Source organism: Anolis carolinensis, chromosome 5 (assembly GCF_035594765.1).
Source record: "Anolis carolinensis isolate JA03-04 chromosome 5, rAnoCar3.1.pri, whole genome shotgun sequence".
Lineage (NCBI taxonomy): Eukaryota > Metazoa > Chordata > Lepidosauria > Squamata > Dactyloidae > Anolis > Anolis carolinensis.
In genome coordinates, this window is record NC_085845.1 from 101,575,389 (window position 1) to 101,863,746 (window position 288,358).

Sequence of the window (288,358 nt, forward strand, 5' to 3'; positions counted from 1 at the left end):
GAAAGGTTGAGGGCCGTTGGGTGAGTGAATTGCAGGCGGTGTGTCAGGGAGGGTGGGTGGAATGGCGGCAAGTGTAGGAAATGGCGGGAAGTGTAGAGGGGAGGGGTGGAGGTTGTTCTGTCGGCACGAGGAGTCCGTTTTTGAGCAGGCGCACGTGGTGCGTTTTGGTTTTTGGGGTTTTTTAGGGTCCGTGGAGGTTCGTGACGTGATTTTTTGTTGTATTATCCTTGAGGCGTGGATGATGGGTTGTGTGGTCAAATTTCAGGGTTGGGGGGCCTTTAGTTTTGTTGTTTTGTCCGTCGCCGTGATTCCATCACTCTTTTATATATATAGATAATAGTTATCTCAGCAAACAAAAAGAGAAGTCTACCTCTCCTCTAGAGTAGAAAGTAGAAACAACTTTAAGGAAACAAAATCTAAGCAGAAAGGAGATTGCAGGCAAGAGGGTGGTCCAGGGAAGATAGCTCTACTGAGCTCCAGGTTATCACTCTTCCTTCCCTGGTCCTCCTTAAAATGCCTTGGAAAGATGCAGTGCTGCCAGAGAAGAAAACATGTGCCTGTCTCTCCTCTAGACGTATAGATCCACATAATTACAACTTATCCCCCCTATGTAATTCATTAAGAATATATGGGGGACCTTGCCAAAAACCTTACTGATACTAAGATACATCAATCACCCCTAAACCCTTCCAGTATGCAAATTTGGCCATGCAGGGTCTGTGTGCCAAGTTAGTTCCATGTCCATCATTGGTGGGGTTCAGAGTTCTCTTATACTGCATATGAACTATACATCCCAGTCCCTATAACTAGTAGAAATCATGGTGAATTCTCCCCAAAAGTCTCTCTCTAGTATGTTCAATTGCTGATCAATTCCTCTGTTTGTTGTATGCCATAGAAAAGAATACAAAAGGGTTAAGGGAGAGGCAGTGGGTGGGGTCATGCAAATGGATAAATAAAAGAACCCTGGGATGTGCTTACTGTAACCTACAATGTCCTGCATGGGAGTGACTTGGTGGCTCCACAGCACTGGGAACTATAGCCTATTTGTGGAGGCTGGAGGTTGCCTGTATGAGCGGACACCCGTGCCACATACACACATACAGATTTTCACTTATTATGTGTATAGATAATTGCTTTCAGGAAGGCTTTATCCATGTCTAGAGTAGATACTGTCTTTCTAACACACAATGAGGCCATTATTGTTTCTCTTCTTTTTAATTTGTACCCAAATGCTCTGATTTCTTAAATGCTCCACATAATGCATCTTCTCCCAAGTGTATACATCCTTGACATATAACACTCCTCCTTCTCTCCTGCGTGTTCTAATTCTGTGGAATAGGTTATAGCCTTCTGTTACTGTATTTTAATCATGAGATGCATCCCACAAGGTTAGCATTTTGTCTATTAAATCAATTTGTCTTCCTGGTTTATATTGGAAGGGAAGAAACACCAGCACTTGTATGTATTGAGCAGTTATACCAAAGATCTATTACCTGCAACAATAAATCTAAGTTTTTTAACCGAACCAGAGGGTCATGTGTATTTTCTATTCTGTTTTCTACCATAAGCTCATATATAATATTGGCTATGCTGCACTCTAAAAAGTTCTGCTATAAATACCAAATGTTCCTACAGGTTCTGCACCCAGAGGCTTTCCTAGTCCATTTTTGGACCTTTAAAATAAAAGAAGTAAGCAAGCAGAGATGACTCAAACCAGCATACATGGACATGCTTTTGTTCCCAAATTGCAAGAAGACAATTTTCATTTCTGTAAATTCAGAATTGAAACTCAAATGGCAGAATAAGGACTTATGAATGCTTTGGAAACTGAAAGGATTACACAGAATGAAGCAGCCATTGTATGGGATGACAAAACTACCATGATGAGCAGCCAGTCCAAGGTCTCTCCTTCCAGCATATCAGCAATGTGTTGTACCTTGTCCCTTTCATCCATGCAAAATGCCTCCCACTTTTCCATGAAGACTGTATTGGGGTTCAGCAGCAAGACACTAGGGATTTTTCAAAGGATGAGGCGGATGATGGGTTCCCTACTGAGGAGTCTGTGTATGATCAGAGTGAGTTGCAGGCCTTCGATCAGAGAGAAGAGCCAGGAATTGCAGTTGACACAGGATGTTTGGGATTCCAGTGTTCGTTCCTTGGCAACCAGGGAAAAGTCAGTTTCTCTTGGGAATCAACTTTCAGCAGAAGATGGGGAGGTTTCCCGTGATATCAGATTAGGTCTCCACATGGAGGGAGTGAAGGATAAATTAATTAGGCATTCAGAAAGACTCTGTGAGAAATACTTGAGATCCAGGTGTCAAAGGCATGGCCTCATGTCTTCTTGGTTGGGCCTGAGCTTAAATTAAGTGATGTTTACTTGGTCTCTCCAGAGCAGACAACATTGCCATAGATTCAAGTTCCTGTTTCAGCTCTCAAGCTCATGATTCAAGTCTCCTGTGTTTGCCTATGTTCCTGGAAGAGTTGTGCCTTGGAAAAGTTCACATTTTCATGCCTATGGATTTATACTTATGATCTTGACTTCTTGGATTCAATGGACCTTGCTCTTTTGGACTATTGAACCTTGTATATATTGACTACCACTATATTTTCTACTGCTTTTGGAGAAATGCCCCCTTTCCCCTTTTGTACTTGCTTTGTAAATAAACTGCTGTAGTTTGAAACTAATGGACTCTGGTGTGGTGCTGGGTGAAAAGGTGTTCCCAAGGCAATAGTGCAAAACAGTGGGAAAATAGTGCAATAGTGAAAAAGGGTAACTTCTCTGGAGCCGGGTATCATGAAAATTATGCACTGACTTTTTTTTTGCTCATCAGTTAATGTTAATGTATTTTATATGTGACCCAAGACAATTCTTCCAGTGTGGCCAGTCAAAATATTGAACACTCCTACTGTACCACTTTCTTTTACCAAAGCAGAATACAGTAGAGTTTCGCTTATCCAACATAAATGGGCCGGCAGAACGTTGGATAAGCGAATATGTTGGATAATGAGGGATTAAGGAAAAGCCTATTAACATCAAATTACGTTATGATTTTACAAATTAAGCACCGAAACATCATGTTATACAACAAATTAGACAGAAAAAGTAGTTCAATACACAGTAATGCTATGTAGTAATTACTGTATTTACGAATTTAGCACCAAAATATCATGATATATTGAAAACATTGACTATAAAATGCGTTGGATAATCCAGAACATTGGATAAGTGAGACTCTACTGTATGTATCAGTTGCTCAAGGATGCAAGGAACTAATAAGGCTATGTCAGTTACTAGGAGAACTTGGAATAGCTGAACCAAAGCCTGTAGAGTAGTGGTTCTCAACCTGGGGTCCCCAGATGTTTTTGGCCTTCAACTCCCAGAAATCCTAACAGCTGGTAAACTGGCTGGGATTTCTGGGAGTTGTAGGCCAAAAACATCTGGGGACCCCAGGTTGAGAACCTCTACTCTACAGGCTTTGGTTTAGCTATTTGAAGTTCTCCTAGTAACTAACATATCCCCATTAGTTCCTTGCTAGAGCTTCTAGAAGTCAAGCAAAATTGCATCAAACTCTCACTGACTGTGAGGGTCAATTCACCCACCAAGTACATTGATGTGAAATATCACATTTTAAGAGATCTGCAAGAAAAAGAGTGTATTGATACAAAATATTGTCCATTGAAAGATTATTCCAGTCATTTTAACCAAGTCACCTACTAGAGACCACCTCCAGTTCCTGAGAGAGAAGATGAATCTTGTGCACTTATTGAAGTGTCACCAAGAAGGGATGTTGGAAGTGAAGACACATTGACATTTGTATGTACAGAGAAATTAAGGACAGAGGGAAGGTGTGGTGCATCCCTATCAGTAAGTCTCTTGTCCCCAGTGCTTGGCACCTTCCTGCCCTCTGGAAAACTGACTCCCTTTCCTATGTACCGTATATACTCGAGTATAAGTTGACTCGAATATAAGCCGAGGCACCTAATTTTACCACAAAAAACTGGGAAAACTTATTGACTCGAGTATAAGCCGAGGGTGGGAAATGCAGCGGCTACTGGTAAATTTCAAAATAAAAATAGATACCAATAAAATTACATTAACTGAGGCATAAGTGGGGTAAATGTTTTTTGAGTATTTACTGTATTTCAAAGAAAAACAGTAAGCTAACTCTGTAAGTGCATAAGTAGGGTCAACAAAAACAATATGGTATCAACAATAACTTTATAATCATCATCATCATCATCAACAATAACAACAACAACTTTCTTTGTATCCTGCTCTATCTATCTCCCCTTGGGGACTCAGGCCGGCTTCCAACATAGTAACAGGCAAACATTCAATGCCTATATAATCAATGCAGAGCTAGATATAGCTCTATAATTATATATACTAATTTCACATTTGCATTTCCCCCCTGAAAAGTTTGCAAATCCTCTGTGCATTTCCCTCCTCCAATATTTGCAAGTCTCATTTATCTATGTTTACATCTATGTAGACATCTGTGTGTGTGCATATTTAAAAGGCCTATATCTATATTAATATCTATCTATCTAGACATTGCTCTATATATAGAGAATTATATCTTTATAGGACTTGCAGAGACTTCCAAACACATGAGGGGAAAATTCATATATTAAATTAATGTATTTGTACGGGAAAATCTATATATTATTTACAAGCTTTGGGGAAGAAATGCAAGCAAAGCCCTCCTAAAAACAACTTTGGCCTCTTTTCTCCTCTCCTTTCCCACCTCTTTTATTTATCAACTCTTTTCAAACTCTAAAAGTAGCCAGAAAAGGCTTTTTAAAACTTCCCTTCCTCTCCCAAAAAGTCACCCCATTTTTGTTTCCTTAGGAATAAAAAGAAACACACACCTTCTGTTGCTCTTCTTTCCCTCCTTCTCTCCCTTTGGACTCAAATGTTCTTGCAATAGTAGTAGTAGTAGTAGTAGTAGTAGTAGTAGCAGTAATAGTAATAGCAATGAATTGTGCAAATTTGCAAGAATATCTTTTTTTTTCTTCTCCTTCTGCCCATGCAATCTGGCTTGCAAGGGTTTCTCTCACACTCTCCTTTCGCTTTTGAAAACATTCGCTTCTTCTCTGTCTCTCTCTCAAAAAATATATAAGATAACCAGCCTGGGAGGAGAAGCAGATGAGGGAGGTTTTGGAAAAGAAAACATACTGTGGCCTCCAGGCTCCACTGCTGGCTTGACCTTGACCCGAATATAAGCCGGGGGAGGCTTTTTCAGCTCATAAATAAGGGATGAAAAACTCGGCTTATCTTCGAGTGTATATGGTAACCTATGAAGATCCTCTACCTTTCTCCAGGAGCTTTGTAGTCCCTTACAATATGCTAAAGGCTATATCTTGCATATAGATCGGAAACAAGTAATGGTAGATGGCCTTGATGAGTCTTATCAGTCTCTGTTACAAGATGGATCTTTCCCCCAGGAAACAGCATACCTCTTGAGAGAACGTGTCAGGTCCACATATCATTTCAAACTTCTGTTTACCCCTTTCTGTTTGCCGAGCTCAAAAAACAGAGGCAGCTATATAGATGTAGTGAGTCAACAGAAGCCTTTAGATCCTTTAGACCAGTGGTTCTCAAACTTCCTAATGCCACAACCCCTAATACAGTTCCTTGTGTTGTGACCCCCCAACCAGAAAATTATTTTCGTTGCTACTTCATAACTGTTATGAATCGTAATGTAAATATCTGATATGTAGGATGTATTTTCATTCACTGGACCAAATTTGGCACAAATACCCAATACGCCCAAATTTGAATACTGATGGGGTTGGGGGGGGATTGATTTTATCATTTGGAAGTTGTAGTTGCTGGGATTTATAGCTAACCTACAATCAAAGAGCACTCCGAACTCCACCAATGATGGAATTGAACCAAACTTGGCACACAGAACTCCCATGACCAATATAAAATACTAGAAGAGTTTGGTGAGCTTCAACCTTGAGTTCTGGAGTTGTAGTTCACCTACATCCAGAGAGCACTATGGATTTCAGACAATGAATGGACCTGGACCAAACTCGGCACAAATACTCAATATGCCCAAATTTGAACACTAGTGGAGTTTAGGGAAAACAGACCTTGACATTTGGGAGTTGTAGTTGTAGATTTATAGTTCACCTATGATCAAAGAGCCCCTTGAACCCCACCAACAATAGAATTGGGCCAAACTTCCCACACAGAACCCCCATGACGAACAGAAAATACTGGAGGAATTTGGGTTCCTAGGACCATCAGAAATATGTGTTCTCTGATGGCCTTTGGCAACCCCTCTGAAACTCCCTTTGCGACCTTCCCAGGGGTCCCGACTTCTAGGTCAAGAAACGCTGCTTTAGACCAATTTCTAGCAATTTAATGGAGGAACGTACCCCTTTAAATTTTCCATTTTATATTCTATGTCTTAGTTGATTTATAGAATAAATCCTATAATACACCTTTTCCCATGCTTTAAAAATGAAGAGGATGTCCATAAATTCTCTTTACCATTTACTATTTTTTAAATGGTAAAGAGACTTTATGGACAACTTGTAATTCCAGTCTCTCTGATTCAGCAGTTTATGATATACCTATTATGTTGTTTATCAGCAGTCCCAAGCATTTGAGCTCTTTTTTGGATCGAAGGTGTCCATAATGGGTTTATACATTTCTATTGTCATTTGCATGCTTTCTGAATTGTTAAGATTTTATTTATGCTTTAATAATAATAATACTGTAATAATAATAATAATAATAATAATAATAATAATAATAATAATAATGACAATAAAATCAGAAACTCCTCAAAGCACAGCAGACAAAAAACCAGTACAAGAAAACCGCACTACAAACTAGAGCTGACAGCTGGCACAACAAAAAACTGCATGGAAAGTTCCTTGACAAAATTGAAGAAAAAGCTGATAAGGAGAAGACCTGGCTCTGGCTCACGAATGGGACCCTGAAGAAGGAGACAGAAGGCCTGATCCTTGCAGCCCAGGAGCAAGCCATCAGAACAAATGCAATTAAGGCCAAGATCGAAAAATCAGCTGATGACCCAAAATGCAGACTGTGCAAGGAAACCGATGAAACCATTGATCATATCCTCAGCTGCTGTAAGAAAATTGTACAGACAGACTACAAACAGAGGCACAACTATGTGGCCCAAATGATTCATTGGAACTTATGCCTCAAGTACCACCTGCCAGCAGCAAAGAACTGGTGGGATCACAAGCCTGCAAAAGTATTGGAGAATGAGCACGCAAAGATACTGTGGGACTTCCGAATCCAGACTGACAAAGTTCTGGAACACAACACACCAGACATCACAGTTGTGGAAAAGAAAAAGGTTTGGATCATTGATGTCGCCATCCCAGGTGACAGTCGCATTGACGAAAAACAACAGGAAAAACTCAGCCGCTATCAGGACCTCAAGATTGAACTTCAAAGACTCTGGCAGAAACCAGTGCAGGTGGTCCCGGTGGTGATGGGCACATTGGGTGCCGTGCCAAAAGATCTCAGCCGGCATTTGGAAACAATAGACATTGACAAAATCACGATCTGCCAACTGCAAAAGGCCACCCTACTGGGATCTGCACGCATCATCCGAAAATACATCACACAGTCCTAGACACTTGGGAAGTGTTCGACTTGTGATTTTGTGATACGAAATCCATCATATCTATCTTGTTTGCTGTGTCATAATAAAATAATAATAATAACAACTTTATTTTTATACCCCGCCTCCATCTCCCCGGAGGGACTCGGGGCGGCTTACATGGGGTGAAGCCCAGATTATTACAAACAGTGTAATCGACACGACAATGTAAAAACAAATCTATAAAACATATTAAAATCACATTTACAATAAAACCTAGTTAGATAAAACCCCGAGAAAGCTCATAAAAATGAACTAGGCCAGAAGAAATTGCATATAGTGAGGAATGTAAATTGGAGGAGAGGTAAATGCTTTTTGGGGGGAAGGCAAATCCTACCCCAACACTATTTTGACAACCTTATTTATGAAATTATGCCAAAGAGAAAAGTTATCTAAAGTACATTAAAGCTGTTCAATGACAATTTTGTCACCCGACATCTGATCCCTGTTGCAGAACAGCCTTTCTTTTGTTTAGTGTCAGCTTATCCTGAATGTTCCTTTGTGTTTAATACTGAAATTGTTTTTTCTGGCACTCTATGGTTATTCCCCTTTTATCTCTAAATTGAATTGTCTGTTGCCCCAATATCTTCACAATCCAGATCTTGCTTCTATTTCCCATGCCAACAAGTCAATGAGAAAGATGATGCTGACACAGAGCTTAGGCTGTGTTTGCACTCACCAGAAAACATCCGTTTGAAGGGCACTGGAGTTGCTCCAATGCAATCTTAGGAATCCTTTGGCCATTCATGTGGCCAGTTAATATGGACACATATTGAGGCTGTTGCTGCCACCTCCACATCACTGCCAGCAAATAGCTCTCTCCCAAGGATTAATGGTGAGTGCAGACACAGCCTAAGCCTCATGTCAGCATCATCTTTCTCATTGGCTCACATGACTTCTGGAAGAGTATTGCTTATTGGTAAAACAAGGAATCTCCACAGGCTTTTGGAAGCATGACCCTTTTGGGCATTCACGCTTCCAGTAGCGTTCACACTATTTGGAATAATCATAACCTTTGGACCTTGTTATAGATCAGAAAGATTTTGTAAAGTATGGTCTTCCTGAGAAGAGTTAAAAACTCACTTGAGTCAATCTTCTTCTTAGTGGTAAATATCCACTAGTATTCATGCAAGGCAATTTAGGTTTCTCAGTTGTTAGACTGATATCCCTGGTTATTTCCTTGAACGGTTAGGAAATAATAACAACAACAACAACAACAACAACAATAACAATAATAATTCGGCACACTGGGTGCAGTGCCTAAAGGCCCTGGCCTGCACTTAAACACAATCGGTGCTGACAAAATTAACATCTGCCAGCTGCAGAAGGCCACCTTACTGGGATCTGCTCGCATTATTCGCTGATATATCACACAGTCCTAGACACTTGGGAAATGTCCAACGTGTGATCCAATTCAACAGTGAGCAGAGTGTCTGCTGTGGACTCATCTTGTTGTGTTTCAAATAATAATAATAATAATAATAATAATCCCCCTGCAGGTGCCACCTTGACGTGGTGGGGGAGCTTAACCATTCCGAGAATGCTGAGGGCTGTGCTGGCGGTAGTGTAACTACCGGCAGGTCCAACCAAGCCAGAGAGGCCTCAGCAGAGGAATGGAACCAAGTGCACCTAACCCATTAACATTATGGAAAATCAAACCAAAACAAAGTCTATACTGGCTCGGTCGTTGCCCAGGATAAAAAAGACCGCGGTGGATGCTGCTGATTCTGGACATCCATCGACAAGTTGGCTACGGAATCATCAAAACCCAAACGAACAGTCACAGAAGCGGCAGAAATATACAACGCCAGAAAACCGCATAGTCATGAAATGCTATTACAACTCTGATATGCTGGATTTCGTTTCACAAAATCACAAGTCGAACACTTCCCAAGTGTCTAGGACTGTGTTATGTATTTTCGGATGATGCGTGCAGATCCCAGTAGGGTGGCCTTTTGCAGTTGGCAGATCATGATTTTGTCAATGTCTATTGTTTCCAATAGACATTATTATTATTATTATTATTATTATTATTATTATTATTATTATTATTATTATTATTATTATTTTATTATGACACAGCAAACAAGATAGAAATTCAGCATATCCAGGAAGGAAGAAAAGCACACTAACGATAGTCCAGTCCAAATCCAAGAATCACAGGAACCAGGAACGCCAAGCTGTAGAGCCAGGACCCAAAGCCCAACAGGAGAAACAGGCAGGGACAAACATACGCCCAAAATGACACTTTGCCTTCTGCAAAGGATCCCCCATTTCAGACCCCACCCTTATCTTACACATCATTATCCGAAGATGAGCTGGCCTCCACCCCATCATCATCCCCCACAGCTGTTCCCGTCGTCACACGTGAACCCCACCCATCATCCCTCCAGTTCCTCCATCTCCCATCTCCCATCAAGACCCAGGTCTCCCCATGCTCAGGTGTATCAGCTGTTTGCCAATCCTCCTGCCCTGAAAACCACACAAACGTATCACCAGAAGTTGGCTCTGCAAACACATCCCTCATTTCTTGTACCTAGTCCAGTCTGATGTGCCCTCTACATTTTCATCACTCCCAGACCCATCATCCCCAGAGAAACTCAAAAACGACTCCTCCTCTGTGGGAGCAGTAAGTATATCCCGGAGCTTCTTCCTCTCCCCTTCCTCATCTGATTCCTGCTCCCGAGTAACCCTTTTACTTCCTCCATTCACATCCATCCCGTCTCCTTCTTCAATCATTGACTCCTCATCACTTGAAAACTCTTCAAACGTGTCTTCCTCAGAAGGTGCCATAAGTATCTCCCGGATCCGTTCCCTTTGTCGTTCCTCATCTGGCACCTGCTCAAGATTACCCCTTTTCCTCCTACTAGCACTTCTACTACCGTTTGTAATATTGCCAGGAGACTCAACTACAACAGTTATGGCACGGTCCAGTGTAACTCCCAAGTATTTTGGTGTGCTGCAATGCTCTAGTGGGATACCTTCCCAGGTAATACACAGAGCTCGAGATGCTTGTCTGTTCTTAAGGTGAAAAGCACACAATTGCATTTTAAATGGATTAGGGATCAGCTGGTTTTCCCTGTAATAGGCAGTAAGAGCATCTAAAGCTTCAGAAAGCTTCTGTTCAACCATTTCAAAGCTCCCTTCTTGGGTGGTGATGGCACGATCGTCAGCATAGATGAAACACTCTGTGCCTTCTGGCAATGACTGGTCATTTGTGTAGATGTTGAACATTGATAGAGCCAGCACGCTCCCCTGAGACAAGCCATTCTTCAGTTTTCGCCATCTGTTTCTCTCTTTCTGTCCAGGGGAGGGGGGAGGGGTGGGCATTTCCACTTGGGCGCCTTTCAAGAATGTCTCTCCCCTCTCGCTCTCCGGACTCCAGACTGTCTCCCATGCGGGGTATTTGGGGGGGGGGACTCTGAGGGGGCAGCACATCCCTGCCGAGGCCGGGGCCAGGATGTGGGCTAGAACTCGGCTTTTTTTTTCGTGTCAGGAACAACCTGAGTTGCTTCTGGAGTGAGAGAATTGGCTGTCTGTGAGGATGTTGCCCAGCTGGGGAGAGAGAAGCAGTCTTCCAGTCTGAAGGCTTATAATTAAAATACATTGTGAAGTGATTGGATTTTTTCCTCCATGGACCATAATGGGAAGACTGTAAATTAAAGATCTAGACTTCTGAAAATCCAGCAAATGTCTATGAATGAGGCATTACAGTTGCACAGTAAAAGCCCTTGAAACTGTCCTAAATCATATAAGTCATCCAGCCTACACAACTGCTCGCTATAGGAAACAGCTCCCACACAGTGCTGACAATGTATGAATCAGCTCACATAATTACATAAAGGTGCTGGGTGACTGTGTAGGCTTAAAGGATCATTGTCAATTTATCTCAAGTTATATCATAAGAATAGCAAAGGCAGCATCTCTAAGATAATTTAAATGAGACTCGAATGTCTTCTCATAATGGTTAAACCCTTGTTTCAGGGAAGAGGAACCTGGAGATTGGATTGAGGCTGAATGTTTATTTCCGAATTGATACGCTGATCAAGGATTTTCATATTTTAAAAATGAGGAAACTGACTTTAAAATGTCTCTGACGTATTCGTTTTTGGCCTCATTAATTCATTTTCATTGTTGAAAAAAATGGTAATTCAAGTGAATGGCCTCTGAATGAATTTTCCTTTCCTAACTTATTCATTTGAATTGGAGCTTTAGAGCAGCCTATATGTGGGTCACAATTCTATACAGAGGCAGCAGAAGGGAGAGAGCAGAGAAATGGAAATCTGTGCAATCTTTATAGCAAAACTAGCTGTGCCCGGCCACGCGTTGCTGTGGCTAGGACTTAATTTTTTTTTTCTTTTTGTTGTATGAACATAGAGGCGTGGATGAGAGGTTGTGCTGTCAATTTTCAAGGTTGTGGGGCATTTAGTTTAGTTGTTTTTTCCGGTGCCGTGATTCCATTACCCTTTTATATAGATAGATGAAGGCATCCAACAAAGTCATTACAGCAGTTACCTGGCCATATTCTGTCAACATTATCATCACCAGAAAGTTTCCAGTCACAGTAAAAGCAAAGGGTGGGGTGGGTAAACATGCTTCGTTTTTCCTGTGCTAGCCTCTTCAATATTATTATTTTATTTATTACAATATTTATATCCCGCCCTTCTCACCCAACAGGGGACTCAGGGCGGCTTACAATAAAACAGACATATAAAAACAGTACAATACACTATAAATTAGTTAAAAAATTAACTTACATATAACATTCATAAAATGCATTTATAAAATATAGATAGGCGTGTACAAGTTTAAAAGACTGGGTCTGTCAATTGAGTTCCAGTATACATAATAGTAATTAATGCTGCTGATTCTTATTCGAAAGCCTGGCCCCACAACCAAGTTTTTACCTTCCTACGGAAGGATAGGAGGGAGGGAGCCTGCCTGACTTCAATGGGGAGGGCGTTCCATAGGCGGGGAGCCACTACTGAAAAGGCCCTGTCTCTCGTCCCCGCCAGCCGCACCTGTGAGGCTGACGGGACCGCGAGCAGGGCCTCATCCGACGATCTTAAGCTTCGAGGTGGGTCATAGCGGGAGACACGTTTGGATAGATAAGCTGGCCTTTATTAAGAAGACCTTTATTGTTCCGCTGCTGTTGCTTAAGCAATTGGCATTCGTGCTCAATTCCTGTGTTCTGTCGCATATTGCTAATTGCTTAAGACTGGATACAAATCTGTCCAACCCTCACTATGTGATTTTCTTTAGTTTAGACAGCAGGAAACAGTGATCTGGGCCCTATCCACCCTTCATGGGTTGGTTAGCATGAGGACAGGTTTTTTTGTGTGTCAGGAGCAACCAGGGTGCTTCTGGAGTGAGAGAATTGGCCGTCTGCAAGGACGTTGCCCAGGGGATGGCCGGATGTTTTGATGTTTTACCATCCTTGTGGGAGGCTTCTCTCATGTCCCCGCATGGAGTTGCAGCTGATAGAGGGAGCTCATCCGCACTCTCCCCGGGTGGGATTCGAACCTGGCAACCTTCAGGTCAGCAACCCAACTTTCAAGTCACAAGGCTTTTATCCCCAAGGCCACCAGAGGCTCCACATGAGGACAGTGAAATTAGGATGGTGTTTATGGACTTTTTCAATATACCGTATATAGTCGACTTGAATATAAGTTGAGACACCTAATTTTACCATAAAAAAACTGAGAAAACTTATTGACTCAAGTACAAGCCGAGCGTGGAAAATGCAGCAGCTCCTGGCAAATTTCAAAATAAAAATAGATACCAATAAAATTACATTAATTGAGGCATCAGTGGGTTAAATGTTTTCGAAGATTTACCATATTTCAAAGAAAAACAGTAAACTAGCTCTGTAAGTGGAAAAAGAGGTATGGTATTTTCAGTCCTTGTGTGTGTCTTGGTGTATTCTTCCGGAAAAGACTAACCCACAGCAACACAGCTGGAGCTGAGGAGCCTTACAATTTGTTTGGAATACCAGAGTCTACCCTACTGCCCATCTATATAGGCCCTCAAGAGCTTATCTCCCCCTCCTTTCCCTTTTCAAAACATTCCCTTGGTTAAGAGCGAGGGAAGCTTTTAAGGGAGGGGAAGAGGAGAGAGAAATATATCCTATATTGCAAGCAATGGCTCTGAAGGTCCACTGTCCAGCCTTGACCCTATTATAAGCCAAGGGAGGCTTTTTCAGCTCATAAAAGGCTGAAAAACAACTTATCTTTGAGTATATATAGTAGTACTTAGAATGAAACCAGGCAAGGAGAACAAAGCAGGACCTGCAGATTATTGCCAAATGTGACAGGTTCTTAGGGTGCTTTTCTACTTTTGGAAGGAAAAACACCCCACAAGGAAAATCCCCATAAGGATCTTCAAAGACCAATGGGGATTGGAGTGGAGTGTCCTCCACAGGATGGATGCTGGCCCACCGGGGAGCTGATGAAGCTTGGGATGAAGAGCATTGCAATCTACAACATGTCTTCCCATCTGCAGAATGTTGATTTCTAGTTTTTCTGCTTGCCCACATACTCAGTTTATGCATGTAAGGGGGTGAAAAAAAAATGTGCCCGTGCATGCAGAGTGTTGTGTATAAGCTTGCTTGTTCAACTGCAAAGAAAAAGTAAAGACGTGATGATGTAAGCCCACTTGCCCTTTCCCGATGGAGTGGTGAATAAGACGGCATACTGATGGTGGAGGCATATTGAACCAGAAGCAGGAAACTGCAGGGTTTTTAAAAAATTCTAGATCACATAAGAACTGCTATTCCGAGTATCAGTAACATCATCATAAAACTGGATCTGTATGAACATTATTTGCTGGTAAAAGAGCTCTTTTTGATAAAAGGGTTTTAAAAAAAAGTTTCTGTGAAAGAGTTCAGAACAGCTTTTCCTTCCATGTTGAGAGGGTGTTGATGAGTTATAAAACTGTGAAATGCCTTGAAGCTTATTTTTATCATTATTATGAGCCAATATAATGGTGATTATACTGTAATAATATTTCTAATTGATTTAATATATATTAACTTATATTAATATCTTCTGTCACTATACTAGTTACTTCGACCTTTGTAAGCCGCCCCGAGTCCCTTCAGGGAGATGGAGGCGGGGTGTAAATAAACTATTACAGTAGAGTCTCACTAATCCAAGCCTCGCTTATCCAAGCCTCTGGATAATCCAAGCCATTTTTGTAGTCAATGTTTTCAATATATCGTGATTTTTTGGTGCTAGATTCGTAAATACAGTAATTACAACATAACATTACTGCGTATTGAACTACTTTTTCTGTCAAATTTGTTGTATAACATGATGTTTTGGTGCTTAATTTGTAAAATCATAACCTAATTTGAAGTTTAATAGGCTTTTCCATAATCCCTCCTTATTATCCAAGATATTCGCTTATCCAAGCTTCTGCTGGCCCGTTTAGCTTGGATTAGTGAGACTCTACTGTATTATTATTATTATTATTATTATTATTATTACAGTAGAGTCTCACTTATCCAACACTCGCTTATCCAACGTTCTGGATTATCCAACACATTTTTGTAGTCAATGTTTTCAATACATCGTGATATTTTCGTACTAAATTAATAAATACAGTAATTACTACATAGCATTACTGCATATTGAACTACTTTTTCTGTCAAATTTGTTGTACAACATGATGTTTTGGTGCTTAATTTATAAAATCATAACCTAATTTGATGTTGAATAGGCTTTTCCTTAATCCCTCCTTATTATCCAACATATTCGCTTATCCAACATTCTGCCGGCCCGTTTATGTTGGATAAGTGAGACTCTACTGTATTCTATAGTCCTCTAATCCTTGGTTCCTACCCCAGTATTGCACAATTTCCCCCTCTCCACCTACAGCTAGAAGTTTGCTCACCCTTTGCAAACTCTTTGGAAGTTGTGTTGTCGAAGGCTTTCTTGGCTGGAATCACTGGGCTGCTACGAGTTTTCCAGTCTGTATGGCCATGTTCCAGAAGCATTCTCTTCTGACGTTTCACCCACATCTATGCCAGGCATCCTCAGAGGTTGTGAGGTCTGTTGGAAACTAGTCAAGTAGGATTTATATATCTGTGGAATATCCAGGGTGGGAGATAGAACTCTTGTCTGCCTGAGGCAAGTGTGAATGTTACAATTGGCCACCTAGGTTAGCATTGAATGGCCTTGCAGCTTCAAAGCCTGGGGGAATCCTTTGTTGGGAAGTGTTAGTCTTTGGAAGTTGCATGATTGGTGAAGACATGTGGCACTGGGCAGAAAATGGGTTAAATTATTAATTTCCAACTATAAAAGTAAAGAACATAGCACATTCCTGATTCTCACTTTTGAGGAAGATTAATTCCTGTAGGGTTTTTTTCCCTACTGGAGAAAAAAAATGAATATTTCTGTGCTATTTTCATCAATATTTGCACACCCATATTGTTCAACCCGGACATTTACATAAATAAAGCAAACATTGTTTTTCACAAGGGGCCCCTGGTGGCACAGTGCATTAAAGCTCTGAGCTGCTGAACTTGCGGACCAAAAGGTCCCAGGTTCAAATCCTGGGAGCGGAATGAGCGCCCGCTGTTAGCCCCAGCTCCTACCAACCTAGCAGTTCGAAAACATGCAAATGTGAGTAGATTAATAGGTATCGCTCCGGCGGGAAGGTATCAGCGCTCCATGCAGTCATGCCGGCCACATGACCTTGGAGATGTCTATGGACAATGCCGGCTCTTCAGCTTAGAAATGGAGATGAACACCAACCCCCAGAGTTGGACACGACTGGACTTAACATCAGGGGAAACATTTACCTTTACCTACTGTTTTTCACAAAAACTTGTATTTTTTCAAGAAGATAAGATGATATCCTGTTAGTGAATTACAATGGTGTAGGTCTGCCTGCAAATCACTTCCTGGGTTGTTGCACAGTTCAGAATTCTGTTCCAGTTGAACAATAAACAGAATGCCCACAAACCCTACCTTGGAAGCATCCCAACCATCCATAAACATAGCCATTCCCATATTGTTGGAGAGCAGAATGATGGGTGGACCTATGTCTAGCAACTTGGAATGTCCAGAGTAGTAGAAAGATCTCCTGTCTGTTTGAAGCCCATGTGAATGTTGTAATTGGCCACCTTGATTAACATTGAAGAACCTTGCAGTTTCAAGCTGAATATTCCACAGATATATAAATTCCACTTGCCTAGTTTCCAACAGGCCTCACAACCTCTGAGGATACCTGCCATAGATGTGGGAGAAAAGTCAGGAGAGAATGCTTCTCAAACATGGCCATACAGTCAGGAAAACTCTCAGCAACCCAATACAAATATGGCCATGTTGATGGGCTGTGCTTCCTATGAGATGAATATTGGGAGTTGGATAGCAATGGGAGACATAGCTATGTGATACACATATATCTCAGTCAATATTTTTTTTTACAAACTTCACCTCCCTATCCCATCAAAAAGAAACTAAATCCACATCAAACAGGCAGAGCTACCCAAACCGTTTCATGCTCATCCATCCCATATATGTCTTTTTCCAAAATAGGGCACAAGGGGCTCTCCTCTAGTTCTTTGGATTCTATCTGAAACCTCCCCTCCTCACAGTTGTCCAGCCTTTGTTATTGTTGTTGCCAAAGTGGTTAACACTAAAAACAGTAGAATTTAAAAAATTAGGTGTACCGTCGCGCCTGGGGCTATAACTCTTACCAAAAGAGGCAAAATCTTACCAAAATCTTTCCCCAGGGGATTGCTTCTTGCCCTCCTTTAGGGAAACTGGAACTCCCAAGGACCAAACACTGTAGATAACTCAAAACTGGTTTTATTGTTCACAAAAGGTTATCCCAATAAGCTGGAAGTTTCAAAGGGGTAAAGGAAAATATACATTACAGTCTTTGGTTGTCTTAGGTCCAAGGAGCTCTGCAGCTGAGAAGCTTTTCCAGGTCCCTCTTTCTCAATGGCTGTGAATGCCAGAGCAATCCTCAGCCTCAGTCCAAATCGCCTATGTTTGAAGACACAGTCTTCCTCTGATGCCAAAGAACTGATTTGAAGGCGCTTGAGACTCCTCAACGTCGTCCAGGTTGGCCCTGAACATGAAGCATAAGTCTCAAGGGTAAGAACCTCAGAATTGGTGCTGAGAGGTAACTTAATCAAGGGCTTTTAGAGCCAAGTCTCTCTCTCACATCCATCTGGTAGAAAGCTTGATGGTGGAATGAAAAAGGAAACACTGTCTTACTCCAGGAAGAAGTGGAGCCAAACAATTGAGCTGAGGGAGCAATATAACTGGTGCAAACAACATTGATTGACAGCTATAAATAACCAATCAGTCCAACTACATTTACAGGGTAAAAAGGCAAAATCAGGCATGATACAATTCAAATCTTGCAACTTACAGTTCTACATATAGATGGCGCCACTCACGCCATCACATTAGGCCACATTTACTGGCTGGAAGGGAGCAAAGAAGTGTGTTAGAAATCAAAGTGACAGATCATCAGACAGAAAACAGGGAAGGGACGAGTTTGGGCTGAACTGTTGTGGATTTCTGGCAGTTTGGGACATTATGCAAAGTATAACATATTAGCATCTTGCACTTCATCCAAAAAAGAGATATAAATGTATGTAGATCACTCATGCACATGCCATGAACAAGGTTGTAGTCACTGTTGTATACATATTATGGACTCTTATTCGCTTTAAAACAGTGTATAACTGGGCAGAATGATTTGTTGCAATACTTTGGGGTGTTTGAATGCTAGATGAAAACTATACAAAATTTTCACCTGTGTTATTCCTCCTGACTGGGTATGTGAGTGTTAAGAAATTTATTTTTCAGCTAGGAAAATAATAACGAGTAAAAAGCCAATGGGATTTTGGCCTGCATCAATAAGAATATAATGTCTAGATCCAGGGAGGTCATGCTATCCCTTTATTCTGACTTGGTCAGATCACACCTGGAATCACACTGTGTCTAATTCTGGAGAGGTTGGCAAGCTGGAATGTGTCCAGAGGAGGATGACTAAAATGATCAAGGGTCTGGATAACAAGCCCTATGAGGAGCGGCTTAAAGAGCTGGGCATGTTTAGCCTGCAGAAGAGAAAGCTGAGAAGAGACATGATGGCCATGTATAAATATGTGAGGGGAAGTCATAGGGAGGAGGCAGCAAGCTTGTTTTCTGCTGCCCTGGAGACTAGGACACGGAATGGCTTTAAACTACAGGGAAGGAGATTCCACCTGAATATCAGGAAGAACTTCCTCACTGTGAGAGCTGTTCAGCACTGGATCTCTATGTGTGGTAGAGTCTCCTTCTTTGGAGGCTTTTAAGCAGAGGCTGGATGGCCATCTGTCGGGGGTGCTTTGAATGCAATTGTCCTGTTTCTTGACAGGGGGTTGGACTGGATGGCCCATGAGGTCTCTTTCAAATCTATGATTCTATGATTGTTTATCCTATTCTTATTCTGATCATCAACCTACCAAGTATGCTTGATCTGGGGACAAACTGGAGTAAAGCTGCAGTCTCATGATCATTGGGCCTTAGTATACCAAAAATATACTTGAATACAATAAAACTTTTCTCGCTTTTCCACCATTTTTAAAACCCTTTCTCCATCAATCCACTCTTTCACCTCTTCTGCAGATTTTAAACCGCTTTTTCTCAGCAAAGAGCTTTAAAATCAGAAAGCATAAGGAGAGAGCCGAGGAAATGGCTCATTGGTAAAGATCTTTAACATCAGACTGAATCTTTGGGGAGAGAAAGTAATAAATGGCACAAGAAGTTTGGAAGAACAAGAGGAGAGATAGCTTAAGGAGAGGCGCCAAGAGGTTACAATCTCACAAATCTGTGAAAGAAATAACTGCAGATGTGAGGACCTTCCTATAATAGGCTAGCTTCTATGTATTTTAATATGAACTACTTGGAGATTTTTAAAAAAATAACAAGCGTTATACAAATAGAAATGCAAATACCCTAAAAACAATTTGTAGTGGACAAAGTATCAATCTCATATTGTTCAAAGGCTGAGAAGCTACAATATTAAATTCCTTTAAAATGTGGGAACAAGAATCTTGCTTTGATAAATGTGTATAAATAAGAAGAGACCTATAAATATTTATTCAGCAAGAGTTCTTGAGTGCATTGGTGCTCCCCACTTACAGCCAGGTAAGTGAGGAGATCAATGATATCATATGGATCAAAATAAGCATCCTAGGATGCTTAAAGCCAGCTTTAGGGACAGAGCCCATGGCAGCTATTAGACTATGTTGCCTGTGTCTCTACCCCCAATGAAATGCTTTTCTTGGGCAACATGGGAGGTTTCCAGTGTTGTGCTGACTTCAATGGAGCCAATACGGGGTAACCCAGAGAGGGAGACACTTTCCCTATGTGATGGAGATAGTGTTGCAAGAGGGAGCCGCTCGTGGGGTGACTAATTTGCCCTGCTGCTCCTTGTTTAGTCACTGGAAGCCAGGTGAAGTGGGTCACTTTACCTGGCCTTTATGATAAGGTGGCAAGTTGCAGTGAATTTACTGACTATACTTCTGACTATACCAGTATAAGACCTATCTCTTTTGGCAGGCCTACTCAGACAGTTTGAATGACAACTTTTAAACTTCCACTCTGAGTCTAACTTTTGATGATTTTGATGATGCTGCTGCTACTGATGATGATTGTTATTATTATTATTAGACTGTGGTACTAAAAGTACCACAAAAATACACACAAAAGCCCAATGAATTACTGATTTTTAGTATCTTAGCATATTTTTCACTGATTTTTAGTATCTTAGCATATGTCTACACTGGGCAATTTAGTCTAGTGTAAATGTGCCCCAGAATAGTCTCGGATCAGGGACCATTACTGACATAGCTAGTTCTCCCAAGGACAAGTGCTAAGCATGGGATGGGACCAAGCCAAGGATCTCATTAAACAACGGATCCTGGACATAAAGCCAGGCCCGGCCCAACACAGGAAGCCAACCATGCCCCCGCATTGGGCGCCATGTTCCCAGGGGCGTTATTAAGCCCCCGGGAAGCGGGGTCAGACCTGGCCCCGCCTCCTGCACAGTGCGAGAGGTGGGGCCAGGACGCGGAGCGCGGGAGGTGGGACCAGGGCGCGGAGCACGAGAGGCGGTGCCAGGTTTGGCCCTGCCTCCCACACCGCGTGCCCTGGCCTGGCCAGCCTGGCCCAGCCAGCCTGGCCCAGCCGGCTGTGGCGGGAGTCTTTCCAGGCCACGGCGAAGGCCCAGCCAGCCTGGCTGGGCCTTCGCCGTGGCCTGGAAGGACTTTTCTGCCACTCCCTGGCCCCGCCTCCCACGCAGCATGAGAGGCGGGGCCAGGGTGCACAGCGGGGGAGGTGGGGCCAGGGCGCGCAGAGTGGGAGGCGGGGCCAGGTCTGGTCCCACCTCCCACGCCACGCACCCTGGCCCAGCCAGCCTGGCCCAGCCAGGCTGCGGCAGGAGTCCTTCCAGGCCAGCTGGGTCTTCGCCGCAGTTTGGAAGGGCTCCCACCGCAGCCTGGCTGGGCCAGGCGAGCTGGGCCAGGGTGTGCGGCGCGGGAGGCGGGGCCACACCTGGCCCGCCTCCCGCACACGCACCCTGGCCCCGTCTCCCACGCCGCCCGCACCGCGAGAGGCATAGCCATGCAACGCGGGAGGTGGGGTAGGGTGCGGCCACACCTCCCACGGAGCGGGGGGGGGGGAACAACAATTTTTTTGTGTACCCTTTACAATTACCTGGGGGTTGGTTCTGCATAGAGCACCAATCGGACTTAGCCTGCATCCTAGCCTTTAGTGTTAGTGAAGCTAACAGATACTTCACTGCCCCCATGGCATACCTAACAAACCTGGAGGTGCCCAAACACCAAAGGGCTTTCACCTTGGCAAGATCCCACGTCCTCCCATTGGCTATATTGGAGGGGAGATATTGAAAGACTCCCTTCAAGGAGAGATTATGCCCATGTGAGTCTGGACACAGAGAAACAACCAAACATGTGCTCCTTCAATGCATGTTCTACAGAGACATTAGAACTAATCTCATCACTCCATGGCTTCTTAAATACCCAGGGCACACCAGAAAATTTTATACCACTCTGCTGCTCTTGGACTGTAGCACTACAATTACTTAAATTCTGCGCTGCAGCACTTAAAATTCCACGATTTATGATTGATCCAGCAGGGCAGCACCCTGACAGGAGAATGGCTGGAGCAACCTGTTGCAGCTGAGGTGCTGCTGGACTTGCAATGTGCCTCTCCCTCTCCCTCTAGTGCTCCCCTAGTGTTTTGACTCCCCTTGGTCCCATAACTGCTTTGTTAAACATGTCTTTAAACAGTACTGGGTTTTTAAAAAACAACAACAAAAAACACCTGTTTTCTAATCTGTTTTATGGTTACTCCATTGAGAACTGTGTTTCCCCATTCCAGAATGTTTTTGCCCCGCTCTGTGCTGGTCATGGACCGTAATAAAGTCTTGATTGATTGACATAACTAGGACACACACTCTGCTGGGCAGGGCATACCTTGCCTCTTTTGTGTCACCATCACTGTTGTCATTCCTAGCTGGCTGCAGAACAGAACACCCTTGTGACCAACATGAGGAAGGAAGGCAATCCCACTTGTGCACCCACTTGTGACATTGGCAGAAGTACTTGCATGACCAGGAAGGAGGAGAGATCAGCTTTTGCCAAGAGAAGAGTTTGGGATTTTTCTTTTGCAAGAGAAAGAAATGCCGGGCTTCACAAACATTTGTTAGTGAGATAACACAGGCATCATTTATTTCTTTAGATTGTTTCTAGCTGTCCCTTCTTCAAAAACCTATTAACGTTTGTCTTTTATATCTTCAAAAATCCCTGCTACCCAGTATATATGAAAGAACGGGGCCAAGGGCAAAGCATGAAAAAGTGAGGAATGCCTGAAAATAGATTTTCATTACCAAGTGTCATGGTAGAGCTAAAAATAGAGCTGCAGTGTTGACTCTTCAGAGCCTGGGAAAATGAGCTGCCAGAAATTAACCTCCTGTCTCAAACAAGGAAGGATGAGGAAGGCAATCTTCTTGCTTCGATGTAATTGTCTGTAGTGTCACATATAGTCGACTGAGATGACTTTGTTTAATAAAAGAGCAATATATATAAGCTCTGTAATATAAAGACAATGATGTTTGTAACCTGTTTAAAGCATCACAGCAGGCCCTCTATGCCTTTGGGGGGAGAGTCTTTTCCCACTGGGGCTCTGGGGTGAAGTCCAGCTCAACAGGCAAAGGCATGCTGCCAGGAGTTGAATTAATCACACCATAACATCGCCTTTTCGTTCTTCTGTCCTGCCCCTAAAGTAAGTGGCTAATCTTTGAGGCAGTAAAGTGGGAAGGGGAAGATGCCAGCAGTGGCAGGTCTTGATCTCCCACCCTCCACCAAATACAAATTGCATGCGTGAATTTCTTCCCTTCCTTTCCCCTTTTGTTTGGAATGAATTATTATATATTTAATAAACTATGACCTTTCGTTGTGGCAAGCCAACAGTTTTCTGAAGGCCATTATTTCTGGAATTGATCGGTATTTATTACAAACAGAAGACTTTCAATAGAGCTGAGATTTTATAAAGTGATACATAAGCAAAATAAATGGACCCCTACCTAGTGATGTTTTATTTCCAAACTGTGTGCACACCCAGTGTTGTAGTTGGGCCAGGAGGCAATAATACTATTTATTTATTTATTTATTTATTTACAGTATTTATATTCCGCCCTTCTCACCCCGAAGGGGACTCAGGGCGGATCACATTATAACACACATAGGGCAAACATTCAATGCCCATAAACACATCAAACAGAGACTGAGAGACACACGCAGAGGCAAGTTAATGTTCTTCTGAGGGGATGTTCGATTCTGGCCACAGGGGGGAGCAGCTGCTTCATCATCCACACTGACGGCACTTCCTCATTCCAGGTCGTAAATTAGTTAATACTACTAGTAGTAGAACTGCTAGCAGGAGGAAAAGAGCTAATGGTGAGCAGGTGTTTGATGAGGAACAGCAAATGAAGCGGGTCCGGGAAATACTTATGGCTCCTTCTGAGGAAGAAACGTTTGAAGGGTTCTCTAGCGATGAGGAGTCAATGCTGGAAGAAGATGGGTTAACAGAGAGTAGAGGGACTAAAAGGACAACTCAGGAGCAAGAGTCAGATGAGGAAAGGGAAAGGAAGAAGATCCGGGATTTACTCACTGCTTCCACGGAAGATGAAACATTTGAAGGTTTTTCTGGGAATGATGGGTCTGGGAGTGAGATGGAAAGTGCTGCAGATTGGACTCAAGTAAATGTGAATGCAGAGCCAGTTGCTGGGGGTGCATCAAGGGAGTGGCAAACTACTGATACACCAGGGACATGGGGAGATCTTGAACAGAGATGGAGGGACTAGAGAGATGATGGGCAAGGTTCACGTGTGAAATTAAGATCAGCTGTGGATAATGATGACAGGGTGGAGGCCTCATCATCGTCGGATAACGAGGCGTGTTAAAAGTGGATTTGGAAGTAAAGACTCTTTGCAGAAGACAAAGTGTCGTTTTGGACATTGGGTTGTCGCTGCCTGTTCTTCTGTTGGGCTTGGGTCCTGGCTGTACAGCTTCGTGTTCCTGAATTCGGCTTGGCTCCTGACGACGGAATCACTCATTCCTGGTTTGGTGTTGTTTGGCTTCCTCTTGGTTCCTGAATTCGGCTTGGCTCCTGACGACGGCATCGCTTCTCTTGGTTGGCTTTCCTGTGGCTCCTGGATTCGGCTTGGCTTTTTGGACAACGGCGTTGCCTACTCTCTTTACGGGGGTGCATTTGGTCCTCTCCGGCTTTCCGTACCGTAGTTGGGCGTGACCATAGCTTCAGCAAACTCTTGGCTAGAGTTAAACCGGATTATCAAGCAGGATAATCCGGATTATTTTCTGTTTTTGCATTTTTGCCTTTCTGGAAGCTAAAGACATTTACTTTTACCAGCAACACTGAAGTTAAGTGTTCCTAGGTTCAGAATATCATTTAATAAACGTTTGTAGTCCTTATTCCTTGTGTGTGGCCTTTTCTAAGGGGTCTGTGTCCTGACACCCAGGCCCTGTCTACAATGGGCAGTTCACTCTGGTGTATGTATGCTGAATCTGGGACAGGTTTCTAGATTTTATTTATTTATTTATTTACAGTATTTATATTCCGCCCTTCTCACCCCGAAGGGGACTCAGGGCGGATCATATTATATACATATAGGGCAAACATTCAATGCCCATATACACATAGAACAGAGACAGACGCAGAGGCAATTTAACCTTCTCCTGAGGGGATGTTCGATTCTGGCCACAGGGGGGAGCAGCTGCTTCATCATCCACTGTGACGGCACTTCCTCATTGCCTCCCCACTTTATAAGTGGCACCTTATTTCCTACTTGATAGATGCAGGGGCCCCTGGTGGCACAGTGTGTTAAAGCGCAGTGTGTTAAAGTGCTGAGCTGCTGAACTTGTGGACCAAAAGGGGCCAGGTTCAAATCCTGGGAGCGGAATGAGCGCCCGCTGTCAGCCCCAGCTCCTGTCAACCTAGCAGTTCGAAAACATGCAAATTTGAGTAGATCAATAGGTACCGCTCCGGAGGGAAGGTAACAGTGCTCCATGCAGTCATGCTGGCCACATGACCTTGGAGGCGTCTACAGACAACGCCGGCTCTTCGGCTTAGAAATGAAGATGAGCATCAACCCCCAGAGTCGGTCATGACTGGACTTATCGTCAGGGGGAAACCTTTACCTTTACCTAGATGCAACTATCTTTCGGGTTGCTAGGTCAGCAACGAGCAGGGGCTATTTTTTATTTTTATTTTTTTAATTGACGGGTGCTTACCCCGCCATGGGCTGGCCTCGCACTCATGACCTCATGGTCAGAGTGATTTATTGCAGCAGGCTGCTCACTAGCCTGCGCCACAGCCCGGCCTGGAGTGCATTGGCCCTTGCTGGAACATCACCTTGTCTTCTGTCATTTGCCTTCACCTGGTGGGTGCTGATCTATTTTCCAAAATACTGGCCGTTCGTGGAACCTGCCAGGTGACCCTAGTTATCTGCAGCCTTTAGAAAACTAAATTTTCGATTTCACCAGGTGCCTGCAATGAGATCTATGGCTGGCAGGGACCTGCAATAAGGATGAGCTATTCCCTTCATTTGCGCTGATCTATGCAGGAAAAGTGACAGTATCTATCTAGGCCAGTGGTTCCCAAACTTTGATCCTCCAGTTGCTTTGGAATTCAACTCCCAGAAATCCCAGCCAGCTTTCCAGCTGTTAGGAATTGTGGAAGCTGAAGTCCAAAATACCTGGAGGACCAAAGGTTGGGAACAACTGATCTAGACAGTGGATCAGTCCAGAAGAAATATGATCCAGCTGTCCAGACTTCTGTGAAGCTTCAGAATATTTAGGAGTTTCCTGCAACCTCTGTAGTAGTTTTAAGCTTTGCCCAAAGTGGGGCAAAGTCAGATGAAGAACAGAAAACCCAGGATATTAATTTTAAGCCCCGTACATCGTGGAGACAGACCTATTGGTGGATTCAAGGTGAGTTTTCTTGCTAGTGTAGACAAACCCACCAATGTAGAGGCCATGGTATTGCAACAGGTTAAACCGCGAGCTGCAGGAAATCTGCTGACCGGAGGGTTGGCAGTTTGAAGCCGTGAATTGGATTGAGCTTCTGCTGTCAGCCCTAGCTTCTGCCAGCCTAGCAGTTCAAAAGCGTGCAATGCTTCCTTGCTGGAAAGGTAAAAGGGTGCCCTATGCAGGTATGCCGGCAACCAATCTGAGATGTCTATGAATTAGTCTCCAGTGTTAATATTGTATGTTTTATGTTGATTTTAACGATTGTTTTTACTGTAATTGATGTTTTTATTGGATAACTGTTTTATTGCTGTGTTTTGATATTTGATTGTTTTATCGGGCAAGGCCCCATGTAAGCCGCCCCGAGTCCCTTCGGGGGGATGGGGCGGGGTATAAAAATAAAGTTGTTGTTGTTATTATTATTATTATTATTATTATTATTATTATTATTATTATTATTATTGTTATGTCTACAGACAACAAGCTCCTGGGCATGGAAAAATGGAACAAGAGCACCACCCCATGGCTGGAGTTGAGTATTGCTTCCAGGTGCCAGAGAGGAAAAAGGGGAGGCCTTTACCTTTGTTCTGTGTATTGTATGTTGTTGTGTTCACTGTGTAAAATGTTTGCCTTATATGTGTACTGTAATCTGCTCCGAGTCCCTCCGGGGAGATAAAGCAGAATATAAATAAAGTGTATTATTATTATTATTATTATTATTGTATGACACAGCAAACAAGATAGATATGCTGGATTTCGTATCACAAAATCACAAGTCAAACACTTCCCAAGTGTCTAGGACTGTGTGATGTATTTTCGGATGATGCGTGCAGATCCCAGCAGGGTGGCCTTTTGCAGTTGGCAGATCGTAATTTTGTCAATGTCTATTGTTTCCAAATGCCGGCTGAGATCTTTTGGCATGGCACCCAATGTGCCGATCACCACCGGGACCACCTGCACTGGTTTCTGCCAGAGTCTTTGAAGGTTAATCTTGAGGTCCTGATAGCGACTGAGTTTTTCCTGTTGTTTTTCGTCAATGTGACTGTCACCTGGGAAGGCAACATCAATTATCCCAACCTTTTTCTTTTCCGCAACTGTGATGTCTGGTGTGTTGTGTTCCAGAACTTTTTCAGTCTGGATTCAGAAGTCCCACAGTATCTTTGCGTGATCATTTTCCAATACCTTTGCAGGTTTGTGATCCCACCAGTTCTTTACTGCTGGGAGGTGGTACTTGAGGCATAAGTTCCAATGAATCATTTGGGCCAATTAGTTGTGCCTCTGTTTGTAGTTTGTCTGTGCGATTTTCTTACAGCAGCTGAGGATATGATCAATGGTTTCATCAGTTTCCTTGCACAGTCTGCATTTTGGGTCATCAGCTGATTTTTCGATCTTGGCCTTAATTGCATTTGTTCTGATGGCTTGCTCCTGGGCTGCAAGGATCAGGCCTTCTGTCTCCTTCTTCAGTGTCCCATTCGTGAGCCAGAGCCAGGTCTTCTCCTTATCAGCTTTTCCTTCAATGTTGTCAAGGAACTTTCCATGCAATGTTTTGTTGTGCCAGCTGTCAGCTCTAGTTTGTAGTGTGGTTTTCTTGTACTGGTTTTTTTGTCTGCTGTGCTTTGAGGAGTTTCTGATTTTTGACTTCAATCAAAGCAGGTTCTTCACTTTGCTTTCCATATTCTGCCAGGGCATGTTCTTCTTCTTTGACTGCTTGTTTTACTTGTAAGAGTCCTCTGCCACCTGATCTTCTAGGCAGATATAGCCGGTCAACATCATCATCATCATCATTATCATCATCATCATCATCATCATTATTATTATTATTATTATTATTATTATATGTTTCAAGAGAACTGATGAGATATTAGCTAAATAACTGCAGGTTTCCATGAACCAAATGTAGACATGTATGAAGAGGATGTCCCAGTATTTCCTGTTCAATTCATGCTTGCTTCTCATCAGTCTCTCCTTGGAGATGATGTTTCTTCTGCTCTCAGTTTTATTAGGTTTTTAGTCACTTTGTTATGTTTCTGTGAGTAATCAGGAGACACAGGAGCTGGGATTTTCTGAAGGCTAAGTCATTGTCCCTTCTTTCCAGAACTGGAGTCACTATTAAAAAAATCCTCACTGAACAGGAGAAGGGCAAATTCATGCTTTAAAAGAGGGTGATGTCCTGCATTTGTACATTTATTTGACATTACACATATTACAGCCAAGTATTGTTGGTGTTGATGAATCTGTTGGAAGTGGGCGAGAATGCAGAATGCTGGAAGCAAAGAAGAATGACTGGGAATTCAAAATGCATTTGAAAAATGGGTGTGTGATTGTTGGATGCTTCTGGGAAGTAGTTTGTGTGAGGAGTGAGTGTTGGAACATTATGAGATTTGAGAGTGGTTCTGAAAGATTAAATAGAGTAGGACTATGTGAGTAGTTGCCAAATAATAAAGTGCACATTTTGAAAGGGTGGAGGCCATTAGGCCCAACCTTTTGATCAATGTAAGATCTCTATCTGTTGTTCTTTATTTGTTCAGTGGCTTCCAACTCTTTGTGACCTCATGCATGAGCCCACACCAGAGCTACCTATCGGCTGTCATCAACCCCAGCACCTTCAAGGTCAAGCTAGTCACTTCAAGGATACCATCCATCCACCTTGCCCTTGGTCGGCCCCTCTTCCTTTTTCCTTCCATTTTCCTCAGTATCATTCTCCTCTCTAAGCTTTCCTGTCTTCTCATTATGCTGCCAAAGTACTTCATCTTTGCCTCTAATATCCTTCCCTCCAGTGAGCAGTTGGGCATTATTTCCTGGAGTATGGACTGGTTGGATCTTCTTTCGGTCCAGGGCACTCTCAGAATTTTCCTTCAACACCACAGTTCTCTATCTCTATTTAGCCATGGGCAAACTACAAGCCTCCAGGTATTGTGGACTTCAACTCCCAGAAATCTCAGCCAACTTACTGGCTGTTAGGAATTGTGGGAGTTGAAGTCCAAAACACCTGGATGGCTGAAGTTCACCCATGCCTGAGCTAGAGCATCCCCAGCTGGTAGGTGTCCAGACACTTTTGAGGACATCTAGAATATGACTTCTTAAATGTTTGTCGAAGGCTTTTATGGTCGGGATCACAGGGCTGTTGCATGTCTTTCGGGCTGTGTGGCCATGCTCCAGAAGTATTCTCTCCTGACGTTTCACCCACATCTATGGCAGGCATCCTCAGAGGTTGTGAGGCATGGATAAACTAGGCAAGGAAGGAAAAAAATATCTATCTGTGGAGAGTCCAGGGTGTGACAAGAGTCCTTTGTCAAAACTTGTTAAACGTTTTTCACTTGCAACCCCTTTCCACCCAAGAAAACTTTACATGATCCTGTATCTATCTATATATATAAAAGAGTGATGGCATCACGGCAGCGGACAAAACAACAAAAGTAAACACCCCACAACCTCGAAAATTGACATCACAACCCCTCATCCATGCCTCTAGGTTGATACAACAAAAAGAAAAGAAAAATAAAGTCCTAATTACAGGGAGAGGAATAATAGTTTTTATCCAATTGCTGCCAGTTTGAAGGCTAAGCTCCGCCCACTTAGTCTCCTAGCAACCCACACAGCCCAGGGCACAGGCAGAGTTAGGCCTCACTTAGGCCTCTTCCACAGATTATCTAATTTGCACTGGATTATATGGCTGTGTAGACTCAAGACCCTTCCACATCTATATAACCCATTTAGAATCTTATATTATCTGCTTTGAACTGGATTATCTTGACTCCACACTGCCATATAATCCACTTCAGTGTGCATACTAAACATAAAGACAACCATACAACAGACATTCAATACCACCAGTACCTCAACAATTTCTCACCAACACCACCAGACAACGCCACAGCAACGCGTGGCCGGGCACAGCTAGTAGGTATATAAAAAGGGTATAAAATCAAACATTCAATAAATCCAAATTTGCAAGGCTTGCCCAAAAAGTACAGATGAAGCATTTTCTGCAGAGTCCTCTGTAAACACTTCATGTTATTGCTAGCAGATTTGTGAAAATGTTTAAAATAGTTGTTAAGTGGTGTTCAGAAACCTTTTAGGTAAAAAGGTAAAGGTTTCCCCTGACGTTAAGTCCAGTCGTGTCCGACTCTGGGGGTTGGTGCTCATCTCCATTTCTAAGCCGAAGAGCCGGCGTTGTCCGTAGACACCTCCAAGGTCATGTGGCCAGCATGACTGCATGGAGCGCCGTTACCTTCCCACCGGAGCGGTACCTATTGATCTACTCACATTGGCATGTTTTCGAACTGCTAGGTTGGCAGAAGCTGGAGCTAACAGCGGGCGCTCGCTCTGCTCCTGGGATTTGAACCTGGGACCTTTTGGTCCGCAAGTTCAGCAGCTCAGCACTTTAACACACTGCGCCACCTGGGGCTCCCTCAGAAACCTTTTACTATTGCCAAATTTTACCTCATTTTCTCTTATGGGACCCCATTTGGGGTTGAGACTCATAGTTTAAGCAACAGCGATATAGAGCAAAAGATCTCACCACCTCTCTATGTATTTGGCTCCATTGTCAAATGACTGTTTGCATTAAAAACTTCCTTCTATACCCTTATGTAGCTTAAAAACATTAGAACCAGTTCTACATTCTAGCAAACCCACACTCTCCTTTCGTTGACACTTCTTTAGATATTTGAAAAGTGCAATCATGTCACAGCCATATTCTCTTCCCCAGGCTGAACACATCCAATTCCCTTAACCTTTCCTCATATATTTTGTTCTCATTACCTGTTATCATTCTTGTAGCCTTTGACTGAACCCACTTCAATTTGTCTATATCCTTCTTTAAATGCAGCACTACAGGTGAAGTCTGACTTGTGCAGAATATATAATAGAGGGATTATTATTTCCTTTACTTGGAACTATGTTGCTATTATGCAGGTTAAAATGTTATTTATCTCATTTGCTGCATTATCACACTGCTGAGCCATGTTCAATTTATGGGCAACAATTACCGCAAGGTCCTATTCACACATAGTACCACTAAGGCAAGTATCCCCATCCTATACTTGTGCGTTTGGTTTTTGTGGTCTAAATGTACAATTTTGCAGTTATACCTGTTCAATTTCACTCTGTTGGTTTCAGCCCAATGTGTCAAGGTCCTTTTGAATTCTGTTCCTGCTTTCCCATGTGTTGGCTACCCCTACCAGCTTTGTATCATCTGTAAAGTTGATAAAGATTCTGTCAGCTTCTGCTGGTAGTTTCTAGCAATTAAGCAGTACTCACACTCCAAGGTGGACGTAGCCAGCTTTATTGCTCCTACACACACAAGAAAGAAAATAACACTACTAATTTCCTTATTACCTTCAGACCCTTTTAAAGTACTCTTCCCTCCTCCCCTTCCAAACCCCTCCCCAGCCTTCTCCAACTCCTGTGAACGATTTCTCCTGATTATCACTTCCTCACAGGACTGCTCTCCTCCTCCAGGTTCGTTTGTTAACGCTGACCTTGCTTCGGGTATGTTGGCAGGGGCAGGAGTCAAATGCTTGTTCTTCCAAGCTTTGAATCATGTCCTGACATGATGCCCCCCTAAAAAAAAGGGAAAAAACCCACAAAACCACAAGAAAGAAAAACAGTATCAACGTTGCATGGTAACTAGGTATACAATATTATCGTGGCTTATCAGGGTACTTCAGATGGAATTTCTTGACCACCCGTGACGCCCTTACATCAGAATGATTCACCCATTCAGGGTCAGGAAAGCCTTTCCACAAAATTAAATATTGGAGTTTCCCATAATGTTTTCTGGAGTCCAGAATGTCCTTGACCTCAAAATGTTCTTGTCCCTCTACCATGATTGGTTCTGGCACCCGAGAGAGGGGGTGCCATTTGTGTTGACCCAGCACTGGTTTGATTAGGCTAAATGGAAGACAGGATGTATCCTTTTAAAGTTATGTGGAAGGTCCAGTTTCACAGTCACCGGGTTTATCTTTTGCATGATAGGGTAAGGCCCCACAAACTTGGGGCCCAGCTTTTTAGAAGGCTGAGAAGATTTAAGGAATTTCGTTGACAGATACACTAGATCCCCAATGTTAAACTTCACTTGAGGTGCCCTTTTTTATTTGCATACTTTTTATATGATTCTTGTGCTTCATGTAGAGTTTGTTGTATTACTGGCCAATTCTCTGAAATTTTAAAACTCCAGTCCATTGGTGTAGTAGATTCTAGCTCCCCTTGCCCCAGTTCTGGAACTGGCATGGCGTCTTGTCCTGATACTGCCTTGAAAGGAGAGACTCCCGTAGATGAATGTACTGAATTATTGTAAGCAAATTCACAAAAAGGCAGCAATGACACCCAGTCATCTTGCTGATAATTGGTATAACACCTTAGAAACTGTTGCAAAGTCTTTTGAACTCTCTCTGTGGCTCCATCCGTCATGGGATGATAGGCTGAGCTGAGAGCTTGTTTGGTACCTAATAGGCGTAAAAAGGCCTTCCAATAGTTAGCGGTGAATTGTGGCCCTCTATCTGAAATTATCCGTTCTGGGGCCCCATGTAATCTATAAACGTGCAATAGCAGCAGGTTAGCTAACTGCTGTGCAGTTGGGAGTTGCTTTAATGGTACGAAGTGAGCTTGCTTAGAGAATAAATCTATCACAGTCCATATCACAGTATATCCTTTGCTGGGGGGTAGAACTTGCCCCCTCAATTTTTCCGGGACATATAACTTCTCCTTGTAAACCCCCTTTCTCTGTGATTTCAGTTGGATGATCCTGCAACCAGGGGTCAGAACCATACTGAGCTTGGAAAGCCTCCTTCCACTCTGAGGGAACCCTGGCTGGATTTTCTAGAGTGGCTGCCTGGGACCGCGTTTCAACTACTAGCCCTAATTGCTTTTCTGTGAAAATTGTCCCAATGTCCTCTTGTGGTTGACTGTTATGCTGAGGCATATGTGAGAGAGCATCTGCCATACAATTACTTTTCCCTGGGAAAAAGTTTAGTGTAAAGTTAAACCTGCTAAAAAATTGGGCCCATCGCAGCTGCTTTGCATTCATTTTCTGGGGGGTCTGTAATGATTTCAAGTTCTTATGGTCTGTCCACACCTGGAAGGGGTGTTTTGCCCCCTCTAAAAAATGCCTCCATGTTGTCAGTGCCCCCTTTACCGCAAATGCCTCTCTTTCATACACTGGCCACCTCCTTTCAGTATCCGAAAACTTCTTGGATAAATAAGCACATGGTTTTAAAACTCCTTCTGATGTTTTTTGAAACAATATAGCTCCATATGCAACATCCGAAGCATCGCACTGGACCACAAAAGACTGTTCCGGGTCTGGGTGTGCTAACACTGGTTGCTGAGTAAACATGTTTCAACTTTACAAAAGCATCTTGGCATTGAGGAGTCCAATTTAATCGAGCCCCTGGAGTTCTCACCTTGGCAGACTCTCCTCTTCCTTTAGTTTTTAATAAGTCTGTCAAGGGCACGGAAATTTGTGCAAAATCCTTTATGAACTGCCTGTAAAAGTTGGCAAATCCTAGAAAACTCTGGAGCTGTTTTCTTGTTCGAGGTGCCTCCCAATCTAGCACATCTTGTACTTTGCTTGGGTCCATCCTTACTCCTTCTTGCGAGATATGGAACCCTAGATAAAACAGCTCGGACTTATGGAATTCACATTTGGATAATTTGGCATAAAGCTGTGCCTCCCTCAACTTTTGCAACACTTGTCGGACCAATCTAATGTGATCTCCCATATTTTCAGACATTATTAGGATGCCATCCAAATAAACGAGAACCCCCTTGTACAGAAAGGGATGTAACGTTTCATTAATTAATTGCATGAATACTCCAGGAGCGCCTGACAACCCAAATGGTAAAACTTTATACTGGAATTGACCCAAGGGACAGTTAAAAGCCGTTTTCCATTCATCCCCTTCTTTTATTCGAACCCGAAAATATGCTTCACGCAAGTCCAATTTAGTAAATATCTTTCCCTTGGACAAGTGAGCTAGCATGTCCTTAATTAATGGCAAGGGGTACTTGTTTGTGGTGCAAATAGCATTCAATCCACGAAAATCTGTGCACAGCCTCAGTCCCCCATCTTTCTTCTGCCTAAATAGCACAGGTGCAGCAAGTGGAGAGTTTGCGGGCTCAATAAAACCCCGAGCAAGATTAGTGTCCACAAATTCCCTCAAAGCTTCCTTTTCTCTTTCCAACATGGCATATAGCTTGGGCTTAGGTAACTTGGCTTGTGGGTCTATTTTTATGGCACAATCTGTCTTCCTGTGCGGGGGTAATGTCCCTGCTGCTTTATCACTGAACACATCAAGGAAGTCATGATATGCCTCTGGGATAGTTTTCTTTAGCAAGTCCATCTCCTGTTCTGCTGGTTGTATGAGTACCCCAGCTACATCCCTCTTCCCTGGTCTGGGTTCTTTATAGGATGGAGAATACATCCCATCTGAAAACATCAAAGTCCCTCTCTCCCAGTCTACTTGGGGATTTCTACTTCTGAGCCAGGCCATTCCCAGTATCACTGGATATTGTGTTTTTGGGGTCACCACAAATTGTAAGGTTTCTTGATGAGTTCCGACCCTCATGGCCACAAAATCAGTTTTGTACTCCACTGGGGCACCTCCTGCTTTGGTCCCATCTAATTGTGTAAACACAATGGGGGGATCCAACTTTTCTAACTTTAACTCCAGTTTCTCTGCCACTACTGGGGAGATCAGACATCTGGTACACCCACAGTCCACCAGGGCCTTCAGAGACACAGCTTTCTCCTTCTCTATATTGGCTAGAACAATCTGTAATAACATCATTTCGCAGTCATTACTCACTAGCGGCTCTGCGCCCTGAGAGTTCCGGATCTGCAGCTGGGGCACCCTCACTGCAGATCTTGGGAGTTTTCCGCCAGGTGTCCCAGTTCTCCCTCGTCCGCACCTGACTCCACTCCAGGATTGGGATCTGCCATCCAGTCGTCCTCCTCTCTGCCCACATTCACCCTCTCTCTTCCAGCCCATCGGGATGATGCCTGCCGGGGCTTCTCCTTCCCTTTGTCAGGGCGCTCTGATCTACTTCCCCTCACTGGATTCGTCAGGCAATTTCTTGCTAGGTGTCCTTCCTTTCCACACACGAAACATCCATAATTTCTTCCTCTCCATTCCTGGCTGCTCATGTGCTGCCTGGGAGGATACCGGAGCCCTCCCGCACTTGCCACAGGTGCAGCCGTGTTTCTACCAACTGTAAAATCCTTGGCCCGCTTTTTCACTTGCTGTTTTATTTCTTCCACTTTTCCAGCTAACAAAATCCAGGACTCTAAGTCCTCTGGATCATCACGGTATAATGCCCATTCTAAAAGATCTGGCCTCAATCCTCCTTTAAATAGCTCCACTTTAGTGGCAGCTGACCATTCCGGGATTTTACCTGCCAATGACTTGAACTTCAATGCATACTCTACAACCGAGTTATTCTCTTGGCTCAATTGCCTAAGCTGAGTCTTTGCCCTTATCTTCACCAGAGGGTCCTGGAACCTCAGTTTTATAGCTCCCAAGAAATCTTCCAACCGGTTAAGCTCTGGGGCTTGAGTCTCATAAAGTTGCACCATCCAATCTGCTGCTTCTCCCCTCAGCTTTGCTCCCACTGCATGCACTCGGGCTGCTTCTGAGGGAAAAGTATGTCCCCAGTCCACCATATAATTCCTCACACTGGTCAGGAAATAAGATAGCTCCTGCGGGTCCCCTTTAAACTTTACCTGCAGCTCTCCTCTGGCAAATCCTTGTCCATGAGGGATGATGGGAACTCCTCGCCCTGGTGGCAGCACCGGTGGAGGCCAATTTATTCCCTTCTGTTTGTCTTCTCTTGGTTCACCAGTAGGCCCCATGCTTTTAGGAGCCCCTCCTTCAGCTCCTGCTGGGATTTCAAAACTGGCACTTGCAGCTGACTTCTCTATACTGCCCACAGGTTGCACTCCTTTCCAATAAAAGGAAAGCTCTTGTAGCATGGTTTCCATTGAATCAACTTTGGATTCCAAAACTCGAAGGCGCTGTGGGATCTCATCTCCATGCCACTGAGGTGGTGCTCCACCCTTCCTTCTCACAGTCACCCCTTTGGCACCAGTAGCAGGGAACTGAGTAGATGTCCATTGCGTGCCAGCAATTGCTCTGCCAACCACCGTCTCACCATATGGGGATAACAGCGTTCCTGCCCCAGCTGGAGAGTTCTCTGTTTCATCCTCCTCACTCTCCCTGAGAGCCTGTTCCAAGGACATGGTTTGCTGGTTCTCTCACTGCTATTCAGGATGAGTAGTAAAGTGTGAGTAGTGTTATTATGTCAGCTTCTGCTGGTAGTTTCTAGCAATTAAGCAGTACTCACACTCCAAGGTGGACGTAGCCAGCTTTATTGCTCCTACACACACAAGAAAGAAAATAACACTACTAATTTCCTTATTACCTTCAGACCCTTTTAAAGTACTCTTCCCTCCTCCCCTTCCAAACCCCTCCCCAGCCTTCTCCAACTCCTGTGAACGATTTCTCCTGATTATCACTTCCTCACAGGACTGCTCTCCTCCTCCAGGTTCGTTTGTTAACGCTGACCTTGCTTCGGGTATGTTGGCAGGGGCAGGAGTCAAATGCTTGTTCTTCCAAGCTTTGAATCATGTCCTGACAGATTCTCAGTCAATCCCATCATCTACAGACATTACTACGGGAGGCTCCTAAAGCATGTTCTGGCATTGCAAGCCAATCTTGTCTGGCTACTAGTCCCTGTTCTTATCGGACTTCTTCCTGATGTTCTGGTGGAATCTCCTTTCCTGTAGTTTGAAGCCATTGTTCCGCGTCCTAGTCTCCAGGGCAGCAGAAAACAAGCTTGCTGCCTCCTCCCTATGATTTCCCCTCACTTATTTATACATGGCTATCATGTCTCCTCTCAGCCTTCTCTTCGGCAGGCTAAACATGCCCAGCTATTTAAGCCACTCCTCATAGGGCTTGTTTTCCAGGCCCTTGATCATTTTAGTTGCCCTCCTCTGGACACATTCCAGCTTGTCAACATCTCCCTTCAGCTGTGGTGCCCAGAACTGGACACAGTATTCCAGTATGACCAAGGCAGAATAGAGGGGTAGTATGACTGGATCTAGACATTATACTCCTATTGATGCAGGCCAAAATCCCATTAGTTGACGCATCACATTGTTGGCTCATGTTTAACTTGTTGTCCACGAGGACAACAAGTTAATGTCCCTGGCAAGCTTGAACTTGTTTTGCCCTTTAGCCTTGCGAACCTCTTCCATATTGGCTATTCGTTTGAATTCTTCTTTGGTGATTTCTCTCCTTTTCCACTTCTTGTGCATGTCTCTTTGAGTCCTAGCCTGGCTAGAAGTTCTTTGGACATCCATTCTGGCTTCTTCGCACTTGTCTTATTTTTTTTCTTTGTTGGCACTGATGGCATTTGTGCCTTGAGTGGAAAACTCCCATCCATCCTTAACTCCCTTGTCCTTTAATATTTTCATCTCTCCCAAGCTCAAAGTAGGAACAAGGGTGGCAGGGTGTGCAAAGGGTCGTAGGGTGTGGATATGATTTCAAAGGTAAAGATAAAGGTTTCCCCTGACGTTAAGTCTAGTCGTGAACGACTCTGAGGGTTGGGGCTCATCTCCATTTCTTAGCCGAAGAGCCAGCGTTGTCCGTAGACACCTCCAAGGTCATGTGGCCGGCATGACTGCATGGAACGCCGTTACTTTCCCGCCAGAGAACCTATTGACCTGCTCACATTTGCATGTTTTCGAACTGCTAGGTTGGCAGAAGCTGGAGCTAACAGCGGCCGCTCACTCCGCTCCCCGGATTTGAACCTGGGACCTTTCGGTCTGCAAGTTCAGCAGCTCAGTGCTGTAACACACTGCGCCACTGGAGGCTCCGTGGATATGATTACTGTGCAATAAAGTAACATGAATATAAAAGATCAATTCTGGAGTAATGGAAATTGAATGAAAATCGCTATTGGTGTGTAACATACACTCTAAAACATGCTTGTGTAAACATAATACAGGGGTTTTTTCATTAACTTTATCTTTGTATAGATATGCATAGTTAGCTATAGTTAACTAAGCTCTGTATAGATAAGATGATGTGATGAAAATACGATGCTTTTGATATACAGTACTGCGGCAATAACAGGTCTTGGTTAATAATAGTAAACATAATAAAGTTTATAACATGAAAAGATAAGAACCAAAAGGCGGTACTTTCCAAAAGGGGTAAACCTTTAACAGTTTTTAATTGATTGGTTTTAAAGGATTTCTCATGTTTTAATAATTTTGTATTTTATCATTACCATTAATTATCTTCAATATTATTACAGTGGAATTGTGTGATATTATTTTTACAAGCAAATTAATATGCACTCATCAGGATCAAAAACCTGGAGAAACACAGTTATAAGAAAGGGGTAATATTGCTTTTGGCTGGACAGTTTTCTTTATTTCGTTGGGCTTTGTTCCTTGGAGCATTGTTCATTTCTAGTTGCATAAGTTGGAGAGCATCCAAACAGCCCTCAAAGCCTCTAGTTGTTTTGTTAATGCAAGGTGTATACTTTGTACTACTCAATGCAGTAATTAAATGGCATAGTAGTCTTGGAACACCTCACTGGTGTCATTTGGAGAAGACAGCATCCCAGAGCTATGTATCTCTGTTTTGCCCTTTCTTCAGTACTCTGGTTGACAGGCAGAAATCTTTATTCTAAAATCCACAGAATGTGTAAATTAAGGAAGTGTGAAAACCTACAGTTTCTAAACCTGGAATCTTGCTCGCAAACCAGACCCATATAGGCAGACTTGGATTCTGTGCTTTTGTAGTATGCTGAGAGCTCAGCAACCACTCATAAAAGAAACATTTCAAACTGTGCTCATCCTTTCTAGCCAAGTATACAAACACATTGAATACCATAAATTCATCTTCACTAAGCCATCATTTAGGACTTCATCACACGCAATAAAATCACCATTTCTACACATTTAAGAATCAGCAAGCATCACATGATGCAAGCTTGAACTGTGGGTTCCAGGTATTTCGCCGTTTCTAAAATGTGGATTTTTCCCATGGTTCCTAAGTCAAGTGGGAATCAACTTTGTTTTCAATTCCCCGCACAGACATGTGTAAAATCATCCGATTTAACATGTGATGGGAATCCTCTCTTGCCAGTTTGTAAATAAAAAGAGGATGTTTTCATGAAGGGATGAGTCGAAATAGGCAGTACTAGCTGTGCCCTGCCACGCGTTGCTGTGGCCAATTGGAATTGCAGTGAATAGCCTCACTACTTGAAAGCCTGGCTGTTTTCTACATAGGGTATCCTTGCTAGGCCAGGTTAAATGAGATGGGAGTAGCCTCGTGGTTTCCAAAGTCTGGCTTTGAAGCTGCAAGGCTGTTCAGTGTTAATGAAGGTTAACAAAGGGGTTGATATATGTGTGGAATAACGTGCAGTGTGGTAGAAAGAACTGTTGTCTGGTTGAGGCAGGTGTTGCCATGGATCTCCTTTATTAGCATTGAATAGGCCTGCAGCTTCAAGGTCTGCCTGGTTAGTAGTTGGAAGAATCCTTTACTGGGACGTGTTAGCTGGGTGTGATTATTTAAGTTGTTTAGCATTGAATGGTCTTGTAGCTTCCAAGCCTGGTTGCTTCCTGCGTGAGGGAATCCTTTGTTGGGAGGTGTTAGCTGGGCCTGGTTGTTTCCTGTGTGGAATTCCCCTGTGTTCTGAGTGTTGTTGTTTATTTAATGTCCTGATTTTAGAGATTATATTGTTGTGTATTGTTATTAGAGCACAGTAATTATTATACAATATATTGATAATGTTATATGATTTGCCTGGAACAGGATTATATGAGGCCCCTTCTACACAATGGTTTAAAATTCACACTGAAGTGGGTTTTTTTTTTTTTTTGCTGTGGCCTAGGAGGCAGCCTGGCTTTGAAGCTGCAAGGCTGTTGAGTGTCAATCAAGGTGGGTCACAAAGGGGTGCATTCCGGTTTTTTGGCCCCATGGAGGTTAGGGATGTGTAATTTGTTTGTAAGAACGTAGAGACATGGATGAGGGGTTGTGTTGTCAATTTTCTAGGTTGGGGGGCCTTTAGTTTTGTTGTTTTGCCTGGTGGAGCGATGCCATTCTCCTTTTATATATATAGAAGATTGTTTCCTTTCTTCCGCCATAACAGTTTTGGAATCAAGGAGGAAGGAACTGTAATCGATCTCTTTTCAAACATAAAATAGATTTCGCTTTTTAATTGAGAGATATCTGTGCTTATATAGTAAATGAAATGTGCCTTATACTTCCAAGTGATGGCAAATCAAACCGATAAATCTTAAAGAAAGCGGAGAAAAGGATTAGGTGTGATGGAGATAGGAAAATCTTCCATTTAATTTCAGAATGGGGTGTGGCGAAGCTTAAGGACAAACCAACGTTTTCAAATGTTTCAGTTATTCTGTGGGATGAGGTCCTTAGTCTTAACAACTGTTTTAAAAGAAACAAATGGAAAACCTTGATATGTTAACTAAAGCTAGATTGTATATATGTGTGGGAATGCATAATGCCACATGAATCAACATTTGTATACGCTCAACATATTTTACTTAATATCTGATTTTATTTAAAAACATGCTAAAAATTGTGTAATTTAATAATCAAAACAATATTGGGTGTTTTTTTAATGGGGGAATGCACAGCCACTCAGCCAAACACCACCCGTCAAATGCAAAACAGAAATGTACAATCTGAAAATAAACTGAGTCCATATACCTTTTACCAAACAGCTATAGAATAATTAGTATGATATGTTATATACCAGAGAGTATAATTATTTCCCCACCTTAACATAGCTGGCTTTGTTCAGCTTAAGAACAGTATTGCTTCTTGTTTTATGTACCAATTTGTTAGTATAGGAGTGCAGTCCAATACCTTCTTATATAAGGTAGAGCTGTGTTGTCGAAGGCTTTCATGGCCGGGATCACAGGGTTGTTGTATGTCTTTCGGGCTGTGTGGCCTTGTTCCAGAAGTATTCTCTCCTGACGTTTCGCCCACATCTATGGCAGGTATCTATACCTCACAACCTCTGAGGATGCCTGCCATAGATGTGGGCGAAACGTCAGGAAAGAATACTTCTGGAACATGGCCACACAGCCCGAAAGACATACAACAACCCTAAGGTACAGCTATTTCCCTTCCGTTCTTTGCTCTCCATATTGGTGAGGAAGACAACAATGCAAGAAGGACATTACTGTCAATGGGATATACATAGACAACTTCCATACGTGAACCTTCCCCACCTTGTTCCTCCCCTATGAAGTAAATTACACATATGGACAAATGTAACTAATTTTTCTTTTGTGTCAGGAACGACCTGAGAAACTGCAAGTCTCTTTTGGTGTAAGAGAATTAGCCATCTGTGTAACTAATTATCACATCTAAGGTAACAATGGCCATTTCCTATTTTCCATCTTGGATTTGATGATAACCATTCAATAATGTGCTCAAAATGCAGAAATGTTAAAGAAATATCTATGTGCTCTAGATTCTTAAAATGTAGTTTGTGCTTTGTCTACAAAAATAAGGATTTGAGGCAGTCTGCTATATACGATTCAAAGACCAACTCTTAGTGAGATGATAAAGTATTTTTCTGGGCTGAATCATTTGAAATGCATAGCCAAACCACCTTCCATAAAGAATTTCTTCTATACAGCAATAACCACATCAGGGAAAATAGCTCTGATATACCTGTAATACCTCTTACACTTATTTTTTTTAGAATAGATGTATTCTGAGATTTTCTCATATGGAAAAATATATTCTTGCCACATAGGCCCTTGTTGGAAGGCTGACATGGCACACCCTAGAACTAGAGCTTGGATTCATTACATTAACCAAGTGAGATGTGCCACTTGACATACCAGTGCAATGTAAAAACCATGGCATTGTTAGTTAAAGGATACCATAAGGACCAAAGTACAGAGCAGCACTACACTTTACTGGACAATTCTGCTTATACTGGATAAAGGGACTAGGATTCCCTGACTCACATTGCCAGTCTATTCACAGAAAACAGAAGTCTACTGAAGTTTGCCATACAAAGGGTGGAGCTGCTGTTGGTTATCGGCATATCAGACTTTTTCTATCTTCACATTAACATGTGGAAATACATTTCTTTCTCTTAAAAAACAGAACAAAATGGCAAACACCAATAATCACAAAAAAAGTTATGATCCAACCTATCAAAACTTATCACTTATGCATGGCGTATCATCCATATACACCATGCATAAGTGATATATGTGAGAGACTGTTGACATATATTACTTCTTGTTTTCCTCTGATGAAAAGCTGGCTCACAGAAAACATTTATGTGAATGACCCCTTTGACAGGTGATTTGGAGTACATGATCCACAAATTGGCACTACTGGGAATAAAGCTGGGAGATAAATAACACGGACTTCAACCATATAAAGTTGAAATTGGATATGAATGACAAAGAATATCGGATTTCTGCACAGCAGCAACCTCATTATAAGTTCCTCCTCTCCTTGAAAATAAATATACCCAAAAGGTTCACTGATCTTTTGATGTTCTGAAGAGTTCTGAAAAGAAACAATAATGAAATGTGTGTCACTAAGATCATATTGTGCTTCTTCACGGATGCCTTGGTTGGCTCTGAAGGAGGAGGGGGATAGAGGAGTCCAATGTGTTCACAATACAGTAGAGTCTCACTTATCCAAAGTTCTGGATCATCCAACGCCTTTTTGTAGTCAATGTTTTCAATAAATCATGATATTTTGGTGCTAAATTCATAAATACAGTAATTACTACATAGCATTACTTCGTATTGAACTACTTTTTCTGTCAAATTTGTTGCATAACATGATGTTTTGGTGCTTAATTTGTAAAATCATAACCTAATTTGATGTTTAATAGGCTTTTCCTTAGTCTCTCCTTATTATCCAACATATTCGCTTATCCAACGTTCTGCCAGCCCGTTTACGTTGGATAAGTGAGACTCTACTGTATCTGTATCAGCAAACTATTCTGTTAGTGGTTATCGCAGCCCATAAGCATACCATCCCCAGCTCTGGCTCTGTTCACATTCTATTGGATAAACACAGATGTCTATTCTAAACAATGTAATGAGCTATATAAAACACAATAATGGTTCAAAACATAAATAGTACACAATATGTATATTAGAGCATCATATACATATTACATTCACAGAATCAATGCTCAGTCCTATGGTATATAACCCAAAAGTATCTAACTCAGTATTATAAATCAAACAAAATGATATAAGTCTCTGCAGTCCTAAAAGGATTAGATTGGCTTAAAGGCAAACCGGTTCAGAGTCTCTGCAGTTCTGGAAGGATTCTTCAGGACTCCACAGGTTTTGGAACAATAGTAAAGCCAAGGAGACAGAGTCAATGCTGATGTAGATCCCGAGTAGCTGGTTATTGATTGGAGTAGGTGGTAATATATCTGTTCACGCCGTTTACAACTGGTTCCCGGGTTTTATCCCAGTTTCTGGTAAGTGGCAAATGTTTTATTATTTCTTTATTGATGGCTCTGCATCAGGTATTCTTAATGTAAATAAAAATAAAAGAAAATTTGTCTAATGTTGTGCTCTTTATCTATATATATAAAGGGGTAATGAAATTTCGGCCCAGGACAAAACAACAAAACTACACATCCCAGAAACACTAAACTTGGCAGCACAACCCCGCATCCATGCCTCTACGTTCATACAACAAAAAGCTCCAGCTACTCCAGAAAACAGCCAGGCTTTGAGACTGCAAGGCTATTCACTGCTATTCCACCTGGCCAACAAAGGATTCCCATAAGCCACAGCAACGCGTAGCCGGGCAAAGCTAGTAAGATATAATTCATAAATAATATAGACCTTGTGAAAATAAACATGTCAAAGCACCCCAAGGTATGCAGTATTCTAAGTTACAATCTCACCCATATAACAGTTTTAAATTTCTTGCTCTAGAGAAGGTTTATACTACTAGCTACACAGACATCAAAACTAGTCTCCTCAGAAGGGAAGCCTTCTGGATTCACAAACTGAGGACCATTACCCCTCATAGTCTAAATGACAAATTGGACCTTACCTGCTTCCTGTAATCAGGTATTTAAATCACATGGGGACCACAAAATCCACAGCAGCATATTGATACTGCAAACATGTGAGTAGATGTGTTTACTACTATATTTGAAAAAAAGTAATTCCTTGTTTGTGACTTAGAATATTGCATACCTTGGGGTATAATAAAACATTTGCCGCTTACCAGAAGAAGGGTTACCGAAACTGGGATAATTGATGATGCTCTAATATACCTATTGTGTACTACTTATGTTTTGACCCATTATTGTGTTTTATATAGCTCATTACTCTGTTCACATTCTGTCTGCAACCACATGACTGTTAAAGCAAAAAATATTGAAGCATGCTATAGACAAGTGCTACTTTCAAGTCTCTTGTAGGCCATCACTGAAAACATGCCACCTAGCCCTGTTTTAGCTTGTAATAACAAATATATAGAAATAAAGCTGAATCAAGTAACATGGGAACATATTGTGAGCTACTTTACTACCTCATCAGACGGGGCTTTTTTCAGAAGCATATACCAGTTGAGCCCTAGTTTTTGCACGGAGCCTGCCGGCTCCCATCTCATGACACAGAGGAACCATTGGTCCTCCATGGGTGAACTAGTGCGGAGCCGGCATATGCCGTTACAATGGCAACACGGGAAGCTTACTATGTTGTGTAGGAAGCAATGGGAGGAAGCCACATGTTTGACACTTCCGCCCATGGGTTCAGCTTCCTGCCAAGCCGGGCAATGCAAGCTGTAGGGTGATGGATACCCCAGGCCCTCCGACAATTGTTGTCGGATTCACCATGACACATAGTAATTCCAGCGGCCAGTGTGACGAGGTTAATAAGAGACCAACTTTTAGATACACATGATGACCGTTCCCAACTTTAATTTTCTCTTTCTTTCTAAATTATTTTTAAAAGGTGTCTTCGGTGCTTTTGCAAGGAATGGGATTCTCTGATTTAATTTTACCAAATGAAAATTAAATCTGTCAAAAATGAGAGGAGGTAGCAATGTGACGTAAGATTTAAGAAGGAAAAAACAAATAAATGGAAAGCATTCGTTGCCTCTTTTCCCCTGTCTTCCAGAATGAAAAACAAAACTCAACTAGCAACCTCCTACACATAGCAGCAAATGTTGCTTCTTGACAGAAACCCTGTCTATTCATGCACTGTAATCCAGAGCATATCACAGAGAGCTTCTCTCATGTATGGTCCCTTATTGTATTGTTGAAAGAATTCAAAAGTAAATGAGGAGAAAATTTTATCCAACCCTTGTGTGAAAACTCAAGGAGCTCAACTGAGGGGGCACACACATCATTACAGCTATACGTAAGAACAGTGGTTCTCAACCTATGGGTCCCCAGATGTTTTGCCTTACAACTCCCCAAAATCCCAGCCAGTTTACCAGCTATCAGGATTTCTGGGAGTTGAAGGCCAAAACATCTGGGGACCCACAAGTTGAGAACCACTGCTGTAAAGAAAGATTAGCTCTTATGTGTAGGTTAAGGTAAATATCTGCAATTCTTAGGTTATTCTATTTTACTAAATAATATTTTATGAAGACATGAATACAGCTACAGATATACACAGTCCATCTATACATGCTGAGAACCCAGACAAGGGAAGACAGACGGGGAAACACAAAAGACAGGGGAGCTGCAAGCCTGGACAGTTGAGAAACCAAAGGCTCTTGCTGCAAGAAGTCACTCCATTGCTTCTTTCTTACTCGATTGAACCATTATGATGAGGTAGTCTGTCTCTGAACTAGGACATTTGCAAAGAGCTTAAGTTTAGGTCTGTGCTGAAGTTTTAGAAAGTGGACTAAAATGAGTCAAGAATAGCTCAAGAAATTAGGAGAAAAGTGCCTGCTGTTATAGCAAGCATCCTTGGGGAATTATATAGGAGCAGAGCAATTGAATGATGCTCAAGGGATGGTCCAATATTACTTCTCGGCTATGTAAATACTTCACGAGGGATTTACAATATTCCCTTGAAACCATTTACAGTTCTAGAATTTTGGCCATTCCCTGTAAGGTGTGCAGTAAATGAGAAGCGTACAAGTAGAGCAATGTCGGAGTTGCGACCTTTTGTAAAAGCGCTCAAGACTTGGCTGTTTGGTTGTGCATTTAAGTAAATCAGATCTAATTTGCCAAATAGTCACTGTTGAATGTTTTTTAGGTTGAATGTTTTTATATTGTGGAATGATATTTTAAATTGTAAGTCGCTCGGAGCACTCTGGTGGAGAGCAACTAATTAAGAAATAAAGTGAAGTGAAGAAGTGAAGTGAAGTGGGTCTAGGTTCTTTTCAGTACTGCACTGATTCAGGCCATAGGTTTAAGTGTCATATATGGGCCCATGTAAACATTTGGGCTGATTCTGAGACAGAACCAGGTGCAACTGTTTACACAGCCATATCGTATTTCCCAGACTTGGATGGCAATAACAATCCCCCTCCTGTTTTTGTCGTAGCGGCAACAAGTGGGTGCAACATGATTTCTAGACGTCACTCATTGCCTGGAGTGACCTTGTCCAGGGGACAAAAGTAATTGGAGAAAACACTGGGGTCCTCCCCCTCCCCCTCTTCTCTCTTCCTTCTTTGGAGGCTTTTAAGCAGAGGCTGGATGGCCATCTGTCGGGGGTGCTTTGAATGCGATTTCCTGCTTCTTAGTGGTGGGTTGGACTGGATGGCCCATGAGGTCTCTTCCAACTCTACTATTCTATGATTCTATGATTCTTGCATTGCTAAGGCATCCTGGTCAACGTTCGGGCAACATGAGATGGCCAGCCATGTTGCACCTAGGGGTTGCTGCTATGACGGGAACAAAAGGAGGACTACGAGAGTGGCTATTTGGTGGCACTGAATTGGATTTGACACCACCAAACAGGACTCCATCCTCCCTTCACAGTGGCCCACGGGCTGGTGGTAAGGACTCCTATCCCCTATGCAGTGGCTGGGGAGCTGCTGGTAGAAATCATCCCAGGATCAATCCATTCAGAATTCAACACTCTGACTTGGCCCTGGAATAAAGTGTCCATTAGGACTGCCCCATGAAACATTGAGTGGAGACAGCTTCCATCTTCTATGATAAGGCAGCTAACAAAGCCAATGCAATTCTAGGCTGCATCAATAAGAGTATAGTGTCTAGACTGAGGTAAGAGTACCACTCTTATCCTGCTTTGGTCAGACCTCATCTGGAATACTGTGCCCATTTCTGGGCACCAAAATTCAAGAAGGATGTTGACAAGCTGGAATGTGTCCAGAGAAGGACAACCAAAATGATCAAAGGTTTGGAACCCCTATGAGAAGTAGCTTAGGGAGCTGGTTATGTTTAGCTTGGAGGAAAGAAGTTTGAGAGAGGACATGATAGCCATGTTTAAATACTTGCAAGGATGTCGTGTAGAGGAGGAGGCAAGCTTGTTTTATGTTGTTCTAGAGCAGTGCTTCTCAACCTGTGGGTCCCCAGGTGTTTTGGCCAACAACTCCCAGAAATCCCAGCCAGTTTTACCAGCTGTTAGGATTTCTGGGAGTTGAAGGCCAAAACATCTGGGGACCCACAGGTTGAGAACCATTGTTTTAGAGACTAGGACATGGAGCATAGAATCATAGAATAGTAGAGTTGGAAGAGACCTCATGTGCCATCCAGTCCAACCCCCTACCAAGAAGCAGGAAATCGCAATGGAAGAAAGGAAGAGATTCCACCTAAACATTAGGAAGGCATTCCTGATTATGAGCGCTGTTCAGTAGTGGATTATACTATCTCAGAGTGTGGTGGTGTCTGTTGGGAGTGCTTTGTGTGTTCCTGCATGACAGAGGTTGGACTGGATGGCCCCTGCAGCTTTGTCTAACTCTATGCTTCTATGATCTTGGTGCCACGCGGCTCTCTTGCTCATTCTCGTCTTCAGCAGGTGAAGCATGGGATGTACTGAACTTATGTTTGGTCACAACAATCAATGTCCAAAACTTGAGGCTCCTCCTGATGGGATAAGTGGTGTTCAAGCAGTTCTAAATAGGGTTACATTCTCCCTGAATGAGTGGTACATAGCTTAGGGCCAATACTGGATCCATTACTGCCAGTTTACGCAGAGGTGCATTCCAACCTGAGGAGTGTCATACCAGCATTGTCTGTTGGTCCTGAAACATTAATTTTGAACAGAGATAGGCTAGTTGCCTACATTGGCAACCCCTAGCATAAATAACTGCCATGTACTATATGTGGATCTGGCTCAGCAATGTAGCTAGCACTGAATGCAATGGCCAGATTGATTACCAGTCTGATCATATGACCTCTCGCCTTACTTGGCTGGTAGCATTATCTGATGTCAGCTTCTAGGCCCATGTCCATGGTGTGAGTTTAAAGCTTTACATGGCTCATGACCTCAATATTTGCTGAGATGTTTCTCCCATCATGAGCTGACTCACAGCTTGGGATCATCATAAGAGGCCTTCCCCTGAGGACTTTCTCTGCCAGAGGCTACAAAAGTGTCAATGATGGGCTGGGATGCTTCAGCTATGGCATTTTCTAACCAAGATTGCTTTTAAGTACTCACTTTTGCATCATGTAGATGCTACATTTCTGCATTCCAAGGGATGTGACTGAATATGACTAACCAATTTTTAAAAATAGGCATTAGCGAGCACAGATTCTTAATATGAAATGTTTGCTTTAAAAAAAAAAGTTATATACTGATTTTACAATAATCATTTTTTTCTAAACAAAAAGACATGCAAGCAATTGAACAGATAATATTGAGAATCATCTCAAGAATGGAATCCACCAAGGAACAGTGGCTTATATAATATGAATAATGGATTCCCTACTTAAATAAAGAATCTCTGCTGACAGAGATTTTTTTCTTTGCATTTGAAGTGTGTGAGTTTGTCTAGGGTGTAAACTTAGGCTTGCTCAAGTGGATTTTACTAAGCCTTTTTGAAGATGTACAAAGCTGCCAATATTGGATTCTATGGCTTACCTGTCAGCACACCTATAGTTTGGTAGGTAAGGAGAAGAGCCTGCAGGCAGTGCAAGCTCCACAATTTACCTGCACAAACAGAAAGGTAAATTCACATTACAAAATTATAGTGTTGTTGTTTCACTTTAATTGCCAAGGTTACATCCTAAGGAATACTGGATTTGGCAATTTAGGGAGGTGCATTTAGATTCCTAGTGCACTATGAGACGCAGAGCCAACCCTAAGAAATGGGGTCACAAAGTGGAGTCCACAACATGTGAGTGTGGAGAAGAGCAAACCACAGGCCACCTATTACAATGCAGCTGTCACATACACAATGGAGGACCTTCTTATAGCAACACCAGAGGCACTCCAAGTGGTCAGATACTGGTCAAAGGACATTTAGTATAATGCCAAGTTTTAAAACTTTGTTTGTGTTTTTAAATACATTAAAACTGTACCCTCGGTTCGCTTCTGACACAATAAATAAATAACCCAGACTCAAAAACCAAGGTTTTGGATGGAAATAAGGCAGTTAATAGCACTATAGTTCTTCAATGTGAGTGCTCCTATGCCCTTTGGCTCTTGTCTACTAGCCTGGACTCCAAGTTTTGGAAGACTCAAGGACACACATAGGACATAAAATACTGATTCAGGGATGATCTCACAGTATTTTCCTGGGAGGCTAAGAGACCCTCTGCTACTTACTGGCCGCAAAGTTACTTCTCAGTGCTCCAAAAAGGCATTGAACTAGAGATGGAAATGTACCAGTGGAGCTTTACACTCAACCAGCAGTGAATAGGATCTTGGCAAAAGCTATAATCACCCACTTTTAGATGAAACTATTTTCGGCATGAAGCTCTGGGAAAATCTACTGGTTGGAGGGATAAATCTTCAAAGCAATGACTGTAGCAAAAGTGCAACAGCGAATTTCTGCTGAGAGCAAAACATTCTGTTATAACACTGCAATTTGCGGAAACTGGACAATGAAAATATATTAAATGGAGCTTAAGCTATCCTCACTGACAGCAGTGGATGAATAGGAGACACAGTGGGCAAACTGTGAGGGAATGGGTGGGTAAATTGAGCTCACAGGAATTATTCATGTATTATTTATGTGACAAGTATCTCAGAAGAACAAAGCTTGGTCACTATTTTAAGCATCATAGACGTGCTTGTTATTATATGGACTGATAAGATACCTTTCACTCAGTCCCAGATTTTGGAAGGAACAGAGGGATAATCCCTGTTACTAATGCACACTGCATCAAATGTATGCAGTTCTAATAGTGTTGTAAAACACCAAGAATTAAGAAGTAGCACATACGTCTGAAGGCTTTCAGGATCTTTCAAGAGACTCAGGACCTTCCTACATAATGTTGGTCACAAACTACTCCCCGGCAGGCGGTGGCCAATTCTGGCATAGGTATGTTTGCTTCATTTATATATATTGCATTTTCAAGGTGTACACTTACAGTCGTAATTGTATATCTAAAAAGTTCCAGGTGCCCCTCCCAGCGTCTATTTTTATTACATCAGGGCTGAGCTGGTAATAGAAACTGCTACATCTTTCTTTCTAGTTCTAAATAACAAACTCTAAAAATGGCATTCTTTAAAAACTGCAGAGTAGAACTGGGAGAAAAGCATGAGGAAAAGGAGGGAAGAACACAGTAAAAAGTTATAAATCAGGCTACTAAATACACATTAAGATAGAAAAAGTTAACCTCTCTCCACCCCCAAAACACAATCCAAGCAGTTCCATCTGAGTAGCGTTTTCAAGTCTCCATGCATCGTGTTGAGCAAAAGCAATTTGTAGATCTGTGAGAGAAACGTCAAAGAGCTCTTTCTAGAAGTTAACATATCTGAGTCGGGTTACCCTCGTAAGTCTAACACTGATTAATATAGTATCAATGCAATCCTATGCACATCAACTTGAAAAATAAGTCTCACTTAGTTGAATGGGGCTTACTCCCAGATAAGTCTGTATAGAATCACAGGCTACTTAAAACCATTCCTTAAATAATACTAGGATTTGTTTAAACGGTAGATCTCTGGATCGGTGTGATTTCTTTTCAGTAGCTTTCTTCTCCTCTTTGGCAAAATGGTGAATGAGAAGAAACAAAAAATAAGTCCAGTGATTGATGGATGGAGGCCCAAGTAGGACAATGCTTGATCCTCTTTTTTTCAGGGTGGTTTTCCGCCAATGGCAAGACAGAAGTGCTGATGTGTTTAAAATGCATTGGTTTAGGCATCATATTTTTTACCAGTCCTGTGAATTTGTTGGAAGAGAGTCATGGAAAAAGCCATGCCCAGTATCTGAAAGAGAGAAGAAAAACCATTAACACTTGGCTCCACACACAATGTTTGTTGCCTATCTCTCCCCAGGTTTCTCTCCCTAGCTCCTTCTTTCTGCTGCACCTGGAACCTCAGCATTTGTCCTGATCACAGAAGGGAGAGGCGGAAGAACGAGCAAAAGTTAGGTAAAGGAAAAGGTAATGATGGTGGTGATGATGGTGAGGGCTCCTGGGACCACAGCGAACAGTCATGATGAAAATAATGGTAGCCAGATTGAGAGTATCTGTAAAAATTAAGAAGGTGGGTAACAGCAAACTTAGGGTGCTTCCAGACGGCACGAAAACACAAGTTTAAGAGGTAGGACAAAGAAACTCAGGACCTGAGAATATGTCCCCACACAGGGATTTCTTCCCCCGCCATCCTCGGAACAAGATGGAGGGCAGACGGGGGACATCCAACAGAAGTTTTTTAAAAAATCACTCTATTATGCGCTGAACTGTATATATGCGCACATGTGAATATCTTAATATAAGCAGATTTGCATGTGCACATCTGAGGTTTAGCACATAATAGAGTGATGATAAAAAAAATCAATCAGATCTCTCCCTTTTCCTAACTGTTTATTCAAGCTCTGTTTAATATTATACAGTTTAAAAGAGGGTTTCAGAGAATTCTAATTGCTTTCTGTTGGTGCTTTCTTTAAATAGCTGTTTCAGGCTTTCTAAAAGGAAGGAAATTGCATGTTTTTGGTGAATGTAGGGATATACAATTATGTGAATATGCACACTTTCCAGCCAGAACTGGGATAAAAGGGGAACTTTTAAACTCACGTTTTTTCCTATCTTTCAATTCCTTGCAATTATAAGTCTTGCCACTGTGAGTAAAATAATCACCAGTTCTTTTTTCCCCATTTCTAAGTTCAACTTTGTGACATCCATTAGAAATACTAACCTAGCAACCAATCTCACTCTGGAAACATGGTACGGGGAGATATGGAACATATTTATTTAATTAATTTATAAATTTGTTTATTTATTTACAGTATTTATATTCTGCCCTTCTCACCTCGAAGGGGACTCAGGGCGGATCACATTGCACACATATAAGGCAAACATTCAATGCCATAACATAGAACAGAGACAGAGACAAACGCAGGCATGGGCTGGCCTCGAACTCATGACCTCTGGTCAGAGTGATTTGTTGCAGCTGGCTGCTAACCAGCCTGCACCACAGCCCAGCCCAAATGACAAACTATCAGGGGAAAATAGGGTGTTCAGGGGGAGATCAGAATTTGATTCATATTGGTTGGTTTTCATTAAATATGTTTTAGAGAGTGATAAGGGAAAACAATATAACCTTATTGGTCAGGAATTTTGGATATGACATTGTGTAATGGTTGACTCATACATTTATGGCAAAGGAAATGATATTTGTTCAGGCCTTGGTGGTGGGGTTATGTGTTTGTAAAATGTTCATTGTTTTGTGTTTTGTGTTCTGTTTATACTGTAAGCTGTTAATGTATGTAAAAATTATATTAAAAATAAAACAAACTCGTGGTTTTTGTTCTTTATAGCGAATCAGCATACATTTAGCACTAACATCATGTAGCCACCCCCTTTTTAACATGGAAAATTCCATGTTTAGGTACTGTCTGGATGGGGTCTTAGAATCAAGGAATGAAGCAGGAGAGTAACTAATTGAATTTTGGGAGTTAACAGTTTGTTCCAAATACATTCTTCAACCAGCCACTGTATACATAGACATCACTAAACCAACCATCATGGCTAAAACAACCTAAAGAATTTAATTTTAAATTTCTTCAGTTGTTATCTCTTTGTTCAAATATAGCCTTTGCTCTTCAGAGATCTTCTGGAGATTTAACTTACTTAAATATTGTTCAATTTTCCCCTTATTTTTAATATCTTTCATATACAATTGTGTATAAAATTTCTGAAATTCACCAGTTATTTCCTTTTTAGAAGTAAATATTTTAGCTCCCTGTTTAATCTTTACAATCTGCTGGGTTTGTTTCTTTTTTTTCTAATCCTCCTTGCCAACCACTTTCCTGTTTTATTTGCATTTTCAAAGAAATTTTGTTTTATATATTTTAATGGTTTTGCCATTTGATCAATTTCTAAGTTTCGCTTTTGATGTTTAAGAAGTTCTAGATTCCTCCTAATCCCAGTGTTATCTGGATTCTCCTTTAGTTCCTTTTCTTTTCTTTCTTTTTTTTTGGCAATTTCAGCGTTACGGCCTTATACGCATCTCAAATCATTTGTATTCTCATCTCCGATAAATCATTCAGTTCAAAATATTCTTTTGTTATGTCCTTATTCTTGTTTATATCTCCTTCAGATTTTAATTAGAAAATATTCTGTGAAGCTTCTAAAAAGCAAATCAATATAAAACATGCAATATTTTGCACATACAAAATAGTTGTGTAAACAAACAATAAATAGGAATATTTCAGTATGCTGCTTTTATAGTGGCTTATCCATGCTTCTTTCCAATATTTGAAGCTACAGTAGAGTCTCACTTATCCAACATAAATGGGCTGGCAAAATGTTGGATAAGCGAAAATGTTGGATAATAAGGAGGGATTAAGGAAAAGCCTATTAAACGTCAAATTATGTTATGATTCTATAAATTAAGCACCAAAATATCATGTTTTACAACAAATCAACAGAAAAAGCAGTTCAATACATAGCAACGTTATGCAGTAATTATTGTATATACCAATTTAGCACCAAAACACTGCATTGTATTGAAAAACTACAAAAACATTGACTACTAAAAGGCAGACTGCGTTGGATAATACAGAATGTTGGATAAGCAAAGCTTGGATAAGCGAGACTCTACTGCACATAATTTCTGAATGGGAGTTAATCTTAGCTGCTACCCAAAAACAATGTCCAGCCTTGAATCTCTGACTAATTTCAAAAGCTTGCAGTTGGGTGTCATCCCTTAAAACAGCTTTAAAAAATGAGAAGTATCCATGACAACAGGACCTAGTTCTGTCTTTTCTTAGCAGCATCCATCTCTATATTTGTCACAAATATGGCATTTACTTTGAAGTGGATGCAAACTACTTTATTTACAACATATAATTCACACTGGTCACAGCAAGTTCAGTCTGGTAGTCTGCTAGACTTGTATTAAGCAAGGCCCCAATCATCATTAGTCCTCTGGGCTGACACTTAGCAGTGGTGGTGGCAGAGAAATAAACTTTTATTTGTTGCCATCACAACTGCAAAGAACATACTCAGGACCTCATCACATTGATGAGGTTCAGTGTTGTGATTCACCAGCAAATTTGGGTGTCATTGAGGTAGCAGAGGGGCAATCCTGGTGCCCGGTCACTAGCTGACACTTTCCCATCCCATGTGGGAAAGCACTGGCACTCTGCTGAAACCCCGTTGTTCCTGAAAACGGAGCAGTTACATGTTTGCAGTGACAGCATCCCACCATGCTTCTGCCCCAGTTCACCCATTAAGCTCCACCAGAAGTCACCCTATGTTGTATGATGGGCAGCATGGGGCTCCATGGGTGAAATGTAGCAGAAGCGTCCTAGCCCTGTGTGATAAGGCTGTAAGAGAGCCTCAAGCCCGTGTTCCAGTCTTGTCCATTCATCCTCAGTTTTTGCCATGTGTCTTTTAAACATTAAACTTTCTATTTCGTTGTCCTTCATTCCAAAAAAATATCATTTTGAACAAGAAAAGTAGTCAGTCCACCACCACTGCAGAAGTTTAAGATATCAAACAATCCAACTTGAACAAATATTAATCTATGCATGACTTAGCTTCTTCAATCACATGCCATTTTATCTAAGGGGGTAAGGTAAAGGTAAAGGTTTTCCCCTGACGTTAAGTCCAGTTGTGACCGACTCTGGGGGTTGGTGCTCATCTCCATTTCTAAGCCGAAGAGCCGGCGTTGTCCGTAGATACCTCCAAGGTCATGTGGCCGGCATGACTGCATGGAGCGCTGTTACCTTCCCACTGGAGTGGTACCTATTTATCTACTCACATTTGCATGTTTTCAAACTGCTAGGTTGGCAGGAGCTGGGGCTAACAGCGGGCGCTCATTCCGCTCCAGGGATTTGAACCTGGAACCTTTCGGTCTGAAAGTTCAGCAGCTCAGTGCTTTAACACACTGCGCCACCACCAGGGGGTAGAAATTAATAATCATTTATTTTTGGCATATTTATCAACCTTCATACTAATTCATCAGAATTTAGAAAATTATAACCTGGTTTTGAAGTGATATCATTCTCTTGATGGCAAACAAAACTTTATCCCTTTCCAGTATGGCATCTGATCTCAGTTTGAAACAAATAACAGTTTGGGTGAGTGACTTATGACCAAGAATGGAATGGGGAAGTATAATCCTGTTGGCAATTCTGGACCTCTCAGATCTCTGGGGGAGGGGGGGGGGAGATATTTATAATTCTTTGGGAGATCCAGTTCAGGTCACAGAACTGATTAATCTTTTGATAACAAAGGGGTCCACAAAGGGAGCAATTTTTCATAGTTGTTGATTCTTTAAAAACATACAAGTATTAGATAAATACACAGACTGTCCCAGTTTAGATTTCTGCTTTTTATCTGCATAAAATGTGTACATTGTTTCCTCACTACTTTGCAGTTCACTTTTCGCGGATCTGCTGTTTCGCGGTTTTTTAATAAACTCTGAAAGATTATTATAAATCATAAAAAATTACAATTTACAGCCTAAGAAAGGGAGGAAGGAGAAGCTGAAGGGAGAGAAAAGGAGCCCAAGCAGCAACAGGAGGAGAAGGAGGCGATTTATCAGCATACAAATGGTTGATAAAGACTTAAAATAGTGTATAACTACTAAAATAATGTATAAATATTAAAATAAATAAATGTATAAATATATATAAATAAATCCTACTTCGCGGATTTTCACTTATTGCGGGTGGTCCTGGAACCTAACCCCAGCAATAAGTGAGGGAACACTGTATCTCTCTTTGGCATGTCTAAATGCCACCATTACACGAGGCCAGGCTGTTCTGCTCTTATATATTCAGTGTCACAGGGTCAGAATGGATGATCTCAAGGCTCTGCAATGCTTAAAGGATCTGGCCATATACAATTTCAAAGGGGGAGTGGAATGCACAGAATTGTTGTAAGCCATTTCAGCAAAATGAATAATCTTAACAATGCAAATAATGTCCAAGAGCCTGGTTTATTCTTTCAGTTTGGCCATCAGCTTGTGGATGGTGGTGCGTATAGCTTTCTCTATCTCTGATAGTCTTAGGAATGTGTTGTCAAAGGCTTTCATGGCCAGAATAACTGGATTGCTGTGACTTTTCCAGGCTGTATGGCCATGTTCCAGAAGCATTCTTTCCTGATGTTTGGCCCACATTGATGACAAGCATTCTCAGAGGTTGAGAGGTCTGTTGGAAACTAGGGAAGTTAAGTTTATATATCTGGGGAATGTCCAGGCTTGCCTAGTTTCCAGCAGAACTCACAACCTCTGAAGTTGCCTGTCACAGAAGTGGGCAAAACGTCAGGAGAGAATACTTCTGGAACATGGCCATAAAGCCCAGAAACTCACAGCAACCCAGTCTTAGGAAAGTTTTCAGAAACTGGGAGGTAAACTGGGTGCTGTAATCAGAAAGGACCTTGGGGGGTATGCCGTGTAATTTGTACACATGGACAACAAACCATCATACTGTTGGTATGATGTTGCTATAAAATGGGCTTGCTTAGAAATCAAATCTTTCACCACTCAGATTATGGTTTTTCCATGGCTCACAAATCTACATTAAAGTTCATATTGATATGCCCCAGGGCTAGGATGGGGTCAGTATATTTGAAGCAGCTCTCATTACTTTCTCTTTTCCCTTTTAGCCACAGCACAAAGCATATATTCTGAAATGTATGACCGGAGAGGTCATCTCAAATCTGACCACCAGTACTTTTTCTTGAATAAGTGCAAAAGTCTTAACGAAGTCAGAATGTTTTTACATCATGGCAGTGGTGCAACATCTCTTTTAGACGTCTTTCTGGTATGTAGATCCAATTTCCTTTACACCACAGATCATTTGCAATGTTAGCTCCCCCTTGTGGTTCTGTATCCATTCACCTTGATCTATACAGCCTGCTTCAGGCTTTGATTAATGGAACCGGGCACCTTTACTACCCATATCTTGTTTTACTTGCCCCCTAAACAGCACACCAGGTTTCAGCTGCTTAGAAGTGAAAAGGGTGTCCAATATCTCTTCCCCTTGACTCTCATGCTGAGACAGCCTTGATGAAGAGTCCACCAAAATATTTCTTGACTGGAAAATATTTCAGTTCAAAATTGAGCTTATAAAATAATTTGTCTTGGACTTCAGCACCTCTAAATTGTAGTGATCAGTATAAATGTTACATTTCAAAGTTCACACTGCAAGGAAATGTCTCAACACTTTCAAAGCGACTTTTATGACTATAGCCTCTTTTTCCCAGAAATTTCATTGGCAGATAAGTTCATGAACACATTCTCCCTTTTCATTTCTTTGAAAATCACAACATCACTGGTATCTACTAGCACCAGAAATGGCTGATCCAGGTGTTTTAGAATAGATTTTGAGCCAAATAAGCATTTTAAATGGCTTTTGGACACTCCACAATCCACTCTATACAGATTAGTATAGGTTTGGTTTTATTTTCCTGTTTCGTTTCCCAGTCTTGTTTTGTCTTAAGTAAAGTGGCAGCAAAATTAAGACTGTATCAAGGACATGTCCTAGGAAGGGAGAGAAGGAGAATAGAAGTGAATGTCTGGCTTTGCAGATGGTGATGGGAAGAACTATTTGGCTTCCTGGATCATGCTCTGAGGTTTAATGAAATTGAGCTTCTGGCAAGGGATGATCTGCACCTCAAAGAGATTGGCAGGAATGCTTTTTGCTAAGAGTCTCACAGACCTGATCAGGAGGACTTTATCTAGGGAATGAAGACAGTATTAGTTGAAGGCAGGAGTTTAACAGGAGAAAGACCCCAACTGTTATAGAGAGACATGGGCATTTTGTTTTGGTGATATAGCAGGAAATATTTAATTTGATGATCAGTTACTTTAAGGATTTAGACCAAATTTTAGATTGAAGGAGGAGATCGAGAATGAAGAAATTGAATTTTCAGAGTGATGAATAGAGAAAGTTAATGAGCCTGGGAATGAAAAGTAACAAAGAGCTTGGAATGAGAGAGATTTGTGATCTGATCAAGAGGTTTCCGATGATCTGGAGGAGAATATTGGAGGACTAGCAAGTATGGAGAAGATGGGCAAATATGGTGGACTCCAAGAGGGATTAAGAAAGGCTTTTAAAAAAGAAAAATGCTTTCCCCGAAGAACCATGCAAATGAGTTTCAGTATATGATGATGACACAAGAGTTTAATAAAGCTTTTGCAATTTGTAGTGGATTCAATGTAAAGGAAAGGGCTATATAAAACAATGTTGATTTCAGAAAATATTTATTAAGGTTACCACGATGGTTTTTTAAAGAGTTTTTGAAGGTTTAGATGCCTGGAAGGAATATGAACTAGGCTTAGAAATGGAGATGAGCACCAATCCCCAGAGTCAGACATGACTAGACTTAATGTCAGAGGAAAACCTTTACCTTAGACAGATAATCCAGTTCAAATAAAACAATGTGGATTGTCTGTTTTGATAAGAATAGGTTGCTTAACTGTAACCATGTTTCTTCAAGGGGTCACCTGTGAAATCTACACATATGGGTTTTCTGCAGCTGCGCAGACCGTTCCGGAATTCTCTAGAAGCTCTCATGAATACATTTTGGCGAAGGCCCCGCCCACTCTCCCCTTGTGGTATATATAGGCAGTGGGAGGGGCCAATGCCCCAGTTCTGCATCTCTGAAATTGAGGCATAACATGCTGAAGGGAGGATGGGTGGGGATGTGTGGATTTCACAGGTGACCACTCAAAGAAACATGGTTACAGGTAAGCAACCCATTCTTCTTCTTTCATGGTCCCTGTGAAATGCACACATATGGGTGACTATCAAGCTACTGACTTGGAAAGGTGGGCGTCATGCCACACACAAAGATAGCACAGCCCTGCCGAAAGCAGCATCCTTTCTTGACAGTGCGTCAAGCTTGTAGAGCGAGATGAATGTCAGTGGTGTTGCCCACGTTGCTGCACAGCAGATGTCATCCAGCAGCACACCCTTTAGAAAGGCATGCGAGGCAGCCATAGCCCTCATGGAGTGTGCTTTCAACATAAATGGCGGGTCGCGACCCGCCCGCTGGTAAGCCAGACGTATAGTGGCGACAATCCTGGATGAGAGTCATTGGGGCGTTACTGGGAGGCCCAAGGAGTCTCGTCGCTATTTTGAAAAGAGACGAGGCGACCTTCTATGAGGGCACGTTCTGTCAACATAGAAGGCCAGAGCCCTCCTAGCGTCTAGAGTATGGAGTGACTGTTCGAAGGGGGACGACGGACTCTGAAAGAAAGCCGGGAGGATAATGTCCTGTGATAAGTGAAATTGCGACACACTTTAGGCAAAAAAGCAATATCAGTTCTGAGAACAGCTTTGTCTTTATGAAAACGGAGGTAAGATTTGTCCGCCCTTAGTGCACAAAGTTCACCTGCGTGACGTGCTGTAGTAATTGAGACCAAGAATGCAGTCTTCCAAGATAAGTATTGTAAGTCAATTGTCACCATGGGTTCGAAAGGTGGCTTAGTGAGTTGAGAAAGGACTAGCTCTAAACTCCAAGCTGGGGCTGGCGGGCAAACCGGAGGATACAGATTTTTATGGTCTTTAAGGAATAATCAAATCAAGGGGTCTACGAAACAAGAGGGGTGTCCAGCCTTCCGACTGTACGATATTGCGGCCAGATGGCATGTAATAGAAGAAATAGGGAGGCCTTTCCTGGAAAGGGATAAAAGAAAGTTTAGAATTATCATGGTAGAGGCCAAAGGAGGGTCGGCACCAGAATGTCTCGCAAAGGTAGAGAAGCATCGCCACTTGTATGCATAAGATTTCTTCGTTGAGATCTTATGTGCTGCATTAATTATAGCTTTTACAGGATCGGAAAGACCTGCTAGGGTCTTATCCTCCACGCCGTGAGACGAAGGGATTTCGCATCCGGGTGATGAACTTTTCCCTTCTGCAATGTGAGGATGTCTGGTCTGAAGCGTAAGTGTAGAAATTCCCCTTGCGATGCCTGGAGGAGGGGCCTGAACCATGGTTGTCAAGGCCACCAGAGGGTCAGCAGTACGCAATCTGCGTTGTCCTCTAACAGTTTCGAGAGAGTCCGTGTTATCATCGGGATGGCGGGAAACACATACATCAGTCCGGGTGTCCAAGAGTAGAGAAATGCATTCCCCAGGCATCCCGATGGTGGATCCAGGGGGAGACGTGTGTGGTATAGCCCACACTGGGCGTTTTCCGGAAAGACAAAGAGATCCACTGCTGGTTGGCCCCATAGATTGAAGATGTTTCGTAACTCTTGTGGTTGGACCTGCCACTTGTGGCAGGACACGGGGGGTTCTGCTCAGTGCATCCACTAACTCGTTTTACTTTCCCGGTAAATAGATGGCTGTCAGGTGGATTCCCCGGGGAATGCACTAATCCCAAATCTGAAGTGTCAGATTTATCAACTTGTGAGAGCGAGTTCTGGCCTGTTTGTTAATATAGAATTTTTTCATCATATTGTCTGTGAGGAAGCGGACCATGTGGCCGGAGACCGGGAGTTTGAAAGCCCTGAGCGCCTTCTGAACTGCCAACATCTCTAGGTAGTTGATGTGATGACATTGTTCTGTTGCGGACCACGTACCCTGAACCATAACATTGTCCAGGTGTGCTCCCCACCCCAGGAGCAACGAGTCAATACTGTATATAATTGAAGAATCACTTACCTGCATTATGAGGATACACATCCCAGCTGTCCCAAGAATATGCTTATTATCATCAAACCACATCTTCACTTTTTCATAGCAACCCTGGGATAAAAAAAGGATATTTTAAATAATTTGATAAGAAAATTATTATAAGCATGGTTAAAAAAAAACCTCCCTCACATAAAAATACCTAAATCTAAGAGAGTAGCATGCATAACATGATATAGATCTTTTCTTCTACTTAATTATGATGATAGAATATCCACCTATTTTGGCTTCGCATATCAAAAAATATTATCTGTGTTGAATACATCACAAATAGAAGTGATAATGTCCAGAAATAAATGAAAAATATATTGCCAGTTCTTATTTTATGTTTTATGTGTTAATATATTTTATTTGATAATATCTGAATACCTTCAAACTTTTAATTTTGAATATAATATGCTAGTGTTTTTTAAACCTGAAGTCAAGATGGATTAAATGGATTACTTCGGGTAAAATGCATTACCCTGTATTTGGACACAACAGACTAATTTGAGTACTGCATTGGACTTTATGGCAGTATAGATGGGGCCTGAGCCGTTCAGACTCCACTGAATCACTAGGAAATGAAAACACCTATCACCCACCAAGCCCCCACTCTGGATCAGCACGGATATATGTATCCCTTGTAAATGGGCCGTTGGAAAGATCCCTCCTAGGGTGTATCTTCTATACTATAGAATTAATGCAGTTTGACACAGCTTACTCTGCCATGGCTCAGTCCAATGGAATCATAGGAGTTGTAGTTTGGTGAGGCACCAGCACTAAATAGTTCTGGCGCTTCATCAAATTATCATAGGATTCAGCTAAAATCCTTGTAAAGCTACAACTCTCTGGATTCCATGACACTGAGCCATGGCAGTTAAGTGGTGTCAACTGCATAAATTCTATAGTATGACGTATGCCTTGATGGCTTTCTGTTAGCAGCCTAAGACTTTTTCAAGTGAACATTTTGCAATTAACCTTTTGTGATGTGTAAGGGTTGTTTTTTAGTTTCTAATCTTATTGTAATCCTTTGATTTCTAAGGAAGTTTAGGAAGCTTAGGGTTTGCGTTTCAAACTTTGAAATTGATTTGTTGATAAGACTCTGAGTCTTTATAAATTATTTTAGTCGTTTGGTCTTAATCAACTGAATGCATAACTTAAATGACTTTACACAATCACCATAGAGTTAGCAACCTTTACACACCTATACCCACACAAACATGTTAGTTTACATTATGCTGCCTTCCTGTCTTCTAGCTGTACCACATCCACTTTTTTGGCAACACTATACATCTGCAGTTATTTTTCTTCACTCTGTCCATATTTATTTATTTATTTGTTTGTTTTATTACAACATTTATATCCCGCCCTACTCACCCGAGAGGGGACTCAGGGCAGCTTACAATAAACACACATATGAAAATTATACAATACGCTATAAATCAGATTAAAAATTATTAATTTACATCAAATAAATAAACATATATTTATTTATGAACCAGTTTTCTTAAATAAGGATGTGTTGATGGGTTTTCCGGAGAGGAGTAAGTATCTTTCTTTTTTTGTTAAACCCTGCATGGATGGCTGACCATGGGATGGCTGACCTTCTGCCTTGCCAATCTGATTACTCTACTTGATCGATCTAGTACTATCCCCACATATACCCAGGAGTATTTCCCATGACACTGGAAATTGCTGGAGAGATTCTGGCTACAGACAGGAGACTTGGGCACTGTATTAGCAAAGATGATATCCCCTTGAGTCACACTTGTTCTAATTCTTCTAATTTGCTCTCACTCCATGGGAAGGGAAAATAAGGTTCTATCTACAGCTGATTCTAGTAAAGGTTTTCCCCTGACATTAAGTCTAGGCGTGTCTGACTCTGTGGGTTGGTGCTTATCTCAATTTCTAAGCCAAAGAGCCAGTATTGTCCATAATACCTCCAAGGTCATGTGGCTGGCATGATTGCATGGAGTGCTGTTACTTTCCCGCTGGAGTGGTACCAATTGATCTACTCACATTTGCTTGTTTTTAACTGCTAGGCTGGCAGTACTAGATTACCATGCTTGCATCCCCACCCTGCTCACCCTGCTCCCTGGATTCAAACCGCCGATCTTTCAGTCAACAAGTTGAGCAATTCAGCAGTTTAACCCACCAGGGGCTCGCACAGTTGATTCTACATAGCCACTAATCCAAAAAAGACTGTGGATTGAAGAAATCTATTTCCACTCTGGAGAGTTTTCACACACACCGTGGGAACTGCGAAAAAGCTCCCGCAGTGTGTCGACAAAGTTCCCTCATGCTGAATCGATCCAACAAAATGACATTCTTTCATCAGGATGGCAGATGTTTGTGCAGCAATGTGGACAGCACACCATCAGAATCCCTAGTCTATCTACTACAGTTACCCACCTTTTATTATTATTATTATTACAGAGTAAGATGGCGGTGGCATGATAGGATGTGATTTAATGGGCTCTGGTATTTTTGTTTTTCCTACTCCCTCACCTGGAAATGGGAAACAGAAAACGTGTGATGACTCATGGGCCATGTAGTCCCGTTCCTGGTACTATTGTGGCAGATGAAGAGGAAAACTTGGGTTTCCCACCGTTTCACCCAGAATTGGAGCCCTTGCACCTGCAAGATGTTTGCCCACAAGAAGTCAGCCAAACAAGCCTTGAGCAGAAATCTCCCCCATTTTCTTGCCGGGATAATTATAATCGAGATAGAGGCGCTAGGGAGGCGAATCGCAGAAGCGCCAGGATTGCTGCCAGACAATTAGCTGATTAAGCCTGTTTCCCTTGGGAAATATTAAGGAGTCATGCATCTGGACACAGTATGGGTTTCGTTTCTTGTTCTCCAGGGAAAGTGTTCCTTGGTGGGAAAACAAGATCCTATATAGGTGTTTACCCGCAAAGAAATCCTTGCGGAGTCAATTCGTCAGCTTCGGGAGTGAGATCGTGTGTGGACTACGCTACTCCAGTTCCCTGTTCCACGGACCTTGTTCTAGTTCCAAGCCCGCCTTGTCCCCGGATCTTGCCACGGACCTCGTTCTTGCTTCTTGCCTCTTGTTGCCACGTATCAAGCCTTGTTTGCCAAGAATCTAGTTTGCTTCCAGCCTTGTTGTCAAGCTCCATTGGACTAAAGGACCCTGTCATTTCCCCACACTTTGCTTGGCAAAGTGTGTGTTTCGGTTATTGGATTATAACTTTGGACTCTAATATCACATATTGGACATTGTTTTCCTGGACTATATTTGACCTTTCCTGAAAGGTCTACTTCTGAACTATATTCTTCACTTGTTTTTATTGACTTTATATATTCCTTTAATAAAGATATTAGATAGATTCTGGCCTCTGCGCATGGTTATTGGTGCTCTGCAGCCTGGGTCTTGACAAAACGCAATAGGACTAGCTCTGAGTCAACAACTCGCCACAAGGCTTCTAAACAACTGAAAATTGATGAACTCTTCGGGGAAGGAACTGTGAGTATATCTGACTTAAACACCCTGTTTGAAACTACAACTGACAACAACGCTACTCCCTTAATTCTTCATGATAAAGCTAACGAGCCTCTATCAGTAGCCTCGGACAACAACTTGGCTGCATATCATGAAGGAGTATCCTTGGAGTCAATTGAAACAGATGAAGTGGAAGAGAACCCCCTCTTTACCGAGATAAAACAACATACAGGGCAAACAATCACCACAGACTTTGTGATGAACCAGTGTCTTCTTACAGCCCACACTGTTGTTTCTATCTTCGAAAGGATAGAAAAAATAGGACAGTTGGAGCTTCTCAAAATTGCTGTTGACCACTTCACTCAGAAAAGTATACCTTTAAAAGAATGTCCAGCTAAGGATAACAGCACATGGGCCAGAGAGGAGGATAATAATGTGCACCAAAACACCTCTGAATTACCTACTAAGGAGCTACAAATTATTATTATTATTATTATTATTATTATTATTATTATTATTATTATTATTATTATTATTATTTGCATTTCTATACTGCTTTTCTCACCCCTGGGGGGTCTCAAAGCTGTTTACAACATAATAAATGGCAAAATTCAATGCCTCACATATATATAAAAATATATCGCATATCTAAATCAAAAACATACAATAGATTAAAACCATTAAAACTATAAAAACATAAAACATAGACTAATGCATAAAGCATGTCATTACAGCAATTAACATAGTTCTTTTCTCTTCCCCCACCACTATTGCCCATCTCCCTCTCCATAGAGTTTCAACCCCTCTTTAGAGATACACGCTCAAACCCAACAGGTTATCAGACAGATGGAGATTCAAGCATGGTAATCTAGTATAATTTTGCTTCCTCGCCTCCATATTTTGCCTTCTTCTGCACAGACCTCTGCTGGATAAAGGTAGAAGAGATTTTGTCTCTTCACTAAACTTCATCCAGACAGATCTCTGTAACACAGTCCGGGTCAGCAACCTAATACAGGATTATATATCTTAAATGGCTGTTATCCAAAGCACAAACATGGCATTCAAGAGCAAGATTTTCAATTCAGATAGCCTGTTGCCAAGGCTTTTCCAACATTAGTTTGTTTCCCTACTCCATATCTCTATGTATCCTCCTCCACCCCTCAGTGATTCCAACAGCAGCTTCATGTTTTTGCTCCAATCTCATTTTTTAAAAACACAACTTGCCACCAGTAGGTATACATTTTAGTGACACCAATTTTGAAAATGAGTAAAATCAAGCTGGTTGGTCTGTGCCTCCTCCCTTCCTTCCAACAGAGGCAAGCCCTTGAACTGTTTTGGTGTGGATCCATTTGGCAATTCCAAAAGGCTGGGCTTTCTTAGAATCAGAAAATGACTGAGAAAGTGACTGGGATGTACTGTTTCTTTACCTGTGTAATTAATAGTCATGTCAGTTGGCAACTTCTAAATAAACAGATACATTTAAACATTAGCTTTACTCCCCGGGTTAGATTAAAAAACAAACTCCAAGTTACATATAAACTAAAATTACCGTTTTCCACACTAAACTTGTGTTGGTGGAATTCCGACCACAGTCTTGTGAATTTTCCATGCAGCATCTGTCAGGAACAATGTTTTCACCCAACACTGGGTACCAATCTCTGTAATCCGTAACCCCACAGCAGTGCATCTATAAAACAAAGAGGGAGATAGGGATGACAATGTCCTTTTAAAAAAAAACCCTGTATTCGAAAGCATACTTCAGAGTTTCCCTAATAACGGCTAAAATCTATCAAGATCACAACTATATTATAGACTTTTATATCAAATTTTTTTTAAAAGAAGTTCTTTTAAAGAACTTGTTTTAAAGAAACAAGCATCCCCACACAAGCATCAAACTCAAAACTGCATATGCCACCACAATCAAATAAGTTCTTTTCACATATATAACATTGTCAAAAGTGTCTTTGTTTTAATTAATACAATGAAATTTGCATATTAACACGACCAAAAGAAAATAGGCAGATTCTCCATTCATGTAAAAATTATATCCTCGGTGACAAATGTGTTAGGTAGATAACATACTGTTAAATAGAAATGCATTGTCTGTAACTCCATTGTGCATTACTGGTTGGAAAATACAGTTCTAATGGACATGTGGTCACACACATCCACTGAAGGGTTAAGTAGGTGATGATGTGGAACTTGAGGGACAGGCTAAAGAGGCTGAGTCACAACCATGTGACAGGCATGATGAGAACTGTATCATTTCCTATTGTCCTTGTTTGATGACAAGAAGCAATGGGTATAAAAGTGTGCAGCATATGGAGGGCATCATAGAGGAAGGAGAAAACTATATATCAAAAGGCCAAGCATTCAAGAAACCACTCTTCAAAACATTGGATAGTCAGGCTGTTGAGGCCCCATTTGAGCATGAAAACCTTAAATGTAGTGGAAGGATGGGAAATTCAGAATCAGTCTCATGTGGGCTGTTTATATATTGGGTTCTAGCTTCCTCTATTCCTAGTTTCCCAGTGTGCTCAAAACCACATCTTCTGATGACCTCAGACCTCTTTTAGGCCCCTTCTACACTGTCATATAATCCAGATTATCAAAACTGATAACCTACATTATCTTCTTTGAACTGGATTATCAGAGTCTACACTGCAATATAATCCAGTTTAAAGCAGATAATCTGGATTTTATATGGCAATGTAGAAAGGACTCTACACTGCCATATAAAATTCAGATTATCTGCTTTGAACTGGATTATATATGGCATTGTAGAATCATATATTCCAGTTCAAAGCAGAAAATGTGGATTACCTGCTTTGATGATCTGGATTGTATGACAGTGTAGATGGGGCCCTAGTAACCAGATAGGTTCATAATGAGACTAATGCTCTCATAATTCATCAGGCCTAAGGCTGTTCAGTACTTTAAATATTAAAACCAAAAACCTGAATTGGGCCTGAGAAACAACTGACAATTAATGTGTATAACGACATCCCATTGGCAGGTAACCATGGCTAGTACATAAGTGGTGAGGGTGCTATTTTACAAAGAAATATTATACTGTATTTACCTCTGCTTGAATGATATTCCAAGCATTCTTCAGCCCGACATTATTCTCTGTGTTGTAAAGCTTGAGACCTTCCTTTAAATCTTGCTTTGCATTTTCATTAACCTATGTTTGATAAAACAAGCATTAGCAACATCAGAATGATTTTAGTCACCAATATTTGTAAGTGTAGCTCTTTTATATGATCTCATTAGACATTGTGGAGCCTCCAATGGCCTAGGGCAGGGATCCTCAAACTTTTAAAGCAAAGGGCCGGTCCACAATCCTTCAGACTGTTGAGGGGCCGAATTATCATTTGGGAAAAAAAAACCGAACAAATTCCTATGCACACTGCACATACCTTATTTGTAGTGCAAAACAACAACAATAACAATGAAAGACCAATACAATATTTAAAAATGAAAATAATTTTAACCAACATAAACCTATCAGGATTTCAATAGGAAGTGTGGACCTGCTTCTGGCCAATGAGATAGGTTAATTAGGATTGTTGTTGTTGTGTGTCTTCAAGTCATTTCAGACTTTGGGCGAGCCTAAGTCCAAAATTATTTATTTATTCATTTACTACATTTATTTACTACATTTATATCCCACTCTTCTCACCCCGAAGGGAACTCAGAGCAGCTGTATGTACATACAATATATTATATTATTAGCATAGCACAATATTAGTATTATACATTACTATATTGAACTATACCACTGTACTGTAATATTATATGTAATATATAACATATAATTAATATTATTATATGGTATTATTATTAATATTATATTGTATAAAATGATAATATTATTATTAATATCATATGTATATACAATATATTATGTTATTAAAACTGATATAAAAATATTATATTATAAATGATGGCAGGGGCCAGGTAAATGACCTTGGAGGGCCGCATCCGGCCCCCGGGCCTTAGTTTGGGGACCCCTGGCCTAGGGGATAAAAGCCTTGTGACTTGAAGGTTGGGTTGCTGACCTGAAGGCTGCCAGGTTCGAATCCCACCTGGGGAGAGTGCGGATAAGCTCCCTCTATCAGCTCCAGCTCCATGAGGGGGCATGAGAGAAGCCTCCCACAAGGATGGTAAAACATCAAAACATCCGGGCGTCCCCTGGGCAACATCCTTGCAGACGGCCAATTCTCTCACTCCAGAAGTAACTCTGGTTGCTCCTGACACACACATAATACCTTCTCCTACAGAATGTTTTTCAAAAGCCATAGAACTGGGACCCCATCTACACAGCCATATTCATAATGCAGTTAAATTGTGTTATGTGAGTCTATAATGCCATATAATGTAACTCAATTGCATTATGAAACTGCATTATATGACCATGTAGATGGGGCCTGGGGCTCTGATATTCCAAATTTACTCTAAAAGAGAAAGGAGTTATTGCTGTCAATACTTAAAAAACAACAGCCTAGAGGCACCAAAGATCAATGTAATGTTTGAAATGTTTCCATTCTGAAACATTGTTGCTAAGATTTTGGCATCAATCTCTCTTAACATTGTCCATCCTGGCACATTCAATTCATGTTTTTATCCTCAGGCATTAGGGGAAACTTAAGTGACCCTCATAAAATGGAACTTGATTTTTTGGTTTTGACATCTAATAAAAATTATTACATGATTACATAAAAAATACTGAAGAATGACAGATTGTATGGAGTCCTATATACTGATCGTTATATTCACTTTGCTTTATTATACACTTTGATTTATTATACCTTTTCTGTCCACTTTTTTGCAAGATTTTCTGCTCAATAGACTTCAAATGGATCTGAAACACTGAATTTCTTGCAGATTTCTAACATACCTGCATTGAAATGCAATGGGTCTTGCCAAATAGTAACTCTGAAACTTCACTTTTTAGTTTAAACATACTTAAAAGTAGAGTGGCTTGCTTTTCCAAAAGTATTACACAGGGATCTGGCTGTATATTTTGAACTAGGGCTGAATGTATAGAAAAACTATAGAGAGTTTTTTTTAGATGAATGTTTGGAATCTGGGCCTGATAATGGCTCAAGCTGGCACCAGCTGGCATCCTAGGCTTGTGCATTTCGGTTGAATTGCTATCAGTTTCTGCTTGCTGGATACTGGAAGCTCCCTATATCCAAATGCGCATGAGTGCACCCCATCCACAGTCCCTCATGTCCCCAACTACCAGTCAGTCCCACTAAATAAAAAGAATCAGGAAAATAAAGGAAAATCAAAAGAATTCAACTGTGATGCCGAATAAGGGAGGAGGAGCCGAGATAGGCTCCCACTTGCTTTTATTGCGGGCAGGTTTTTGTACCGGGAAGGCCCTTACCGTTACAGGCTCTCAAAGGTACTGGGAGAACACAGATCCATGCACAAGTTTATAATATACTGGGTGAAACCCAGAAAAATGGGGATTTGGCAACCCTAATACTGCATAACATCACACAAGGCCAATGATTTAGTTCCCCATTTCATTGTGGTTCTTAACTCTGTTGAATGCAATATTTCTAAGGAATTTTCTTCCATATAATTTATATCCTATGTGTGGTGGAGATGCTTAATCGTTGTTTATTCTAGGGAATCAAAAAAAGGAAAGCAGCTTTGCTTCTGTAAAAGACTAAATAATTGAATGGAGCTATATAAACACTTACCTTGTCCATATAAACAAAGAACAAAATTAGTAATATCAGCTCAGCCAGGAGAATGATCAGCAAAACAATGAAAAACTGAAAGAAAGCATAAATGGAACAAAGAGGAACATTACAATCAGAGAAGGTGGAGGTTATTCAGCAATACTGACGAAGAAACCATGAGTTACCATATATACTCAAGTATAAACCGATCCGAATATAAGCCGAGGCACCTAATTTTACCACAAAAAGCTGGGAAAACCTATTGACTAAAGTATAAGACGAGGGTGGGAAATGCAGCAGGTGTGTTGTCGAAGGCTTTCATGGCCGGACTCACAGGGTTGTTGTATGTTTTCTGGGCTGTATGGCCATGTTCCTCACAACCTCTGAGGATGCCTGCCATAGATGTAGGCGAAACTTCAAGAGATAATACTTCTGGAACATGGCCATACAGCCTGGAAAACACACAACAACCTAATGCAGCTGCTGCTGGTAAATTTCAAAAATAAAAATATAAATAGATACCAATAAAATTACATTGAGGCATCAGTAGGTTAAATGTTTTTGAATATTTACATAAAACTGTAATTTAAGATAATAAGACTTATCTTATTAAAGACTGTCCAACTCTGATTACCTATATACTCAAGTATAAGCCAACCCTAATTTAAGCCAGCCAGGTCCCTCACTCAAGTATAAACCGAGGGGGGCTTTTTCAGCTCTAAAAAAGGGCTGAAAGGCTCAGCTTATATTCTACTATACACGGTAATTTGTATGACAATTTAACATACTTAAACATAATTAGAGCAATATACATGCACATGCATTATAAGTTTATGTCTATCAGTAAACTCTGTATCCCCATTTGCTTTTCTCCTCCAACATTTGTTGTATGTAGCTCCATTTTTTATTCTGCTACCATGTGAAGCTCTGTTTGTTTTTAATCTTATTTTGAAAATGTGAAATATTTATAAATATGTTTAAAAAGAACCTGGGGCATGGAGAATGTAGAATGTAGTTCATACTCATATGAGAAGTGTTTGTTCAGTATCAATCTCAGTTATTGAGTGGCTACATGAATGCAATAACGTCTATTAAAAGTATTAATGCAAAAGGTGGAAATAAAATTTAAAAGTTTACATACCTCTAAAGTTTAAAAGTTTACATACCTCTGCACAAAAGTACAAAAGTATGTTCTCCTCCATGTGTTTTGTTGCAGAAAGTACTAGTTTTAATAGCATTTCCAGCCAGAACCATAAAATCATTGAGTCTTAGAGTTGGAAGACACCACAAGACCATCCAGTCCAACCCCCTGCCATGCAGGAAAATACATTCAAAGTACTATTGACAAATGAATGAAATGAAACAGAACTCTGAGCCTCCCCTCAAAATCCCCCTCAAAAGCCCCTCCTGTCCTTAAGAGGACAGAAAACAGGCATATTGGTAAATATTCCAATATGCTTTTCAGATCATTCCTCAAAGTAAGAACAATACAGGGTCCTTTACATTGCTATTAAGCTGCTATCTGTTGTAGTAATGGTTCTCAACTTGTGGGTTCCCAGATGTTTTGGCCTACAACTCCTAGAAATCCCAGCCAGTTAGGATTTCTGGGAGTTGAAGGCCAAAACATCTGCGGACCCATAGGTTGAGAACCACAGTGTTACAGTAATAGTAATTCTGCTTTTGTCCTCACCCCTGCAACGATGATTTCAGTCAGCAGATGAGATATCAAAAGGAAAGAGAAGTCTGGATCATGGTGAACTCTTGAGTATACAGTTTAAGTCAGAGCTTAACTTCCGATTAACAAGATAAGGGGATGTGGGAAAGATCAAGTTCCTAATTGGAAAAACAAGAATAATAAATGTGCTTTCAACTTACACTAAGGAGAAGGCACTTATTTTCCTTGATAGCACCCAAGCACCCCAGGAAGCCGGTCACCATGATGACGGTCCCAATGGCAATGACTAGGTTGGCAGCGGACAGAGATGGGAAGCTGGGGGAAAATGTGGCAAAGTTTCCTTGTGACACTGACAACCATATTCCAACGCCCAGGAGCCCACAGCCACATAACTGGAAAAAAACAGAAGAAAGAGAGATGGTTTAAAATTTTAAAACACAGCAAAAGTTTTGAAAGTTGAAATTTGGGGGGCTGCTGGATATGCATGCATGTTTGATAAGTGTTGGTATATATTTCAAGTTATCGCCACCACATTTTTGTGGTATATACATAATACTTAGTTTGGGTAACAACAGCTAAGGTCAATAACAAAATATTGTTTTAAAAATATTTCAGATCAACAAATAATGCAAGTGGAAAAACAGACAGCCGCATCTAATAAAACTAGGACATTAAACATACTGGCCTGAAAATAAATTAGTAACTAGCACAGACCTTTCAGGTCTGATGTCTCGTGAATAAGTGCCCACTAGCATTTTCACTTCTGCAATCCAAAACAGTGGCAGTTTCCAAGGATTTCTTTGAAGGACAGAGTACACTGCAGTAATCCAAACATGATGTTGTGAATGCATATGCTGCTATTTGTCAAGCAAACATTCTTTGGATTCTTGCTGTAAACAGAAGCTCATGTCTTTATGTACAGGTGATGGACAAGGGATGCAGTCTCCAAAAGCACCAATCAAATAAAATGTGCTTGTCTTTACAGTGCTAAAAGGCTCTCTCCTTTCCTTTGTTAGTTTTTGTTTCTTCAGAAACCAGCTTTTGCCAGCTTAGATAACTGCTGACATGCTGTTTTGCTTGGCTACCGGTAATTACGCTCAATGTCAATTGTTGTGGAGTAAACAATACGTTTATTAATTCCCTTTTCTGCATGTTGTATTGTGGCAGTCTCAATAAGCGAGGAATTGTTTTTCTGTTTGAGAAGTATTTTAATTCAGAAGGAGATAATGCTGCTGGAACATGGCCATACAGCCCAAAAAAAACTCACAGCAACTCAGTGATTCCGGCCATGAAAGCCTTCGACAATATATTTTAATTCAATATTGAACTTAGATAAAAACTTAAGGCGCCTTGGATGGTTAGGGCTAATTCTGCACAGCATTTGTAGAACTTCCAGATTTCAATAGATAATGTATACTTTGAATTTGTATGGTACAGCTTCTAAGAAATGCTGCCAGGCTTCTAAAGCAAACTTTACAATGGTTGCTTCCTTCCCCCCATCGGCTGTTTTGAACAGGTAAAAACATGAATGCAAGTTTCCTTTTTCATGTTTTTGGAGTAAAATACCTCCAGTGACTAGCTGCCCTTGTATCACAGAAGGCTGGGGGGGGGGGGGGGGGGGGAGGTCTGAATGTTTCAAAGCTGGCATTTAAGGGTTTCAAAAGCTTCCTGGTATTCTTTCGTTGGCTATAACTGGGTTTATATGTTTTGGGGTAAATCTTCCTTTTCCGTTGGTTTTAAGCAAATCAGTGAGCGGCAGGTCTACTTGGGCAAAATTTGTAATAAACTGTCTACAGAAATTTGCAACCCTCCAACAACCTTGAAGCTACTTCCTGGTGGTTGATGCCTTCCATTCAATAATTCCCAGATTTTTGTTGGGAACCATTTCAATGCCTTGGGTAGATAATATCCAATAACTCAGATCAGGGATGTCAATCTCATTTTCACCAGGGGCTACATCAACCCTCTGGTTCCCTTCAAAGAGCTGTTTGCAATTTGTAAGACTATATAAATGTAACTATGTTGGCCTGGCATGCAAAGCCTTGTAGGCCACAAAAAATGTGGTGGACCAGATTTGGCAAGCAGAACTTGCGTTTAGCACGTGTACTGTAGATAGTCCTGTTTTCCTGCTAGAACGCACACTTGGATAGCTTAACAAATATCTTATTTGCCAAGAGTTTTTCCAACACCCATTTCACATGGGATGCATAATTCTGTGAAAAAATGACAATATCATTCAAGTAAACAAGCACCTCTTTATACAGGTACCCCTTTTGGAAAATTTTTCCAGTGCTCTTTGTCACAGAAAAGACATGCAGCTATTACACAGAAAATAGTATGTGCAGATTTGATAAATGTGGATTTAATATGTGTGGGTATGAATGAACTGAATGGAAGGAATGAATGAGAGCTAAATTTTGAAGACAACATTCTAAAATATTAAGGCTTGCAATGACTAACTGCCTGCTTGCTGAATTGTAATTAAAAGTTGCTACTTAGAACTGAAATAGTTGACCTGCCTGCTAACTGTGATAAGAACTGTGAAAGTGATAAGAGAAATGTTTACATCAAGTTAAGGAAATGTTTACAACTGTTAAGAAGGAAGTCAACACACAGCTAGCACCAATCAAGAAGAATCAACATCTGGTCTAGGAATCTGAGATGGAGCCAGGATAGAAGACTTCTATCATTCATTGACAACTTTGCAGACAACGTCAGGAAAATATTGCTATATAAGTGACCTTATGACAATTCAGAAATTGTGACAGAGATGCTGTTCACCCGCTATACTGCACGAATATAACTTATTTCCCTGCCTCCAATATTGAACACACCATTGTGCCAGCCATTAGCTACTGGTTAGACTGTTGTCGAGTTATGTTACAACTTTGTATATTTTTATGCATCAATTTTATTGTAATTGAAATGTATTTTATATTGTTGTTATTTTATTGTATATTACTTGGCTTGGTCTCCATGTAAACTGCCCCAAGTCCCTTGGGGAGATGGGGCATGATATAGAATAAAGTAGTAGTAGTAGTTGTTGTTGTTGTCATTATTATTATTATTATTATTATTATTATTATTATTATTATTATTATTATTATTATGCTCTGCTCCATTGGGAAGAAGAGAGATGGTGTATGAGAATGTCAGATCTGCTATGGTAAAGCAGGATTCTGTACACTTGCTCCTTTTCTCAAGGGTAGAGGAAGGAGTGCATTTTGGAGTCATGCAGGGAGGCAGGTTTCTGCTGTAGAGAAAACACAGATCTGATCCTTGGCATTGTTCTTAGGGAAAGAGAAGTTTTGGTGTTTTGAAGTTCTGGAAATATTGGTGTGTTGGATGAATGAGGATGAATATATGTACATGTGTGTGAATGCTGAGTGAAAATGTACACTCCCCTTTGTGTTGTTAGCCAATGTAACTGTAGGTTTGTGAATCCAATGTAGTTGCATAGAATCTACTCCCAGCTCAAGAATGGAAAATGGACTGTTGATGGACAGGAAAAGAGATTTAAAGACGGGCTTCAAGGCAACCTTAAAAACAGTGACATAGACACCGAGAACTGGGAAGCCCTGGCCCTTGAGTGCTCTAGCTGGAGGTCAGCTATGACCAGCAGTGCTGCAGAATTAGAAGAGGCATGAATGGAGGGCAAAAGGGAGAAACGTGCCAAGAGGTAGGTGCGTCAAGCCAACCCTGACCAAGACCGCCTTCCATCTGGAAACCGATGTCTTCACTGTGGAAGAACGTGTGGGTCAAGAATAGGGCTCCACAGTCACCTATGTAGCCAGGGGCGGCTCAAGCGCTACACAAACTACACAAATGCAGAAGGCACAATCCTCTAAGGGGCACCTCCGGCAAAGGCCCGGCCTAGGGAACCCCGAGGCATGTTGAGGGGGCATTCTCCCACGCTGGCAGCCCTGGGCCGAGGCCCTCCTCAACGGTGCACTAGAAGTGATCTGCCAGAGCTGGCTATTCGACCTGCAGCTACAGTGTGCCACCCTGCTGCCCCTCCGTGCCCGCCTGGGCTGCCTCCACTACGAGGACCTGGTGCGCGACCCCTGCGGGCAGCTGCATCGCTTCCTCCACTTCGCCGGCCTGCCCTCGTGCCCGCCCTCGCCACCCTCGCCACCCTCACCCTTGAGGCCTGGCCTTCGTCCTCGAGGCCAGGCCCCTGGGCCCGACACCCCACCTGTGCCCTTCATGGTCTCCACCCAGCATGCCCTCCGCACCTGGAAGGAGCGCCTCAGGCGCGACCAGGTCCAGCAGGTTGAGCGTGCCTGCGCCCCCACCATGCGCCTCCTCGGGTACCCGCTCAGCCGCAAAGACAAGGCAGGTAGGAGCCTGTCCCCGCCCCCAGCATCTTGCCAGGTGTGTCTCCAGGGCAGGCCTGGGCCAACTTGGTGGCTGAGGGGGGAAAGGAAAGGGCCTGAGGCTGGGTTGCTGTGAGTTTTCTGGGCTGCCTGGCCATGTTCCAGAAGCTTTCTTCTCACCCACACCCTTCTTCTCTCCCCACCCCAACCCAGACTGTGTGTCACCAGGCTTCCTTCCTTCCGAGAACACCCTTTCCCTTCCCCCTCCTTCCTCCTCGCCCACCCTCTTCTTCTCTTCCCATCCCAGACCAAGAAGGGCCCACGTTTGCTGGGGACCCCCTCTCTCTGGCTGCATCAGAGGCCTTGGGAGGGGAGGGGAGGAGTTGGGCATTGGGTTCCCTTCCCAAGGTCCCCAATTCCCTTCTTCATTCCTCCTCCGCTCACTCACTTCCAGGCAGCCACGCCCTATCTCAGGCCTGGGCCAACTTGGGCCCTCCCTCCAGGGGTTTTGGACTTCAACTCCCACCATTCCTCACAGCCTCAGGCTCTTTCCTATCCCACTTAAGCACCTGAGGGGGGAAAGGAAAGGGCCTGAGGCTGGGTTGCTGCGAGTTTTCTGGGCTGCCTGGCCATGTTCCAGAAGCTTTCTCTTCTGATGGTTAACCCACACCTATGGCAGGCATCTTCAGAGGTTGTGAGATCGGTTAGAATCGAGGCAAGTGAGGTTTACATATCTGTGGAATGATGTCCAGGGTGGGAGAAAGAAAGAACTCTTGTCTGCTGGAGACAGGTGTGGATTTTGCCATTGGCCACCTTGATTAGCATGTAATGGTCTTGCAGCTTCAAAGCCTGGTTGCTTCCACCCTGGGGACATCCTTGGTTGGGAGGTATTAGTGGGCCCTGATTGTTTCCTGTCTGGATTTCCCCTGTTTTCGGAGTGTTGTTCTTTATTTACTGTCCTGATTTTAGCGTTTTTTAAATCTTGGGAGCAAGATTGTGTTTATTTTCATGTTTTCCTTCTTTCTGTTGCAATTGTCCACGTGCTTTCTGTAGGTTTCAGTGGCTTCTCTGTGTAACCTGACATGATGATGGTCAAAGTAGTCCTGCATTTCTATGATCTCCAATAATATTCTGTGCCCAGGTTGTTTCATCAGGTGCTCTGCTATGGCTGACTTCTCTGCCTGAATCAGTGCTTTCGTGTGCTATAGCAGGAAAGGGAAGGTGGTATTTCTGGCCCTCCAGCTGGTAGGCTGGTAGGAATTGTGGGAGTTAAAGTCCAAAACACCTGGAAAGCCAGAGTTTGCCCAAGCCTCTACACTGTATATATAATGCAGCCCAACACAGCGTTAACTGCCATGGCTCAATGCTTTGTGTTTCTGGGAGTTGTAGTTTTACAAGGTCTTTTAGCCTTCTCTAGACTGGTGCCTCACCAAACTATGAATCTCATGATTCCATAGCCTAGAACCATGGCAGTTGAAATGTCAGACTGCATTTCATGGTTTCAATCCACAGGGAAAGACATTACGATTAAACCTAAGAGCGGCAATTCAAGTGGTGTCAAGCTGCATTAATCCCAGCATTATGTAAAGAGAAAGTTATAACAAGACCAAAGAACATGAATAATAGTAGTAGTAATAAATACTAATAATAATAATAATAATAATAATAATAATCTTTATTTATAGACTGCCCTATCTCCCCAAATGGACTCTGGGCAGTTTCCAACTATATGGCAACCATTCTATGCTAAAAGAAACCCATACAAACAGTTTACATCAAGAAAAGGCACATTAGACAATATAAACAAGGTAACTGTAACTTAATAAACAAAATTAAATAAAATAAAGACTAAAAAATAAAAAGAAATAAAATAAATTAAAAAACATAATAAAAGACAACAACTCTGATAAAACACTCAAAATAATGTGTGTGTGTGTGTGTGTGTGTGTGTGTGTGTGTGTGTATATATATATATATATATATATATATATATATATATATATACACACACACACACGAGTATATCAAAAACTTCATCAGGCGATGTTCAGGAAGCTCCTGTCCCTTAAATAGGTACATAATAGAATTCAAGAGATGTAGCTTGTCTATATGAGTTTCCCTCTTCATTTATTATCAAAGGTGTAGAATTCCTATTCTTTTTTGCATTTGGGTTCTTGTTGCTACTTGCCTTAAAATAGTTTCCAACTTATGGTGATCCTATTATGTGTTTTTCCTAATGCTGAGAGTATGTGGCTGAACAGGATTTGAACTCTGTTCTCCAGAATCGTAGTCAAGGGCCCTACGTGACACTGGTTCCTATCACACCTTCACTTTATTACAGAGTCAAGTGGGGTTTATAGATCTGCGGAAGGTCCAGGGTGGGAGAAAGAAAGAACTCTTGTCTGTTGGAGGCAGGTGTGAATGTTTCAAATGCTTGATTAGCATTTCAGCTTCAAAGCTTGGCTACTTTCTGCCTGGGGGAATCCTTTGTTGGGATGATTTATTATTATTATTATTATTATTATTATTATTATTATTATTATTAGGCCTTGCTCCCGGGAAGGTTCTTCTGCCATGGCTCCCTACCTATCTATCTACCTTGCCACATATTCTCCACATTGTGTGTATATGTGTGTATATATAAGATATATACACACACACACACACACACACACATATGCAGGGACCATATGTGCAATACACACACACACATATTCTATTCACTTCTACCTTTTATTTTTCAGTAATTGGTTTGGAGGGGCGCCAAAAATACGGCTTGCTTACACTTGAAAATTACCTAGGGTCGGTCCTGTATATACCCACCGCCAGAACACGACATCTGGAAGACAATCATCCTCGGACAATGAGGGATCACCTGAGTAAGTAAGCATAGAATCTGTATGTCTGTATGTCTAATATTTCTGCTATACCTCTCACACTGAAATTGCAATAAAAAGAATCTATGCCTTAAAGTTATTGAAGTTCTTCATAACAGCTTAGGTCAGCCCTCTTAGCTGCTCAGCAATATTCGCCCCAGCTTTTAATCTGAATAAGCTCTAAGAAATCACCCTTCCATTTACTGGCTTAATAAATCAACACAAAAGAGAGAAAAGATTGGAAACCTCCTCAATTTAAGGCAAGCTTTTTTTACTTCTGAATATAAATCTGTCTGAATTTGATTTATATAATTTGCTTTTCAGCTAATCAACAAGCTTCTCCATGTTGTCAAAAAGGAGATCACCACTTATTACTTGTCTGTGGAAGATAATATCATTCCACCAGCGGAAAAACACTTTTATTAAGAAATGTATGAAACTTCAAAGATAAAGATGAAATATTCAGGACCATGAATACTTCAATGTGAATACTATTAAACTGAAAAGAGTGTGACAAACAGTCCACATTCCAATACTTAAGTAAGAACTAAGCCATTTTAATAAGCAACTAATATACGTTCCACAGGGGTGGATAATAAGACAGTAATTAATTCCCCTGTAGTTGCAGAAAACAGAAAGATGGCACAAAAGCAGATTTTGCAAATATAATTGGAATTTAAGAAAAAGCTTTCTCAAAATGAAATCAGAATTAAACAGGACCTTAAAGAGATAATACAGTAGAGTCTCACTTATCCAACATAAATGGGCCGGCAGAACGTTGGATAAGCAAATATGTTGGATAATAAGGAGAGATAAAGGAGAAACCTATTAAACATCAAATTAGGTTATGATTTTACAAATTAAGCACAAAACATCATGTTATACAACAAATGTGACAGAAAAAGTAGTTCAGTACGCAGTAATGTTATGTTGTAATTACTGTATTTACGAATTTAGCACCAAAATATCACGATGTATTGAAAACATTGGCTACAAAAATGCGTTGGATAATCCAGAACGTTGGATAAGCGAGTGTTGGATAAGTGAGACTCTACTGTAATAGAATCCAGGCAAATCTTAAATATAGTAGAGTCTCGCTTATCCAACTTTCACTTATCCAACATTCTGTATTATCCAACACAGTCGGCCTTTTCGTGGTCAATGCTTTTGTAGTCAATGTTTTCAATACATTGAGGTGTTTTGGTGCTAAATTTGTAAATACAGTAATTACTGCATTACATTACCGTGTATTGAACTGCTGTTTCTGTTGATTTGTTGTAAAACATGATGTTTTGGTGCTTAATTTATAAAATCAATCCATGTATGGATTGAAACTTTTATTAGTTCCAATACTTGATACTAGAGATGTGAGCACTCATAATGCTGCTTCTTATATGCAAATCAGTCAGGATATTTTATACTTTTTATATACAGTGACATCTTGACTTAAGAGTTTAATTTGTTCAGTGACTGAGTTAACTCAAAATACTCTTTTCTCAAAGCAAATTTTCCCATTGAAATTCTATTAATTCTTACTGTCCTCCCCCAAACTCTCACAAATATTTTTGTTATGTGTTTTTAAATTTTATAAATAAGTAATATATAAATGCACATTCACATGGAACAATCAAAAAATAAAGATCAACTTTAAAATGGTAGAAGCACAAAGTTGTGGCAAGGAAACACAAAGCGAAGAGGCAGAAGCATCATTTTCTTCATACTGTACTCATTCCAACATGTGCTCCCTCTCTCTCTCTTCATGAAGCCAAATATACCAGGAATAAAAACCACATAAAATCAACTAACGCAAAATTCCTCAAAATGGAGAAGAGCAAAGCAGTCAGCAATCTTCCAGAGTGGACAAGCACAAGGCATGGAGGCACAAGGCATGGAGGTTGCTCCCTTAAAACTCTAAAGCCCTGTACTCTTGTGCTAGCGCTCCCTCCTACAATAGTTCTTAGCTAAAAGTGCTGCTCTTAAGTCAAAGTCAACACTAGCACATTTTACCATTTTAAAGTTGATCTTTATTTTTTTATTGTTCCATGTGAATGTGCATTTATATATTATTTCTTATTTATAAACTTTAAGAACTAGGCCAAGTGATGGTTCTTAACTCAAAACACTCTTAAGTTGGGATGTTCTTAAGGAGAGGCTCTTCTTTATATTACACTGAGTTTTTTCCCGATTTCTAAGACCTCCTGCATAAATACTACATGTTTCAAAAATTGTGCAACTATGTAGTTAAACTTGGACTTTCAAAGTGGAGGAGCAGTAAATGGTTTGTCTGCATTAATTTGATCAAACAGTTCTGTCTCTGTTATGACTCCAGCATGTGTGATGACTAACCTCACCCTTTTCAGCTGTATAATCTGGAGTAAGATAGGTATGCAAAATGGAGTGTGGTGACAGATTCCCCCTCCTGAAATGATTTGTGGGCTGGATGATGTTGGGAGCATGACAAAGCTATCATTGTGCCATTTCCAAATGGCACTCCCCAAGTTTCCACCTGCTAAGAGGTTGCCGACGCTTGCCCTCTTCCCTTCTTCTGAAGAGATGCAGAAGAAGAAAGGAGACTAGTCACAAAGATTAAGTAATTATTTGCTTAGCTATTAAGATTTCTAGGAGTTTGGGACAAAAAGTAGCTGAATCACTACCATTTTGCATCCCTCTTCATGGAGGGAGAGAAGGAATTGAATTTATTTTCAGCTACTGCTCCTAGGAGTTCTTGGAGACTCTGATGAGAGACAGGAAGATTACTCCAACCCTCCTGCAGGGAAAGCGGAGAAGAAGAGATTGTCTCTCATCTGGTGTTTCTGAATCCTAGATTAGAACATAGCTGGCTTCTTGAAACACCAGCTGAAAGCAGACATGGAGCCGTGCTGTCTCTGGTCAGATCAAGGACAACACTGAGGATTCCTCTGCATGCACAGGGGAATCCCTGCCATTATCTCTGATCCAAGACAGCAGAGATGCCTCTCACAGGAGGGCTGAGGCTTTGCATTAAAAGAGAAGATTGGATTGAGAGTTCATAGGGTGCCTCCAGGGACTGGAGGGGTGGGGGTAGTTTTCCATGTCAATCTATTTAATATAATTCAGAGATATCTCTGAAGAACTGGGTCGACACACAGGGCATCTGTTAAAATAAATGTGCCCTTTAGCTGAGTTCACAGAAGCAAACTAGTACTGTAGTTTAAAACGATCCCATTAGAAAATGCATAAGGATGTGGGTGAACTACAATTCCCAAAAATCTTGAGGCAACACTCCAAAAACTCCTCCAGTATTCACATTTGGTCATGTTGCATCTGTGTGAAAAATTTGGTCCAGATCTGTCAGCTGGTGGGTTCAGTGTTCAATGAATAAGGGTGAACTACAATTCCCAGATTCCCAGGGCAATCACCCAGAAACCATGCCAGCAATCACAGCTGGCCATTTTGGGTCTGTGTGCCAAGTATGGTCCAGATCTGTCATTTGCTGGGTTCAGTGTTCTCTAAATATGGGTGAACTATAACTCTCTGATGCTAAGATCAATCACCGCATATCCCGCCAGTATTTACAGTTGGCCATGTTGGGTCTGTGTGCCAAGTTAGTTGCAGGTCCATCATTGGTAGGGTTCAGAGTGCTCTTCGACTGCAGATGAACTATACATCCCAGTCCCTACAACTCCTATAAATCATAGTGAATTTTCCACAAATCTCTCTAGTATGTTCAGTTGCTGATCGATTCCTCTGTTTGCCGTGTGCCATAGAAAAGGCTAGGAAAGGGTTAAGGGAGAGGATTTGGTGGGGGTCATGCAAATGGAGAAATAAAGGAACATTGGGAAGTGCTTGCTGTAACCTGCAATGTCCTGGGAGGGAGTGACTTGGTGGCTCCACAGCACTGGGAACTATAGCCTATTTGTGGAGGCTGAAGGCTGTCTGTGTGAGCAAACACCCATATCACATACACACATACAGATTGTCACTTTTATTATGTGTATAGATTAAACATGGCACTTTAAGACTGCAACCCACCTATCTGTGAAGAAGCTCCACTGAACTCAATGGGACTTTTTTCTGAGAAGACATGAATAGGATTGTATCATTCAAGATCCTGCATTATGGCCACAAGGTGTTTTTTGTTTGTTTGTTTATTTTAGGTCAAAATCCTCAAAATGGGCTGTTTTAGTGGCTGCTGAAGTTATCAAGCTTGGAGCAAAATACTGAAAAATATAAGCCTAGGGTTATTGTAAATAATAAGTGCCTTCCATCCAGATCACTGGATTATGGTATTTAATAGAAAAGGCATTTTTAGTGCTTTCCTGTGAGCATGAATCCTACTGTAAAAAAGAGTGAGAGTGGTTTCTCTTCACAGAGTTTAAAATTAGAAACTTGTGTGACTGATTTAAATTTCTTGGCAGATGGATGAAATATTTCTGGACCAGTGTCTGTAATGCTTGGCATTGCAGAGAGGGAACAGCTGACTTTTTCTGCAATGACATGATTAATTCTGGTGCTTGTGCCAAATAGCTGCTGCAGCGGCACCTCTGCAATATCTTTTTTTCATTCAGCAATTTGTGCAGGGGTCTTCAAACTGATCATGCTGTAAAGTTCTGTGTTTTGTTTTGGTCCACCAAGCAAAAGGTCACCTTAAGTCCAGCCAAGTTCCTATCTCATTGTGACGAACTACTACAGAAAGCGTAGCAAATTAGAAGGCACCAAGTTCATCAGATGCCAGGTTGGCACCATCATTCACATTCTTCCCATACTTTAGAAATTCAGCAATGCAAAACAGCTTATATTCCTTTGCAATGATTTGGCAAAATCTCATCCACGAGGACAATAGCTTCTGAGTTTTTTAAAAACTCAATTTCTAAATAAATTATTCAGGAGAAACACAAAATAGGCACAGAAATTTTCATCACATATTAACAAGTAATTTCACATTGAATTTGTTCATATGTAGGGAATGCCTGACACATTATGGTTGGATAAGGCTGATATAGCATTGACGATTAAGCCCTTCTTTACTTGCAGAAGAAATCACAGGGTAATTCAGAAAATTCATTGCCACCACATAAAATACGCAGATCACTGTGGGATGGCTTTTCATTTAAACAACTTTAATTTATCTAAGAAGTAAAACATGACCTACATATTAAATGCAGAGGACAGGATTCTCTTAGTGACATACAAAGGCAAAATAGCAAGGAGGAAGGGAGAGGGAGAAAAAAACCAAAGTGGTTTTCCTTTAGCATGAGCTTTGTGGATGGGAATCTACTTTTTCTGATGAAGTACAAACAAATCCATGTGTGGCTTATATGGAGATGGCGCAAGAAGTTATTCTTTATCCCTTTACACTACATATGAAATCTCATCCCTAGCATCTGTCAAATCTTGGGATGTTCTTCTTCTGGTTGTGGTTTACTAGAGGAGAAAGGAAAAAGCAAGAAGCCAATTTAGAGGACAAAAATGAACTGGTATGGTCTCCGGGGGGGGGGGGGGGGGAGCCAAAGAGGACTCATGCTATTGATGAAGGTGTATTGGGAAAATATAATACTTGTATTGGAAACTATATATTGAATGTAATCATATTAAAAATAGGAATAGGAAAAATGTAATCACAAGCAGATTGTGTGCTTATAGCCCCAAAATACACTCTGCTCAGCAAATAACTGTCTCCCCATAAACAGAAGACCAAAGTTCACCCTAAGTGCCAGAGACATATGTTAAGTGTCAACAAGAATAGATAAGCTAATGGACAAGAGACAAATTAAGGCTTTTTGGGATGTCAAGATAAGACCTGGTGCCATGTAGGAGTACTAATGACTCTCTCTGACAAGCTAAGGTAGGGAGGAATTCCTTAATTAATGGATCCCTGAGAGCCTAGATGCGAATTCCAGAGATAAGGCCTAATGGAGGGTCAGAGATCTTGAAAGTAGTCTATATTTTAGAGAAATGCAAAAGTAGCTTTTAGTAAAGTGCAAAGTAAGACTTTTTTGACACTAATTGGTGATGGATAATACCTATGTGACGTAGATAGAGGAAGGCAAAAATAGTATATAAGCATATGTGTTTCTTTGTTCTCAACCTTCGCTTTCCTGATTACAGGAGAAGGTCCTTTTCTTATTGCTTATTCTCTCTGGCTACTGAGAATAAACATCTTTTTACTACAGCCACCGGAACTCTCTTTATCTCATTACCTCAAACCTTTGTCTGCCATTTCACTATCTCTGAGTGCACCCTTATTTCTTTCCCTCTCTGAACTGAGACATGCTGCTTCTTCATTGTCTGAACAGCCTTCTCCAATAAGTAGTGCTAGTAACAGTCCTTCCAGTATTTGGCATCTGTTTGAAAAGTTTGACACAGGAAAGGCTGGACCCCACCCACCTGTTTTTATCAAAATGAAACCTAACAAATGCCTGTGTGTGTGTGTGTGTGTGTGTGTGTTCTGCACCAGACTTTCCAAAAATGAAGCTCCAGTGTGACTTTTTATGGCCTGGGATTAATTTCTGTTGGCTTCACGCAGAGGCCCGCTTCTCCATAGAAAGCAGTCATACAGGGTCAAAGTGCCCTTCTACTTGGACAATGGCCATTTTCACTACCTTGGCAGTCATCTCTCCACAATAGTCAACATTGACACTGAAATACAACACTGTCTGAGCTCTGCAAGTATAGCATTTTCCCAAATGAAGCAGAGAGTGTTTGAGGATCAGGACATCGGTAGGGATACCAAGGTGCTCGTTTATAAAACTATTTAAACCCTGTTATTTAAACCCTGGGTCCTCCCAACCCTGTTATACGCCTGCGAAATGTGGACTGTCTACAGATGTCACACTCAACTGTGTTGCCTCTGAAAAATCCTGCAAATCTCTTGGGAAGACAGGCGGACAAATGTCAGTGTGCTGGAAGAAGCAAAGACCACCAGCATTGAAGCAATGCTCCTACGCCATCAACTCCGCTGGACTGGCTATGTTGTCTGAATGCCCTATCACCGTCTCCCAAAGGCTAACCTTAAAAACAGTGGCATAGACACTGAGAACTGGAAAGCTCTGGCCCTTGAGCACTCTCACTGGAGGTCGGCTGTGACCACTAGTGCTGTGGAATTTGAAGAGGCATGAATGGAAGGCAAAAGGGAGAAACGTGCCAAGAGGAAGGCTCGTCAAGCAAACCCTGACTGGGGCCGCTTTCCATCTGAAAACTGATGTCCTCACTGTGGAAGAACATGCAGGTCAAAAACAGGGCTCCACAGTCACCTATGCATTCACTTGGAAGGCTATCATACTCAGACAACAATGGGTCACCTAAGTAAGCAAGAAGTAAGTACTTCTTCCTCCAATACACGGTTTTGATACACCTAATACACCTAAGTAAGCAAGAAGTAAGTACTTCTTCCTCCAATACACGGTTTTGATTTTCAATTTTAATTATTCGAAAAGAATCAGAATATTAATGTTGTCCTAAATAAAAAAAGTTCCTTAGAGATATAGTTCAAAAATACTGATTCATATTGCCTTATTATCTCGAATCATCCTATCAGTGTAAATGAAAAACAGCATTTTAGGATTATGGATCTTAAAAATCAATGCCTTCAGCACAGCCTGCTGGATTTTTGCTGATATTGCAAACATTTCTATTAAACTTTTCACTGAATTTTTTTTCTATAGCCTTACACTCTGAAAATAATTATTTTCATTTACAATGACTTTTTTTATAATCAACAAGGTATCAATGAATAATTATAACATAAAAATGTAAGACCAAAGGCCCATCTAATTTATTATTCTGCTTCTAATAGTCATTACCCAAATGTTTCTAGAGTCTAGACACTTAAAAAGCAGGACAGGAAGGCACCAGCCCTCTCTGCTGCTTGTCCTCAGAATCTGAAATAATACTGCCTGTGAATATGGAGACCCACTTAGCTATTAAACCTCGAGGTGCTAACAGAACTTTTCTTCATGAGTTTTTAACATCCTTTAAAAATCCCTCTTAAGCTAGCTAGTGATCATCAGCATGTCTTTAAGTAATGACTTCCACAACCTAATTATGAAATGCTTGAAGTAATGCTTAATGAGAACATTATGCAACTTTTTGAAGCTGCCTTACATGAGGCATATTTTTGATGTGAGCTATGGCCCTACTTTTTGCTTGGTGACTCTACTGTATTTCTTCAATTGGAAAATGTCTTTAGTTGTACGACACATCCTAATTTCAAGGTCACCACCAAGAACAACAAAAATACATAAGACGGGCCTGAAACACAGTCTTCTCTGCATCTTCTCTCAATTTTCAGGCAAAACGGAGTCCCACAAAGGCCATACCATGACACAAGGCTACTTCCAGTGGTTGCTCATGGGAATCTTGTTGCCAGTGCCTGAAAATAGAGAGAAGACTATCCAACTCCTAACTGCAGAAAACAGGGAGGAAGTGGGGAAAGCACTACAAATGACAAGAACAATGTGAGATGGCCAGTCATCCCAGAAGATGGGGAAAGACGGTAGGGAACAAAGCAGGGAGGGTTCCCTTTGCTTTCCCCTTGATGAGGTCGAATTTTTAGAAATGTCTATAATTAGAATTGTAGAATTACAGTACTATAATATAGGGAGATAGATGCCCGAATTCAGCTTTTATTTAGAAAGATTACAGATGGAATAGGGTAATTTGAAATATTCAGGAATTTTCTCAATTACAGATAGTTGAACATGATTTCTTATGCAACAAATGACAGAAGGAACTCACCTTCAACAATATCAGAGTTGTAGGTCCAAGCTTCACTACTCTCTGCTATGGGAGACTTACTACCTCATCAGATGGGAAAACTGCCTGTCGTACAATGTTCCCTCTTCACTTGGGGCACTGAGTCCACCGGCTCCTATCCCAAGACAGATTTATTTCTGGCAGGGCTCCATGGCGCAAGAGGGAGTATCATAGGCCAACACATAGGTAACAACAGGGGGAAGCCGGGCAACGGATGCTTTCCCCCATGGGATAGGGTGAGGGAAAAGACAAGCGATGTGGGATACGGGGCAACAGGTTCCCGCCACCCTTCCAGGGCCCGTGGATTCGCCACGATGGGTGGCGAGTCCTGGTGTGATGAATTCCTGTATGACATATTCAGTAGCCATACATCAACTTTCCAGGTGGACATAGCACTGAACGACACATGTAGAATAATCACAGGATGCCTTAAACCTACACCTGTTGATAAAATCTATAAGCTAGTTGGCATTGCCCCCCCCCCCGATGTGCGATGGGAAATTGCTGCTAATGGTGAGAGAAATAAGGTCGAACTATGTGAAAGCCACCCACCTCATGACTATCAGCTTCCTCCCAGTAGACTCAGGTCAAGGAGGAGCTTCATGAGAACCACCACTCCTCTTGATGTTCCCCCAGCAACAGCAAGGGTGTCCCTTTGGGCAGCTAAACCAGGCAATCCTAACTGGATGCCCCCCCCCCATGAGGGTCTGCCTCCAGGGACAAACCAAGAATGGGCAACTTGGAAGCCCCTAAATAGACTGAGAAGCGGAGTGGGCAGATCAAAAGACAACCTGGCAAGATGGCACTACCTGGAGGAATCCTCCACCTTGTGTGACTGTGGAGCAGAACAAACAATTCCTCATATGTATGCTTGCCCACAATGCCCTGCCTCATGCACAGAGGAGGAGTTGTTTAAAGCTACGGACAATGCGGTTGCTGTTGCCCACTTTTGGTCTAAAACCATTTAGCTATTTGTGATTCCTTTATTTTATCGCTTGTAAACTTATTTATTATACAATGCTTTTGACACGAAACAAGTAAATAAATAACTTTCCAATTTGTCTAGAAAACACTGCTTTTTAGTGTATGTGTCAAGTTGAAAAATATCCTGTACTGGAAAACAAAAAGTGATACTATCAACTAAAACTGTTTTGGTGGGTAGAAGGGAGTTTATCTCTGACCCATTTTCCACTTGTATAATAAATAAACCACACAAATGTATATGGGTAGCAATTTTCATGTGTCTACATTAAGAACAGATGTTCAATCCAACTGATAGTTGGAGCAGAGTAGATTCATTGAATGAACTGGATTTACTTAAAATGCTAACTTACCATTTGGCACCCAACTCAATAGTTTAATGTACTGGCGAATAATAATTGGATTTTGGGCAGAGGTCTACCATAAAATGGAGGACAGCTTTTCAGTCCAGTCTCTGAAGGCAAGCTGCTGAATGCTGTTTTTGAGAGGGGGCAAAATAGAGGCACACACATTACAGTGCTTATTTGTTTTCTGGCAGCATTTTCTCCTTGAGATATTAATTTGGTAGGGATGCACAGTTGGCCCATCACCACAAAGCTCCAGCCAGATGGTCTTCTTCAGGAGAAGGCTCTGGAGACTACCATCTGGTTCCAATGTGCATTGATAAATGTTCAGTAATGTCTGCAGAATGAGATCAGCTTGAACAGAAGTCTACACACAAGAGTAAGTGGATACTTTAAGACATTAAGCATTAGTTGAAGGAAAGAATGAAGCTGCTACATCTGTTAATTATTTTCAGAGGAGGAAGAGGAGGAAGCAGCAGCAGCAGCTAGTTTTATGTGTCCTCGAGCTCTTAAGACTGCAAATGTTTATAGCCCAACCTCTCCAGACAGAAAGGAACACCTGCCCGAGTTGAATCCACTGGTGCAGATATTAGATACTGGGCATAAGGTCATTCATCTTCTTTTCCTGCTGTTGGACAGTCAGTTTATTACTTAATTTGCGAAACATACAATTAATATTTTCCTCCTCCCCACCACTATTCCAAACTTTGTAACTTCTACATCTCGGATAAGTCAGATTAAAAAGCCCAGAATTTTGTTTTTGTTCTTTCCAATTTTATTTTGGAAATTCACAGATTTGTTGTTAACCCCAGAATATTTTCTGTCAGATCCTGGTATGATTGCAAACTTCTTTTGCTAACCCCAGGTTAGTTTATTTTAACCTAGTTTATAACCTGAAAGAACGGGAACAGAATCTGAGACTTTTCAATCAGTCTAAGGGCATATCTACATGGACTAAAAATTGTACTTACTTCATAGAAATCTGGACACACAATGTTTTGACAATTCACTTGGAATGTAGTTCCTTGGGTTTTAATCTGGTTTTTAAAAACTTGCAATCTACTCCCAGTTTTCTAGAAAATCTAATTTTTATTATTTTTTAGCCATGTGCCCAACCCTGCAAGGCAACATCACATTGCTGTGGAGCTGAGGGGAGGAGTGGGGCAATGGGAAAGGTGTTTAAAATCTGACAACAGAATGAGAGTAGAGAGGATGTTGACTGCATATCAGTATTAGGGCATCCCCGCTTAAATACATATAAGTGAATTTATGGTAGCAGGAAAATTAGCAGAATGGCTAGCTACATGCCAAAAATAACATAGAGTTGGAGATTGTTGAACTCCCCTTTACACCAAGGTGAATCTTTTAATTGACTTCCTCTGGGAGCCACCTTAGGTGTTGTATAATTATTAGTGAAAGTGTTTTTAAATGTGTGGATTAATCTTCTCCCCCAAAGATAGACAAGAAAAAAGGCCAGTCTCTTTTTTAGCAAAATGGAGGTTATTTTTAGCTTAAAGGCTTATTCATAAATTGTTGCACTCTAGCCTTGAGGCACCTTTTCACCCAGCACCACACCAGAGTCCAGTAGTACTAACTACAACAGTTTATTAAGAAAAGCAGGTATAAAGGAGAAAAGGGGCATTTTCCAAAAAAGCAGTAGGAAAGAAGCTATAAAATAGCAGTAGTCCATATACAAAAGAACAGTAGTCCAAAAATGGCAATATATATGAAATCCAAGAAGTCAAGATCACAGGCATAAATCCATAAGCATGAAAGCAGAAACCTTTCCCAAGGCAAAACTCTTTCAGGTACATAGGCAAACACAAGAAACTTGACTCGTGAACTTGAACGCTGAAACAGGGACCTGAATCTTTTGACAACGTTGTCTGCTCTGAGACACACCAAGAAACATCACTGAATTTAAGCGCAAGTCCAACCAAGAAGCCACGAGATCATGCTTCACACACCTGGTTTTCAAGGACATCCCATCAAATTAATCTATCCTTCACTCCCTCCATGAGGACACCTAATCTGACATCGCAGGAAAACTCCCCATCAGCTAAAGGCTGATTCCCAAAAGAAATTGACTTTTCCCCTGTTGCTAAAGAACGAACATTGGAATCCAAAACAACATCTGTTTCGTCATCAACTGCCTGCGCTCATCTCGGATCTAAGGCCTGCAATTCACCCTGATCACATATAGACTCCTCAATAAGAAACCCATCATCCCCCCCCCCCGCCTCATCCTCTGAGAAATCCCCAGCATCTTGCTGAACCCCAACACTAACCTTCTAGACAAATTTAGATACATTTGTTTTGAGAAGAAAAGGCTTGCCAAAAATTGAGACGATTCCTAATATTTTATTTTATATTGATTTATTATGCCAATAGAAGGGTGGTTTTCTTGGAAGCTTATCTAGTTTGAAAGCTGGGGAAAATTTCAAATATGCTAAAATTGTGACCCTTTCTGTGACTGTTACTCCCTTTCTGGATTTATGAACCACTGAGACAAATAATGGCTTTTATGGACTCACTTCCTTCTATGTCTTGGAGGAATTTTCTTTTGGTTCTGAAGCTCCCAAACTGGCATTTCTCAGAGAACTGTTTCTCTCCCTGACTGACCCAAAGTGAGAGGGAACTTTCAATCCTTAGCTCTGCCCTCTGAGGTACATAAATTGCCCTCTTTCAGTTTAAGATAATCTCTTTTTGATGCCAGTTTTTGAGAAAAGACTACACATACCCAATCTGCTTCGTTCAGAAGGGGCTGATCTATCTGAGAGAAATATAGGGAACTTGCTCTCATTCAGCTCTTCCTGCTAAATTATGTGGTAAAAACAACATAGGGCCTAGAGTGGGGAAGAGAAGAAGCTGTAATTTCTCCAAATTATGTTTTATAGGGACCACAAGTTACATCCAGCAATCTACCAATACTGAAAGCATACTGCAGCTACCTTCCTCAAATTGCTGGGGTGATCTCTGGTCTGGCCTTTGATAATCCTAGGCTTTTTACTGTGGGAAACTTTAATGTGTATATTGGAATCAGTCATTCAAATGTAAGCCTCATCCTATGCAAATCTTACAATTGACAGGAGCCTCATTGGCCCTGAAGTCCAGCCCCTTGCTCAGTGCAGAAGTTCCAGTTTCCACATCTTTAGTAGATAGCTAACCAGCTTCTTTAAGTAAATATCCAGAGAAAGCGATCCACTTCCTTTTAAGAGTATTGGCTCCATTGCTGAATGGTTCTTATAGTCAAGAAATTATTTTCAATGTTCATTCAAAATCTACCATCCTATAACTCAAAACCATTCCACTGGATCCTATCTTTAGGGTCAGCAGAGACCAAATCTACACCTTCTTCTCTTTGACAGCCCTTTAGATAGTTAAACAAGGCAATAATGTCACTCCTAAATCTTCTCTTCATTTAGGCTGAACATTTCCAGATCCATCAACCTTTCCTATGTTTTATTTTTAATAGATCTTATCATTTTGGCCCTTTACTGAACCTACTCCAACTTGTCCATATTCTTCTTAAAATGAGGCATCACGAACTCAATACAGTACTCCAGATATAATGGAACTATCGCCTCCCTTGATGTGAAAATTGTGGTGCTGTTAATAAAGGTTAAAAAACTGTTTACATTATGCTGAAAGGACAGGGGAGGAAGCATGGAGGGGCTGGGAGCCATCCAGAGTGCTCTCAGCTGCAGCGGGTCTTCTTCAGACCCTCTTCCTGGCATAAGGTCAGACCCTGTCTTTATGCTGAGGAAATAGCCCAAGGAAGGAAGCCAGGTGGCAACTGAGAAGGCTCCGGAGACTCAGCTGCCACCTCTCTTGCCCTCCTCTCGGCATAAGGACAGGGCAATCAGACCCATCCTTATGCCAGGAGGGCAGCTTGAGAAAGGCATGCGGTGGCAGAGAGCTCTCTGGAGAGCTCTCAAATGTCGTGTGTCACCCCCTCCTGGCATAAGGATGGGGCGAGCAGCCTGATGGAAGGACAGCCTGAGGATGACCCATCCATGGGCCCGCTTACACACCTGTACTCTTCCTTTGTGATTTATCCTTATTTCCAGTCCTTTTACATCCCCACTCTTTTATTTCCTTCTTTGGCTTACTGTGCAGCCACATTGATTTTTTCTGATGTTTCTCATTTTTCTTATTCCCCAAAATTGTTTATAACAACTCATATAGTGTTATGGGTCCCAAAGTTATGTTGCGAGGGTTTCTCCATAGTGCTTTCATGCATAACAAATACTATGAATATGTGTCCCAAAAGAGAAAAACATGCTGAATAAAATAATAATAATAATAATAATAATAATAATAATAATAATAATAATAATAAACTTTATTTATACCCCGCCACCATCTCCCCAATGGGGACTCAGGGCGGCTTACATGGGGCCATGCCCAGAACAATACAATATAACAAAATATAATAGAACAACAAATCATAGCACATTAAACAACACAATAAAAGAAAATATACACTACATTAAACAAGGTCAAAGAACAATAAAACCAAGGGCGGGCCACATGAACACTAGATTAAAACTCGAGGTGAGAAAGGAAGTAGGAGTAAAAACCACAGAGGACAGGATCATAAAGTGGCGGTGCTATCTAGAGGACAAATATTGAAGGAGAGCAGCAAAAGGGATGTATGAAGTGATTACTCTCCAAAGGCACAACGGAAGAGCCATGTTTTCAGGTCTTTCCTAAAGGCTGCTAGTGTGGGGGCTTGCCTAATCTCACCGGGCAGTGAGTTCCACAATCGGGGGGCCACAGCAGAGAAGGCCCTCTCCCTTGTTCCCACAAAGCGGGCCTGAGATATTGGCAGTGGTGACAGGAGAGCCTCCCCTGACGATCGAAGGGATCGGGCAGGTTTATGATAGGAGATACGGTCACGAAGGTAGGTGGGTCCCAAACCGTTTAGGGCTTTATAAATGATGGTCTGCACTTTGAATTGGGACCGGAAAATAAACGGCAGCCAGTGGAGCTCCTTGAACAAGGGAGTGGATCTCTCCCTGTAACTTGCCCCAGTTATTAGTCTGGCCGCCGACCGCTGGACCAGTTGTAATTTCCGGGCCGTCTTCAAGGGAAGCCCCACGTAGAGTGCATTACAGTAGTCCAGTCTAGAGGTAACTAAGGCATGCACCACCGTGGTCAAGTCAGACTTCACGAGGTATGGTCGCAGTTGGCGCACACGTTTGAGTTGTGCAAAGGCCCTCCCGGCCACCGCCGACACCTGCGCCTCAAGCGTCAGCGCTGAGTCCAGGAGGACCCCCAAACTGCGGACCTGTGATTTCAGGGGGAGTGCAACCCCGTCCAGCACAGGCTGCCACCCAATACCCCGATCAGACGAGCGACTGACCAGGAGGGCCTCTGTCTTGTCGGGATTGATCCTCAGCTTGTTCTTCCTCATCCAGTCCGCCACAGCAGCCAGGCACTGGTTCAGCATCCGAGGGGCTTCCTTGGAGTTAGATGGAAACGAGCAGTGGATTTGCGTGTCATCTGCGTAGAGATGGCAACGCCCTCCAAAACTCCGGATGACCTCTACCAGCGGTTTCATGTAGATGTTGAATAGCATGGGGGATAGGATAGACCCTTGCGGGACCCCACAGGTCAATGGCCAGGGGTCCGAGCAAGTATCCCCCAGCTTCACCATCTGGGAACGACCCTCCAGGAAGGACTGGAGCCACAGCAGAACCGTGCCACCCAGCCCCATCCCGGAGAGCCTCCCCAGAAGGATACCATGGTCGATGGTATCGAAAGCCGCTGAGATGTCCAAGAGAACCAGCAGGGTCACACTCCCCCTGTCCAGCTCCCTGCGGAGGTCATCCACCAAGGCGACCAAAGCCGTCTCAGTACTGTGCCCAGGCCTGAAGCCAGACTGCGAGCAGTCCAGAAAATCAGTGTCATCGAGGAATTCCTGGAGCTGCGTGGCAACCACCCGCTCCAGAACCTTGCCCAGAAACGGGAGGTTGGAGATTGGAAATAGGAAAGATACTCGCTTTTGGTCTTGAAAAAATTGACTCAATTTCATCAATAGTCTCAAGCATTGCAATTTTTCATGAGCTGTTTTATATTACTTGTGACTGTTTTAAAATATAACCCAGTTTAAAAATCATAATAAAATATGGTTGGTCTGTACTTATAACTGCTTAATACTGAATCATGGCCATTTGTCAAACACAAAAGAGAGAGAGAGAAAGAGAGAGAGAGAGAGAGAGGGAGGGAGGGAGGGAGGGAGGGAGGGAGGGAGGAAGGGAGGGAGGAAGGAAGGAAGGAAGGAAAGAAAGAGAAGGAAGGAAGGAAGGAAGGAAGGAAGGAAGGAAGGAAGGAAGGAAAGGAAGGAAGGAAAGGAAGGAAAGGAAGAAAGAAAGAAAGAAAGAAAGAAAGAAAGAAAGAAAGAAAGAAAGAAAGACAGACAGACAGAAAGAAGCAATTAGTCTCCCCAAGTTAAATGACACAGTATCATGTATAGTATTTATTACTGGGAACTTTCTGCAGTATTAACAGAATAGCAGATTACTGTAAACAATAGAATCTAGGATGGGTGTGTAAATTGTTGTATTACATCTCCCATCACTTTTTGTTCTAGGACAGACTAGCTGGGCCAACGTGAATTGCAATACATTAACACTGGGAGGGAATTTACTGAGAAACATTTGATGACATTACTGCCATTCAGTTTTATTTACAGTTTTAGAATTTCAGCCTGCAATGAAATGTTAATAGTTTGTAAACATGATTAAAAGAAATTACAATAGGGTGTCACTTATCCAACATTTGCTTATCCATCATTCTGGATTATCCAACGCAGTCTGCCTTTTAGTAGTCAATGTTTTTGTAGTCAATGTTTTCAATACATTGTGATGTTTTGGTGCTGAATTCGTAAATATAGTAATTACTACATAGCATTACTGTGTATTGAACTACTTTTTCTGTCAAATTTGTTGTAAAACATGATGTTTTGGTGCTTAATTTGTAAAATCATAATCTAATTATTATTAGATCATAATCTAATTTGATGCTTTTCCTTAATTCCTCCTCATTATCCAACATATTCGCTTATGCAAAGTTCTTCCGGCTTGTTTAGGTTGGATAAGTGAAACTCTACGGTATTTGTAAAATTAGTAATAGTGAAATGTGCTACAGATGGAAACTGTTATACCCTTCAGCACTACCAGAACAGGTGGCTTTTTGAACTAACAGAAGCTGGAAGGAATCTACTTTCATGACTAGAAAAGATCGTGAAGCAATACCCCCCCCTAATATTTTCTATACTTTTATCTGAAAGGACGATAAATTCAAATTCAAAAATAAAACATGACATTTAGTATTGCAAGACTAGACCATAATGATAGGCAGCTGTTGGCCTTGCCAGACTCCTATTGGTGGACACTACACATGTTATGACTTGAGCTGCAGGTCCTTAGTACTTGTGGAAGGCACCAGCAGTGGTAGGAAAGGACTGCTGACTTCATGCTGCATATTTGCCAAATATCTGGCATGGAAATTATATGAACATCGACTCTTGATTTAGCCTTTTGATTCCACTCTGTTCAAAATGTTGGTTCCAAACACAATAGCATGTGTATGCCTTTTCTCTTCCCCTAATACATTACTACTCCATGGTCTTCTATAAATTGATGCAGAGTGGATGACTACTTTGGTATCAGAAAAGGAATACTTTTGTGATGATGAAGAAGAAGAAGTACTCTGTTGCCATCCTGTCCTCTTCCGAGTATTGCCTTTATATTTACATATAAGTCTAGAAATTATAGTAAAAAATCAACTCCAAAAAGCTAGGTTGACATATCCATGGGTCAATGTGAGTACCATATCTTACTTCGTATTGAAAAAGGAACCACTGCTTTCTATGATTAGAGTAGCGAAAGGCAAGGGCCTAATCTATCCCTGGAGAAATATCAAACCCATCTTCTCTTTTCACTGTGGCGCTGCCTCTGGGTTTTATGAATATCTGAGTGGGGAAATGGTGGTAGCAGACAGGGGCAGCATTAGTGTTTTTCTCTCTCCACAGAATGGCCTTATTCAAGGGTCATTTTCAAATCCATAATTTGGGTCTGAAAACCTCAACGTATACACGAGGTTGACTTATACATGAGTATATATGATTCACAGGCCTTTTATGAAAAGCCATGCAACTATTGACTCCCTGATCCTGACGTAGAACACATGGCCGATTTTTTTTTTTCGTGTCAGGAGCAAGTCACTTCTGGTGTGAGAGAATTGGCCGTCTGCAAGGACATTGCCCAGGGGACGCCCAGATGTTTTGATGTTTTTACCATCCTTGTGGGAGGCTTCTCTCATGTCCCCACATGGAGCTGGAGCTGATAGAGGGAGCTCATCCGCACTCTCCCCGGGTGGGATTCGAACCTGGCAGCTTTCAGATCAGCAACCCAACCTTCAAGTCACTTAGTCCACTACGCCATCTGACCGATGGCTGAAAGGGAAGACTGGATGCTGCAAGGACACATAAACAGGCCATAAAAAGCAATTACCCTGAGGTGTCAGAAGGTGGACTCTGGTATGTGGGAAAAGGCAGGCACCAGATAACAGGGGTTTTGTGTGATTGATGACATAGTTGCTAAGGCCCTATATAGATGGGCAGTAGTGCTAGACTTTTGTTTTCCAAACAATAAAGATGTATGGTATCTTCAACCCCCATGTGACTTGATTTGTTCTTTCAAGAGAAGACTAAACCCATAGCAAAACAGTTGGAGCAAAGAATGCTTACACTCAGAATACAAACTATCCTGCTATGACATTTAAATCTGTTTTTACCAGTTCATTTTCTCATGATTTCTAACCTTGACTCCATTGTTACATCATCTGCATAAGGGAGAGTAGTTCAGGTTCTCTGACTGTCAAGCAGTGTTAGCTGAATTTCAGCTATTGACACCTCAGCATATCAATGAAGTAGAGTCAGCCCTTCACATTTATTGGGGTAAAGGGCACAGGGCCTTTGCAAAAATGAAAAACTACAAATTAAAAGAACCTATTTTTTAACCTAAGAGAAGAACATTTCAGGAATCCCTAGGCCCTCTAGCATAACTCTAATAACACTATGTAACACGATTTTCGTTCCTAGGTTATAAATGCCATTTCCTAACTGTTTCTATCATAAAAACATGATAACTTTGTTTTTGCAGGAGGGATATCCTGAAGCACATTTTGCTATAGTTTTTCAATGAATATCTAGTCTAAACAAATGCAAGAAAGTTTGTGGCAGTCACAAAAACGAAGTTTCTGGAGGATAACAACTACTTTCAAAGTAAGTACTGCACAATTAAACAGGCAATAACACTTTCGAACCAGGAACAGATTCCCCCCCCCCCCCCCATTTTTGTTACATAGTGTAATGAAACCAGCAAAAGTCAAACCTGTGAGTGTGGAGAAAAAACTGTCCTTTGATATGTTTGTCCCACAATGTGGTTGTACTAGCATTTAGCTGTTAACTGGCTGCTGAAGAAGGATCTCTTAATCAAGTGCAATATATTTTTATATTCACTATGTTTTAAATGTTTTTAAAACTGTTTTAAAACAGTGTTTTAAACGTGAATTTACTTACTTTAAAAAAAAACCCTTGTATCCATTGAAATAGCTGCATTTTGTTTCAACCTGTACTCTATGCTGCCTTTAGCATCATGGTGGGAGAAAGGCATGATGCTAAAGCAACAGCTCATCGGCCAGTGATGAAATAATTTGAACATGTTAACTGCATGTAAATGTAAATGACAACCAGCTAATGCTGTGAATCAGTATTTGGGCAGGTAAACAGATTGACTAACGATGAATAATCTGAGAGTCATTCCAGAAAAGATGAGCATACTGTTTTGTCGATGTCTCTTCTGTTCACTTAGCATTTTAGTGGTGAAATCAGTATCATTTCAAGATATGTTAAAATGAGTTAAATAGTGGAATTGCATTTAGTTTGTATTATACTTCCACCATTTAACTCATTTTAACATATCTTGAAATGATACTGATTTCACCACTTAGAGGCTAACGCACATGTCTTTAAACCTCAGGCAGTTGAACAATTTACACTGTATCTGATTTTGTAGGAATCCAAATTTCTTCTTTTCATTTTTAGCTTAATTAGACATGACAGACCTTGATTTCCTGCCTAATTTTCCTGTTGCCACAGAAGAATCAAACCACAGCATGTTCATACATAAGCACATCAAAGTTTGAAAAATATTGTTTTAAAATTAATCAATGAAGATATAGCATACAGAATATGTAGTTGTAATTGTCACTCTTTGTAACTGCTTTTCTATAATGCTGATCATTATTATGATTTTGCAAAGTACTAAAAATCCATATCCATAACTCATACAATTTCAACAAACTGAAAATATATTTGATGCAGAACTGCAGTGAATGGGAGTAGTAAAACAGCTGAATGACCTTTGTAATAAGCAGAAAATCAAGTCATAAGAGGGACATGCAAGCTTACAGCTGCAATAAGTTGTATCCACCAGTAATGAACCTTTGCTAAGATATGGTCCCAAACATTTGTAAGAAACATCATACACACACACACATACACATACATCATTGTGATTCCTGTAAGTAATTATGGTGATTTTTGTTTTATGGAAAGAAACCATAAGAAACTATTTGAATGAAATCTTGGAGGCCTGTCAGCTCTGAAACAAAAGGAACAGGTTGATGCCAATAAGCAACTGGATATGGTGCCCCATTTTAATCATGACGAAGTGAAAGTAACACTCTCAAGATGTCTTAAAGGGGGCAGGCATTAATACCCTTGTAAATTCCATGCAACTTAAATCAAGATCTCTCCTTACCAATACTTCTTCTAAGGGGAAAAAATCAAATTTACTTTCACTTTACATCCATATATTCTAGAAGAAATAGCTGTAGCAAAACAATTTTGCAATGGTATTACCATTGGGAATGGAAAGTAGTAATGTTATCTTATGCTACTACTTATTTGTATGTTGATCTACAAACAAAGGCACTAAAATGGCAACCAAAAATATTTAAAATTCAATTTAAAAAACCTCTCACTGTTCTTTTTAGTCTAGTGATTTTGGGTATTTTAATTAGCAATTGCAAATATGTGTTTTATTAGCAATCCTGAGCCACCAGAATAAATAAATAATACAATTATAAAACAAGCCTAAAATAATTGGGGTTTTGTTCTTACCTTTCAGAATATTTGATAAAACTATTTATAACAGAATGGCCTGCACAATATGTGGCCCAGGAGCCTTACAAGGCTTTGGTGTGGCTCGCAGAGGCTCTGAATCTAAGCCTTAGAGAGGAGGTCACAAGCAGCACTAAAGCAGAGTAGCCATTTGAACCTGCCATCCCCCCTCCAAGTGTTTCACCTCTGTGTTTCCTTTGTGTATGCACCAAAGTTATCAAATAACCTGTGACAAAGGGGGCACCATTGATAGATCTAGTTAGGATGCTAGAAGTGCTCGTCTCGGTTCAAAACTCAGCCTTGGAGAGGTTTTTGGATTCAGGTTGCAGTAGTGGGGAGCAGGGATGAAATTTTATGGGATATTGGACCTTTATTCAGGGAGAAGGAGTCAGCAAAAAAGAAGGGCCTCAGTTCTTGCCTCTACCGCTCTTCCTTTCTCTTTGCCTGTCTCATCTTTTGGCAAAACCTCCAACTGCACTATTTGCTTGTTAGAGCGAAGCTTGGCTAACCCTAACCCTTTTTCTTTGCCTCCTGGTTGCCTCTGTCATCTCCTCCTCTTCGGGTGGGAAAAATACCAACTCCCTGTGTTGTGAATGCGCCTTCGGAGACTGTGAATGATAGTGGTGGGATCAGGAGAGGAAGGAAAAACCCTCGCGAGGAGGGCTCATTGGAGGATTTGTTTAGGAAAAGGATCAGGGAGACTGATGGGGAGTCTTCTGAGGAGGATTCATGTGGGGATCCTGAGGTGGAAATGGATGCTGGGGAACAGGTGTTAATGGAGGAATTGGGCATGGACTGGGCACGGGCACCGAAGATGCTTGGGGACGAATTGGGGCCCATGGATACTGCTGATGCTGGGGAAGCTCGGGTGTCTTCAGAAGCAGATCCCACTTGGTCTGCTTGGAGGAGTGAGAGGGGGTCCACAGGTGTGGATAGAGTTGGGCATGGGCAGGATGATTGGGACTCTGATGAGGAATTCGGAACACCTGACCCAAGGGCATTGGCTGTGTGGAGTTCTGATTCAGATTAAGAAGTTGAGATACCTGCTCTTTGGGCGTGAATAGTTTGGACGCCCAGGGAGACCTGGATATATTGGGGTTGTTTGGCCATTATACCTTGCGTGTGGCAAGGTGTTGCTGGGCGCCATTGGGTTTCCTGTGTGTGTTACTGAAGACTGGACTGGGACTTTGCAACGGATGTAAATTTAATCTGTCTTATTCTGCAACAGAGGGCTGGAATTGTGTGAGTTTTCCTGGACTGCACTGTTATTACTATTTTATATTAGCTGCTGTTCACCCTCGTTGCTTTGGCTCTCTGTGCCATTTCGTGTTGCGACCTTCTTGGATGACTTCAACCTCTCTGACCTTGGACTGGAACTTGACCTGGCTTTGCTCTTTGCTCTCAATCCATGGCTTGGCGTCATTCACTATTCCGTGGCTGTCTGCTGTTGCTGACTACTACCTTCACTCCTGATACCAACGCTGTCTGCTTATCGTGACTTTGGACCGGCTTGACGACGTTCTCCCGCTCTGCTCCTTTAACTCCTGGCCTGGCATTTGCTTCTGCAGCAGCTTGGCACCGCTGGTTTATCCCGACTTCGGACCGCCTTGACGACGCTTTCCCGCTCTGCTCTTTTAACTCTTGGTTTGGTGTATGTTCCAGCAGCGGTTGCTGCGAGCTCGCCAGCGTCTCGCTGTTTCGCTGGCTTTGCTGCTCTCAACTGGGAGTTCCCTAGCTCACTTTGGGCGTTTATTGTTTTGAACTCCTTTTGTACTTTTGAGTTTTGGGAAAGGTTTGTGGGCTTCAATACTGCTTGCTTTAGTTCATGCCTCTGTTTTTCAGCCCATTGTGAACTTTTGGGTCAAGTTCTAGAACTTTAAATTTAACCCGGATTATATCTCTGGCTAATCCGGATTATTTGCCAGTTCTTATTTTTTGGGGTTTTACCCGCTTGTTCTACTTAATAACACTGAAAGTTAAGTGTTTTAAGTCTTTTTAGTTTGTTGAGCTATTTTTTGGACTGTTGCTTTAATAAACTCTATTTTGCTCTCTAATTGGCGTCTGATTTTTGACACCCTGCCATTCATTTTCCTCCCTTGTGGAGGAGAAATGTATCTTCACCAAGAAGTTATTGTGGGGTCGTCATAGCGAAGATAAGCTTCTCCCTCACAAATTAGGGAAATGAACAGTGTAGAGTTGGTGGTTTTTGTCTCCTGAGGTTATGATAACCAGTATAAGAAGAGAAATCCAAGAGGATGACTTCTTAAGAATTATTGTCATTAAAAACTAAATCTTTCTATTAGGGCAGTCTGAATGATACACATGGAGATGAACTAGGGAATGCTCAGGACAAATGTCATTCTATGACATCTAGGTGTGAAAGTTTGAACCGCTTGAGTGTAGACATGCTACCGAACACCCATTTGGAGGCCTAACCTATGGCAGTCATGTAAGCAAAGAGTTATTATTTACTCTTCCTACTGATCACAATGTTTCTCAAGGTTGGCTGTGAGAAACACTGTGCTTTGGTAAAACTGCACTTACTTGAAAGATGTGATTGCAGTATTTTTGCTTAGAACCATGATAAGTATGGTACCCAGACATATTTAATGTCTAAGAATTCGTTAGGTAATGTGGAAGGGCGTTTAATCGTGACAGGAATAACAATAAACAATTACTACTTCTCATTCTCCTCTGGTCTCGATAAAGCTATGGATAGACTGATTTACAGAAGACTGAATATGGTGGATATGGGCTCAAATATCAACCTTATTGGTGGTCCAGGTAATAGACAAACATTATGTTTCCGTTCTGGTTTGGAATATAGACTTTGACTCCTCCAACACTGAAATGACCTAACTATTATCACTCATGCTTTGTTTGCTTGTTTGTTTATGGCATTTCTTTGAAGGTTTACAGGGTTTCACAAATAAAACTCCAACAAGCAAATACACGTACAATTGAATTAGAAAAACCAAATAAGTTGCAGTGGTTCTCAACCTGTGGTCCCCAGGTGTTTTGGACTAGAACTCCCAGAAATACCAGCCAGTTTACCAGCTGATAGGATTTCTGGGAGCTGAAGGCCAAAACACCTGGGAACCCACAGGTTGAGAACCACTGCTCTAAAGCAACCCTGCAGTTTGGGCACCTGTCCACTGTCCACTCCTGCCACTATCCGTTTTTTCTTGAGCTTATGAGTGCAGAAAAACATATTGAAGAAAAGGGGATGGATCAAGTCCATGTTGTCACTGTGGCTGTTGTCAGATGCTTCAATAGCTGGTCAGTGTAGACAAACCCTGTATCTTCTAATGAGGGTGGATCTGGTTGTCTATGAACCATTTGGCTTGATGAGAATATCAGGGAAATTTCTAAAAGAGGTCATTATGTAGTGAGTCTGTGAGGACTCAGAAAATAATACTGCAATTAATAAGGGCCATCACTGCTTTCTCAAATAAAGTTGTGACAAACCAATCTTCTTTTCTTTTCTTTTCTGATAGAGTTACAGGTTTTGCAGATGAGGGGAATGTTGTGGATCTAGTGAACTGTGATTTTAGCAAGGTTTCTGTGACAAAGATTCTCTACAGCCTGATAAGCACTGACTGTTCTCAACAATGTGCCTGCAATCTTGGCCTCCTCTTCTTAATGGAGCCATCCTAGAAAAAAGAAAAACTTCGGGTTCCATAGATTTGTCAGCTTGACATCATATGGCCTTACTTTTGGAGGACAATACTACTCTCAGCTTCCGAGGATCCTGGGCATACTGCAATTTCACAATATTTATTTATTTCTATTTATTTCTCCCATTCCAATGGACACCACCAAGGCATGTGGTGGCCATAATATTTGATTATTTTACAAAAAAAACTTAATAATTGTATTTAATCAACTTCAATAGAATAGAAAACTTTATTGTCATTGTACATCGTACAATGAAATTAAATGCCACCCCCAATACACATCACATATGTAGACTTACAAAAACAAAACATCCATCCCTCCACATTCTAATCACTATTATACAACCCCTAATGCCACATCAGCGTGATCAGTAGAGTGTCAATATCATCACAGCTCTGGGATAAAAACTATCTCTCAGCCTTTTTGTCCTCAAATTTTGGGGTCCATGTTTTATCTGAAAATAGTGCTGCTAGGTTGTTATTCACCTACTGCACGCATGCACATGCACACATTTGGATATCTGTTCTCCCTTGTGTAAAATAAAGTACATAGCTGCCAGACATTCCTTTGTATTACATAGGTGGGGGATGGAAGTTAGCAATTCTATTCCCTGCATTTCCTCGGGCTGTCACTGACATGCAATTTCTATTTCTGCTGTCAGTGTCAATTCTCACTGGCTATAGATGGCTATAGACACCCAGTGACCTTGGGCAAATCATTTTTCCACCTGATACCTCTGCTTGCTCAAGCACAAGGCAACCAAAATTACAAACAAAACAGTCATAGTGAAATAATTTTCTGCTTCCTCTGTCCACATATGTGGACACAAAGTTCTCATAAGGAGCCTAGATGAGATCTTGTTATAAATTTGACAGTTTCTATTTGGAAATGCATCTGTGGCTGGCATCTTCTGATGTTATAAATTTGATGTTGTGCCATCTTCAGAAGTTATTAATTTGATTTTGAATTCTTCACTTTAACAAAACAAAACAATCTCTCGAGGGAATCACATTGTAGCAACATAAGAATGTGCCTTACACTGAAGTCCTGATCAGACACACAGATAGCAGTGATTTGGTTATGCTTCTTTTTCAGTCTTATCACATGATGCCATGGTTCTTTCAGTATTCTTCTACTATATAGTAACTGAGAACGTGATTTTTTCATGCTAAAAAAAATCTGCTAATCGCAAATCAAGATATATCTTAAATTAAAGACTTAGAGGAATTACAAAGGGTTAAGAAAAATGTATCTCGGTACCAATATATACAAATTAAAGAATCTTATAAAAAAGATAAAATAATGGGTTTTAATATTGAGAAGGATTTTGGGACATTCTACTCCAAAGAGAAAAAAAAGTTATATCAATTTTATATAAGAAGTTATTAGAGTGGGCAACGGAGAAAGAGGAGATCACAAATTCAATGATAACTGGAAAGCTTTTGAAGAATATTTGAAAGAAAATTACAGAGAAAGAAGAGGAAAACATGGAAGTCATTCCCCGTCCCCTTTCCCATTTTAGTCACTTTCCCCGGTTTGTAGTCAGACCCCCTTTCGTTCCCTTCCCTTCCCTGAAACCACCTTAATTTACTCCTAAAATTCCCCAATCCCACTATCCAAACCCCCCTTTCCCTCCCAACCAAAAACCCCTTCCTACGTACCCCTCAGGCTACCTTCCCCCCTCTTTCCGTTAGAACATTTTACTGTAGTATACTAGAAAAGTACTAATAAAAACGATTTAAAAAATCTGCTAATGACCTTTCTGCTATGATTCAGTAGCCACTTTGAATGTGGTAATCTCACCCCTCATCATTGTCACAACAATCCATATCTAGTGAAGTGTAGGTGTTGTCAGATTGTCCTTCCCAAGGAAATCTTCAGCAGAAAAACATCAGACTAGTTCTGGTGTTGGTGTGAGGACAAATGTTCCAAAGAGAATTGATGTATTTTCTGTGGCCAATGCTCTTGGAACGTTTTTCAGATTTTTTTCCCATTTTTTATGTAAGTTATTTGAAGCTATAGTGAAATAGCACTGCCATCCTGATTTGTTAACTATTTCAAATAACTGTCCAGGTGCATTTACTGAATAGGAGCATTTCTTAAAATATTCTCCATTGCTTTCTTTCACATACTACAGAATTAGTTTTAAATATTATTTTTATATTTAAGGTAATAGTGTAATAACATTATAAAATCATGTCGTAATTTAATGAGTACAAATGAAAAAAATTCTGGCATGATAATAATAATACTTTATTTGTATTCCACCCTATCTCCCAGAGGGGACTCAGGGCGGATTCCAGCATAGTAAAAAGGTAAAGGCTTTCCCCTGACATTAAGTCTAGTTGTGTCCAACTCTGGGTGTTGGTGCTCATCTCCATTTCTAAGCCGGATTCCAGCATACACAAACACAAAGGCAAACATCCAATGCCTAGAAACAACAAAACACAGCTAAAGGCAAAGGTTTCCTCTTCTGGCTCTGAGGGATGGTGCTCATCTCCAGCTCTTGGGGAGGGGTTGGGGTCATCTCCATTTCTAAGCCGAAGGGCCTGTGTTGTCCATAGACACCTCCTAGGTTCATGTAACCGGCATAACTGCATGGAGCGCCGTTTACCTTCATGCTGAGGCGGTACCTATTGATCTACTCACGATCACGTGTTTTCGAATTGCTAGGTCTTGTGGAGTCCTGCAGGGGTCAATACTGTCCCCTATGTTGTTTAACATCTACATGAAGCCTTTGGGAGAGATCATCCAGAGTTTCGGAGTACGGTGTCATCTATATACAGATGATGTCCAACTCTGTCACTCCTTTCCACCTATTACTAAGGGGGCTGTTCAGATTCTGAACCGGTGCTTGGCAGCTGTGTCGGACTGGATGAGGGCGAACAAATTGAAATTGAATCCAGACAAGACAAAGGTCCTCCTGGTCAGTTGCAAAGCTGAACAGGGTATAGGGTTACAGCCTGTGTTGGATGGGGTCACACTCCCCCTGAAGACACATTCGCAGCTTGGGGGTTCTCCTGGATTCATCGCTGAGCCTGGAACCCCAGGTTTCGGCAGTGGTCAGGGGAGTTGTCACACAATTAAAACTTGTGCACAAGTTGCGCCTGTACCTTAGGAAGTCTGCCTTGGCCACGGTAGTCCATGCTCTTATTACATTCCGTATAGATTACTGCAACTCGCTCTACGTGTGATTGCCTTTAAAGAATGTTTGGAAGCTTCAATTGGTCCAATGGGTGGCTGCCAGATTGATCAGGGAGCACATAACTCCCCTGTTGCACCAGCTCCACTGGCTGCCAGTCTGCGACTGAGCATAATTCAAAGTGCTGGCTTTAGCCTTTAAAGCCTTAAACGGTTCTGGCCCAGCTTACCTGTCCAAACATATCTTCCTTTATGAACCACCTCGAAGATTAAGATCATCTGGGAAGGCCCTAATCTCTGTCCCACCTGCTTCGCAAGCGCAACTGGCAGGGGACGAGAGACAGGGCCTTCTCAGTGGTGACCTCTCGGCTGTGGAACTCCCTCCCTAGCGATATAAGATCAGCCCCCTCCCTCCTAGCCTTCAGAAGGAAAATAAAAACCTGGCTCTGGATAACAGCATAGTGCAATAATAGATGTGTCATATTGCAATGACCATGGAACGGCTTTAGACGACAATTTTTGGATGGTGTGATTTTAACTGAATGTAATGTTTTAAATGTCAATATATATTCATTTTTAATTTTCAAATATTTTAAGTTTATGTTTTAAATGTTTATAACACATTGAATAATTGCCATATGAAAGCCGCCTTGAATCCCCTTCGGGATAGAGAAAGGCAGGGTATAAATGGGGTAAATAAATAAATAGGTTGGCAGAAGCTGGGGTAAACAACGTGAGCTCACCCTGTCCCACGGATTCGAACTGCCAACCTTCCGGTCAGCAAATTCAGCAGCTCAGCACTTTAACCCGTTGTGCCACTACAATGGATGTTTTAATGAACTCCAATATTTGTTGTTATTTTGCTCATCTGACTGCTTGTGCATGTGTGTTTGAAAAAAGCTATTGCACTTTGTGATACATAGTATTGAGTTTTCTCTCTCTCTCCTTACCACTATGTTGGAAACTCTGCATTGCTGTTTACACAATCTCCTGCATTTATTATTGGCCATCTTGCAAGCCATTCTCCTAGATTAAAAACTAAGAAGCATACATCCCAAAGCTTTTGGGAACATAATACCTCACCGCTGTGAATTTGTTTTTTCTCCCTTATGGCAATGGGTAATAATCTTTAAACAGGGATTAAAAATGCTATAGAACAGTCCCAGGAAAGCTAGACAAAACAAGCCTCTAAAAAACTCAAGATTAAAAAATCACTGTTAGTGCAGAAACTGCATTACTATCAAATTTTTACTGCTAACATTCTCAGGTTTAGATATTTAAAATATAGTCTCTATTCAACACTTTGGAAATATCTAGCAATGGTTTAAATGTCTATCAGGAAAGAATGTCATTGGATTTTAATGGGCCAGATAAACCCGAAAATCCTTGGGTATAGATTGAACAACACATTGAACAACAAGCCTCCAGACTATGTGACAATACAGTGCCTTTTAACAGCTGCCACTGCTATTTCAATCTTTGGATGCTTCGGAAAACTCTGAAGAATCATAGAACCATAGAATTATAGAGTTGGAAGAGACCACAAGGATCATCCAGCCCAATCTTCTACCATTCAGGAACATAAAATCAAAGCACACCTGACTGATGGCCATCTAACTGCTATTTAAAAATCTCTAGAGAAGGAGACTCCACCACATACTGAGGCAGCATGTTCCATTATCAAAGGATTCTCACCATACAGAAGTTCTTCCTAATACTTAGGTGGTATCTCTCTTTTCTGCAACTTGAACCCATTGCTCTGTGTCCTAGTCTCTAGAGCAGCAGAAAAACAGCTTGCCTCTCCTCAATGTGACATCCTTGCAAATACTTAAACACGGCTATCATGTTCCCTCTCAACCTTCTCTTCTCCAAGCTAAACATACCCAACACCCTAAGTGCTTGAAAACCTGGCTTCAAAGCAGTCCATGTGAAAGGGATTTAGCAGTCTTAGTAGACCACAAGCTAAACATGAGTCAACACTGTGATGGAGCAGCTAAAACAAAATCAATGCAATTCTAGGCTGCATCACTAGTATAGTGTCCAGATCGAGGGAAGTAATAGTCCCACTTTATTCCACTTTGATCAGACCTCACCTGGAATAGTGTCCAGTTCTGGACACCACAATTCTAGTAGGATATTGGCAAACTGGAATGTGTCCAGAGAAGGGTGACCAAAATGATCAAATATTTGGAAGCCAGTGGTTTAGGGAGCTGGGTATGTTCAGACTGGAGAAGCCCTCCTGTTGCACAAGTCTTGAATAGCACTTTATAGTTGGCCATTCCAACGATGAAATCTGGGTCATCATAACTGGCCCATAAAGGGAGTTTTGTTACTAGTTTTATTTTTCATTTCTTGGATGGTATGTTATGTTTACCATTTGTATTATTTTAAATTGTTGCATGGTTCTGTTTATTATGAGTATTGTACTGTATTGTATTGTATTTATCATATTAGAAATAGCCCTGAGTCCTCTGAGAAGATAGGGCAATATATAAATAAAATTTTATTATTATTATAAGAAGGCTGAGAGGGAAAATGACAGCCATGTTTAAATATTGGAAAAGATGCCTTATTGAGGAGGAGGCAAGATTGTTTTCTGCTACAATAATAATAATAATAATAATAATAATAATAATAATAATAATAATAATAGTTATTATTATTATTATTATTATTATTATTATTATTATTATTATTATTATAGACAATTTGGATAGAAAAACAAGAAAACACATGACCATTCATCATTCAATGCACCCTCACAGTTATGTTGACCGGCTACATCTGCCTAGAAGATCTGGTGGCAGAGGACTCTTACAAGTAAAACAAGCAGGCAAAGAAGAAGAATATGCCCTGGCAGAATATGTAAAGGAAAGTGAAGAACCTGCTTTGATTGAAGTCAAAAAACAGAAATTCCTCAAAGCACAGCAGACAAAGAATCAGTACAAGAAAACCGCACTACAAACTAGAGCTGACAACCGGCACAACAAAACATTGCATGGAAAGTTCCTTGACAAAATAGAAGGAAAAGCTGATAAGGAGAAGACCTGGCGATGGCTCACGAATGGGACAATGAAGAAGGAGACAGAAGGCCTGATCCTTGCAGCCCAGGAGCAAGCCATCAGAACAAATGCAATTAAGGCCAAGATCCAAAAATCAGCTGATGATCCAAAATGCAGACTGTGCAAGGAAGCTGACAAAACGATTGATCATATCCTCAGCTGCTGTAAAAATTGCACAGACGGACTACAAACAGAGGCACAACTATGTGGCCCAAATGATTCATTGGAACTTATGCCTCAAGTACCACCTCCCAGCAGTAAAGAACTGGTGGGATCACAAACCTGCAAAGGTAATGGAAAATGAACACGCAAAGATACTATGGGACTTTTGAATCCAGACTGACAAAGTTCTGGAACACAACACACCAGACATCACAGTTGTGGAAAAGAAAAAGGTTTGGATTATTGATGTTGCCATACCAGGTGACAGTCAGATTGATGAAAAACAACAGGAAAAACTCAGCCACTAGCAGGACCTCAAGATTGAACTTCAAAGACTCTGGCAGAAACCAGTACAGGTGGCCCCGGTGGTGATCGGCACATTGGGTGCCATGCCAAAAGATCTCAGCCGGCATTTGGAAAAAATAGACATTGACAAAATTATGATCTGTCGACTGCAAAAGGCCACCTTACTGGGATCTGCGCACATCATCCGAAAATACATCATACAGTCCTAAACACTTGGGAAGTGTTCGACTTGTGATTTTGTGATACGAAATCCAGCATATCTATCTTGTTGCTGTGTCATACAATAAAATAATAATAATAATAATAATAATAATAATAATAATAATAATAATAAAACCTTATTTATATTCCACTCCATCTCCCCGAGGGGACTCAGTGCGGATTACAGAATACATACATGGCAAACATCCAATGCTGCAGTACAATTAACAACAAAGACAGAAAATACATAGACAGAGGCAAGGCATTCCCTCTAGAGATGGGACATAGAGCAATGAATTAACATTGCAGAAAAAAGATTCCACCTAAGCATCAAGGAGAAGTTCTGGATAGTGAGAACTCTTTGACAGTGGAATATGCTGCCTCAGAGTGTGGAGTCTCCTTCACAGGAGATTTTTAAACAGAGAGTGGTTGGCCGGAGTGCTTTGGCTGTATGTTCTTGCATGACAGGGGGTTGAACTGGATGGCCCTTGTGATGGGGGTGGGTTGGAAACATCAGCAAGTCTAAAAAGTTTCATCCAAATTGTTAATTAGGGCTCACTACATACAGGGGAAAAATCCCTCCCTTTCTGCAATAACCTCCCTTGCTGCTGGTCCATTTTGAGGCGCAATTCAAAGTGTTATTAATGTAGCATGAGTCCAGATATGTATCTGAAACAACACATTTCTCTCTACAAATCTGTCTGAAATGTAAGAACTTTGGAGGAGGAATTTCTTTTCCACCACCCTTAAAACTCTGGTGTTTGAAAAATTGAGCAATGTTTGAAAAATTCCTTGGTGCAAACTGCTACATCCAGATTGCTAAAAGGGGGCAAGTTACAGGGGACACACAATTTCTTTGTTGCAGCAGCTCCACTGGCTGCCAGTCTGTTTGTGTGCATAATTCAAAGTGCTGTTTATCACCAAAAGAGCCAGGTCCAAATTGAAAGAAATTAAGTAGGACAACTCTGAGGGGCATCTAATTTGCAGAAATCTATGTTGCGCATTTAATTGCGAGCTGAGGCAACTATTTAATCCACACACACACACACACCCTCCATCACCACATCTTCAACACATACACACACACATACATAAATATATACCCTGAGGTATAGAAGGGCTAGGAGGGTGGTTTTAATGTTGAATCTCCCTCTTTTATGAATGTCATAAGTGATCTTTACATGAGACTTCTGATTCATGGTATGACCTCTTTTGAGTTTTAATAGGATAGTAAGCTTCCAAATTCAGTATGAAGGGGGTAGATTGGTCATATATACTACAATATCATAGAAAACCAATGAGAATTGAGATACTCTTGCTGAACCTAAAGCATACAAGTATCCATGGATTTACTAAGCATGACTAAAGATGCATCTACAATGTAGAATTAATGCAGTTTTACTTCCATAGCTCAATGCTATGGAATCCTAGGATTTGGTGGCATTGTGCTATGGCAGTCAAACTGTATTAATTGTATAGTGTGGAGGCACCCTCAATATGGATACAACCATGTGTTTTTTTACCAAAACTGAAAGCGTCTTTACATTTTCTTCTGTCCCACCACTGCCTGACCAAACAGCTAAGGAAGAAAAAAAAAGAAATATATGTGGGGAAAGTGTCTACAGAATCCTTTTCCAAATCTCATCCATGGGAGAGGGGCAATTTTCCATCTCCAGTCAAGCAAATTTGAAGCAATGGTTTATTGTGCTCTTCAAGCTTCAGTCAGCTTTATCAGTTAACAAAATATTTCTCATCCATCTTTAATTTCTAGTGGGATGAAAAGAAGAGATAATTCCAACTCTTTAAATACATTAATAAAGCAAAACGCTGACATCTGGATTCAGTTCTATGTTAATCTGTTTAGGGATTAAAGCAATAAAGGGGGGGGTTATTGCTTCCTAATTTCCATCTGTCTATCAGATAAATAGGTCAGAATTTATTTTCCTTTATCTGTAATATGAAAAATAAGGAACTATGATTTTCAGAAGAGCTTTACATCAAGAATCACAGAATCAGATGCATACTTATCATGCTAACTTGGCTAGTTAAATGATAACTTTTTGAATCAAATATAATTTTAGAAAGTCTTAAAAACAAAAAATCCTATTGTTGGAACAGATTGTTTATGTGTGCACCAAGGATGTAGATGGCCAGTATGGGACTGGAGTACATCCAATCCTAAAATTAAATTGTCTCCGACAGCTGTCATTCCTTGTATGTCATGCATCTTGGATTTCCCATAACATTATCAGCTAAAAAACAAAACAAAAGTGAGAAACCACAAAAAAGGAATTCAAAGGAATAGCCAGCATGTGCAGGGATAAAGTTAGAAACACCAACAAGCAGAGCAAGCTCAGGTTTGCTAGAAAGGCTTTAAAAAAATTAAGTCCATAGCAAAAGAAAGAACAAAGAAATGGTAAGACCACTGTGTACAGGTGACAGCAAAATGCAGAACTACTCAGCACCTTATTTGGCTCAGGCTTCTTCCAGAAATGTTAACAGTGCTCAACTAGGGTGATGGAGCAGGTGCTGCAGTAGGGGAAATGGAGCACAGAATAGGTAAAGGGGTAGTAAGGGAGTATCTGGCTAATTTAAATGAATTCAGGTCTCCAGAGCCAGATGAATTACATTCAAGAGTATTAAAAGAATTGGCAGAAGTAATTTCAAAACCATTGGCAATCATCTTTGAAAACTACTGGAGAAGAAGAGAAGTTCCAAAAGCCTGGAGGAAGGCAAATGTTGTCCCTATCTTCAAAAAAAAAAAAAAAAAAAAAAAGGGGGGGGGAAGGACCCAAAACAATTGCCACTCAGTCAGCCTTACATCAATTTCTTAGGTCAAAAGGGGTTGCAAGTGGAAAAGTTTAAGAAGTCCTGGGCTAGACAATACTACTGTTAGGGGGATTGGGAAGTGGTTAACTGGCTGAACACAGAGGGTACTTACCAATGGTTTCTCTCCATCCTGGAGAGAAGTGACCAGTGAAGTGCCACAGGATGGTACTTGTGGCCTCTTCCAACCCTAAGATTCTATCCATAATCTCAAATCCTAAACACTTTCCCCCTGGTGTCTTTGGGTATGCTTTGTATACCATTCATTACAGAATAATTTTCATGCAGTATTAAATATCTGTAAAGCTTAAGAGAATAATGGATTCAAGGGCAGTTCTACTTGGATCTTTATCTCAGAGCCAATCTGAAGTGTTAAATTCCAGATTGGCTCAAGGATGGTTTTTACCACCAGCTCCCAGGGTCACTGTGGAGGCAGGGAGGACTCCTGACCATCCAGTGGCACTGCACCCCATTTGGTAACATCATCCTCCCAATCTCATAGTAGCCACTGTCTGTTGATTGTCATCTGAAGTGTCTGCCGTTTGTCACCTGAAGTGATACTAGGGCAAAACTGGAGAGGGGGAGGGAGAGGAGGAATCACGCCCCGCCCCCCCCCCCCCCCGCCCGATCACCCTTGTATCCAGGCCGACATCACTCCAGGCAATGAGCAATGGATACTAGTCATATTGTGCCGAGTAGCTACTGTTATGACAAAATTAGGAAGGGGATGGTGAATGCCATCTTGGTCTCCAGGCCACCTGAGCCTGGGAAATATGGGATGGATGTGTAAACAGTTGTGGCCAGGTACGTCTCAGAACTGGCCCAACTGCTTACATGAGCCCAAAGTTAGTTTGCTCCAAATTCTTGGGGGAAAATCAGAACAACCACAACTTTTAAAAAAATTCAGTTCAAGGCCATGTTACATGGACTTGGTCTGTATTAACCCATGTGTCATGAGGCATGCAAACAGCTGATTCACCCCTACACTGGGATAAAGAGTCAGTGTATGTGCCCAAAGTCAAGGGACTGGTGAAAAATGGTTGTATACATGATGGCGTAGAATGTTTTCTCTGCCTTTCACTTAAAAGCTGGTCAAACACTGTTGCATGATGTAGTGCCCACTTGCATTGACCACATACTCTGAAGTGGGAGAGATGTCGCTTTGTACATATACATGATGCATGAGGCCATTTTGCCCCCAACATGGGGCAATTCTGCTTAATGTGGTTTTACCCCGTGTCAGATATAGTCAGGGAATGTTTCAGAGCTTCCCTGATGCTCCAGAGCAGCTCCACTCTGTGTGTATGTGTGTGTGTGTGTGTGTAAACAGCTCTGCACTTCGGGTGGGGTGTGTGTGAACAACTGGGATTGCCTCCCTCCTTTCCCCTCGCCCCTCTCCACCTCATTGCAAACATCAGCAAAGGCACTGAGCAATGGCCAGGAGCTCTCTGGACCTCGGTAACCTCCAGTACAGTAACAAAAACAACAAAGGTAAGGGTGACTGTAGCAGGAGGCCAAACCAGGACAGTTAGGTGTAAACCACCATGGCAGAATTCTTCAGACCAGCTGTAGATTTTGTGGCCCATGCAGAAGGGGCCTCAGTTACTGAAAAAGGAGATAGAGACAAGAAACAAATTGGACCACACCTATTTTCCTTGTCTTGAAAGCTAATGGCAATGTTTTCATGTGAGAGGCTTATAAAGTTATTCATAGGGGGAGACCGCATCTCCCCCTATGAACCTGCACGCTCTCTTCGTTCTTCGGGGGAGGCCCTCCTCTTGCTTCCACCACCTTTGCAATCGCGGTTGGTGGGGACGAGAGAGAGGGCCTTCTCCGTCGTAGCCCCCCGGCTTTGGAACTCGCTCCCTAGGGAGATCAGGCAGGCCCCTACCCTACTCTCCTTCCGGAAGAGGCTAAAAACCTGGCTCTTCCAAAAGGCCTTCGAGGATTAATCTTTGTAGGTTGATTCATCTGCCCACTCAACAATAGGATGCCTGGCCATAATTACTTGCACTTTATTATTTTAGCCATGAAACTACCTCTCCCATGTGATGTCTTTCTGCACTTTGGCCCAGATCTGTTTTAGCCTCCCGTTTTTAATATTTATGCAGTATATTGATTTTTATGACTGTTTTACTGATGTTGATGTCTTATCGATGTGAAAAATTGTTTTTATTGTTTTATCGCTGTTATTATATTTTTATGTCGGGCATGGCCCCATGTAAGCCGCTCCGAGTCCCTCCGGGGAGATGGGGCGGGGTATAAAAATAAAGTTATTATTATTATTATTATTATGTGGCACTAAAGCTAGATAACATATTATTAAAGTTCCCCGTACAAAGCTCAATTTGGCAGTACCAGACAAAATGAAAAGGAGCAACAGCTCTAACACAAAAGTTATCCAAGTCTGATATTGGTTCCAATGTATATAGGCTTCAGGGATACATAGTCAATGAAAATATCTTCCAAACAAATTAAACAGATGGTTGGTCATGTTACTGGAATGAATAAAATAATGATGGAGCACCGCTCTTAAAAAAGTCTTCGAAATTAAAGTCCAAATAAAGTCCCAAGTCTACAGGGGTCCCGGGTATTTTTGTATTTTCTTCAGGAGTTGGTATACTCAGCAACAATGAACTTATATCTAAAACAAAACATAGAGTAACAAGTATTTTACCAGCCAGTATACAGCAACATGACCAACCAAAATCAGACTTGGATAACTTTTGTGTTAGAGCTGTTGCTCCTTTTCATTTTGTCTGGTACTGCCAAATTGAGCTTTGTACGGGGAACTTTAATAATATTATATGTTATTTGGACATATTTTCTTTGTACATAGACTATCTTGTGTTTGTGTAGATACTTTACAAGTATTCTGGGATTTTGTATAGCACTAAAGCTAGACACATTTTCAGTACCTGTTATTAACTAGTTAATGGGTGTTCTATCTGTAAGAAAGAGATGCACAAGATTCAACTTTGCAAAGTCTCTCTGCAGCCAACAGTGGATGACTAGGCAATACATCAATACATGATCGATTGTTCCATTTGAAATACGTCTAGTCTGGAATTTTAGCAGCTCCGAGGATTTTTTAAACATTTCATGGAAATGGTAAATAGGGATGCACTTTTTCAATTTTGATCATGTCTTACAACCTCATCAGGTGGGCGGCCAGAGTCAGCGGTGCACTGCTTTGCCATGAGGCATGGGAAATCCGCCGCGCCACACCTCGCATTGCTGAGAGTGCGATCACATGGGTGAAATCATGAGCAGGCATGGGCAAACATTTTTGCTTTGAGGCCGCACTGTGGGCTGGGAGGGACAGTGGCCGGGCACGGATGGGGCAGGACCTGGGTCATCCTCAGATTGTCCTCCTGGCACAAGGATGGAGCTGCTAACCCATCCTTATGCCGGGAAGAAAATGAGATATGCGGCAACTGCCCCGAACCTCCTCCCAAATACTCCTCCCTTAGGCTGTCCCTTCAGCATTATGCCAGGAGGAGGGCGAGTCAGGCGATGTCCGAGAGCGCTCCGGAGGACTTTTAACTGCTTTGTGCCTTCCTCAAGCCATCCTCCCAGCATAAGGACAGGGCTGTTTGCACCATCCTTATGCTGGTAGGAGGGCGAGACACACGGTGGCCTTTCTGCATGAGGATTTGGCGAGCCACTGCATCCTTATGCCAAGAGGACAGGAAAAATACAAACATAATCTCCAAGCAATATAAAGATGCTTGCCAGTCATTTTGTTATTGGGTTGGGGATTTAAAATTAATGTTTGTTTAAAATTATATTTTTAGCACAGATAGTACCTGTTTTGACTACTGATATACCATGTAAGCAATAGCAAAAAGATGTATCTAAGTGTATAGCAAAGCAAAAAAAAAAAAAAACCAACAGCAACACAAGTCCAAGATAGGATAAGATGCAAAAGAAAGAGGATGATTGGACTTACTTGCAGCCTAAAGAAAGATGATTAAAGTATCAGGACAGCTGGGAGATTTGTTAAGGGGAATATAAAATCAAATGAAGAGAGGAGTTAATGATAGAGGTATATAGTTTTTAATGGTTTTTGTTACATATAATTATTGGAAAGATTTTAAATGACTAGAAAGATATATGGTTTGAACAGACAAGTCTAATCTGGAGATGACATTGTGTAGAAGATTAATTCCTGAAATGTACAATGTATTTGTTGAAATTTGAAATGAAAGAATGAGTTAAGTAGTGTATGATAAAATGGGTTAATAACTTTGGTTATAATAAAGAGATGGCTTTTTGGGAAAACATATGTCTAAATGAAAGATAGAAATTTATATTTTGCTGTGATCCTAAGGAAGATGGAAAAAAAACTAAAAGCTACCTACCAGGAAGCATTTATACAGAGGCTGGATGGCCACCTGTCGAGGGTGCTTTGAATGCAATTTTCCTGCTTCTTGGCAGGGCTTGGACTGAATGGACCACGAGGTCTCTTCCAGCTCGATGATTCTATGATTCTTTGAAATAATGATTGATGGAAGTGGTAAATTTAGCAGAAATTGACATGTTATCTGGTTTAATACAAAAGGTCAGTAGAAACTTTTCTCAAAGTCCGGGAAACCCTTATATACATTTTGTGAAAAAAGAAAATGACTTAACAACTGTTGGTTTTGATGATTAGAAAGAATAGGTTATTGAAAGAGGATTATGTAGAAATTTTTGAGGCATGTGAATATCTATATCAGGGGTCCCCAAACTTTTTAAACAGGGGGCCAGTTCACGGTCCCTCAAATTGTTGGAGGGCCGGACTATAATTTAAAAAAAAACAACTGTGAACAAATTCCTATGCATACTTCACATATCTTATTTTGAAGTAAAAAAACAAACAAAATGGGAACAAATACAGCCTCAAATAATCATCATCATCATAATAATAATCATCAAAAGCCACTTTTGCTTCTCTTTCTCTCTCTTTCCTTTCACTGTTTTCCTAAACATTGATTTTATTGTATTTGTTTTTGAAACCTTTCTTGTTTTTAATTTTTGTAATTTTAATGCAGTTTAACACTTCCAAAAAGTATTATTGAATTGTTTTTAATAATATGGGGGGGGGGGAGCCTTTTTGCAATGCCACAACAATTTCTTCTTTCCTATCTTTTTAAACATGTTTTAGCTATATAACTTTTTCAGGCATGAAGTTAAGTCACCCTGTCTGCTTGGACTTTAGATAGCACTCCTTCCCTCCAGCTCAACTGTCACTGACATCGCGATGCCAATGATGATGTGAATGCTGCTGAAGATATTCTCCACCTGTAAGAAATTGTTACTTTGGAGTTGTGCTGCACCACCAATGAAGGAAACTTAAACAATTCCTTAAACTTCACCCCTCCCCCAATACACACACAAACAGACAACACCTTACACCTCAGAGAGCAACATTAACATCATTTTCAGGGAAAAGCCTCAATGAATTCAGCACATCGATCCAAAGTAAGTTAACACAGAACAAGAGATTACTACAAATGAGCACTTTTATATGTCAATATCTTCCAAAAGGTTTCAATTAGTTTTCTCCTTTTGCAGTCCATTACTTCTCATATTCTTCACATGATAAAATAAGGTCAGTCCTACTGAAGTCTATGAAGAAACCTGGTGTGAAAGCAAGCCTAGAATTAAGCCTCACGTGTAAGATCATTAAAAGCTTAGAGATAAAGTCACTGGTCCTTGTAATGTGAAGCTGCTGGAAGTTGTCAATGGAAATTAATAGCAAATCAAGTCAGAACACAAATAGTTCAAATCCACTTAACTCTGGAATAACTGCTACTGAGATCACTTTAGGTTAAATAGGTCAAGGACTGTTTCCCTATGTATTCTCTTTGCAGACACACTACCTATTCTATTAAGGCTATTTTTATTTTATCAATGGATAAAGACATAGGCCTATCTAAAACATAGGCCTATCTATGTTTTTCACAATACTCAACCAGATCATTATGGAAACCTCATAGGGAGACACATTGGAGACAGTTCCCCAGGAGCTGCTGCTGTGCGCTGAATCCTAACTGCCTCTGATCCTGGAGGTGGCATAAAATTATGACCAGAAGTCACTGAAGTTCCCTTTTCTATGTATTCCACACCACCAAATCCTGCGGCAGAAAATATAATTCCATTATATTCACTGCGAAGATGTTTTCTTTTTTATCTGTCTTTCAGTTCCCACCATTCAGCTTCAGAGGATGATCAGCTTCCAAAATTATCAAACCGGGGGGATGGGGGAGGGATGACATTTTTGGATGTACGCTTTCCAAACAATTCAAAGAGCTATACATTTTCAAGGTTTTGTCCCTCATCTCTACTTTACAGGGCTGAAAATGATTGAAGCCCATCAGTCACAAAACAACACTGAGCCAGTCACAACCTGACAGCTCATGGAGGACGAGTGGCAATTATTCATACAATGGCACATCAACACTTGAAGCCTCTTTGCCGCAGTAATTTCAATGTAGATGAGAGTTGTTACGGGTCTGTGAAAAAAACAAACTGCATGCGGTCCTGTCCAGACTTATCCAGCCCTTTTGTGCATCCACAATGAGCAAATACAAGCCAAGAAAATGGAAAAAAAATCAAAGTTTACTCTTAAGTAGCAGAGTCAAGGAGAAAATTAAAAAGGAGCTTCAAAAACACAAAACCTCCAGCTTCAAAATAACTCAGTCCATCTGGAGCAACAAACTCACATAAAGTTCTTTGCATTAAATTCATGCATCTTCTTTGGAGATTTCTTCTTCAATGGCGCAAGGAGACAAGCATAGTAGGCTCTCAGCCAGGAACTTATTCCGAGTAAGTTCTGAAGCAAGTGATACAGTAAGTCCAAAAAAGCATTACAAACATTTCCCAAGTTATACCCCATTCAGGGAGTGGTTCAAGCTTGTTTTCCTTGATTGTTCTAATTACCCAACTATGAATTGTGAATGACCAGGTGTTTTCCCCTTAACACACATACACACAAGTGGCGATCCCACAACAACTTCGTCAAATACATGCATATGCAGCAATAAGAGCTCCACAATTCACTTTTTCTCCAGCTAAATACAGACATTAGCCTTGGAAAAATCATGAGACTGCTTTCTCATATTAAAGGCTGAAAGTGGAGACCTTTTTAGTTCACATGCCAGGTGTCCTTCTGGAGTTGAGATGCCATCACACACTCCCAAGACCTTGCCCAAAAATGGAAGGTGGATACAAATTGATAAATATCCATTACTTAGGGGTTCTGGGATGGCTTTTTCAACATAGGCCTCACAAATACAGTAGTCTCACTTATCCAACATTTGCTTATCCAACATTTTGGATTATCCAACGCAGTCTGCCTCCTACCCGGATCCACAGCTGTTTCTCTAGGCAGCAAAGACTGAACTTTTTACGAATTTAATTTTCTACAATGTTGTTACTGTAAGTTCATTTTATGCAATTCTATCTTTATTTGTAGTCAGTTTGTTAGTAGTTAATGTTTTCAATACATTGTGATATTTTGGTACTAAATCTTAAATACGGTAATTACTACATTACGTTACCGTGTATTGAACTGCTTTTTCTGTTGATTTGTTGCAAACATGATGTTTTGGTGCTTAATTTGTAAAATCATAATGTAATTTGACGTTTAAAAGGCTTTTCCTTAATCCATCCTTGTTATCCAACATTTTCGCTTATCCAACATTCTGCCAGCCCGTTTATATCAGATAAGCGAGACTCTACTGTACATCCATTAGGGAAGGTAGAACTCTGTCTTGTTGTAAGAAGTCATGACCTATTCACTTCATCCACTCAGGCAGTCCCCTTCTAGCCTGTTTGATCAATTGGGAGGGCAGGATCACACATGTAGTGACTCTCAACTCTCCAAGGATCCTGTCTACAGACTTCATCACATCGGCAATTTTACCGGTCGTAGGACACTTTCAGGACAGTTCAGGGGCGAAGTCCATCAAACAACGTACAGCTACTTCTGGCGGGGCTTTGTGCAGAAAGCGTCAAACAAGGAAGCAACAGGAACACGGGAAGCTTTCCATGTTCTCATTATCAGCAATGGGATGAGTGCAGGGGGCAGCTGGGCAGCAACGCTTTTTCCCATGTGTTGAGAAAGGTGCTACTGCGAGCAATGCGGGGTGACAGATTCCCCCGCTGCCCCACGGATTCGCCGTGACACCTGGAGAATCCCCCTGCTGTCACTCATGTTAGGCAGCTTAATGTGAAACTGGAAAGTATCCAATATCACTGGGCAAACAAGAGCCAAGGTAATATCCACTACAGCATCTAAGTCAAAGCAAATCTAAGTGACTTTTACCTTCAAAATGCCATGCAAATTCTTCACAGTGGGTTGCTGAGTGGTCTGAATTTTCTACTTGAGGACAACAGTTCAATAGTCCAATTCTATACTGTGGCTGCCCCCTTAGTTAGTTCAAATCTGCAAGGCCTTATGAATTACATCCTAGAGTACTGAAAGAACTTTCTGACACATCACAGGACCACCTGCCATCATTTCCGAGATATATGTATAATAGGTGAGGTACCAAAGGACTAGGAACCCCGGTGGCGAAGTGTGTTACAGCGCTGAGCTGCTGAACTTGCAGACTGAAAGGTCCCAGGTTCAAATCCCGGAAGCGGAGTGAGCGCCCGCTGTTGCTCCAGCTTCTGCCAACCTAGCAGTTTGAAAACATGCCAATGTGAGTAGATCAATATATACCACTCGGGCGGGAAGGTAATGGGGCTCCATGCAGTCATGCCGGCCACATGACCTTGGAGGTGCCTACGGACAATGCCGGCTCTTCGGCTTAGAAATGGAGATGAGCACCAACCCCCAGAGTCAGACATGACTGGACTTAACGTCAGGGGAAACTTTTACCTTTACTACCAGAGGACTGGCGATGAGAAAACATTGTCTCTTCAAAAAAGGCCAAAAAAAATGTGAAAACTATACGCCAATCAGCCTGACCACAATGTCAGGAAGAAAAAAAAATAGAAGAGCAGTCAGTTTGCAAGGATCTTGATGACCATGCAGTGATTAGTAAAAAGCCATTATGAGTTTTTCAAAAGCCTTAAAAAAAACAACTCTACAAGCTTTGGTAGATGACTTAGGCCTCTTCTACACTGCATTTAATACTGTGTAGAGACTGCATTATCATGAAGCATCCAAATAACACCTCATCATAATGCACTTTAACCCAGAACAAAACCTAGAAACCCAGGTTTATTTCAGATTATAAATACCTATAAAGATCCAGACCTTTCTGTAAGATCCGGATCATTGCAGATGTGGGGTGTGTGGAGAATGCTCCTGGAATCACCATTCACAATCCCAGGAGCAGTCCCCACAGTGATCTCACCTTTGCGGGCTCAAGCAACCCATGAAGGAGAGATGGCAGGGATATCCTCCCCTCCCTTGTCCCCATTTTTACTGAAAACAGTTTAAAAATAGCCTCCTTACCAAGACTGAAGGGTCTCTTTTGCTCTGTGGCGCCTGTAAATGATGCATGGAGATTTCAAGGGGGAATTCCCCCCTCCTCTCTGGAAAGCTCTGTGTCATCCTGATCAGGTCTGTGAAACTCTTAGGAAAAACATTCCTTTTAATCTCTGAGAGATGAAACCCATCCTTTCCCAGAAGCCCAATATTATTAAACCTCAGATCATGGTCCAGGAAGCCAAATTATTTCTGCTGGCATCATCTGTGAAGCCAGTTATTCACATCTACTACCCTTCTCTCCTATCCTGGACTGCGTCCTTGAACTGTGAGGAGAGATAAAATGATGACCCTTCAGCTGAAGCCCTGAGGCCCTTCAGCTTCCCACCCATAGTTTCATAATCCTGTGGAATCTTCTGAAGGCTATGCCTTACAATGTCCTTGGTTCCCACAAGGACCAGAAGAAAGGGTTAAAGGACTTGAAAAGCCTTGTCAAACTCTGTTATACCATTATTTTTTGTCCTAGGGAGACAGCACACATCTCAAGTCATCTTGTTAGTCCCATAAACCACTGCTTCTGTTCTACTTAGCACAGAGTTCACTACCACTACCAAATGTCTTCTTTAGGGTTTGGCAGGGGCAATTCCATATGTTGACCCTTCCAGGGACACCTGCATATTCCCTGAGGACAAGCTCTGTTGGACTTCTTTCTTTTCCGCATCATCATTGATGCTGTAGAGGGCTATAAATTGATTAAGGTAAAGGTAAAGATTTCCCCTGACGTTAAGTCCAGCCATGTCTGACTCTGGGGGTTGGTGCTCATCTCCATTTCTAAGCCGAAGAGCCGGTGTTGTCCGTAGACACCTCCAAGGTCATGTGGCCGGCATGACTGTATGGAGTGCCATTACCTTCCTGCCGGAGCGGTACCTATTGATCTACTCATATTGGCATGTTTTCGAACTGCTAGGTTGGCAGAAGCTGGAGCTAACAGTGGCTGCTCACGCCGCTCCTGGGGTTTGAACCTAGGCCTTTCGGTCTGCAGGTTCAGCAGCTCAATGCTTTAACACACTTCGCCATCGAAGCTACAAATTCACAGAATGATTCTTGGTCCTGCTACTTCTGCATGCTACTTTCCTTCAAGTGTTTACCTCTCTCCAAGTGTTTGGAGAGTGACTTCCTCTTCAGAGGCATCCCCTGTGTACCGATCCTGCAAGACAGTTTGTTTTGCTGGGTACAAGATAACTTCTTCTTCCCTAATATATTGGAGTGTGGACACATGGACCACAGGGCACTGGACCTTCTTTTCCCAGAGGGCCATCAACTTACACTTGCTGCAAGTATAGCTGTGTACATCCTCTGAAAGAAAACAAACCATCACAGCAGTCGCAGGTGACTACATGAGCTACCTTGCTATTTATTTTTAGCACTCGTGGGGAATAGAAGAGAACTCTGGGCCTACCCCTCAGGCTCCCCCACTAGATCTATATGTTTATGAGGTTTGTAACGTGTTTCGGAAATGGAATTGTGGACACAACTATTTCTACATTTGAAAAATGTACACAATGTAAAAAGCAAGTATTTTAAAAACACATGCTAGAGTTAATGCATTGCAAAATACATAGTTATCCTAGTTTAGAAAAAAAAAAGTCACATGCTGTATCTCAATATGAAAATGAAAATGCTGGTGGGCAAGTGAAAAGCTCTTTTGAGATTCAGAGTCACAAATTTTCAAATTCTTTTCCAGAACTAAGTCCAACTGAGCATGCCTTGATCATGTTCAGAGGAGAAAGCAGCAGGCATGCTACTCAATCAGTGAGAAGGATGCTGTATGCACTAATGTATGAAGTTGAGTATCTCTAGCCCATATTTTTATATACCACTATCTATATAACTAAATTTAATACAGAATTGTTGGTAGTTTTGCTCATTTGCAAATATGTTTCTTATAAAAGGTGCATTACGTACAGCGGAGAAAGATAGTGCTGGGATTCTTGGTTTCTGTTTTTTTGGTCAGACATATGATGTACTCAAGAAGAAAACATCATAAATTGCCTTCCCAGCCACACAATTAAATACCATAAGCTTCCTTGTCCCTCAGCTCAGACTATTTAAATCTCTTAAGGAAAGCAATGCCAGATGGCCAGAGAACCTCTGTTAAGAACCATACAGTATAACAGAGAAGTTTATTTACTGTAAGTGGTATTACATTTGCTATGATAAACCAAAAATTATTACTAGTTCTACAATGACATTGCTTCAACTTTGCCTCAAAAATAATAAATAATAAATAAAACTTTATTTGTAGACTGCCTATCTCCCCGAAGGGACCAGGGCGATTTCCAGCATATATGGCAAACAGTCAATGCTAAAAGGGAAAAACAAACAAGTTACATCAAAACAGATCACATCAAACAACAAGGAGGTAGCATAACTTTAAACTTAATAACAAACAAAATGACCAAAGATAAAAACTTAAATGGCCTATACAAACATAAACACTTAGTATAAATTTATCACTAGATAAAAACATCTAGAAACTATATAAATAGAAGATTATAAAGAGATGAGGTGATTTGCAGCAACCAACAGGATAAAGTCAATTCCGAGACAAGATTTAACATATCTACACAAGGATGCTAGTCTTCCTCCTCTCCATATGCCAGAGTGAATAGATGGGTTTTTAGTAACTTTTTGAAGGCAAGGAGAGGGGGCATTTTTTAGTTTTTTTGGGAAGGAGCTCCAGAGGCAGGGAACAATCACGGAAAAGGTCCCATTTCTTGTTCCCACCAGCCATGCTTGAGAAGGGGCTGGGATCGAGCCCGCAGATCACAACGCTTGAGCCAGTTTGTATACGGAGATATGTTTCTGCATACAGTCTGGGCCTGAACCGGTTAGGGCTTTATAGGTAATGATGACCAGCACTTTGTATTTAGCCCAGGAGCAGATCAGCAGCCAGTGGAGTTGCCGCAACATGGTAGTCATCCTCTCACGATACGGCACTCCAGTTTGTAACTTGGCTGCCAATCTCTGAACTAATTGCAACTTCCGAACTATGTTCAAAGGCAGGCCCATGTAGTCCAGACAGGAAGCAACCAAGGTGTGGACTACCATGGTCAGATCTGGTGTCTCAGGATTTGGGCACAGCTGGCACAAAAGTTTTTGTTGTGCAAAGGAGCTCCCAACCACCACCAACACTTGAGGTTCCAGGGTCAGCGATGAGTCCAGGATCCTCCCCAGACTGCGAACCTGTGTCTTCAGGGGGAGTGTGACACTGCCCAGCACAGGCAGTAACCCCACACCATGATCCGCCTTCTGACTGACCAGGAGAACCTTTGTTTTGTCTGGATTTACCTTCAACTTATTAGCCCTCATCCAGTCCATCACTGATGACAGACGCCGCTTTAGTGGGTCCTTATGCACTCACACAATTTCATAATGTATACAGTCCCACACGATCGCCTATTCACATATGTGAATACTAGATGTGTGAAGAACACAAGAATGCACAAGAATGAGCACTTTTCTCCAACATTTTTTTCTGCAAATTGTACGGCTCTGCACAAAACATGTGACTTCTCCTTTTGCAGAGTAAAGCATGTACACATGCAGCAAGCTCAGAAGGACTGGCTTATTGATCAAAAAGATGCAAATAATACATCCACCCCCATCTGATTCTTAAAAGCCATTGCAATGAGACAGCAGCTATTCTGTTTTAACTACACCATTTACCCAGTTTGAACAATCATACACAAATCATTCTTGCAAAGGTGAAAACCTTTAGCCAGATGGATTAAGAATATCTTGCTTTTTCATAGATGAGGTGAAAAAAAGTCTGTATCTAATTCAAGACTGAGACAAGTTTTTAGAATCCTACTACACACATGCAGACGATGACTGTAGTTAACATTTTGAAAAGCTTCTACTATTAACAAGAGAGGCTTTTAAAAAAAATAAATGACATCCCTGGGGGATTTTTACAATAGGGATTACATGAGTTAGGCAAGGATGAACCCTTTCCTTCCAGTCCTGCCCTGTCCCAGAAACCTCTTGTCCAACTTTCAGGTTTTTTAAAAGCCTAGATTTCTGTCATTAACTAAGGCTTTTTTTTAAAAAAAAATGGCTCTGTGGTACTAGCAATGATTTTTCAAAATTTAATGATAATGCACAGGGAAAGAAGGCAGAATTAAACCTTATCTCCCCCTCTCCCTTGATTCAGTATGCAATTAAACTGATTGCATACCCTGCATGAAAATTCATAAAAGTCTCACTGCTGCATGAAGCATCATTGTTGCTTGGCAATTTGGCATTTCTCTCCAACACAGGGCAATTGGATGAAAAACAAATGTGTGTGCGCAAGCAGGGAACTGAAACAAGGCCACAGGCCTGATGGGGAAGCCCTTGGTGTTGTATCTGTCCCATAAGGTGGATGCTCCAAAGTCTTGCGGTACAGAGTGCCCTACTTTTCAGAGAATAGGCCTCTGTTCAAAAGGCTGTCTGAGCCAAATCTGGGTTGCAGATAAAGAACAGTAAGACGGGACAACAGGGGCCCCGAAGCCGCCCATCTGTTGTTACCCCAAGTTGAGCTTATCTGCCATTTCTCAGTATGGTGAGATATATCTCAAATAAATGACAATAATCATCATTTAATTGTTTGCTTATCAGAAATGTGCCTGAACTGCAGCTCATTTGCACAAATGTTGAAGCACCTACAAGAATAATGTAGATATATCTAAATTAACAAAGGATGTGTTGCCTAATATGACTTCTTTAACAGGAAATTTGGTACCAGAATCAGCAATTACATGAAAGGAATGAGGATAGTTCACTACACAATTTGAAAAAAGAGAAGTTCAATACATTTCAACATGTTTTCCCCCAAAACTAACTCAAATACAGGGTGAAAGAGAAACGTGCCAAGAGGAAGGTGCATCATGCAAGCCCTGGTAATGACTACCTTCCATCTGGAAATTACTGTCCTCACTGTGAAAAACCATGTGGATCCAGAATAGGTTTTCATGGTCACTTTCAGTCCCACCAGCAAGACTCTACCCTTGGAAGACAATCATACTTGGCCATGAGGTATTGTGTATGATGACACATGTCTAACAAAACAACCAGGCCAATTAACCCTGTCGTAAATAAATAAAAACATACTGAGCTTTATAGAGAACACATGGGACCTTCTTTCCAAATGCACCAATAGGAAACTTTTTCAGTTTCCATTTTGGCAACTAAATGTATAGGTGTATCATTTCTTTTGCTCTTCAGTGTTGGGGGTAGCTGGTGAAACAGGCTATTCAAACTGCTCAGTAAAGGACTCTGGGGACAACTGCTATTTATCTTGCCTTTTATTGGAACCTGTAACACGCAGACACAGCTACTGCAGATTCAAGCAGAAGATTTCCCTGTCCTTTCCCAGTGCAAACTTTATTTTTAGCATTTACTGCAGACATGCTGCTGCAACCTGATATGGAAAGTCTGTTTCTCCAGGCTTCCATCAGCATCCTGGGACATGAGTGAAGCCTGCCAAAAGGATGGTAAAACATCAAAACATCTGGATGTCCCCTGTGAAACATCCTTGCAGACGGTCAATTCTCTCACACCAGAAGCGACTTGCGGTTTCTCAAGTCGCTCCTGACACGAAAAAAAAATCAGCATCCTCTAATACAGTAGTCTCTCTTATCCAACATAAACGGGCTGGCAGAACGTTGGATAAGTGAATATGTTGGATAATAAGGAGGGATTAAGGAAAAGCCTATTACACATCAAATTAGGTTATGATTTTACAAATTAAGCACCAAAACATCATGTTAACAACAAATTTGACAGAAAAAGTAGTTCAATACGCAGTAATGCTATGTAGTAATTACTGTATTTACGAATTTAGCACCAAAATATCATGATGTATTGAAAACACTGACTATAAAAATGCATTGGATAATCCAGAACGTTGGATAAGCGAGTGTTGGATAAGTGAGACTCTGCTGTACTCGTAAAATACTTCCAGCTAGCTAAAAGATAAGGAAAAGGAGAAACTAAGCAAGCATTAAAGGATTTTGTAATAAAGAGCATCTTTTCTTCTTCTCACTGAGATATTTCCCATATATTAACACAGCGCAACAAAAATATAGTGATTCGTCATATGAAAGAGCTCCAAGTAGTTCAACATTACGGGCAGACCAGGGCAAAAAGACAAATTTATTGTATTTACTTGAATGTAATGTGTACCTTCTTTGGCCAAATTATGTTGCGAAAATTAGGGTACACGTCAGATTTGATTGCCCATTAGATTTGACTGCAAGCTTGAAAAACACCACTGATCATGCTGTAGTCCATCCTCGCTAGTACAACCCTCTCGAAGTACCCTCATTGCATCGGTGTCTTTTGTTAGGCTTATAATTGCTACTCTACACTATTAGACTCTGAATGGCTCACAAGTATCATTCTGTAAAAAGGGAGATCGAGTCCTGCTGAGTCTGCTTTTGGGTTTTTTTGCTGTATCAAAATAGTAAACATTGTGAGGGTGAATGACACAGATGAGCACATAAACAAACAAGTAAAGAGAGGAACTTACTTTTGAAACTAAAATAATGGATAAAAACCAAGAAACAAAATCAGGGTGCTCATTAGATTCGATGGTGCACAAGAGTCACATAAATTACGGTAATAAACTGAGAAAGGCCTGATGTTGAGGAGAAGGATTATCATCCCACAAGATGAGTGACTTCAGTGGGAACCCTATAAAATGGGCTCAAAATCCAGAGATTCACACCACCACATGTTCAGACTACAGGAAAGATATTTCACCTCATATCCTTCTACAACAGAGCTTTCCAAGCGTTTCATGTTGGTGACACATATTTTAGACATGCATCATTCCACAACATAATAACTCAGTTTTACCAGCAGCCTGGAGGTTAAACCAAATCCCTTGTAAGAAATACGGACACATACATCTATCTATATCTATATTTATAGCCATAATAAAAGTGAAAACCTGTATGTGTGTATGTGGCACAGGTGTCCGCTCACACAGACAGCTTCCGGCCTCCACAAACAGGCTATAGTTCCCAGTGCTGAGGAGCCAGCAAGTCACACTTTTCCACTGACATTGCAGTTACAGCAAGCTCCATGAACATGTAGCCCAAACCCTGCCAATGTCCTTCCCAAACTCTACGGCCCACTACCCAAGGAATGCTTTTCTTTGGGGACCATTCCATCCTAGATTTTGCATTGTCCTCCACCACAGGCAGACATCCCAGGGTTCTCCACTGGTGTGAAATTTGCATGACCCCGCCTACTGCCCTTCCCTTTCAAATCTGTCTGCATAACAAACACAGCACAACTACACTTCCTGGAGTAGTTTGGGGGATTGACTCCACATGGTAGAAGTTGTAGCTACATCAAGTCAGAGCACTGTGACTCTTACTGGGGAATGTAGAGGAGCTGTAGTTCACCTACACCCAGAATGCTATGAACCTAAACAATGATGGCTCTGGGCCAAACTTGCCATGCATACCTGATATGCCCAGATTTGAATACTGGTGGGTTTGGAGGGGAATTGGCCTGGACATTTGGAAGTAGTAGGTACTGGTATTTATAGTTCACCTGCAATGAATGAGCACTCCGAACTCCTCTGATGATGGACTAGGACCAAACTTGGCACACACAGCCCCCAGAACCAAAAGAGCATATTGGACAAGTTTGGGGGAAGGGGAGTTATAGTTCACTTGCATCCAGAGAAACAGTGACCCCCACCGACAATGGTCCGGGACCAAACTTTGCACAGAGAAGCCTCATGACCAACTGAACATACTGCAGGGGTTTGTGGGAATGGGCCTTGATTTTGGGAGTTATAGTTCACCTGCATCCAAAGAGCACTGAACCCAGCCAACAACGGATCTAGATCAAACTTGGCACCCAGACTCAACATAGCCTGCTGTGGATACTGACAGATGTTTTGGGACAATTGCCCCTGGAATCTGGGAGTTGTAGCAGTTCACCCCCATCCAGAGAGCACTACAACCAGGCGATGACCAGTCAACGACAGATCTGGACCACACTTGGTACACAGACCAAAATGGCCAACTTTGAATGCTGGCAGGGCTTGGGGAGGATCAGGGCTGGCCCTAGGTAATTGTCAAGTGTAAGCAAACAGAATTTTGGCACACCCCCCCCCCCCCCCCAAACCAATCACTGAAAAATAAAAGCATTGGATAAGCGAAAATGTTGGATAATAAGAAGGGATTAAGGAAAAACCCATTAAACATCAAATTAAATTATGATTTTACAAATTAAGCACCAAAACATCATGTTTTACAACAAATCAACAGAAAAATCAGTTCAAAACATGGTAATGTTATGTAGGAATTACTATATTTGCGAATTTAGCACCAAACATTGAACTGGGATATAGGGCAATTGTTATGATCTCCAATCTTTGACATCTCCGATCGGCTGACAAGGAACAGATGCCAGCCATAAAACGGGCCAGCCATAAAACCTCAATGACCCTCTGGTATGCAACAGCCCCTATATAAGTGGGCCAAAGAGAAGGTTCTGGTATTCGGTACAATAAAATCTGTTGGAACCTACCAGCGTGTGTCTTGGTGCTCTTTCCGGTGGAAGACTGACCCACAGCACAACTGGGAGAAAAGAACCTGACAATCGACAGCAGTGTGGACTCAGATAACCCAGTTCAAAGCAGATATTGTGGGTTATTCTGCTTTGATATTCTGGGTTATATGGCTGCATGGAAGAGCATTGAAGGTCCTTCCACACAGGCATTTAACCCAGAATATCAAGGCAGATAATCCACATTATCTGCTTTGAACTGGATTATAAGGCCGTGTGGACTCAGATAAACCAGATCAAGGCAGATATTGTGGGGTATTCTGCTTTAATATTCTGGGTTATATGGCTGTGTGGAAGAGCACTAAAGGTCCTTCCACACAGCCATATAACCCAGAATATCAAGGCAGATAATCCACAATAGCTGCTTTGAACTGGAGTATATAGAAGTGTGGACTCAGATAACCCAGATCAAGGTAGATATTGTGGGTTATTCTGCTTTGATATTCTGGGTTATATGGCTGTGTGGAAGAGCCCTGAGGGTACTTAGGAATCCATAGGAATTAAAAGGCCACCGAAATGGAAGGGATTACCCCTTGGCTTACCCCTCTTGCGTTCCTATGCATGTTTTTCGCACACGCAGGAAGAGGAGTAGGGAAATAGGCGAGTACACACGCAGCGAAAGGAAGATTTAGGGAGACGCGCAAGGCCTCCCTCCTCTACCTGCACGCACCTCCCTGGTTCCTGCTTTCGCCGTGTGCGCACACGGCGGGGCAGGCAGGAAGCTGCTGATCTCCAGTGAAACCCAGTTACAGTACTCTTGGATTCCTGCTTGTCTCACTGTGCATGCACACGGCGAAAATAGCAAAAGTTTTCTAGACAAGCAGGAATCCAGGAGCAATCCTGCAACTGGGTTTCAGTGTAGATCTGCAGCTTTCTGCTTGTCTCGCTGCGTGCCCTTTCCTTGCTCTTGCTTTCACCGCATGTGGCTGGCTCCAACTCCACGCTTCTGGGAGCACAGGAGGGAAGAGTGACATGAGAGGGGCTGGGGAGAAGGAGGAGAAGGCAGCGGTGGCCAAATTAGGCGCCTATCCCGGGCCCACAGGAGCCCAGGCCACACGGGGCTGAGAAGGGAATGAACCCAGGCTGGAGGGAAGGAGGGAGGAGGGGAAGAGGCTGGGCTCTTCTTCTGCCGCGGCACAGCCTCTCTCCGTCCCTCCAATGGGCGAGGCCCTGACCCTCCGGAGGGGAATCCCGCACGTCCTCCGCCTCTGCCCTGAGCGGCGTGGCGCCCTCCAGAGGAGGGCACCTTCTGCAACTACGTACTTTGCGTATGCCTTGAGCCGCCCCTGGGTGGGGAAGATTAATCCACGATTCTGGGAATTGTAGTTCACCCACTCCAAACTGAGAATACCTAACAAACAAAGACAAATAATGCCTCTATCAAATAACCCGGGCATCACTGGGTTCCCAAGCTAGTGAATTATAAAAATGAAGAACACAACATATCTCATGAAAACCATTCATCAATATTTAAAAATATATATTTTGATTCATTACATTTGTATGGTACACCTACATATTGTAGCTGACACCATCCTCTTGTCTTTAGACAACAGATATGGGAAAAAAACCCTTGTTGGTTTCACTCTGCAGATCCCCTTCTCCGCCCCTCCATCCCATTCCAATAGAATCATAGAATCATTGCGTTGGAAGGAGTCAACTCCCTGCCATGCACTCCCAACAGGTGGTCATCCAACCTCTGCTTAAAAGCCTCCAGAGAAGATTGCATAATACTCTGAAGCAGAGAGTTCCACTGTTGAACAGCTCATATAGTAAGGAAGTTCTTCTTAATGTTTAGATCAGTGGTTCCCAACCTTTGGTCCTCCAGGTGTTTTGGACTTCAACTCCCAGAAATCCCAGCCATTTCACTGGCTGTTAGGAACCGTAGGAGCTGAAGTCCAAAACATCTGGAGGACCAAATGTTGGGACCCACTTGTTTAGATAGAATCTCTTTTCCAGCAGCTTGAATACATTGATCCATCTTCTAGTCTCTAGACTAGGAGAAAACAAGCTTGGCCCCTTTTTTAATGTGACCTCTTTTCAAATATTGAAACACAGCTATCATGTGGCCTCTTAGCCTTTTTTTCTGCAAGCTGAATATACCCAGCTCCCCGAATCGCTCCTCATAAGTTTGGTGAAGTCTGACTAGCACAGAATAGAATGGGATCATTATTTCTCTGAATCTTGACACTATATCCCTACTGATGCAGCCTAGATTCACATTGTTGTTGTTTTTTTATAGCTGATGCATCATACTGTTGACTCATGTTTAGCTTGTGGTCTACTAAGACTGCTAAATCCCTTTCACATGGACTGTTTTAAGCCAGGCGTCATCTATTCTATATCTGTGCATTTCATTTTTTCCTGCCTAAGTGTAATACCTGACAATTCTTCATGTTAAATATTATTTTGGCAGTTTTATCCAGCTCTTTAATCTGTGAATTTCTGTGTGTATTTCTTCTATTGCTTCCTCTGCTCCATTATCCCCAAGTTGAGCAATGTTTCCTTTTTGTGAGAAGACTAGGCAGGGAAGGTGGTGAGCAGTTCTCCCTTTTCTCTGTCCACTATTAATATTTCACCATCCCCTGCACGCAACAAACCTACTATTTCCTTTTTGTTGCTTTTGCAATGGATGTAACCCAAAAAGCCCTTTTTATTGTATTCTCCTGCCCTGGAAACTAGGATTCGGAGCAATGGGTTCAAATTGCAGGAAAGAAAATTCCACCTGAACATTAGGAAAAGCTTCTTGACTGTAAGAGCTGTTCAGCAGTGGAACTCTCTGCCTCGGAGGATGGTGGAAGCGCCTTCCTTGGAAGCTTTTAAACAGAGGCTGAATGCTCATCTGTTGGGGGTGCTTTGATTGTGCTTTTCCTGCATGGCAGGGGTATGGACTAAATGGTCTATTCCAACTCTAATACATTTTCCATGATTCTAAGATTCAAGATAATCTATTTTATAAACATATCCTAAATTAAAAGAATGGAAAACGATTTATTAATTTGCTTAACTGTGAATGACCTGAGTTCACCATCCAAAAGACATAGAGTATGAAATTCCATTGAAAGAATGTGAGACCTGATATAGTGTTCCGGCACTATATATGAAGAAAGGAATTAAAAGAATATTGCCACAGTCTTACTTTGAAAAACAGTTTAGCTCAAAATGAAATGGTTGAAACAGAGAGGAGCTTTATTGTTTTTGAAATTTTGTAAAGTAGAAAATATTGCCTTTTCAAAAGATATCGAAGAAAGATTGATATTTGTAAAAGGGAAAGTAACAGAATGAACCATCTGGATTGTACCATGCAGAAAATAAAAATCAAGCCACCTTGATGGAACAAATGTTGAAGGAAATGAAGAAACATACAGAGGGACTTATAACTATTAGAGGGGAAACAAACTGTATACTGGACAAGATATTAGACAGTAGAGTCAGACAAAAAAGAAAGAACAATGGTGGTTGTAAATACTCTTGCAGGGATACAAATTAATAGATGGAGGAAATAACATCCTAAGAAAAGAGACTACATATTATCTTCTAGACACATTATTATTGTTGTTGTTGATACCCCATTTTTTCCCTCCACAAGGAGACTCGAAACACTTAGCTAGCTGCTCTAAAACAGATCATAATTTTACAACAGAAAACATTTTATCAGAATTACAACCATTTGTTAAGGTTTTATGCTCTGATCACTCATTTATAACTTTAAGATTGGGTCCAACAATAAAAGGGGAGGTAATAACTGATCTGAAAAACTGAAAGATCATCTGAAAATTTTCTTGGGGCTTTTATGGGCTGTCACAAGAGGAAATACTATGAAAGTTCAAGCACAAACACAGAGAAACAAAAAAAATGAGTGAAGAGATACAAAGAAGTATTGAAGAATTATAAAAAGAGCATAAAAAACAGAGCAATGAAACATGGGCAGAACTATGATAAAGAGGATCAGAGTTGGACTCCCTAGAAAAAGATAAAATACATTCTACTTTAGGGTATTTAAAAACAACATATCACGAATTTAGCAACAAGTACACATAATGACTGCCTAACGCTAAAGAAATTATCTAATAGTGTACGTTCAATTAAAAATCGAAATAATACTCTCATTTCAAATTCAAATGAAATAAGTAATTACTTTCAAAGATGCAGAACAATGGCTTCAAATTACAGGAAAGGAGATTCCATCAGGAAGAACTTCTTAACTTTTGGAAGCTTTTAAATAGAGGCTGGATGGCCATCTGTAAGGAGTGCTTTGAATGCAATTTTCCTGCGCAGGAGGTTGGACTGGATGGTCCATGAGGTCACTTCCAACTTTATGATTCTATTATTTCTGTGCTGGGCTGTAATATTTCTTGTGTGCCAATAGGAATATGATGTCAAAGACTTTATAAGGGAAGTGCCTATTAAATATCTCCAAAAGGATCATAAAGATGTATTCAGTGTCCAAATAACTCTTGAGAAAAGGGGAAAAAACAACTGTGAAATTAAAATTGGATAAAACACCTGGCTTGCATGGACTTAATACCAATTTCTGTTTAAAACATGTGGATGATATAATCCCTCAATTGCATGGTTTATAATAGTATATTATCAGGAAGGAATATTCAGAATCATAAAATAAGCAAAAAATAGTACTTGTATTTAAACCAGTGGGAATCCCCTGTCACTATCGCCTTACAGACCTACAACATTACTTGATCGGAATCAAATATATTTGTGTCAATTATGGCAAAGAGATTAAATAACTTTATAATAACCTATATTCATCCACATCAAATTGGATTTGTGCCTATTAGGATCATGGTGGCCATGTATAAATATGTATGGGGAAGTCATAGGGAGGAGGGAGCAGGCTTGTTTCCTGCTGCCCTGGATATGAGGATGCGGAACAATAGCTTCAAACTACAGGAAAGGAGATTCTACCTGAACATTAGGAAGAACTTTTTCACTGTGAGAGCTGTTCAGCAGTGGAACTCTCTGCTCCAGAGTATGGTGAAGGCTCCTTCTTTGGAGGCTTTTAAGCAGAGGCTGGATAGCCATCTGCCAGGGGTGCTTTGAATGCGATTTTCCTGCTTCTTAATAGTAGGTTGTACTAGATGGCCCACGAGGTCTCTTCCAATTCTATGATTCTATTAAATATAATGTATAAGAATTATTCTCTCAAGGATCCAATAGCAAAATATCACTAGATGTGATGAAAGCTTTCAATTTTATTGAGATCAGTTTCTTGACAAAACTTCTAAAAAGAACAAAAAGAAAATATCAAACAATGCTATATTTAGAGAAGCGCAAAAAGAGTGCCCTCTGTCTCTAGGGAGAGAACATATTGAAAATTATCCATAAATAATTATCATCCCCTCAAGTTGCACTCAATCATTAATGGTGTGTCAAAATTATTCTGGAGAGGATAATTGGCTGTTATGTCCAAAAATACAGAAGTTTTGGGAATAGGCCTTAATTCTCAATTTGGGGGAGGGGGGCACTTCAGAGAGGCATTACTTCTTGTATTTTATTCGAACATGGAAATGAGAATTTACTGAATAAAGATCTTATATTATGCTTGGTATGCACTGCAAAATGCAGATGATCGAAGTATGGAAAAATTAGAGAATCTATCAATACAGAATGGGTTAAATAGAGCATGAGCCATAGTTTTAACTGCAAAAATTAACATACAAAGTAAGGTTGGAGAGAGAAGAAATAAAAGACTTTTTTTCAAGGCTACATGGAAAGCAGTTATTATTAGCTATATGTGTCAGAGCAACAGCAAATTTAAACCACAATTAGATCACATGAAATTTTGGATAATTAACTAGGGGACAATATTAAGAAAAACGAACAATTAAATGGAGGAAAATTTATTAGAGGATTGGCAGGGAAGTCGTTTATGGATTCGGAGCCTTTATAGCACCCAAACCAGAACTGTTATGAGTTATTTATTTGCAAAGCATCTTAGAAATTCATTATAGGAGGCTGTGGGCCATTCAGTTCTTGAGGGCATCTGGAAAGGCTTCTCTGTACTTATTAGGAGTAGGATATATTGCATGTCACATAGACTATAAGAAAACCCTTCCCACAGAAATATGACCTGCTCTAGAAATGAATATAGTTGCACATTGAAAATATACATACATTTGCAAGCCTTGTACGCAGTCCTAGTGGCTCAGATTTATTTGAAACTAGCTTGGGTACCCAGTGTTGCCCAGATTATTTGAAAAAGTCGGTTTTTAAATTGTACAAAATGCATAAGGTTGTGGGTGAACTACAATTGACATCATGCCAGATTAACCCTGAGAAACTCCATCGTACTTAAAGTTTGTTATGTTGGGCAAGTTTGCTCTAGATGCATCATTGGTGGGGTTCAGTGTGCTCTCTGGCTGTAGGGTAAACTACAACTCCCACTATGGTGAGTCAGTCCCCTCAAACCCCTCCAGTAGGTTGAGTTAGTCATGGGGGTTCTGTGTGCCAAGTCAGAATCAGGTCCATCATCGGTGGAGGTCACTCCCACTGGTTGTGAGTGGACTACAAATCCCAGAAAGGAGGTCAGTTCCCCCAAACCCCTCCAGTAATCAAATTTCAGCATATCTGTTATTTGTGTCAAGTTTGGTCCAGATCCATCAGTGTTTGGGTTCACAGTGCTCTCTGGATATAAGTGAACTACAACTCCCCCAAATCAAGGTGAATTTTCCCCATAGACCTCCAGTATTTTTTGCTGGTCATGGGGACTCTGTGCCAAGTGTGGTCCAATTCCATCTTTGGTGAAGTTCAGAGTGCTCATTGATTGCAAGTGAACTATAAATCCCAGTACCCACAACTCAAAAATGTCCAGGCCAATTCCCCTCAAAACCCACCAGTATTCAAATTTGGGCATATCAGGTATGCATGCCAAATGTGGTCCAGATCCATCATTGTTTGGGTTCATAGTGCACTCTGGATGTAGGTGAACTACAACTCCTATAAATCCCTTCAGAGACCTCCAGTATTTTTTGTTGGTCAAAGGGGTTCTGTGTGCCAAATTAGTTCCAGGTCCATCGTTGATGGAGTTCAATGTGCTCTTAGTTTGCAGGTGAACTGTACATCCCAGCATCTACAACTCCTATAAATCATGGTGAATTCTCCCCAAACCTCTCTAGTATTTTCAGTTGCTGATCAATTCCTCTGTTTGCTATGTGCCATAGAAAAGAATAGAAAAGGGTTATGGGGGAGTCAGTGTGCGGGGTTATGCAAATTCCACACCAATGGAGAGAGTAAGAAACACCGGGATGTTTATGGTGGAGGAAAAACAGAAAATCTAGGATGAAATTGTCCCCGTATGAAAGCCTTCACTTGGGTGGTGGGCAGGATGGTGTTTGTGGAGGACATTGGCAGGGCTCTTGCACATGTTCATGGTGCTTGTTATAACCTGCTATGTCATTGGAAGGAGGGCCAGTGGTGTTTCCTGTGTTGTAGCTCAGCCTGAGCTAGAGTCAGACTATGGCCCCATTCAAGACTTTGATTCTAGGCCTGAAATGCCTGAAATCCAGCTTCCCTGCCTGAATTTGTTTCAGCAGAGGATTCTGAAACCAAAGATAAGCATTCCTCTGTTCAGTCAAGGCCAGGTCAACAAAGGTCAGATGGGCATAGCAGCCCAGAGGAGGAAGATGGTTTTGACAGGAGGGTGATGTTTACCCAGGGACGGAGCCGGAGGGAATGTGTGCGAAGGTGTCAACATCTGGTTCAGAAACGAGCTAATGATAAGTTTTCCCATGGGAAGGATAGTTCTCCTTAGAAACAATAGCCTTGAAATCTCCTTAAATGCTTTTTGCTTTCTCTGCTTGGTAGAGGTGTCAACTTTGCAATTCAAGTGAGAAAGATCTCTGTCTTCATGTTCCTGCCTCCGTGACTTTCAAGCCAAGATTCTGCCTTGTGGATTAGAATTATTCCCTGCCTTGCTGTACCTTGTTTCCAGTTGAGCCTTCCTGATTCTTTGCCGTGTAGATTACAGTTTTCTTGGATTACCTTGAGTTTGCTTCTTGTTCCTGTGGCTTCCTGTTGTTTCCTGTTTAGGAGGTGAACTTTGTGTGGACTACTCCTGATACTTCTTGTGGGACAAAGCACAGTTCCAGTTTGGACTATAATCGTGAGAGACATTCTGGGACTTCTGACATTCTTGGACTTCTGTTTAAGGACAGATAAGTACATTGCTTGGTGGTTCATCCACCCTATTGACTTTGAACTTTATTTGCTTGTGCTTTCTTATATTATTCGATAAACAGCTCGATTGCTTATATTCTGGGCTCCAGTGTGGTTTTCAAGGTGTCCATGCAGCTCTGTGGTATGACAGTTTGACACCTCTCCAAAAAACACCTTGAGACCAAAACCCAGAATGACGGACGGCGCAGCCGCGGGAGCGGCAGCGCCTGCAACTCAGGCCCTGGGCCCTCAGGTCCAGATTGCCCAAGATGAATACTAGAGTATGCGAGACACCATCCAAGCTCAGGAGGGTGAGATGCGGGGACTTCGTACGCAAATTGGGCCGCACCCTCCTCCCTTGGCCTTGCCAGCAATGTTTGCTGGAGAAGTACATTAGGTCCAGGTTTTCAAACGCCAATTCTTGGCGTATTTGCACGCTCGCACAGCAGAGTTTCCTTGGGAGGAGTTGAAGGTGTCCATGGTATACAGCCTCCTGGAAAGTCCTACAGCAGTGTGGGCCACAACCCTGTACGATACCCACTGTGCTGGATACAGTCCAAGAGTTTTTGGATCACATACAAGCGACTTGGGGAGGTCAAGTCACTCAAGACGCGGCTGCCCACAAGCGTCGGCGCCTATTCCAGCGGGATAAAACTATGGCACAATACATTACCGATTTCCATGTTTTGGCTCAACATGTGGGCTGGAATGATGTGGCCCTGAGGATACAGTTCCGAGAGGACCTGAATATTGAGATGCAAGAGGAGACGGCATGAGCCTCCCAATTCCTTAGAGAAACTTATCGCGTTGGGCCTACGGATCGATGCAATGACTGCCACTCGGCAGCAATGGACTCGTGGGTTGAGTGGACACACTCTACCGCCTCACGTTCCCTACGCCACCACCACAGACCGGCCCCATTGATGAAGAAGAACCGATGCAGCTGGGGTATGTCCTGTCTAAGATTGACGCTGCGGAGAAAGCCTGTGTTGGTATTGTGGGGTCGGGAGACATTTTGCCAAGGATTGCCCTGCAAAGAAAAAAAACCACCACTCGTTTGGCCGCAGCGATGCCAAGAGTCCGGTACCCTAGAAATCCGTGACCAACAGCTGGCAGGAGAAGAGGACGACCGGGTTCAGAGAGGCTCACCAGTTCGGTCGGCAACCCACCCCAAGAGCCATAGACTGGTGTGTTGTTCCTGTTGATGGTCATGTTGTGGTCGGCAAAGCGAGGCCCGATCATGGTCCATGCCATGGTGGACTTGGGTGCTACAAATAACTTCATCGACAAGGACTATGTCGATTCTTTGGGATTACAATATCAAGATTTCAAGGATGCCCGAGTCATGCAGGCTATTGATGGTAGGCCTCTGAAAATGGGGTCTGTTAGCTAATGGACAGAACCAACGCGGATGTGGATTCGGAAATATGTAGAAGAGATTTCCTTTTTTGCTACCAAAGTACCTCATTTTCCCTTGATTCTCGGAGTTTCCTGGCTAACTCTACATAATCCCAACATCTCCTGATCTCGAAGGGAATTACAATTTGCTTCAGAGTTCTGTCACCACAATTGCCTGGTGGCCCAAAAATGCCATGCACAAGAAGTAGAGACTCTTGTTACTCTGCCCAAAAAATACTCTGAATTTTGGACGTGTTCAATGAAAAAGAAACAGAGAGACTACCGCCCCACTGGCTCTATGACTGTGCCATCGATCTGGTGGAAGGTGTCCGCGAGGAGATACCTCGTGGACACCTATACTCCCTCTCGGAGCCCGAGCAAGTCCCCCTTCGGGAGTTTCTGGAGTCAAATCTGCGTAAAGGTTTGATTCAGCCCTCCCAGTCTCCGGCTGGGGCCCCGGTCCTGTTTGTCAAGAAAAAGTCGGGTGAGTTGAGACTTTGAATTGACTACCGAGCCCTGAATAACATCACCATCTGCAACCGATATCCTCTGCCCTTGATCTCAGACCTGCTGGATCTGGGAGGAGCGTACAGCTCTGGGGTGCGACATCCTGGGTAGTGGGAGCTTATCTGTGTAATTGGATACCCCAGCCACACACACATACATATTTTCACTTTTATTATGTGAATAGATGTGTGCAACATTCTGGAAAGGCCAGCTTCATTTGTGTTGCATCATTTAAACTGAAAACCAGTTTGTCTCTTCAACAGAGCTATCTGTTTAAGCAGAAATTTCAAAGAACCCTACCAGCCATGTGCACAGTTCATACCATGGACCCTAAGAAATATGTATTTAATGAGGAAGCCTTTCATCCTGTCTCTCATATGATCACCATAAAGTTAGAAAATATGGTTGTTCATGATGAGTGTGCAAACTAGAATTGATGTTCCCAGTCCAATTACATTTAAACACCACAGGGTTTTTACCTACAGTAGAGTCTCGCTTATCCAATGTAAACGGGATGGCAGAACATTGGATAAGCGAAAATGTTGGATAATAAGGAGAGATTAAGGAAAAGCCTATTAAACATCAAATTACATTATGATTTTACAAATTAAGCACCAAAACATCAAGTTTTACAACAAATTGACAGAAAAAGCCGTTCAATACACGGTAACATTATGTAGTAATTACTGTATTTACAAATTTAGCACCAAAACATTGCAATGTATTTAGAACATTGACTGCTAAAAGGCAAACTGCATTGGATAATACAGAGTGTTGGATAAGCGAAGTTTGGATAAGCGAAATACTACTGTACCTCCATACAGTGTAAGACAACTAATACATGAATGGATATCAAAATAACTTGAGACATATAACACAACACTGTGAAATCATAGGTCACAAATCCCATCACGAAGTGAGTCGAGAAATAGATGTGGTGGTTTTCTGCTGTCCATAGGGATAAGAGCAACAAGTTGTAAAGGGGTGTGAGTGCTACCTTTCACCTGTTCTGCATTGACAGAACTGGCTGCCCATTTGTTTCTTGGTATAATTCAGTGTTGATGATAAATTTTAAAGCACTAAGTAAGTCCAGGAGACTTTAGGAACTGCCTACTCCTCCTCTACTAACCATTCCTTGTTGATCAAAAGCAATGGCCTTCCCTATCTGCCAACTCCAGCAGAGGAACAACGGAAGAGGCCTTACCTAGACCGTGGGATTCTTTGACCCAGTGGGAAAAACTGGCACCCTCTGTGACACTGTTCTGCCATGTGACCAAGACCTGGGCCTGACTGGCATTAACTGTAATAGCTAAATGTACAAATCTATTGTTAATAGACTGTTCTGTTACTTTATAGTTCTAGTATTCCATGAATGGCAATAAAGCATTGCAACAGTCGAAGAGACATGTTTTAAAACATTAACAGAGCATCCTTGCTGGGAAAAATTCAGTTTGGTTGTTGTGCATTTTAAAGTTATTTCCAACTAATGGCAACTCTAAAACAAACATATAATGGGGTTTTCTCAATAAGATTTGTTCAGAGAAGGTTTGGCATTGCCTATCACACTACACCTGAAAGAGCAGGCACTGAGTATGCATTCCACTTTAAATACTATGGCTGCCTCCTGCTGAATTGTGGGGTTTGTAGTTTAATGAGATCCAGGACCTCTTTGGCTGAGGATTTTAAAATTCTCCAGGAGGCAGCCATTGAAATTAAAGCGGAATGCACATATTATACCTACTCTTTAAAGTGTTGTGTGATAATGCATTCGAGTATGTGTCTTACACAAGGTCATCCAGTGGGTTTCCATAACTGAACAGAGAAAGATTCAAATCCCAGTGCCTTGGAGTCCTAGTCAGTCCAACGCTCAATCCACTATACACATTAGCACATGCAGCCTGGATCATTCTCTCTAAAGCAGAATCTTTTGCCTGCTTCTATTCCACTGACACTCGAAGCTCACAGATTGGGGACTCAGGGCATTCAGTCCCCCATTTTCAAAAGATAAAATAGGTCAGTTGAAGAGAAAAGCCAGCTGCCAAAAAACAAAGATGCCCTCTTAACTTTAATTTAGCAGACTGTAAAAGGGAAACAACAATTGGCTAACAACATTTTTTCAAATAAAGGAAAACCTTGAATATTTTCCCTCTAAACTCACACACAGGAATATGCTTCTAGGTTTTTTTTTAATCCTTCACACCTGAATCCTTTAAAAGTCAAAAGTATTATTTTGACTGGCATGAACAGCCTGATTTTCCAAGTGACATAATTTGGGTTGTAATCATAGCCCGAGTTCTCAGATTTTGCTTACTGAAGCTTTGTTGCAGTTCTACACACCTCCTGATGAAGTAGAATCGATTGTGTTCTCACAGCATAGCACATTGTGGTCTCTCCATTTTACCAAGTTAACATACCAGTGTGAGCAAAAGCGATTAAGGTGAAGTCCGAATCATTTGTTTTCTGTGCTTACAACATTAAGGGTCAGGTTGCCTCAAAACAACTATCAATAAATGAGAAAGTCTAAACCTTATTCAAACGGAAAGTAACTTATTGAGAACTCATGGGGGACAGCTGAGACATTAAGTGTAATTTAATATTACAATGTTTTTTAAAATAATGCAAACAATACCACTCTAGCAATATAAATAGCATGGCTAGAAGAAAAGCTCTTTTCCCTATGCACCAATCTCATAAGATCCAGAAATGGATGAGAATTGTACATTCTTTTTCCCTTGAGCACATAATATTATGTCACATTATACATTTTCCATTCAGATAAAGGCAAGGAGGCAGTGCTCCTCACTGTTAAGCTTTGGAAGATTTACTGGGCTCACAATGCAGTAGGAGAGGGGCTCTAAATGAAGACAATAGAAAAAAAAAGCACAACTTACCCAGAATATTAGATTGAAAAGGAACATCATGTATTTCAAACAACACAAGCAGCCTCTCGCCATGCTGCACTTCTTAAATTCTAAAAGGAAAACAAATGATAAATCCAGGTAAAAGACTACGTATTTGCTGCCTTTGGGTGCATTGCATTTGTCACTTTGTCCACCAGTCCCAGTGGGGGCCGTATTCTGGTTCTTTGTGCGTGATCCAGCGGTACCGTAGAAAGCTCCAGCAGTGAAGCCTCGGCCAAACTGCCTGCCTGAGGTAGAAGGTTTAGCAAAGTCTGAGTCCTTGCTATCCAAAGATGGACTCCGGTGAATTGAGGAATCCTCACTACTTGACTTCTCCATGGTCTCTCTGCGCAGAGTTGTCAGATTTAATGTCTAGCATCTCTCAGAATTCAACCCAACCGCATGTCAACGCCACCATCCACATGAGGCTGATTTCTCGTGGCTTCACCCCCTCCTTTTTTCGAGGAGGCGACCCAATGCAGACCTTTATTACGACATCCCCTGCATTGCTTCCTTTCCTTCCCCCCTTCACCTTTATATCCAAGCCGCTTGTCTTACATGCATCAATAACTAGGATTTACATGAAAGCATTTCATGCAGCGGGAGCATTTCCCAGGCTGTCTTGCCAAATCATTATGCATAACTTAGCATTGTATTCAAGAGAGCTGTCAAGCTCTCAGTTACCCTCCCCCCACCTGCGTCCTACACAAATTCAGTTCGAGGACAAGCGCTGATCTATAGGCAGCGAAACAGTCCTTGTATTCATTGCCACAGACGGCCAGATTTTTCAGTACACCTGGTAGGCATTCTATGCAAGCCCTTTCCTCTCTCTTGGCTCCTCTCTCTCCTTTGCTCTGGCTGTTGTTTTTCCACACACTGCTGCTGCTGCTGTTGCTGCTGCTGCTGCTTCTCTTTCCACCATTCCTTTCTTCCCATTCAGCACTCTGCTCCTGGGTCACCCTTGCTCACTCAGCACTGTGCTGCTGCCGTCAATATGAGATCATCAAGAACTGCAACCTCTGGGCATTTCCCACCGAAATCCCTGTTCTAACTATATCAAGCAAGGCCTCCTCCCCGCTTTGAAAAGCCTCCTCCCTTCTGCTTTGCCTCCAGCCAATCAATGCAAGCCTTGCACATCTAACGTACCCCTCCCCCATGACATAAGATCTTTAATAGGATTATCATTACTATACAAGTGTACCAAAATCACATTTAAATGTCAAGTACTGTTTAACTATTTATATACTTGAAATGTGAGGTGCACAATTATATTCCTATAATGCAAAGGAAAAATGTAGACAGTTGAAAGTGGACACCAAGAAATGTGCTGGCCTTTCCCCCCTTAAACTGACAGGAGCAATGTACAGTAGAGTCTCACTTATCCAACCATTGCTTATCCAACGTTCTGGAGTATCCAACGCAGTCTGCCTCCCGCCCGGATCCACAGCTGTTTCTCTAGGCAGCAAAGACTGGACTTTTTACAGATTTAACTTCCAACAATGTTGTTACTGCACATTCGTTTTATGCAATTCTATATTTATTTGTAGTCAGTTTGTTAGCAGCTAATATTTTTATAGTCAATGTTTTCAATACAATGTGATGTTTTGGTGCTAAATTCGTAAATACAGTAATTACTACATAACATTACTGTGTATTGAACTGCTTTTTCTGTTGATTTGTTGTAAAACATGATGTTTTGGTGCTTAATTTATAAAATCATAATGTCATTGGACATTTAATAGGCTTTTCCTTCATCCCTCCTTATTATCCAACATTTTTGCTTATTCAGTGTTCTGCTGGCCCATTTATGTTGGATAAGTGAGACTCTACTGCAGGGGTTCCCAAACTTTTTAAACAGGGGGCCAGTACACGATCCTTCGGACCATTGGAGAGCCGGACTATAGTTGGCCACCGAGCAACAACAACAACAATAATAATAATAATAATAATAATAATAATAATAATAAATAATAAAGAGGATTGGAAGAGACCCCTAGGCCATTTAGTCCCACCCCCTTCTGCCTTTGTGCACCAAAAGCACAAGCAAAGCACCCCTGACAGATGGCCACCCAGCCTCAATGTTAATAATAATAATAATAATAATAATAATAATAATAATAATAATAATAATAAGTGTTGTAAGAGAAGAAGAGACCCCTTGGGTCATTTAGCCCAACCCCCTTCTGCCCTTGTGCCGTGGGGGCCGGATAAATGGCTTTGATGGGCCGCATCCGGCCCCCGGGCCTTAGTTTGGGGACCCCTGCTCTACTGTATTTTATTATTTTTTGGCCACTTTAAAAAAAGCAAGCATGCAGGAACTTGCAGGCACCATTCTCACACTACTATGTTCCGATCACCCAATTCAATCCAATAAGCCTTTATTGGCATATATAACAAGATAGTGTAAAATGCAGTATATATTATATATTAGAAAACTTTGCATTTGTTCAGCTCACCCATCAACTCCAGTTCCCCATGTGTATCAGGAGCAACTTGAGAAACTGCAAGTCACTTCTGGTGTGAGAGAACTGGCCGTCTGCAAGAATGTCGCCCAGAAGATGCCCGGATGTTTAGATGTTTTGACTGTCCTTGTGGGAGGCTTCTCTCATGTTCCCGCATGGAGCTGACAGAGACAGCTCATCTGCTCTCTCCCTGGGTTGATTCGAACCAGTAACCTTTAGGTCAGCAACCCAACCTTTAGGTTTAGCAGTCCTGCTGGCACAAAGGCTTAACCCATTGTGCCACCTGGGGCACCTCCCACAAGGATGGTAAAACATCAAACAAGGATGGTAAAACACCAAACATCCGGGTGTCCCCTGGGCAACATCCTTGCAGACGGCCAATTCTCTCACACCAGAAGCGACTTGCAGTTTCTCAAGTCGCTCCTAACATGAAAAAAAACATCAGGTATATTTTACCTAAACCATCCTGATATTTTTTAAGACAAAGTGCAAAATAAATGTGTGTTACCCAATGTACTCATGTGTATGTCTAGAAATGTAAGTAAAAAAATTAACCCCCTAATGCTAGGTCAAATTATCCACGGGACAGTGTAAGTACTGAAATTTAACTCATATATAAAAGGGGCACCACCCCCTTCTCTGAGCAGAGTGGTGAAAGGCAAGAGCTGAGTTTATTTTGGGAGAGTCAAAAAGAAGCACTGATCCCATCTACCCTCTTCAGTAGAAAACATTCCTCTTCTGTCCTGGAGTCCTTTTGAAAACTATGTCATAAGATGTGTAACAATATATGAACAAGAAAGTTAGAAAAACAATAGTAGCAATACTCCTGTCCAGGAAAAACCAGTCACCAACATCTCTGCATTTTTTCAGTATGTGTTCCTTAACCACCTTCTTCCCATGAAATATAGTTGCTGTGAGCATGAAGCTTTATGGAAGCGTTTTTCATGTCTGGGGAAGGAAATGGTGGTGGCGGTCACCAGGGGCACCTTGCTCTCCAAGACGACATGTGTGTTTTCCGCTCTCTGCAAAATGACCCCTCCATGGATTTTTTGCGGGGCTGAGAATACGTGACTTGCCCAAAGTCACATAATAGGTTGAGTCCCCTAAGGGAGGAAGGCAGGGTATAAATAATGTAAATAAGTAGGTTTCCATGGGTCAGCGAAAGATCAGACTCTCATCCCGAGTCATAATTTAATGCTCAAACCCCTATACCAGTGGTTCTCAACCTGTGGATCCCCAGATGTTTTGGCCTTCAACTCCCAGAAATCCTAACAACTTGTAAACTGGCTGAGATTTCTGGGAGTTGTAGGCCAAAACATCTGGGGACCTATAGGTTAAGAACCACTGCCCTACTATCCTGGCTCACCTACTTTCCATCCTTACCCTCTGTTCTTTCATAACTATTCATTGATGTTGCAAATGAAGTGTAATTGGTGAAACACCCTACTGATAGGGTGGAAACCAACTGAAGAAGATATTCTGTTTGGCATGTTTGAGATGGGAAATTAATTTGGTATTTTCATTTTCTGTGAAATTTAAGATGGTTCTACATATAATGCATCGCAAACAGACTTGAGGGTTTTGTGTCCACAAAACATACACACCCTAAACACATTGCAGCACACTTTAAGCCCACAAAAGCATGTTGAAAAAACACTCACCAAAAAATCCAGAATAAACCTGAAAAAGTGCTGCAGTTGATCAGAGTATATCACATGCATTGTGGAAACTGGGATTGCAAAATAGGGACCACTCAACAAGACACCGCTAGCACTGAAGCATTTTAAGAAACACCAAAACAAAGCTGGACAGAAGGTAATTAATTACTCCACTTGGAAGGAAACCATATAATTCCAATGGGGACTCTGTCTTTCTGCCTTTGTTCTAACTTTCTGTGCCCTGTCAGAGTCCAGCACTGATTTCAAATGGGCACGGAGATGCACAACAGCACATCTCATGGGTTTAAAAAAAATCCTGAGTTCGGTTCTAACCTCTGATTAGAAGATTGTGTGATCACAACTCCAGTCTCAAACTATTCCTGAGTTTTATGTGTAGGCCTTCTGCAATGGAACCAGGTTCCTTTTAATCCACTTCCTGACTCAGATTTTAATATAAAGATTTTAATCCACTTCCTAACTCAGATTTAGTACCTCTTCTGTTCTTCCTAGCTAAAAGCCCATCTACACAGGCATAAAACCCATTTTTTTTTTTAGATTAGCCTGAGGGGTCCCAACAATGCCTCAGGCTAATCTGGTTTAAAGTGATTAAAGAACACTTGCAAAGATCCAGACCTTTCAATAGGGTCCGGATCTTTACAGGTGTGGCGGATAAAGAGTACTCCTGAGATCAATATCCGTGATCTCAGGAACTGTCTACACAATGATCCTGCCTTCGTAGGCTCAATCAAACAGCCGACGGAGGAGGGATGGCAATGCCATCCTCCCTTCCCTCACCCCAGAGCCTCCGGTGGCCAAGGGGATAAAAGCCTCGTGACTTGAAGGTTGGGTTGCTGACCTGAAAGCTGCCAGGTTCGAATCCCACCGGGGGAGAGCGCGGATGAGCTCCCTCTATCAGCTCCAGCTCCATGCGAGGACATGAGAGAAGCCTCCCACAAGGATGGTAAAACATCAAAACATCCGGGCGTCCCCTGGGCAACGTCCATGCAGATGGCCAATTCTCTCACTCCAGAAAGCAACTCCGGTTGCTCCTGACATGAAAAAAAAAAAAATCCCTCACCCCCTTTTCTACCCTTAAACAACATAAAACTGGACAGTTGACAACACTGGAGTCTTAAAAATGCTCTTTTGCATCTGGAAATGACACAACTGAGTTTTTGAGGGGAAATTCCCCCCTCCCCTCTTTAAAGCAAGGGGCCCTTCTAGACAGGCAGTATATCCCAGGATCTGATCTCAGTTTTTCTGTTTATCTCAGATTCTCTGCCAGTGAGGAGTCATATAATCCAGTTTAAAGCAGAAAATCTGGGATCAGATCCTGGGATATAGCCTCTGTCTGGAAGGACCCATCGTTGTGTTATTTCCAGGTGCAACGGAGTGCTTTGAAGCCTCCAGCCTTGGTAACTCTCTCATTTTATGTAGTTTAAAGATGGAAAAGGGGGCAAGGGAGGACAGGGGGCAGTGGCCACACCCCACCTGTGCTCATGTTGGCAGGGAATTTGGCCACACACACAGCCCAACCAAAGTCGCAGGATTTGGAATCTCTAGCCGCAAACTCAAGAGAAACCCACATGTTAAATGCTGGTTTCTCGAGTTTTCGGACTGTCCAGAAGGGTCTTAACTCTGTTATCTCTGTTACAGCTTTTCCCTGTCTCTGTGTGTACCTTCTGTCAGGAACAAGGATCGTTTATTTATCCATTCCCTCTCATTGCCCCCCTCTTCATAGCAGTCTCTGAGCTGTGATTGGCTGAGTCTAATCGGCCTTGCCCAGTTCTTCCGTTCAACACTTACATTTTAATGTCCTTTTTGGATTTTCTGTGTTGTACATTCCTGCTCCCATTGCCAACAAAATGAAAGAATCTCCCTATCCCACTCCACTCCACCCCGGGACATAATTGTGTTTACTGCAATTACTCTGTCCATCGCTGCATTACACAAAAGAACCATGTTGCATAATGCAGCATGGACTCCCAATTCATTTGCAGACAACCTCCTAAAGGCATTCCATATTTATGCTGCTCACACATGCAATGAGCATTCTAGCTCTGTTTCCCACCACCACGCTTTCTTATTGATCCCTACAAAGGGAGGATACGTTTTTGAAGAAAGTAGTCCCCACTAAGTTTGGAGGGTTTCCACCCGATATGGAACCCCTGTTTTCCAGCATCTCTATCAGTAGTGGAAACTCTCCTCATTTCAAATGTTACTCTTCAAGGGATGCAGGGTGACAAAAGTTAGGACCTTTTGTACAGCATGGAAGAAATGCTACGATCAATTCATTGTGTAGGTTTTTTTAAAATCAGATTGTACAAATGTGTATTTAATGTTGCATTCTTTCAATTTTATTATGCTTTTATGAGCCATTGAAGCACAAGAGTATATGAGGAACATTTAAATGAATAATGAAATGTTCCTTAAGTTTTACCCCAGAAAACCAGGCTTCAAGTTTCAAAACTCTGCCTTAAGGATTGTAACTTGTTTGAAAGCTATCCTTAACATTTAATTTGCTTTTTATTTTGCTGTATAAATATGGACTTCAGATACTTCTTTCATGTCAACTATCTTAGAGGTATAGTCTTTTAAAGAAAAAGATGAGGAGCATAAAAGTTGATTCTTAAGTCCATATTTGGATATGAAGCAGCTTTGGAGGGGGGTCCAGAGAGTCTGGAGTCTGCGTAGGTATCTAAATATGGATTTTTTAGCTTCTGTATCAAGGGAGGTAATCTTGAACAAGGTATCTTAATAAAATTCAAACATCTTCACAGTGTTTAAAAGATAATTGCTGTAAGATATTTATTTTACTTTCAAAAAACTTCCCAGGACTGAAATTGACCTTTCAAACTATCATCACTACATTTTAAAAGCACAAGCACACTGAATTTCTTTTTTCAAATCAATGTACAGATTTTATTATCTCTCACAATCCCAGTCAAAAGAGAATGTGTGGAGATTAGGGATCCCTTCAAAATGCCATGCATTCTATGTGCAGAGAAACATGTCAACACTAGTGGTGTCTACCAATAACAAATGGTTCTCTCAACATTTCTTCAGACTTTTCAAGGCAAATCTATCAGGTGAAGTCCTATTCCTTGAAAACCACACAATAGGTCTTACTCAAAAGTAAGTGTGAAAGAGGTATCAGTGAATCATAGAACTACTCTACAGAAGCAAACTCAACAAAAAAAAACCCAGTTCTTCTTGATGTAATTCAGTGGTTCTCAACCTGTGGGTCTCCAGATTTTTGGACTAAAACTCCCAGAAATCCCAGTCAGTCTACCAGCTGTTAGTATTTCTGGGAATTGAAGGTCTAGAGACCCACAGGTTAAGAACCACTGATGTAATTTCTTCAGTACTGTTCCATTATCCAGGTTGAGGCCACCAGGGGCACTAGAGAGAGAAGGATAGTCCATTTTACAGGGGAGAGTTGGAGGAAAACCATGTCCTCTGTTTTTGCTGGTTGTTCCCCTTCTCCTCTTCCCATATCATAAATGAAGGTTGTTTCCATGAGGGACATGGGTGGGGTAATAACAGAAAAAAACAGTTGGAAATTGTTTACTCCTTCAAGCCACCCTCCACCTCCATAAACTGGGCCACCCTTCTCTCTAGTGCCCCTTTGTGGCCTCTGCCCACATAATGCAATAGTACCATTACTTCTAATGACAATCCTGGGGTGTGTTTTTTAAAGCCTTAAACTGACTTTGCTCCACTTCAGGCAAAGTTGTGAGATGCTCTGAAGTTTCTGAATAACTCCCTAATATCCAGTGCATTCATAGAATCATAGAATACAGAGTTGGAAGAGACCACATGGGCCATCCAAGCTAAATCCCCGCCATGCAGGAAAAGCACAATCAAAGCACCCGACAGATGGCCATCCAGCCTGTTTAAAAGCCTCCAAGGTAGAGAGTTCCACTGTTGATGTCAAAAATGGCAACCTTCTATAAGCCTCCTATGCTAGTTATTTGTTATGTATATAATTGAAATTGCTGACTATATTGTATGTATATATTGGTATGCCGTTTCCCTTAACTCTATATTTTTTGAAGTTATGGGAGCAACTGCAGACCATGTGACCCAGATCTGAGAATATTCAGAGAGAAACTCTACTTTAGAATCTATTTGAATCAGAAATCAGTTGGAAGTCAGTTGTCAGTTGAAGTGAGTTAGAGTATGAATCTGTTTGCATCAGTTGATGTATGAAGTCAGTTGAGTATAGTTGAGTACAGTATGCTGCAGTGACTATTCAGTTTATATTGAGTCAATGTTCAGTTTAAACTCTAAACCAGTAAGAAATACATGAAGTTTGTAAGCAAGTATGTTAGCCTTTAATGAAGACTACTTATTTTTGGTCTCTTGAGAGTATGATTTAAAAGCAATATATTTTATGGGAGAGTAAATGTTTTTTGGGCAACTGAAATAACACTTCTGAAGATCTGCTATATATTTTGTGCATTGCATATATTTGTTCCCAACAGTTCAAAGAGATAACCAGGGATATCAGTCTAACAGCTGAGAAACCTAAATTGTCTCGTATAAATACTAGTAAATATTTACCACTAAGGAGAAGATTGACTAAATCAAGTTTTAACTCTTCTCAGGAAGATCATACTTTACAAAAGGTTATAATTTCTAACAAGGTCATTCCTTTCCAAATAGTTAAGATTACTCCAAAAAGTGTGACTGCCAATTAATTTCCAAAAGGGTCATGTTTCGAAAAGGCTTTGGAGATTTCTGATTTTCCAAAAGGTTATGATTATTCCAAATAGTGTGACTGCCAATTGACCTCCAAAAAGGGTCACATTCCAAATGGCTTTGGAGATTCATGGTTTTTCAAAAGTTGAACAGTTCTTATAGTCAGGAAGTTCTTCCTAATGATCAAGTTGAATCTCTTTCCTGTCATTTGAACCCATTGCTCCAAATCCTAGGCACCAGGGCAGCAGAAAACAAGCTGTCTCACTCTTCCTTAGAACGTCCTTTCATATATTTAAACATAGCTATCATGTCTCCACTCAACTTTCTTTTCTGCAGGCTAAAGATACCCAGATCTTTAAGCCATTCCTCATAGGGCATGCGTTCCAGGCCTTTGATCATTTTAGTCACCCTCCTCTGGACATGTTACTGCCCAATGTAGATAGGCCCATAAGACCAGTGGCAAGAAGTATAAATGTTATAGAAATATCGTACCCCATAAGAATGAACCCCATAGTCCATGGTTCCATGTGAATGAATTAGGGGACCCATGTTGACTTCATTCCTAGTTTCAAGCTATCTTTCATTGAACCACCTGGAATGTTGCACAAACACCATACACACATCAAGCCCCAGGGGATGACTACACATTAGTTAGTATAATCCCTTCACAATACCCTTGGAAGACACATGTAACATACAATGGACTTAAGAAAGGGCTGCTGCGTCTTTTCCTGTTTTTCATGATATGATGTGATTTTATTCCTGGGAACATTTTATCACCTCTATTACTAGACTCCTCCCCCTCCTCCTGGGGTTTCCATTGAATTTGCCAACACCCTGAGCACCCTTTTGTCTACCCATTGTATTGACCAAAACAGAAACATCAAAACCCATTGAAAGGCATTATATCAAGGCCAGCCTAATTCCTTTCCACCCACACCCTTCTCTTGAGTGAATCAATAAACAGATACCAACCTTCAAATTGAACAATGACAATTTATTACATTTTCCCCAAAACCCGGAGACCAATTGGCAACAATAACAGACAGCACATCCCAGCCTGCAGATCCTAGCCTGCCACAATCTGGACTAATTGGCACTGAGGGCAGCAGAAGTCCTTTGTTTCAAACTGCTGTCAAAGTCTTATAAATATTTCTGTATGTTTGCATTGAGATATGTCAGCCTTTGGGAAGACAGGCTCCGCTGACATCCTCTTTTGCCAAGGAGAATAAATGTATTTGATTTTCCCTTCAACCCATCTGTGTCTCGTTTGATCCTTTGGTAGCTTGACACTTGGGTCTTGAACCCACGATTTTAGCAGAGCTGATATCCCTTGTCATAGAAGGAAAATTAAGAACAACTAAAGAGAAAATCTTCTAGATTTCACAGTAATTTACAACACAAAAACAATAACCTGTTCACCTCCTCGATGCTCCTGTATCACTGCATGCTTATCCTGTTGAGAGATTCAGCTACGTATTTACTAGTCCTATTAGAAAGTTGTTTATGTGTTTATTCTCTTTTGTATTGTAAAGATGGGAGGAGGACCAGTTAGGCGCAGTGAGCCAGATTCAGTTGGAGACAGAGATCAGACTGAAAGCAGCACTTTCTGGCCTAAGGAGATAATGTGTAGCTCTTGGTTGGTTTAAAAGTGTGCATGATCTGAACACTGAGCAGCTGGAGTTAAAGAGTTTTCCATCAAAACAGAAGCCCATACTCATGGACAGACAGGTATAATGATACTTGTAACACAGAGAGATACTTGTAACACACAGTGTCACTTGCTGATAAGACTTTGGGAGATGGTGTTGTATGGGATATGTGATATAATTTTGCAGACAAACAGATGAAACTACGGTAATTCCTCATTCCTTCCCAATGCGGATGCTGCTAGTTAGGTTTCAGTTACAGAGGATAAGGAGAACAGAGGAATCCTGAGTAATCTTTAAAGCGTTTACAAAAAGGAGCTTCACTGTCAGAAGCTTTTCATTAACTGATGTATGCTTGTAGAAATATTATGTAGATATCATAGTTGTTATGTCTCTTCAAGTCATTTCTAGTTTATGGCAACCCTAAAGTGAACCTATCACAGAGTCTTGCTCAAGATCACCCAGTGAATTTCCAGACACATGTTGCCTCTTAGATACAGGAGACACAAACTTCAAATATATAAAACTCATATCTTGTATCTTATTATAAAATAGGTATGATATCTAATTTTGAAGCAGGTTGAAGCAGAATTAGAGAGCTAGAAGAGAGCGCCAATACAACCCCCTGCCATGCAGTAAGAAAAATTCAAAGCACTCCCAACAGAGGAACACCCAGATTCTGTTTAATAACCTCCACATCGTGTTATTGATGTATGGTGTTCTTACCATACATCAAGGGAACCACTGATAGGCAAGTGATGAAGAAACACAACCTACAAACTACCTACAGACCTACTAAGAAAATCCAAGCCAAGGACAAGAGCGATCCTCTCACCTCTGCAGGAGTCTACCGTATACCATGCAGCTGTGGACAAGGCTAAATAGAGACCACCAAAGGCAGTTCTCTAACACGAATCAAGGAACATGAAAGGCACTGCAGACTAACTCAACCAGAGAAGTCAGCCATAGCAGAGCACTTGATGAACCAACCCGGACACTGTATATTATTTGAGAACGCAGAAATGCTGGACCACGCTAAGAACCATCATGTCAGACTACACAGAAAAGCCATTGAAATCCACAAGCATGTGGACAATTTCAACAGAAAGGAGGAAACCATGAAAATGAACAAAATCTGGTAATTAATTAAAAAATTAATTACAACATTCACACTGGCCTCCAACTAACAAGGGTTCTTCTCCCACCCTGGACCTTACACAGATATATAAACCTTCCTTTCTTAAGTTTTTTCCATATACCTCACAACCTCTGAGGATGCCTGACATAAATGTGGGCGAAATGTCAGGAGAGAATACTTCTGGAACATGCCCATATAGCCCGGAAAACACACAACAACCCTGTGATTCCTGCCATGAAAGCCTTCGACAACACATTAAACTCTACCACACTCTGAATCAGCATATTCTACTGGTGAACAGCTCTTACCATCAAGAAGCACACTGGCTGAAGCCCAAATGCCAAAAGCATAAGAAAAACAATCAACTTGCTGGGGTCAAGCCAGTGCAAGTCGATGCCAATTATCAATCTCTGCCCTCACTCGACTATTCTCCTTCCTTCACCAGCCCTACTAGGCTGCCTCCCAATGCCTCCTCTCCGGAGTGCCTTCAGGGAACCTCTGAGCAGATAATTAAAGCCAAAAATACAGTGGATATGGGGATCATATTTATGCAAAACTGTTGTTGCTTTTTCTAAAAGCAGAGTGAAGGACTGGCACATAAATCATGAGTATTTTCAAGCCTTAAATCTCAGTATCTTAACTTTTGTATCATCAAGAATATACTCCCACAAGGCAAATGGGCTATGCTTCCTATGTCTCATCCAAAAACTTTAAAAGAGTTAGATGAAATATTGCCTGAGTAAACAAGTATCTCTTTGCCCATGTTGCTACAGCTAGTGAGAGAGAGGTTTGTCAAGCATAAATCAAGCAAAATGTTACAGCTCCATTGGTTTGTTACTATGCATCTGTGAAAATTTACTGATCAAAGCAAACTCAATATATCAGAAGACAGAGACACATACCGCCAGCTCTCACTCTTCTTTCTAGCCATATGGAAACCAAGAAGAAAAGGCACTAAAAGACAGGTAATAAAATATCCACCTATCTTTGTAAAATTTCCTTCACTTTATTAAGCTTTCATGTATGTATGGTCTAGGATTTTCAGGATTTTTATAGTATACAATACATATGTTTGATAGTGAAATCAGACAGAAATTAAATGCAAAAATACTGAGTTTATATTATTAACATTATATTATTAACATTATATTATTAACCTATGTCTTGATTCACCATATAATCTGGATTTGTCTAATCTAGTTGGGGGTAACCAACCAGGCTCCAAACAACAATTGTCTGAATTTGTCTAATCTAGTTGGGAGTAACCAACTAGATTCCAATAATAAATAATTAAGTGTTCGATATCCTAATACAAATTTGGGGGATTGGATCGGCACTTCCTAATAAAACTGAATGAATCCTTACTGAAAGACTGCTGAGTTTGCAATAGATATACAAATAGATATACAAACCCTTATCCAATATGCTTAGGACCAGTATTTTTTCTAAATTTTAGGGAAAATGAATTTTGAAATATGTTGTCGAAGGCTTTCATGGCCGGGATCACAGGGTTGTTGTATGTCTTTCGGGCTGTGTGGCCAAGTTCCAGAAGCATGCTTCTGGAACATGGCCACACAGCCCGAAAGACATACAACAATTTTGAAATACCTATATTTGCATATATATAGTGAACGAAGGACAGAGGGGAAAGGGGACTATAGTAGAATCTCGCTTATCCAACCTCCACTTATCCAACGTTCTGTATTATCCAAGGCAGTCGCCCTTTTAGTAGTCAACATTTTTGTAGTTAATGTTTTCAATACATTGCAATGTTTTGGTGCTAATTTCATAAATAGAAGTAATTACTACATAATGCTACGGTGTACTGAACTGCTTTTATGTGATGTTTTGGTGCTTATTTTGTAAAATCATAATGTAATTTGATGTTTAATAGGCTTTTCCTTAGTCCCTCCTTATTATCCAACATTTTCACTTATCCAACGTTCTGCCGGCCTGTTTATGTTGGATAAATGAGACTCTACTGTAGTTATATATCTAGAGCCTGTTGAGCTTTTCCTCAAAGAGCCCTTATGGACAAAAGAGAAGAAAGGAAAATGCGTACATACGCTCCCTGTAAAAAGCTGATGTCCAGATGCTTTCCTAGCTCCCAGCACCCCGGTGGTGCAGTGGGTTAAACCCTTGTGCCAGCAGGACTGATGACTTGAAGACTAGGTTGTTGACCTGAAGGTTGCCGGTTCGAATCCAACCCGGGGGGAGCATGGATGAGCTCCCTCTATCAGCTCCAGCTCCATGAGGGGACATGAGAGAAGCCTCCCACAAGGATGGTAAAAACATCAAAATATTCAGGCATCTCTTGGGCCACGTCCTTCAAGATGGCCAATTTCTCAAGTCACTCCTGACACACAAAAAAGCACACTTTTTGTACTTTTAGCAAAGAAGGGAAATTCCCTCCCCTCCCAAAATACTTAATGAGGCTTTTCATTCTCTTCAGTCTTGATACAGGCAATGGGGTCGCTCTGCATTTATTTTTGCAACCATTTCCAAGGTGCCCATCCCACTGTACAGCATTGCCATTGCCATTGCCTGGGTGGAAGGAAAGCACTGAAATGGGTTTGATGTCTCCTTTTAACAGCAGCTTTGTGAAAGCAGAGTCCTCCCCCTTTCCCACTTTTCTGTCCCCCATTGGAGTTCTTTGAGGAAAAATGCAGTGGTCACTGGATGTGTGATTAGCCTCTTATCCCCAAAGATGAAAACAGGAGACTGGCACAAAAAAAGTTATGGGATCTGGAGAATTGCTGGTTCTGAATTTCTGGATACAGTGCTAATGTACATGAATACATTTCCATAGTGGAGACTGACACTCTTCTTACAGTCTTTCTGAGAACAAGTAAAATCTTTTTTATTCAGCAGGCCTTTAAGAACTGATTCTTAATCATTGTCCATTGTATCATGTGCTGCATTTGTTGTTCTTGTTGCTGCTGTTTGAATTTATTTTAAGAGGAACTTTTATCATTGTTTTATTGCTTTTTAACTTTTGGTGCTGTTAATTTCTAAGCATGTAGTTTTTTTTGTTTTTTTTACTATTGGTTGTATTGTTTTCCAAACTGAGGGGAAAGGCAGGATATAAATATGCCATCTCCATAATCATCTGGAGATCAATAGCTCACAGTACCAGATATAGAATGACCCATTACTTCCAGTAATGACTTGAAATCGCAGTCTGAAGGAACGTTTTTGCGAAGTCTCACAAATCTGATGGGGGGAGGCTTCAAACTGAATTTTGTGGGAGAAGGAGAGAGGATTCTTGAGAACAGGAGTCCAACAAGTGCTGGAAATAATAGCACAATTGTTATGGAGAGTAAAGAGTACAAGAATCCAACAGCAGGGGAAGGGGAGAGCTGGGGAAATGATCCTAGATAGCTCCACAGTTGCACAGAGCATGGGAAATAAACAAAATGAACTTGAAGTCTTAACACAGCAAAGCAAATATGATGTAATAGACATCACTGGCACCTGGTGGGATGAGTCTCATGATCGGAATGTACAGACTTCAGTGAAATGGATGAAACAGGAATGGAAGAAGTGTCACGATGACTCTATAGTAGCTGACTGCTAATGTAAGTCAGCCTGCATATGATGTAGCTATACTCACAACCTGCTTGGAAATAAGCTCATATCCCACTACAGTATAGGCATCACTGACACCTGGTGGTGTCAATACTCAGGATCAATACTCAGAATTCTGATAAGCAGCTGAGGCTAAAACCTGAGGATTTTCAGAGTTTTACTTGATCTGAGCTCCCTGGTGAGTTGTTTATAAAATATAGGATTTAATAAGAGCAGATGACATAAGGCTTTCTGTCTTTTTGGTCTTCAGGTTCTAGGAACACTGAAGATATATCTATTCTGTTGTGTAAAAGAGTACTTAAAGATCCAAGTTGAAATGTGTTTGGGTGGTGGTGGAGATATGGCACATCACTACCTCTCAATTTTTAGACTTGCCTTTCACATATCTGAAGATTTTCCATGGTTACTGATATATCCTCTCTTGGATTTATGACTATTCACAAAAAAGTTAGTAGTATGTTTTTTTTCTTTCTGTGTTATAATTCCTCAGATACTGGCATATAAGAGGAGGGCATCAGTTCCATTGTGTTGGCAAAAAGAAGAGGAGTAGGAAACATTGCTGTCTCTGAGACAGTGAGTCTGTGCTAGGTCATAATCAGAACTTCAAATGAGCTATCCAAGATACCTTTTGATAATCATTAAATAATGTTTCCAACCTCGGAGCTAAAGATTATTCTATTTTTTTAGTGGTCCCGCTGAATCCACTGGGCGCCGATAACCTCTTGGGCTTAACTTTGGCAGCTGCTTGTCTCACATCCTCCCCCATAATGTTTTTATTTAGAAGGATTGAATGCTCCCAGTTTCACTGAAAACACTGCAGGAGTCTATCAATGTCCAAACGGTCTGGGTTATTTGAGTTGTTCTGGTCTGTATAAAAGCACTGACATTCTTCATGATTTCCCCCATGCTTCATACTATGTTTCCTACATTTTCTTCTTATCAGCAAGACATTTGACTCTTCTCTTCCTCGATGACTGGTTTGAGCAATCTCTTCCTAATAAGCAAGCTGTGACAGCAATCAGTGTAAACAAGTTTTTGTTAAGATTACAGTTCCTATATTAGTAGTGAAATTATAAAAGTTGCTATTTCGTTACTGGGTGATTCCAGCAACAGTATTAAAAAATTGACCTTTTTCCAGGTTCTGATTAACAGGAGTAATTCAACAGTATATTTTTGCAGACTTCTCACTAAAATTGATAGTAACTCCACAAAGCTATACTGCCCATTCCAGTTTAGCAAAAAGAGATTGAATATGTAGCAAAAAGAGATTCAGAATGTATGCATGTAGATTCAACTCTCCATATTCATAGATTCTGTATTTACAAATTCAACTAATGAAAATACTTTTGTTAAAATTTACAAAAGATATAGCTTAATTGTTCTATTTTATATAAGAGACACTATTTTAGTTTTCAATTGTATATAATAAGGCTTGGGAAGCCACAAGTTTTGGTATCCACACTGGGGTAGAAGTTCTGGAACCAAACCCCAACAAATACCAAAGACCTACTGTATTCCATTGAACAGTGTAATAATAATTTCAAACATGAGGCAGCTGAATTAATTCCTGGATCAGTGTCAAAGAAGATATTTTTAATTGGGGTATAAATTACCCAAGCCAGTTCATGGTTACTATCTGTGAAATCAGAAATCGAAAGTGGGGAAAAATCAGATAAGCTGGAATAGTAGAGAGAATCATGGTTGTGATCCAGTGTGGGCTAATGGTCTGAGTGCTGGACGAATAGTCTGGCAGACCAAAGTTGGAATCCACATTCAACCATGGAAATCAATGAATTGGAGGATCATTCATGTCATACTGAAATTTAGACTTTCTATTTTCTAGTGCCAATACCATTCTGAAAGCCATTCCGGAGTCCAAGAACCCTCTAACACAGGCCTCAGAGAACGTGGTCCTCCGTATACTGATGCACGACACTTTCTATCAATCTTTGGACATGGAAACAACTTTGAATAGAGCTGCATTTGTGACATCAGCTCTCATTATTAGTACACTGTCCTAATGAATACCCAAAACAATGCATTCTACTTCCTGTACATAATGAGTATCATCTCCTTGTTTATTTAGACACTAGGAATAAGATGCAAAGTTGTCACTTTCATAACTTTTTCTGACATGAGAACCATGCAGGGCCTTCATCGCCTTTTCAGACTGTTATGAGCAACTGCTGAAATTGCTTCATGATCATAATGAATCTGAAACACCTGATGAAGTGCTGCTGGATGGAACTGTTCTGGTGAAATATTATCCGTACAAATAAACTGATGAAGATCTTTTCAAACTGTGGAGCAAAAATTCATTCCTTATCTGAAAACAGTTTAGTCATACTGACGAGATTATTTTGAGATGCCTACCATCTTGTTTCAATGAAAAAAAGGCAGTGGGCATGTGAACTTCTGCCACATCAAAAACAGCCATGTGAAAGAAATAAAAGAGCTTTTTGTAGATGAAAAAAATATGGAAATGCTCCTGATCCACCATGGTGCACATGTGAAAAAAGACATACCTATATTAACACTACAACTTTACAACTTTTTGTTCAGTCGTAAAAAGGACGCATGATATGAATTTAACACGCTCATGATACCATTCAGCAGAGATACTTCATAAAATTTCATAAAGATACACTATCAAAGGTTTTGCTAAAATCTATAAAGAACAGGCTGATTACAAACCCCTTTAAGGCTTGTATTCTAGCATGAGGTTTTGTATATATCAACTCACTTATTCTAGTTATTGCACCTAAGAAAGTGAACTGATGTTTCACCCACAAATGTGTGTGTTTAAATAAAAATGCTAGATTCACCCTCTCCCCAATCCATGTTTCCTTCAATTCAATTTAGAACCCTTCCACACAGCCCTATATCCCAGAATATCAGGGCAGAAAATCCCACAATATCTGCTTTGATCTGGGTTATATAAGTCCATACTCAGATAATGTGGGATTTTCTGCCTTGATATTCTGGGGTATAGGGTTGTGTGGAAGAGCCCATATAGCAGAATTGTTTATTTGAGGATGGAAAGTTTCATTTTCAGAAAGAAATGGCATCTACCCTCAGCCGACTCCAAGAAATCTATTTAAATGTAATCTATTTAAATTTTAATGTAAAGCCAACTGAAGCTTAAATGTAAAGTATACTGATTCACTATTTTACTTTATTATAAATTATACATTCAGCCAAGCAAGGGGGAAAGAGAATGAAGCACAGCTTGGTAAGTAAAAAAGCACAGGAGGAATGGTTGGGGAAAAAAAACTTTGAGGCTTATGAACAATCTAGATATCACCCTCTTTAGTTATTCCATAAATGAGGCAGGGTGACTGCACAGAAATATTTCATTTGGAAGTACACCAAGACTCGCTTTGAGAGCACCGCAAGTGTACTAATTATAGCATTCTGAAGTCACCCAGGCAGCAAGAAACACACTGGAAGCATGGCAACTAAATACAAATGAGTGGCAGAAACCAACCCTCATGATAAAGAAATACCTGAAACTATATCTGTTGCAAAAGAACAATAGCTTCACTCGTGTATCTGGAACACAATGTTTCTGTAACTATAGAACCAAAAACTTCTGGGTATGATACTGAAGGTTTGGAAGGCATGGTCTCAGCTGTGAAAGGCTTCAGGGTACGTTTTTGGCCAATAATGATGTTGAGGACGATGGCTATGGCTCCTGAAGTTTCAGGTTAGCAAATGAACAAGAATCTGAGAAGACTGGAGACAGAGTGCAAAAACATAGTGAGTTCTCAAGCAGCTGCTAAGACTGGGAGGATGGGCTGTCTCACTGAAAACCTGGAAAGCCTTTTTGCTGAAGGGATTAAGTCTTTAAGCGAAATGTTTACTTGGTGAATTTTATGCCATGTTTGCATGTCCCTGCAGTATAACTGCTCTTAAACAGAATGGGTAGCAAGGAATAATGTGAATTGGATACTGGGATTTTACCGCTGCATTCACAACCTTCCCTAAGCTTTGCTTGCTGTGTATTCAAGTGAACATCAGAGAAAACGGAAAAAATTGTGAAGTACGGAAATGAAGATCATTTTCTGCCAGTCTAAATGACAAGAGAAGAGCCAAGTTGGAAGATGTGTGTATGGAGGGAGGGAAGGATCATAGAACTCAAAAATCTCATTTTACTTGCATATCTCTTGCATGGAATTGCACAGAAAGCACAAATACACCAGTTTTCTGCTTACACACTTTTGTACCCTTCCAATGACTTTCATTAAAAAACAAGAATCCAACATTTTTGCTCCCTTCCAAATAGCTCCCAAGTTCTGAGGATACGGATCTTTCAGAATAGGGATAGGAATTATGCGGCCAACCAGGTCCTGCTAGACTGCAACTCTTAGCAGTTCTAGCTAGCTAAGCCAAAATGAAGAACACTGAAAGTTACAATTCAGACATATCTGGAGGACATGATTTCTAGGCCAGTTTAAGAACATCAGTCAAGGCAGATTATTCTTTCCTAAGGTTTTACAGGATGAAGGTTACTTGAGCCTGTACTATAGTGGACAATTGCAAATCTAATCCTCTAGTCCAGAAATCAGGAAACTGTGCATCGCCATGTATACTGAGAGTACTCTAGTCAGTGAATGTGGCTAATGGACAAGTGTGCAATCACCCCTGAATAAGCCTATCTTTTTTATACAGAGGAGCAAATAATGTCCAGGTGCAAATGCAGACTTTGAGGAGTTCTTGAAAGACCCTGATTATTTTTATTATAAAGAAAAAACAAAATGATTTCTAAAAAGGTTAAGAAAAACCCAGAAATGTGCCTATTGGATTTGTTTCAGGAGAGAATTGGTAAAGAAGATGTAGAATTACATCTTCTTTACCAGCAAGAATTTACAGCAAGGATTACAATAGCAAAATCTACTTATTAGGGATTGGAGAAGAAAATTAGTCAAGTATATTCAAATGGCCAAACTTTCCAATGGCATAAGGGGAGGAAACAATGAAATGTTTGCTAGAAAATGAAGACTTGCCTATGGGTATTTTAAAAAGAAGACAAAAATAGACTTTGAACTAGCCGCACAGGGGATTTACTAGTGTAATGATGACAGACTTTTGGTAGATACTAGGTCTATACGGTGTGGTGTTGGAAGTCATGAGTGGTGGTTCATGGGTGGAAATGGGGGAGGGATTAGGGAAATAATACTTGTTGAATTTCATAGATTGTATGCTATTTTCACATAGTAAAGGTAAAGGTTTTTCCTTGATATCAAGGCTAGTCATGTCCGACTCTGGGAGGTGGTGCTTATCTCCATTTCTAAGTCGAAGAGCCGGCATTGTCCATAGACACCTCCAAAGTTATGTGGCTGGCATGACTGCATGGAGTGCCGTTAGCTTCCAGCCGAAGCAGTACCTATTGATCTCTTCACATTTGCATGTTTTCGAACTGCTAGGTTGGCAGAAGCTGGGGCTAATAGCGAGAGCTCACCCTGCTCCCTGGATTCGAACTGCCATACTTTTAGTCAGCAAGTTCAGCAGCCCAGCAGTTTAATCTGCTGCACCACCGGGGGCTATTTTCACATAACACAATAAAATTTATTTTTTTAAAAAATGAAGAATCCTGATGATTAGTGTTTTGGTTCAGATTATTTTTAGGTCTAGGTTAAGGTTCGGAATGGTAAGAGCCATGGTCACTCTGGTCGTTCGCCTTCACCATAAGAAGGATGGGAGAGTGTAACTCAGTTCAATACCTGTATTTGCAGTTATTGGGGTTCAAAAATAAAAGAAACAAACCAATAAATGAAATATAGTGTTAACCAGATAGCAGATCAAATCATCCATAATGTTCACTTTTTTTGCACATGTCATGTGAGAAAATCCAAGCTGCTGGCATTCAGAGACAGAAACACCCCTATTACTACAGGTCACCCTGCAAAAATGTGCATACAAGCATTCCCTTCAGAGCCAAGGGCTCTTTGGGCACTAATGGGAAATGTGGTATTTGGAGAGATTATGAACCAGCAACAGCTGCAGGAAGAAAAAGCAGGGGATAGCTGGAGCCATTGCAACAGCTGGAGTTAAAGCAGGGGGAAGTTTCACAAAAGTTCCCATGAGTAAGCTTCTCTGGCACTTCCCCCTCCCACCCCCACCCCACCTTCAAGGGCCTATAACTGGGGCACACACAATTGTAGATGGACTACATGACACTTCCTGTTGGTCTCAATAATAGCACACACACTTGGTTTACAGTCAGCACACATACTAATGCCAGCATTCTAGGATGTTTCAGCAAGAGGTCATTAAAAGGAATACATCAGGAAGACCAAATACTGGGTAGATTATGTCAGTGAAGGCTGACTTTAAAAAATGGTGTTACATTCCAGATATAAAATGGTATAGCATGCTAAAATGCAAATCAAAACCTGTTAGTATATTTCATTCTTCTTCTCTGCCTTTCACAGCCAGAAGTCTTACTTCTTGCTTTTCTTTCAAGCCTTTCTCCAAATGTATCTATTCCATAAATGTGCAACTTCAGATTTATTCGTATAAATATGCATTTGCTCTCATTCATTCCTTTTAATAACCCTGCTGAAATTTAAATTGGAAGATCTTTGGGGGCATGTGCCTATCTTGTTTAGTTATGAAAAGTGCCATGCCATACCACTATATAAGCTAATATGAGATGAAATCATCAATGGATGAATGGGAGATCTCTGACAGTCCTTTAAAATCACTCTAATGTTTCTAGAAGAAGAGCATGAAATAACCAGTCATTCATCACATCCTGTTCACATATATTAGCTAAACGGTACAACATCCTGTAGTCGTTTCATAGAAAACCAGAAAAATCTCAGTTTGCTCCAGGCATGGAATATAGTGAGGCAGTAGAGGAGATGTCCAACTGAGAATCCCAAATAACCCTTCTCCACTGCAAATTTCTAGATCACATAGGATGTTGCCATAGTGGTTAAAAGAATCACTGCACCATAATTATGTTGTCTGTAAGTGCCCCAAAGGTCTACTACACTGCTAAAGCAGACCTGTATCTCTGGGATCATCTGAATCCAGTGCTTAGTCCAGTTGCTAAACCACAACAAAACTCATGAGACCCCATAGCTCCCAAATGATAAACCAGCATCCACCTCCAATCTGTTTGTCTGTCTGCCTGTCTCTTTTACATTCAGTGTTAAACAAAAGATTGAATTGGTAGTCAGTTTGGGGTCTTCAGATAGGAAAAGTGGACTCCTGAAAATTTTAATAACTTGTGGGAGACAGACAAGTTTTCCTTCACTACTACCCTTCTCTTTGAGAATAAGAAAAGGAGATTATATCTATCTATGCTGCATGACTGTACAAATTTGTTTTTCTCTAGTGGTTTTTCGGTCATTTGTGCGTTAAATTAAAAGGGAGTGTGGATAGGAATTTGCGTCCCTTGGACTGCAAGAAGATCCAACCAGTCCATACTCCAGGAAATAATGCCTGGCTGCTCACTGGAGGGAAGGATATTAGAGGCAAAGTTTAAGTATTTTGGCCACATAATGAGATGACAGGAAAGCTTGGAAAAGATCATGATGCTGGGGAAAATGGAAGGAAAAGGGAAGAGAGGCCGAACAAGGGCGAGATGGATGGACGGTATCTGTCAGGACCCAGGCTGCAGAGCACCAATAACCATGCGCAGAGGCCAGAATCTATCTAATATCTTTATTAAAGGAATATATAAAGTCAGTAAAAACAAGTGAAGAATATAGTTCAGAAGTAGACCTTTCAGGAAAGGTCAAATATAGTCCAGGAAAACAATGTCCAATATGAGATATTAAAGTCCAAAGTTATAATCCAATAACCGAAACACACACCTTGCCAAGCAAAGCGTGGGGAAATGACAGGGTCCTTTTAGTCCAATGGAGCTTGACAACAAAGGCTGGAAGCAAACTAGATGCTTGGCAAACAAGGCTTGATACGTGGCAACAAGAGGCAAGAAGCAAGAACGAGGTCCGTGGCAAGATCCGAGGACTAGGCAGGCTTGAAACTGGAACAAGGTCCGAGGGAACTGGAGTAGCGTAGTCCACACACAATCTACTCCCGAAGCTGACGAATTGACTCCGCAAGGATTTCTTTGTGGCAAACACCTATATAGGATCTTGTTTTCCCGCCAAGGAACACTTTCTCTGGGGAACAAGAAACGAAACCCATACTGTGTCCAGACGCATGACTCCTTAAAGTTTCCCAAGGGAAGCAGACTTAATCAGCTAATTGTCTGGCAGCTATCCTGGCGCTCCGGTGAGTCGCCTCCCGAGCGCCTCTATCTTGATTATAATAATCCCGGCGAGAAAATGGGGGAGATTTCTGCTCAAGGCTTGTTTGGCTGACTTCTTGTGGGCAAACATCTTGCAGGTGCAAGGGCTCCAATTCTGGCTGAAATGGTGGGAAACCCAAGTTTTCCTCTTCATCTGCCTCAATAGTACCAGGAACGGGACTACATGGCCCATGAGTCATCACAGTATCTTTGAAGTGACTGGCTTGACCTTGAAGGAAGTGGGGGCGACGACGGCCGACAGGGAGCTCTGGCGTGGACTGGTCCATGAGGTCACGAAGAGTCGGAAACGATTATACGACTGAGAGTGTCATACACGTATTTCCAAAAGAGACCGAACACGAGTGTGTCATTACATTACATGGAAGATGCTTAAGGAATTTTCAGAGAAGCATTGGTACAGAGAGTTGGGAGAGACTTCAAGGTTCATCCCCCTGCCATGCAAGAAGAAATATCAAAATATTCCTAACATATGACCATTTTGATTCTGTTTAAAAACCTCAAGAGAAGGAGCTACCACACTCCAAGGAAACATATCCTTACGTCAAACAGAACTTACCATTAACTTAGGTGGAATTCCTTTTCCTAGTTTGAATCCATTACTCCATGTCCTAGGGTGGCTCTACTACACAGACACTATCTCATGATTGAAAGTGTCAAATTATGCTCCCTATTCTCCAGTTCTTGTTGAGCCAACAGTCAAAAAGGAAGAGGGAAGGCCCATTCTACACTGCCATATAATCCAGATTATCAAAGCAGATAATCTGGATTTTATATGGCAGTGCAGATCCAGCCTAAGTTATATCCCATTTGGATACTTGGAGTTCCCTTTGAAGAAAGTTCATACATTTTGGCTGGCTCAAAGAGCTGCAGACAGACTGTTGTGACAAGGACTGGCTACTGGGCATGTACAACCTCCCTGTTGCAGCAGCTCCACTGGCTGCCAGCTTGTTTCCCAGCACAATTTGAAGTGCTGGTTAGTTGTAAATTGAATTCTCTTTAATGTTGTAAATCATTTAGTCTCCTTTAGTGGAGGAAAATGGAAGGAGGAGACGCAGCAGCTTGTGACCCTGTAGAACAGTGGTTCTCAACCTAGGGTCCCCAGATAGATGTTTTTGGCCTACAACTCCCAGAAATCCCAGCCAATTTACCAGCTGTTAGGATTTCTGGAAGTTGAAGGCCAAAAACATCTGGGGACTCCATTTCTCCAACCACTGCTGTAGAACATCCCCACAATGACATTTCTGTTGTTTCACTCCTCTATTTTCCCAGGATTTAACTCATAATATTATTTACAAGTGTAAACATCATTGACATATAATGCTCCTCCTTCTTACTGCCTATTTAGTCTATTTCTTTGAAATAGTTCAATACTCATCTATTACTACAGTGATAGCTATTATATCATATTTGTTTTGCTGAGTTAAAAGCTCATGTTCATCTTGTTTAATTTTCATGCTCTCTGTTTTAGGGTTGAGATAAGACAAAGGGCTATAACAATTACTTGCTTGGTTAAGGTTCCCCCCATTGTCAAATTCTTGTACTTTTTACCCAGTTCTGTTTATAACAATTGGATTATTACTCGTATCTCCTGCACTTCTTGAACTCCTGTCCCCAAGAATACTGTCTCTCCCCAACACACCTTTCTCCTGATAGGATTTGTGAGACTCTCTGTAAAAATATTCCTGTGAACTATTGTAATGTACAACCCATCACTTACCAGATGTCCATCTTTACCTGCTCTAAAACTGATTCAAAATGGATCTAGGATTCACCCCCTCTATCACCTGGGCAGGAAGTCCTTTAAAAATATGTTAATCCTATCTGAAGCTTTTAAGGGTCAAGAAGAGGAATTCAGTTCTTTAAACCACCTCTCCTCTAATTTGGTTCAAAGGGAAGGGTGTAATGAGCAAATACAAAGGCTAGCAATGTAATTTGCAAAGCAACATTAATAACAAGTGTCTATAGAGCCCACCAACTGTGTACACAGTTCTCTCTTCCTTATGTGCATGTTGGAAACATCTCAACCATTCTTCCATAGTAGCTGTATAGCAGCACTACAGTGTGAAATGCATATGCAAACTAGGGTAAGTTTGGCAGACTTAAAAATGCTTAGAATACTAGTATCCTAGTGTAACATGGTCTGTTGGCACAGGTTGATATGAATAATTTAATTTATTTTTTTGTTTATATAAGATTTCCATAAGACACCACACATGACAATTCAGATGGCAATTGTGTCTGCTTAGGGAGAGGAGGGAACCGTTTAAAATCAAACTTAAAACATCGTCCAGTTTTGTTTTTAAAAAATGAGAAAAGCATTCCAATTTATTAAGTGTTATTCAAGCTGAGCACTCTAGCTTAGAGGGGGTTGCAGCAAGCTTGAATGAACAATGGGGGCTTGCACAGCTGTCAATACCCATCATTTTTGTGATGCATAGCAGTGTTAGCATTCAGCATGCCGAAATTTGTCTTGCCACAGTCTTTTCCTGGTAAGCTTCCAAATCTTTGGCAGGATGTTGAATGATTTTCTAAGAAAGAGATCAGCTTACAGTAACAATGCAAATCAGGGATTCCCCACAACTGTGGAGGCCAGCAGACAACTTTTTTTTTTTTTTTGCAAAACTAGAAGTGCTATATGGTTGCAGAGGTAGTGCTGGTAGTTGTGAGGCTCCTGTCATTTAATCCATTGCTTTTCCCACAATCTGGTTCTGTCTTAACCACCACTGCCATCGCACGAAATCTCACTACAATCATCAAGGATGTGGGCTTTCCTTTATCCTCACCTCTGCCACTAATATAGATATCTCATGTTCTGGTCACAACTGTGGGGACCTACTAATACCTTCAAGGTTTCTCTATGTGGTAGTCTGCTACTTTTATCCCCACTGAATACCATGTGTCTTTATCCATAGATACCATGTCTGAACCCAGTCTACCTACCTACGTATCTATCCATCTACACAAACACACACACACAGAGGACAAAATCATGTTTGTATCTATGTGCCTTTAAGTCACCATGAATTTCATTGGATTTTCATAAACAAGGAATAAACATTACACAATGGTAGCATGATACACAAAAACAGTATTTTATTAAATGTAACACAGATTAGCAAATAATGCAATTACACATTTCACTATCAAACTAACAGGTTGAGAACCACTGATTTTAAAGTATTATTTATTTTCTTTTTGTTGGTCACTTGAGAGTTCCATTTAACTGAGAATGTACTGTATTATAATATACATATAAAGGACACACAAATCTTTATGCTGAACTAACTGAAAACTCCAACTAGTACAGTTTTCCCCCCAAAACTAATCAAGTACATGATCAGGCATCTGAGCAAGTAAACTAATATCGACAAAGGTTTGTGTTGAAATAAAAATGTTAGATTTCTCCTTTCCACACTCCATTTTTCCTACAGTTGCAACACAGACTAGCAGACTAGCTTCTTTGAGGATGGAGAGTTTCATTTTCAAAGCAAGTGGCATGGCCATTCCCCTATCCCAACCTTCCTTCTTTTCTGCTTTACACAAGAAAATCCCAGAAGGGAGAGGAGGGAATGGAGCAGATCATCTTGCCCTCATACAGATTGCAAATATCTGAAGCTCAATTTGCATTCCTGCATTCCTCGCAGCTGATCCTTTCCTCCCCTCTCTGACCTTACCGTGAGGGAGGGGTGAGCTAGGAGCTGCCATTGTTCCCTCCTATGTTGTGCACCCCTTGTCCCCTTCATCTGCCATTGTTAATCATGTCACTCAATAACAAAATGTAAGTATCGCTATCACTCAGCCCTTCCTGAGTCTTTGGTGCAAAGGAGCAACAGTCATACCTCTTGCCAACCAACTCTGCAAGCCAACTGGTGTGTAAGGTTTCAGGGTAAGTTGAAGGTGCCCATTAATACTGCTTTGCCCTCCATGCAGTTCTGGGACTTTGTTAGGGCTGAACAGCTGTGAAGACCCTCACCAACATTGACAAGGGAATATGTCAGAGTATTTGCAGCACAGCAGTAGTTGGATGGAAGCAGTGGAACGCAGAACGAAGAGACACTCAGAGACGTTGGTAAAACTATTTCAAAGTTTTACTGCATGCAGCAATAATCAACACAAACAGACTTGCAGACGACAGACGAACACAGGACTGCTCTGTTCTCCAACAGAACTTGACTTGAACTCTAGGCAGACAGAACTCAACTGAACTGCACTGATGCAATCGTTATGCACAAACACTTGTGTCTGGATACTCCCTAGTTCCAGCCACACATCAAGGTCATCATAGCTTCTTGGCAATTAACTCTTTCCACATTATGGTACATCCTGGATGATGCAATCAGTTGCAATACAAGCATGGCACAAATTGCATTTAAACACTATCAATACACAAATCCCACATTAACAGAATATGCTGCTTTGGAGTGTGGTGGATTCTCCCCTCCAAACAGAAGGCAAGCCACCAGGCGCATGGCAAGGGGCTGGACTAGCTGACCCTTGTGGCCTTCTCCAGCTCATATGATTTTGGCTTGTTAAAACCTTGTATGTAATTGTTTCTTAGCCTGCTTTTTTCACATCGCCTTGGTTGATGGTTCAGTAAACTTGAATAGGTTTACTACTCAAGATGGTAAAAAATGTTTGTGTTGTAAATATAATTAATTAAAATCAATTTACATCTTAAAATAAACCATCAAAAGATTGGTTTAAAAAAATTAAAGCCCATATTAGCTTGATCCAGTTATTTAACTGAAATTTATTACTATATATATTTACTCGTCTACTGCGCCATATAATGTAAAAATATAATATAATATTTATATAATATATAATTTATATAATATATAAAAATATAATGTAAAAGGGGGGAGTTTCGAAAGAAAGAAGGAGAAGCAGCGTCCTTCCAACAGATGATAGACGATGCTACTTCCTTCTTTAGAACAGGGGCACAGTTTTTCCTTCATCTCCCAGCTGAGAGACGGTGGAGAAATGGTTTGGGAGGGAAGGGACACTGTTCCTCCTCTGTCTCCCAAGTTAGGGGACGAAGGAGAAATGTTGGAAATAGCAACTTCCCAAGCCTACACTATTTGATTTGTTAACGTATATATTTGCTAACCCATATTCTAGGCGTATGTTGATTTGCCAGTTTGACTGGACCTCTTTGCAGTGGGAGGGGTTATAGACATGTCACTGTACTGAGCATGTTCAGACTCAGGGCTCCATTTTGTATTCAGTATGTGTTTGGTCTTCAATGAAAGCAGATGTTATGTATCCAGACCTCAGTGGAGGTGGATGCATGCTGTTGTTTGGACTTCAATTGATGCCTATATGTTTGTGGACTTTACTGAGTACAACTATATTAAGTACTGTGGACTATTGATTAAGAATGATACCCTGTGTACTCAACACAGAGAAAAGCTACATCCTATCTATAACTGAACTTTAATAAGAAATGTGCCTGTATGGTAAATTAATAAAAGATATTTATGAGTAAAGATATGCTATTTTTCAAAGAAGACTTTATTTTTATCTCCGAGTGCATATTTTAAACTAAGAGGTTTTTCAAGGGAGTGTATATATTTTGGGCAACTGCAATTTCAACTTTAAAAAAATAACCATCCTCTGCTAACCAAATATATTTTTGTAGTGGCATGTTTTTGTCCTTAACAGTTCAAAGACGTGGTTCTTCAGTTTAACGCCTGAGTTACCTATGTGCCATTACATGAATGCTTGTAAATATCACTTGTTCAAAGAGTTGACTTCTAACAAGGTCATGTTTTTCTTGACTAGTGGTTTTTAAAGAGTGGTCTCCACATGTTCATGCAGATTCACATTTGCCAAATGGATATGACACAATTTTTCCTTTTCAGTAAGATTATGATTGCCAAAAGGAAAAGGCCCCCAGAGACTAAGTGCCGTTATTGGAAAGGGTGCAATTTCTTCACTGTCTCACAAGTTGGGGGACAAAGGAGAAAGGGTTTGAGGTGGAAAGAGCCACTGTTTCTCCTCTGTCTCCCAAGTTGAGAATAAAAGAGAAATGGTTTGGAGAAGGAAGCCCCTACTCCACCATCAGGTCGAGGCCAGTGAGTTCTCAAGTCTCAGCCTAATGGACGGGCAAAGGCACCTTTTGGTGAGTGATTCTAATGTGCTATCAAATCTAATGTGCATCTCAATTTTGGCTAAACAATTAAGTCAAAAGAGATGTGCATTAGATTCAAGTAAAGAGTCTTTAAGATGTATGAAAGGAGGAAAAGAAGATAAGGAACTCCAAGATAAGGAAGCTAAACTTTAACTAACTTCTTTAAAAGGGAGATTCATTGAAAAGTGGAATTTGTGGTTTTAAATATAGAAACAAACTAGTCTTGCATATACCATACTTCATTAGCATCTTGTACTGTAGTAGAATAACAATGTCCAATGAGACACTTAGACATGCTTGAATAAAGAAAGAAAAAATTACAAAAGAAATTTAATGAAGATACATTGATTTCTCCCACCTATGCTTCTGACTTGCATTAGAGCAAACAACAAGAGTAGACTAATATTGGCCAAAAAAAGAGATCTGCAGAATAATATACTCTGCAAAAAAAAAAAAAAGCATTGACATCTATTATTAGGTACTGATCACACTAAGAGTTAAATACAATATACTTGCAAGGATCCCTGAACATTATTTCTAAGGTTTCTCCAGGCTAAACATGTTGCATTCACTCCTTGCATACACAGCCAGATTGGTGACAGAGGAAGTTTTTAAAGAATTAGCTATGTTAGTCTCTTGTAGGAAAAAAGACAGAAGAGAGGGGAAGAAAAAGAAAAGAAAAGAAACGTGGCAACACCTTTAAGATTAACTCTTTTTTACTTTTATTACAAATCATTGTCCTTGAATGAGGAAGATTAAAAAGAGAAACAGCTGCATTAAACTCTATTAGAAATTCCAATGGATTAGCAAAAGTATGAACAAAGGCAATGACTTCATGGCACACTACATATATTGATGCCGGTGCACCTGCCTTTTGACAGTTTGTTTGTTTTGTTTTTGATAAACCAGTCTTTTGACCCTTTCAAATTATAACCGGAACTCATTAATTCAATGCATGCTCTCCTCTCTTGACTACAAGTCAAATTAATGACTTCTGGTTATGTACAATTTACAGTTTTTTATTTTTATTGAGATTTTCCATTTATAATAAAAGTCTCATATATTTTTAAAAAATCACCAAGCAAGCAAGAAAGAAGACAAAAAAACGAAACATCAGACCAAAGGAATACAGCGTTTTTCAACCTGAGGGTTGGGACCCTTGGGGGGGGGGGGGTCACAAGGGTCCAGATCCATAGTCATTTAGGTTCACAGTGCTCTCTGGGGGTAGATGAATTACATCTCCCCTAAATCACTGCCAATTCCTCCCAAATCCCTCCAGTATTTTCTGTTAGGCATGGGGGTTCTGTGTGGGAAGTTTGGCCGAATTCCATCGTTGGTAGAGCTCAAAAGGCTCTTTGATTGTAAGTGAACCATAAATCCCAGCAACTACAACTCCCAGATGTCAAAGTCTCCAAACTCCACCAGTGTTCAAATTTAGGCATATTGAGTATTTGTGCCAAGTTTGGTCCAGATCCATCATTGTTTGAGTCCACAGTGCTCTCTGGATGAAGGTGAACTACAACTCCAAAACTCAAGGTCAATGCCCACAAACCCTTCCAGAATTTTCTGTTGGTCATGAGAATTCTGTGTGCCAAGATTGGTTCAATTGCATTTTTGGTGGAGTTTAGAATACTCTTTGATTGTAGGTGAACTATAAATTCCAGCAACTACAACTTCTGTGTGAATGTGCATGCAGCAGATTCAGGTTTTGGGTGGGTGGACACAGTCATCCCCTTCACCAACAACCTCCATAATCAGGTTGGTACATGGGCTTTGGGAGGCAGTTAACAGGCCATTGCTGTTGCTTCGCCCTCCGTACAGCTTCGGGCTAGGCAGTGCAACAGCATTCTTTCTTGCAAACCACTTCCAGAAGCCATCTGGCAGACAGTACAGGTTGACAAAGACAAGGACACACAGACTGATAGCTTTTATCCTAGAGCTGTGGCTATGTTGAAATCAATGGTTTTGCATTGGTGTGGCATTGGGGACTGTGTGGTGATGGTTGAGGTGTGGAGGGACTGGTCTTTTGTGGTGTGTGCTGGGGAAGACATTTAATTTCGTAGTGCAATAGCTGCTGCTGCTGCTAAGTCACATAGTTGTTTCCGACTCTTTGTGACCTCATGGACCAGTCCACACCAGAGCGCCCTGTTGGCCATCGCCGCCCCCAGTCACTCCCAGTCACTTCAAGGATACCATCCATCTTGCTCTTGGTCGGCCTCTCTTTTTTTCCCCTTCTATTTCCCCCAGCATCGTGATCTTTTCCAAGCTTTCCTGTCTTCTCATGATGTGGCCAAAATTCTTCAACATTTTCTCTAGTATCCTTCCCTCCAGTGAGCAGCTGGGCATTATTTCCTGGATGATGGACTGGTTGGATCTTCTTGCGGTCCAAGGCACTCTCAGGATTTTCCTCCAGCACCAAAGTTCAAAGGCATCTCTCTTCCTTCGTTCAGCCGTCCTTATGGTCCAGCTCTCGCAACCATAGGTTACTATGGAGAATAACATTGCTTTGACTATGCGGACCTTCGTTGCCAGTGTGATGTCTCTACTCTTCACTATTTTTTATTATTTAGATTGGCCATTGCTCTCCTCCCAAGAAGTAAATATCTTCTGATTTCCTGGCTGCAGTCTGCATCTGCAGTGATCTTCGCACCTAGAATTATAAAGTCTGTCACTGCCTCCACATTTTCTCCTTCTATTTGCCAGATATCAATAGGTGTAGTTGCCATGATCTTGGTTTTCTTGATGTTTAACTGCAACTCAGCTTTTGCACTTTCTTCTTTCACCCTGGTGATAAGGCTCCTCAGCTCTTCCTCACTTTCAGCCATCAGAGTGATATTATCTGCATACCTAAGGTTGTTAATGTTTCTTCCAGAAATTTTAACTCCAGCCTTGGATTCGTCAAGCCCCGCACGTTGCATGATGTGTTCTGCGTACAAGTTGAATAGAGAGGGTGAAAGTATGCAGCCCTGACGTACTCCTTTCCCAATCTTGAACCAGTCTGTTGTTTGTTTGTTTGTTTGTTTAGAGCATTTATATTCCGCCCTTCTCACCCCAAAGGGGACTCAGGGCGGATCACATTACACATACAGGCAAACATTCAATGCCTTGACATAGAACAAAGGCAAGACAAATGCAGGCTCCGAGCTGGCCTCGAACTCATGACCTCTTGGTCAGAGTGATTGGTCTCAGCTGGCTGCTCACCAGCTTGCGCCACAGCCCGGGTGATCTGTTCTTACTGTGGCTGCTTGGTCTTTATACAGATTTCTCAGAAGACAGACAAGGTGACTTGGTATCCCCATACCACCAAGAACATGCCATAGTTTATTATGATCCACACAGTCGAAGGCTTTAAAATAGTCAATAAAGCAGAAGTAGATGTTTTTCTGAAACTCCCTGGCTTCTTCCATTATCCAGCGGATATTGGCAATTTGGTCTCTCAATAGCACAATTACAATAAAACTATTCAATTCTATTATTTAAAAAATGACTCTACTCGTCACTCTACTCCCCCTTCTTTCATCTTGTAATTTAATCTCATTTTATCAAATTATCTAATCAAGTTTTATCGTGTTTTAATTTATTTTAGTGAACTTTTACAGGGGCTTTAGCATAGTGATTAGTGTCTATCTGTCTGTATTTTTTGATTTTGTCTTTTGTAGTTGATATGATCTGTGAACTAATCAACAAACAGATCTATCTATCATGTAGCAGCCCAGACTTCAAGGTAGTGTCCTTGAGACCACTCATCCCCTCCTTCCTCTCGATACAGGACTGTCCTATGAATGTACACAAAACATTCACATTCACATGGCGCCCTGGCTTAAAGAATGGGGTAGCTCCTGTGACCTTTCATCACCATCTCCTGCAGCAAGAAGAGTCGCAAACCTTGCCCCGGTTTTCAAAGTTCTAAAATACTTGCCTGAAGATTTGCAAAAAGGGTGAAACCATTTAATAAATTCTTGAGCAATGAGATAACCAATGATGTCCTAATTTGTGGTTCTGACTCTAGTAAGTCAAATGAGTAAGTCTACAATTAAAAAACAAGAATTTTATAAATAAGATTTTATCTTCTTTTATTACAATATGGATGGGGGTCTTTTATGTTTTAATTAGTATTTAAATTAGTTGCTAATTAGGTCATTTGGTTTGTGTAATTAGACTAGTTTTTGTTTTAGAGTTATTTAGGAATCACATATGCTTTGTGTTGTCGAAGGCTTTCATGGACGGAATCACTGGGTTGCTGCGAGTTTTCTGGGCTATATGGTCATGTTCCAGAAGCATTATCTCCTGATGTTTCACCCACATGTGTGACAAGCATCCTCAGAGGTTATGAGGTCTGTTGAAAAACTATGCAAGTGGGATTTATATATCTGTGGGTGGTCCAGGATGGGAGAAAGAATTCTTGCCTGCTTGAGGCAAGAGTGAATGGTGCAACTGACCAACTTTATTAGATTTGAATGGCCTTGCAGGTTCAAAGTCTGGCTTCTTCCTGCCTGGGGGAATCCTTTTTGGGAGGTGTTAGCTGGCCCTGATTATTTCATGTCTGGAATTACTCTATTTTTTAGTGTTGTTCTTTATTTATTGTCCTGATTTTAGAGTTTAGTCTTAAAAGTGCGGACACGTCTCTATTTCTTCTCCTTCCCTTTCTCCTTTTTTTGCTTTGAAAAATAACCTGATGCTGCTCTTGACAATACAATACACATATAACAAACTGTACCCAAACCTTACTAATGGGCATCAGTAAAACAGTAAATGCTAAGAGAATTGCTTCATATACACAGCAATTCCAAGATTCCTGCGGAGCACGACCTTAAATATTTCATACAACACATTTGTTCAGATTATATAAGTGTTGCATAATGCCCCATGTAGTATGAACTGCATTTCTAATTTAGGATAAGAAAGTGTAGTGTAGTAGAGCATGAAATGTGAGCTGTCCTTAGCTTAAGTCTTGGTCTAAAACAAAGTTTAGGTCTCTTTAGGAATGTCATTCTCACAGCCAAAATATTTTCTCACCTGGAAAAATACACAATGTTTCTAGGAAGTAACACTTAAGGTCTGTTAGTGACTATTAGTTACTTCCACCTAATACTGTTATGTTCCTTATTTATAGAAGCATATACAGTAGAGTCTCACTTATCCAACACTCACTTATCCAACGTTCTGGATTATCCAACGCATTTTTGGAGTCAATGTTTTCAATATATCGTGATATTTTGGTGCTAAATTCATAAATACAGTAATTACTACATAGCATTACTGCGTATTGAATTACTTTTTCTGCCAAATTTGTTGTCTAACATGATGTTTTGGTGCTTCATTTGGAAAATCATAACCTAATTTGATGTTTAATAGGCTTTTCCTTAATGCCTCCTTATTATCCAACATATTCGCTTATCCAACATTCTGCCAGCCCGTTTATGTTGGATAAGTGAGACTCTACTGTAATTATAAAATACAGGTGGAACGAACCTCAAAGACCATTGAGTCCAACTCCTTGTCCAATGCTAGATCATCCCCAGCATGGAACCTCCAGCCTCTTTTTGAAAATGTTCAGAGAAGACCTTACCATTTCTCCAGGCAGCTGTTTCCATTTCCATATCTCTAAATGTCAAGAGGTTCCTTTTAACATTCAATCAAAATCTATGCTCCTATAACTTAATATCATTAGACTTGGTCCTATCCTCTGGGGCAGGAGAAAACAAGCCCACAGCCCTTTAGATATTACAGTGGTTTAGATGTTTAAATTTAAAGGGTTCAATCATGCTTTCTCTTCCCTTCCCTTGTCTTTTCTTTGCCAGTCTTCCATTCAACAGGTTGAATATACCCAGTTCCTCATATATTTTGTTCAGCACACCTCTTCTCTTACTTGTTGCATTTCTCTGAATCTGCTCCAAATTGCCTTTATTTTTCCTAAAATGAGCCATCAAAACTGAATACAATGCACAAGATGAATCCTGATCAAAAGACTAGTACTTGTCTTGCCTCGAAAAGTAAAGGCCCATCCATATAGCACCTAAACCAAGGGAGTTCTAGCGTTAAACAGGGAGATGGCTAGACGACATCAACAGAAAAAAAACACACTGATTTGCTACAAAGCAGAAAAACTGCGGGATAAAAAATTCATTTTATCCCAGTTTCTGGCCAAAAGATGTGCATCTTCATGTCTGTGTGCTCTTGCATGCCAAAAATACGTGTTTTCCTTCCCTCCCCCTTGTGAATAGTGTTCTAGCAGATTTACGTCCCTTTTAAAAAGCCCGAAACATTTGATCAGGTGATTGGGTTGTCAATCGGATGCAAAGCTGATTGAAAAGAAGCATGAACAGCCAGCCAGTAGAACTCTCTGAAACTATTTAACACTGTAAACACTGTAACACTGTAAACAGGGTTTTAATACATCATTGGGGAAAGGAGACATCTGATGGAAGTTAAAATTCCCTCTGTTATGTGCTGATCCTTATATGCGCACATGCAAATATGATTGTATTTATTATATTTGCATGTGAGCCTATAGATCAGAATATAACCATTATAAAAACAACTTCCAGTGGATGTGCCCCGTCTGCCCTCCATTTTATCCCGAGACACAGAAGGGCTATGAGGTTGGCGGGGAAAGAAAGTTTGGGACTGGCAGGTCTATGTGGGGACCTGCTCTGAGGTCCGGGTTTTTGCCCCTCTTTTTAATCCTGTGTTTTGGTGCTGTCTGGAAGCGCCCTATGTTTCTATTAATAAAACTGAAATACTATTTACTTTCTTTGCTGCAGTATCACACTATTGAGTCATATTTAATTTATGATTAAGAACAATCCCAAGGAGCTTTTCACATGCACTACTGCTAAGCCAAGTATTTTAATGTTGTAATTAATCTAATTTTTATTATATCCATTAAATGTCATTCTATTATGGTTAGCTCAATTTTCTAATTTATTAAGATCCTTTGAACTGTTCCTATCTCTGAATATGTCAGCTACTCCTCTCAGTTTTATGTCATCCACAAACATGATGTGGATTCTGAACAAAAATAGTGAAAAGTGTTGTCCTTGGGACAGTTCTTTGCAGCATCCACTCAGATCTTTGTCCAGTTTGGAAATACAGTAGTCTCGCTTATCCAACATTCGCTTATCCAACGTTCTGCATTATCCAATGCAGTTTGCCTTTTAGTAGTCAATGTTTTTGTAGTCAATTTTTCAATACATTGTGAAGTTTTAGTGCTAAATTCGTAAACTGCTATTGAACTGCTTTTTCTGTCCATTTATTGTAAACATGTTTTGGTGCTTAATTTGTAAAATCATAACGTAATTTGATGTTTAATAGGCTTTTTCTTAATCCCTCCTTATTATCCAACATTTTTGCTTATCCAACATTTTGCCGGCTCGTTTATGTTGGATAAGTGAGACTCTACTGTATAGCTATCAATGATGACACATTGAACACAGCTCCAAGCAATTAAACTATGTAACAAAATTTGAAAGAAAATCTGTTTCTGGTTTGAAAGTGTTATTTCCTGTTTAATCATGTGGCACTTACTTTGAAAGTAACAAACTGCCACAAACTATGTTGCATTGGTTGAGACTCGATGCAATGTTCATTGAAAAACAATAGCAAAATGTGTTGCAGGATGTCCCACAAAAATAAAGTTTTTGCTGTTTAATAAACCTTTCCCATGTATAAATGTCAATTAGGAAATGACATTTATAACCCAGGAACAAAAATCATGTTACAAGTAGTTATAGTACTCCTATCTGTTCAACATTTAATCAGTCAAAATATGACTTTATCAAATGTTTATTGAAATCCAGATAAATTGCATACACAGCATTACTATCATCTACTAACAAGTGACACAAAATGTGTGTGTTTGTGTGTGTGTGTGTATTGATAGTCTGGCAGCATTTTTCTTGATAAATCCATGCTGGCTCCAACTAATTGTGACCACAAACCCTGAAGAGGGCAAGAAGTCACTTTTGAGTGTTCAGGGCCTTTCTGCACTCGACACAGTGTAAAACCAGTTAATAGTGTTGCCCCACATTAGAAAATGTTAACGCTTTGAAACATCCCTGAAGAAATTCACTTCTGATTCAGAACTGGCCCCATAGTTCACACTTTGCAGAGTGGTGAAAATGGAATACAGCAGAATCTCGCTTATCAAACATAAACTGGCTGGCAGAACATTGGATAAATGGAAAGTTGGATAATGAGGGATTAAGGAGAAGCCCCGGTGGCGAAGTGCATTAAAGTGCTGAGCTGCTGAACTTACAGACCGAAAGGTCCCAGGTTCAAATCCCGGGAGCGGCTTGAGCGCCCACTGTTAGCTCCAGCTCCTGCCAACCTAGCAGTTCGAAAACATGCAAATGTGAGTAGATCAATAGGTACCGCTCCGGCGGGAAGGTAACGGCGCTCCATACAGTCATGCTGGCCACATGACCTTGGAGGTGTCTACGGACAACGCCAGCTCTTGGGCTTAGAAATTGAGATGAGCACCAACCCCCAGAGTCAGACATGACTGGACTTAACGTCAGGGGAAATCTTTACCTTTACCTAAGGAGAAGCCTATTAAATGTCAAATTACATTATGATTTTACAAATTAAGCACCAAAACATGTTTTACAACAAGTTGTTTGGGAGCGTGGCTGCACTTGTGTTGTTGCTGGGCATGTTATCCCGCTGCGCGTTGCTACCTAGAGAAACAGCTGTAGATCCGGGAGGGAGGAAGACTGCCTTGGATAATACAGAACGTTGGATGAGCGAAAGTTGGATAAGCGAGACTCTACTGTAGCACTGCAGTTTTTTCATCCTCCATTGGAAGAGGAACGGCATAAACTTTGGCATTCATGTTGAAAGCTTTTCCTTTGCCATGTGGGTAATGTAAACACAAAATAACTGTCTTCAAGCAAAAGAAGGCAAGTTGGTCAAGATACTCACAATACTCCTTTTATTTCAGCCTCTTCACAGAAAGATTCAAAGGCATCTCTCCACATTCTTTTTGGTCTTCCTCTTCCCCCTTCTCCGTGTCTTCCCTTTTTATCTTCCCCAAGCCCTACCCTTCATACACACGTCTGTCACAATCACTCAGCTGGTAGTCATTGACATGTTTTGAGCCACGGCATGTATATCTTCCCATTGGATTAATAGATAAATATTGTGTGTTTTCTTTACTCCAAGGGCGAGGGCCTCAGCCTTCTTCACTCTCTTACAAACACTTACCCGTGTTGTTTGTCACCACAGCAGCAGCCATGGAACTCTGGAGAGCTCCCAAAATTTCTACTCAGTCATCAAGCACAAGTTCTTCTGAGAACAGAATTGACAGTAGGGATGGGAGACCTGTGACCCTCCTGATGTTGTTGAATTTCAACTCCAATCTGCTCCAGACACATGGTCAACAGCCAGTGAGAGGAGTTGTAATCCAACAAAATCTGAAAGATTTGGATGAAAGCAATCAATTTCTGAGAGGGTGTAAAAAATGTATTTTGACTACTGTCAACCTCATAATAATCAGCACATATAACCATTGTACTTTTTTTTATTTTAATTACAAACCAAATACTGATTGCTGGGCAAAGGAATTCATCTCACAATGCTAGTAAATGGTATGAGTTGGGGAAAGTGATGGTTCAGCACCATTATTTGCAAACATTTTCATTTCTACATAAAACATGTAGAAATGAGAATCAAAATAAAAAAACTCATGTGAATTGGGCTGATTTTGAAAATGCAGAAGTGACTATGATGTGTCTTGCCTTTTCCTCTAGACTGGATTTGAACAGGATGAAAAGTCAAAAATCCTTTTGAATTGGCATGTATGTTTGGAGGAGAATATTTCATATAAATCCATTGGTTTCAAAGTATTGACAAAAATAGCCTGATCACACCTCTCCAGACTTATTAAGAGAAGAAATGAACCTTACCTCCAGAATTCACACATCTGCATGCTGTGTGTTTCAAAGAAATAAAAGGCATTTATTAAAATGCAAACAGAGAAAACATACACAGCTGAAAAACTATGAAATATATTTTAGTCAATGTGAGAAACATATACATGACATAAAACACATAATAAGTACTTTAGGGACTCTTCCAGGCTGGTCAAAGGAAGCATGTGTTTTCATAATACAGTTCCTTGACTTTCCCTGTTGCATCAACTCCATGTCTACTTGTTCTATTCTTTTAAAAAAAAACAACTGAAGGACATCAAAGGAGGAGCCAAAGAGTGGAAGCTCCCTCTCACTTCAACTCAAAGTAAGAGAGAAGCAACCTGCAAAAAAGAAATAGCTGATTTATGGGTTCTGAAACTCTTCTAAGAATAGGAGAAAGCAAAAGCATTATCCACATGCCAACATTTGTCTCAGTGCCTTCACAATTCCTACCCTAGGGAGTGAACACAGAAAAGACAAACAGCTCATATTGCCATGTTTGCCTGCCTACAGACTGCAGCAGTGTGTGCTATAAAAGCTCAAAGAGCCCTTCCTTCCACTGGCTTTATAAATCATCATAAAAGAATGAAGATTGGGAATCTCCTTAAAAGCTCTTTTTCTTTAGTTCTTAAAACTTGACTAAATTGACTGGGAGACTGATGACTATTGTGGTAATATTAACAATCTTGTCCATGCTATGAGCTATCATCTCTCAGAAGAAGAAAATTACAGGCAGTCCCCGAGTTACAAACACCCAACTTACAAATGACTCATTGTTAAGAACGGGGGTGAGACAACAGGAAGTGAGAGAAATCAACTCCAGGAAGGGAAATTCACTCCTGAAAAACAGGGTTGTTGTATGTCTTTTGGGCTGTGTGGCCATGTTCCAGAAGTATTCTCTCCTGACGTTTCGCCCACATCTATGGCAGGCATCCTCAGAGGTTGTGAGGTATGGGTTCTGAGGATGCCTGCCATAGATGTGGGCGAAACGTCAGGAGAGAATACTTCTGGAACATGGCCACACAGCCCGAAAGACATACAACAACCCTGTGATCCCGGCCATGAAAGCCTTCGACAACACTCCTGAAAAAGTTATCATCGAGAAAAAGTGTCTCCACTGAAGCTTTATCACCAGTTCTTGTTTCCACAACAAGACAATTGTTTTGAAAATCCAAAGATTAGAAGAACAGAAAGTGAGGTGAAATCTTCTGAACAGAGGTACAGACAGCAAAACAAACACCACAGTGGTGTTAACCCTTCCCTGTGCTATTCAAAGCTGGAGTTGCACTGAAAATAGTCCCTGTTCTTACTTACAAATTCAACTTAAAAACACACCTATAGGACCTATCCTGTTCCTAACTTGGGCACTCCATGGGTATAAAAATATTCTGATTAACAACTATTAATATTTGTTTAACATTACAAAAAAGAAAGGAGTAAACATTCAAGACTATAAAGACGAGAAAAAGTCAATGGGAAATAGTGGGAAACAGTTTCCTATTCCAAGCAGAGATATAAGATGTTAGAACAGTGGTTCTCAACCTGGGATCCCCAGATGTTTTGGCCTTCAACTCCCAGAAATCCTAACAGCTAGTAAACTGGCTAGGATTTCTGGGAGTTGTAGGCCAAAAACATCTGAGAACCCCAGGCTGAAAACAACAATTAATTGATGTCCTTTGTTGGTGAACAATTAATTCAGGTAAGGGCAAACTTCGGCCCTCCAGGTGTTTTGGACTTCAACTCCCACAATTCCTAACAGCCTATCAGGATTGTGGGAGTTAAAATTCAAAACACCTGGAGGGCCAAAGTTTGTCCATGCCTGCGTTAACCCCTTCTAGTTCTTCCAGTTCCTGCTCCCATTGTATATGAATAACATGGAAAGATGTAAAAAAACAACATGTTTGTTACTAGAATTGAAAAAAAGACATTCTTCAAGCAGCAATTAAAATCAGACAAGAGCTAAAAGATGCAGTAATTGAATGCAAACAAACATTGGAAGTTACAGAACAAACTATAGACAAGTAAAAGAGAGAAGGACAAGTTGTAATACATGAAATTGATCAGGAATTGCCTACTCAGAAGGAGGAGGCAACAAATCAATAGGAAGTGAATAGAGAAATGTTTATGGGCAGATTGTTTATGAGGATGTCATACAAAAATGGATTTAGACTGAACTTCAGAACAAGGAAAAACAAGGAGTTTTATCCAGTACTACAGACCAGGTGAGGTTTAAGCTTTCAAACTTTGCTCAAGCAGATGGTCATAGAATCATAAAGTTGGAAAAGACGACATGGACCATCCAGACCAACCTCCTGATCCTATTACTTAAAGGGTTTTTTTTTCCTATGTGTTGTTTTAGAGTTATTGAGCTTTTTAATGCACAAGTTCCATTTCACTGAAATACTATAATACTATACACCTCTAAAGAAAATGAAAAGAAGAGAGGAAAAGAGAAGGAGAAAATGCTTTGCTAATGTCTTATACAGTAGAGTCTCACTTATCCAAGACTCGCTTATCCAAGGTTCTGGATTATCCAATGCATTTTTGTAGTCAATGTTTTCAATGTATCGTGATATTTTGGTGCTAAATTCGTAAATACAGTAATTACAACATAACATTACTGCGTATTGAACCACTTTTTCTGTCAAATTTGTTGTATAACATGATGTTTTTTGTGCTTAATTTGTAAAATTATAATCTAATTTGATGTTTAATAGGCTTTTCCTTAATCCCTCCTTATTATTCAAGATATTCGCTTATCCAAGGTTCTGCCAGGCCGTTTAGCTTGGATTAGTGAAACTCTACTGTAATTAAAAAGAAAGCACTTCAGGATGGGAATTAAAAAATTGTAGCTGGTGACAGGAATACTCAGCAAATAATCCAAAAGAAATACCATTTGGATATGTTTACAATTTTGGGAACTACAGCAAAAAAAATCACAACCCACAGAAACACTTGCTCCTAGAGAAAATACATACATAAACTTGCACACATTTCCATGCAACCCCCAGTTTTTCCATGCAATGAAAGGATGGAAAGAAAACGCAGTTACATTTGGGAGAAACACAACACAATCAATACAGAAATTATCACATCCCTAATTCTAAGCTTTGTTTGGAAAATATATGTGTGCATATTTGAAAACTTACCAATAGCATATTCCTTCATATCTGACAGAGAAAGAGAAAGACAAAAGAGAGAAGGTGCTAAAACACACAACATGTTTGAATTGCTGTGTACAGAAACAAGAATGCTTCCTGAGAGTTCCTGAGAGTCTTCTGTTTTTATCTTTCATTACTGTAAATTAAAAAAGAAATCTACAGTGGGGGGGGGGGAGTATTTAGTCAGATACCAATTGTACAAGTTCTCCCACTTAAAAAGACAAGAGAGGCCTGTAATTGACATCATAGGTTGGGCTCAACCATGAGAAACAACATGAGAAAACACATCCAGAAAATCACATTGTCTGATTTTTCACAAATTTATTTGCAAATTATGGTGGAAAATAAATATTTGGTCACCTACAAACAAGCAAGATTTCTGGGTCTCACAGACCTGTAACTTCTTCTTGAAGAGGCTCCTCTCTCATTACCTGTAGTAATGGCACTTATTTGAACTTGTTATCAGTATAAAAGATGCCTGTTCACAACCTCAAGCAGTCACACTCCAAACTCCACTATGGTGAAGACCAAAGAGCTGTCGAAGGACACCAGAAACAAAATTGTAGCCCTGCGCCAGACTGGGAAGACTGAATCTGCAATAGGCAAACAGCTTGGTATGAAGAAATCAACTGTGGGAACAATAATTAGAAAATGGAAGAGATACAAGACCACTGATAATCTCCCTCGATCTGGGGCTCTACACAAGATCTCACCCCATGGGGTCAAAATGATCACAAGAACGGTGAGCAAAAATCCCAAAACCACACGGGGGGACTTAGTGAATGACCTGCAGAGATCTGGGACCAACGTAACAAAGGCTACCATCAGTAACACACTACGCCGCCAGGGACGCAGATCCTGCAGTGCCAGACGTGTCCCCCTACATAAGCCAGTACATGTCTGGGCCCAACTGAAGTTTACTAGAGAGCATTTGGATGATCCAGAAGAGTATTGGGAGAATGCCATATGGGCAGATGAAACCAAAATAGAACTATTTGGCAGGAACACAACTCGTCATGTTTGGAGGAGAAAGAATGCTGAGTTGCATCCAAAGAACACCATACCTACTGTGAAGCATGGGGGTGGCAACATCATGCTTTGGGGCTATTTCTCTGCAAAGGGACCAGGGCGACTGATCCATATACATAAAAGAATGAATGGGGCCATTTATCATGAGATTTTGAGGGCAAACCTCCTTCCATCAGCAAAGGCACTGAAGATGAAACGTGGCTGGGTCTTTCAGCATAACAATGATCCCAAGCACACTGCCAGGGCAACAAAGGAGTGGCTTTGTAAGAAGCATTTCAAGGTCCTGGAGTGACCTAGCCAATCTCCAGATCTCAACTCTATAGAAAACTTTTGGAGGAGTTGAAAGTCCGTGTTGCCCAGCGACAGCCCCAAAATAGTACTGCTCTTGAGGAGATCTGCATGGAGGAATAGGCCAACATACCAGCAACAATGTGTGTCAACCTTGTGAGGACTTACAGAAAACGTCTGACCTCTGTCATTGCCAATAAAGGATATATAAACAAATATTGAGATGAACTTTTGTTATGGACCAAATACTTATTTTCCACCATAATTTGCAAATAAATTCATGAAAAATCAGACAATGTGATTTTCTGGATGTGTTTTCTCATGTTGTCTCTCATAGTTGAGGTCTACCTATGATGTCAATAACAGGCCTCTCTAATCTTTTTAAGTGAGAGAACTTGTACAATTGGTATCTGACTAAATACCCCCCCCCCCCCCACCCCCACTGTATTACAGTTGCTTCCCTGGATATTCACAAAGCATTTGACAGAATGGAATGTTACTTCCTTATTCATGTCTTAAGATAAAATAATGGTAATCCATTTAAAATTTTTATTAAAAATGTTCATATGGACTCTTAAATTAGAATTAATATCCACAACAAAGTAATTTTCCTTGTTAAGTGGTACAAATCAGTTCTCCATTATCCCCTCCATTGTTGAATATCATTAGCTCTAGGATCCAAAACAAATCCTTCAAAAATATACAATTTTAGTATAATTTAGAGTCTAGAAACATATATGACAGAATTATAGAATTGACACTATTGTTCTTTATTGCTTCTGAGAAAGAAGCATTGACTGAAATATTATGGTGAAGTAAAAGGTCTTTGAATTAACTTTAACAAATCAGCCCTGTTTTATCCTAAAAGTTTTATGATGCTATAATAAATGATAAACCTAATCACAGACACAAACACCCTTAAATGTCTAGTTCAGTGAAAATATATTAAGTATAATGCAAGTTTATGCTCCAACTACAGAAACAAAAGAGGAAGAAATTGAAAGATTCCTTGCAAATATCCAGGTAGAAATTGGCCACATACCAAAACAAGACATATTGATAATCATGGGCAACTGGAATTAAGCACAGGAGGCAAAATATTTCAGAAGAATGTGTCCACAGATCAAGAAATGAAGCAACTTATTGAAATTTGTGAAGCCTACAGTTGTTCCTTCCAAATACATTTCAGGCAACTGTATATACGGCCATCACTGGATGAGAAATCGAATAGCCTACATAATCAGAAGCAGAAGATGAAGAGAAGCGCCATGCTGTCTGCCAAAAATAAAGACCAAGACTAGATTGTGGCAAAGACTATAATCTGCTAATAAAAAAGGAGCAAAGCCGAAAAGTGCAATACATCTGTCATAGTACCAAAATACAATCTACAACACATCCTGATAAGATTCAAAGGCCATATTAAAAACATTGCAAATGTATGTCTTGATTCTTATTTGCTTCTCCGAAACTTTCTTCGCTGGATCTAAGGCAATCTGGGAAATACGGTCTCCTTTTATTTCACTCAGACATATGATCAAAGAAAACAACCTGCGGTTTTTCATGGATGAAGACCTTGCATAGTTCTGGCTCCTAATTGTGTTATATAAGTTTTATGCAATCATTTTTGATGTTTTTCTTTTACTGAATTTTTTTGTTCTTGTTAAGAATTTATTACCATACAGACTTGTGTAAAAATAAAAACACGTTGACCAAAAAACATCACTCCAAAAAATCTTGGTCAATTTATACATGGATCAGTCCTCAAATAGGAACCCAGTGCAAAGACAGAGATAAGAGGCAGAGGCAAGACGTTCCCTGCTCTCTTGCTCCAGCTGGAAAAAGAAAGGCTGTCCTTTTTCCTTATCTTCCTTTTCAGCCTAGGATAACATGAAGCAGGAGTGGATTAAGTGTATAAGTTTCGTTACAGACACTTCAGTGGCCATTTTGATTTCACTCTCTCTGCAGAGAACCTCATGCACTTAATCTCTTATTTAAAATACCCACTGCTGCTTCACTCCACCTCAAGCTTCACAAATGACTCTTCCACATTGCCATCCCATGCTCCCCAGGCTCAAGCAGCCTGGGGATGCTGGATGGCTGTCCTCTCCTACTCCTCCCTCCATATCGCTGCCATCTACAGAAGCAGCTGGGTGACCTACCTGATGATCAGCAGTTCCTTTCCTTCTTCCATGACTTGGAAAGGAACCTAGAAGAGGGAGGCTTTCCCCCATCACATCTCTCAAGTTCTCCTGTAGTTGCTCTAGCTGGGAGAATAGGTGCCTGTTGGCTCCTGACCAGTGGTACCAAACCAGCTTTGATATGGCTGGGCAGTAGAAACATCCTCCCACTACTGAAGTGGTTCAAGGCATCCCTGTTGGGCTGCTATGCAGGTCAAAATCAGAGTTTCAGATGCCAGTTCTAGACCACATTATGTGGCTGTGTAGAACTGCCTAAGTAAGCAAATTGTTAAAGATGTGAATATTACTAATGCTTCCTTAATACATGTTTTAGAGCAGACTTCTCCAACCAAGGACTGTGGGTGCATGTGGCCCAGGATGGCTATGAATGCATCCCAATACAATATCATCATCATCATCATCATCATCATCATCATCATTATTATTATTTTATTTCTTACCAGCCTCTCCTCATGGCTCGAGGCAGGTTACAAAACAATTACTCATATAAATTCGAGTATAAGCCAACCCGAATATAAGCCAAGGTACCTAATTTTACCACAAAAAACTGTGAAAACTTATTGACTCAAGTACAAGACGAGGGTGGGAAATGCAGCAGCTACTGGTAAATTTCAAAAACAAAAATAGATGCCAATAAAATTATATTAATTGAGGCATCAGTAGGTTAAATGTTTTTAAATATTTACATAAAACTGTAACTTAAGATAAGACTGCCCAAACCCGATTATCTATATACTCGAGCAAAAGCCGACCCAAATATAAGCCAGCCAGGATCCTCACTCGAGTATAAGCCAGGGGGGGCTTTTTCAGTCCTAAAAAGGGCTGAAAAACTCGGCTTATACTTGAGTACATATGCTAAAATAGGTAAGTGCTCTTAGTCAAGGAAATCATTTTCTTGAATCTGCAAGAGAGTAGGGCTGTTGGGGACAGACATGAAGGTCTCTCATTCATGGGATTGCCATAAGTCCAGGTCAATTTAACAGCAGTTAACAGCAATGCTGGTAAGTCCTTATTACATCACTACTAACATTTTTCCTCCTTTTCAATTTGAGGGGAATAAATGTAATTTATTTCATTTGAAACATCTCGTGGTTTTAGAAAGCAAAAAAACAAAAGGGGCACTTTCCAGGCTCTATAGCTGATGTCATTCATTCTGTATCAGATGAACAAAGAGAGGTAAATGATGGTAGCGAAGTGATTCATTTCCTACTATCAACCCACAACCCTGTTGCATTCACAGTCACTTGCAGGCTGCACAGAATGTATCACATGAGATCCATGATTTTAGTTACTTAAAGCAGTAACTTATTGCCTTTCAGCCCACCACATCACCTGAGACAGAAAAATTTAAAAGATGAAGCAAACAACTTAAAAAAATTAAAAATACACACAAACATTCCTGAAGAATCTCTGAAAACAGTTTAAAAACCTAGTTTCAACTGGAAGCTGGAGTGTCAATCATTGCTGTTAGAGTTTGCTATACCACATCTTTCAGAAACTCTGGAGCATAGTTATAAGCCTTTGAAGATAAGATAAAGGTTGAATGCTTTTTGTACTAATTTTAAATGATCAGCTTTCAATTCTAAATAAAAGAATTAAAGTGCTTTCATTCCTATGTAAATATTTTTCTAATTATAGTATTTGTAATGTATATAACTATATAAATGAATCATCAAAATATTGACATTATTCATTTATATTTGACACCAACTGTAAGGTACAAATCTGAAAATGCACAATTGGGCTGGCAGTTGCAATATTCTTTATTTTTTTAATTAAAATCTACAGATAACTCCCTAACAGAACCTGTGATACTCCTGATCATAAAAAATTAGCAGGACTAATAATAAATTCACAAAATGATAGAACAAAGTACTGCTAATACTAAAGCAGTTTTCACACATGTAACCAACAACTGGCCAACAAACCTAGATTTCTGGAAAACCTATTTCTAGAAATATTTGCTGTAGAGCAGTGGTTCTCAACCTGTGTGTCCCCAGATGTTTTGGCCTTCAACTCTCAGAAATCCTAACAGCTGGTAAACTGGCTGGGATTTCTGGAAGTTGTAGGCCAAAACACTTGGGGACCCACAGGTTGAGAACCACTGCGTAGAGGGTGGAAGAGAAGCTGTGATCATGTATCACTAAAACTGTAATGGCACACTGGTTCACTCCTGGATACAACTGGACTTGCGCAACTGGAATAAATACTAAAAAAAAAAAATGACAAAAACTGAGTCCAATCACATTGGCAGCACAACGTTTTGCTATTCTCTTATCCGAAACTGACAAATTGGCTAGTTCAATGCCGTTTTGGAGGCTTGACCCCTTAAACAGCTGGCAGGCAGGAAGCATATCAAAAGGAATTTAACAGAGCCTTATCTTCAAAATTTGTCCCGGAAGACTCCTACTTTGAAGACAAGCCTCTGCTACTTTTAGTGTTTTTGCTGCATGATCCTCCCAATGCATTGCTCCCTCTAGTGGCCACTTCTGAGTAGTTCTTTTTGCATACCAGAGAAAATAAGAGCAACTCACTACAGGATGTTTCTTTTTCCACTGCTGAAAATAAATAACTTCCAATGTTCTTATCTCCCATTAAATTCAAACTGCAGGACTACTTAGCATTACTGGAGATAAGATGCAAATGCTGTTCCTCTTCCCCCTTCTCTGATGTGACAAGAAAGGCAGGCAATTGTGAGAATTTAATTACCAGTGAAAAAATCCAGATACCCTTCTCCCTTTGATTACTTTCTGGGCATTCAGTCAGCCATTAAACAATACAATCTTAGAGATTTCAACACAGAAGTAAATTAAATGAGCCTTATTCCCATGCCAGTGTGTATAATATTGTATAATACATACTGGAGCAGAGGAGAGAATTGCGTGGTTCATGGGTTTCAATCCCCAACAACACACCAAAACTCAAAGCAGTCAGGTCTACATACACAGACACACACACCATTTATTCCAACATTTATAAATATAAACATTTATATGAAGCAAAATAATGCTAAGTAATGGAGTTTCTGGAGATATGCCCAAACAGCATGATCATTGTTTCAAAATCATCCAAAAAAAACCACAATAAATGATTGATGCAACATTAGTTCTATCCACTAAAAAAGCAGCTGAAACTCTGGATTGTGTTCCATCAGATGGGACTGAAATGGGACATTGCACCCATTTTGCTCTGAAACCTATTCATGCCTACCTCAGAAAGACGTCAACAGTGCATTTGGAACAAACAACTAATTACTCTGAACAGAATCACTAAGAAATAAATACTTCCCCCAATTGTTTTCTACAATTGTTCAAAACAATTAATAAGAATTAGTCTACATTTGCTGCTTAAGCCAGGGCTAGTCCAGAGCATTATACTCCAGACTGGTCCTTGAGTGACCATGATATATTGAGCTGAACCCATTGAAATATCAGCTCATCTTCCATGTCACGGTCACCATTCCCTGCTGGCCAAAGAGCACTAGACAAGCACCTGGACATTACCTGTCATATCTGGTCATATCATAAGTGAGCAAGCATGCAACTAGCAAGGGGAGGTAGATCAAGTCTTCCTTCTTTAGGGTCATGTGGACACCCTGTTCTTGTATCAGCAAACATGACTGTGCTGGCACAGAGTTCCATGACCAGAGTAAGCTGCAAAGCATATGGATACTCCGGAGTTTCCCCGCAAACTCCAGAATGTCTCCCAACTTTGCCTAAAGTGGGACAAAGTCAGGTTAAAGGCAGAAAACCCAGGATACTCACTGGAGGTCACTGTATGTTGTGGCGACAGCCAATGCTTGATTAGATTAAAGTCCACTTTTTCTTCTTTATGTGCTCCCCCTAAAACAATAAGAGAAATTATGTTTACAAGAGAATTTCACTTAAGGCATGTGGTGGGGAAAGTTCAGATTACTGGTCACACATGGCCCATAAACTTTTATAGCCCAAAGTTCCACATCAGTCCCCTAACCTACACAAACTGTAGGTAAAAAAACATCAGCCCCTTAACCTACACAAACTGTGGATAAAACTGTGAGTCCCTTCGAGTGAGAAGGGCGGGATATAAATCTGAGAAATAAATAAATAAATAAATAAATAAAAATGACAAACCCTATATTTTTATGCTCAATCGAAATTCCCTCCCTTTAATCTGCAATTGGGAGAATTAAGACTCACATGTTAAGGTACACCTTATTCCCCACGAGGACAAATAATGCTGATGATCATCATCATCATGATAATAATAAACTTTATTTACATCCCACCTATCTCACCAAGGAGACTCAGGGCGGTTTACAACAGATATCGGCAAACTGTGAGAAGCTGAACAAAGACAAAAATAACGAATCCCCCGAATCCCAAAAAACAAATCCACATCTACATCAAAAATAATAACACATTATACTGCAATATTACTAGTAATCTATGTAATACTAGCTGTGCATGGACATATTATCATAAACATAATTATAATCAACTAGCTTTGCTCGGCCATGCGTTGCTGTGGCTTATGGGAATCATTTGTTGGCCAGGTGGAATAGCAGTAAATAGCCTTGCAACCTCAAAGTCTGGCTGTTTTCTTCTTTTGGGAATCCTTGTTTGGTGAGCTGGAATGCAACAAAATAAGCTTGCTGCTTGAAAGGCTGAGTACTTGCGTTCCAGGGGAATGGTTTTTTTGGGCTGCTAGAATTGCAATGAATAGCCTCACTACTTCAAAGCCTGGCTGCTTGCTACCTAGGGGAATCTTTGGTTGGTCAGTTTCATTAGTACAGAGTAGTATCACTGCTTCAAAGCCTGGCCACCTTCTACCAGGGTTAATCCGTTGTTGGTCTGGTTGAATTGCACTGAATAGCCTTGCAGCTTCAATGCCAGGCTGTGTTATAGCTAGGGGAATCCTTGTTTGGTGAGCTGGAGTAGCACCCTCAATCAAAGAGCCTCTTTGAAGCCTGGCTACTTCCTTTGCAGAGGAATCATTGTTTGGCCAGCTTGAATTGCACTGAATAGTCTTGCAGTTTAAAGGCCTGGCCGCTTTCTATACAGGGCATTCTTGCTAGACCAGGTTGAATGGGATGAAGTAGGTCCCAGTAGGGCTTGGAAGAGGGAGAAGGAGAAAATCGGACATGTACATTCTATATCACAGGGTTCCCCAAACTATGGCCCGCGGGCCACATGCGGCCCCCCAAAGCCATTTATCTGCCCCCCCGGAGGTTACTCGTTCTGGGTGGGAGGAGGAGCAGCCAAGAGGAGGAAGGCTGCTGCAGCTGCTGCTTCTTCTTCTGCGGTGATGCTTCTGCAGGCTGTTGGCACCGGGTGGGCGGGGGAGGGAGTTTAGGAGCCCCCTCACATTCTTCTCCTTTTCCTCTCCTTCCTTCCTCTTCTTCTGAAGCAGCAGGCAGGGGAAGGACTTTAGGAGCCTGCCTATCATTCTTCTCCTTTTTCTCTCCTTCCTTCTCCTCCAAAGCGGCGGCGGCATGGCTGCAGGCTGAGCATCGTCCTTTACTCTCCTTCCTTCTTTTATTCCAAAGCAGTGCTGTCACCACCACTTTGGAAGAGAAGGAAGGAGAGGAAGAGGAGAAGAACGACAGGCAGGCTCCTAAAGTTCCTCCCCCGCCCACTGCTTTGGTAGAAGAGGAAGGAAGGAGAAGAAAAGGGCGAGCCGTGTCCTAAAGGCCATCCCCCGCCCGCTGCTTCAGTCATCAAGGCAAACATTGTTTTTGAAAGCTTTCATGGCTGGAATCACTGGGTTGCTATGAGTTTTCCGGGCTGTATGGCTGTCCTGTTTTGTCTTTCAAGAACAGCCTTAAGACACTGTGGTAAGTAAAACTGCTTTACTTCAGCAAAACATAAAGTACAGCACACTCAGTGAAATAATGCAAAAGAAAGCCAGGAAGTCTTACTTCAAAGAAACAGGCATAAATCCAGATGCAGACTTGGAGCAGGCACACAGAGAGTGAAGGCATTAGATTCAGTTTGTTACCAGCTTGAGCTGGCTGCACTTGCTTCTGCTTTTATAGCCCTGGGTCTCCACACAGCTGCTATGGCAGTTCCTAATCACTCAGCTGCATTTCTGGCAGGTACTCTAGCTAAAAGATGTCTCTACTCTGTTTTCTTTCACCTCTCCTGGAATGAAGGTACTAGCAAAGTCTCCTCCTCAAGACTCCAACTCACCCTCAGATTCATGAACACTTTCCTGCTCCCATTCCTCTTCTGAAGAGGAATCCCTGACAGTGGCTATGTTCCAGAAGCATTTTCTCCTGATATTTCACCCACATCTATGGCAGGCATCCTCAGAGGCTGTGAGGTCTGTTGGAAACTAGGCAAGGGAGTTTTATATATCTGTGGAAGGTCCAGGGTGGGAGAAAAAACTTCTCTGTTAGAGGCCAGTGAGAATGTTGCAATTAATCACCTTGATTAGTACTGAAAAACCTTGCAGCTTCAAGGCCTGGCTGTTTCCTGCCTGGGGGAACAAATATGGAACCGGACATTGAGCATCTCATTAGCCAAAAGCAGGCTCATAAGATATGTGCAGTGTGCACAGGAATTTGTTCATAGTTTTTTTTAACTATAGTCTGGCCCTCCAACGGTCTGAGGGACAGTGAACTGGCCCCCAGTTTAAAAAGTTTGAGGACCTCTGCTATACCACCTTCCCAGATTACAGATTCCCAAGGTAACCATCTGGATGGGAAAGCTAAAAACAAAGACACACTACATATTATGTTAATATAATTTTTTTTCAACTTAAATCAGATATTGAGTAAGGGTGCATACCCAGATTTTGTGAAAGGGTCACGCTTCTTCATAAAAAGAAGAGAGAGAAAGGGAGGCAGTTGAGCCCTCATTGAATTACTAGCTGGAGGATATTTGGTTTTCAGGGGGTTGTTCAGATAGCTTTCTCTGAGCGAGGCTGAAATCTCACCAATCACATGAGTAATTACTCAAAGCATGTGTCCTGGCGAGGGATGCATCAGCTATCAAGTACTATTTTGCATTCAGAAAATTCCTCCCAGAGCTATAAGGCAAGATGGAACCAGATCAATGGCAAATCTTGGTTTGTAGTGGTTGGCTCACATATAACAGGAAAAAGGGAGGCACAATATAGGTCCAAACACAATTGTAATGATACCCTAAGACCTCACTCGAGAGGGCAACAGCAATTTCATGCAGCAGGTTCTTGTCCTGCTGTCAATCCTATATATGAAGGGTTAGCCATTTCTTGGGAGCAGCCATAAGGCAAGGATTAAGAAGTATGTTCTATAATTTTATGAAACAGCATAAGAATGACTACTTGCAGGAAGAAGAACTAACTTGTACTCCCAGGAGACTAGCTGCCTTGCTTCTCCTCCTAAAACAAAACTCTATTAAGATAACTTTCAGGTTCATAAAGTTTGGGTTTTCCAGGGGGGTTTAGATATCAGTAGAGGACCAAGGTTTACTTCTAAAGTTGATCTTGGGTCAGCTAGAGAACTTCCAGAGATGGTGGCAGCTGAATAGGAAAGGAATTCAAGATAGTATATGTAGCAACGGCATTTGTCAGGCCATCCTTGACTAATCTAAGGGCATCTGAAATGCAGATTGGCCTCAAAAATGTCCTGAAGGAGCCTGGCCTTTTCCATTTCTCATACCAAAAGCAGCAGTGTCCAGTGAGAGATTAATTCTTTGATAGTTGGTCCATCTGGTGCCCTGAAGCTCCTATGGCAGAATGTGACATACAATTAGCATTTAGGCTCCTTCTGGTTCACCCAGATGGTTTCTACCTGCTGGGATTCAAGTATCAGGGACTCAGGAATTATAAAAAAATTATGGGGTGCTCCATCAGTTATGCTGAATTTGAGGCTTTCAACATTTTCATTGAATAGACATTTGGGCTGGGTCTCCATTGTCACCCACCACCCAAATCACTTTCTAACGATAGACATGGTAGGAGGAATGTGCCAAGATGCTGAATGTGTTCCAGGGCTTGGTAGGGGATTCTGGTAACCTGACGACTAAAGGACCAACCAATTTGCTAGTGTATCTCAGCATCTTGCTAGACGAACAAGAGTCATGCTTGCCTTGGGAGAGGTTGCATGTTTGAGGGAATGGCTCAGCGATTTGCTGCACCACACGAAACAATTCCTAGGGAAGTTCAGTCCTTGTTGGGACACCTCAATGTTGTATGCAAGGTTGTGTCCCCAGGAAGTACCTTTTGCATGTGCCTCACTAGGACCACAGCTGGAGTCAAGCCCACAGGGGTGTGGGGTAAGACTTGGAAGTTTGGTTGAGGTTCCTTTGAGGTGTACAATAGTGTTCCCATGCAGCAGGAGGCCTGGGAGCAGATTGCAGGTGTCAGAAGCAGATTTATCACCCCTGGAGTTCCTGGATGACCTACACTAACATAGGAGTGCAGCATGATGCAGGGAGTACTCAACTCAGTCAGCTCCTACCATGCTGTAGTTGTATAGCTATAATGAAATGTTTTGTCTTTGGTTGGGGGGAAGGGTATGGAGAGGCCCACTTCCAAGTACCAGGTTTTGCACTACTTTCCTCATCTGAAGGAACAGGGTGTGGTCCTACTATCAATGTTGCTTCATCTCTAGATGATATAATTTTTAGCAAGGCAGATAGATTTCGTGACCCACTTTACTGATCCAAAGAACAACTGAAAAATAGAAGTAGATGGCACTGTAGAAAACTGATGGCAGAGGGCCACCCCATTTTAGCTGCTCTGAAAAGCTGGTTGGGTGACTGCTGGCCACTTGCTATTTTACATGGAGGCTAAGTTGTTCAAAGTAGCCTTCACAGTTAGATTTTTTGAAGGTTTGGGGGTTAAAGTCATATGTGGGACACATTCAACTATATTTGGACATGGATATTAGGTGACATTCCACTTGTTCAGTTGCAGTACAGAGGCCAGAACAGGCGGTATGGTGTTCAGCTAGCATTGGCACTGGGAACCAGGAGGGTACAGAGGCACAGCAATGGATTGCAGAAAGAACCAGACAAGGTGAACAGAATATAGGGGCGGCTGTCGCAACCAGACTCATTAGATGGGCATGTTAGATACTGGGTCCAATCTTTTCCTGCACCCCCTAGTACCAACCCTATCTATAGCTGCAGCCACTAAAGTTGTAATGTATTAATTCCAGATATAGAATGTGTATGTTGTGTTATTTTTCTTGGAGTGAAATTCACCCCTGGACATGCAAAAAGGCAGGATTACATGCCCCACAAGCATATTCACTCGTCTTTCTGCTGTTTGGGAGGTTTTCTGTCCCTTTAATGTTCCCCTGCCCCAAAGATGTTCTCTATTTCTGTACACCTGCATAGATAAAATTGTTCACAGATTAAACTGATTTTGTATTAGACTTCTCTCACTAATAGAAAACAGAGAGATAAACCACCTATAAATATTTCCTCCCTTCTAGCACCCAGTTAATTCACAATTTATTTCTAAAATACATTTAACACATTCCCCATTGAGAAGTCTGCTATACAAAAAGGAACTTATTTATATTGGCTGAGTTCCCTAAACCTGACCCCAGAACTACAGGCTATAGCTGGCTGGTACCAGCCAACTCTTAGCTACTGTTCCTGAACAAGCATCTATTGTTAAAGTAATGCAAGGCCACTGTTATCAGCTGCTATCAAGAGAGTCACTCATACAGAAATATAAAAACAGGAAGCATACTTAAAAACACAAGCAGTTTTGGCATGAAAAGTCTGCTGACTGGAATATTCATAGAAATCATGCTTGCAAAAAGCAGTATCAGTAATCTGATTCTAATTGTTTTTGTTTGTAACAACTTCTATTAAAAAGACTATGTTACATACAAAAACCTGTTAGAACTATATTGAGATGCATATTGTGGATTCTGGATTTTATTCTGGATCTATAATTTGGAAATCAGATAGGAAATTATCCTAACAAAAGACTCACTTATCTCCAACCCCTCACGAAACCGAGACTCTGAGAGCAAATCCCTTGGTAAAGATGTGAACTAAGTACAACGCTTTAGATGAGTTTTCAAAACTGTTAGTGCAGATCTTTCCAAATGTTTCATGTTGTTGGCACACCTTTTTTAGATATCCATCATTTCACAACATAATAATTAAGTTTTACTAGCAAGCCAGAGGTTAAACCAATCCCTTATAAGAGATAGAAACACATACACATATTCTAATAATGAAATGTATGGGGAAACATTTCCCATTGAAGCTTTTTATTTATACATATATATTAAAATATGTTTTACTGCCTTTTTCACATAGACAAGGTTTCTTCTAACGATCGCGTGACACACCCAAAAACTGCAGGTGACACACTCACATATTGTGAGACACCGTTTTGAAAGCTCTATGTTAATATGTGAGCTGCTGTGTATAGATGTGTCATATAAACACAACAAGAAACCCAGAAACTACATAAAATAAAAGAGCAGACTCGAAGACAGAATAACTGAGAACGAGAGCCCAGGAGAATGAAGGTTGTATACACTGGTGTTAAAGTAAATGTCAAAAATATGACCAAAACACTTCAACTGATACACAGGACAACATAGTACTTTTGTCTGTCATAGTACTACTATGTTTGCTCCAAAAAGAGAGAAAAGACAGTTCTGTTGTGACTTTCTGGCTATGACAGGGACAGCAATGGGAATAGACTTTCTCAGCACAGAAACCTCTTGAGACTCTGAGCCTTAATCTGTGCTGAAGGAAGGAAGCAATGTCCTCTTTTCAGCAGCAGCAGCTTCCCTAGTAACAAAGTGAGCAGAGGAGCTGAGTTTTGTGTTTCAAGCTTTCTCAGCATGGTCATAGAATAATATAACTATAGAGAATACAGTCTAACTCCCTGTTATGAAGGGACACAAAATCAAAACACTCCTGACAGATGGCCATCCCTCTGCTTAATATCTGCAGATCTTTATATTCAAGGCAGCGTATTCCAAAATCTGAGTCCCCTTTGGGGTGAAAAGAGTGGAGTAAAAATATAGTAAATAAATAAATAAGTCTAAATAATAACTGGTCTTGTTCCCTGAATATGGTGGACTGCACAGTTCTCCCTCCCTTCCATGAGTAAAGCAGAAGGCAACACACGTTGAATTCATCCATCCACATTAGGATCGAACAGTCACTAAGGAGAGGGAAAACAGCCACTCCTGAGTTGCCTAAGTCTCCTTGCATTGATCTATAGACTGCCACTGTTGCTCATTGCTTGAGCAGACCCAGAGTAAAGCAGGCTGCATTCGTTGGCAAGTGATCAATTGTACAATTCTAATTCAGACAGATGGGAACTACCTAGCCCACTATGCTCCTGGTTCGCTTCGAAAATCTATACCTCCATTCTTATATCACAGTGCAACACCATATTTTGGATTATCACAAATAAGTTCTAATTCGACTGTTCCTACACCAAGAAAGCTTTCCCACAACACAGTCTAAAAATGAATTATTTCAGCATTGTAGAAGGGAAAGTGGCTAAAAAAACATAGGGGAGGGGTCATTTCCTCTGAGTATTTTCAGAGAGAGAGCTAAACTGTTCTATTTTACTATGAAAAGAGGGAGGGGGTCTTGTAGTATCTTTGAGACTAATTTACTTTAGCACAAACTTTTGTGGATCCCAGTCCACTTCGTCAGGTGCCTTTCATCCAGATAAGGTGTGAAGGGGGCAAGGATAAGTCTTTCTATATAAAGAAGTAAAATCAGAGAATCATAGAATCATAATAACATAGAGTTAGAAGAAGCCACATGGGCCATGGAGTCCAACCTCCATTGATCATGGAGGGTTTCTTGCTTGAGCATCTCTAGAAGGTAGCTGTCTAGATTCCTTCAGAAAACATCCAGAGGAGGAGATCACTCTAATTCATTCCACTGCTGAACTACTCTTATCAAGATGCTTTCTTCATGTTCAATATGGCTGTAACTTCAAACCATTGGATTTGGGGAATTAGAGAACAAGCATGTACCTTCTTCCCTGTAACAGCCCTTGAGATATTTAATGAGCACATTCTCTTCACCAAGCTGAACATCCACATCTATATATATAAAAATGTAGTGTGTGTTTTATTATAGAGTAAATAACAAAACCATTGGACCAAATCACACCAAATTTGGCCACAAAAGACATAGTCATCCAAAATATGTCTTTCAAAAAAAAAACCCTAGAAAAATAAAGTCCAAAATAGAGGACGAGGAAAAGCCGTTTCCCCCCCTAAATGCCAGTTAGAAGGGGATGCCCCTCCCACTATGTCTCCTAGCAACCCACTCAGCAACAATGGAGCTCAGGGCTTCTTCACTCAGGCCTCTTACACACTGGCTATAAAATACAGATTATCTGATTTGAACTGGATTATTGTAGCAGCAAAGCTATTCAGTGCTGTTCAACCTGGCCAGCCAAGATTTCCCCTTGTTAGAAAGCCCCCAGGCTTTGAAGCCATGAGGCTATTCCATCCCATTCAACCTGGCCAATGAAGGATGGCCCTATGTAGAAAGCGACCAGGCTTTGAAGCAACGAGGCTGTTCAATGCGATTCAAATTGGCCAAAAAAATTCCCCTAAAACGCAAGTTTTTGGTGCCTCGGCTTATATTCGCGTTGGCTTATAACCGAGTGTATACAAGTATCCAAAATCATTTGTTTTTTTACAGTATTTCCAGATGACACTATCCACTTTTAGACTAGGAACTCTATGTTTTAGGATGGCAATTATACAGCTTCCTGATAGGTCTTGAAACTGAAAGTCTGGGATAGGAGTTTCTCCCATTTACAGGGAAAGTGCAAGAAGGCTGAACTATAGTTAAGGGAGACTAATAGTACGCAGAAGGTAGATTGAGATGTACTTGAAGATCTTAGATGATTTGCAGTACATTAGCAAGGCTGTCTGTCATAATATTTAAGCAATTGTAACAACAAAAAGCCAGATCTATATTTAATTAAATTGAAATAGCTGTTGAAATGAGGAAATTTTGATGTGAAACAAGGAGGCTGGTACATGAATGTATCCTGGGCTACCATATGCCCCAAAGTACCTTGTTCCTTCATTTTTTTTCTTTCTGAGACATGAATTGGCAGCTGGCTTTGGTTGAAACCCACACATGAAGGCCATCCTGGCAAATTATAAAAAGGACATCATAAATAGCCAGTAGAGGACATATTCAGGAGATTTTCATGAATTGAAACAGTAAGATCTAGGCCAGTGGTTTTCAACCAGGGATCCTGAGATGTTTTTGGCCTTCAGCTCCCAGAAACCCTAACAGCTGGTAAACTGGCTGGGATTTCTGGAAGTTGTAGGTCAAAAACATCTGGGGACCCCAGATTGAGAACCACTGAACTAGGCTATATCAGCAAGAGTATAGCATTCAGATTGAAGGAAGTATTCGTTTCACTCTATTCCGATTTCGTGAGATCCCACCTGGAATATTGTGTCCAGTTGGGGGCAGCACAGTTTGGGGATGTTAGAGGTGTGACTAGGATATCAAATATCTGCAAATCAAGTTTTATGAGGGAGCTGGATACCTTGGGGAACAGAAGACTGAGATGTGACATGATAGTTATCCTTAATAACTGAAGAGGTATTACTTAGAAGGATTTTTTTTCTGATCATCCAGAGACAGGGAACTCTGGCATGGGCTGGTCCATGAGGTCACGAAGAGTCAGAAGCAGCTGAACGAATAAGCAACAACATTCAGAGACTAGAATGTGAACAAATGGATTCAAATAATCCGAAAATTTAGATTTATTCCCTAGGGTGTTTTAGCCTTTTCTTCTTCTTCTTTAATTAACAAATTATAGATTTTGAAAATCTGACCCCTCATTGCTAGATGGAGAAATAGTACAAATCAACTCAAAGGGTTGTTGTATGTCTTTCGGGCTGTGTGGCCATGTTCCAGAAGTATTTCGGGCCACACAGCCCGAAAGACATACAACAACCCTGTGATCCCGGCCATGAAAGCCTTCGACAACACAAAATCAACTCAAATTCTCATGATTGCACTGAGTCCAGGGTCAGTACTTCATTCTAACCCAGACGGGTTACATTTGACTGCATGGGCTCTGAACTGCAATATTTAGGCCTTCAAGGGTACGTTAAAGAGGCAATGGATACTGTTTTACCTTCCAAGAGAAAGTCTTGGAATATATAATTTGATTTGGAAAGTATTTAGGGACTGGCGTAAGACTCAGTCTGTAGAAATAGTGGGACATTTTTGCTAGATGACCTTCATAAAGGTATTCGATCACATGCACTAAAATGACATATTACAGCCTTGTCGGTGATCTTGAAGTTAGATGACTATATAGTTCCAGCATGTCTAAAATTAAAAGGTTTCTAAGGGATGCAGTGCCAAAGTCACATCTAATTGTCCACCGGGTTAATTGTCCACTGGGGGTTAAATTTGGTGTTAAATATGCTCACAAAACCTTTTCAGCTAATAAATGCTTCTTTGAGATTACCACAGAGTGGCTTTCATTGTAACAGTTACTTTGGCTAAAAAGGTTTCTCGGTTGGTAGTTTTCGCCATTAATTTGTGTACATTTGAGCAGGATAGGCTAACACAAATACTGGATCTTTTTTAACCAAAGTGCATTTCTGGGAGTGGAGAAACAATTTCACAGAAGAAGAAAAATTGAAAACATTTGAATAAGCCAGTGTGGCTGCACATTCAAAGATGTGAAAAAAAAAACGTATTTAAAGAATGGAAGAAAGAAGGAATCACTAAAGAGTACAGATATGTATTCCAAGCTTGCAGGAGAAGCGGGAGGAAAGCTAGAGCTCAAAATGCTCTGCAATTGGCTAGCAAATATGAATCAACAAACAAAGGTTATTCAAATGCATTTAAAGCAAGAAAATTACAGAAAAAGTAGTGGGGCCTCTGTTCAGTTACGATAGTAAAATGCTGACAGATCATAAGGAAAAGACAGAACTGCTCAGCAATTTCTGTTTCCCCCAAAAAGTGTTATATGCTTTGATGCATCAAATCTTTTTTTTTAAAAAAATCAGGTCATTAGATTTATAGATGTTCAGAATGGTGTCATTTATCTAGGTGTCAGCAAATTATTTGAGAAGGTTCTCCTTAATAATGTTATTGGCAAACTGACTGTGGGAACACTGTCAAAGTAATCCATAATTGGTTGGACTGGAAGGTGGTCTCAGGTAAAGTGATGCAAAGTTCTGTCCTGTCTCAATACTCTTCAAAATTTTGTTAATGACTTAGACAATGAGTCAAAGGGTATTTTTAGCAAATTGATGGATGATGCAACACTAGGACTGGTAGCGAACAATGTGTAGGATTAGAACAGAATAAAAAAGACTCTTGATAAACAATTGGGAGGAACTTAATAAAAGGAAATTGAACAGAAACAAATGCAAAATTTACATTTACATCTCGAAAAACAAATATAAGTGGGGAATACTTGGCATATGAGTACTATAAATGAAAAGGACGTTGGAAGTGCTGATTGTAAGTTGAATATGACCCAGAAGTGTGATGCTGCACTTAAGAAAGCAAATAATGTTTTGACCTTTATTAATAGATCCATAGTTATCCAGTTAGGGAAATCTACTGTCACGGTTCTGCAACAGTCAGGCCTCATCTGCAGTATTGCATTTTGGGTGTCTCATTTTAAGAAGGATATGGACAAGTTTCAGCATGTTTCGAGATGGCAGGAAGGATGATACAAAGCACAAAGAGCAAAAGATATGAGGACAAATTTAAGGAAGACTAGCGGTGCCCAGCCTTGCGTTGCTGCGGCTTATGGAAATTATTTGTTGGCCAGGTGGAATAGAAGTGAATAGCCTTGCAACCACAAAGCCTGGCTGTTTTCTTCTTATGGTTAAGCCTTGTTTGGTGAGGTGGAATACAATGGAATAGGCTTGCTGCTTGGAAGCCTGGGTACTTGCGTTCTGGGGGGGGGGGGGGAAATTGGCCAATTTGAATTGTACTGAATAGCCTCACTGCTTCAAAGCCTGGCCGCTTTCTATATAGAGGCATCCTTCCTTGGGCAGGTAGAATGGGACGGAGTAGCCCCGTGGCTTCAAAACCTGAGGGGAAATCTTGGTTGGTCAGGTTGAACAGCACTGAATAGCCTTGCTGCTTGCAAGCCTGGCTGCTTTCTACCTTGTGGAATTCTTGGTTGGTCAGGTTGAATGGGACAGAGTAGCCTTGTGGCTTCAAAACCTGAAGGTTTTCTATCTAGGGGAAATTTTGGTTGGTCAGGTTGAATTGCACTCAATATCCTCGCTGCTTCAAAGCCTGGCTACTTTCTACATAGGGCCATCCTTCGCTGGCCAGGTTGAATGGGATGGAATAGCCTCATGGCTTCAAAGCCTGGGGGTTTTCTATCTAGGGGAAATCTTGGTTGGCCAGGTTGAACAGCAATTAATAGTCTTGATGCGGCTCAAGGTAATCCAGTTCAAAGCAGATACTATGGATTATCTGCCTTGGCATTCTGAGTTATATAGGTTCTTTCTACATAGGGCATCCTTGCTATGCTAGGTTGAATGGGACGGAGTAGCCTCGTGGCTTCAAAGCCTGGAGATTTTTCACCTAGGGGAAACGTTGGTTGGCCAGGTTGAATCGCACTGAATAGCCTTGCTGCTTGCAAACCTGGCCACTTTCTACCTTGCAGAATCCTTGGTTGCCCGGTTTGAATAGCAATTAATAGTCTTGGTGTGGCAGGTATGAATGCTGCAATTAGGCACCTTGATTCGTATTTAATGACCTTGAAGCTTCAAAGCCTGGTTGCTTCCTGCCTGGGGGAAAACTTTGCTGGGAAGTGTTAGCTGGCCCTGATGGTTTTCTTTCTGCAACTTCCATGCTTTCAGAGTGTTGCTTTTTATTTACTGTCCTTGTTTTAGAGATTATATTGTTCTGTATTATTATACCACAGTAATTATTTCATATAATAATTATAATCTTATATTATCTTCTTAGAAGTGGATTATACGAGGTCCCTTCTACACCGCTGTATAAAATCCACACTGAAGTGGATTATATGGCAGTGTGGACTAACGATAATCAAGTTCAAAGCAGATAATATAAGATTATAAATGAGTAATATAGCTGTGTGGAAGGACCTTGAATCTACACTGCCATAGAATCCAGTTCAAATCAGATAATCTGTATTTTATGGGCAGTGTGGATCAGGCCTAAGTGCACTTTGCCTCTGCCCTGGACGCCATTTTGGCTGAGGGAGTTGCTAGGATACGAAGGGGGCGGGGTCTAAAGGCAGCGGGGGGGGGGGCTGAAGGCAGCGGAGCCTACCTTTCTAACTTGCAGTTAGGAGGAGAGAGGCTCTTCCTCAACCTCAGTAATTTGGACTATTTTTCTAAGTTTTTTTATTGAAAGACATATTTTGGATGACTATGTCTTTTGTGGCCAAATTTGGTGTGATTTGGTTCAGTGGTTTTGTTGTTTACTCCATAGTAAAACTGACCTTGACCCCATTATAAGCCAAGGGAGGCTTTTTCAGCTTAAAAAAAGGTCTGAAAAACTCAGCTTATCTTCGAGTATATACTGTAATTTACTACTCAAGCAAAAATTGTTAACAATAATAATAGTCACTAATGAACTTTTTTTTACTAAAAAATGTGTGAATATTTCATAGGTTTAATTAGGCAAGGAATACTCAGAAGTGGTTTTGGCAGTTCCTTCCTCTGAAAACACCAAGTATTCATTGGTCATTTCCTATACAAGTACTCTCCAAGATTGACCCTGGCTACCTTCCAATATCAAATGGGATCTGGTGCATTTAGGGCAGAGTTTCTCGAACTGAGTTCCTCCAGATGTTTTGGACTTCACTCCCACAATTCCTAACAGCTGGTAAACTGACTGGGAGCTGAAGTCCAAAACATCTGAAGGATCGCAGTTTGCTTTAGGGTATTTAGGCTTCCAATATTAGCCATATGTTTCTGCGATTCTTATCTAGAATAGCTCAACTGAAAATGTATTTGTCAGAGCTCATCTTGTCTCTGGGCTAGACAATGTTACACTTAGATGGGCTGGGAGTTGGTTGACTGGCCAAATCCAAAGGCTGCTTACTAGTGGCTTCTTCTCATTCTGGAGAGAAGTAACTAGTGGGATACCAGAGTTCTGTCCTGGACCCAGTGCTATTCAACATCTTTATAAATGCCTTCAGTGATGGAATAAAGGTACAGCTTATCACATTTGTAGATGACACCAAATAGGGAAGAATAGCTAATACCCCAGAGGACAAGATGAGAATCCAAAATGACCTTATCATAGAATCATAGAATAGTAGAGTTGGAAGAGACCTCATGGGCCATCCAGTCCAACCCTCTGCCAAGAAGCAGGAAATCGCATTCAAAGAACCCCCAACAGATGGTCATCCAGCCTCTGCTTAAAGCCTCCAAAGAAGGAGCCTCCACCACAGTCTGGGGGAGAGAGTTCCACTGCTGAACAGCTCTCAGTGGAAGAGATTGTATACTAATGCTTTTATGTTAAGCCACTTTGACTCCCCCTTTGGGCAGATAAAGCAGGATATTAATAAATATAATAATAATAATAACAATAATAATAATAATAATAATAATAATAATAATAATAATAAGGAAGCTGGGCCAAAGCTAACAAAATGAATTGTAACCAAGAAAAATGCATGTAGGCAATAAAAATGAAATGCACACATACAGGCCAGGTAATACCTGGCTTGAAAACATTACACGTGAAAGAGGTTTAGAAGTATTAATAGAGCTAAAATAGCCTAAATAGCCTAATGTGATTCAGGCTGCATTAATAGGGGTATAGTGTCTAGATCGAGAGAAGTCATCATCCTACTCTATTCCATTTTGGTCAGACCTCATCTAGAATGCTATGTCCAGGTCTGGACACCACTATGCAAGAAGTATATTGACTAGCTTGAAAGTGTAAGAGAATGATGGCCAAAATGGTATAAGGCTTGAAAACCAAGCCTCATTAAGAACAGCTTAGGGAACTGGGTATATTTAGCTTAGAGAAAAGAAGTCTAAGAGGAAACCATGTTCAAATATTTAAAAGGATGTCACATTAAGGAAAGGGCAAGCTTGTTTTCTGCTGTGATAGAGAATAGGACACAGATCAATGGATTCAGATTGCATGAAAAGAGGAAAAGAGATTCCACCTAAACATTATGAAGAACTTTCTGACAATAAAAGCTGTTTGGCAGTGGAATGTGCTGCCTTGGAGGGTAGTGGAGTCTCCTTTTTTGGAGGCTTTTAAACAAGCTGTCAGGAGTGCAATCTGTTGTGAGTACTTTGATAAAAATCCTGATTTAAAGAATAACCATAGATATTTTAGGTTGCTCCTTAAATTTCCTAGATTTTAAGAGACCCCACCTCATTCTAAAACAGTGCCAGCCTATCAGATGTGTTGGGCCAGCAAACCCCCCCCCCCCCCCACCACCACCACCACCACCACCACCACCATTTGTGGTGTTATATTTGTGCTAAATTGTTACAATTGTATTTGCAGTTTCCTGAAAACTCACTAGGGGTTGGAAAAAAAAGAGATGGAGGAAGAAAAGTAGCAGCAACTTTAAAACTGTTTATTTAAATATATATATTTGCATGTGTTTCATGGATATAAACTTTGGGTGCAATGATAACAACTGTTATGCTGCATCTGAAGAAGCAGATTGATATCCACGGAAGCCCATGCAAAAATAAGGAGTTAGCCTTAAAGGTGCTGCCATTTATCTTTTTCCCCTCTCATTCCTCCTTTTTATGCATCAAGAGACTAACATGACCGGAAGCACTATTGACTGGAACTGTGGTTCAGTAGCAGCCTGTGGTCTATCACTCTGTGAAAGTGACACTAAATTGGGAGGACTGGCTTATACCAAAAGACAGGATCAGAATTCAAAATGGCCTTGAGAGTTTAGAGAACTGAGCCAAAAGCAACAAAATGAATTTCTAGGCCATCTGTCAGGGGTACTCTGATTGTGCCTTTCTGGCATGGCACGGGTTGGACTAGATGGCCCATTTGGTCTCTTCCAACTATAGGATTCTATTCAGAAAAAAATGAAATGCACAAATATAGGGTGGGTGACACCTAGCTCAATGAGTGGCGCAATGGGTTAAACCCTTGTGCCAAAAGAACTGCTGGCCTGATGGTTGGGCTGCTGACCTGAAGGTTGCCGGTTCGAATCCGCGGGACAGGGGGATCTCCTCTCTAGCTTGCAGGGACATGAGAGAAGCCTCCCAGATAACAGATGTGGGTGTCCCCTGAACAACGTCTCTGTAGATGGCCAATTCTCTCACACCAGAAGTGACTTGCACTATGTTCTCATGTCGCTTCTGACACGATTAAAAAAAAAACCTGGCTCAACAACAGTACATGTCAAAGAGATCTTGGAGTCTGCTCTAAACTTAAGATTTAGGGTTGCCCTGAGTCTGAAATGACATAAAGGCACATAACGACAGCAATCCTAATTAACTTAACTATTTTATCAGCCAAAACCAGGCCCACTCTTCCCACTGAAATGCTGGTAAGTTTATGTTGAATAAAATTGTTCTTCGTTTTAAACATTTTATTGTTCTTTTTGCACTAAAAATAAGATATATCTAGTGTGCATAGGAATTCATTCATGATTTTTTTTCAAACTGGAATCCAGCCTCTTAACTGTCTAAGGACCAACCTTCAGCCTAAAAGGTTTGAGGGCCATGGTCTAGATCAGGGGTCCCCAAACTAAGGCCCGGGGGCCACATGCGGCCCATCGAAGCCATTGATCTGGCCCCCGCAGTGGCAGCTCCCTTCTCCTCTGTTGAGGTAGGCACATGCGTGCCTTCCAAAGCTTTGCTAGTTTATAACGGTACTTTAATTATTATTTATTTAATAATTAATTATTAAGGGGTGCTTTGCTAGTGCTTTTGGTGCACAAAGGCAAAAGGGGGTTGGACTAAATGGGCCAAGGGATCGCTTCCAACCCTCTTTATTATATTATTTATAATATTATTAATTATAATGTATATAATTATATATAATATAATTATAATTTATGTTATTATTATTATTGACACAAAGACACAGTATAACAGCAAACAAGATATATATCTAGATTTCATATCACTTCCCAAGCGTTTAGGACTGTGTGATGTATTGTTATTATTATTATTAATAATAATATTGAGGCTGGGAGGCCATCTGTCAGGGGTGCTTTGCTTGTGCTTTTGGTGCACAAAGGCAGCAGGGGGTTGGATTAAATGGCCCAAGGAGTCTCTTCCAACCCTCTTTATTATTTTTAGTATGATAATGATGATGATATGATGATGATTATTATTAACTTTGAGGCTGTATTTGTTTCAGTTTTGTTTGTTTACTTCAAAATAAGGTATGTGCAGTGTGCATAGGAATTTGTTTACAGTTTTTGTAAAACTATAGTCCGGCCCTCCAGCGGTCTGCGGGGCCATGAACTGGCCCCCTATATAAAAAGTTTGGGGACGCCTGGTCTAGATCAAGGGAAAAATTGTGCCCCTCTATTCTGCTTTGGTCAGACATCACCGGGAATATGGTGTCCAATTTAGGGTACCACAATTTAACAGGGATGTTGACAAGCTAGAACGTGTCCAGAGGGCGACTAAAATGATCAAAGGTCTGAAAACCATGCTCTATCTTTAGCTTGGAGAAGAGAAGGTTGAGATGAGTCAAAATAGCCATGTTCAAACATTTGAAAGGATATCATAAGGAAGAGGGAGTAGGCTTGTTTTCTGCTGCCCTAGAGACTTTGGAGCAATGGATTCAAATTGCAGGAGAATTATTATTATTATTATCTTCATTTCTATCCCGCTCTTCTCACCCCGTAGGGGACTCAGAGCGGCATACAATATACATTTAGGCAAAAATTCAATGCCTCATTATACAAAGAAAATAAAAAACATAAAATAGAAACAATAAACATATAAACACAATTTAAAACCATTGATATATTAAAACTTAAAACAGCATCTAGATACACCCTACTAGCCCCCCCCCCCTCCCTCCCATCATGATCTTAAGGTCTTCTTTGGCTGTCTTGGATGGTGCTGGGTGACTGAGCCCGTGCCAGCATCCTCCTTTTATGTCCCAGCCTCTGGAGGCAGCAGGTGTTTCTGCTGGGCCTTGCTTCAGCCAGGCAGTCAGGGCCTGAGTCTGCAAGGAGCCAGGCACCAGGAGCTGAGAACAGCTTCCACCTAAAAATTAAGAAGAACTTCCTGACTGCAACAGCTGTTCAACAGTGGAACTCACTGCATTGGAGTGTGGAGGACACTCATTCTTTGGATATTTTTAAAAAGAGGCTGGGTGGCTATCTGTTGGGGGTACTTTGTCCATTTCTTACATGGCAGTGGGTTCAATTGGATGGCCCATGTGGTCTCTTCCAATACAATGGTTTTATGTGTTGCAGCACTGTTCTGGAATACCAAGTGGCAGCTCAAGAGATCAGCAGCACAGAGCAAACTGTGTTGCAGAGGATTCTAATCTGCCATCCATCTATCTTCTCTCTGAAACAGCTTGATGCATTGGATGAAGCGGTGTCACAAGACCCAGTTCTTTCTCCAGTTCCCAGCCTCTCTCCCTTTTTCCTCCCTGTGCAACTTCCCATTAACCCAGAGCCTTCTAAACATTTCATGTTGGGAACACACTTTTTAGACATGCAGCATTTTGTGACGCAGTAATTAGGTTTTACTAGCAAACTGGAGGTTAAACCAGCCCCTTATAAGAGATACATAAATTGTAATAACTAGTATATGAGGACACAAAAACATTTCATTTATATTTTTAAAATATAAGATTTATAAAATAATAACATACACTTCCAAGATTCTCTCAGAAAAATATGCTAGCACACCACACTTTTTGGAACCTTTGCTACACAGAAATGCATGCAAATTAGGATTGCTAATTTCACATAGGCTCAAAGGTTTCTTGTCACATTAGCGCAACACACCTAGACACTGCAGCCAACACACTAACATACCACAACACACAGTTTGGAAAGCTCTGCATTAACCAATAGCACTTCAGGTTTGCAGAAATCTTGCCAAACTGCACATACACTTTCTTGGATACTTTCTGAATTTGTCTGAATAACCTGACTAATGAATACATGTCAATGTGTAGTCGAAGGCTTTCATGGCCGGGATCACAGGCTTGTTGTATGTTTTTCGGGCTGTGTGGCCATGTTCCAGAAGTATTATCTCCTGACGTTTCGCGCACATCTATGGCAGGGCATCTATGGCATCTGAGGATGCCTGCCATAGATGTGGGCGAAACGTCAGGAGATAATACTTCTGGAACATGGCCACACACAGCCCAAAAGACATACAACAACCCTGAATACATGTCAGTTGCATAGCTAGACCCATCTAGGGGTACGTCTACACCAGGGGTCCCCAAACTAAGGCCCGCGGGCCGGATGTGGCCATTCAATGATATTTACTCGGTCCTTGCCCTAAACCTTTGACTTAACGTTGCCCTAAGCCTTAAACAACTTGAAGGCACACAACAAGAACAACCCTAATTAACTTGACTATCTCATCAGCCTTTAAAAGCAGGCCCACACTTCCCACTGAAATACTGGTAAGTTTATGTTGCTTATAACTGTCCATCATTTTAAATATTGTATTGTTCTTTCATGGTTTTTGACACTGCAAATAAGAAATGTGAAGTACATAGAAATTTGTTCATGTTTGTTTCAAACTATAGTCTGGCCCCGCAACAGTCTGAGGGACGATGATGCCTCCCTCCGCTTTAATTTTTTCTGTAATTTTTAAAAAAAAAATATTGTGTGTGAAAAACAAAAAAAGTCAAGTACAAAGAGTACAGTAACTAACAGAAATTGTACAATTATAACATCTTATCAAACCCTTACCCTCCTTCCCCACACCTGTGAACCCATTACCTATGATCTCAGACACTACTCAATGTGAATCTTATCCCAATTAATACCTGCCCTTATATCTTTTTTAATAAATTCCCCTTGTGGCTACTTTAAAGTCTACATTTGTCTTCCTTTCCAAATATGCAAATGCCAGCCTCCAGTTTTTAGCAAATTCCTCATTGTTTTCTCCCCAAATACCATTTGCTAGCTTGGCCATTATAATATATTCCAATAATTTTTCTCTTAAAAGGTTTGAGGACGCCTGATCTGAGCTGTGGAATGAATACAGTTTGATGCCAGTTTCGCTGCCATGGCTCAGTGCTATGAGATTGTGGAAGTTGTAGCATGGGGAGGCATCACCACCCTGAGAGGGAAGGACTGAATGAAGACCTTGTACCATAACATTGAGCCAGAACAGTGCAGTGGTTTCAAAACTAGTGGCCCTCCAGGTGTTTTGGACTTCAGCTCCCAGAATTCTTCTAAGTACAGTACTATTACATTATTGGGGCAAAAGCCACTAGGGGATGTTACAGAGAGAAGACTCCTGGAAAGAAGTTACTAGTGGAATGCCGCATGGTTATGTCCTGGGCCCATACTGTTCAATATATATATTACTTAGATGAAGGCCATTTGAATATATTCCAATAATTTTTTTTCTCTTAAGAGGTTTTAGGACCCCTGATTTGCAGTGTAGAATAAATCCAGTTAGGTGCCGGTTTTCCTGCCATGGCTCAGTGCTGAGATCGTGGAAGTTGTAGCATGGGGAGGCACCACCACTCTGACAAGGAAGGCTGAATTGAAGACCTTGGACAACGATAACTCGCTAGGTTCCATAACACTGAGCCCGGGCGGTGCAGTGGTCTAAAATGTGTGGCCCTCTTGGTTTTTTGAATCCCATTTCCCGGAATTCCTTGTCATTGGACAAGCTGGCTAGGGCTTCTGGAAGGGCGGTGGAGTCTCAAAAATCTGGAGGGTCTCACATTTGTAAGGAAGGTGCCAGACTGTCATTCCTAGGTATGGGCAAACTTCAGCCTTCCAAACATTTTGGACTTCAACTCTCACAATTCCTAATAGGCAGTATAAGAGTTCCTGCAACCATGTCTTTGTACATGATTCCCAACCATTACAATTGAACAATTCTCCCCCCAAAAAATTTAAAGCACATGAGCTGGGAAGTACAAAGTTGGAAGGAATGGCCACAATGTGATGCACCTTTCATAACCCAAGCAGAAGTCGATGCCATTAGGGAACGGTTTCAAAAGAAAGAAATGCCATGCTGACATGTTCCTGCTTGCTTTGAACACAGTTTGCACCCAGGGCCATGTGGTAAAGACTCTGCATGTAGGAGGGGAAAACATGTTATGGGTGACTTGTCAAAGACGTGTTATATCCACAAAATTCCCTTCCTCTACTAAGCTAAAAAAAAGAGAAAAGATAACATTCATCTGTTTTTGAGAAGCCAGTGTTGACGTTTTGCGAATATGGCATTCCTAATTAAAAACTCTAGAATCTTTCCTATTTCTTGGCTGGGTGGTAATTGTTTGGGTCCTCTCCCCCACCCCCACCTTTTTTCTTTTTTTGAAGATTCGGTAACATTTGCTTTACTCCAGTCTGCCCTGGCACCTTGAATTCATTTAGATTAGCCAGATATTTCTGTACTGCCTCTTCAACTATATTGTGCTGCATTCCCACTATTGCATCATCTGCTCCATCACCCCCAACTTGAGCATCATTAACCTTTAGGTACTATGGATAACTTTTCATAGAATCATAGAGTTGGAAGATACCTTGTGGGCCATCCAGTCCAACCCCCTGCCAAGAAGGCAGGAAAATCACATTCAAAGCACCCCCCAAGATGGTCATGCAGCCTCTGTTTAAAAGCCCCCAAAGAAGGGCCCTCCACCACACTCTGGGGCAGAGTTTCACTGTTGAACACCTCTCACAATGAGAGTTCTTCCTAATGTTCAGGTGGAATCTTCTTTGAAGCCGTTCCGCTTCCCAGTCTCCAGGACAGCAGAAAACAAGCTTGCTCCCTATGACTTCCCCTCAGGTGCCCCTGATGGCGTAGTGGACTAAAGCCTTGTGACTTGAAGGTTGGGTTGCTGACCTGAAAGCTGCCAGGTTCAAATCCCACCCGGGGAAGAGCGCGGATGAGCTCCCTCTATCAGCTCCAGCTCCATGCGGGGACATGAGAGAAGCCTCCCACAAGGATGGTAAAAACATCAAAACATCTGGGCGTCCCCTGGGCAACGTCCTTGCAGACGGCCAATTCTCTCACTCCAGGAGCGACTCAAGTTGCTCCTGACACGAAAAAAAACCCAAAAAACTTCCCCTCAAATATGTATACATGGCTAGCATCGTGTCTCCTCTCAGCCTTCTCTTTTGCAGGCTAAACATGCCCAGTTCTTTAAGCCACTCCTCATAGGGCTTGTTCTCCAGACCCTTGATCATTTTAGTCGCCCTCCTCTGGACACATTCCAGTTTGTCAACATCTCCCTTAAACTGCAGTGCCCAGAATTCTCTTGTTCAGTAGGTTGTAGGAAGCCTTGTAACTTGAGGTTGGGTTGCTGACCTGAAGGTTCGAATCCAACCCAGGGAGAGCGTGGATGAGCTCCCTCTATCATGAGAGAAGCCTCCCACAAGGATGGTAAAAACATCAAAACATCCGGGTGTCCCCTGGGTAACGTCCTTGCAGAGAGCCAATTATCTCACACCAGAAGCAACTTGCAGTTTCTCAAGTCACTCCTGACACGAAAAAAGAGTAGGTTGAGAAAAGGTAAAGATAAAGGTTTCCCCTGACATTAAGTCCAATCGTGACTGACGCTGGGGATTGGTGCTTATCTCCATTTCTAAGCCGAAGAGCTTAGACACCTCCAAGGTCATGTGGCCGGCATGACTGCATGGAGTGCCGTTACCTTCCCGCCGGAGCAGTATCTATTGATCTACTCACATTGGCATGTTTTCGAACTGCTAGGTTGGCAGGAGCTGGGGCTAACAGCGGGCACTCATTCCGCTTCCGGGATTTGAACCTGGGACCTTTCGGTCTGCAAGTTCAGCAGCTCAGCGCTTTAACACACTGCGCCACCACCAGGGGCCCCAGCTGTGATAATCCAGCTTTTTTTTCCGTGTCAGGAGCAACCGGAGTTGCTTCTGGAGTGAGAGAATTGGCCGTCTGCAAGGATATTGCCCAGGGGATGCCCGGATGTTTTGATGTTTTACCATCCTTGTGGGAGGTTTCTCTCATGTCCCCGCATGGAGCTGGAGCTGACAGAGGGAGCTCATCCGCGCTCTCCCCGGGTGGGATTCGAACCTGGCAGCTTTCAGGTCAGCAACCCAACCTTCAAGTCATGAGGCTTTAGTCCACTACACCATCAGGGGCTCCTGAGGGGAAGTCATAGGGAGCAAGCTTGTTTTCTGCTGTCCTGGAGACTAGGAAGCAGAACTAGGAATCCCCGGGTGGGATTCGAACCTGGCAGCTTTCATGTCTACTTGCAACCTTCAACCCAACCTTCAAGTCAGCTGCTATTTGGGGTTATTATGGATTGTGGGAGTTGAAGTCCAAAACGCCTGGAGGGCCGAAGTTTGCCCATGGCTGGCACTGTAGACCAGCCTCAGACACAGAGAAGAGCCTCCCTCCTTCTTCCCCCTGCTTTTTCAAACTGCAAAAAGCATCTCCCCTCCCCGTCCTCTGGATCAATCCCCTCAGAGACTCTGAGAGGCGCATGCGCGGGGCGATGCGAGGCCCAAGAGGTCCCTTCAGCCACATCTGGAAGAGGCCGACGCTTCACTTCCGGGAAGTCCCCCTCCCCTTTCGAACTGCCCTGTTTCGGGGATTCCAAAAGGAGGCCTCTCTCTCCCCGTGCGGTTCAGGGGCGCTTAAGGCTCCTCTCGGCCGCCCTGTGAGGCCAGGCGGAGAGGCGCTCTCCCCTTTCCCCTCAGGAAGGCCCCTCCCGGCCAGATGTGCCCCTCCTCCGCTCGCCTGGCATCCTGGCCTGGAGCCCCGCCCTGAGGAAGAGGCCTCCGGGCCACCTCGTCTCTCCCCCTCAAAATAAAGCCTCCAGAAAGGCGCCGCACTCACCTCACTGCCTTCGCAGCTCCAAGAAGGCGCCAGTCTTGCTGCTGCTTGCTGCTGCTTCTGCCGGGAGAGCGAGGCTGGGGGCGGGGCGTGGGCGGGGCCGAGCCTGGCTCCCTCGCTGAGGGTCTCTCCCGAGCAGGCTGCCTTGTTGACGTGACAGGCCTCCGCTGGAAAGTTAGCGCGCGCTTGGAGCTTCGCGGCTTTGCATGCGTCGCTCTCGAAGGATGAGAGGCAAAGGCCGTTTTGTCTCCTTTGCTCCCAGGCACGTCTCTCTCTGAAAGACTTCAGTCCAACAAGACGGGAAAAGCGGGGAGTCGTCTTCTTCATGGCGTTTCATGAGGGAGAATTTACTCGCGCAGTTTTGGAAAGGCATGACCTTTTTAGAGACCCTAACAGCCTTCGACTGGGTTGTTGTATGTCTTTCGGGCTGTGTGGCCATGTTCCAGAAGTATTCTCTCCTGACGTTTCGCCCACATCTATGGCAGGCATCCTCAGAGGTTGTGAGGTATGGATAAACTAAGTAAGGAAAGGAAAGAATATATATCTGTGTAGATTCCACGGTGTGGCAAGAGTCCTTTGTCACTGGGAAGCCAGCATTAATGTTTCAGTTAATCACCCTAATTAGCATTGGAAAGGTTTTTGTCTCTTGCCTGGAGGCATCCTTTGTTCAGTCATTAGCTGTGCCCTCAGAATGTTGGTTCCCAACTACTGTTTTGATTTTAGAGTTTTGTAATACAGGTAGCCAGATTTCGACTGTGTGGACCATAACAAACCGTGGCATGTGCTTGGTGGTATGGGGATACCAAGTCACCTTGTCTGTCTCCTGAGAAATCTGTAGAAAGACCAAGTAGCCACAGTAAGAACAGACCACGTAACAACAGACTGGTTCAAGATTGGGAAAGGAGTACGGCAGGGCTGCATACTTTCACCCTCCCTATTCAACTTGTATGCAGAACACATCATGCGACATGCGGGACCTGAGGAATCCAAGGCCGGAGTTAAAATTGCTGGAAGAAACATTAACAACCTTAGGTATGCAGATGATACTGATGAGGAACTGAAAAAGATGGATTTTTAGACATATATTGTATGCACATTAGAAGCAGTGAAATGTAGAAAAATCAGACTTTCTCTGTGTTAGATTTTAGGGATGCACAAGCTGACAGGACAAGCTGGGAGAAGGGGGGGCTGTTTTCTATACATTCCAGTGTGAATTGGTTCCTAGTACAGCTTGACAGGTCAAGAGTGGCCTCTTGATGGATCTCTCTTTTTATTTATTTATTATTACGTGCATTTATACCCCGCCCTTCTCCCCAAGGGGACTCAGAGCGGCTTACATTCTGCCACGAGGGCCATCAACAAATATACTATAAAACAAAACAATTAAAACATGATAAAATATACAAAAATTAAAACGCTGCAAGGCAGCGATATTGCACCATCCTCAGTCATTCAATACTGCTACAATTACAGATTTGCGACCCGATTGCATCTTTTGGTGTCTGTGACTTGCTACAGGCTTTTAAGAGTGCTTAAGATAGGAAAATGCTGATTGTGCATATTTATGCCCATGTATGTAAGCATGTGAAGTGCCGTACTGATGACGAGATGTATGTAGAAGCATGTTCTTTGTCTGAAAATGTATAAAAGGCAAGTCAACGCCTTGATTGGAACTCTGGTTTTTCTTTCGGAAGAGATTCCACTTCCAGAGTCTTCAGCTGAATATAATAAACCTGACTTTTTGGCCTCTCAAAGGATCTCTCTTGCTGTTATCTCTCCTGTCATCTACAACAATACCACTCTGATGGCTGAAAGTGAGGAAGAGCTGAGGAGCCTTATCACCAAAGTGAAAGAAGAAAGTGCAAAAGCCGGGCTGCTGTTAAACATCAAGAAACCCAAGATCATGGCAACCAGACCGATTGACAACTGGCAAATAGAAGGAGAAAATGTGGAGGCAGTGACAGACTTTATATTTCTAGGTGCGAAGATCACTGCAGATGCAGACTGCAGCCAGGAAATCAGAAGACATTTACTTCTTGGAGAGCAATGGCCAACCTTGACAAAATAGTGAAGAGCAGAGACATCACACTGGCAACGAAGGTCTGCATAGTCAAAGCAATGGTATTCCCCATAGTAACTTATGAATGCGAGAGCAGGACCATAAGGAAGGCTGAGCAAAGGAAGATAGACGCCTTTGAACTCTGGTGCTGGAGGAAAACCCTGAGAGTGCCTTGGACCGCAAGAAGATCCAACCAGTCCATCCTCCAGGAAATAATGCCTGGCTGCTCACTGGAGGGAAGTATATTAGAGGCAAAGTTGAAGTATTTTGGCCACATCATGAGAAGACAGGAAAGCTTGGAAAAGATCGTGATGTTGGGGAAAATGGAAGGAAAAAGGAAGGGAGGCCGACCAAGGGTGAGATGAAGGGACGGTATGCTTGAAGTGACTGGCTTGACCTTGAAGGAACTAGGGGCGGTGACGGCCGACAGGGAGCTCTGGTGTGGACTGGTCCATGAGGTCACGAAGAGTCAGAAGCGACTATGCGACTGAGCAACAACAAAAAAACTTTTTGGAAAACCAGAATCTCCATAAGCTTTTGGAGAAAAATGGCAATTGCAACTATTTGTAAGCCAGTTGTGCCCATACCTTGAGAAGTTTGACTTGGCCATGGTAGTCCACTCTCTGGTTACAACTCAAAGAGATTACTGCAACACACTCTACATGGGGTTACCTTTGAAGACAGTTCGGAAGCTGCAACTGGTCCAACAAGCGGCAGCCAGATTGATCACCAGAGCTGTGTACAGGGAGCATACAACCCCCTTGCTGAGCCAGCTCCACTGGTTGCCAATTTGCTATCCAGCACAATCCAAAGTGCTGGCTTTAGCCTATAAAGCCCTAAACAGTTCTGGCCCAGCTTACTTGTCTGAACATAACTCCCTCTATGAATCATCTTGGAATTTAAGATCATCTGGAAAGGCGGAGACAAGAGACAGAGCCTTCTCACTAGTGGCCCCTCAGCTATGGAACTCCTCCCCAGAGAGATTAGATTAGCTCCCTCCTTCCTGACCTTCCAGAAAAAAGAGAAAATGTGGCTCTTTGACCAAGCCTTCAAAAATCTAGTGCAATAATTAGATACAAAACTGACTTATGGAATGGCCCTGGACTACGCCTATGGATCACATGATTTAACTTGTTGTATGGAGCCCCTGGTGGCACAGTGTGTTAAAGCACTGAGCTGCTGAACTTGCGGACCAAAAGGTCCCAGGTTCAAATCCTGTGAGCAGAATGAGCGCCCGCTGTTAGCCCCAGCTCCTGCCAACCTAGCAGTTCGAAAACATGCAAATGTGAGTAAATCAATAGGTACCACTCTGGCGGGAAGGTAACGGCGCTCCATGCAGTCATGCCAGCCACATGACCTTGGAGGTGTCTACGGACAACGCCGGCTCTTCGGCTTAGAAATGGAGATGAGCACCAACCCCCAGAGTCGGTCACGACTGGACTTAACGTCAGGAGAAAACCTTTACCTTTACCTTATGGATTCAATGGCTTTTAATTGTTTTAATGGTGCAGTTGTAACATATCAGGTTTATTCACAACCTTCATGTATTCAGCACATGAAGGTTGTACTGTATTCAGCATACAAGTAGGAGCCGCGATGGCACAAGGGGTTAAACCCTTGTGCCAGCTGACCTGAACTGCTGACCTGAAGGTTGAGTTGCTGGCCTGAAGTTTGTCAGTTCAAATCTTTGAGATGGGTGAACTCCAGTCTGTCAGCTCTAGTTTGTCGGGACATGAGAGAAGCCTCCCAGCAACACACCTGTTCATCCCCTGGGCAACGTCTCTGTAGATGGCCAATTCTCTCACACCAGAAGCAACTTGCACTATGTTCTCAAGTTACTTCTGACACAATAAAAAAAGCATGCAGCTACATAATTTGTCAGTCCAGTTACAGATAGGTTTGAAGGACTTTCTTTGTGCAGATAACACAGGACATCTTTCCTATAATGAAGAGCAACATGAGTTTGCTCTTAACAGTTCAAAGTCTGCATGGCGTCTGATGGAGTTGCTGCTCTAATCAGTCTGAAGTCTAAAGCCTCTCATGGCTAAAGCATTTCTGAGTTCTGAAATGGAGTCTCAGATCTCAGCAATCCCAGATCTGATCATGTGGTCTGCAGCCCCTCCCACAACCTCAAGAAACATAGAGTAAAGGGAAAGTTGTATACCTAAACATACATATGCAATACAGTAAGCAAACCAAATCATATACAAACAAATTACTAGTAGAGACTTGATGAAGGTTGCTAATTTCAACACGCAGGAGCATCACCTCCTTCCACTTCTTCTCCAGTTCAATCATCTGCTTGGAGGACACACAAGACACCCTTCTTCAGGCCCGATTTCTATGGGGTCCTTTTTCTCTTCAATCCTTTACTCTAAAAGAGTATGGTCCCTTCCACACAGCTGTATAAAATCTACATTGAAGTGAATTATATGACAATGTGGACTCAGGGCACTTTATCCCAGGATCTGATCCCATGTTTTCTACTTTAAACTGGATTATATGGAATGCTACTACTACTGTTATAACAACAATAGCAAGAACTTGCATTTTAAGGCCATTCTCCAAAATATGTTAACTCCCTCTCCAAGTGGTAAGCTTTGTATTTAAATAGCCAGGATATGACTATAATTTGATGGATCCTTTGTCACCTTTTTACAGTATTGGGCTGTCATTGCCCTTTCCCCACAACAGATAGGTGGCCAGAATTATTAATATGGAAAAAAAAGAATAGAGAGAAGAAAAACAGCAGTTTTATCTTGGCTGTCAGAATTTATGAAGTTATTACAACCAACCCTGAAGCCTTTCCTAATATAAGAGAGGAAATCAAGGTCTTCGTGTCAGAGTGAGTTACTAGATATCATGCTGACAGTTTATTTTTATCCATGCAATATAGACTCTCATTTGGATGTTCCCTAGTTCCACAGATATTTTAAAGAAATATCAATCCCAAATAGCATCTGGGTTATCATAGCCAACTGAATACGAAAAGTTATCCATAAAACCTAAAGGTTACTGATGATGATTTGGGATGATGGAGCAGAGGATGCAAGAGGGGGAATGCTGCACACAGCATAGTTAAAGAGGCAGTACATGAATATCTGGCTAATTAAATGAATTCAAGGTGCCAGGGCAGATTGGAGGAAAGCAAATGTTGCCTCCATCTTCAAAAGGGGGAGGGGGAGAGGACCTAAACAATTACCACCCAGCCAGGAATCAGGAAAGATCTAGAGTATATAAACAGAAAGGGTGTAAACATCACTTCAGGACCTATACCACTTTATCACATGTATTAAATTCCACTGAGTGCTACACTTAAAATCTGGGAAGCCATAGTTCTCATCACATTCATTCGGCTTTAAGTATGGGATAGAGCATTCTTTGTGTAATTTAAGTGTGTGGGCCAGCATTCTTTTCAAACATTTGAAGAGATGGTGGGGGAGTGATTTTTGGTAATGAGCTGGATGTTTGGCCAATTCTCTAATGTGAAAGCATTACCTTTTGCTTTTGCTCACTGAGTTTTTACTTTGCCAGAACAATTTCATTTTTTAAAATAGCTTTTCCGGGTCCTTTCCTTCCTTTCCCTTCTTTTCCCTTCCTTCCATGATTTGTCTGTGCCTTGTGTTGCATGGGAAAGCTGGGAGAAAATGATGATGATGGTTATTGTTAATATTTATACATTATTTTAGTAGTTGTACACTATTTTAAGTCTTTATTAACCAATCGTGTGTTGATACATCGCCTCCTCCTCCTGTTGCCGCTTGAACTCCTTTTCTATCCCTTTGGCCTCTTCCTCGGACTGTAAATTGTAAGTTTTTATGATTTATAATAGTCTTTTAGAGTTTATTGAAAAAACGTGAAATAGCGAATCCACGAAAAGTGAACCATGAAGTAGTGAGGGAACACTGTATATAATTTTCTAAAATTCACAATACATTGGATTCTTGGTATCTTCTGGGGGTTGCAAGACCCCCTGTGCATACCAAAATTAGTGGATGCTCCAGTCCAATGACACACAATAGTGTATTAAAATGTATAAAATGGCCAAAACAAAGTTTCCTTTTGGGATTTTAAAATGTTTTTTCAAGTCATGGATGGTATAATCCATGGATATAGAATCTGTGGATACAAAGAGCTAGTTGTACCTCACTGTCTATGCTGGTTCGGGCTCCTAGGAATTGCAGCTCATCTACATGGACCACGTAACATTGATTGAAGGCATCTCCAAAACACAGTGTTCAAATACATGGTGGAAACATGTGCAGGGACATGGCTTGAGACACCTTAAATCAGCATAAGCAAAATTGCAGGATATTCCAAAATGGACCTCATAATGTGCATCATTCACATGTAAACCACATCAAATGATGAAATCTTGTTAAGGAATGTGCGCTCCAGCTATCTGCACATGCACATTGTGGCAGGGGGAGTTGAAAAAGAAACCAAATCATCCAAGGTTATGAAGCCATAGATACTGTGGATCCTGGAACCAGATAGGAGTTGGACACTTCAGTGCATATAAACACTGCCCAGGCCTTCACCTGGATCCTGGACTTTACATGTGACCAGCTGCACATTTGCTTGACTTCTTCCATTGCTGTTTTCACCTCACATTACTTGACTAGCATAAATGTGTCCAGAGTGAAGAATTTATTCACATTAGTTATTTTACTTGACCATAGTGAAGAATATCATGGTAATATGCTCAACTTGCTTCTTATCCAATTAACTTACTTCAGAAGTTGTTTCTGCTCCTACAAGCATCTCTTATCTTTATTTACATTCATTGCAATAACAAAAAGAGACAGGACAATGTTGTCTATTTATAGCCAGCCTGTTATCAGCTCATTAATTCAGTGTCCAGCCTCCTTGTCTATTGCAGCATCTTCCTTGTCTGTTCTACACATGCTTCATAATGTCCCAAAGATTAACTCTTTCACAATTAGCAGCATGGACATTTTAAACTTGTACAACATATATTGACATTACACTGATAAAGAACCCTTAGTTACTATCAAGGAGCCAGATTCAAGACATGAACTGAGTTTGAAGGCAACAAAAAGAAGTTTATTCAATCCGGCCAGATAAGATGTCAGTACAGTCTCAGTTCTAAAAGAACCAATATAAGATTTACAGAGAAGTACAGAACATTTTATTCTCTTTGGTAGCCATTCAAAATACTCGCACCCTCCCCTGATTGGCTGAAAAGCTGGCCTGGTTTTGATTGAGCTCCTGTTGGCTGGGGAACCCTCCTGATGTCACCGTCCAAAGGATAGTGGCGGGGAACAAAAAAGAAAAGCTGTGGTTAGTGGGTTTAAAGTCCAAGTCCATTCAAAGAGCCGCCCCTGTGCGGAATATGAGTCCAAGAATTTGTCAATGAAAAGGGTAAAATAGCATCATGATTGATTTAAATGTCCAGTCCATGTAAATACAAAGTAAGATGCTCAGAGAACACAATGGGTTTTTATGCAAATATTAACAGTTCAATGGAAGGTATATAAAGGTAATCTGTGCACTTTTGTTTAGCAACGTATCAACCCTATCAGGAAGCCAAGAAAATATGCTACATGATATTATAATTACATGCTGGTATTATCCTCTCCTGATGGTCTCAGCCTCATATGCCCTTGATCATGTGAGCGCATATATTGTTATTCAGCTTCAGTATATCCAGTTTATCCTTTATTAATAAGCATATATGTTAAGATCACACAGTGTGTATGGAAGACTGTATAAATTTATGAACGATTCTCAAATAAATATGTGAGCAGTTTTAAAAATGTAGGCAAGCCTTCCTCGTGTTAAAAGATAGAAAGATAGGAAAAATACCAGCCTGGGATTGGGGCACGGGTGTGCATTTCCTGTCTAGCCCCCCGAAGTGATCTGTTTATGAAAGGAGAGTTGCAGTTTACATATATACAAAGGAAATCCCATCAACGTAGTTAGGGCTTTTAGACATGTATACATTAGCTGGCTTAGCCATTACCTGTTCCCAGGCAGGGGATTAAGTAAAACCAGATTATACATTTACAGTTTCAGGGCCCATCTACACAGCATCTAAAAACGAAGTTACCAGGTTAAAGGTGGGTGGATACATGAGGCTAGAGTTGCAGTTTACATATATACAAAGGAAATCCCATCAACGTAGTTAGGGCTTTTAGACATGTATACATTAGCTGGCTTAGCCATTACCTGTTCCCAGGCAGGGGATTAAGTAAAACCAGATTATACATTTACAGTTTCAGGGCCCATCTACACAGCATCTAAAAACGAAGTTACCAGGTTAAAGGTGGGTGGATACATGAGGCTAGCGGTAAATCTGTGCTGATTCACTGTAAATCTGTGCTGATTCACAGGGTTAAAAGGTCCCTTTTTATCTTGATTTCGGTCGGAAAATGTGCATATTAGTATCACTGTATAATTCTGCACTCGCAAAAAGCACATTATTTCCTTCCCTCCCCCTGTGAAGATTGCTCCAGTGCACTTGCGCTTTTAAACAGCCCAAAACAGCTGATCAGCTCATCGAGTTGTGAAATGGACACATAGCTGATTTAAAGACAGCACAAAGTGAGAGCAATTTGAATCAACAATTGGGGGAAGAGAAAAAAAGCCAGTGGAAGTTTTTTTAAAAAAAAATTAACTCCATTGTGTGCTGAACCTTATATGAGCACATACGAATCTAATTATATTTATATTAAAGATATTGAGGAGGTAAGATGGCAGCAGCTCAGAAAATCCGGGCAAAACTGATCTCCAATGTCGCGGTTGACTGTGCTGGGGATGCTTTTAACTAATAGTGGTTTTTATATCCAAGGTGTTCCCTGCTTGGATTTTAATAATACTGTACTTACTTGGTTTTATCTTGTTTTTAATTATGTTGGTGCTAATCCATGAAATATGCAGTATTTGAAGGGCATATGCTGACATTGATATTTTCAGCATTTTAATGTTTTAATGATTTATATAGGGTTTTAATGGCATGTTTTATATTGTATTTGATGGTCTGGCTTTTGTGTATTTGTTTGTTTGTCTTGCATGCGAAAGACCTATGGTCTAAGCATTAAATAAATTTGGATTTGGATATTAAAGATATTCACATGTGTGCAAATATGGTCCAGTGCATAACAGAGTGATTTTTAAAAAACCCTTCTGCTGGATGTCCCTCATCTGCCTTCCATCTCGTTCCAATACAGAGGGAGCCTTTGAGGACGGCAAGGGGAATAAATCCTGGAACTGACAGGTCTGTTTGGGGCACTACTGTCAGCTCCCGGGATTTTTTAACCCCCATTTAAAACCTGCATTTTGTGCTGTCTGGAAGCACCCTCAATTACCCTTTAAAATATTTGATTCCATTTGATTTCATCTTATACAATTGATTTAATTTCATCAAAGTAGATTTTATTTACAGGAGGAGATATAGCTAGCTGGGCTTCTCCCCAATTGAAATGGAGCGACACTTCAGAATTGCGAATCTTGAGAAAAGAAAAAAAATAATATAAATTAATATTAATTATATCTCTGTTTGTTTGTGTTTCGTCAGGAGGAGGAGGCATGTTTTCAATAACAATTGTTTAAGTACAACAATTCAATTAGCTAGTAATGGTCCCTATCTTCACCCAGCTTTTCACCCATTCAGGAACAGAGCTATAATTATTCCCAGCATGTCATTTCTCATGCTGTAGTATGAAATGGATGTGATGATGAAACCCAAAGAAAGATGATCAGGTTGATTAGTTAGAGGGAGAATGCCTTCTATTGTTTCAAACAACAAGATTTTTTCTTGAAGTCTTGATGTAGCTGAACAGTTTTTTCCTTCACTTTGTCTTCTTGTTCTTTCAGAATCCTAAAGAAAGCAATGTAAGAATTGATTTTCTGAACAGGCTCCATGAGCTATGTAGCCCACCACTCCAGTATCTAAACTGTAAACATGAGTTGTTGCATATGTTGTGGAAATTCTTCTTAACCATCTTAGCTAACAGCCAGACATAGACCTATGTTTCGTGAATTTTCCAACTGCTTCCCTCTGTTTCTTTATTTATGTTATTTATTTATTTATGACATTTCTATCCTGCCTTTCTCAACCCAAAAGGGGACTCAAGGTGGCTTTACACATAGGCAATTATTTGATGCCTTAAAAACAGTGCACAATTCAAACAGACATTAAAAGAAGAAAATTCGTAGAGGGAAATACAGGTAAGCTGGGCCAGAACCGTTTAGGGCTTTATAGGCTAAAGCCGGCACCTTGAATTGTGCTTGGTAGCAGATTGGCAGCGGGACAGGGTAAGTTCCCATTGATAGCACAGCTTCTGCCACCTAGCAGTTCGAAAACATGCAAATGTGAGTAGATCAATAGGTACCACTTCAGCGGGAAAGTAACAGCACTCCATGCAGTCATGCCAACCACATGACCTAGGAGGGGTATACGGACAATGCTGGCTCTTTGACTTAGAAATGGAGATGGGCACCACCCCCCAGAGTCGGACTCAACTAGACTAGAATGTCAACTAGACATTACCTATACACAAAAAATTAAAAATAAAACAAACACAGAGATTAAAATCAAAGTCAAACAAATGAATCTAGCAATATAGGAGTAATCCCATGACATTTCAACCCAATATATCCCCCCATCCCTGCCAACTCCAACTAACAAATAAACAATATTCCCTCTTTTTAAAAAATATTGGGGAGGAAGAATCAACCTAGAATCACATTGACTTGTTACGCTGCTGCATCACATTAGTTTACTAAGACTTCAAAATTCATTTAACACATCACACAGGTCACCCATCGTTTATCCGTGCATTTCATTTTTCCCCTGGTAAGTGTAGATCTCTAATCCTTTAAATTCATGTTGTGTTCTGATCCTGTCGTCTGGGGTTTTTAACCTATCCCTCCCAATTTGGTCATCTGCAGATTTGATGAGTATGACTTCTATTACATCATCCAAAGCATTGATAAAGATGTTGAATAGGAATTGGCCCATAACAAAACCCTGTGGCACCCCACTGGTCATTTCTCTCCAGGATTAAGAGGAGCCATTGACTGAACCCTTTGGGTTCAGCCAATTAACCAATTTCCAGTCTAGCTAACAGTAGCATTGTCTAGGCCACATTTTACTAACTTCTTTGTGACAATGCTATGGAGAGCCTTGTCAAAGACCTTACTGAAATCAAGATATGCTATATCCACATCATTCCCTTCATCTATCAAGCATGTACTTAAAAAGAGAGATATGGGTCATCTGGTATGACTTCGTTTTGAGAAACCCATGTTGATTTTGAATGAGTACCACTTACTTACCTCGCCAAGTGAAGTATAGACTTGTTGGTGTTGTCTCCTGATAAGGCACTGCATTCATAAAATATTAAATTGTAATCCTAGAATAGATAGATAAAACATTGGAGAATGGTTAACAAAACTAAAGAAATGAATTTCATTGGAGACAAATTCTGAATTCTGTTTTTATTCTCTCTGTGGGCATGATAATAACTTTGTGTAGTGTCTTTTATTTTTTTTATCTCTGATGTTCTGTTCTGTACATTTTATAGTTCCTTGCCATGGCCTTTGGCTATCACAATAAACAGTTTGATTGATTGGTTGATCAATTGATTGAGTAAGTGAATGGGGCATCTAGGGACCTCATTGCTCTGGGGAGAAAGGAACAGTGCAGCCAGCTCTTTGCCAAAAGTACTCTGATAAAGGCAACACCTTTACAATAGAATCTCACTTATCCAACATTCGCTTATCCAACGTTCTGGATTATCCAACGCATTTTTGTAGTCAATGTTTTCAAATACATCATGATATTGTGGTGCTAAATTTGTAAATACAGTAATTACTCTGTAGCATTGCTGCATATTTAACTACTTTTTCTGTCAAATTTGTTGTATATCATGATGTTTTGGTGTTTCATTTGTAAAATCATAACCTAATTTGGTGTTTAATAGGCTTCTCCTTAATCTCTCCTTATTATCCAACATATTCACTTATCCAACATTCTGACGGCCCGTTTATGTTGGATAAGTGAGACTCTACTGTACTTTAAATAAATTATTTTCTAGTGTCACTTCTTGTTGCTTCGTCCACTGGAACATTGCAGCACACCAAAATACCTGGGAGTTACCCTGGACCGTGCTCTGACTTACAAAAAGCACTGCTTGAATATCAAGTAAAAAGGGAGTGCCAGAAATAATATCATACGAAAGCTGATTGGCACAACCTGGGTATCACAACCAGATACAGTGAAGACAGCTGGCCTTGCACTTTGCTACTCTGCTGCTAAATATGCATGCCCAGTGTGGAATACATCTAACCACATTAAAAGTGGACGTGGCTCTTAATGAGACATGCCCCATTATCACAGGATGTCTACGTCCTACACCGCTAGAGAAATTATACTGTTTTGACGGTATTGCACCACCTGACATCCGTCAGGAAGTAACAGCCAATAATGAAAGGACCAAGGCAGTGACTTCTCCAGCCCATCCCAGCCAGCAAGCCAATGCATTAAATCAAGAAATAGCTTCCTAAGATCTACAGAGATACTCGCAGGAATACCTCAACAAACGAGAGTCTAAAAGTGGCAGGTTAAAATCCAGAACCCCAATCCATGGCTGATACTGGATGAGAAATTCCCTCCTGGGCACACAGAAGACTGAGCGGCTTGGAAGATTGGGCTCTGGCAGCACAAGATGCAAAGCCAATATTAAGAAATGGGACTACAAAGTGCAGTCCACAACATGCAAATGTGGAAAAGAACAAACCACAGGCCACTTACTACAATGCGGTTTGTGACGTGCCCCATGCACAATGCACCTTCTCACAGTGACACAAGAGGCACTGCAAGTGGCCAGCTTCTGGTCAAAGGAAATCTAATATAAAACCAAGTTTTAAACTTTGTCTTTTTTAAAATACATTATAACTATACCCTCGATTCACTTTTGGCACAATAAATAACATTAAAATGTATTTTAAAGTTGTTCTCAGGGTTCACCCAGTGATGATGATGAGTTCCTCAGAATTTTCCTACTTAGTTTACCTGGGCTAGGTGTTTTCCTAATCCATGGGGAACTTCACGTTCTTTTTCCTTATCAGTTTTATTACCAAGCAGAAGGATAGGAATGTTCTCCCCTGTTGCCTCCTATGAAAAATGAACAGCAGGTGAAACATCAAGAAAACCTTAAGAAAAACCCAAATTAGCATGAAAGTGAGTATAGACAGCTCCCAGTAGGGCATCGACACACAATGTTTATTTTATTGCAAAGTAGAGTCAACATTTGATGAAGAGAAGTAAAAAAATAGTAGTTTGTTCAGATGCTTAGAGAGAAGACATGGACATTATTCACATGAATATATTAGCAGAAAGGTAAAGAAATGAATTCAGTCTCTGACCATGGGCTGTGGTCTTATAGAGTTTTGCTGCCCAGGCAAGGCTGACTCTTGCAGCTATGCATTTGTCTCATTCACACTTCACACTTTTGACAAAATATAAAAGCTCTTTAATAGTCAACGGTCAACAATGCCAGCTTTTAGGAAAACTGTAGATAAATGGTTCTGAATGTTGAAGAAATGCAGCTCTTGATGGTGAGAGCCTAATTATTCAAAGCTACATTAGCATGAGTTAATGCAAAAGAAGGGTGGGTGGGGGGTAGATTCAAACAGAAGGAAAAAGAGACAGTTGAGAATTCCTTATCCAGCATTCCAAAATCCACAATACTCCAAAATTATCCTCACTAATAGCTGTTTAGCCCCCGGTGGCACAGCCGGTTAGACCACTGAGCTGCTGAACTTGCTGACTGAAAGGTTCCCAGTTCAAATATGAAGAGCGAGCTGAACTCCCACAGTTAGCCCTAACTTCTGTCAACCTAGCAGTTTGAAAACATGCAAATGTGAGTACATCAATAGGTACTGCTCCGACGGGAAGGTAACGTGCTCCCTGCAGTCATACCGGCCACATGACCTTGGGGATGTCTACAAACAACTCCAGTTCTTCAGCTTAGAAATGGAGATGAGCATCAACCCCCAGAGTCAGAAACAACTAGACTTAATATCAGGAAAAAACCTTTACCTTTACCTTAGTAGCTGAGATAGTGACATGTTTGCTTTTTAAACTTTGTTTCATACATAAAACAATCAAAAATATTTTCTATAAAATTACCTTCAGAAATGGGTATAAAGTGTATATGAAATATAAGCAACTTTTGTGTCCAGACTTGTCATTATGTATATATAAAGCTTTTGTCATTATGTCATATATAAAGCTTTTGAACTGTGGTATTGGAGGAAAATCCTGAGAGTGTCTTGGACCGCAAGAAGATCCAACCAGTCCATACTCCAGGAAATAATGCCCGGCTGCTCACTGGAAGGAAAGATATTAGAGGCAAAGATGAAGTTCTTTGGCCACATAATAAGAAGACACGAAAGCTTGGAAAAGGTCATGATGCTGGGGAAAATGGAAGGAAAAAGGAAGAGAGGCCAATCAAGGGTAAGATGGATGGATGGGATCCTTGAAGTGACCGGTTTGACCTTGAAGGAACTGGGGGCGGTGACAGCCGACAGGAAGCTCTGGTGTGGGCTGGTCCATGAGGTCACGAAGAGTCGGAAGCAACAACAAAGCTTCCAAAATCTGAAGAAAATCCAAAATATGGAATACTTCTTGTCCCATCCATTTTGAATAAGAGATGCACAACCTGTAGACCTGTTTCTTCTTTCTACTTGAAAATTAAATTGTGTATATCCACCTGTTCTCCATCTTGTTTATTTGCAAATAAACTCAGTGACTAGAGAAATTCATGTCTCCAACCACTTTTCTTTCTAACAATAATGAAACCTGGGTAAGCTTTGTCACTCGAAGTACTTAGTAGAACCCAAAGCAACATCTAAGACTTACCTCAATGCTCACTAACCACTGCTTCACAGCCAAAAATGTTTCTCTTGTAGTTATATCATACATCACAATGACTCCATCAGCTTTTCGGAAGAACTGCTTGGTGATGCTGCGGTACCTACAAATACATAATCTCAGTAGTCCCACAACCATACCATGGCTAAAGGCAACAGAGCAATTGTTTGTCACAAAACTGAAATGTAGAGTAAATGAATGACCCATGATTTAAGCAAACGGGTCATATCAGGAAGCAGATACGTTCTCACCCGCTACATTCCTGACTATGACAAGCTATCATTTTTGTTATATAGTGCCCATCCTTTCTTTCAAGGAACTATGGGTACATCTCAAGATCTTGTTCATATTGGTCCTCCCACCTTCACAGCTTGTTATCTGAATCCATATTAACAACTACATATTCTAATTTATTTATCCAAAGCAGACCATGATGCAAATGCCTTAGGCTTTAGCTCTATAACACTGCCTTTCCCTGGCTCTAATGAATTAGCTTCCTGGAATCAAATGCTTTAAAAGGATCTTATTCCAAATTGATCCAAGATACTATCTGTGAGTGTGCCTTCAAAGTATCAGCTGCCTTCCGGATGGGATATGTTGTGGTAGTACACAAGGGGATGTTGGTACCTTTCCTGTCCAGCAGTGTCCCACAGTTGCAGCACTATGCGCCTATTATCCACCGCTACTGTTTTCACACTGTAATCCACACCTGTAAAGATAAGAAAGTCCAGTTGTTTGAGATCTGTGTGCTCCTTTTGGATTATAGAAGCCTGATTAAGAATATAAAAGTATTATAAATACTTATATTCATCTTTACATATGCTCAGACTCGTATATATATCTGCTCAGAAGTAAACCCCATTGAGATCAAGGAAACATAATTGCAGCATTTGGTTTAATCAATTATTTTTTACTGTTCCAACTATGCAATTATAAGTGTTCTTTTTAGATACTGGAGTTATATTAATGTCTAGAATAATGTGTACATTTAATGAACAATTGCTACAGTTCTTTCAAATATCTCACTAAGGTAATAATAATAATAATAATAATAATAATTATTATTATTATTATTATTATTATTATTCAGATTAACACTGAATTTTTAGCACTGATATTAGCATGGAGTTTGGCATTGAAGAAGGGAAAATTATTATTATTATTATTATTATTATTATTATTATTATTATTATTATTATTATTATATTGTATGACACAGCAAACAAAATAGGTATGCTGGATTTCGTATCACAAAATCACAAGTCGAACACTTCCCAAGTGTCTAAGACTGTGTGATGTATTTTCGGATGATGCGCGCAGATCCCAGTAGGGTGGCCTTTTGCAGTTGGCAGATTGTAATTTTGTCAATGTCTATTGTTTCCAAATGCCGGCTGAGATCTTTTGGCACGGCACCCAGTGTGCCCATCACCACTGGGACCACCTGCATTGGTTTCTGCCAGAGTCTTCCAATCAAGTTCAATCTTGAGGTCCTGATAGCAGCTGAGTTTTTCCTGTTGTTTTTCGTCAATGCAACTGTCACCTGGGATGGAGACATCAATGATCCAAACCTTTTTCTTTTCCACAACTGTGATGTCTGGTGTGTTGTGTTCCAGAACTTTGTCAGTCTGGATTTGGAAGTCCCACAGTATCTTTGCGTGTTCATTTTCCACGACCTTTGCTGGTTTGTGATCCCACCAGTTCTTTGCTGCTGGGAGGTGGTACTTGAGGCATAAGTTCCAATGAATCATTTGGGCCACATAGTTGTGCCCCTGTTTGTAGTCTGTCTGTGCAATTTTCTTACAGCAGCTGAGGAGATTATCAATGGTTTCGTCGGTTTCCTTGCACAGTCTGCATTTTGGGTCATCAGCTGATTTTTCGATCTTAGCCTTAATTGCATTTGTTCTGATAGCTTGCTCCTGGGCTGCAAGGCCTTCTGTTTCCTTCTTCAGGGTCCCATTCGTGAGTCATAGCCAGGTCTTCTCCTTATCAGCTTTTTCTTCAATTTTGTCAAGGAACTTTCCATGCAATGTTTTGTTGTGCCAGCTGTCAGCTCTAGTTTGTAGTGTGGTTTTCTTGTATTTTTTTTTGTCTACTGTGCTTTGAGGAGTTTCTGATTTTTGACTTCAATCAAAGCACGTTTATTTATTTATTTACAGTATTTATATTCCGCCCTTCTCACCCCGAAGGGGACTCAGGGCGGATCACATTATAACACACATAGGGCAAACATTCAATGCCCATAAACACATCAAACAGAGACTGAGAGACACACGCAGAGGCAAGTTAACGTTCTTCTGAGGGGATGTTCGATTCTGGCCACAGGGGGGAGCAGCTGCTTCATCATCCACACTGACGGCACTTCCTCATTCCAGGTCGTAAATTAGTTATTCTTGCCTCCCCACTTTTATTAGTGGTACCTTATCTCCTACTTGATAGATGCAACTATCTTTCGGGTTGCTAGGTCAGCAACGAGCAGGGGCTATTTTTTATTTTTAATTGACGGGTGCTCACCCCGCCACGGGCTGGCCTCGAACTCATGACCTCATGGTCAGAGTGATTTAAGGCAGCTGCTCAACAGCTGCGCCACAGCCCGGCCCCCTTCAGTTTGCTTTACATATTCTGCCAGGGCATGTTCTTCTTCTTTGACTGCTTGTTTTACTTGTAAGAGTCCTCTGCCCCCTGATCTTCTAGGCAGATATAGCCGGTCAACATCACTGCGGGGATGCAGTGAATGATGAATGGTCATGAGTCTTCTTGTTTTTCTGTTCAAGTTGTCCAGTTCCGCCTGTGTCCAATTTATAATGCCAGCAGTATATCTTATGACAGGTATGGCCCAGGTGTTTATGGCCTTGATGGTGTTGCCTCCATTGAGCTTGCTTTTAAGAATTTTTCTGACCCTTTGTGTGTATTCTTTGCTGACCACAGAATTTTGGCGCCCCCCCCCCCAAACCGATCACTGAAAAATAAAAGCGTTGGATAAGCGAAAATGTTGGATAACAAGGAGGGATTAAAGAAAAGCCTATTAAACATCAAATTACATTAAGATTTTACAAATTAAGCACCAAAACATCATGTTTTACAAGAAAGCAACAGAAAAAGCAGTCTCGACTGCGCCCCCGTATGTTTTGCGCCCCAAGCGACCGCTTAATTCACCTCATTGTTGGACTGGCTCTGCTCTATCTGCCCCCCTTTCATTCATCGGCAGCTTGTGGTTGCCGAGATATAGTGATTTCAAATTGGGTCTATTTTTTTGAAACACTTAGTATTTTGCAGTTTTCACATATTAATAAAGTTAATCTGGTTTGTTAGTTTTTTCATAAATAAATGTTACATACCAACATTATTGTAACATGCACAAAGGTTAGTGAAATAAGCATCATTGTGTATTTTCTTCCTTCTTGAGATTACTTACCAACAGTAGCAGCAGTACCAGAGGAAAAACGATCTTCACAAACTCGTCTTAAAAAGGAAGTCTTTCCTACACTTGATTCTCCCACAAAAATAATCTTGAATAAACAGTCTGGGACGGAAAATGACTGTTCATCCTTCAAGCAAATACAAACATAAGATATTCAGTCAACTGCATTGTACATACTTTGCTTTTTTTTTTGCATTATTCATCATAAAATATTAAGAAAATATATTTTTATTTATACTTTTATATATTCTGCATTTTGATACAAAAGATCAGATCCAGATTTAGTTGAACAAATCCAAGTCACATCAGCTGGACAGGTTAGCCTTATGGGTGAAACAGAAGTAAAGAAGGATGGAATCAGGAAGTTTAAAGTCCAGAATGAGCTCAGTAATATTGAGAATTATTTATACCATAAACCTTCACACAGGTATAAATATCCTGGATATATAATGCCACTATTTCTCCTTTCCTGTTTGATCTATTTTTCCAAAATAGGTTACGCCCTTCTATTACAACATTCCAAACATAGGACTCATCCCACCAGGTGTTAGTGATACCAATTATATCATATTTTATTTGTATTAAGAGTTCAAGTTCACCTTGTTTATTTCCTATGCTTTGTGCATAGCAGTGGTTTACAACCTGTGGCCCTTCAGGTGTTTGGTACCCCAACTACCAGAAGCCTTAGCCAGCTCGTCCAATGGTTAGTATTCTGGGATTTGAATTCCAAAACACTTGGAGGTCCACAGGTTGAGCCAGTTTGGTGTAGAGCCACCGAAAACCAGGGATTATCCCCCCCCCCTCCCGGGATAATTTAAGTATATTTCTTCCCTTTTGCTGAGTTCTTGTACTTTTTGCCCAATTCTCTCTAAAACTGTTCTCTCTACAATAGTGGTTCTCAACCTGGGGTCCCCAGATGTTTTTGGCATACAACTCCCAGAAATCCTAACAGATGGTAAACTGGCTGGGACTTCTGGGAGTTGTAGGCCAAAACCATCTGGGGACCCCAGGTTGAGAACCACTGCTCTACAACATTGTCTGTGAAGCCAGCTATTCATTTTTATTCTTCTCTCTGTTCCTGGACTGTGTCCGTGAACTAGGAGGAGATATAAAATGACAAACTGGGCATCAAGGTCTTTCAACTTCCTACCATACCCACATAATTTCATTTGACCTGATGAAGGTAACACCTTGCAGTGTCCCAGAAGGAAATGGTAACTGTCTGAGGGCTTATTGGGCCTTGCCATCCTCTCTGCAGCACCTCAGATTTTGCTCCAGGTAGACAGTATATCTCTCAAATCATCCTGTCAGGTAATCAAACTCCTGTTTCTGTTCCCTTCAGCAGGGAGTCTCCTAACACTACCATACATCTTCCGGGAGGTTTGGTAGAGGCCATTCTTACAGGGGCACCTGCACATTCCCTGATGCAAGCACTGTTGCACTTTATACTGTTCTGTATCATCACTGATGCTGGAGAGAGCTTCAAATTTATTCTGGAGCGCCAGACTTACAGATTAATCCCCATAATTGAATAGTTGAACTATTCAACTATTGTGTTTTGCTCTTGTCATTCTGGAAGACATGTCTTTGACATTAAAAAAGGAGCCTCCGGTGGCCTAGGGGATAAAGCCTTGTGACTTGAAGATTGGGTTGCTGACCTGAAGGCTGCCAGGTTTGAATCCCATCCGGGGAGAGTGTGGATGAGCTCCCTCTATCAGCTCCAGCTCCATGCGGGGACATGAGAGAAGCCTCCCACAAAGATGGTAAAACATCAAAACATCCGGGCAACGTCCTTGCAGACGGCCAATTCTCTCATTCCAGAAGCAACTCCGGTTGCTCCTGACACGAAAAAAAAAACAACCTTAAAAGAAAGTACAACGTGTGGGATAGGACTTGAAGTCCACAACACAGAGTTGGTTGGAAGAGTTATAGCTTCTTTCCATCCCCAGGTCTCTGAAAGCGTTAAGAATGTGAATTCTTAGACAACATGTTTTAAAAGAATGATGGAAGCATGCAAATGGGTAAATACTATTTTTGTATTTGAAAGGGAGGGGTAGATTTGGGAGACCAATGAGCCAGTTGGCTTGACATCAATACTAGACAAAATTCTAGAGCATCTAGGAAATAATGCACTAATTATATAGGCATCAATATGTGTTAGAAGAACAATAAATCGTGGCAAAGGAAGCCTATTTCCTTTAAGAAGTCACTAACAAGCACATCATAGGAAGAGATCACAAAAATTTGACAACATTTTCCAATCCAGTAATGTTTCCAATTCTTGTTAAGCATCCTGGCTTTGAGGAGTTGGCCTCATTTTAAGAAATCTCCCATTATATTCTTACTGTTCCCTGGGTTAAGGGTGAACCTGCAAACCTGCTGTTAGTTGAAACCACTTGAGCAACCTTACCCAGGGTGTAGGTGGACAGCCAAAGGGCTCTGTCCTTGTCCCCTGTGCTGTTCAATAGTTTTATGATATGGAATAAGAATTACAGGACTGCCAATCAAATGAAGTGAGGAGTGCTAGCTAACGCAGAATTACAATTCAAGGGCATCCTGAGAGTCAGGACATCTTGCATTAATGTACAAAAAGGCAGGAGTGTAGGGTTGCACAGACCTTGCCTGAAAGCAGGTCTTATAGAAAAATATAGTCCATTAAAAAGATACTCATCAACAATGTGAAAACCTGTCTCAAATAAAACAAAAAAATTGTGATTTTGTTGCTTACACTTGAGAGTGTTTCTGTCCCTACTGGTTGCTCTCTGGGAGTGGGCGGTGTCTTTTCAGTTGGTGATTCTATCTGAGTCCCATTCATTTCCTTTTCTTGCAGTATGTCTTCATCTTCTTCAGACCATTTGGGAAGCTGCCTTTCTGGCCTATCGAGAAGTTGGGGCAGATGATCTTCTTCAATTGATATTATTCTTTGAAGACGCTTCCCATGAGCCAGCCCCCCACCAGCAGCAGGGTCAGACTCTAATGAAGGATACCCATTCAAGCCAATTGAGTTTCTTCTTTTGGAGGTATTACATAAATCTTCATCTTCAGAAGACTGGCTAGGAAAGATATTACCAAATAACACATTCAATCGTTCAACACTTTCTGTGTGAATTAAGAGGACACACAGGTTGAGAACTACTGTATTAGATAGTCCTTTCTTAATAGTAACTTTCAAGCAACCAGAAACTACATTTATCTGGTCAATACCAATCTCATGGTTGCATGTTAACAAAGAGTCTACTGTATTTTAGTTCATTTCAACTTAAGAAGAACTGTTACTGGACTGTAACTACTTTGATTTCTACTACTTTGTACTAGAAATCCACATCACCTATAACTATGTGTGGCTCAGTATGCTGCAATGTCTTTTCTTAAAACTGATCTTGAAGCCAAAGGTAGTATTATTACAAGACCTTGTAATAATACTACTGTGAAGATGCAGCCACCAAAGACTCAGAGAGGAGACCTTTTTTCTTTCTTCTTCTTCACCTTAGATGATAGCGTAACTTAGTTTACAATATATGCAATAGTAGCTTAGATGTTGGATGAACCATAACAAGTTTATTTAGGCACAGAGCTTAATGGTTACAATTCTCACTTAGAAGCACTTTCATTAACAGTTACAATATTAGAATAAGATGATTCAAACTCCCTAAAGTGTCACTTCTTTAACTTAAAGTAGTCAGAACTTCATCCTCTGCCACTTTTAAACCATAGTCACCCCTGTGATACACAATCACAGATTCTCTGTTCCTTACTAGGACACAGAATATATAAAATAAGCCACCAAACTTATTTTAATCCGACTCAAATTAAACAATTGAGTCTCCCTTGATCCCTTCAACTTAGGATCAATCTTCCCTGTGCCTCATTAGAGCACAGACTGAGTTCCTTTTTTAAAAACTCTGCACTTCCTCAACAGAACAGCAGATGGCTCCGCCTACTTCTCCATGGCAACCAGCCTCTGAGTGCGGAGAAGCAATAACTGCAATACTCACCCTTTTAAAACACAAACACACAATTAAACATAACATCTGCAAACCAACAATTCATACTTCATTACAACTACCTTTGGCTTCAATATCATTTTAAAGAAAAGGCGTTGCTGCATACTGAGCCACACACAGCTATAGATGATAACACAAAAGTAAAAAGAAAAGAAAAGAAAAGGTGATTCAGATAGGGAGAGGGCAGAGGCCACAAGAGGGTCTAGAGAGAGACAGATAGTCCATTTTATGGGGGTGAAGGGTGGGTTGCAGGAGGAAAACCATTTCCCCCTGTATTCCTGTTATTCCCCCCACCCATGTTGCCATCATGGAAACAATCCTTGTCTATGACATGGGAGGAGTGGGAGAGAATAACCAATGAAAACGGGGGAAATGGTTTTCCTCCTTCAATTCTCCACCCCATAAAATGGACTATCTTTCTCTCTCTAGTGCCCCCTTGTATCCTCTGCCCAGATAATGGAACAGTACCCTCTTTTGTGCACTAATTTCAAAAAAGTCTTTATTTTGCATGTTACTTGAAAAATAAATTCAATGAAGAATGATAAAATGGAAGTCTTACCTCTTCAGCGAACCCTTTCTGTCAACATAGTTGCCTATGATTGAGCCTGATCTTTTCTTCCAGTTGGCAGGGGGAACTCCCTTATGTTTCTGCAGAAAAATTATTTCAAAAATTGCTTCCAATTAGATTGTAAAGTTAACAAAATGGGAAATTCAATGCTAGTATTCAAAATAATATTTTTTGATACAATGCCCTTTTACTGAAAGGAAACTACACTTCCACTGGGACCTTCGTACTTGAGCAACTCATTTGTGCAGTTCCTGGGATCCTCTCAAACTTTCCAGGGCCTTTCTCTTGAAAATAATGTTTCAGCTGGAGGATTAAAAGAATGAGCACTTCTGAAAGCCTACAGGAGTGGCAATTATCCTTCTTTCTCCTTCACTTGCTTTGCCCACCCATTCAAAAAACCCTTTGATGGACTTCTGGACACTTCCACCTTCATGAAGGAGGTACAACCTCCAACAAGTTCAATGTGCAGAAAGCTCAGTTCTGGAAATCTGGCACTTGCCTACCCCTCAGCAATAGATAACACATACCTGGGGTTCTTCTTTAAGAGCTTGATTTGAAGCCAAATGCCTAACCACAGCTCAACCCTAAAAGTGTATCAGATACCAGCATTTGAAAGCTCTGAAGGCCCATCTACACAGCACCTAAAACATGGCATTGACTGGGCTAAAAAGGGGGTGGCTACTGATAAATCCACACTAATTCACTGCAATGGACAAAAAACACGAGGTAAAAAGGTCCCCTTTTATCCCAATTCTGGCCAGAAAATGCACATATTCACATCACTGTATATCTCTGCACTTCCAAAAAAACACGCCATTTCCTTCTCTTCCCTCTATGGAGACTGCTCCAGCACATGTCCACTTTTAAAAAACACAGAACAAACTGATCAGCTGACTGGGCTGTGAAATTAACATACAGCTGATTTAATGGAGCACTGTTTCTAAATGCCTGACAAATCTACAGTCTAGCTTTGACTTTGATGACATATTACTTGGAACTACATTTACCTGGTATAAACACATATCACGTTCATCTTTAAGATATTTGTTCTTTTCTCTGTAGTAGATAGGTACCAAAAGAAAGGAAAAGAAGTTTTAGAATGTTTGGAATGTTCGTGTTGATATCAGTCATGGTTTAACGTGTGACTTATTTCTAATTACTTTAACATACAGCTCATATTTTATGTCTATATTAAAAACTTTATCTGCCCTGAAGCAAAATCCAGATGGTCCCCATATATGTGGAGTTTGTTTCCAAAAGGTACAAAATCCATCTGAACCAATTTGACAGGAATTGAAAAAACTGTGCTGAGGATGTGTATTCTTTTGCTATAAAATGCCATTTTCCAAGCTCTGAACCAAAGTGATTTGAAAACAGCACAATTGGGGCCTGAGCATCTTCCAGCACTACAGCAAAGCAGCTTAAAGAATGCAGGGTGGGCTATAGACACTACACATAACTTCGTGAAATGCCTGGACAGCTCCTGTCTCTCTTGCTCACTTTTTTAAAAATCTTGGCTTTGCACTCTTACCTTAGAAAATCCAGCTGTTTAAGAAGTCCTGATTTCTCCCTTTGCAATGTCTCTGTAACTCTGTAAACCTCCCTGGAGGGGAAAATAAAACAATAGTTTCAACATGTCTTATTGTTTTAGTGAAATGCCACGAAGGTCTGCATTCTGCACTAGGAATGGAATATCTGCCAATTTTTATTATTCAGATGAAACACACATGCTGTTCTTGGATATTCAGAATAGATTTTCAATTAAATCTGTTTTGGAAACAAATTTCTGCTTGTCTGGAGCAAAGCAAGTCATTCTTTATTTCATTCTTTCTTCAAAATGCAAGAAGGACTGTTAATTTCTACAGACTGGTGGACAAACATTCTCAAGCACAGAGAAGAAAGAAACAAAGCACTTCTAAAGTCTATCTAATATTGTGTAAATACTTTTAAGTCAACCAAAAGGGAACAAAAATCGTAGTGCTATTTTTCAGAACTAAACTGCCATCATCAGGCTAAGATAGACACATATACCTTGACAAGTGGTGGTATTAGCATCATGTACTGAAGGCTCCCATAGCAGTAAGGAGGGAAATCTATTTCAGGCTTTAAAGGAATTACCTACAGAGTTGCTGACACTTTTTAAAAATGAGCTTTAGCACCTGGCAGAACTCCTTCAATGCCTGGATTAACCTAAAGTGGATTTACCCCTTCATTGAGTGCATCTACGGAATTAATGCACTTTTACTGCCATGGCTCATTGCTGTAGAACCATGAGAGTTGCATACAATCCTTAGCCAAATAGTGCTGATGCCCCACATTACTACCAATGCCGGATTTCCATAGCTTTGAGCCATAGCCATTAAAGAGGTGTGAAACTGTATTAATTCAACAGATTCATTCATTGACATGGGAACCACTAGTTACTACTGTCTTGTCTTCAGTTAGTACAAGAGGAAAGGTATGTGGTCTCTCAAATTAAATTCCAAAGACCCCACCCCTGACAGTCCTGGGCTCTCTGGGGTGGGAGGGGGAGCAACAAAAGTGCAGCTATAAACTTTAGTTTTTCATTTCAGAATACAAAGTATTATCCAAAAGTGTTGTCGAAGGCTTTCATGGCCGGGATCACAGGGTTGTTGTATGTCTTTCGGGCTGTGTGGCCATGTTCCAGAAGCATTCTCTCCTGACGTTTCACCCACATCTATGGCAGGCATCCTCAGAGGTTGGATGCCTGCCATAGATGTGGGCGAAACGTCAGGAGAGAATGCTTCTGGAACATGGCCACACAGCCCGAAAGACATACAACAACCCTATTATCCAAAATCCTAGCATTCGTTCCTGGTGTGCCAGCTCTCATGGTTCCCAATCAAGACAGGCAGAGATGAGAGCAGAATCAGAGGTCACCTTTATTGCTTCATTTGTCAAAGAAGGATGCCGGGGAGAGAGTCTCACATCTGACATGCTTTCTGTTCACAGACACCAGTGTTTATGGACATCCAAAATAATAGACATAGTTCTGATTGGTACAAAGTTACCATTCTCTCTTCTTTCATTAGTTTAATATACATTCATTGTTGTCATGTTTCATAGCTGTGATTGTTTTATTAAAGGAAACCTGAGTTAGCTGCTGTGCTGATATTCATGGCTATAAGGATGGAATGCCCTTTGAGTTGTGAGATTTCCTGGTTCCCCTGATGGGATAATTGGGGGGGGGGGGGGCTAGGCTGCACTGATGAGCTTTCAGGTCGCTTTATTATGTGCCTGCAGGATTGGCTGCCAGCTGATAGATTATCAGCATTCTGATTTCTTGTCTTAGACTGGTGGCTTATCTGATGAGGAAGTTCATGCACCCTTTTGATGATCTGAACTCAATGTGTGTTGGCAAGAAGGAGAAAAGGTAGGTAAGGCTTTGGGAGCATCAGGATATTGTTTTGGGGGCTCTGACTTTTAGGGTCTGGGTTCTTTCGGGCTAGGATGCCATAAAAACTGGATTACCAGTTTGCAGCAAGAACATAGAATGCGCACCTGGCTCCCATACTTCACAGCCTAATCCATCTTCCAAAGATCAGGACCATGGGCACATTTACACAGCAGTCCTACGACCTTGTCACTTGTAAATAATAATAAATAAATAAATATGTATACCCCACCACCATCTCACCAAAGGGACTTGGGGCAGCTCACAGAAGTACAGTAGAGTCTCACTTATCTAAGCTAAACGGGCCAGCAGAAACTTGGATAAGCAAATATCTTGGATAATAAGGAGGGATTAAGGAAAAGCCTATTAAACATCAAATTAGGTTATGATTTTATATATTAAGCACCAAAACATCATGTTTTACAACAAATGTGACAGAAAAAGCAGTTCAGTAGGCAGTAATGTTATATTGTAATTACTGTATTTATGAATTTAGCACCAAAATATCACGATATATTGAAAACATTGGCTACAAAAATGGCTTGGATAATCCAGAAACTTGGATAAGCGAGGCTTGGATAAGTGAGACTCTACTGTACTTCGAAGTGCCGCATATAAATGAACAGTACATAAGCATATAAACAGCAACGTAAGTTTAAATATAACAAGGGTTAGGTAAAGTCTAGTTGTGTCCGACTCTGGGGGTTGGTGCTCATCTCCATTTCTAAGCCGAATAGCCGGCGTTGTCTGTAGGCACCTCCAAGGTCATGCGGCCGGCATGACTGCATGGAGCACTGTTACCTTCACACCGGAGCGGTACCTATTGATCTACTCACATTTGCATGTATTCAAACTGCTAGGTTTGCAGTTTATTTTCCGAGCCCAATTCAAGGTGCAGGTCATTACCTACAAAGCCCTAAACGGTTTTGGGACCCACCTACCTTCGTGACCGTATTTCCCCCTATGAACCTGCACAATCTCTTCGCTCGTCGGGGGAGGACCTCCTCTCGCTCCCACCACCCTCGCAGTTGCGGTTGGTGGGGACGAGGGAGAGGGCCTTTTCCGTTGTGGCCCCCTGGCTCTGGAACTCGCTCCCCAGGGAGATCAGGCAGGCCCCTACCCTTCTCTCCTTTCGGAAGAGCCTAAAAACATGGCTCTTCCAGAAGGCCTTTGATAATTGATCTAGTAAGATTGACCAAGTCGTCTTCCACTAATAGTCCCGTATGTACACCTCTCCTAGCACCTTTGATGGCTATGACACTTTGGATAACCACTCCCCCCGATGATATCGACATAACTAGCACTTTAGCCCAGTTTCCTACAGATCTTATCCATGATTTTATCATGATGTATTGTATGCGTTTTTATAACTTGTTTTATTGTTGTTTGATTTGTTTTACCGCTTGTTTATTGTCATGACCGGGCTTGGCCCCATGTAAGCCACCCCGAGTCCCTTCGGGGAGATGGGGCGGGGTATAAGAATAAATTATTATTATTATTATTATTATTATTATTATTATTATTATTATTATTATTATTATTATTGGTTTGCAGAAGCTGGGGCTAATATTGGGAACTCACTCCACTCCCCGGATTCGAACCTGCCAACTTTTTGGTTAGCAAGTTCAGCAGCTCAGCAGTTTAACCCACTGCGCTATCGCATAAAATCTCATCTGATAAAATTTTACGTACTGCCAGAATTGGTCAGTCACTCAGTGAATTATAATGATCCTGGCAACATCCAACCATGGGACGTTGGGATCCGTGCCCCACACCCTGCACCATTGTGGCTTCCCCCCTACCTGATCTCACAGGGGGAACTCTCCTAAATCCAGCTTGACCCATCTTTCCTAATGGAAAGACGGGAAACTTCCCGTCATCTGTCGCTGGTTTCTTTTTGGCAGCAGTAGGGGTTTTTCTTCCAGTTCAACTATGGAGCCACCCTGGAAGTGTTTTTAAAGGGTGTCATGCGAGCCATCAGGCTCCATGGCCAAACTTGAAAAACCCTGTCACCACCACCAAAAAGAAGCCCGTATAAAGAGGCCCCTAGTCTCAGGAGGAGGAAAAATCACTGTTGTCACTGCTGCACATACCTCCTGAGGTCAGGGCTGTTGTTTAAATGTGTACATGTCTCAGTGTAAGATGGGCTTTTGACAGAACAGAAGGGGGGAGAGAAGGAATGGGAGGAAAGAGGTTGAGCTTGTTAAGGAGAAAATAATAAAAATCATAAATGCTGTTGAAGCTACAGGAATGACTGTAGGCTCAACAGCATAAATAGTTGCTTTCAAAATAACAAAAACATGGTCTGGATTTACTACCCCACTAATGCTAATAAAAAAATTGATAATTTGGGATTAATCATTTATAATAAGCTATGGAGAGATTTATTACAGCAGAAGATTATTTTTCCTGATATTCTCTGTGATAAAAGCAATTTTGCAGATTTTTCAGTTGGTAGAAAATGCTGAAAGCGAACAATAACAACTAAGAACTCATGCTCAAATCACAGAAAGAAATGTTCTCAAAGCTACCAAGAAGAGCAAAAAAATGTGAATCTTCAGCCAAATTCATTTTTCCTCAAATTCATTCCCTCAAGGACCAAGTTTGGGTGGCTTTGAAAATAATCATTTGAATGGAAGTGGAGAATCAACCTTGCTGTAATCTCAGTTCTAGAGATCACTTACATTTCCTTTTCTTCCTGCAGCTCCTTGGCTTCATCTTGCAATACCTGCAACTGTTGTTGGGCAATTGCTAGTGCCTGCGATGTTCTTTCCAGTTCGTTCTGCAGTTCTTGATTTGTGAGCCTGAGTTTTGTGTTTTCTACTTTTGTTTCTTGTTTGTCGTTGTGCAGGTCTTTATACTGTCCCTCCAGCTGTGCAAGAAAGAAGAAACATGCATAACTAACAATACTGGTTACAAGGGACTCATGTCTGCAGTTGTTATTTTTAACCTCTCTAGCAAACTTGAATTTATTCTGCACTTTGGCTTTGCCATACTGGCTATTTGTTTGAATTCCTCTTTGGTGAATTCTTTTTCCATTTCTTGTGTAGGTCCCTTTTAAGTCTTAGCTCAACCGAAAGTTTCTTCTATACAGCCATATAATCCAGATTATCAAAGCAGATAATCCAGATCTCCTTTGACACTGTCTACACTGCCAGATAATACAGTTCAAAGCAGATAATCTGGATTGCATATGATAGTGTAGAAGGGATCTTATACATCAATTCTGATTTCTTTAGCTACCTCCTATTTTTCTCCTAATTATAAATCTGTGAAATATATCATTTTTCAGAAACTCCCATCCACCACAAACCCCTTTCTCATTTAGCATTCCTGATCATGAAATCACACACAGTCTTCCCTAAAGTACTGAATTTTCCCCTAAGTTTACTGAATTCAGCTTTCTTAAAGTCTTGAATGCATGTCTGACTATGTTTGACTTTGCCTTTCTACTGTATAATAAACTTTTCAATAACATGATCATTCCCACTTAAGGAACATGCACTTCCACCCCATTAACTCCAAGTTCTGGACCAGACCTGTACAACATGCGACCTTCCATATATTTGGACCGCCAACTTTCAGAAGCCCTAGCAAGCTTGTCCAATTGCAATGCATTCTGGGAACTGAAGTCCAAAATAACCTGAAGATTGTTTAGGCCTGTTCTGGATGATGAACTTTTCTGCAAGGCAAGTAAGGAATTTGCTAAACCTGATATTCTTGCCGGAGTTTCACTGCCAAGCAATACCAGAATAGTTAAATCTTCCATCACTCCCCTATCTCCTTTCTGAATATGTGGCCATTGGTTCTAGGAAGTCAGAGTCCAAGTCCTCAATCTAGCTTGGAGGACAGTAGTAAACCAATGCAGTGATGTCCTCATTGTCATCGTCCCCCCCTATTTTTTACCCAAATACTCTCAACCGTATTCAGGGACGTCTTCACACATATAAACATTCCTAACATATACTCCTCCTCCTCCTCCTCTTTTTGTATTTGGTATTTCTCGGAAATAGGTTATAACCCTCTGTTACTACATTCCAGTCATGAGGCTCATCCCACCAGATTTCAGTGATATCGATTATATCATATTGCACTAAGAGTTCAAGTACATCTTGTTTTCCTTGCTCTAGAGATACCAAAAACCTTGGTCATCCCTACAGCTGCTTCTTTAAGCTATTTTCCTTCCCGCTGCTGAGTTTTTGTACCTTTTGCCAAGTTCTCTCTGTAACAGTTAGAGTATTATCTCCTGATAAATTCCTACCTTCAAGAATATTGTGTCCCTCCACCTTCTGTTTAAAATCCTTCTAATCAGAAGTAGTTGAAGATCAGAAACTGTTACATAGAACAAAAACAACAACAACCCAGAAGGCCGGGAAAAGCACATGCAATTGTTGCACATGCATTGTGCTTTGTATGTATACTTCAAAGCCCTGCCTGTCTTATATTGGCTTATTTGATAAGCTTAATCCACCCTATTGCTGATATTTAGGACACAATCTATGAGCTGAAAAATGCTATCCACCCCTGTTCTAGGGACATGTTCTCTCATTATGCTGAACAGGGCCACTAGAAGTCATGCATACGTATTTGAGATTACTCTCACCATTTTCCAAGCAGGGATGCTTGTTTTTTTTCTGGTAAAAAAAATGAACAAATATAGTTTTTCCAGAGTGAAATTGTTGAGATGGGAAAACACGAATAAGTAGACTAACAGAAGACTCAAGCAATTTGTGGCCTTCCCAATCCCATCTGATCACTGCAACCAAGTAGGATCAGAATGGTGGTAGTAATTGGATGGGAGATCGCTAACAAATACCAGGTGTTGTCAGATATATTTCAGAGGAAGGAACCAACAAAAGTAAAGTTGAGTATTCCTTGTCTGAGGGCCCTTCCACACAGCCATATAACCCTGAATATCAAGGCAGGAAATCCCACAATATCTGCTTTGAACTGGTTTATCTGAGTCCACATTGCCATATATTCCAGTCCAAAGCAGAAAATATGGGATTTTATTCAGCTGTGTGGAAGGGGCCTAAGAAAACCCTATACAATTCATGGAGCCACCATAAGTTAGCAGGTGACTTGAAGGCACACATGTTACTGAACTATAACTCCCATCAATTTTCATCACTGGCTGCAGTGGACATGACTATGGTACAACAAGCCGAGGGCCACTGTAACTCCATCTGAAATACATGTTAATAGGCTTGGTAAATAGTAGCCTGAACATTGAAAGATACGTATTTACATTTGTGGGCGAAGCAGGAAACTCAGCAGCCATGTGTTTATCTGGCTTTTCATCTGCCACACCAAATCGCCTAAAATAAAGAGCCAAAGGGAGGGGAAAAGGGAAGACTAAGGCAAAGAACTTCAGTGGCATTTAAAGGGGTAGTATCATTCAAAGTTGTCAAAAGCTGTCTATGACTTGGAAGACTAAATGTAATATAACCTGTTTCCCCCAAAATAAGGCAGGGTTTTGCTTCAAAAGATGTGTTTTCAGGGGCAGTCTTATTTTTTTTAAATCATTTTTAAAATGAACTATATTTAGGGCTTATTTTTAAAATAAGGGTTATATTTCGAGTATCTTCAGAAATGCTGATAGGTCTTATTTTCGGGGTAGATCTTATTTTTGGTGAAACAGGGTATTTAACCAAAAAAAGGAAGCAACTGACAAATCATATATGACAACTGTTTTCACATCAAAGCATGAACATACTCTTTTCTGTTTTTGAGCCAGTTGTTCCAGTTCCTGTTCTTTCACTTCAAGTTTATGCTCAAGATCCTGACTTCGGGACTGGAACCTCGCAGTATCCTACAAAATTAGAAGGAACAACCATAAAGAACAGGAAATATCTAGTCAGAAATAAAGATACACACATTTTTTAAAGCCATGCAGATAGAGGTTCACACTTAAACTTATACACGTGCAGTGTGAATTCCCCATCTCAAATAAATGGAGAAAAAAAAGAATGGCTTGCTCACTGACACTGGAAGGATCTCTTTGATAGGTAGGATGGGTTGGCAATTTGTATTGCAGCTCAGCTGGAAATGTTACTGCAAAATACAGTGTTCCCTCACTACTGTATCGCGGTTTTTCAATAAACTCTAAAAGACTATTATAAATAATAAAAAATTACAATTTACAGCCTAAGGAAGGGAGGAAGGAGAAACCAAAGGGAGAGAAAAGGAGCCCAAGCGGCAACGGGAGGAAAAGAAGGCGATTTATCAACACAGGATTCGTTGATAAAGACTTAAAATAGTGTATAACTACTAAAATAATGTATAAACATTAAAATAAATATAGTATCCCTACTTCGCAGATTTTCACTTATTGTGGGTGGTCCTGGAACCTAACCCCAGTGATAAGTGAGGAAACACTGTAGTTGTAAAGACAAAGACACAAAGATAGGATTGGTGATGTATGGAAGATTATGGATTTCTGTGTAGAGGGGTGAACTGATTCACAGAATCATGTAACTGGAAAGGTGTGCAGGACCAGGTTTTCAGTAATACACAACTTTCTTGTTCATTGTGATATTTCTTTTCTTCAAGCTTCAAGTTTTCTTTCTCCAAGATAAATTTTATCCAGTGTTGCACTCTAGCACTGAAACATCTTTTCACCCAGCACCACACTAGAGTCCAATAATTCTATCTAAAAATGTTTATTAAAGAAAGTAGAATAAAAGAGGAAAAGGGCAAGTCTAAAAGGGTCAATAGAAAGTACAAATTAGCAGTAATCCAAAAATGCCCAAGTACATAAAGTCAAGACAACCAAAATCCACAGAATTCTTCATATATAAATCCATAATCATGAAAACAGGAACTTTTCCCAGGTAAACCCTTTCAGGAAACAAAGGCATGAACCAGAACAGGAAACTTGAGAATATTTAAGAGCAGAGACAGGACAGTCATCCCTTATGGCAATGTTATCTCCTCTAAGAGGCTTGAAGCCAACAACACCACTTAATTTAAGCCTATCCAGGCACCCAAGAAATCATGCCGAAGACACCTAGACTTCAAAGTCTTATCTGAGATTCTCTGAGAATATCTTGTTTGTCCATTTTTCACTCCTTGTGTTCTCAGGCTTAATCTAGTTTCCAAGAACACTCGTCATCTGCCCAAGGCCTTTTCTCAAGGTAACTGGAACTTTCACTTTTCTCTGTTGTATGAGAACAAGCACAAGAATCCACATCAGTTTTATGTGCCGGCAACTCTCTCCGATCACTCACAGACTCCTCATCCTCTGACTCATCATCAGAAAAATCCTCTGAAGCTTGCTGACCTACAACATCTAGGTCCCTGAGCAGTTGCTCATAATACCTGGCTTCCAGATTTTGTCTACCATCTCCATCACTTTTCTTTCGACACATTTCAGCTTGTCAATGTGTTTTTAAATTCTGGTGCCCAGAAGTGAAACAATAGTCCAAGTGAGGTCTGATCAAGAGTTATTAGATCAGAATACTGCTACGTACTTCCCTTGATCGGGGCCCCTTCTACACTGCCATATAATCCAGGTTATTGAAGCAGATAATCCACATTATCTGCTTTGAACTGGATTATATGAGTCTATACTACCATATAATCCAGTTCAAAACAGATAATCTGGATTTTATATGGCAGTGTAGATAGGGCACTGGACACTGTGCTCCTCTTGATGCAGAACAGAATTGCATCTAATAAGCATGCTATGTTCCCTGGTGCATGAGTTCATTTGTGAATACCTTAACTCTTCTCTTTAATAGAATTGGACTTTCAACCCTATAATGTTGTTATTCAAGCAATAGAGGAAGAGTTCTGAAGAAACAAAATGCTGTGAATTTGGGGAGGATCAATATTAATTAAATACTTGCTTTCAAGAGGAATGCTTCCTTCTCATTTTTGATCTGCTGCTCCATTTCCTCATAGAGGTGCTGGATTTCTTCATCATAAGCTGCAATTTTCCTAGTCAAAAGAGGAAAAAACAGGAGTCATATATAAGGAATCAAACCCTTTTGATAGTCTCTGTGTGATGAAAATAAGAGGATTCTTCAAAATAAAAGCTGTATTATCTACTAGCTGTGCCCGGCCACGCGTTGCTGTGGCGAAGTCTGGTGTTACGGGAAATAAAGTATTGAGGAATTGGTGGTAGTTAAGGTAAAGGGTAAAGGTTTTCCCCTGACATTAAGTCCATTATAAATGGGTTATATAGCTGTGTGGAAGGGCCTTGAGTCTACACTGCCATATAATCCAATTAAAATCTGATAATCTGTATTTTATAAGCAGTGTGGAAGAGGCCTAAGTGAGGCCTAACTCTGCCTGTCCCCTGGGCTGAGTGGGTTGCTAGGAGACCAAGTAGCGCAGCCTAGCCTTCTAACTGCCAGCAATTGGATAAAAACAATTATTCCTCTCCCTCTAATTAGGATTTCTTTTCTTTTCTTTTTGTTGTATGAACGTAGAGGCATGGATGAGGGGTTGTGCAACCAAGTTTAGTGTTTCTGGGATGTTGTTTTGTCCCAGGCAGAAATTTCATTACCCTTTTATATATATAGATTGTAGTCACTAGTTTGGTATTTGGAAAACTGGCAAGACAGTGCAGTTGTTGGGCTTCTAATTCATCCTTTTCTATTGCTATGATGATGTGCATTCTAAGTTGCTTAGGGGTCTATATACACATTACTATGGTAGAGACATTGCACTTTCTCTTTGAGCTTTTTGTAATCCCTTGAAAGCCATGCAAGGAAGAGGGAATACAGGTTTAATATCCCTTATCCAGAATTCCAAAACCCCAAATACTCAAAAATTCAAAATTGTCCACATTGTTGGCTGAGGTAGTGATATCTTTGTGTTCTGATAGTACAATGGACATACACTTTGTTTCATACATACATTATAAATGTTGTGTTGAGTTTTTTTCAGACCACAGGTTCTTCAACACAGCCATATAATACAGAATATCAAGGCAGAAAATCCCACAATATCTGCTTTGAACTGGGTTATCTGAGTCCACACTACTATATATTCCAGTTCAAAGCAAGATTGTGAGATTTTATTCAGCTGTGTGGAAGGGGTCTAGGTGTCTAATATGGTATATAAGAAAATAAATGAATGTCATGTTTAGACAAGAAGTCTTATTATGTCCATGCAAATGTATGCAAAATCCGCCAAATCTAAAACATTTCTAATCCCGGGCATTTTAGATTTATTTATTTTTTCGTGTGAGGAGCAACTTGAGTCGCTTCTGGAGTGAGAGATTTGGCTGTCTGCAAGGACGTTGACCAGGGGACGCCCGGATATTTTGATGTTTTTACCATCCTCGTGGGAGGCTTCTCTCATGTCCCCGCATGGAGCTGGAGCTCTATCTGTATATCCTAGACATCATTGCAGCTGTGTGAGGTTGTGCCTGTCCTCTCTACCAATAAGAATACATATTTATTTACTATTTATTTATTTATTTATTTACTTACTACATTTATATGCCGCTCTTCTCACCCCGAAGGAGACTCAGAGCGGCTTACAAATCAAATGTATATACAATATATTATTAGCATAGTACAATATAAGCATTAAATTACTATATTGTACTACATAATTTTATTTCCTTGTCAAGCAAGGCCTGGCAGAGAGGGATAAAGATTTCCATTTCCAAACTGAATGCATCAACGTAGTGTCTAGAATGCAAGACTTGGTTATATAGCTCCTCCTTGCTTGGAATAATCCCTTTGTTTCAGCCATAGAGAGAGGAAAATTATCTTCATGTCTAGGGTGTTTTGTGGGCACAGGAGTATCAGAGGTTCAAGGTATTTAACTGTGCCCTTTCAACCCTAACCCTAACGGCGCTCCATGCAGTCATGCCGGCCACATGACCTTGGAGGTGTCTATGGACAACGCCGGCTCTTCGGCTTAGAAATTGAGATGAGCACCAACCCCCAGAGTCAGACATGACTGGACTTAACGTCAGGGGAAACCTTTACCTTTACCTTTACTTTCAACTATGCTAAAAGGAAATTAACCTGCTTTATTTGCTTTCTTATATCTAATACTGCATCCATTTACCATCTGCTTATAACCAATAAAGTTTCATCATACTTCAACGCACCCTTGACCCCTTAAGTGCATCCAATATGCCCATAATATTCTGTTTCTCAGTCCGGTTCTACCTATGTGGCAGTTTGAATAGCTGAGTGATCCAAATACAGTAGAGTCTCACTTATCCAAGACTCGCTTATCCAAGGTTCTGGATTATCCAAGGCATTTTTGTAGTCAATGTTTTCAATATATCATGATATTTGGGTGCTAAATTTGTAAATACAGTAATTACAACATAACATTACTGCGTATTGAACTACTTTTTCTGTCAAATTTGTTGTATAACATATTTGGTGCTTAATTTGTAAAATCATAACCTAATTTGATGTTTAATAGGCTTTTCCTTAATCTCTCCTTATTATCCAAGATATTCGCTTATCCAAGGTTCTGCCGGCCTGTTTAGCTTGGATAAGTGAGACTCTGCTGTACTACAGTGCTCTCCACTCATGCCATAGGAAGCAGGGTTTTTGTAAAATGAAGAAAGCCAGCTGAATACTACAAAAAGCCACCACCACTACCAAGAGGAAACCTATTTCCACACGTGGTCATGCAAAAAAAAGGAGGAGGGAAAGTGCCAGACACAGAAAATCATGCAAATGGATGTGATCCACTTCAAGAAGGGAAAGGAAGAGGCACTAACTTTTGCAGGGCACTCTCCAGTGCATTCTTTTCATAGTTCACTTCTTGGAGCTGAGAAAATACTTTTGCCAGGAATACTTCAAAACTGGAAAGCAAGTGAGGTTCATTTTTCTTCAGGTGTAACCAGAGTTTTTCTACATCGTTCTCTCTGAGGAAAGAAAAAACATTTTCAAAAAGCACATTTTTCAAGGCTACAGCAGCATTAACATTTCCAAGCAGGATTCAAAATATATCTCATTTCAAAAGAGAGGAGCCTCCGATGGTCTAGGGGATAAAAGCCTCATGACTTGAAGGTTGGGTTGCTGTCCTGAAAGCTGCCAGGTTCGAATCCCACCTGGGGAGAGTGTGGATGAGCTCCCTCTATCAGCTCCAGCTCCATGCGGGGACATGAGAGAAGCCTCCCACAAGGATGGTAAAACATCAAAACATCTGGGCATCCCCTGGGCAACGTCCTTGCAGACGGCTAATTCTCTCACTCCAGAAGCAACTCCGGTTGCTCCTGACACACAAAAAAAAAATCAAAAGAGGGGTTTTCAATTTTAGGGTGCCAGAAACTGAGGTGAGGGGTGTTTTTTAATTCCCATTCTGAAATCTCCCCCTTTCTAAATAGATTTTTGCTATTAAGCTCACTGGGACTACAGTGTTCCCTCACTTATCGCTGGGGTTAGGTTCCTGGACCACCCTCAATAAGTGAAAATCCGCAAAATAGGGACACTATATTTATTTTAATATTTATATATTATTTTAGTAGTTATACACTATTTTAAGTCTTTATCAACCAATTGTGTGTTGATAAATCACCTCCTTCTCTTCTTGTTGTCACTTGGGCTCCTTTTCTCTCCCTTTGGCTTTACAGCTGTAAATTGTAATTTTTTATGATTTATAATAGTCTTTTAGAGTTTATTGAAAAACCGCAAAACAGCGAATCTGCGAAAAGTGAACCGCAAAGTAGTGAAGGAACACTGTAACTTGGAATCTCACAATCTCAGCTTCCAACTATCCATCAGCCTGATTTTTTTCCCAATATTCTGTGATGCCCACACACATCTGGAAGTCACATCAGCATTGATCCTTGACCCACCTTCATTATTTGAGCAGATGTCCAGTTGACACCCCCTTTCAAAAATGTTTGCCCTTTTGACTGATCCTTCCTCCATCCCAATGATCAAAATCAGTGGTTCTCAACTTGTGGGTCCCCAGGTGTTTTGGCCTACAACTTTTGAAATCCCAGCCAGTTTACCAGCTGTTAGGGTTTCTGGGAGTTGAAGGCCAAAACATCTGAGGACCCACAGGTTGAGAACCACTGCTTAGCTTCTGAATGCCTAACATTGTTCAAGCTTTCATGGGCTTTTGAAAGCTGAAATTCAAAACACTCAAGAGGATGAAAAATGAGCCTCACAAATGGAAGGCAGTAGGATCATTATCCACAATTGAAGTGCTACAGCAGAGCCACAAACTCCTTAGTGGAATTTACAAAAGCTGCAGAAAAGTCTACTACAAATGGATGAAAGAACCTTCAGAAGCGACCTGAAGAAGGGATTTTGATCCAGAAACAAGGGTTACAAAATACCCGGGAATCCTTGTTGTTCTACATTCCTTTGTTCTACATTCCTTTATGGTTTACATTCCTTTTGCGCATCTCCAAAACATTAACTTACATGGGACTATGATAAATTTATCTAGAGTGTGAACTACAATATACAGTTGTTTATTCCTTTGACCATGCATTTCTAAGACGTTTATCTACGTGGGACAATACTGGAATTTAAAGTGTTGTACTCAGTTATTGAACATACTTATCTGTTACTGAAAAAACATACAAACATGAATATAATGTTTGATGTAATGCTGTAAACAGTTTGTATTTGTGTATTACTCATGCGCCTGTAAGGATTATAATTTGTCTGTTACCATTGTTTTATTCTGTATATTAGTTAGTAATAGGACAACTGTATCTTTACAGGATTTATAGTTCACCTACAATCAAAGAGCCCCTTGAACCCCACCAATGATAGAATTGGGCCAAACCTCTCACACAGAATCCCCATGACCAATAGAAAATACTGCAAGATGGCGGCGCGCTAACAGCCTCCATGATCAGCTCCGCTGGGGAGGATCTTGAACCGCTGCTAGTTTCTAGTTTGGGGGCCCCCCTCGTCACCAACCAGAGGGGTGAGATTGGCATGTTGCCTTGGGGTTTTTTCGGCCTACCGTGAGAGTTGTTGGAACTGTCCCGAGGGCTGTGGCGATCCTGTCGATGTCCTGGCTGATCGCTATAACAGTGAGCTATCAAGGGCATTGGACACGATCGCTCCCGAACGTCCCCTCTCACTGCGTAGAATCGCGTCAACTCCTTGGTTCACCAAGGAGCTGGCTGTGATGAAACGTAGGAGGAGGGGACTAGAGTGCATCTGGAGGAAATCTCAGGACGTGTCCGACCAAGCACGGGCTAAAGCCGCTATTAAGGCTTACTCCGTGGCTCTGCGAGCAGCCAGGAAAGTTTTCACGACTGCCCGCATAGCGTCTGCAGCCAACAGGCCATCGGAGTTGTTCCGAGTTGTTGGGGAGCTCCTGCGGCCTCCCGAGGCCCAGGGGTTTCCTGATGACTTGGCAACTCGGTGCAGCGATTTCGCGCACCATTTTGCAGGCAAAGTTGCTCAGATACGCCGTGAGTTGGACTCCAGCTTAACTGTGGTCCCAGCGGAGGTAACCGAGGTACCTGTCTGTGCGATCTTATGGGATTCTTTCCGGCTTGTCCTTCCTGATGACGTGGAGGGGATTCTTGGGTCTGTGAGGGCGACCACCTGCGCTCTGGATCCTTGTCCTTCTTGGCTGGTGAAGCTGGCCAAAGATGGGTTGTTGGATTGGTTTGTGGCTATTATAAATGCCTCCCTGGTTCAAGGGTCAGTTCCATCCTGCTTTAAGCAGGCGGTAGTAAAACCATTATTAAAAAAGACCTCGTTAGACCCATCTGTATGTAACAACTACAGGCCAATTTCCAACCTCCCATTTCTGGGCAAGGTTCTGGAGCGGGTGGTTGCTACGCAGCTCCAGGAGTTCCTCGATGACACCGATTTTCTGGACCGCTCGCAGTCCGGCTTCAGGCCTGGACACAGCACCGAGACGGCTTTGGTCGCCCTGGTGGATGACCTCCGCAGGGAGCTGGACAGGGGGAGTGTGACCCTGCTGGTTCTCTTGGACATTTCAGCGGCTTTCGATACCATCGACCATGGTATCCTTCTGGGGAGGCTCGCCGGGATGGGAATCGGTGGCACAGTTCTGCTGTGGCTTCGGTCCTTCCTGGAGGGCCGTTCCCAGATGGTGAAGCTGGGGGAAACCTGCTCGGACCCCTGGCCATTGACCTGTGGGGTCCCGCAAGGGTCTATTCTATCCCCCATGCTATTTAACATCTACATGAAACCACTGGGAGAGGTCATCCGGAGTTTTGGAGGGTGTTGCCATCTCTACGCAGATGACACGCAAATCCACTACTCGTTCCCATCTGATTCCAAGGAAGCCCCTCGGATGCTGAACCAGTGCCTGGCTGCTGTGGCGGACTGGATGAGGAGGAACAAGCTGAGGATCAATCCTGACAAGACAGAGGCCCTCCTGGTCAGTCGCTCGTCGGATCGGGGTATTGGGTGGCAACCTGTGCTGGACGGGGTCGCACTCCCCCTGAAGTCACAGGTCCGCAGTTTGGGGGTCCTCCTGGATTCAGCGTTGACGCTTGAGGCGCAGGTGTCGGCGGTGGCCGGGAGGGCTTTTGCACAACTCAAACTTGTGCGCCAACTGCGACCATACCTCGTGAAGTCTGACTTGACCACGGTGGTGCATGCCTTAGTTACCTCTAGACTGGACTACTGTAATGCGCTCTACGTAGGGCTTCCCTTGAAGACGGCTCGGAAATTACAACTGGTCCAACGCTCGGCTGCCAGATTAATAACTGGGGCGAATTACAGGGAGAGATCTACTCCCCTGTTTAAGGAGCTCCACTGGCTTCCGTTCATTTTCCGATCCCAATTCAAGGTGCAGACCATCATATATAAAGCCCTAAACGGTTTGGGACCCACCTACCTTCGTGACCGTATCTCCTACCATAAACCTGCCCGATCTCTGCGATCGTCAGGGGAGGCCCTCCTGTCGCCACTGCCTTTATCCCAGACCCGCCTTGTAGGAACAAGGGAGAGGGCCTTTTCTGCTGTGGCCCCCCGTTTATGGAACTCATTGCCCATTGAAATCAGGCAAGCCTCCACTCTTTCAGACTTTAGGAAAGATCTAAAAACATGGCTCTTCCGATGTGCTTTCGGAGAGTAACTGTTACATGCTTTTTGTTACGCCCCCATTATTTATCCTCTAGACTATCTGCTATCTCTTCCCTAGTTCCCTGTGTTTTATTCTTATCCTTATTCTTATCCTTTTCTCACCCCGAGTTTTTAACTGAGTATTCGTGCGGCCTGCCCTGTTATATTGCTCTTTGGATTTTGTGTTGTACTGTATATGATTCTTTATTGTATTGTTGTAATTGTATTATGATATGTTGTTTTTATATTGTGTTATATTGTATTTTTCCCGGGCATGGCCCCATGTAAGCCGCCCCAAGTCCCCATTGGGGAGATGGTGGCGGGGTATAAATAAAGTTTTATTATTATTATTATTATTATTATTATTATTATTATTATTATTACTGGAGGGATTTGGGAGGGATTGACTGTGATTTAGGAGAGATGTAGTTCACCTACATCTGAAGAGCATTGTGAACCCAAACAAGGATGGATCTGTACCAAATTTGGCACAAATACCTGATATGCTGAAATTTGAATACTGATGGGGTTGGGAGGGATTGATTTGTCATTTGGGAGTTGTAGTTATTGGGATTTATAGTTAACCTACAATCAAATAGCAATATGTTTTTTCTGATGGTCTTTGGTGACCTCTCTGACACCCCCCTTGCGTCTTCCTCAGGGGTCCGAACCCCCAGGCTGAGAAACACTGCCCTAGGAACCTTTTCATATGGGGCAAATTTCAGAGGCAACTCCAGTTCCATAGCAGATTTGCCACAAAGCTCACAGGCTCCCATCACACAGCGGAGAAGTACTTCCAGGCTGGCTTCATAACAAAGCTGCTGCAGAATCGGAGTCGCCACTGAAAAAAGCTGCTGCTGGCAACGTGAAAAGCTTCCTGTGGTTGCATTGCCTTCAATGGTACAAGCCGGCTGGCAGACACGTTCCCCCCATTGTGATAAGAAGGGGGGGAGCCAGGACAGTGCGGGGTATGGGGTGACGGGTTCCCACGCCCCTAGATATGTACCGCCAAAATCACCACAATCCACGGTGATTCCGGCAGCACGTATGAAGGGGCCATAAATTATGTTGGTTTATCTACTGGATCCTTTCAATCACTGCTTTAGTTAGTTGTCTTACACCTTTGGATATATTCATTCAAATTCCATTTGGAAAGACAATGGGGGTGATAAGAGTTAAAGAAAGCAAAACATGTGAGGAAAGGTTGAAGGAGCTGGGCATGTTCAGCTTTATTAAATGATTGGGGTGTGTGACATGACTGCATTATTTAAATATCTCCAGAGTTGCCATAAACAGGAGGTGCAAGCTTGCTTTCTGTTGCCTCACAGGGTAGAACTACGACTAATGGTTTTAAGTTATGGGAGAGTAGATTTCAAATGAATATTAGAAGGAACTTCTTGACAGTAAGAATGGTTCAGCAATGGAGCCATTGCCTAGAAAAGTGGTGGGATCTTTTTCTCTGGACATCTTCAAAGAGAGGCTGGACAGCTCCAACTGAAGATCCTAGTGGTCCTTGAGGTCCCTTCCACTCTGTGATTCTATGGAAGAGGAAATTTGTGAAACTGTACATGTAGGGTGAATTAGTACACTATATAGAGTGATGTGCCATATAATGTTCTGGCTTCTCTGATGTTTTGACGGCAGTAGTAAAGGTAAAGGTTTCCCCTGACGTTAAGTCCAGTCATGTCTGACTCTGGGGGTGGTGCTCATCTCCATTTCTAAGCCGAAGAGCCAGCGTTGTCCGTAGACACCTCCAAGGTCATGTGGCCGGCATGACTGCATGGAGCGCCGTTACCTTCCCGCCAGAGCGGTACCTATTGATCTACTCACATTGGCATGTTTTCGAACTGCTAGGTTGGCAGAAGCTGGAGCTAACAGCGGGCACTCACTCTGCTCCCGGGATTTGAACCTGGGACCTTTCGGTCTGCAAGTTCAGCAGCTCAGTGCTTTAACACACTTCGCCACCAGGGCTCTTGATGGCAGTACTTACTCTTTAAAGATATTACTTGCTCCAAGCCTCTCCATCAGATCTGAGAACTGATCTTCCTCATCAATATCTGTGTTGCTTTCTTCCCATTGAGGTTGATACAGATTTTCAGGTTCATGCCCTTGCATTTCAGAAATTGACCCTTTCTTCCCAAGCAAAAACTGATCTGCAGATTTAAAAAAAATGTTATTTATTAAAGTATGTAGTACTCAAAGAAAATTCAAATATTTGCCAACAGGTTGGGAAATTAAACATGCAACTCAGATGTAATGTAAACATAAAAATACTTTCTGGAAAAGAACAGCAATTTTGAACTCCTGCTCTTAGCATGTGTATATTAAATTCTACCAAAGAGATTGGAAGAAAGACTTCTGTCTTAATATTTCAGGGGACCACTGAAAAAAATATTTTGCAGTATATACATACAGAGCAATGCCCAATGAATGGTCTGTAAGTAATTTTGAAATACTACCAGAGTAAATATTTATTTTTCCCTCCCCAAGTAAACAGAGTAATCTATTTCTTGTTTTGAAACTTTTCTTTGCACAGTGAGAACATATATTATTGTCCTTAAATATTGACTAAAAGTGGATAAAGACAGAAGCTCAACTTTACTGTTATCTCCCTTCTATTTTGCATATCCTGATGTTGGGGAGGGGTGTGTGTGATCATTACACACATAAAAGAGATCATTATCGTCTCTTTTCTGGTAAATTCCAATACCTTATTTCATCGATTATAAGATGCCCACCCAAACTGAAATTGTCATGACAACAAAATGTACTAAATTAAAAAAATCTGTGATATAACAACACCATCAATTCTAAGACACACATTGATTTTGGACCTGGTATTCTTGGCAGAATTTGTCTTTCAACAAATATTAGGGTAATTGAAATCTATTATGACTACATATTTTCTTTCTGAATATGTGGTCATCTGTTCTAGGAAGGCATCATCCAAGTCCTCAATCTGTCTTGGACATTTGTAGTAGACCCCCCCCCCATGACTACTTTTCTTTTCCCCCTTAATTTTTAAACAGATAATCTCAAACTGGCTTCCAGAATTTATCATGGTCTTCCTTACAGGTATAAACATCCTTGATATACAATGCTGCTCCTTCTTTCCTGTTTAGTCTATTTTTCAGAAATAGGTTAGAACATTTGATTACTGCATTCCAATAATGAGACTTGTTCCATCAGTTTTCAGTTATATCAATTACATCATATTTGCTTTCATGTTTTAATACTTCATGTTCATCTTGTTTATTTCCCATGCTTTGTGCATTAGTGTAGAGACACCAAAGGGCATGGGTGACCTTGCCCCAGTTCCTTAATTAAATTTTTTTCTTCTCTTTGTTGAGTTCTTTTACTTTTTTCCCAGTTCTTTCTATAGCAATTGGGGTATTCTTGCCTGACAAATTTTTGTCTACCAGAATACAGCTTTCCTCCCCCAGATAACTCAATTTATCACTCCTGTTCGCCTATTTATCGCTCTTGTTTGCTAGACTCCTATAATTATCAACTATGCTATAGTTGAAGGCTCTTATTGTCGGATCAGTTATAGAGATGGAAGTTGTTCACACAGTGTCAGAAGACATGAATACCTCCTTCAATGCCTATTTGAATGTCTAATATAGGAGGAGTTAAAGCAGCTTTCTTTAAAGTATTGGGTATGACCTCTAATAGATGTAATTACCTTTTTAAAAAACTAGAAGTTGGAATTTTCATGTTTCTGAAAAAACAAGTCCTATAACATGAATTGTTTGGATATAATCCACTAGAATGTTGCTGAATGAATATTATTTCTTCATTGATGTGGATGTTGTTGGGGGATTTTTGTTTGGTACTCCAAATGATCCATGGCTATTTTTATAATTGTTGTTAATAGAAACGATATGGAATATGTTGGAGATAGCAACCTTCTCAAGCCTCCTCTATGTAATGTTATGTCTGATTTATAATGTGTCGGTTTATTCCTGAAGTATATGTCTTCTTTGGTTTGTAGTTTTCTTAGCTCTATGTACTTAAAATAATGGGAGGGGCTGCAGACCATGTGACTGATTCAGTGACTGTTTAGAATGTTCACTTTTAAAAGACTGAGAGGTAGAAGACAGTTGAGGCTTGAGTTCCTTGAAAGTATAAACTGTTATAAAAGAGAGCTGTACAGAACAATATGGTTTTAAAGAGACTGTTAAAGACTATGAGTTAAATATATAAACTGAAACGTTTTAAAGATTAATCTTGACAAGAAATGTACCTGTATATTTAAATACATGAAGATGTGAGCAAAACAAACTTGTTATTTTAAGGAAGTGTACTTGAATTTTAGGGGCCCCTGGTGGCACAGTGTGTTAAAGCGCTACGCTGCTGAACTTGCGGACCAAAAAGTCCCAGGTTCAAATCCCGGGAGCGGAATGAGCGCCCGCTGTTAGCCCCAGCTCCTGCCAACCTAGCAGTTCGAAAACATGCCAATGTGAGTAGATCAATAGGTACTGCTACGGCGGGAAGGTAACAGCGCTTCCTTGGAGGTGTCTATGGACAACCTTGGAGGTGTCTATGGACAACGCCGGCTCTTCGACTTAGAAATGGAGATGAGCACCAACCCCCAGAGTCGGTCACGACTGGACTTAACATCAGGGGAAACCTTTACCTTTACTTGAATTTTTGTCTGCTGAGAGCATCAAATAGAAACAAGATAGTTATATGCCCAGTGATCATCCATTACCCAATAAACCAAAGGAACACTCCTGAAACTCTGCTACTCAATAGGTTATGATCCTAAAAGGTCATAATCTCCAATAGGTTGAGATTATAACAGGTCATAATCCATTAGCCCAATAGAATATTATTATTTTCATTGGATTTCTGTGGCTATTTAAATATTACTGTGACCGCCAAATGAGAATTAGTATGAACAGCTGCTGCTATTTCCAAGGATCATTGTTCTGAAGCATAACAATATAGGAGGAGTAAAATTGTATTTAAAGTGGCATTTTTTTTCTCATATCATGAGCGACTTGAGAAACTGCCAATTATTTCTGGTGTGAAAGAATTGGCCATCTGCAAGGACGTTGCCCGAGGGAAGCCCAGATGTTTGATGTTTCATGAGCCTTGTGGGAGGCTTCTCTCATGTCCCCGCATGGAGAGCTGGAGCTGACAGAGGGAGCCCATCCACTCTCCTCAGATTCGAACCACCGACCTGTCAGCACAAGGGTTTAACCCACTGCATCACCGAGGGCTCCTACAGTGGCATAGGACTATACCAAAAAAGTGAAAACTATTCATATGAGTTCATGTGTTCAAAAGCTGTTGGAGGGTCAAGGGTCATTCAGGTCAGAAAACAAAACTTCCAAAATGTCTTGTGAGGAGCAACAGTACAGTCTTTTTTAAGCCTGGAATTCTTCTGTATGAAAAAGCATGTGTCTTCAGTATGGTCAACTAGTGGTTTAATTAGTTATAACCTGTGCCTGGCCTACTCTGACATGTTATAATTACTGGCTGCTTAACCAGAAGCAAAGCAAATGTTGTCCCCACCTATACAGACAGGTGAATATGTGAATTTGCCCATAGGAAGACAGTTAATGAATAGTTTCTGAACATTTGAAAACTCACTGAGTCCTGTGGTGAATTCCTCTGGAGTAAGTGACCCATTGCCATCTGCATCTAGACTATCAAATACTTTCTCCAGCTCTTCTGGACTAAGCGGTAACTCACCACGAAGCCTCTGAAATGACACATTATTCTTCAGATAAACAAATCATATATATAAATGAACACATTTAGTACTTCAGGAAAATAAAATTGTGTGGATTAATACTGCCCTCCTTAAAAAAACAACAGCAACATAATTAGGTCTAGGGATGGGATAGCAAATGTACATTCAGAATTACAATCTAAATTGCACAAAGGCATTGCCTGATTATTGCAACAAGAGTCTCTCAGAAAAGGCCAAGTGTTGTGCTAACCTAGCTCTTCAAGTACAAGTGCTCCTCTCATGTTAGTTGCATGAAATGATAAAACAATAAAATGACTCATTTGGCCTTTGGCAACTCTCTGAAAAAAACTGTTGCCAGTATTTGATCTTTTAGAATAGAAATTTTGACAGTAGTGATGCCTGGCCTCTATGTGTAAATCATATGTTCTACCGCTTCTTAGAGAAGATCAAAATCTTTTGGTTTGGGAGAAATGAGCAAGAGAGGATGCAGTGATTCAGTTGTACAGAAAATACAGTAGAGTCTCACTTATCCAACATAAACGGGCCAGGTTAGGGTTAGGATAAGCTAATATGTTGGATAATAAGGAGGGATTAAGGGAAAGCCTATTAAACATCAAATTAGGTTATGATTTTACAAATTAAGCACCAAAACATCATGTTATACAACAAATTTGACAGAAAAAGTAGTTCAATACGCAGTAATGCTATGTAGTAATTACTGTATTTATGAATTTAGCACCAAAATATCACAATGTATAGAAAACATTGACTACAAAAATGCGTTGGATAATCCAGAATGTTGGATAAGTGAGACTCGATTGTAATTTTCTGCATGTGCTCAGAGTCACTCAAAAGATTTTGGATTAAGAATTTTTCACTTATGAGTCATTGATCAATCTCTGTATCCAGTAATTAACTGCCATATTTGCAGCAGTTTAGGCCCCTTCTATACTGCTATATAAAATCCAAATAATCTGCTTTCAACTGGATTATATGGCAATGTAGACTCATATAATCCAGTTCAAAGCAGATACTGTGGATTATCTCATTTGATAATCTGGATTATATGGCAGTGTAGAAGTGGCCTTAGTCTACTCTAACTGAAACAACAGACAATTCCTTATTAAACCACTTGTGATTGACTTTTAATAAGCCAAATGATAAGTGTGTTGTAAGCCACCTTGAGTCCCCTCGGGTGAGAAAGGTGGGGTAAAAATGTTGTAAATAAATAAATACTGCAAAACTGGGAAAGATGCAGAAAAGAGCAACTAAAACAATTAAAACCCCTTTATGAGAAAGGTTACAATGTTTGAGGCAGTTTAGCGTATAGAAAAAGTAAGGTTGCAGGACAATATAGTAGTACTTTCCTGATGCAAATTTTTAATTTGTGTCTTTAGGCATGCACCCTAGAAAAAGCAATGCTGTTATTTTAAATTTCATTTTAATGGTTTGAAAATTTTGCATAAAAATGTACCTGCATTTCATTACGATAAATGAATCCTTTGTGTTCTATATCACAGATCTGAAAGAACTCATGTGCCTTTCCCAACATGTCTAGCTCTCCATCCATTGTTTTGCTGTGTTGTGCCTCTTCTTGTGGCCCAATAGTTTTAAGTTTATCCATCTTCAGAACTCGAATAGCAGAAGCATTTCAGGAAACTTGAACATCAAATACCGAGCCTAAATATCAAAGGAAGAGAGCAGAGATGAGCCCCTCTCAATGTTCATTATTATTATTATTATTCTTTACTGCAGTGTCAGCCTGTTTAACTTTTGGGAGGGTTTAGCTCTTAAATGTCCTTGGTTTCGTAAGCTGCGGAGAGTGCTGTTGTTTTTTAATCATCCTCTCTTGCTCATTTATGGAAAACAAAATAGTTGCCATTCTTGTCTTGGAGCTCTACATGTATGGAAATTAAATCAACTTATGACAGATGAACTATATCACTTTAAAGCTGTGGTTCCCAACCTTTTTTTTTGTCCAGGGACCACTTTCACCAGGGACAACTCTCCAACATTAGTACCAAAAGGGTACGCAAGTACAACATCAAACCTTGCAATCTAACAAAATGGCCTTTGACATCTCAGATTCACTTGTAAATAGGGGTAAGTGAATTTCGTGGAAAAAGGTCAAGTTGTCCTTGGCCCAGATTTTAAGGAAACATCCTATGGAGATTAAGATCATGTCCATTAAATGCCTCCGTAGTGACATCATGAGTTTACCTCATGCCTACTAATAACATTTGAGGATGCTGAAATACCCAATGAGGCTATAGCACAGAAATTGTGGTTGAATTATTGGGGAATTTATGTAAGATGGTATTCCAGGACCTTATAATTCGACCTCTTATCCCTGGATTTAAAATAGGCCCCCAGAGTAAGGAAAGATCAGATATCCCCCAGAGACCTCTAAAATCATCCTTAGAAACCTGTAGGAGAGCCTCAATTACCTCTCTACGGTATTTAGAAAAATTACCCTAAATGATAATTTCACATTGCAACTAAATCAGATTATGCTTCACTTTTATTTAAACCAGTGGTTCTCAACCTGTGGGTCCCCAGATGTTTTTGCCTTCAACTCCCAGAAATCCTAACAGATGGTGAACTGGCTGGAATTTCTGGAAGTTGTAGGCCAAAATACCTGGGGACTCACAGGTTGAGAATCACTGGCTTAAACTGAGACAATAGAGAAATGTGTAAGACTTTGAGGTACTTGATATATTTCCTGAGTCAAACTTTATGAGCTGAGCATTTCTCTGCTGCTTTGGTCTAGTTAACTGGTTACCTGCTTCAATAAGCGTGAGGAAAGGAAACAAGTATCCTATTGGTATTTATACAGTCTACAATAACCTGATGGCAGTGCAGATGTCTTCTATATCAGACAAGCTTTTGCTGAGGATCAATTTGAAATATGCCAAATAGCTGCTGGGCAGCAGCAGTGGCATGTAATATGTATGGAGACTCTCTCAGGATGCTTCCAGGCAGCACCAAAATGCAGGACAAAGACGTGGGTTTTTAAAATACGGGACCTCAAAGGAAATCCAAACACAAACCTATCAGTCCCGTTACATAGTCCCCTGCCATCCTGACAACTGTTTTTTGAAGCAAATTAAGATGGAGGGACATCTGGTAGAAGTTTTTTAATTCACTCCAGCGATGTGCTCAGATTTCTGTCTTCCCCCATTACAAAGTGTAAAAGACACAATTTGAGAGAGTTGTATTTGCTTTCCACCTGTGTTTCCCTGAACCACCTGTGTCTCCATTTGACAGCTGATCAGCTATTTCAGGCTTTTCAGGAATCCACGTGCTCTGGAGAAGTCCACACATGGGGAGAAAGTAAAGCACATGTTTTCCATGCCTGCTGAGATACATGGGCATGGAAAGGAGGGTGTTGCTCAGAAAGAATCGGGTTTAAAGGGCACCTTTTAAACACGTGTTTTCCAGCCCTTAATCTTCCTTTTAATCTGCTTCTTCTCGGGTTTTAATGCATGTGTAGAAGGGTCCTCGGAAACCATGATAACGGCACCATAGTTAAAACTTGTTAGTGTTATGCAGAAGGAGGCACTTGTATACCAGTTCTGAATGTCTTTTCATTATAAAAACTCTATGATGGGACAATTCAAAATGAAACAAGGGATGTTGGGTATATTTGGCTTGGAGAAAAGAAGGTTGAGAGGGAATATGTTAGTCATGTTTAAATATTTGAAAGGATGTCACATTGACGGGGCAGGCTGATCTAGGGACTGGAGGCCCTTCTACATAGCAGAAAACCAGAGTATAAACCTGTAGGTCCCTGCATATTTAGTGCCCACATAGGGGGCCAAAACTTCACCTTTTTGCTTTGAAGGTGGTCAGACACCCACCTATGCTGAGCCAGTGTTGACAAAGGCAAGCACCGCCAGCTGGTCCTCTGTTCTTCCTCGTCCCTTTTTTTTTTAGCTTTAAAATACTAAAAAAAATGGCTCCTGAACTGAGCCTGAAGGATCTCCGTTGCTCCGTTGTGCCTGAAAATAATGCAATGGATTTTTCAGATAGGAAAGCCTCCTTCCCCGCTCAAAAGCTCAATTTAATCATTTTTAGATGCAATGGAGCAAATGAGAACCTCCTGGCTCAGTAAGGATTCTTTTTTAGTATTTTAAAGCCAGGAAAGGGGTCAAAAGAGGACAGGCATGGGCTGCTTTATCCTGTGATCCCACGAATGGCAATCTCAGAAAAAGTCTCCACAGGCCCCACACCTCCAAAGATACAGACCTTACTGGAAGGTCCAAATCTTTGAAGATGTTATTTTAACCTGGAAGAAACCTGCTTGCTTATTATTTGTTATTTTTCCCCATTCAATCAGTTATAACCTGCTTAGATCTAAAGGCTACAGCACAGTACCACACAAATCATTGGATACATCAAATATAGAATAACACATAAAATAGGTAATATCTCAGTTTAAAAGAAAATATTCAATTAACAAAAATAGGGTTTAATATGACTACAGTAAGGTTTAATGCATTGTTTTAGGTTCTTTCCGCATTTACTCAATGAAAATATATCGGGAAGCTTTGAGAAACAGGTTTGTTTTCATTATGGAAATAAAAATAAAATTGCTGGCCCATGTCTAATATCAAGAGAAGCATTATTCCACATGGTGAGCACCATCATAATAAATCCCAAAAAACCATGGAACAGAAGCAGGTGATACTTCCAAAATAATCTCAAAAGTCAATTTATTTTGTAAGAAATAAACATGATGTAGAAGATAAGTTTTAAGAGAAATAGTGACTATTTTTTCTTCTGTATGAGAATCCATTTTCTTCGCCACTTGGGCTATAACCCTAGTGCAACAGATCAAAGAACAAAATACTTCCAAAAATTCTTTTTCCTATAGCAAATAATTATTTTTAAAGTTGTTTTGATTTCTTTTGAGAGTTAGGAAACTCAATAGTTACCTTTACATGTCTAATTACAAGAGTAACACATTATTGGCAGGAGAGAGGTTGGAATGTATAGCTATGTATTTCTAAATTATTCCATTCATAAAATGCTAATATTCCAAGTTGCTTGCCCGTGACATAAAATATACTCTTCTTTTAAGTCTGCTCATTCTCTGCAAAATAAAAGAGGTAAACAGGGAACCTGCCACCTTATAAAATCAAAGACAGAGAAGCAAGGTTGTGAACAGGAGACTTGCCTGTGGAGATGCTTCTAGTATGCGACATTAATAGTAATTTAGCTCTCCAAATGCCTACCTTTGAGATCAGGCAGATGCTCCATATTTTTTTTAAAGACACAAACATACATCTAAACCAGTGGCTCCCTACCTTTTTTGACCAGGGACCACTTTTACCAGGGACCACTCTCCAACATTAGTACCAAAAGGGTTACAAATCAGTTTTTGGTCAACTTTAGATTCGGTTTGGTTATTTGGGGTGCTGATTCAGAAAATTGCATTGGATAGACCACATCAGCTCTAGTTTCTGATAAAGAACATATGTTATCCAGTAGTCGCCCTCAGAAAACCATATTTAATCATCTAGAGCTGATGTGGTCTATCCAGTGCAATTTTCTGAATCAGCATCCCAAATAACCCCAGGAACAGGCCTAAAAACGAAGACACCAAGGCACCTCCACTTCCAAGTGCCACATGGAATAGCTCCACAGAGGAAGGGGGGAGGAGGAGAAGTAGCAGTCAGGAGGCTTGTTATCATGCCTTTTGTGGGCAGTCAGCCTCTCCTCTCCCAACATCCCCATTGCCTTGACACTATAAGAGGGTTTCACAAGACCAGTGGCTCTCGTTGCAATGGTGTAGTAATGGTGGGCCCGCGGACCGTATTTTAGTTCTTAGGGACCACTGGTGGTCCATAGACCACAGGTTGGGAATCACTGATCTAAACTATAGCACGAATTAAAATAGGGCAGAAGAAGAAGGCCAGTGGGTAGTTCATGCAGAAAAAGTAGCTAGTGACAGACAGCTGACTAATTAAAATATGCATATATTTCAGGTGCATGTTTATATCTGGAAAAGAAGCTGAGGTTGGAATGGTTAGAATAATATCAAGAACACAGATGTCTATTATAAACAACTAGCTGTGCCCGGCCACAAGTTGCTGTGGCAAAGTATGGTGGTATGGGAAATAAAGTATTGAGGAATTGGTGGTAGTTAAAGTAAAGGGTAAAGGTTTTCCCCTGACATTAAGTCCATTCGTGTCTGACTCGGGGTTGGTGCTCATCTTCATTTCTGAGCCAAAGAGCCGGCATTGTCTGTAGACTCCTCCAAGGTCATGTGGCCGGCATGACTGCATGGAGCGCCGTTACCTTCCCACCGGAGCAGTACCTATTCATCTACTCTCATTTGCATGTTTTCGAACTTCTGGGTTGGCAGAAGCTGGGGCTAACAGTGGGGGCTCTCTCCGGTCCCCCAATTCAAACCTGCGGCCTTTCGGTCCAGAAGTTCAGCAGCTCAGCGCTTTAACACGCTGCGCCATCAGGGGATATTATTTCCTAAAGGTTGTGAATATACAATATTTATCTAATTATGACATTATTTTTCTTTTCTTTTTGTTGTATCAACCTAGAGCCATGGATGATGGGTTGTGTTGTCAAATTTCGAGATTGGGGGGCCTGTAGTTTTGTTGTTTTGTCCGCTGCCTTGATTCCATCACTCTTTTATATATATAGATGTATCAAGATAATAATGGTCCAATATGAGTGTTGTAAACAATATGTATATTAGAGCACCATATACATAATATGATAACTGAATCATTACTAAGTCCTCTGAAATCATATAGGATTAACAACAAAATAATATCTATCTCAAAATGTCAAAACAAACAAGTAAATATACAAGTTTCCGTAGTCCTGGAGGGATTTCCTATAGATATTATGTATATGGTACTCTAATATACATATTGTTTACAACACTCATATTGGACCATTATTATCTTGATACATGGTTAGAATAATGGCCAGCCATTGCCAACCATGAGGGGAAAATGAGCAATCCTACCTTTATACCTTCACGATCCCAAAGGCTGTTTGTCTGTTGCATCCTTACCTTGAAATAGGTTCCATACAATTCAGTCACTCCTAGTCGAATGTGCATATGATTGCATCAAAAACTCCTGTAGTCTCTAGCTGTGCACATCCAAGGCACACTATCTTTGTTGTAAAGAAGCCTACAGTTTAGAATTTGTTTAAAGTTCTTCTGAGGAAAACACAGCCTTCCACTCACGCTACAAATGATGTTACAGTGAGTTTAGTAAATCCATATAGCCTTTAGCATTTGCTTTAAATCCTCCATCCATCCACAAAATGGACCCACTTCTTCTAATTGTGATATAGTAGCCCTGTCGTAAGTCATGTTTAAATAATATCCTTTTAATAGTTGCTGTATCTCAATGGAAAAAAGGGGGTGGCCTGCATTGCTTCTTCAGTACAGGAAAACAGTTATGCATTGCTGCATTTCAACACACAGCGAACAGAGGAAGTGGTTAGCGACTAACAGCAATGTTTGAACAGCTACCTGGCATAGTTCCTCCTAAAGCATTTTGTTTCTGCATATCTGTCATGAAATATTTTCTTGCGTACTTTTCATCCATGTAATGTGCTAAAAGGAAAATTTTAAAACTTGCCTCTTTCACTTCTTTGGAAGACAAACCATGTGTCCGGGGATGCCTGTTGCTTAGATGGAAATGCAGCTCTGTTCATGAGCCCTAAACCGATTCCCTCGGGCACACTGTATGCTTCCAGACACTGAAGAGGAAGAAATCCGGACAGAGCCCTTTCCAAACACGGCCCAGTCAACATGTGATTTAAACAGGTACACGCGAAGCTGTGGGTGGGACAGAAGCAAGTCTAACCAGTTCTGCCTCCTCTTCTTCCTCCTGTGAAATTTTGCCGATGCACATACATGTGGTTTTGTTTTAGATTGGTTTCATTTTATATGTTGCTATCTCCATAGACCAGCAATACTTGTTAAACCATGCAAAGATGTATTAGGATGTGTGGTCCTCCAGCCTCATCGCACACACATTTAGACCCCTTCCACACAGCTGTATAAAATCCACATTGAAATGGATTATATGGCAGTGTGGACTCAGATAAACAAGTTCAAAGCAGATATTGTGGATTATCTTGCTATTCTGGGTTATATAGCTGTGTGGAAGGGCCCTGAAATAATAATAATAATATTAATAATAATAATAATAATAATACTGTATTGTATGATGTATTGTACATCACACAGTCCTAGACACTTGGGAAGTGTTCGACTTGTGATTTTGTGATACGAAATCCAGCATATCTATTTTGTTTGCTGTGTCATAATAATAATAATAATAATAATAATAATAATAATAATAATAATAATAATACATCACACAGTCCTAGACACTTGGGAAGTGTTCGACTTGTGATTTTGTGATACGAAATCCAGCATATCTATTTTGTTTGCTGTGTCATAATAATAATAGTAGTAGTAATAATAACAATACATCACACAGTCCTAGACACTTGGGAAGTGTTCGACTTGTGATTTTGTGATACGAAATCCAGCATATCTATTTTGTTTGCTGTGTCATAATAATAATAATTATAATAATAATAATAATACATCACACAGTCCTAGACACTTGGGAAGTGTTCGACTTGTGATTTTGTGATATGAAATCCAGCATATCTATCTTGTTTGCTGTGTCATAAAATAATAATAATAATAATAACAACAACAATAACAATAATAATAACAATAAATATTGGGTGCGATGCCAAAAGATCTCAGCCAGCATTTGGAAACAATAGACATTGACAAAATTACGATCTGCCACCTGCAAAAGGCCACCCTGCTGGGATCTGCGCGCATCATCCGAAAATACATCACACAGTCCTAGGCACTTGGGAAGTGTTCGACTTGTGATTTTGTGATACGAAATCCAGCATATCTATCTTGTTTGATGTGTCATACAATATAATAATAATAATAATAATAATAATAATAATAATAATAATAATAACTTTATTTTTGTATCCTGCCTCCATCTCCCCAAAGAGACTCGGGGTGGACAAGGCCAACAACAACATACATTAAAACACAGAACCATGAAATTAAAACATTATAACAATATAAAACAACATAAAACACATCAGCAAAATTTAAAAACCTGGACAATAGTAAAACTGAATATGCAGAAGGTAAAATTATACAACTATGAAAAGGGCTCCTGAATAATATGAGGATGATGACCAGGTAAAAGAGCAGAAGAACCAAACTCAATAAAACAATAAAACCTAAAAATGAGGAACAGTGATAAAGTGCAGTAGACTTGTAAACAGGCTGACTATCTGATAGGGCTAATCACTATTTTTTATTAGTATGAACTTAAAATTGCAATGTGTGAATAACACAAGCATTTGTGGGAATCCACACACACCATGCAGGTACACTCAATGTAAATCTGAATGCTGTAGGACCAAACTAGATATGTCGTGGCCAGGGCCGGCCGGAGATATTTTTAAATGTTAAGCGGGGGTGCTAAAAAGCGCCCCCGCCACCGGCCCCGCCTCCCACGCCCTGGCCCCGCCCAGCGTGCCCTGGCCCTGCCTCCCACGCTGCGTGGGAGGCGGGGCCAGGGCGAATAGTGCTGGGGGCGGGGCCAGAGTTGGCCCCGCCCCGTCCAGCATGCCCTGGCCGCGACCAGGAAGTAAGGCCCAAATGGCCTATCTGTGCTGTGCGTATGCGCACAGCACAGATAGGCCATTTGGCCCTTAGTCTACAAACTAAGGGCAAAAAGACCTATCTGGCTGTGCGCATGCGCACAGCACAGATAGGCCATTTTGCCCTTAGTCTACAAACTAAGGGCAAAATGGCCTATCTGGCTGTGCGCATTTGTTGACTAAGGGCAAAATGGCATATCTGTTTTCAGCGGTTTGGCGCGGGCGCGGGGATTGAAGCCCCTAGCGGACAGCGCCCCTAGCGGCCAGCGCCCGAGGCGGCCGCGTCAGCGGCCTCTTATAATCAACCGGCCCTGGTCGTGGCAGATATCACAAATTTTCCAGTTTAAAAAACAAAGCAGGAGTGGGTTGTACTCTGCGTTGAAAGCAGTATAAGGCGAATCCTGCCATTCATTTACTCTTTATCCAACCCCTGCCATATTCCGTGCAGATCTGCTAGACTGGTGGCACTGAGTGGCCCTAGATAGAAATGTGCCTGATTAATCTAGATCCTAAATCATCAGTTTTTCTTTCAGAATATGAAAAATGCCAGGGTTGTGTGATGAATAAGAAATTGGAATCAAATGTCTGCCTGTGCCATCGCGCCTGGGGCTATAACTCTTAGCGAAAGAGGCATGGATGTGACATCTTTCCCCAGGGGATTGCTTCTTGCCCTCCTTTAGGGAAGCTGGAACTCCCAAGGATCAAAACACTGTAGATAACTCAAAACTGGTTTTATTGTTTCAAAAGGTTAAGACAATAAGCTGGAAGTTTCAAATGGGTAAAGGAAAATATACATTACAGTCTCTGGTTGTCTTGAGTCCAAGGAGCTTTGCAGCTGAGAAGCTTTTCCAGGTCCCTCTTTCTCAATGGCTGTGAATGTCGGAGCAATCCTCAGCCTCAGTCCAAATGGCCTATGTTTGAAGACACAGAGTCTTCCTCTGGTGCCAAAGAACTGATTTGAAGGCGCTTGAGACTCCTCAACATCGTCCAGGTTGGTCTGAACATGAAGCAATAAGTCTCAAGGTTAAGAACCTCAGAATTGATGCTGAGAGGTAACTTAATCAAGGGCTTTTAGAGCCAAGTCTCTCTCTCACGTCCATCTGATAGAAAGCTTGATGGTGGAATGAAAAAGGAAACACTGACCCACTCCAGAAAAGGGTGGAGTCAAACAATTGAGCTGAGGGAGCAATATAACTGGTGCAAACAACATTGATTGATAGCTATGAATAGCCAATCAATCCAACTACATTTACAGGGTAAAGGTAAAATCAGGCATGATACAACAATTCAAATCCTGCAACTTACAGTTCGACATATAGATGGCGCCACTTGCGCCGTCACACTGCCAGTTGTTTATTCGTTCAGTCACTTCTGACTCTTCGTGACCTCATGGACCAGTCCATGCCAGAGCTTCCTGTCGGCCATAGCCACCCCTAGTTCCTTCAAAGTCAAGCCAGTCACTTCAAGGATACCATCCATCCATCTTGCCCTTGGTCGGCCCCTCTTCCTTTTTCCTTCCATTTTGCCCAGCATCAAGATCTTCTCCAAGCTTTCTGCCAGATCTGCTCATAAATCACAGTATTTGGATCAGACCAGTTCAGTTAATTAACTCCAGAGGTTTCATCAACCAATTTTTTTCGTGTCAGGAGTGACTTGAGAAACTGTAAGTCGTTTCTGGTGTGAGATAATAGGCCATCTGCTAGGATGTTGCCCAGGGGATATCTGCATGTTTTGATGTTTTACCATCCTTGGGGAGGCTTCTTTCATGTCCCCACATGGAGCTGGAGCTGATAGAGGGAGCTCATCCGCACTCTCCCCAGGTTGGATTTGAATCTGCAACCTTCAGGCCAGCAACCCAACCTTCAAGTTAGCAGCCCTGCCAGCATAAGGGCTTACTTAACCCATTGCACCAGCAGGGGCTCCCATCAACCAATACACAAAATGCATGCTACAAAGTTAGCAGAAAAGTTATAAGCTACTCATGTAACATAAAATCCATCCTGTTGATGTAGAAAAATATGAATGGACAACAGAAGACAAGGAAAACAAATACTAACCTTGCCTCGTGTTTCTCATCCAGGAGTGGTGTAAAAGAGACATTTCTCCCTAGCACCTTTTGCAATAGCCTTGAGATTACTTAGTAGAGTATATGTTTATAATGAGCCTCAGTTCCAGGGCCGGTTGTTACTAGGCGGCCGCTGACGCGGCCGCCTCGGGCGCTGGCTGCTAGGGGCGCTGTCGAGGCGTCGACAGCGACCCGTAGCGCCACCGACGCCTCCGGTGTTGGCGCGGGCCCGCGGGGCTTCAATCCCCGCGCCCGCGCCAAGCACCTAGGCCATTTTGCCCTTAGTAACAAACTAAGGGCAAAAATGGCCTATCTGTGCTGTGCGCATGCGCACAGCCAGATAAGCCATTTTTGCCCTTAGTTTGTTACTAAGGGCAAATGGCCTAGCTGTGCTGTGCGCACGCGCACAGCACAGCTAGGCCATTCGGGCCTGACTTCCTGGTCGCGGCCGGCGACCGCCCGGGCGATCGCCGGCCGCGACCAGGAAGTCAGGCCCGAATGGGCTATCTGCGCTGTGCCCGGGCGATCGCCGGCCGCGACCAGGAAGTCAGGCCCGAATGGCCTAGCTGTGCTGTGCGCGTGCGCACAGCACAGCTAGGCCATTTTGCCCTTAGTAACAAACTAAGGGCAAAAATGGCTTATCTGGCTGTGCGCATGCGCACTGCCAGATAGGCCATTTTTGCCCTTAGTTTGTTGACTAAGGGCAAAATGGCCTAGCTGTGCTGTGCGCATGCGCACAGCACAGCTAGGCCATTCGGGCCTTACTTCCTGGTCGCGGCCAGGGCACGGGGGGCGGGGCCAACTCTGGCCCCGCCCCCCGCACTATTCGCCCTGGCCCCGCCTCCCACACAGCGTGGGAGGCGGGGCCAGGGCACGCTGGGCGGGGCCAGGGCGTGGGAGGCGGGGCCGGTGGCGGGGGCGCTTTTTAGCCCCCCGCTTAACATTTAAAAATATCTCCGGCCGGCCCTGCTCAGTTCTGACAGCAATAACATGTAGCACTGATACTTTAGTTTTCAGTAAAATTCTACTTTTCAAGCAGGACTTATTTTGGAAGACAAAGACCTGCAGCTGACAGACAGGAAATGTCTCATCATGGTACTGCAATCAATCCGAGTAATCTCATGTTGAATCCCATCAAACTGTTTTGTGTTTCTTTCTGTTCGTTGACAACAAAATTACATAGATATTTAAATGTGGAATATTTGAGCTGGGACTTGTTACGTTTCATTTCTTTATCGTTTAATGTTCGTGCTGAAACCATTCTGCCGTATTTCACCATAATTTTCCACTTTCTTTTTATTCACTTGAGCTGAAGTTGTCACTTCCTTCTTTTCTGCTTTATTTTTGCATTCTCTTGCCAGTTCTCTTCGAAGGAAGTGATAATCCATATCCTTCTTCCCCTCTTTCACCACTTTCCAGCACAAAAATAAAAGGACATTTCCTATCAGAAATCATATATTTGAGCAAGTAGCAATGGACATGCATATTTTAAAAAATGGTGACACTTGCCAGCTTAGCAACCTGTCCCACCCCTTCCTTGATGCTGATCTAGATGATACACATGTAGAAAAACACAGCGACAGAATGGGATTTCCTGGAAACTGTAGAGCAGGAAATGAGTTTTGGTATATCTCATTAAAGCCTAAAATAAGTTATTCTACTTTTGTATCAGGATCAAGGCAGCAAGGAGGCAAGTACAGGGTTTTTTCCCCATATAGATATGCCCTCTATGTCTTAACGTTTGTATGTATATCTATTGGAAATAGCAACCTTCTACAAGGCTCCTATACTAGTTATTTGTTATGTATATAATTCAGATTGCTTACTTATTGTATATGTGTGTATTGGCATGCAGTTTTACCTTAACTCTATGTTGCGGGAGGGGCTACAGAACTGGGATTATTCAGACCTGAGACTCCATTTTAGAGGACAGATGCTATTAGATTTTCAAACAACATGAGATGCCATTAGACTCTACAGACTGTATAGACTACATTAGACTCTGAGAGATGCTTTAGACTTTGGACTGTGAATTATAAGAAAGATGCCCTGTGATATCTGCTCAGAGAAACTATTTCAAATCTACTTGTAACTGGATCCATAAGCAATATACCTGTATGCTGAATACATGAAGTTTGTAAGTAAACTATGTTATTTTAATGAAGACAACCTTATTTTTGTCTCTTGAGAGCATGATTTGAACCAAGATTTTCTAACAGGTCATGCTTTACCAAAAATATCTGATTTGGGGATGGTAGATTTAGAAAAATAAAATGTATCTACATTTCAGGACAAGTGCTGGATCTCTGGAAATCCAGCAAAAGAGGGAAAGATGGCTAACCATGTGAAACATGAGACTTTGGAATGTGTAGAGAAGAACATTGTTTCGGGCATTCTCATGGAATATACCATATATACTCGAAGATAAGCCGGGTTTTTCAGCCCTTATTTATGAGCTGAAAAAGCCTCCCCCGGCTTATATTCAGGTCAAGGTCAAGTCAGCAATGGAGACTGGAGGCCACAGTAGGTTTTCTTTTCCAAAACCTCCCTCCTTTGCTTTTCCTCCCAGGCTGGTTATCTTATATTTTTTTCAGAGAGAAACAGAGAAGAAGAAGAGAATGTTTTCAAAAGCGAAAGGAAAGTGTGAGAGAAACCCTTGCAAGACAGATTGCATGGGCAGAAGGGGAAGAAAAAAAGATATTTTTGCAAATTTGCACAATTCATTACTATTACTATTATTATTATTATTATTATTACTACCACTACTACTGCAAGAACATTTGAGTCCAAAGGGAGGGAAGGAGGGAAAAGAGAGCAACAGAAGGTGTGTATTTCTTTTTATTCCTAAGGAAACAAAAATGAGGTGGGTTTTTTTGAGAGGGGAGAGAAGTTTTAAAAAGCCTTTTCTGGCTACTTTTAGAGTTGCAAAAAGGGAGAAAGAAAAGAGGTGGGAAAGGGCAGGAGAAAAGAGGACAAAGTTGTTTTTAGGGGGGCTTTGCTTGCATTTCTTCCTTGGGTAAATGCATGCCCCAAAGTTTCTAAATATTTATATAGATGTTCCCCCTACAAATACATTAATATATGAATTTTCCCCTCATATGTTTACAGATCTTTGCAAATCCTATGTAAATATAGATAACTAGAGATTTCCATGTACCTGTATATCTGTTCCTATATGTATACATTAATTTTATATATGAATTTTATATGAATTTTACCCTCACATGTTTGCAAGTGCAGAGGGAAAATGCACGTGCGCGCGCACACACAGAGATGTCTAGATAGATATAAACATTGATAAATCAGGCTTGGAAATATTGCAGGAGGAAAAATACACATAGAGAGAAGATTTGCAAAGGTTTCAGGAGGAAATACACATGTGAAATTAGTATATATAATGATAGATCTATATCTAGCTCTGCATTATTTATGTAGGCATTATATGTTTGCCTGTTACTATGTTGGAAGCTGACCTGAGTCCCCAGGGGGAGATAGATAGGGCAGGGTACAAATGAAGCTGTTGTTGTTGATGATGATTATTATAAAGTTATTGCTGCTTTTCCACTTATAGAGTTAGTTTACTGTTTTTCTTTGAAATACAGTAAATATTCAAAACATTTAACCCACTGATGCCTCAATTAATGTAATTTTATTGGTATCTAATTTTATTTTTGAAATTTACCAGTAGCTGCTGCATTTCCCACCCTTGGCTTATACTCGAGTCAATAAGTTTTCCCAGGTTTTTGTGGTAAAATTAGGTGCCTCAGCTTATATTCGGGTCGGCTTATACTCGAATATATACGGTGCTAACGTAAGGGAAGTCTTTGCAGAAAAGGAGTGTAATAAATTACCATCACCTCTCATTCCTCAAGAGACTGTGTCATTGAGCTGGAGCCTGGGGCTGAGTTACTCATATCCAAAATATATTTCATGACCTTTAAAGAAAAGTACAAACACTCCCCAAGTTACAAACAAGATAGGTTCTGTAGGCCTGTTGTTAAATTGAATTTGTTTGTAAATCAGAACAGGTCCATTTTTCAGTGTAACTCCAGCTTTGGATAGCACAAGAAAGGATGAACACCTCATGGTGTTCGTTTGGTTGTCTGTGCCACTGTTCAGAGGATTTCACATCACTTTCTGTCCCTGTGATTATTAGATTTTGAAAACAAAATGGCTTGTTATGGAAACAAGGATTAGTAATAAAACTTCAGTTGAGACATATTTTCCCCACCATAGCTCTTTGAGGAGTGAATTTCCCCTTTGAGGAGTAGATTTCTCTTACTTCCTGTTGTTTCACCCCATTCTTAACTATGAGTCATTAGTAAGTTGGGTCTTTGTAACCCGGGGACAGCCTGTATATGTCCAGTCACCTGACCAATGGCAGCTCCTGTCCTTTTTAAAGAGAAAAAAGAAGGGATTTTGATAGTGGTTACTGACTACAGAAGGCTAAATGCTACCTGAGCAACAAACAAATACCCCATCATGTTGATCAAAGACCTATTGGCACAATTTGGCACGGAAAAGACCTTTACCAAAGTTGGAATTGCAGAGTTTCTTATGGCTTGCTATTTTTTACAAGCAATTCACTCCCAGGGTTGTTGTATGTTTTCTGGGCTGTATGGCCATGTTCCAGAAGCATTCTCTCCTGACGTTTCACCCACATCTATGGCAGGCATCCTCAGAGGTTGTGAGGTATGGAGAAATTAAGCAAGGAAAGTTTATGTATCTGTGGAAAGTCCAGGGTGAGAGAAGAACTCTTGTCAGTTGGAGGCCAGTGTGAATGTTGTAGTTAATCACCTTAATGAGCATTGAATAGCTTCATCTCCTGGCTTCTTCCTGCCTGGGGGCATCCTTTGTTTAGAGTCGTTAGCTGCCCCTGATTCATTCATGTCTGGAACTCCTCTGTTTTCAGAGTGTTGCTTCTTATTTACTGTTCTGATTTTTGAGATTTTTAATACTGATAGCCAGATTTTGTTCATTTTCATGGTTTCCTCCTTTCTGTTGAAGTTGTCCACATGCTTGTGGATTTCAGTGGCTTCTCTGTGTAGTCTGACATGATAGTTGTTGGAGTGGTCGAGCATTTCTGTGTTCTCAGATAATATACTGTGTCCAGGTTGGTTCATCAAGTGCTCTGCTATGGCTGATTTCTCTGGTTGAATTAGTCTGCAGTGCCTTTCATGTTCTTTGACTCGTGTTTGGGCGCTGCGTTTGGTGGTCCCTATGTAGACTTGTCCACAGCTGCATGTTATACGGTAGACTCCTGCAGAGGTGAGAGGATCCCTCTTGTCCTTCGCTGACCGTAGCATTTGTTGGATTTTCTTAGTGGGTCTGTAGATAGTTTGTAGGTTGTGTTTCTTCATCAGTTTGCCTATGCAGTCAGTGGTTCCCCTGATGTATGGTTCCAGACTGAGCACAATCCAAAGTCCTTGACAGCGGATCAGGTGGAAAATAACATGATACATGTTACAACAGCTGTGAAGGCAGAAGAAGGCTGCAACAGATTGAGAAGCCACCATCGTCATGTTAACAGTGCCACTGGTTGGGACCCTCACTCTGTGAAGACAGTCTGTTGATCAGCTGTGCACCGACCTCCATATATTTAAAAAAACTCACGCACAGGCATCTTCCAAGAACTTGGAAGACCATCATACTCTGATAACGAGAGATCGCCTAAGTAAGCAAGAAGCAATTTATAACACAGAAACACAAATTGTGCTACATAGGGTTATTGATTCGTTCTCGGCCTTGGGAACCTATTCGTATGGATTTTATTGTGGCTTTGCCTGGGGGGAAATTGTCAACTGGATGATGATGAATTTGTTCTCATTTTGTGGCTTGCAGCATGATATCAATAAAAGGTAAAGGTTTCCCCTGACATTAAGTCCAGTCGTGTCCAACTCTGGGGGTTGGTGCTCATCTCCATTTCTAAGCCAAAGAGCCGGCGTTGTCCATAGACACCTCCAAGGTCATGTGGCCGGCATGACTGCATGGAGCGCCGTTACCTTCCTGCTGGAGCTGTACCTATTGATCTACTCACATTTGCATGTTTTCGAACTGCTAGGTTGGCAGGAGCTGGGGCTAACAGTGGGCGCTCATTCCGCTCCCGGGATTTGAACCTGGAACCTTTTGGTCCGCAAGTTCAGCAGCTCAGCGCTTTAACACACTGTGCCACCAGGGGCCCAATGATATCAATAGCACCACAGTTAAGTAAATTGTTTATGGATCATATATATTGATTACATGGGGTACCCCTTAAGGTCATCTCAGCTAGAGGAACTCAGTTCACAGTTCTGGAAATTGTTTCTAAGACTGTTGAGGACTGAACAGGCTATGAGTACTCCCCATCACCCTCAGACCAATGGACAAACTGAAAAACTTAATCTGTTTATTTAAATAATACTTGTGGTGTTACATAAATTTTCAACAACTGTAATCATCTTTAGTGGGGCAGAATGTCAGAATCTTAAGGCTAAGTGATCAAGGATCTGGAGAACAAGCCCTAGTCCTGCCCTGGAGACTAGGACGCAGAACAATGGCTTCAAATAACAGAAAAGGAGATTCCACCTGAACATTAGGAAGAACTTCCTAACTGTCAGAGCTGTTCATCAGTGGAACTCTCTGCCCTGGAGCGTAGTGGAGGCTCCTTCTTTGGAGGCTTTTAAACAGGCTGGATGGCCATCTGTTGGGGGTGCTTTAAATGCAATTTTCTTGCTTCTTGGCAAGGGGGTTGGACTGGATGGCCCATGAGGTCTCTTCGAATTCTATGATTCTATGATTCTAAGTCTTGCTATGCTTCTTGTGAGATATGGCATTGCTATGCTGTGTAGTTACTGTGTTGCACTGTATTGTATCAGTATATAAAAATTGTAGTGATATCTCCCTTATATGCTTCCTGTGCTTTATACATGTACTGTATACTGGATTATGAGCTGCACTATGTGATACCATATTGATATCAGTTGCTTGAACAGAGCCTGGTCTGATTAGCTATGAATGTTTATTGTTTTTAGACAGATTTCTGGCAGCTTCAAGGTTCTTTCTCATGAAAAGCAAAAAGTGTTTTGATCAATAGGCCAATAAGGAAAAAGACCTTGAAAGATGTAATGTATGCCACATCACTGGGAATGGTGAGAAAGCATGCAAATTATTTGAATTGTCTTACAGTTCAAAATAAGTCATGACAGTTTGCTTGCCTTAGTTATTTTAAATAAAGCTTTACAATCTTAAGTGAGCTATTTCTTGCTCAGAAAGCCTGTATCTGACGAAGACTGAGAAGGGTGTTGTTAGAAAGATTGGTCCTTGGAATATACTCAAAAGACAAAGACAAAGATGTCCAATAATTATAGAATCATAGGAGTTATAATTTCACAAGGTATTTAGTCTTGTTTGCCAAATAGTGCTAGTGCCTCACCAAACTACCACGCCCATGACCTTTGATATTTTCCAATTTTTAGCGAATAATATTTGTGCTGCTGTCACCATATGCTGAGCTACTCTACTTTTTCGTTTTCAGTAAAAAAAAAAAAATCCCAATAAGAATGTTTCCAGTTTGAGACCAAGTTTTATTTTTGCATTCTCGGTCTTATCATTAGCCAAAACTTCTTAGCTTTCCAACAGTTCCACTATTTATAGAAAAAAGACCCAACCTATTTGACATATTTTCAGTATTTGCTACTGGTTCCTTTATACATGTGTCCTGCTCTGTCTGATGATGCATCATTTTTGAAAAAAAATTCTCTTAAGTTATAACAAGTCATATTTTAATATCTTTGATCCATATCTTTCCCCATTTTCATCAATATATATTACTAGCTAGGGGACCCGGCGGTGCCCGGGTTATTTGAGAATGGTATTACAGTAGAGTCTCACTTATCCAAGCCTCACTTATCCAAGCTTCTGGAAAATCCAAGCCATTTTTGTAGTCAATGTTTTCAATATATCATGATATTTTGGTGCTAAATTCGTAAATATAGCAATTACAACATAACATTACTGCATATTGAACTACTTTTTCTGTCAAATTTGTTGTATAATATGATCTTTTGGTGCTTAATTTGTAAAATCATAACCTAATTTGATGTTTAATGGGCTTTTCCTTAATCCCTCCTTATTATCCAAGATATTCACTTATCCAAGCTTCTGCCGGCCCGTTTAGCTTGGATAAGTGAGACTCTACTGTATTTGTATTTCAATGTTATGTATTCTGTTTGGAGTGGGTGAACTACAATTCCCAGAATCGTGGCTGAATCCTCCCCAAACTCTGCCAATATGAAAAGTTGGCCATTTTGGGGCCTTTGTGCCAAAAATGGTCCAGATGTGTCGTAGGCTGTTCATCGCCTGGCTGCAGTACTGTCTGGATGGGGGTGAATGAGTACAACTGCCAGAGTACCAGGGCAATTGCCCCAAAACATCTGTCAGTATCCACAGTAGGCAATGTTCAGTCTGTGTGCCAAGTTTGGTCCGGATCTGTCATTGGCTGGGTTTAGTGGTGTTTGGATACAACTCTCAAAATAAAGGCCCACTCCCAAAAACACCTGCAGTATGTTCAGTTGGTCATGAGGCTTCTCTGTGCGAAGTGTGGCCCTGGTGCATTGTCGGTGGGGGGTCACTGTTTCTCTGGATGTAGGTGAACTATAACTCCCTTTTTCCCCAAAGTTGTCCAATATATTATATTAGTTACTAGCTGTGCCCAGCCACGCGCTGTGGCGTTGTCTGGTGGTGTTGGTGAGAAATTGTTGAGGTAGTGGTGGTACTGAATGTCTGTTGTATGGTTGTCTTTATGTTTAGTATGCATTTGGTTGTTTGTGTCCTGTGAAAGTGGTGAGGGTAGAGGAGGTCTATGTCTCTGTGTAGTATTGTATAGTATTTATACGTTGTCCATGTGTTGTGAATGCTTGGATTGTGTCCTGCTGCATAGTAGAAAGGGTTGGACTGGATGGCCCTTAGGGGTCTCTCCAAACTCTTGTGCCTGTCCCCTGGGCTGAGTCGGTTGCTAGGAGACCAAGTGGGTGGAACTTAGCCTTCTAACTGGCAGCAATTGGATAAAAACAATTATTCCTCTCCCTCTAATTAGGACTTTATTTTTCTTTTCTTTTTGTTGTATCAACCTAGAGGCATGGATGATGGGTTGTGTTGTCAAATTTTGAGGTTGGGGGGCCTGTAGTTTTGTTGTTTTGTCCGCTGCCCTGATGCCATCACTCTTTTATATATATAGATAGGGGCTCTGTGTTGCAAGTTTGGTCCTGGTCCATCATCGGTGGGGTTCGGAGTGCTCATTCATTGCAGGTGAACTATAAATCCCAGTACCTACGACTCCCAAATGTCCAGGGCAATTGCCCTCCAAACCGGCCAGTATTCAAATCTGGGCATATCGGGTCTGCATGGCAAGTTTGGTCCAGACCCATCGTTGTTTGGGTTCATAGTGTTCTGGGTGTAGGTGAACTACAACTCCTGTAAATTCCCCAATAGGAGTCACAGTGCTCTGACTTGGTGTGGGGTGAACTACAACTTCCACCATGTGGCGTCAATGCCCCAAACTCCTCCAGTAAATGTAGTTGAAGCTCAGTTTTTCTCTGTTTGTTATGCAGACAGATTTGAAAGGAAAGGGCAGTAGGCGGGGCCTGCAAATTTCACAGAAATTGAGAACCTTGGGATGCCTGCCTGTGGTATAAGGGCAGTAGGCGGGGTCATGCAAATTCCACAGAAATTGAGAACCCTGGGATGGCTGCCTGTGGTGGAAGAAAAAGCAAAATGTAGGATGAAATGGTCCCCCAATGAAAGCATTTCTCGGGTGGTGGGCTGTAGTGTTTGGGAAGGACATTGGCAGGGTTTGGCCTACATGTTCATGGTGCTCGCTGTAACCGCAATGTAAGTGCAAAGGAGTGACTTGCTGGTTTCTCCGGAGTGGGAAGTGTAGCCTGTTTGTGGAGGGTGGAGGCTTTGTATTGCTTGTGTACTGTATCAATTTCTAAATGTATAAACTTGTATTAAATGCATCCTGAAGGCATCTGCTTCTCCAGTGTGCCCCCTATTTGCATAAGTCCTGGGAACAGTGAACAGCAATCACTATAAAATTAAAGAAGGTCTCTCCAGCAACCTTGCAAGCCAGATAATATCTGATCCTTTTGCGTATATATATGAGACAAATAATTCCATTGTCACCAAGATGAGCATAGGATGCTTACCTGTTTGACTAAGACTGGAGGCTTACCATTCCCATAGAAGAGAAGGCTAAAACAAATATGAATACATTAGTC

At 41.1% G+C, this 288,358-nt stretch overlaps 2 protein-coding genes and 1 long non-coding RNA gene across 7 annotated transcripts; 1 reads left to right on the forward strand and 2 right to left on the reverse strand.

Moving 5' to 3' along the window:
- Window positions 1–40,799: 40,799 nt before the first annotated feature.
- On the reverse strand, window positions 40,800–219,395 carry tspan9 (tetraspanin 9). 5 transcript variants are annotated; one of them, XM_008111339.3, is made up of 11 exons: window positions 219,262–219,395; window positions 195,122–195,199; window positions 187,831–187,851; window positions 184,676–184,699; window positions 145,143–145,222; window positions 72,488–72,679; window positions 70,631–70,705; window positions 67,996–68,097; window positions 66,463–66,600; window positions 61,442–61,525; window positions 40,800–51,583 (listed from the first exon to the last, which is right to left on the reverse strand). In XM_008111339.3, exons 3-11 carry the CDS (start codon window positions 187,847–187,849, stop codon window positions 51,512–51,514), a joined length of 786 nt encoding a protein of 261 aa, XP_008109546.1. In that variant the 5' UTR covers window positions 187,850–187,851; window positions 195,122–195,199; window positions 219,262–219,395; the 3' UTR covers window positions 40,800–51,511. The 5 variants fall into 5 exon arrangements, with proteins under 5 accessions (XP_008109546.1, XP_062838070.1, XP_062838071.1 ...); XM_062982000.1 differs by lacking the exon at window positions 219,262–219,395 and adding an exon at window positions 197,257–197,274; XM_062982001.1 differs by lacking the exon at window positions 187,831–187,851.
- An 8,031-nt stretch (window positions 219,396–227,426) lies between these two features.
- cracr2a (calcium release activated channel regulator 2A) lies at window positions 227,427–268,379 on the reverse strand. Its single transcript, XM_008111340.3, has 17 exons — window positions 267,810–268,379; window positions 266,233–266,344; window positions 262,622–262,784; window positions 256,332–256,478; window positions 253,477–253,567; window positions 251,343–251,438; window positions 248,311–248,498; window positions 243,743–243,814; window positions 243,219–243,267; window positions 242,203–242,291; window positions 240,368–240,692; window positions 237,634–237,766; window positions 234,849–234,930; window positions 234,210–234,324; window positions 232,359–232,460; window positions 230,621–230,697; window positions 227,427–229,160 (listed from the first exon to the last, which is right to left on the reverse strand). The coding sequence occupies exons 1-17, from the start codon at window positions 267,957–267,959 to the stop codon at window positions 229,070–229,072; spliced, it is 2,082 nt and encodes a 693-aa protein (XP_008109547.2). The 5' UTR covers window positions 267,960–268,379; the 3' UTR covers window positions 227,427–229,069.
- On the forward strand, window positions 240,520–249,109 carry LOC134299351 (uncharacterized). The gene is made up of 3 exons (XR_010006539.1): window positions 240,520–240,659; window positions 245,525–245,605; window positions 248,331–249,109. It is a non-coding gene; the product is annotated as an uncharacterized LOC134299351 (long non-coding RNA).
- Window positions 268,380–288,358: the final 19,979 nt, after the last annotated feature.

Coding starts and splice junctions, on each gene's coding strand:
- tspan9 (XM_062981999.1), bottom strand. CDS start 145,490: ATGGAGAAGTCAAGTAGTGAGGATTCCTCAATTCACCGGAGTCCATCT. Junction 72,680..145,142: donor TTTTCAATCTAATATTCTGG/GTAAGTTGTGCT, acceptor GTTTTTTTCCAG/TTATGTGGCTGTGGGCTCCT. Junction 61,526..66,462: donor CAAGTTTAGTGTGGAAAACG/GTAATTTTAGTT, acceptor TTTTTATCCCAG/GGTTGCTATGAAAAAGTGAA.
- cracr2a (XM_008111340.3), bottom strand. CDS start 267,959: ATGGATAAACTTAAAACTATTGGGCCACAAGAAGAGGCACAACACAGC. Junction 253,568..256,331: donor CTGGAGAGTGCCCTGCAAAA/GTTAGTGCCTCT, acceptor TCTTTTGACTAG/GAAAATTGCAGCTTATGATG. Junction 243,815..248,310: donor CTGCAGGAAGAAAAGGAAAT/GTAAGTGATCTC, acceptor TTTCCCCTCCAG/GGAGGTTTACAGAGTTACAG.